The sequence below is a fragment of the Cryptomeria japonica genome, chromosome 10 (genome assembly GCF_030272615.1).
Source record: "Cryptomeria japonica chromosome 10, Sugi_1.0, whole genome shotgun sequence".
Classification (NCBI taxonomy): domain Eukaryota; kingdom Viridiplantae; phylum Streptophyta; class Pinopsida; order Cupressales; family Cupressaceae; genus Cryptomeria; species Cryptomeria japonica.
Window position 1 is genome coordinate 677,348,109 of NC_081414.1, and position 288,358 is coordinate 677,636,466.

At 36.1% G+C, this 288,358-nt stretch overlaps 1 protein-coding gene across 1 annotated transcript; it reads right to left on the bottom strand.

Moving 5' to 3' along the window:
- Nucleotides 1-241,713: 241,713 nt before the first annotated feature.
- Nucleotides 241,714-253,322, bottom strand: LOC131027743 (protein SHORT INTERNODES). The gene is made up of 3 exons (XM_057957837.2): nt 252,232-253,322; nt 251,164-251,457; nt 241,714-242,233 (listed from the first exon to the last, which is right to left on the bottom strand). Exons 1-3 carry the CDS (start codon nt 253,223-253,225, stop codon nt 242,223-242,225), a joined length of 1,299 nt encoding a protein of 432 aa, XP_057813820.2. The 5' UTR covers nt 253,226-253,322; the 3' UTR covers nt 241,714-242,222.
- Between the last annotated feature and the right edge of the window lie 35,036 nt (nt 253,323-288,358).

The window sequence follows — 288,358 nt, forward strand, 5'->3', positions numbered from 1 at the left end:
TGGTGCGTGCCTAGATGATACATGCATTTTCATTTTTTTAAATCCATTAAAAAACAAGAAAGATCAATCAAGGATGTGGTAGAGTGAATAAATAAAAGAATTCCATCTATTTAAATGGTTATTCAATTGATTACCCAGTCAATTATAATGCCATGCATAGCAAATAATATAGTTTGGAAAAAGCAAACTCTCTCTCTGTAATCCACATAGACAATCTTTCACTTCTCAATTCTAGCTTTCTATTTCTTGCAGGGTAAAACTACAGTGATAAAGAAGACAATCTTTCATTGAATAGAAATAGAAATAATCAATCTTTTGTTACAACCAAACCTATCTGATAGGAAGCAATCTTTCATGGATAAACAAATATACATTTGAAAAGAAACAATCTTCTGCTTCTATCTTTCAAGCAATTTAAAGACAAGAATTAAATATTAAGAAGGTGTAACACATGTATGTAACTTTACATATAAACTGAATAAAATGAGTACACAATTTTTTATTCAATTATCAAAACATTTTAAAAGCGTAATCATTATCTTGCATTCCCTTTCTTATGGTTTAGATTTTTCATGTTTATATCGTCTAATCTCTATATCTTTCCATGTGTTTTGGTTCATCTACCTCTTTTCTTGAATAACATATTTATTTTAATACTAATATGTGACTTTCCATGATTTAAGAACTCAACTCACTGATTTTACTAATTTTCCATAACAACAATCTAACATAATGAAAATTCATAAAGCACATATCTATATGGCTTTTCAAATGAGACACCTAATAACCATCTTTACTTTTCATGCAAGGATCTAATTTGAAACTGTAAGTCTTTTCTACACAAATTCATAAAAAGATTCAATTTTTAATAATTCGTTATCCTAGTATTTCATCTTCTTTTTTATTCAAATTTACAAGTTTTGTACGCACAATCACTCTATCCTCTTACTCTATTTCTAGAGGATTTGGTGGTCTAATTTCTATGAATTTCACTTATGTTTATCAACAATCTTTTTGAATATATTTCCTTAAGATATTTATGTATAAAATATAATTTTCTAAAGATCATATTTGATGTCATTCAACAGAATTCTCATAATAAAAAATCTAAAAAACTATGACTCTAGTTATGTCTAAGTCTAATCAAAATAATACATTTTCTCTTTAGATTTCTACAACAAATTTTGTTAGAACATAGCCTACCTATGAATGATTCTACTTGGTGTATTAATATCTTCTTTATATCTCACTAAGTTCTCAAGAAGGTCGTTGTTCCTCTGGCATGTCTGCTACTCTTCCTTGTTCCAGTATTAGACTCTTTCCTCTCAAATTTGACACTAAATCTGAGATGATCATCATTGATCTTTTATGACTTGGTCATAAACACATTTAAATCTCCACTACCTTTCTCTTCTACATTCCATTCTCTAGTCCCTTGTTGTATCTATCTCCCCCCTCTCTTCCAACTCAATGGTCTATATATAGTGATCCAATCTACCTTCTTGCTCTATGATTCTCAGTCTATCACTCTTCTAATATCAGAGTTCTCTATAACATTTCTATTCTCTACATATTTTCTCCTATCTTCTTCTTCCTCTTTTCCTATCTTTTTTTCCTTGAGCCTTTTCTATTACTTATACTGCTCTCCATCTAAATTAGTTGCTAAAACTTGGGCTTTAACTTAGCCATGATATCGACACCTCTGCTAAACATTCAAGGTTCTCTTAGTTCTAATGACTTAGAACTCTACTTGTTTGCATTCTTGTCAACTAGGATGGCTTCTAAGGTTGACAGATCTCTAACACCTATCCTCCATGTCTACTCCTTTCCAACTAAGCATGATAACACTCGCAAATCTTCCTACCTCTAGGTTATCTACCTTATCGACACATCTATGCGTCTATGGCCATTGACTGTTGTTCTCTACAGTCATGGAGAGGAAAGTCGCTTACCTCCTATTGTGGTTTGTGGAAGTTAAGTTAACTCCAGACTTTTGCTATGGCATGGACACTACGTGCCAGGTCGACCTCGACTATCGACTTCTAACAGTCGATAACCAAACAAACCCGCCACCTTAGATATATATAATGCATAAAACATGTTAATAAAAACAATATTATATTTAATAATATACATTACATTCAATTTATTAGATGTTAAATTAAAAAGAAAACCTAGTTAAAACATTAGGATATATAGTAATTTAATTTTATATATATATATTTGTAGCATAGGAAATAGGAAACCATCACAAGACAAGATAAACGTAATAACTCAATCACAAATGCATTCATTGCAATGATCTATCCTAAACAACACTCAATAGAGACATGAAATAAAAACATTCAAAAGCAAAGATTATGCAAACCAAAGATGTGATTTCAATGCTCCTTCATGCAGCTCCATTGTTCTTCTTTCCTCTTCAAATGGTTTGGTTGTGGATCTCACCTACAAGTGCACATACATGATTGAAAGCAAGTAGACAAGATTATTGATCAAGAGTACTCGAAATTCGATAGTCTAATTACCAATTATTAATTAAGGATTAGGGCATTGATTGAAGAAATTCATCCAATTTATAGAAGAATTGGAGAGATGACAAGATTAGCATAATTCAATTCAAATGGAAATTGCAAATCAATTATGTCAATTATGACAAATTATGCACTTTCTATGCAAAATTTGTTGATTGATAATTTATGACAAATTATGACAACTTCTATGTCAAAATTGATTGATTGTCAATTATGACAAATTTATGACAAATTGACATGTCATTTCCATGAATTTAGGAGAGAAATAGGAGGAATTTGAAATTAGGAATTAGAAAATTAGGAAATTAGAGAATTAGGAAATTGATGGAAATTAGAAATTAGGTAAATTAATTAACAATTTATCATTTATTAATTAATTCACAAAGAGGAATAATTAGCCAATTAAATGAACATTTAATTGTGATAAGAAAACTTAGGATAAATAAATAATTTATTAATCCTAAAGGGGGAAATGACAAACCAGGTTAAATGATTAAATCACGAAACCCTAGAAGATGAATTAGCAATGCGAGAATGACAATTAGGTCTTGACAAAGGATAATTGATATCGATTCAACTTTGATTTTGGATTGATAAATGACCAATGTGATAAATGATTTGGTTGATAAAATGCGCCATTTGACGAGGAACAATGACTAATTGATCCAAATTGACATAATTGAGAAAGACGACGATCGATGACAAATTGATCGCAAAATGAAAAGATTGACAAGAGGACAAGAATTGATGACAAAATAGTTTGCAAGACGACAGGATTGAAAATGACCACGATTGATGACAAATCAATCACAAAATGATAAGATCGAACATGACAACGACCGATGACAAATCGATCGTTAATCGACAAGATTGAAGGATTGATAATAAATCGACAAGATTGATAAGAGGACAACGATCGATGACAAATCGATCGCAAGATTGACAGGAGGAAAAAACCCTAATTAGGATTGATGACGTCCAAAATGATGACAAATTAGCACACACATTGATGCGATAGGATAAGATCGACCAAAATCATGACTGGATAGTGTTGTCGACAAGACCAAATTCGAGAGCGAGATAAATGAAGAATGTAGAAGAATGACTCGATGTTCACAAATGAGAAAGACCAAGTACGAATCATAGGAGAAATGTTAATGCGACGCAAAAACCTAAAATGAGGCAATGTGCAAATGTTAAAGTATGACTTCGCAAGCGTTGACCATTTTTAGGTGTCTACATTTTGCCCCTCTTTGAGACAATGCGATTTTTAGCGTTGTTTCAAAGAACTTAATGAAAATGCCCCAGACAATAACAATGACATATGCATGCCCCCTCGAGGAATTGGCCGAAAACATGTAGAAAAGAGGCCAATTGATCGATAAGAATGATAGGATCAAACGGACTGACAATCGGAGATCGGATGCATGAAGGACAAGCCATTTATGGTGCAAAAGACCGCGACCAACATAAGATGGAGAGGGTGCACGTCCATCTATGCACTGACAAAGATCTATAAATGAGACCAAGAGAGGGAAAATTGCTCATTTGTACTTGTCAAGGAGAAGGATTTGTTGCTCTGGATAAAAACACTTGCATAGAGATGGCGAACATTCCAATGGCGGATCACCTCGAGGAACGTGTACACACATTCAGACGACCGGACAACGCAGGAGCAGTGGTATGGATCTCAAATACCCATGTTTTCAATTTCATGAATTTTAATTGCTTGCGGGACATTGCGGGGCCCACAGTAGATGCAGAAACTGACTTCTGCGCTTGTGTAGGGCGAAACCTGCGCTTGTGTAGAGTCTTCTGCACTTGTGTAGGGAGACACAGGCACAGGTTACCTGACACAGGCACAGGTTACCTTACACAGGCTCAATTGTGCAATGCAAACCCTAATTTTGGTCAAAATGACATGCAAATGATCTGGAAAGGGGGGACAAGGATAGGATAGGTCAGATTAGATGAAAAACACCCTGATTAGGCATGAAAATGAGGAAATGCAACCCATAGGAGCAAACCCTAAAACTGACAAAATTTGCCCCAATTGTGATGCAGAGTCGACAGTATCCATTGATCACATGGGAGAACCGACCTGACTGCTTCATGCTACGACATAGACTCAGGAGCACAGAGAGAGATACCTTAGCAGGACTTGGGATATACTATGTCACATTCATGCCTGAGATTAGGGCAAACATAGGACTGCTTACCGCATTGGCAGAGCGATGGCATTCAGAGACTTCATCCTTCCATCTGGCGACTGGAGAGGCGACGGTGACACTAGAGGATGTATGGCGTATCCTTCGCATTCTGATTCATGGAGAGATGATAGAGTATGACCCAGTGATAGGGAGAGATGCATTGTGCAGATTGTTTGAGTGCGACGCAGATAAGCTGGATATCATCGAGAGAGAGATTGGCTGGGAGAGCATGGCGTCAGAGTATGATCGACGATACGTGGTGATAGCAGTGGTGATAGCATGTCTATTAGCAGGAGACAGACGAGGACATGGATTCCCTATTGGATGGGGAAGAGTGCTAGAGTAGATGGCGATAGAGGGGACAGTGTATGCATGGGGACCATGTGTACTGGCTATGCTCTATTTTCAGCTGCATCAGATAGCATATCAGGGAGTGCAGACATTGAGCTGTGGAGTTACACTGCTACAGGTATGGGCATTTGAGCACATAGTGATATGTCGACCGATTACAGATAGACAGGTAGTACCACACTGACCATATGTGTACTGCTATGGGGGAGCACTGAGACAGGGTCCTTTTGGATACATATTATATTGGCAACATGAGCTAGATAGACTGAGAGAGTTCATATGGAAGCCATATCGTGATTGTCCAGGATGGTTAGATGATATTGATGAGTTACCATATTGTAGACAGGAGAGGTACCTGATTGGGTGACTAGTGAACCACCAGAGAGTGATTGAGTTGTACCTGCCAGAGAGAGTCAGATGAAAGTTTGGAGAGAGGCAGGATGTACCTAGGAGAACTGCACACTTTGCCCGATCTCATAGAGAGACGAGTCAGTGGGGGAGTATGATTCAGCCACACATAGCCTATGCCAACTTTGCATAGCTACAGCCGAGACAGTGGCATTGGAGGTCAGATGTGGTGGACGCTGGGACAACAAATGAGTATGATAGATGGTTTGCACGACGGCGGCCAGTGCCATTGATAGATCTAGACATTCCAGTGCCAAGGAGACAGGAGGACTTCCCACTCACAGGAGAGGAGGAGGGAGATGATGAGGATGAGGATGAGGAGGAAGGTGAGGATGAGGATGAGGGGGATGATGAGGATGAGGGTGATGGGGATGATGAGGATAGAGACGAGGATGGTAGGGATGACGAGCAGGAGGCATTGCAGGACATACCCATAGAGCCAGAGACAGCTAGGACAGAGGAGATGGAGATGTGTAGGGCTACCATAGCGAGTCAGCAGGAGCACATTGTGACATTAGAGAGACAGTAGGATCAGTTCAGAGCGGAGATAGCTAGACTCACAGCGGCTCGAGATGCAGTGATTGCTCAGGCACAGCGAGAGGAACAGAGAGTCACTGAGTATATTGGGTCGATTCGGGATGCCAGTGTATGGGAGCTAGGATAGATGCTTGTAGAGACCGGAGAGGAGATACGCCATTAGAGGACACTATATGAGAGTGTAGTTCCACCAGAGCAGAGAGCACCTTCATATCAGGCACGATCGAGGACAGAGAGCAGGGCACGCTCTCGGAGGTCATTGAGCAGCATGGGGGTGAGTGGACCTATGAGACCACCACAGCCAGGACCAGGAGGGACATCATCCACGAGACATGGAAGGGATGAGGAGGACAGAGGGAGCACCTAATGACAGAGGCACATGCTCCTTACGACAAACAGTAGACATTATGTAGTTTAACATTTTTGTAGTCATCCTGCGGGCCATACTTAGGACAGACAGTCTGATTTTGTACTCCGATATTTATTGTGGTAGATGATATGATATGCATCGATATGATGAGATGCAAATGACTTATGTGATTTTCCATGTATGGATGACTTATGCACTGTTGATGTATCATTATGGAATATGTATGGATGTGTTTTTGTTTATGTGTTTTTGATGCATTGAGAACATGAAATGGATAAAATGCTTGATATGGTGCTTAATGTAATGCAAATGTACTAACGAAATGGATGCAGGATGCAGTATGTATGGTTGGAAATCGGAGCACTAGACCAAACTGACTATCCGACCGGACGGAAGAAATGTTAGTAAGAAGAAAATGAAACAGAGGACAATTAGAGATGAAGAAAAACTTGGTTTCAGTAATGCACTTTGTAGGTGAGAACCTTTATTTTTAATGTAGCAAAATGGATGCATAGCATCATGGCATTGAAGGCCAGAGCTGAAATGCAACCCTTTTTGTGAAAGACAGACACATCATAGACAAGCAACAATCACAATCAAGAAAAGGACCATGATCCATCCCGGTCACTCTAAATCACTCAGTGACATCATCGAGCAACATAGGAACATGACTGAAGCTAAAGATAAATCAATAAAAAGATAAGATGCACAAATTCCAAAAAATCAAACAAACATCTTGATCTTCATTGTCAAAAGTTGAAAGTACTGATAGGACGATCATGCTGTCTGGTTTCAGGACATGTGGTACCCCGTCTAAGACAGGACATAGTCTGGTTTCAAGTATACCACACCCTGTATAAGACCCATGATAGTGTGCCAAAGTCAAATGATATTGATGTTGATTGATATGACAATTTTGATCAGTTTGAATGTCTGGTTTGATTGAAAAGTTCATCTGTTTATGCATGATTTCATTAAAGCATAGTGCATGATTGTGTGTCGTTGGATGTATGCTCAGTGATTTGTCTATGCACAAAAAGAGATCCTTTATTGACAAAATGCGTTTTTTTGGATTTTAATGTTTTGAAATTTTTTTGTGTTCATTTTTTCAGGACTTTATATGATTTTTAGGGATTATTCATTTTTTCAGTTTTTTAGATATTTCTTCAGGACTTTATTCGATTTTTTTTGAAGATTTTTTTCAGGACATTTTTCAATTTTTTTGAATTATTTGCCCCTAGTGTCTAGCAAGGCAAGGAATATGACAGGTGAATAAATAGGCTTGTTGAAATGATGGTGGATAGAGGGAAGACAAAGGCCTTTGATTATGGAGACAACGCGGATGCAATTTTCAAGGGCTATTGCGTGATGGGACAAGAGACTAGATATGACAATGTAAAGCAGTGATATGGCATGAGGGACATGTCAAGAGGTTTTTGAAACCATGTTTAAATTTTGCGTCCTTATGTCAGATCAAGATCAAGGAATGAAAAAGAGTGTATGGATAGTGATAAGATATGGACAGGATAAGCAAGACCAAGAATGGATAAGGGACATGGATTGAAGGTCGGGGTAGGCTAAGGGATAGTGGTAGAAAGTTGCAATAAGCTAGGGAATATGGATGAAAGGTTATAATAAGCAAATGGATAAATGACCAAAAGCTATGATAGACGAAAAGCTGCAAACAAGATGCATGATGCTCATGATGATCATCAGCCTTGTCAAGATCAAAGGTCGAAAGGGAAACTGGACATGAGGGACAATAGGATATGAAGGGTAATGACAGGGGTTCGATAGGATAATGGAGGGCAAAAGGATATGATAGGATAAAACCTGCCCCCAAGTGTGGTGTGCAAGAAGTTCATAGATTATGCATGATGCCTATTTGCCATGTTTTCATCATGATACTTGTCCAAGGCGCCTGTTTGCCAAGTTTTCACCAGTGGACGAATTATTTTTTTGCTTTACTTTTTTCTTTTGTCTTTTTTTCTTTTTTTTTCTCACTTTTTTTTTTTTTGTTTGATTTTTTTGACCTTTTTCAATAGAAGATGGACACATGATAGGGGATGGAAGAAGGACTCAAGCATATTATTGTTTGGATAGTAGCCTTGAAAAAAATGGACCATGACCTTTAAAAGTATGCTCAAAGACGTTGGTAGGATAATGACATGGAAAAAGAGATGAAACTAAGGCGAGGATTTATGCAAAGGAATGGACCAAAGGGATCGAAGGATGGAAAATATGAATTGGATAATGGATAGGGTATTGGAAGAATTGGGCTTGAGTGGATGGAAATGAAGGCAAGATCGACATTGGCACACACCTTGAGGGGTGATGGACTGATGGAGGAAAAATGGATCTTAGATTGTGAGATTTGGATGGCGGAATAGCTTGGGATTTTGGGACATAAGGGCCCAAAATGAAAGAAGGAGGTGATGGAGGAACAAATTTGATAGGGTTGGATGGAGGAATAGCAACTTTGGATGCCAAGTTGGATGTTTCTTTAGGATTTTGTGCTTCAAGAAGCTGCTTAGGGATCCACATGGTTTTTGATTTTTCATGCTTTTGTGGTTCCTTGGAGTGCATTGCTTGCACAAGGGATTTAGGAACCCATATATATTTTGACTTTGCTTTATTTTGCTCAGTGGGCCTTTGTGACCTTTTCGATATTTCTTTTTCTTTATAGATCATATTGTTCTTTGTTTTGACATGTCGATTATATTGGACATGTTGATCCTTGAATACATGTGGATTTTTAGACTTATGACTTTTATACTTGGCATCCAAATTGCTTGGAGGAGGAAAGGAATGCATGGATGGATATGAATGAAATGGAGTTCTTTTGGATGGATGAAATTTACTCAAGGATGTGTGCCTTTGCTGACCTTGCATAGGAGATGGAGGGATATAGGGACCTAGAATGGATGGAAGCGATGATGGGGAAGGTGTATGTTTTGATTTTGATGGGGGGATACCAACGCCTTGAGTGTGAGCTCTATAGACATGACCCTTAAGATCTTCTTTGACATGAAGGGGTTCTTTCTCATGAAGGTCTACTCCTTTGCCTTTAAGAATATCTTGACTTGTAGGATACTCTTTTCTTTGGGAAGAAGATACGAGTCCATTATGAGGTGGATATGATATGAGAGAAATAATGAGATCTTGAAGTGGATCTGATTGCACCAAAGTGGAAGAACCCACTATGCATGTTGAGGGTTCATAAACATCTTGCAATGACACGTTAGAATCATGAGGGGGATTAGGATCATGAGGGGGACTAGGATTGTGTAGTGGACATGGTTCAATGACAGGCTCTTCAAGAGATGGAATGGGAGAAATAATGGGATCATCAAAAGAAATGTGATCTTGGAGTGGATATGCGGGATTAGGACAAGGAGATGGAGGAACAAGTGGATCTTGTGGAGGATCTGAAGGAATAATTTGATCTTGACAAGGAGGAAGATCATTGGAATCCTCTTTAAAGGTGCTTTGCTCTTGACTTTCAATGGGATCATCGGAAAGGATGGAAGGGATATCTTGATCTTTCTTAGGAAGTGGAATGTCAATGGGATTTGAAAGGACATTTTTTTCATGAAATGGAAGGGGATCATTTGGGATTGGATGAACTGGGATATCTTGATCTTCCTCAGGGAATACAGAGTCAATAGGACTTTGGATAGGATGGACAAGAATAGGGGAATCATCATGAGTTTCTAGGGAAATGGGATCTTGGTCAACAATTGGATGGGATGATAAGGTTTCAGGATCTTGATCTTGATCTATTTTAAGACATGTTTCTTCATGCTCTAAATTATCCTCTTGACATGGGGTTGGACTTTGGATATGCATGGAGGATTATAACAAGGAATCAATGTTTTGGCATGAAGGAAATGCACTTTGAACATTTGTGATGGATTCTGGCAAGGAATCAATGCTTGAACATGAGGAAGAGGGACTTCAAATGGGGTCATCTAAAATAGGTAATGGCAATAAAGTGCATGGCGGCATTGGGTCTTGTATTTCTGAAACATGACAAGGATGTGCATCATGAATTGGATTATCTTGGCATTCAATTATGGATAGCTCTTGGATAATTGCATCCTTGGGTGTATTGTTTGATGAGGACAATATGGAAGGTTCTTGTGAAACTTCTAAAGGTGTAGGGATAGATGCCACTGGAGAGTCAATTTGTTTGTGGGGAGATGAGGCATTGCTAGACATAATTGTATTATCTTGATCTTCCTCAAAGAACTCACTTGGTAATTTCCTTAAGATCATTGCAATAAAGCCACCTTTCTTTCGAGGTTTTGACATGATTGGATTTGGAATTCGGACTTGTTTTTGGTTTGATGTCATGTTTTGATATTGGACTTGGTTCAATTGTTCCGACATGTTTGAAACTTGGGTTGGTGTTTGCTGCAACCTTTGTTTTTGAATGTTTGGTGGTGGTTGTTGACATTGATATGTTGATTGAACTAGTTGTTGACATTGTATAGTTGGTTGGACATATTGTTGAAATTGAACCATTGGTTGTGTCTGTTGGAAATGTTGGAGCTATTGAACAATTGGTTGAATCATTGGTTGTGATGGTTGAAAATCTGATTGATAGTAAACACCTTCTTGTTCTTGTTGTGGAGGCACATAATGTTGAAATTGATGTTGTCTCTTTTCTTGAAATTGTTTCATCATCTCTATTTGTGAGAGGAGAGCTGGTATGTCTGATCGTTCAATAAGAGATCTTACATCAATTGGCTCAATATTTAGATTTTGACTTGGAAATTTTTGAAACATTTTGGACATTTGTGATCTATTCTTCTCAATGTTTTTCACTCTTTGTTCCAATATCTCCTCTTCTTGAGCTAGTTTCTCCTCTAGTTTTTGTATTTGGAGACTTGTTTCATCATAAAAAGTTTGATCAATGTTGCTTTGTTGTTGGGTTGGATAGAATTGTGATTGCATTGTCGGTTGATATGTCAAACTTTGTTGCATCATTGGTGCTTGGAACCTTGTTTCAATAGACATGTCACTATGCAATGTTTTTGGGATTTTGTTTTCAAGGGCAATATATGATATGCAACTAAGTGCAACCTAAATATATGAAAATGCAATCTATGTTTTTGGAAATTTTGACAAACTTATGAATGCAAATCTAAGAGAGGACCCTTGGGAAATTGGAATGATATCTAGACCTCAAAGGACAAAAGGACTAAGTGACAAAGGACAAAATGACAAAGTCTCCCCTATATGCTTGGATACTAAGCTAGGTTTGACCAAATGATATTGATGACAAAAGGACAAAAGATTTGATAAGGTCTAGACTTCTTAACAATGACTTAGGGTTTATCAAAGATTTGGATTACTCAAGTATGACAAAACCTAGTTTTGACACTATATGCTAAGGGACAATTAATATGCAAGTGACCCTAATATGATATGATAATGACCTAAGCTTAATGAAGAGACCTAGGGTAAGCAATGTATGACAATGGTATGACTTTAATGCAAGAGGACACATGCAAATGGATGACCCTTATTGATATGCAAAGGAGTATGACCTAGATGAAACCTAACCTTGGTACTTGACAATGAACTTTGCAAAATGCAACCTAGGATGAACCTAAATGTAAGTGACGTGAATGTTAAGACAATATTTTGAACAATGTTTGATAATCATGTTTGAAGGTGTGTTTTGAACTTTGTTGAACTTTTGTTGGATGAATGTCTCTTGTGTTTAATCTTATGTTGGATCAATTTACCTTGTTCTTGAAATGAGATACAATTCAACTTTTGACAAGCAAAGAAGACAAGATATTTCAACTTAGACTCAAGACAATCATGCTCATTCCCACATTTCTTATGGTAGGCAAAGACATTAGGTACTTGAGAGGTAGAATCGTTATGGGATTCAAGGAGAATACATAGATGCTTGACCCCACGGGCTCCCCTCCATGACACTCACTTCTCAGGGCAGCCAAGCATCAGTCCCCATGTAAATCTCCCCATGGCGAACTTAGTATCTCTTCCAAGTATCCGAATTTGTCCTTCTCAAGCAACTAGAAGGGTTTTTGGCCTCTAAAAACAAGGTGTTTAGTAAGGATTTCTGTTAAGCATTACTCCTTGATGTCACGCAAGCGTGATTGAGACATTAAGCCCATCAAGATACCAAACAAATTTAGTCGCCCAAGCACGATTTAGACCAAGAGGCCCTACTAAGATGTTGATATGAGAAAGAGTCCAAGGGTCATCACTTCCCAAGTAACTGCAATTCCCACGTAATACTTCCTTCAAAGCTTTCGCTCATCGGGTATTTTTTTTATAGTGAGTTAGAATGCCAAGGAATTCTAGCCATACTCACTTTGGGTCATTCCCTTCTCAAGATTATCACTTGCTTGCAAAAGCAAAGTGGTCGGGAAGGCAGGCCCTCTAAAGGAGACACACAATCAACAACACAAGCATGGTATCGAAGATCTGGATTTCTGATCACCCTAAGAAGGATGAGAGCATACTCTCCTACTCCAATGTCATACTCAACAGTCAAAGCAAACAAATGTTCATTCCAACCTATTTAGAAATCACTAGGTGCCTAAAAATTAAATACAAACACAAAGTTTGATTGTTTCTCCAAGGCAACCTGCAAAACCTAAGTTAGAAGTTTCATACGCTTATTCTTTGACTTTCGAATCTGCACAAAGAATGTTAGTAGTTTGATTTATTGTCTTTGCCATGCGTATGCCAAGATTCTGCACAAATAATTAGTACCAAAATCCAAAGAACAGAAAATAGAATGCAAAAACACAACAAATTTCAAGTAAACACTGCATTTTTTACCTTTGTTCTGGACTTTACACAGGCGCAAAACCCATGACACAGGCGCAGAATGTAGGACACAAGCACAGAATGTCTTCAACACAGGCGCATAATGCTCAACACAGGTGCAGGATGCAGGACACAGGCACAGAAGTCTCTAGAAAACCTTGCACGACCCTGTTTTTGGGTTTTTTGGCCTGCAAAATCAACTTGAGAGCACTCAAAACACCATAAAGAGGTTAGAAGGTTAGTTTTCACGTCGGGTTCACCAATTAATGTAGCATAGGAAATAGGAAATCATCACAAGACAGGATAAACGTAATAACTCAATCACAAATGCATTCATTGCAATGATCTATCCTAAACAACACTCAATAGAGACATGAAATAAAAACATTCAAAAGCGAAGATTATGCAAACCAAAGATGTGATTTGAATGCTCCTTCATGCGGCTCCATTGTTCTTCTTTCCTCTTCAAATGGTTTGGTTGTGGATCTCACCTACAAGTGCACATACATGATTGAAAGCAAGTAGACAAGATTATTGATCAAGAGTACTCGAAATTTGATAGTCTGATTACCAATTATTAATTAAGGATTAGGGAATTGATTGAAGAAATTCATCCAATTTATAGAAGAATTGGAGAGATGACAAGATTAGCATGATTCAATTCAAATGGAAATTGCAAATCAATTATGTCAATTATGACAAATTATGCACTTTCTATGCAAAATTTGTTGATTGATAATTTATGACAAATTATGACAACTTCTATGTCAAAATTGATTGATTGTCAATTATGACAAATTTATGACAAATTGACATGTCATTTCCATGAATTTAGGAGACAAATAGGAGGAATTTGAAATTAGGAATTAGAAAATTAGGAAATTAGAGAATTAGGAAATTGATGGAAATTAGAAATTAGGTAAATTAATTAACAATTTATCATTTATTAATTAATTCACAAAGAGGAATAATTAGCCAATTAAATGAACATTTAATTGTGATAAGAAAACTTAGGATAAATAAATAATTTATTAATCCTAAAGGGGGAAATGACAAACTAGGTTAAATGATTAAATCACGAAACCCTAGAAGATGAATTAGCAATGCGAGAATGACAATTAGGTCTTGACAAAGGATAATTGATATCGATTCGACTTTGATTTTGGATTGATAAATGACCAATGTGATAAATGATTTGGTTGATAAAATGCGCCAATTGACGAGGAACAGTGACTAATTGATCCAAATTGACATAATTGAGAAAGACGACGATCGATGACAAATTGATCGCAAAATGACAAGATTGACAAGAGGACAAGAATTGATGACAAAATAGTTTGCAAGACGATAGGATTGAAAATGACCACGATTGATGACAAATCAATCGCAAAATGATAAGATCGAACATGACAACGACCGATGACAAATCGATCGTTAATCGACAAGATTGAAGGATTGATAATAAATCGACAAGATTGATAAGAGGACAACGATCGATGACAAATCAATCACAAGATTGATAGGAGGACAAAACCCTAATTAGGATTGACGATGTCCAAAATGATGACAAATTAGCACACACATTGATGCGATAGGATAAGATCGACCAAAATCATGACTGGATAGTGTTGTCGACAAGACCAAATTCGAGAGCAAGATAAATGAAGAATGTAGAAGAATGACTCGATGTTCGCAAATGATAAAGACCAAGTACGAATCGTAGGAGAAATGTTAATGCGACGCAAAAACCTAAAATGAGGCAATGCGCAAATGTTAAAGTATGACTCCACAAGCGTTGACCATTTCTAGGTGTCTACAATATTAAACGTCTGATTTATTTATTTCTATTTGTAAAAAGGTTTTAAAATATATATATATAATCCTAAATCATATACAAGCATATTTAGAAACATAATCTTTCAAATTGAAAAGATTATCTTAATTACTTTAAAATAAGACATAAATTATAAAACAATTATTGAAATTTTATGCATACGAATTCCATATAATTGTAAACACATCAATCATAAATAAAATTATATTTGCATTCTCTTGGATAGAAACATTAAATCATCTTAAAGAATGTTAAGTCAATAAATTTCATAACTCTAAATAGAAAACTAATTTTTACTTTTATAAACGAAATCAATGTAATGATTACCAATCACTCATATCATTTTGTTTCTAATTCAAAATCATACATTGATGAAGTCACAATTGCACAAAAAAAAATTTTTATTGTGGTGTGTGAGAGATTCCATCTATTCTAATGAAATCCAAGAGCAAAGACAACTCTACCTGAACCATGTTCTCGCCTTCATCCGCGTTCACCTTTTCCTGCATTCACTTGCACTCAGTTGCTAATTAGCAATGACGATCCCAATTTTACAATAAAAAATTATTACTAATCATTCAATTGTATATAAATCATTTCAATGCATTTGAACTCCTATCTTCTTTCATTAACAATTCTAATTTTATTTCATTTCAATTTCATTTGCGAAAAATAAACATTATTTTCATAATTAAATAATTATGGAAAAAATAGGGTTCGTGACACATTCTTTGTACAAAATTTCATTCTTCATCCCGGTTTTTGGTATTTTTTTGGCATTGATGTCAAAGGGGGAGGTATAGGTGAAAAATAAATTCTTGATATCAGGAGATGTGGAGTATTTTGTACTGATCATGATCAAAGATGGATATTCAGCTCAGGGGGAGCAGTCTTAGAGTGAAACCGACAGATGGAAACCATTATGATTTTTCACATGAGTGTTGCCATCAATTCCAAAAGGGGATATTGTTGGCAATTGACACTCATTTCATTGGCTTCATATGTTTTCATTGATGGAAACATGTTCCAGCTTTCATTCTTCGGTTTGGTTGTTTACCGGCAAACACTTCACCGGTAGGAAGGATTCTTTGGGTACCAGCATTGGAGGCCGACATCACTTACAATAGGATACTGGTATTGGAAGCCGATATCATTTGGGAGATCTGGCAATCAGAAATTGATTTTGATATTTATGTGTATATGTAATGAGTCGACATGTATAATCATTTTGTAACTATCTATGTAAGCTGACATAATGTATGAAAGATTGTAAGGGTATATAGGTCAGTTGATTAGATCATTTTGTGATATAAAAAAAGGGAGTGATGAGAGATAGTAGAGTGATATTTTGTAATGAGAGGAATGTTGTAATGTGAAGATTATGTAAGAGATTATTTTGGTAAGGGTTTAGGGTTTCAGAACTAGAACAATCAAAGCTTGAACCATAACTCTATCAGGCATAGCAAATGCATTAAACGAGTTCAGTTTTATGTTTTATTATTCAAAGTGGATGTAGTTAGTGAGACTCCTTTATGATGAGTAGTGTTCTCTAGGCTATAAGACTTCTTGTAAGTGGAATCCCCCATATTATGTAATATCTTTTCATATGGCCAGTGGATTGATATTGTGGGTCACAAATCCCATCGTGGTTTTTCCTCTTTGAGGTTTTCCACATATAATTCTTTGTGTTATGGTATTCATTTGTGTGATTAGCTTATTGATTGCTTTACTTATTTTGATTATATATGTACTCGTTTAGCGGTTGGTGAATGCATGTTATAATAAGGTTAAAATTGAACATTCCAGTAGAACACTGATTCACCCCCCCTCTCAATGTTTTTGGATTCCAACGTAGTTTACTTCCTTTCCATAGTTGTGCGCAACACTCCACAATTATCAACTAGCTATGAGTCAAATGGAGCAATCCACTCCTATGTCTTCGAGTGATAAGGGGGAGAGTGTTCAACAATCGTTTGTGAAGTTCAAACAAACAAAAAGCTTCATCAAGTTCAATGATACAATCAACAACCACAATGTGAGTGCTACAATAGTTGTGCCTTCTATTTCTAATTTTTTCCAAAGAGAGAGATAGTTTACTTCCTTGAATGAATCTTTACATAGTATTATGTGTCAGTTGTTGCACATAAATGTTATCAAACTTCCTCCTATAAAACAAATTGATCCTTCTAAACTTGCATCGTCAGCCTAGTCATGATACTGAGAAATGTTTTGCATTGAAGAATAAGATTCAAAACTTGATTGATAATAATACTATACATGTGGCAGGTGTGAATGATAAAGGGAATAAATCAATATCTCCTCCTAATCAAAATATTAAGATTTGCATTGATCCCTTTCCTTCTCACACCTCTAACGCTATTGAGATTGTGCCTAATTCTTTCTCTTCTGAAGAAATCACCTCTATGGCTCCAAACTTGGTTAATATGGTAGAAACACAAGATATGCCTAAGGATCCTTGTATTAAATTTGACCCTAGCGAGACCATTAGAGCACCCGACGGCCCTTTATACATAGTTACAAAGGTTGATGATATCCCTTGTCATGGTGCCCTTATTGATCCCTCTTGCATGGTTAATGTCATAACTGAAGAGTATCCTTTCACTTTACAATTGCATAAACCAATATATGATGCTTCTAATGTGGTTGTGAAGTTATTTTATGGCTTCTCTTGTCCTACCATTGGTTCTATCACCTTTCCTATTGAATTTCATACTAAATCCATGGATGTTGACTTTGTTATCATACCCTCTTCTGAGAAATTCTGTGTGAAGTTGGGCTATCCTTGGCTATCTTCCATGAAGCCTATTTCTTCTCCAATCCACAAGTGTTTGAAATTTCCATTAATAATGGATAAATCATAGCCATGAACCATAGCTTATTTCGTCCATCTAAAAGAAGCCCTAGTGTTCCTATTGATTACTTTTGACCTAAGCAATTTCAATCCCTTCCATCAAGGAGTGATTCTCTTTTCAATATTATCAAAAATGGAAGAACGATATGATCTTATCCTTAAGTCAACCTAGATCTCCAACACTTGACATTCCTATTATTCTTCAAGATGAGGTTCTTCCACTCATGGATAGAACCAATCTCCCTCCTAAGGAAGATCATCAACCTATTCCTATGGATGTGACTTTACCTATATTCCTCCTAAGGTTAGACCTATACCTCCTCCTCATGATGGACCTAGTCTCCTTCCTACACCTAATATTCCTCCTTTCTATGGCATAGTTCCACCTTCTTCCTCTTATCGAGAGAACAGGCCTACTTCTCCTCTTGTTCAACCAAAAAGACCTAAAACCTAAACCTTCAACTATCAAGGAGAGAAACATTCCTACTAATGTTCCTCCTTCCCAGCCTTCCACTAAGACTCGACAAAATCGTTGTGCAAGAGAACGCTGATGAAGATGCCATGTTCAAGCTCGTGAAATTGTCCCTCAAAATACTCAATCTCCTCAGAATTTGACAGTTGACATGATTCCCTTTTCTCCCAAGCAAGATGTTCAACCTACATCTCCAAATCATAAGTTGCACAAAACATGTGATGGTTTTTACTCCTATTTGTGTTCTTGCTCCTCTTTCTTTAAACTTTGATGAAGAAATAGGTGCAAATTTTATTCACAAAGGCAATGCAACTCCTAATGATTCTGATAGTGAGTATGAATATGTTGATGTGGACAAGCATTTATCAACTAAATTTTCACAAACCCTAATCCTAGCTCCTAGAATCGAACAAAGTGACTTACAACATGAGCATAGTCCTTGTTTGGATCTTGTGATAGCTCGATTTGCTATGCTCAATTTCGCTTCTTTGGCATGTTTCTCGCCTTCCTGAAATAGTGATCAGAAAGATTGAGAGGCGGATGTCGTGCTAGATTAGAAATATTAGCACTGTAGAGTTTATCTCTCTCTCTTTTCTTGCTCTTTTATGACCATTCTTCTATGTGTATCCCTGTTCTTCTATTATCCCCTTAATGTCTACTTGGGGACAATGCAAAGCATTGAGATCTTTCTTGGTCTCTTTCATGTTGACTCAAAAGACATCCTCTTTTCCCTTTCTTCCAAGGTAGTGTCCTTCTTTGGGGAATGATGATTATTATATGAACATATACATACATGATATACATGAGTTATCATACAACATACTGACCCCAAGGAAAGTGAAATTACCTCGTAACTCATGTTTTGTGTCCATTATCCTTGGGTTTATTCCTTGATTGTGGGATAAATCCTTGCGATAGCATGTTTCCTCTCTTCTCTCTCTCAGGTGTATCCTATCATAAAGAAATTTCTCCTGATAAGGCGTGCACAATCGCTTTAACATGGGGATATACACTTCGCTCATATTTTCCTTCTTGATACTTTTAATTACTTAGTAAACTTTGTTTTGCTTTGTAATCTTTATTATCCTTGCTTTCATGACTCATATTAAGGGGAACTTTGCTACTTGTAGTCATGGTTATTTCCTTCTTGATCTTCCCTTTTACTTTGTCAATCGAAGTTGTAAGATCCTATGTCCACTAGGGGCTTAGCGCATCTTGCCTCCTTGATATGGTAAAAGTCTTTCAATGTTATTTCCTTGTACTTTACCGATAGTATTGGCATACAATCATACTCTCGCTAAAGTGGGGGCTAAATGTAGTGTCATAAAATTATGACCCTAGTAATTTTTGATTGCATTAGGGTCCTCATGCATGTGATATAAAATCCTCTAGCCTGATCGAAGACTGGAGACTTCTCAACCCTCAGAATCTACTTCTCCCTTGGCCTCTGCACAACCCTGTATGCACTCTTCCTTGCAGAAATGGTAATGATAGGGGCGTGGTGCCCCTGTCTCTGCCCTATTTTAGGGTAGGACCTTTCCTAGAGCATGCATTATAGGTTGTGCAGTGAGCGGAAAACTTCCCCGATGTTTGCTTGTGATGAAAATCAGTTTCATTAACCCTAATTGACATGTATTTAAGAGGCATTTGCCCTCTCATTTGCAAAAAGGTTCAATAGGGTTCAATAAGGTAAAAATTTGTGATCAAGCATTCAAGAGCATTCAAGTATTCAAGCATTCTTTTCCAGCATTGAGCATTCTCAAGTCTCCCTTCAAAGCTAGGTGTTGCATTCAAGTCAAGGATTCAACCATTGAAGAGGAGATTTATTCCAACATTCAATTCCACACAAGCATTTCTATCAACATTTCTATCACAACCTCCCTTGAGGTGATTTACATTTCATTCTTTCATTTACATCTACTTGAAAGTACTTTCTTTCATTACTTGGTTAATTCCAAAACTGGGGTTTGACCTAAAGCCAAACCCCCAATCCCAACCCATTTTCCTCTCTTTTATGTGTGTAGGTTGCAGATGTGCAGCTATACTTTTGGATTCATGCTCCATTTGCAGAGGTAAAAAAACCCTTTTCATTTCACAGATTTTTCGAAGGACCATATACAGTCCTGCCATGGTCCGGGCAACTTGATATCGAAATATTACTACTAGATATAGGTGCATAGCTTCATCCCATATTCTAATCTTAAGTTATAATCATTTCTTTGTCACTTTTGTACTACATAATTCAAATCAATTCCTTTCCATTTCAAAGAGGAAGAGGGGATTAGCTTGTCATTCCCATTTCACTCAGAATTCTATCTTCTTCTTTGAAGGTTGAATCTAGTGAATTCTCCTCTCCTCTTCCAATGTAACTAAGTGAAAAGTGATTAAAGGGAAATCCATAGTGAAACTCTCATCTCTCCTTGGAGGGAAAGGGTAGTTTCCCTCTTGATCTCTAATGCACACATTTTACCACATTACAAGGAGTGGCTTCAGACGTTCCCTCAGAATCTTGAACTGGTGTCGCTATGTTGGCAATTACATCTCTTGAATCTATCCTTGAGAGATGATGAATTTTTTTTGCTCTCTTCACTCTCCTTGGAGACTCTGTAATTTCATCCTGAAAATTTATGTTAGGGAGTACGACCTTTTCCTTTTTCTTGAAGGTAAAATTTAACCATTGAGGCATAGAGTCATCTTGCTCCTCTCCTTGCACTGTTATTTTGGCGGTGATCTTGTGAACATCTAGATCATGTTCTTGTTCTTCTTCTCGTCATTCTTCATCTTATTGTTCTTGTTGATGTGGAGTATTTGGTGGCTTTTATTAAAATTGAGCAACCTGCTGACCAAGATTAGCCTGAAGCACTTGATCAGGAGCAAGTTGTTGCTTTGCTAGCTCCTCCAACTTCTCAGAAACTTCCTATTAAAATACCCTTTTTGTTTCCTCTGACTATCTTTTCTCATCCCCTCCTAATTGTTGAAGTAACATTTCTTGGTTCTGAGGATTAAGGACCATCCTTTCATCATGTTCATCATGTTGCTATTCCTCATCATATCTTTCTTCTTCCATATTCTGTACATTTATTTCCATAGGTTGCACTTGTATTGCTAGTTCTTTTGCACCCTCTAGTTGCTTCTCATGCTAAGTTTTAACATGCTCTTCTTGTGGTTCTTGTTGTTTCTTTTCAACTTTCCTCTTCTTTTCTATAACTGCAATTGGTTCATCATCTTGATCTAAATCCATCTCAATATTATGGATGATGACTTGTTCTTGAGTTGGCACTGGAGGAGGTTGTGTTTTAGTAGTTTTAGTTTGAGAGGCACCCTTTCCTGGTACAATTCTAATAGTAGGAACAATGGGAGTAATTGAAGCTTGTGGGATACCTTGCAACCCTATGGTGATCCCATGTTCAGTGACAGTTTTCAAGAATTGAGATTCTTTCATTTTGGCATCCAATTGTCTCTTCAGCTCCCAATTATCAATTTGTACTATTTCCTCCTCAGGATCGGTTGAGGTATTCTTCCTTGAATCTGACCTTGTCCTCCTTGTAAATTCTTTGTGTACTTTATCTTGAGGGTTATCAGTAGCTTTTCCATTCTTCTTTTCCCTGGCAGCACTTGGCCAGATCCTCAAATTGAGCCATTGCATTGTTCTCTTTATAACCTTTTCAGTAGTAGTATTAATATCCAGTTCCTCTTGGTTTGACCATCTAATAGGAGTAAGGTATCTTTTATCAATTCCCTTTTCTTTAGATACGGGATCAATCATTTCACCATCATCCCTTAATTCCTTTGGAATATTTGTTTCAATTTTAAGATCTTTAATCTGTGGAACAGTCAACCTATAATATCCTTTCTCCCTGGCTTTGAAACTGTCTTGTAATTTAGCCCAAAATTATTCTAAGGTTAGTTTATGACCCTTGTAAGACATAGGAATCATTTGTTTTAGTTTCCCATATGGTTCATATCTTTCTCTTGAATAATTAAATTCTTTTAAACTCAAATCCCAGAGTTCTTGCTCTGTCGCCTTGGCTGCTTGAATATTAGGACATGTATAATGCTCTAAAGAGATAGGAAAAGTAATTCCCATCTTGTGCTTTACTGTCAATAATGCCTGTAGACCAACCAATTGCCTGGCATACTCTAGAATAATTATTCTCTTGCTACAAAATGTTGGCAAAAGGAGTGGATTACCTGTGAACCCACTAACCCAAAGGTATGTAGATTGTTGGTTTTCTAAGAACCAACACCCCCATTCTTTAATCTTTTGCATTGCCTCTGGGGTCAATTTGTATCCTACATCACCTGTCAGCTTTATTAAAACAACATATATAAAGGCATCATTCAATCTTTTGAAATGAAGCTTTTCTTGAGAGATAGATAATTGAGTGTACTAATCCCAAACTCTTTTCTATCCAGGTTCCTCTCCAAGTTTCCCTTCAGTCTTCAGTCCTATAAATTTACCAACACAAGCTACTACCCATATGACAAAAGAAGTCATGAAAAACTTCTTCCTTTGGAAGAATGTGGTTAGCTGATTATGAATGTTGTCTAAAATAATTTGTGTCCAATTAAAGTATTTTTTTCCAATCAAAATTATGGTCATCTAATGAAACATCCATGTGTGAAAATGCCTGTAGTTTTGCTTTCCAAAATCTCTGCTCAACATGATAATGAGATCTCTGTGAGGCTCCTAGAAATTTTCTCTTAGAATATTTGTAGCCTTTAGCCCTATCTTCCTTGGATCCTTGAGCCATGCCTCATTGATATGTCTTTTATAATTAGAGGCATTTTTAATGAATATGGAGGTGGACTACTCTTCAGTTGTTACTATAACCTCCTCTCTCACCAAAATCCCAAAGGTCCTTCCTATCATGTCTGGTGAGAGATCCACAATCACATTCCCATTTGCATCAACACTTTTTCTTTTATTAGGTTGGTAATGTTGGGAAATTGCCATTATAAGCTCAGGTGATTGCATAGCCTAAGGGAATATAGTTGCCTCTACCAACCCTAATCTCTTGATCCTCCTATACGGTGCTTCAAGGGCATGAGGGGTAGGTTCCATTTGGGTTTTAATATCTTCAATTTCTATATGCCTGATCTCAGTATTGGTTACCCACTGAACTTCATCTTCAAGCTTTGAGGCGAGAGTCTGCCCTTGATACTGATATTTCATTATTACAAGTTTCTTGTCAAGATTTTTTTTCTCTTTAGTCCTTTTCTTTCTATGGGATGGGTCCATTAATTTGCTTTATCCTACAAGAAAAGATCAATAATTAGCTTTTATATCATATTATTAAACCATTACATACTCCAGAACTCCGGGGTTCTGGGGTTCTGAGGTTTAAAACCCTTCAAAACAACCAATTTCAAGATTTTGGGGTTTTGGGATCTCGAGTTATAAAATTCAAAACATTAAGAAACTTCAGGATTCTAGGGTAAGTAAAAATATTCCAAGGATCAATTTCAGAACTCTGGGGTTCTGATGTCTTGAGATGGGTAGAACAGCTTCAAAAATAGACTTTGGGATTCTGGGGTTCTGGAATCCCGAAACGAGCAAATCTCTCAAACAAGGGACTTCAGAACTCTAGGTTTTTGGGTTTCTGAGGTGGGTAAAACATTGATATTTACAAGGTGCAAGGATTCAGGATTCTGAAGTTCTGAAATCCAGAGAGGGGTAAAACTCCTATCAAATGGGCACTTCGGAACTCTGGGGTTCCAGGGTCCCAAGTTGCTAAATTGGGTAAAACTTAGGCCCATTTGGGATTTCAAGGTTGGGAAGTCCCGAAGTGCCGAAATTAGGGATCCTTGAGATAACAAAATTAAATGGCCATTTTATTGAAAGCATGGAAATTCTAATCTAACCTAGCCAAAACGACACAAAAAATGAAAAAAAAAATAAACAAACAAACCAACCAACCTCACAAGGCAGCAAACTGGGAAACACAAAAAACGTGAGGAAGCAAATGTCCTGGAGGGAGAGATCAAGTTTCATAGAGATTGAATGCACAAATGACTAAACAATATAATACCTTCTACCTATTTATACCCTCCCCTTGAATGACCGTACAACCTCACTAAACATGACCTCGGGATTTCAAAGTTCCAGGATCCCGAGACAAAAAAAAAAGGTGAACCTCGAAACTCTAGGGTTCTGTGGTTCAGAGGTTCAGACACACACACAAAATGACACCCTTGGACTCCAAGGTTCTGGGGTTTTGAGGTAAAACACAATGCAAGTTCAAGATTTTGAAATTCTAAAATTCTAAAACTCAAACCAAAACACAACAAAACACAAAGAACTAGGGATTCCGTAATTTCGAGACTTCACAAGACAAATAAGACAAGACTTCAAGGTTCAGGGGTTCCAAGGTCTTGAACCCAAAAATACAAACAAGGCTTCAGGACTTTGGGGTTCTAAAGTTTCGAGGTCTTGGCAGAATAATGAAGGCACAAAGAACACTTTGGAACTCCAAGGTTCTGAGGTTCCGAAGTAGAGACAAAAAGAAAACAAAAGGGCACCTCGAAACTCTGGGGTCCCAGGATTTTGAAGTGTCCAAATCAAAAACACAAGAGAAGGCAAAAATAAAGAAAACAAAAGACAGGAAAAGGGGGACCTGCATTTTCGTGCCAAAGAAAATGATGGGGGTAGATATGCAAGGCATAACAAATGGTGACTTTATGCGAAAAATGATTGAAGACATCTTAGATCTTCAGAATCTCTGGTTTCACGGACCTCCAAGACTATTGTCATTTAGGGTAGTATATAAAAGAGAAAGTATAAATGAAATAATGACCAGACAATCGAATTAGGAACAAAACAAGATTAGCCTTAAGTGTGTGCTTCTGATAAGGTACCCCATCTTTCTAATCATGAAGATAAATAATAGAACATGGGCTCAAGCTATGTGATTGAAATCAACCATGTGTTTTGTGCAATGTTATTGTCAACATAGCTCTGTTGTTAGCCAATCGTCTATAGCCCCTATAGAGATACCTCTAGTCCCTGTCAAGCAGTGCTCCACTATCAGCCAGGTGTCTATAGCCCCAGTGGAGATTACTTGAAACACCCTAATAAGTTGCATCAGGTTAATACTTTTGTTCTCTTTTTTTTTTAGAATTTACTTCCAATTTATTGGATATAAAGCCTTGACTGCTTGAAACTTAAAGGAACTTTAAAAAGAATGAAGCCCTGAAACCAGGTTGGGGACCATGGTGGATAACGAGAAATAACTTGACTTCAAATTTTTCACTTGGAAACAATCTTTATTGACATCTTCAAGGATTTCATGATGTATCTTAATGTGTGATGGTTTTGGGCAATCAAGTTAGTCTTCACCAATTGAATATCAAAAACTCAAATAATCATTAACCTTGTATATTCCACCTTCGACGAACATGGCAAGGATTTCAAAACTATCCTAGGGATAATGAAGTTATAAAGAGCTAAGAGTCAAAGTCTCTTGAAATGCAACCATGTTATGCAAAGAATATCTATCATATCAAAACTTTGAGAATAGATGCTTTCCCCAAACAAAACAGAACAACACACAACGACAACAAAAGAAAGCAAAACACAAAAAAACAAACTAAATAAAAATAAAAAAAGCAAACAAACAAAAACAATTAAACTAATATGATACAAATTATTAAGCTCAACTTTAGATTAATCAAAATAATGCTTAAGAAATCTACCATTGACAGGAAATGGTACAAGTTCTCCAGTTAATGAGCTCAATCGGAAGGTGTCACCACAGTCTTTCAAATTTATGGTGATCACCCTTCTTTTCTTTGGCTTTGTCCCATAAAAGAACTAAGTCAGAGATCTAGAAGGCTTTCACCTTGGCTCTTTTATCAAACCATCACTTGACAACAACTTGATGTTTAGCAAAGTTCTATAGAACAAATATCCTTTATTCATCAAGTTTTAATAAATTTAGGAGGGAAACTTTGACTTGATCTTCAATCTCTAAGTCTTTCATAAGTTGGAGGACAAGGATTTGCAAATTAATTAGAAAAATGGGATTTTGACCAAAGACAAGGTAATATGGAGAAGTCCCTAGAGAAGCCTTAACTCTTGTTCTATTAGCCCAAAGGGCGTACTTCAATTGGTTGTTCCAATCTCTTGAGTTCTTCTCAAGCATCTTTTTAGTAGCATCAAAAATGTTCTTATTAGTGGACTCAGCTAATCTGTTTCCCTGAGGATAATAGTTAGAGGAAAAGTTGAGGATTACCTTGAACTCATACAGCCATTGCATTAATTGTGCAGAAGTAAAGGTTGGGTTGTTGTCACATACCAGAGAAAAGGGAATTCCAAACCTTGTGATGATGCATTCTTCGAGGAACTTTTTCCCAACATGTGCAGTGGCATTCTTACATACTTGAGCTTTTTCCCAACATGTGCAATAATCTGTGGCTATCAATATGAATTTATGCCATGCAGATGAATTAGGGTTAATCACTCCAACAAAATCCAATGCCCACTGGGATAAAGGTCTAACCTCAAATACTGGCTGAAGAGGCATAGTTGGATTCCTTTCTCGAGAAGCTGCAATCTGAGAGTGCCTCGCATGTTCATGGGTGTCTTTAAAGATGCTTGGCCAATAGTACCCAACTTTTAGGGTTTGATGTCTTGTAGCATTTTTTGACCCATGGTCCATACCATATTTTCCATGAAACTCCTCAATCATCTTACTAGCTTATTGGTGATCTAGACATCTGAGATAAATGTATTCATAATTTTTTTGATAGAGTGTTGAATCTTTAATCATGTAATTAGTAATTTTGAGCCTCAAGTCTCACCTTTGTGTCATCATCAATCCTTTTGGATACCTATTGTTCAGTAGAATAAATATCAAGTCAGTGTACCAGGGATCTTGCGTGAATGACTCCAAGGTGTACTGTTGACATTGAATGTGGGGAGTATTAGCTGCTATAGCTTGCGACAAACCTTGGCCTCTTACCAATCTTGTAGGATGGATTTCTAGATTAAATTATTGTAAAATGGCCATCCATTTTCGTTGGCATTCTCCAAGTTCACTTTTCATCAGCAATGACTTGACTGCTTGATTAGGCACAATTACATATATCTTAGTTCTTAAGATATGGTGTCTAAATTTCTTAACAACTCTTACCAAATCAAAACCTCTTTCTCCAAAGATGAGTATCTTATTTTAGCATTTTTAAAAAGTGAACTCATAAAGGCTATCGACTTTTCATTACCCCCTTGTCTCTATGTTAAAATAGCAACACTTGAATGTAATGAGGCAAAAGAATATATGTAGAATGGTAAGGTATAATCAAGACTAGTCAACACAGGAGATTCTGCAATGGACTTCTTAATTTGGGCAAATGATTATTTTTCTTTAGCGTTCCATTCTATCTTGGCGTCCTTCTTCATCATTTTATTCAATGGTTTGACTATCTCTACAAATCCAGTGATAAATCTTCTTACAAAATTAATCTTCCCAAAGAAAGACCTCATATCCTTTTTACTTCCCAGCATTCGCAATTTCAGTAGGGCTTCCACTCAGTCCAAATCAATTGATATTCCTCTTTCGGAGATCACATGACCAAGGAGCTTCGGTTCAACAATCCCCACCACACACTTCTTGGGATTAAGAGATATCCTATATTTCCAACATCTTTCTAACACTTTACGCAAGTGGTCTAGATGATCTTTCCTAATTTTAGAGAATATGGTAAGGTCGTCCATATATATGATGATGCACTTGCCAATCAATTCCTTGAAGGTGGTATCCATGGCTCTTTGAAAAGTTGCACCAATGTTTATCAACCCGAAGGGAATCCGGCGATATGCATAAGTACCCCATTTAGTAGTGAAGGTTGTCTTCAAATGATCTTCATGGTTGACCAACACTTGATTATACCCAAAATAGCCATCAAGGAATGACATCATCTATGAACCATTTACGATCTACAAGACTTCATCCAAGGAAGGTAAGGGATAGTTCTCTTTTTCTGATGACTTGTTGAGATTTTAGATATCTACGCACATCCTAATCTCTCCATTCTTTTTCCGTATAGGTACTAGACTAGCCAGCCAGGTGGAATGGTGTACAGGGAAAATGATCCTAGTAGCGAGCAACTTCTGAACTTCTTTGAAAATAAGGGGCTTTATCAAGTAATTGACAAGTCCCTGCTTCTATTTGAATGGATTTGTATTGGGTTTTAAAGGTATAACATGTGTAATAATAAATGTGTCAAATATCTTCAGGTCTTCATATCCCCATGCTATAACAACAATATATTCCATTAGGATTTGTAATATTTCATCCCTCTCAATGGGAGTGCAAATCTTTCCAATGTAAACTATCTTCTCTTGACCTTTAAGACCAATATTATGTAGTTCATATTTTTTAGCATTTGAATTAGTAGTCAATCTTTCTTTTACTCTGGGATCAGAGTAAAAAATTTACTCTAAGGTGACCATGCCTTTGGGAATAACATTCGTGGGAAGGTTAAGAATATCCTCATTACTATCTTCATTAGCTACGTCTGATCTATCATCTTCATCAATAATTTTGTAGCGTCGTAAATTGTACGCACTTGCTAGGGTGGTACAATTTCACACCTAGTTTAGCACCCGCCTTGGCGCATTTTGTATTTTGCATTGCATTTCCCCTTTAGCACTTAATTAATTAAATTAATTAGGTCTAAGGTCCTATTTTATCATTTCCTACATCATAATGTTGGGCCCTTTCATTAAAGTGTGCCCTTTTCATTTTATTCCTCCAATACATCATTTAATCAAAAACCCTAATTAGGTCCTATTTTGAACTTGGGGGCTTGATTTCGGGGGTCAAAACATCTCGAAATCACCTGTAACTTCGGGATTCTCTCTAAAATCATCATATCCGATAGTCCTGAAAATTTGGTGAAAAGTTGTCGGGACCATGGCGCCCGGAGTGCAACATGGTCCCAGACATTTTTCTCGAAATTTTAGGAGCGCGATCTAATCATAAAATAAAGCTTAAACCCAAGAAATTGGCGGGAGATTCAATCTCTAAGTCAGCCTAAAGTTGAAATTAAGACCTAGGGTTTCATACATAAGAGCTCTCTTTCTTCATTTGAAAGGATCCGATTTTTGGCTTTGAGGGACCTTCTATGCAGCGAAAGAGCAGATCTTTGAAGACTTCAACAACATTCAACATCCTTCTATCAAGCATTTATCAATTTCATTCATCCATTTAGGGCTTGGAAGACATTGAAGAACAATAGGAGATTACCGACTGAAGATTGGCTTGTACTCCTCCCTTGAGGGTTGGGTATGATTTCATGTTTTTTTCATGTCTTTGCATAAGCTTCAATATATCCTTTATTCATGCTTTAGATCACTTTGCATCTTGATTTAGAGCATTTACATTATCATTTACAAGCAATTAGGGTTTACTTTCTAGGTTGCTCTAGTTTGCTTTCTTGCATTTAAGGACCTTGCACACACACTAGGTCTGCACACACAATACATTTTACAATACAACTTGGCTATTCATGGAGGTGGAAATCACTGAAGTGGGGGTTTGACTAAGGCAAAACCCTATATAGCCGCCCAAACACCTTTTCAGATATAAGTGCAGGTTTCGGGACTCGGACGACGCCGCAAGTTACAGATCCGGAAGAAGTAGACAGAGACCAAACAACACACCAAATCTCAAAGCAAAAGACCAGGACAGGGGCGTGGGGCGCCCTGGTCCTGCCAAGACACGGGCGCTGGGAACCCTGGTCCCTGGGACGGGGGCGCTGGGCGCCCTGGTCCTCCTGACAGACAACATTTTCAGCATTTTTGACAGCTTTTCCAGAGTGCAAAACAGCAGTTTTCGGAGCAGTTTCAGGGGCAGATTCAGGACAGTGGCGCCCGCACCCCCGTCCCGAACATTTTCAGTCAAATTTTAACTCCGGGTATGCATTTGCATTCTTGTCTTGTCCTTGTGTTTACAGCTTTCCATCATTTAAGTTCAATTCTATAATCTTGTTATTAGTTCATACTTGCACTTTGGGGTTAGGGATTGAACTTGCATCATTTCATCTTTCAATTACAACAAAGGAATAGAAATCCTAATAGGTAGCCTGTGGCTCTCTCTTCCACAGGAAGAAGTAGCCAATTGTGTGATACCTCTAGGCTCTTTCGTATTCCACAAATGTGTGATTGAAGGTGAGATTAGGGCATGTTTGCTTAGTGTCACTTTTTCTCCCACACATTTTGGTGAACCTGACGTGAACTCCAATCTTCTCTAAATTCTGATTTATGTTTTCAAATTTGAGTGTTTATGCTATTTCAAATTCAAATTTGTATTTACAAGTTTTAATTTCTTGCAAGATTTAAAAATTTAGAGGAAATTTTTTGGAGAAAAAGTGACACATTATCAAAGCCTCAAATGGGACGAGAGTTAGGCTCAATAAGGGATGTATCCACATTCATCTTATGCAATAGATTAATGCTACACACATTAAGGCCAGAGCCATTATCTACCAGTGTTCGTCTTATAGCAGTATCATTTATGATAACCACAATCATCAAGGGATCATATTGATGTTGAATTTCACTAGTAGGCAACTCATCCTATGTGAACACAATTTGAGCTTTAGGATTCATCACAGAGTTAACCAAAGACACTATATTACTAGATGTATTCGGTGGAGGAACATTCAAATCTTTCAAGGCATCTTGTAACATTCCATGATGAGCGGAAGAAGTTTGGATCAAATCCCAAAGGGATATCTTAGCAGGGGTAGCTTTAAGTTGTTCTATGAGATCATATTCCTTGCCAAGAACTTGTGAAATACGTGGAGCTTGCGGAAGAATTGGTTGAGAAGGAGGAAGTGAAGTTGGGATAAATGGAGGAGGATTAGGTTGCCTATTGTTTCTTGTGTTATAAGTATGAGCAACCGCATGATAACTCTCTCTAGTCAGTTGCTTAGCATACTCATAAGGGCTCTTAGAAGAATAACCTCCTTGCATAGTAATAATAGGTTTCTTAGGAGTGCAAAAAGAATCATTAGCATAACCACCTTGAACCACTAAGATAGGCTTATTTAAAGGTTGAGAATTTTGAGAAGGACAAGCACCTTGGACAATGAAGAGAGGTTTGTTAGGTGTTTCATTCACATGTATCAAATTGATTGAGGATGGTTTAGAGGAATGCAAAAAAGTGTTGGAAGAATTGTTGATGGTCTTCTCTTGCACCAAAATCTCATCATGGATTAAATCAATTTTAGGAGAGAGACAAGGGGTAGGCATTGATGTTCTAGTAGGAAGAGGAAAGGTCATATCATCCTCTATCATCAAATGATCTACATGGGGAATAAACTCTCTAGGAGAAGGATCAACATTACTCTCTAAAGTCTCACTTTTGAGAGGGAGATCTCTGAAAGAAATGTTAACCATCTTGCTTTGAACTAGGGTTTCCTTATGAGTAGAACCAAATTGAGGAGAGGGAGATGCTTTATTTTTAGAGGGAGAATAATTAAGATTCAAGGAAGGTGAGAAACTATCAAAGGAGTTTTCAATCTTGATTTCATCCCCTTTGGCTAGGGTTCTCTCACGGGGTAGAGAATAATCTACACCTTCTTCCAATGGTTCATCCCAAATAGTGAAGTTGTTGAAAGGAATGTTTGAAGTATTGTCAATTTCGGGAGAGGAGATAACATTGCTTATTAATTCCTCATCCTTAGAAGGGAGAGCATCAATAGATGTGTTAAACTCATCCTCTTTCCTCAAAATATGTTCAATATGATCTTTTGGGGAGAGAGAATTAAGGAAAGTTCTTATTATTTCATCTTCTTTCTCTAAGGGATACTTATGGGTAAGACAAACTTTAGGAGAAGGGTAAGCATTTATCATTAATTCATCATCTCTAGTGGGAATTTTGTTAGAAAAGGAAATGCCATCAATAGGAAATGTAGGGATAATGTCATCTTCTTGCACAAAAGGATCCTCATGAAGGGAGTGTTTTTTAGGAGGAACATGAACATATTTCTCCAAAGATTCATGTTTAGGAAGGAGATCTTTGAAAGAAGTGTTCATAACCTCTTGTTGCACTAACATGCTCCCATTGGAAGGACCAACTTTAGGAGAAAATAAGTCAATGTCCATCAATACCTTTTCACTTAGAGAGGCATCATGTAGGGAAGGTGAAGTAACATTAAGAAAGGTGTTTATGATATCATTCTCTTCCTCTAGGATAGCTAAATAGGAAGGGCACATTTTAGGAGAATTGTCAAGATCACTCTTAAAGTCTTCATCCTTAGAGAATGGAAGAGTCTCAAAGGGATTGGTAGCAAATATTTTAGGCACTAAAATGTTGTTATAGATGGGGGGAGGTTCTTTAGGAGAAGGAAAAATTGAAACAAGGGAAGCTAACCCATTATCACATCTCTGAAATGAATGCATCATGACAACAATTTTCCTCTTTCAAATGATAACACATGCAAAATAGAAGGAAATGTTTTATTTTAACCAATGCAAGCACTTAGAATGTAGATTTAGAAAATGAAATTTATGATTCAAATGAGTTCCTAAATCAGATTTAAAATTATTGATCCCAATTAAGCTATCCACAAGTTCAACTTTGAATTGAAAAATTAGGGTTTTAGCAAAAATTTCCTCTAAATTTTTAAATCTTGCAAGAAATTAAAACTTGTAAATACAAATTTGAATTTGAAATAGCATAAACACTCAAATTTGAAAACATAAATCAGAATTTAGAGAAGATTGGAGTTCACGTCGGGTTCACCAAAATGTGTGGGAGAAAAAGTGACACTAAGCAAACATGCCCTAATCTCACCTTCAATCACACATTTGTGGAATACAAAAGAGCCTAGAGGTATCACACAATTGGCTACTTCTTCTTGTGGAAGAGAGAGCCACAGGCTACCTATTAGGATTTCTATTCCTTTGTTGTAATTGAAAGATGAAATGATGCAAGTTCAATCCCTAACCCCAAAGTGCATGTATGAACTAATAACAAGATTACAGAATTGAACTTAAATGATGGAAAGCTGTAAACACAAGGACAAGACAAGAATGCAAATGCGTACCCGGAGTTAAAATCTGACTGAAAATGTTCAAGACGGGGACGCGGGCGCCACAGTCCTAAATCTGCCCCTGAAACTGCTCCGAAAACTGTTGTTTTGCACTCTAGAAAAGCTGTCAAAAATGCTGAAAATGCTGTCTGTCAGGAGGACCAGGGCGCCCAGCGCCCCTGTCCTAGGGACCAGGGCGCCCAGTGCCCTTGTCTTGGCAGGACCAGGGCGCCTCAGGACTGTCGGATATGATGATTTTAGAGAGAATCCCAAAGTTACAGGTGATTTCGAGATGTTTTGACCCCCGAAATCAAGCCCCCAAGTTCAAAATAGGACCTAATTAGGGTTTTTGATTAAATGATGTATTGGAGGAATAAAATGAAAAGGGCACACTTTAATGAAAGGGCCCAACTTTATGATGTAGGAAATGATAAAATAGGACCTTAGACCTAATTAATTTAATTAATTAAGTGCTAAAGGGGAAATGCAATGCAAAATACAAAATGCGCCAAGGCGGGTGCTAAACTAGGTGTGAAATTGTACCACCCTAGCAAGTGCGTACAATTTATGATGCTACATTTAGCCCCCACTTTAGCGGTCATATGAACACTACATGCATATGCAAGCTAAAGTACAGAAAAGTAAACATTATTTGAAAAAGGATATATCCATAAGTCTGTCGAACGAAGCCCCCAGCGGTATCTACAGTACACAGTTAGGAACCACACCCTACAAAACACACGTTAGATCACAAAATCACCTAATTCTTACTAAGGAAGGTGATGAAAATTCGAGGGTAGCTATATGCCCCCCCCTGTTTTGACTTGCTAATTTTAGTGAGTTGAAACAGGGTATCATGTTTACCACTTTGAATTGTTAAAGAAAATTGATGACAAATGCTCACAAGAAGATTTGATATGAGATCAAAAACTAATGGAGAATCATTTGGTAAGAAAGAGGACTAAATCTCAATTCCAACACAACAAAGAGTGTGAGGATTTGAGAGTTCTCTAACACGAGATGAAGGATGTAAATGGAAACAAAATGCAAAGAGAAGAAAAGAAAGGAAAAAAAAGCATGAATACACACATTGGTGATCCATGAGAAGAATAGTGAAAGAGAAAACATGGACTTCTCGCCCCTAGATCTTTTCTAGGTGATCCATGGGAAAAGGACATGGAAAACTAGCCCCTAGAGTCTGTCTGGGTGATCCATGTAAGGGAGGAGAGTGAGAAAGTCTAGCCTTATGCCGCTAGTTCCACTCAACCTCGTGCATGTGTGTGTAAGGGAGGTTGGAAGCACCCCATAGGAGTCTATGCCCGGGTATGCTACAACCTGTATATGTATAGTACAAAAGCATGACATCTCGCTCTAAGAGTCTGTGCTCTGGTTCTGAGAATGACCCATTGCTCAAAAAGTGTAATTTTTATGTCATAAGAAAAGTAGAACAAGGATACCTACCTTCATCATAAAAGAAGATACCCCAAAAATGCAACAATGCAATAGATCCAAGCAAGAGGGTTTTGCCCTCTTTAAGCAAGGATAAGATAGTTGAAAAGGGATATCTTGTAGTATGTGTAAAGGAGATCCTTAGAGGAGAAGAGATCTTTGTACAAAAGACACCTATCCCCAAGAGGAATTGTCTTAGACAAATATAACATCTTCTAGAATAAGACAAAGAAGAGAATAAGAATGCAATACTTCCTTCTTTTGCGCGGTGAAAGTGATTCTTAATGAAGGATGACGCTCTTTTTAACCCAATTGGGAGAGTAAATTCATTATAGATGTATTTTACCAAGTGCAAAAGAGGTTGTAGTCAAGGACTTACACCTCTTGTAAGAGAGAATCCTTGAACAAACAACAACAAATGCATACAAGGAATAACATCAAGTAATAAAGTTCACACCATCCACGAAATAGGAAAAAGTGGATCCTTAGATAAAAATAAGGAAAGATCATTGCCTCCCAAGGATAAGGTCAATGAGAAGGACTTACTCAATCTTCCAGGGAGAGATTTAGACATGAACAAAATGTACTACATACTCACATGAGTTCATGCAAGCAAGACATTAGTGTATGTAAAATGCTCCTCATAAGAAGTGGGTAGGATAAGAAAGAGAATACACATCTTCTCCCATATCTAGGAAAAGAGGATTCTAAAGAAAAGATGATCAATATTTCCACATTATTACCCCAAAGGGAAATTTTAACCATAAAAAGAAGAGATGTATGAAATCACTCTTGTCCCCATAGGAACAAGAAAATTAGGCTATTATGTTGCTTCAAAAATATGATTGCACGTGAAATTGTACCATCATGAATGACAATGAGCCCCCAGTAAATGAGCTACCAATGTCACATAATGATGAGCAACATAACAGCCATTAATGTTATTTAAAGACATGATAGATTGAATGAGGTATTTGAATATGACATGTTAAATGCTCAACTATAAGTGAGATCAAAAACATGTATAAAGTGATAAAAATTGAAGAAGAAAAGTCACAAGAAATATTAGAAGAGGGACGAGTGTAATTTATTAGAGCCTTATCCCTAGAGGAAAGGACTTTATGATGAATAGGAGATAAAGATTCATAAGTGGATTTAGAAATTTGAGGGGAGTCATAAAGAGATTTGTTCATCGCCAAGATTTCCTTATGAGGGGAATAAGAGTTGATAGAAGTAGAAGATGATTTAGTTGAAGTGAGATCATCATTACTACTAAATATAGCATTCACATTGAGAGATGGTCTTTTAGATGCTTTGGTGCGTTTGCAGGGATTATAGCCAAGTCCAAAGGAATAATTGTGAAAATTAGTCTCTAGAGGAACCTTCATCCCTTGTTCATGAGCGCCACAACCATTTCCATGATACCCATGCTTAGCAAAAATGTGAAAACCACGACCATAATGATCAGCCATTTCAGGAAGAGAAGGTGGTTTTTCATAAGACAAAGAATCAAACTCTTCAGAATTAGAAGTGTGAGGAGAAGAAGTTTGAGAAGCAGCCACAAAATTATTGCTCATAGGTTCATGTAAGACAGATTGATCTCTAGTTTCTTCCTTCTTTTTAAGTTTAAGCTCTCTAGGAGGAACCCTATACTCACCTACAAAGGTGGGATTAAAATCAAGAGATCCCCAATCGTGTTCTGCGAGAACCTTCTCAGGATCAAAAGCCTTTTCATGTGTAAATTCAAGTCGAGAAGGATCTTCTTCATGAGCTTTAGACTCATCCAAAGAATTTTTATTATTAGAGGGTGATGATTCATCCATAGGTATCTTGTTTAACGAGTCATCACTAAAAGAGGAAGGCTTAGAAGAACTCCCTTTGGAAGTAGATGTTTGCAAACAAGCCTGAAGATTAGTATCACCTATAAAGGTATATGTCTTATTGTTATAAATAAATTTAACTTGTCTATGCAATGTAGAGGGGACAGCTTGCATACTGTGAATCCAAGGTCTCCCTAATAACAAGTTGTATGTTAGATTTCCTGACATAACATGGATAGGAGTAGGCAAAGTAACAGGTCCCACTGTGATGGGTAAGGTGATAATACCTAATGAAGAATTAGCCACATTATCAAAGCCTCGAATGGGATGAGAGTCAGGCTCAATAAGGGATGTATCCACATTCATCTTATGCAATAGATTAATGCTACACACATTAAGGCCAGAGCCATTATCTACCAGTGTTCATCTTATAGCGGTGTCATTTATGATAACCACAATCATCAAGGGATCATATTGATGTTGAAATTCACTAGTAGGCAACTCATCCTGTGTGAACACAATTTGAGCTTTAGGATTCATCACAGAGTTAACCAAAGACACTATATTACTAGATGTATTCGGTGGAGGAACATTCAAATCTTTCAAGGCATCTTGTAACATTCCATGATGATCAGAAGAAGTTTGGATCAAATCCCAAAGGGATATCTTAGCAGGGGTAGCTTTAAGTTGTTCTATGAGATCATATTCCTTACCAAGAACTTGTGAAATACGTGGAGCTTGCGGAAGAATTGGTTGAGAAGGAGGAAGTGAAGTTGGGATAACTGGAGGAGGATTAGGTTGCCTATTGTTTCTTGTGTTATAAGTATGAGCAACCGCATGATAACTCTCTCTAGTCAGTTGCTTAGCATACTCATAAGGGCTCTTAGAAGAATAACCTCCTTGCACAGTAATAATAGGTTTCTTAGGAGTGCAAAAAGAATCATTAGCATAACCACCTTGAACCACTAAGATAGGCTTATTTAAAGGTTGAGAATTTTGAGAAGGACAAGCACCTTGGACAGTGAAGAGAGGTTTGTTAGGTGTTTCATTCACATGTATCAAATTGATTGAGGATGGTTTAGAGGAATGCAAAAAAGTGTTGGAAGAATTGTTGATGGTCTTCTCTTGCACCAAAATCTCATCACGGATTAAATCAATTTTAGGAGAGAGACAAGGGGTAGGCATTGATGTTCTAGTAGGAAGAGGAAAGGTCATATCATCCTCTATCATCAAATGATCTACATGGGGAATAAACTCTCTAGGAGAAGGATCAACATTACTCTCTAAAGTCTCACTTTTGAGAGGGAGATCTCTGAAAGAAATGTTAACCATCTTGCTTTGAACTAGGGTTTCCTTATGAGTAGAACCAAATTGAGGAGAGGGAGATGCTTTATTTTTAGAGGGAGAATAATTAAGATTCAAGGAAGGTGAGAAACTATCAAAGGAGTTTTCAATCTTGATTTCATCCCCTTTGGCTAGGGTTCTCTCACGGGGTAGAGAATAATCTACACCTTCTTCCAATGGTTCATCCCAAATAGTGAAGTTGTTGAAAGGAATGTTTGAAGTATTGTCAATTTCGGGAGAGGAGATAACATTGTTTATTAATTCCTCATCCTTAGAAGGGAGAGCATCAATAGATGTGTTAAACTCATCCTCTTTCCTCAAAATATGTTCAATATGATCTTTAGGGGAGAGAGAATTAAGGAAAGTGCTTATTATTTCATCTTCTTTCTCTAAGGGATGCTTATGGGTAAGACAAACTTTAGGAGAAGGGTAAGCATTTATCATTAATTCATCATCTCTAGTGGGAATTTTGTTAGAAAAGGAAACGCCATCAATAGGAAATGTAGGGCTAATGTCATCTTCTTGCACAAAAGGATCCTCATGAAGGGAGTGTTTTTTAGGAGGAACATGAACATATTTCTCCAAAGATTCATGTTTAGGAAGGAGATCTTTGAAAGAAGTGTTCATAACCTCTTGTTGCACTAACATGCCCCCATTGGAAGGACTAACTTTAGGAGAAAATAAGTCAATGTCCATCAATACCTTTTCACTTAGAGAGGCATCATGTAGGGAAGGTGAAGTAACATTAAGAAAGGTGTTTATGATATCATTCTCTTCCTCTAGGATAGCTAAATAGGAAGGGCACATTTTAGGAGAATTGTCAAGATCACTCTTAAAGTCTTCATCCTTAGAGCATGGGAGAGTCTCAAAGGGATTGGTAGCAACTGTTTTAGGCACTAAAATGTTGTTATAGATGGGGGGAGGTTCTTTAGGAGAAGGAAAAATTGAAACAAGGGAAGCTAACCCATTATCACATCTCTGAAATGAATGCATCATGACAACAATTTTCCTCTTTCAAATGATAACACATGCAAAATAGAAGGAAATGTTTTATTTTAACCAATGCAAGCACTTAGAATGTAGATTTAGAAAATGAAATTTATGATTCAAATGAGTTCCTAAATCAGATTTAAAATTATTGATCCCAATTAAGCTATCCACAAGTTCAACTTTGAATTGAAAAATTAGGGTTTTAGCAAAAATTTCCTCTAAATTTTTAAATCTTGCAAGAAATTAAAACTTGTAAATACAAATTTGAATTTGAAATAGCATAAACACTCAAATTTGAAAACATAAATCAGAATTTAGAGAAGATTGGAGTTCACGTCGGATTCACCAAAATGTGTGGGAGAAAAAGTGACACTAAGCAAACATGCCCTAATCTCACCTTCAATCACACATTTGTGGAATACGAAAGAGCCTAGAGGTATCACACAATTGGCTACTTCTTCTTGTGGAAGAGAGAGCCACGGGCTACCTATTAGGATTTCTATTCCTTTGTTGTAATTGAAAGATGAAATGATGCAAGTTCAATCCCTAACCCCAAAGTGCAAGTATGAACTAATAACAAGATTACAGAATTGAACTTAAATGATGGAAAGCTGTAAACACAAGGACAAGACAAGAATGCAAATGCATACCCGGAGTTAAAATCTGACTTAAAATGTTCAGGACGGGGGCGCGGGCGCCACTGTCCTGAATCTGCCCCTGAAACTGCTCCGAAAACTGCTGTTTTGCACTCTGGAAAAGCTGTCAAAAATGCTGAAAATGTTGTCTGTCAGGAGGACCAGGGCGCCCAGCGCCCCTGTCCTGGCAGGACCAAGGTGCCCCATGCCCCTGTCTTGGTCTTTTTCTTTGAGATTTGGTGTGTTGTTTGGTCTCCATCTGCTTCTTTCGGATCTGTAACTTGCGGCATCGTCCGAGTCCCGAAACCTGCACTTATATCTGAAAAGGTGTTTGGGCGGCTATATAGGGTTTTGCCTTAGTCAAACCCCCGCTTCGGTGATTTCCACCTCCATGAATAGCCAAGTTGTATTGTAAAATGTATTGTGTGTGCAGACCTAGTGTGTGTGCAAGGTCCTTAAATGCAAGAAAGCAAACTAGAGTAACCTAGAAAGTAAACCCTAATTGCTTGTAAATGATAATGTAAATGCTCTAAATCAAGATGCAAAGTGATCTAAAGCATGAATAAAGGATATATTGAAGCTTATGCAAAGACATGAAAACAACATGAAATCATACCCAACCCTCAAGGGAGGAGTACAAGCCAATCTTCAGTCGGTAATCTCCTATTGTTCTTCAATGTCTTCCAAGCCCTAAATGGATGAATGAAATTGATAAATGCTTGATAGAAGGATTTTAAATGTTGTTGAAGTCTTCAAAGATCTGCTCTTTCGCTGCATAGAAGGTCCCTCAAAGCCAAAATTCGGATCCTTTCAAATGAAGAAAGAGAGCTCTTATGTATGAAACCCTAGGTTTTAATTTCAACTTTAGGCCGACTTAGAGATTGAATCTCCCGCCAATTTCTTGGGGTTAAGCTTTTTTTTATGATTAGATCGCGCTCCTAAAATTTCGGGAAAAATGTCCAGGACCATGTTGCACTCCGGGCACCATGGTCCCGACAACTTTTCACCAAATTTTCAGGACTGTCGGATATGATGATTTTAGAGAGAATCCCGAGGTTACAGGTGATTTCGAGATGTTTTGACCCCCGAAATCAAGCCCCCAAGTTCAGAATAGGACCTAATTAGGGTTTTTGATTAAATGATGTATTGGAGGAATAAAATGAAAAGGGCACACTTTAATGAAAGCGCCCAACTTTATGATGTAGGAAATGATAAAATAGGACCTTAGACCTAATTAATTTAATTAATTAAGTGCTAAAGGGGAAATGCAATGCAAAATACAAAATGCGCCAAGGCGGGTGCTAAACTAGGTGTGAAATTGTACCACCCTAGCAAGTGCGTACAATTTACGACGCTACAAATTTGTTCTTCAAAGGCACCCAAATTAGCAAGGAAAGCTAGAATATGTCTATCATCTTCAAAGCCTTGGAAATGAGTAATGTTGTTAGGTACAGCAGTTGTTGAAACTAGCTCTACAAAGAATCTTTTCAAAGCATATTGACTTATTGGTTCCAACATACTTCTGCTACAGCCAATGCATTTGATATTCTATTTCTTTTATTCGGTACTGAGTGAATATCAAAATATTCAATCAGCCCCCACACTTGGTTCCTATATGTTGCAAGCCTCTTATCATGACATGCATACTGACTCCTCACTTTCTTAACCACCAACTCAGAATCTCCTTGCATCTTTAAACATCTAGCTCCTTTCTTAAGAGAAAAGAGGAATCCCCTAACCAAGGCTTCATATTCAATCATATTGTTAGTACAAGAGAATTGGAGTCGATACAAAGCTAGAAAGGTTTTCCCTTTGGGTCTAGTTAGTTCAACTACAGCTTCATTGCCTTGTTTGGATCTGGATCCATCAAACTTCAAAAGCCAAATCTCATCTTTGATTTTTTTAATATTCTATCCTTTGGGTATGGTGGTTGTTGGAATTCGAATTGGGTTTGAGTCTGATTGTCATTATTCAAGAATAGAATTTGTGGAATCCTACATAGGATCTACTGCTGACTCATGTATATTCCAAATCAAAACACATTTCTATAAGGTATAATTTCTTAAAGGAAAAGGTGGAAGCAAAGGAAGTCAGATTCGTTTATGTGCCTACTAAGGAGAAAATTGCAGATATTCTAACTAAACCATTACCTAAAGATACTTTGAATATCTTAGAGATCAGTTGGGGGTTACCAACCCTCCGCAAAAGACTTAGAGATGCAGGAATGCATCAATCTAGTAAGCTTATCAAATATTTTCTTTGATCTGGGTTGATGAGATGATGCTAATACTCAGGGGGAGTAGTCAGTTGTTTGGTTCAATATTTTTGATCTAGTATCCATCATTTGTCATTGATGTCAAAGGGGGAGAGGTGGTATTCATGTGAAAATTAGTCATATCTTTGAGGGCGATTGTTCGCATTCCTTGGCACTTAGATGTTTTTCACATTCAGTGTCACAATCAATGCCAAAGGGGGAGATTGTTGGAAATATGCTGGATTTGGTTAAGTGTTTTCATTAATCTCAACATTGTATCCTAGTTTGAGACTATCCTGGTTGGACCTATCCCGGCTAGTCTTGGTTATCATCTTGGTTTTGGCTATGATTCTGATCCAGTATGATCAGATTTATGGAATCGGTTTTGGATATTTACTCAAGATGGTTATATGCTTGCTATATTCTATTGGTTCATGATTTTATGCTTTGGTTGTTATCACTTTTGGTATTTACCAGTATCGGCTAGCTTCTAGCTTTCTCGGTTAGCTTTACCGGTAAGTGATATTTGGTGTTTTGGTCAAATGATCTTGGTACGACTTATGGAATCGGTTTCTATCATGTTGAAGGTTCTTTTATATCATATTTTGAGTGTTTGGTGACTTTGCAATGGCTGGTGTGTTGTTATGGTGGTCCTATTTAGATCCGATTAGACTTTTTGTGTTACTTCACTAAGGGTTTCTACCGGTTGGTGAAGTGTGTTGGATTTTGGTCTTTGCAGAATTTCCAGTAGATGGAATTGTTTGGTTACTTGATTTAGGTCCATGCTATGTAATGTAAATCATAATATTGGTCTGGTGATATCATGTAATGTAATTTTTGTTATTATGGGTTTATGGGTTTAGGGTTTAGTCGACCTTGTCAATAAGGTTGATGATATGTATTTATAGGTGACTTATTCATGTAATTTGGATATCAATGGGATGGATGGTTATGTCTATATTTTTAGAGAAGTTTTATGTGTGAACAAGTGATATATCATTCGATGAAGGTTTTTGTATTATAGGGTAGACATTTGTGCTTAACCAGAACTATATCAAGCATTAGGAGATGCTGCTTTCACAGTTCATTCTTTCCAGATTGTAATTCAATGTTTTTGTAAGTTAGTGAGACTTCTCTTGTGATGAGAAGTGTGCTCTAGGTTGTTGGCCTTTCTGCAAGTGTAGACCCCATTGTAATTGTTCACAATACTACTGCAGAGTATTCAACTAATTGTGGGTAGGGTTTCCCACCATGTTTTTTCCCTTTACCGGGTTTTCCACATCAAAATATTGGTGTTGTGTGTATTGATCTTTCATATTCTATTATTCATTGTGTTGGTTATTTTGTGCTCTGATTTAGTGGTTTTGATATGCATTAAATTATGATTTCTGATGGTAAACTGATTCATTCCCCCCCTCTCAGTTTACTCTCGGTATCAGATCTATCTAACAGGATCACTATCAATTTGTAGCTGGTTTCTTAACCCTTTCCATGGAAGCCATAGATAGGTAGAACATGTTGAGAAGTATCCTCCCAAAGTCTTAGATCAATCCCTACTAAGAAGCATCATGTATACTTCAGGTATGTCAACAACTTGGATGTCTATGTAACGTGATACTTGGGGATTAGTACCCAACTAAATATAAACACCTTTTAGTTGCCCAATTACATTTACTTCAAATTTATCTAGGTACACCACTTTGTTGTTGGTATGAACTAGATTGAGACCCAATTCCTCGCAAATAGTGTAAGGCATTATATTTCCCGATGCTCCTGAATCTACCAAACAATTGTGTAGATTTTTACCAAAAACATTTATACTTAAAAAAAATTGAGGATTCTCAATGTTATCAGAGTGGGTTGCTGCATTAACATCATCCATTCTTGCCATTTCAACTTCATGGCTTTGTGCCTCCAACTAATCAAGTTTCTTAAGAAGAGCTTCCTTCTGCTTGGGGCAATACTATAATACTTCCAAGAGGGACATTGTGGTGGCAGTACTCTCCATTTCTCTGGTGACATCGTATGACCTTTTGATAGGGTATTCTAAACCTTTTTCACCTTTTGATTTTACTCCATGGAAGGGCGGAGGAGGAGGAGGATTGTTACTTGTGGTTGAATCCAGTGGAACTTGACTATCCTTGGGAGGCATAGGTGTAGTAAATGGCCCTTTTGTTTGGCTCCTCAAGTTATAAGTATTCCTTGTATTATGAAAGACTTGTGCATCATAAACCTATGGTTCAGCCTGAGCTTCTCCTTCAAATTCCCTAAATAGGAAAGTATCTACTAGCATTGTCGTATTGATCTTCTCAAGTTCCTCAATAGTAGACCCTCTCGGTTGTGAATCATCTTGAGAAATCCCAATCATCTTCTCCATCTAAACACAATTAACCTTTGAGTGTGACGAGGTGTCATGTAACCTACACCAATTAGTCATCAAATTCATGTCAACCATGTTAACCATTTGCATCTAGTTAGAATTATCCCTTGCATCAGGATGACCATGATTTACACCCCCATTGTTTGTGTGAGGCCCTACCCCGACTCATTCTAGCATTTTAGTGATCTTATATGTTGAGACTATTTTGGATACTTTCTTTTATGCATTTTGATTTAGAACTTATATGATTCCATGAATTGGGATAACATTGATGTTTGTTGATGCTTCATTTATATGCATTATGATATAGATCTCTATTTGAATTCTAGAATAGGATAGATTTGCAATGATGTATGTCATTATTGGAATTGCAGGACTTTATTATGATGATAGAATCAAGATGTATGTTTTATGTATGGATCAAAATTAGGAGAATTATGTTAATTGCATATGTGGAGTTATTGGGATGTAAGATGTATTGATTTGTTTTATATGTATATACCATATGCAGAGTGTTTGATGTGTACTATTATTCATGTGTTTTATATTATATGAGGTTATTTGAAGTTACTAATGTGTAATTGAGATGTGCATGAATTTATCCATGTGACCATGAAAATATTACGGAGAACCAAACCTAGACCTATGTATGTTCGTAAAACCAGGGTTTGTCTATTTGGAGAGACAGCACCCCGTTTGTGTCGTATTTTATTCATAATAGTAAATGATGCATGTGTGTTAAATGTTATTTAATTGATTTATTTAAATCCAACAAGAGACATGATTTCATGTATAATTTTGTAAAAGTATTTTCTTTGTGTCACTTGACACGTGTGGATTTATGTTTGAGTTTTTAAATTTGTCTCTTGGAGGGAATTGTTTAACTATAACTTTTTTAATTAATGTAATGTGATTCCATAATTGACTTGGGAAGAGAATCTTAGGGGAAGTCAACTTAGGTTTGACCCGAAAATTAACTTCAGAGGGGTTTAAAAGGGGTTAAATGGACTCCTAGGGGTAGTTTATTAGGGTTTCCTAAAGCCCATAAGGTATACCTAAGGGTTAGGAGTAATTTTAGGCATGTTTCTACTCTCATGTGACCATTTAGACACCCTAAAAAGTGACTTTTCTAAGTTGTACGAAAATTGAATTTAGAAGGATCAACTAAGTTGTTAACCTTCCTTTTTGAAGGAGAGTTCCCTTTCCCATTTTACCTTACTTTCCTTTTCAGTTTTAGAAACTTGTGAGAACTCCCACTAGTGTCTTCTTAAGCAAGAATGAGGGATTTTGTGGGTAATCACCCACTCTCCATTTTTGGAGACAAGGAAAAAATTGAAAGGAAAGAGATAGATTGTGAATTCAGAATTTGGCTAAGTGTAGAAAGGGTAGACTTGTGGAATTGGGCTGCTCATCCTCAACAAAACTAGCATACCCTTGGGTAGTTGAAGGTTGGTTTCACCTTTCTTGTAATGTTTTCTTATTGCATGTTGTATTGAAAGATATGCTTGTGTAAAAGACTAGTTTTCTTGCATGTTTTCTTGAAAATTTATTTGGTGTTTTGTGCTTATGTAATGTATGTGTTTTGGGGAGTAAACAAGGCCTCCTACTCATGGGAGAGAGGATGGTCTTGTGGGTGGTAGAAGTGATAGCCCTCGAGTGAGAGGCTCTCGTTATGAGAGTGATCACAAGGGATTTTATGTGACCCTTGTTGCATGACTTGTTTATGCATTGCGGGTCATAAGGAGGGAAATAAGGCATGAATGCCTTGGGGGGCATAAGGAATATGGGGTTGTTATACTTGATGTATTTGGTTTGCCATGAGGTGGCTATATGTTTTACCATACTTGCAGTCTCCTCAGGGTACTTGGTCCACTACCACCCTTGAAAAGACATCACAAATGTGTGGTGCAGTGTAGCCTGGGTTGGGGTTGTGTTTGAGTTTGTGTATTCCCTTGTCTTTTGTGTTTGCATGTGTGTTACCTATCTAGGGCTTGGTTCTCTGAGCTCGGGGGTGGCTACTAGTTAGCCTAGGCTGGGAGGTGAGCTCTCCATGGTCATAGTCTATGTTTTAATTGCAGGTTGTTGGAGGAAAGAAAAAGAAAGGGGGACAAGTCGAAGTTGTTGTTTTTTTTTTATTTGCTACAGAAAAGATTTAAGAATGGAAAACTTATATTTTAAAGTTGTAGCTATGTAATGGGAAGCTATGTTGTATCTATTTTTCGAAAAGCAATGTATCTAAAAATTTTAAGTTCCTCATTTAATAGAAATGAGATATCCATTGGTATTGATGGTTATATTGTATTTTTTAAAAAGTACTTTAAAGAGATGAAATAGAAATGAAATGAATATTTCTAGTTTTAGTTCCTAAAGTTTTGAAATTAATTCTTTGTTGAGTATTTAATATTTTGAAAAGCAAGAAGTTTAATTTATTCTCTTATCCTTAAGAAATAGAATAGGAAGATAAAGAAATAGTTTAGCATGCATGTCAAAGACTGGAGATTAAACAATTAGATCTGTTATGGAAGAGCAAATTTATTTTATTTAATTTTGTCATTTAATTTAATTGCAGAAATAAGATCTCAAGTTATTATAATCTTTCCTATAGTTTTATTTTAATAATTTCTAGCTTTATTAAGTTGCTGATAAAATTAATGAATTCTGTCGATTACTTAATTGCAGAAATTAGAAATCTAGAGTTAAATAGTTATTTGATTTAAATAATTTTCATAGTTATATAGTTGCTAGATAAGTTATTTAAATCTGTCAGTTATACATTGTAGAAAATAAATTTAAAGAAATAAGTCTATCTGTGATTTCAGCAGCAAGTATTTTAGAATAAAGAAAATACATGCATAGATTTAAATTAGCTGACTTAAACTTTTCTGCTAAAAAAAAATGTTTCAAATAAATATCAACATTTATTTGCTTTGCTCTAGATTTATTTTGCCACAAAAAAAATAAAAAAAATAAATATATATATATATGTTTATTTATTTTCACCTTTGAAATGTACCTATTATATATATATATATATATATATATATATATATATATATATATATATATATATATATATATATATATATATATATATATATATATATCTGTGTGTGTGTATATATGTATATACATATAATATTTTTTAAAACAAACAAAAAAAAATTTAATAAAACAAACTTTAAAAATAAAAAATAAATAAAATTTTTTTTTTTTTGGGGGGGGGGTCGACCCAGGCCGAACCCACTATGCAATGCACAGTGGACGGTGGGCCGAACACTATGCACTGCACAGTGGACGGCAGGCCGAACACTGTGCACTGCACAATGGGCGGTGGGGCCGCACACTATGCACTGCACAATGGACGTCGAGGCCGCACACTGTGCACTGCACAGTGGACATCGAGGCCAAACACTATGCAATGCATAGTGGGTGGCCTTTGCCGGCGCCGTCTCCCCAAAACCCCGCCCCTTTTCCATGGTCGTCGCTCCCGTGGACCCATTCGGCCCCTGCACAAACCCAAAACACAAACAAAAAAAAAAAAGAAGAAACCCTAGCCCAGTTAGGGCTAGGGTAAAAATGTATTAATGAAAAAAAAAAAAAAGGAGAGCCTTATTTTATATTAAAAAAAAAGGGGTTAAGGTTTGCATGGGTAATACCCTAGGGAATATATATATATATATATATATATCTGTGTGTGTGTGTGGAGATGTTTATGAATTAAATATTAATGAGGTTAATATTTATTTTTAAATTTAAAAAGATTGAGATGTTATGAATTAAATATTAATGAAGTTAACATTTAATTTTAAATTTAAATGGGCTGAGATATTTATCAATTAAAAATTTGTGGATTATTATTAAATTTTAATTAAATAAATTTAGATGTTTGAAATTAAACAATTAGGGAATTTAAATTCTAAATGTAAATTAATGGACTAGAGGGTTTAAATTTTTAGCTCTCCTAGATGTAGGTGCACGTGATTAAACTTGATAGGAAAATATTCAATTGTGAATATAATCGACCCTTTAGTTATTTTAGTTTAACCTACTACTTAATTATTGTTAAGTAAAATAAAGGCTCTTATAAAACTAAGTGCTAGGACTGGTTTAATTAGATCCTAAGAACAATGAATGGATATTGGAGATTAATCTTTTTCTATGTTAATTAACTAATTTAATTATTGATTAAAGAGCGATGCGACAATAAAACTATTCAATTAGAATTCAATATATTATTTTAATTATTTGATTACTTGAGCTAGTAGATAAGATTAACTCTAAACATAGTTAAGACAAAACATGTTATAATATTTTATATTTGTCAATTTAATGTTTTAAGTTGTGATTTTAAAAAAAAATTTATCCCGTTCTTGCCCTAAAATTTTGGGCATGATAGTTTGGATCAGTATTCCATTGTTTATTGTAATGTTTGGGGTTCTATCTCTAATTTTGGTTTTGATTTTAATAACCTCGATGGTTGTTATATGACTGAGATTGGTTACACCCTTCTTGTGGGTTCATCTTTAATTAGCTTAAGTCAGTAGTGACTTGGGATAGCATTTTCTTCAATGCTTCGACTTCAGCTGAGAGGTGTGAGCCTTGATTAATTGACATTGATGTTTTCTTTACTTGCAAATATTGTGTTAGGAGGATTATACGATTGTATCATTCCATGTGCTTGATCATTGAATTGAACTTGTGGGGCAATGACATTGGGGTTAGTCCATTGTAAATCTTGAGCTACAAATTGTTGGTTAACTCGTTGATTTGCAGTTGGTTGTGGTCCATATAATAGAACCTTCATAGTTGGTGCTCCAATTGGTGTTGATGATGATACTCCTAGAAGCTTGTTGTAGTTTCCATAACTCATGCCAAAAGGAAGGTTGTGTCCAATTCCTCCAAGTGTTTGATTCAATTCTTGATTCATTTTGACGGCCAAGGCATAGACTTTTTCCAAGCTATCCTTGTCAACTTCAGGTACAGTTTGTTTGATAAACATTGCACTCCAAGGGTATATGGCCCTAAAATAAGCTTTGATGGCTATTGGTTGTGCAACTTGATAAGGATCTTGAAGCTTCTTGTAAGCTCTATGAAAACTTGTATTGAAGGTAGTCAAAGGTTCATTACATAACTTCTTCAATGAAGCAAATTGATGATAAAGGGTTGTCGGATCAACATATACTCGAAACTGAGCAATAAAAGCTTTTTCCGAAGTATTTGAACTAATAATGGAGTTAGAAGGTAGAATTAAATACCAGTTGTACTCATTGTCTCCTAATGATTATGGGAATAATTGACACACCACATCTTGATGTTCCACATGATTACAAACCAATGAATTTTTGAACACTTGGATATGCTCTTTTGTTGTCCTCGGTCCCCCCAAACTCAAACTTCTTACAAAATTTGTCTGGGTTTCTAGGGAGATCATGAATTCCTCTAGGTATTGCTCCTGATGGTGTATGCTTTTGGTTAAAAAATTCCATTTGAGGTTGTGGTGGATTCTGACTTACAAAAGGTGCAACAGTGGGTTGAGGACTAGGGATTAGCTGGTTTTCTATGTTGGATTCTAATGACTTCACCAGTGAGTCTGTTGAAGACTATCCCTTAGATTTTTTTCTCTTCTTCCTAGTTGTAGGTCCTAACTCTACCAAGTCTAATGGGGAAGATGTGCTCGTAAGAACTCTCTGAAACCATTCTAGAGAAAAAGAAGATATACGCTCCAAATTAGTTCCTCAATTTCTCGATGGTTGAGGAGGTGGTTGAGGGTTTCTTTGAGCAAGGATTTTTCTTTGTGCTTCAACTTCTATGCATCTACCCTTCTTTCTTTCATTGTCAAGAACTTCTCGCATACGTAACCAATCACTATAACTCTTTCTACTATTACAAGCAAGGGGATAGAGTTGAGAAATGACTTCTTATTCATAACCAAGATTGGGTTTTTTAAATGGGAGAAGTTTGTCTCCTGGGAGTACCATGTTAGATCATATTGTGATAGTGCAATGGAAACTTAGAACATATTGTTCCAGGCCCTCCTTCTAGCGCTATTTTTTGTTGATGGGTGCTTTGACACACTCACCAACAATCAGGTAGAATATAAAATGTATGCCACCTCTAGTGAAAATCAATCAATCTTGAAAGAATAATTACTCCAACGTCTCTATAGTCAGGTCACAATAGTGTAGGGTCACTCAGTGGTTGTTGTGATTGTACCTGTCAAGGGGTCTGCTGGTTGAAAAAAAAAATCCTTTTTTCGTATTTTCTTATTTTCACTTAATAAAGAAACTTCAAAAGATCAGTCAGGGTAACAAGGGATAATAAATAAACTAATACTGAACAACTTAATGAACTACAAATTTAATGGATCACCGCAAGGTATTATCAATAACATCCAATCAACATTCAAAAGGAATGTTCCAGCAGATATGTGAAGTCATACAACCCACACATAAACGAAAATAGCAATCACAAGATCATATAATCTCTCTACCATTTTATCCTCATACACCATTAACATGCATAATATGATTCATAAAACAATATAACTTGAAAGGACAACTTCCTGATTTGAATGGAAGAAGATACTAGACTACAAAGAGTAGAGACTAAGAGAACGCATATTGTAGATCAGGCAAACCACAAGCTGCTTTTGTATTAATCTTTGTAAAAATGAATAATAGAATTCTTCAAGAGTTCATGGGATAGAAATTGCATAAAACTAAATTATCTAGCTAAATGGCCTTGAATCATCAATTTGCAGACCCTCAAAATGGCCCAAATTCTACAATTTATAGAGTTTTACCCTACATTATAGGAAGGCACCATGCCTACAAACTAGGATTGCAAAAAGGGGGGAGTTGCAATCGACCTGATGTCACTTCTTGTGAACTCCAGTTAAGTGCTACTAAATTGGTACTCAATATCCACTTCTGAAATGGTGCTCCAGTAGCAAGAACTTCGAATCATGCAAAAATTGTACTCCAAAAGAAATTATAAGATGCAACGTCAGTTGAAGGCTTAGTTGCGGTGACATTTATGGCAGTCCAGCATGCATTTACTTTTAATAACTACATGTTTATCATTCACTTCTTCTTATAGTTTTGGTAGTTGTTGATGAAGTAGTCCAGGGAAGTGGTGGGTGGATCAGCAATATGACATATCCTAAATTTAGATACTCTAAGTATCTCCTTTATACTCTCCGATCTATTGACCATTTGATATATTATTATCTTAGTTTCTTGACACTGTAAAATTAAATACATATATCAATTCATTGTATCCATAGTAAACTCCACAGTATCTGCAAAATGATCAGCAACATAAAGTCTCATTTACTAAGTAAAGCCTCTTGATGTATTACCCCACCTTGCTTGAGACTATGGCCATACTTTCCTAATAATTTGATCAAGAATTGCTCATACTTCTCAAGTTCATCAAGGAGTGAAGGATGTTATTTAAGAACCTTGATGCAGTTATGCCCCATTATTTGCATCTCTAGATCTAAAATATCTATACATGATTGCAAGCTTTCAATAATCTCTCCTCCCAATAGGTCCTCTTTTGCAATCACATCCTCTTCTAATCCTTTGATCTTCTTCAGGATCTTGTGTTGTTTTGATAATTGAATAAGTTGTTGTTCCCTTTGCGTAGAATAGTAATAAGAGCATTTTCATTGAAAGGGGCTTCTTCTACTATCTCTATTGTATCTTAAATGAACATTTAAACTTTATTCAATTGATCCTTGGTCCAAGTTTTGACTGATGTGGCCACTTTCCTCATCTCATATATGCCTTTATATCCTCCTATGGAAGAGATGAGGTAGACAGGAAGGTGTCGCCATCTCTAGAATCAAGAGGCTTGCCTATTTCCATGACTAAGCTCTTATATTGCCTTAATTATGCATTGCCTTCTGCTTTCATTTTATACTCCTTTTTCATTCATTTTCAGACAGTATAAGTTGCAGAAACTAGTGTGTCAATCTCTCCCCACTTGGTATGTCTACCCAAATCAACCTCTGGTATTTGGTACTTAGGATTGGCTTGAGACGTTCCCTCAGATTCTTGAACTAGTGTTGCTATGCTGGCAATTATGTCTCTTGAATCTGTCCTTGAGAGATGATGAATTTTTTTCTCTCTTCGCTCTCCTTGGAGACTCTGTAATTGCATCCTGCAAAGTTATGTTAGGAGAATGACCTTCTCCTTTTTCTTGAAGGTAAAGTTTAACCATTGAGGCATAGAGTCGTCTTTCTCCTCTCTATGCACTGTTATTTTGATGGTGTTCTTGTGAGCATATAGATCCTATTACTTTTCTTCATCTTGTCGTTCTTCATCTTGTTGTTCTTGCTGACATGGAGGAGTTGGTGGCTTGTGATGAAATTGAGCAACCTGCTAAGAAAGATTAGCCTAGAGTACCTGATCAGGAGTGGGTTGTTGTTTCTTTTCTATCTCCTCCAACTTCTCAGAAACTTCCTCTTCAAATACCCTTTTATGTTTCCTCTTTGTCTTTTCTCATCCCCTCCTAATTGTTGAAGTAACATTTATTGGTCATGAGGAGTAAGGACCCTCATTCCACCATGTTCATCATGTTCATGTTACTCATCATATCTTTCTTCTTCCATAATTTCCACATGTATTTCTATAGGCTGCACCTATATTACTAGTTCTTTTGCAACCTCTAGTTTCTTCTCATGTTGAGTTGTAGATGGCTCTTCTTGTGGTTCTTGTTGTTTCTTTTCAACTTTCCTCTTCTTTTCTATAGCTGCAATTACTTCATCATCTTGATCTGAATCCATCTCAATATTATGGATGATGACTTGTTCTTGAGTTGGCACTGAATGAGGTGTTGATGTCTACACAGGAGGAGGTTGTGTTTTAGTAGTTTCAATTTAAGAGGCACACTCTCCTGGTACAATTTCATTAGTAGCAACAATGAGAGTAATAGAAATTTCTCGGATACCTTGTAACCCTATGGTGATCCCATGTTTAGCGGTAGTTTTCAAGAATTGAGATTCTTTCATTTTGGCATCCAATTGCCTCTTTAGCTCCCAATTATCAATTGGTAATGTTGCCTCCTCAGGATCGGTTGAGGTATTATTTCTTTAATTGGACCTTGTCCTCCTTATATATTCTTTGTGTACTTTATCCTGAGGGTTATCAGTAGCTTTTCCCTTCTTCTTTTCCCTGACAACACTTGGCCAAATCCTCAAATTGAGTCATTTCATTGTTCTCTCTATAACCTTTTCAATGATAGTATTCATATCCATTTCATCTTGGTTTGACCATCTAATAGGAGTAAGGGGTCTTTTATCAATTCTCTTTTCTTTGAATACAGGATCAAACAGTTCCCCATCATCCCTTAACTCCTTTGAAATATTTGTTTCAATTTTAAAATCTCTAATCTATGGAACAATCAACCTGTGATATCCTTTCACCCTAGCTTCGAAACTGTCCTATAAGTTAGTCCAAAAATATTCCAAGGCTAGCTTATGACCCTTGTAAGACATAGGAATCATTTGTTTTAGTTTCCCATATGGGTCATATTTCTCTTGAATAATTAAATTCTTTTAAACTGAAATCCTAGATTTCTTGCTCTACAGCCTTGGGTGCTTGAATATTAGGACATGTATAATGCTCTAAAGAGACGGGAAAAGTAATACTCATCTTGTGCTTTAATGTCAACAATACTTGTAGACCAACCAATTACCTACCATACTCTAGAATAATTACTATGTTGCTACAAAATCTTGGCAAAAGGAGTGGATTACCTATGAACCTGCTAACCCGAAGGTATGTAGTTGTTAGTTTTGTAAGAACCAACACCCCCATTCTTTAACCATTTGCATTGCCTCTGGGGTCAATATGTATCCTACATCACCTATTAGCTTTATTATAACAGCATATATGAAGGCATCATTCACTCTTTTGAAATGAAGATTTACCTGAGATATAGGTAATTGAGTGTAATAATCCCAAACTCTTTTATGTCCAAGTTCCTCTCCAAGTTTCCCTTCGGTCTTGAGTCCTGAAAATTTACTAGCACGAGCTACCACACATATGATGTAAGAAGTCATGAAAAACTTCTTTGTTTGGAGGACTACGGTCAGCTGATTATGAATGTTGTCTGAAATAATCTATGTCCAATCAAAGTATTCTTGGCCAATCAAAACTATGGTCTTGTAATGAAACATCCATGTGTGAAAATACTTGCAGTCTAGCTTTCCAAAAGCTTTACTCAACATGATAATAAGAGCTCTTTGAGGCTCCTATAAATATTCTCTTAGAATATTTTTATCCTTTAGCCATGTCTTCCTTGGATCCTCGAGCCATGCCTCATTGATATGTCTTTTATAATTAGAGGCATTTTTAGTGAATATGGAGGTGGACCTAGTTGTTACTAGAACCTCCTCTCTCACCAGTATCCCAAAGGTCATTCCTATGATGTCTAGTGAGAGATCCATAATCACATTCCCATTTGCATCAACAAATTTTCTTGTATCAGGTTGGTAATGTTGGGCAATTGTCATTATAAGCTCAGGTGATTTCATATCCTGAGGGAATATAGTCACCTCTACTAACCCTGATCTCTTGATCCTCCTTTACAGTGCTTGAAGGGTATGAAGGGTAGGTGCCAATTGGGTTTTAATATCTTCAATTTCTATATGTCTGATCTTAATATCGGTTACCCACCTAACTTCATCTTCAAGCTTCGAAGTAAGAGTTTTCTCTTGATACCGATATTTCATTATTACAAGTTTCTTGTCAAGCTTTGCTTCCTATTTAGTACTTTTCTTGCTATAGGATGGGTCCATTAATCTTCTTTATCCTATGAGAAAAGATCAATAATTAGTTGTTATATCATATTATTAAACCATTACATACTCTGGAAGTTCGAGGTTCTGGGGTTCAGAGGTATAAAACCCTTCAAAATAACCAATTTCAGGATTCCAGGATTCTGAGCTAAGTAAAAACATTCCAAGGATCAATTTCAGAACTTCGAGGTTCCAGTTTCCCAAGATGGTTAGAACAACTTCAAAAATAGACTCTGAGATTCCAAGGTTCCAGAATCTCAAAATGGGCAAATCTCTCAAACAAGGGACTTCATAACTTTGAGGTTCTGAGGTGGGTAAATCATTAATCTTTACAAGGCATAAGGATTCGGGATTCTAAAGTTCTAGAATCACAAGAGGGGTAAAACTACTATTGAATGAGCACTTTGGAACTTCGAGGTTCTGAGTTGGTGAATTGGGTAAAACTTAGACCCCTTCAGGATTTTGAGGTTCCAAAGTCCCAAAACTAGGGCTCCATAAGGTAAGAAAATAAAATTGCCATTTTATTGAAAGTATGGAAATTATAATCTAACCTAGCCAAAATGACACAAAAATGAGAAAAAAAACAAAACAAACCAACCAAACTGACAAGCTGGCGAACCGAGAAACACAAAAATGCTTAGAGGGAGAGCTTGAGTTTCATAGAGAAAGAATTCACAAATGACTAAAATAAATAATACCTTCCCCTATTTATACCCTCCCCTCAAATGATCATACAACCTCATTAAACATGACCTTGAGATTTTGGGGTTCCGGGATCCTGAGACAGAATAAAGAGAAGCTTAAAATGCAGGGTTTCAGGGGTCCAAGGCTTAGACACACACACAAAATGACACCTCAGGACTGCGAGGTTTTGAGGAAAAACACAACGCAAGTTCAAGATTTCAGAATTCTAAAATTCTGAAACTCAATCCAAAACACAACAAAACACGAAAAAACTCAAGATTTCGAGATTCCATAATTTTGAGGCTTCACAAGACAAAGAAGACAAGACTTTGGAACTTCAAGATTCCAAGGTTCTGGGGTTCTGAGGTCTTGAACCCAAAAACATAAACAAGGCTTTGGGACTTTGGGGATCCGAAGTTCCAAGGTTTTAGTAGAAAAATGAAGGCACAAAGAACACTTTGAAACTCTGGGGTTTCGAGGTTCTGAAGCAGAGACAAAAAACAAACAAAAGGGCACCTTGTAATTATGGGGTCCCGAGATTCTAAAGTGTCCAAATCAAAAACACTAGAGAAGTTAAATAGAAAGAAAACAAAAGACAAGAAAAGGGGGACCTGCATTTTCATGCCAAATAAAATGATTGGGGTAGATATGCAAGGCATAACAAGTCACAGAGTAGACACTCATATCAATGATGTCCTCCAAATTTATAGCCCTAATAATACATTGAACTGGTTAGTAGAGTGATCATCTCATTCTTCACCATCTTCAACATAGGGATAGTGTTAGAGGAGCACAATCCAGTCAAATACCTAATGTCATCCTTAGAAATCTTCTGCGGCTAATACAAATAAATCACATCATCATGAATGCAACTCAAAATTATTCTTATTCGCATGGGCTCATAGCTAAATTGGGCAATTCCTTCATATGTTTAGACCCTTCTTTGAAATGTGCTTCTAGTATTGTTTGAATGTCATCTATTCATCTTCTTCCAATTGCTTCCACAAATTATTAAATTTTACATGGCTAACTTTTGTTAAGTGCACATGGATATATGCCCTAACATCCTCTTTATACACTACATCTAGTGGCACTTTTGAGAAAGAACCTTCCTTATCTATCTCCATCACCACAAATGGATAGGTTTTGAATTAATGTCATGGCTTCAAAGATATGTCAACAATAATCAGTGTATCCATATTGATCAAACAAATGAAATTGAAAAAGTCAAATCTCTGCAAATTACCTCTATCATACAATTGCTAGGGTTTTCACCAAAAAATCTCTTTTTTTCAGAAAATTGAACACCTCCATGGATTACTACAAACATCTAGAATCCTCTAGAAATACCTTCACAATGTTTTCCATCCTAAAAACAATCCAACATTCAAACCAATAGGATGTTCATAAGGTATTCAATTGAATCTCCCCCTCAGACAATGCATTTTATCTATTTTCTAGAGGAAGCATTTGCACCACCAGTAGGTATATGTTGGGTGGAAGGGTGTTATATTTAAGGTAGGCATAAATATCATAGTACCAGGGTGATTGGGGACCAACAATTTTGCACACCAAATTTGTATGTGATGTCTCAAAAGATAGCTAGATAAGTTGTTCAACCCGAAACTTATATTTTGGACTATCTGACTCCATTGCAATCAGTGAACCAATAGTGGCCATTGCATCAGTTGCCTTATTCTATTCCCTGGGGATTTGATCGAAGGTAATATTTTTAAATCTCTTCTTGAGGTCATATACCATCCTTTTATATGGTAACAACTTATCATCTTTAGTTTTGTACTCATCATTCACTTGTTTAACAACCAATTGTGAATCCCCATAAACAAGGATATCTGCAATATTCCATTGTATGGCTATTTTAAGACTAGCTAGAAGACCTTCATACTTAGCAATGTTATTGGTGCATGGGAAAGACAACTTGAAATATTTAGGAATAAGATCCCCTTATGGCATCACAAATAAGAACCTTTCCCTTGATCCATTTTGTGTATGTGAATCATCAAAAAAGGTTTCCATGGCATCTATATTGCAATTGTACAAACATACTCATCTGGAAATGCTATAATTAATGGATGAGTATCCATTAAGGGTGTTTCTTCCAGTTGGTCTGGAATTACCTATCCTTTAATGGACTTTTTTTCTACACATTGAATATCAAATTTAGTAAGAAACATGACCCATTTAACCATACAAGTAAGGGTTGTCTTTGATAACAGATACTTGAAAGGATCATTCTTACAAATGAGCTTAACAGTATAACTTAGCATGTAATTTCAAAGCTTTTGTGAACAAAAGACAACAATTAGACATGCCTTTTACATAGGTGAGTAATTAAGTTCATATCCTACCAGGGTTTGGCTGATGTAGTAGATGACATGCTCTTTCCCTTGATCATCAAGTTGGGCAAGAAGTGTTCCCACTGCAACTTGAGTAATTGAGATATACAATAGGAATGGTCTTTCTAGAATTGGTGGCATTAATACTAGAGAATGGGCCATATATTCTTTTATTTTGTCAAATGCTTGTTGACACTGAGCATCCCACTTCAACTATGTACCTTTTTTAAGATGTGTAAATGGCTTCCATTTATCAGTAAGTTGATCAATAAAACATCTGATAGATTGTAGTTTTCTTTGGAGACTATGCAAATTCTATAATATTTTAGGAGGCATTTCTAATATTGCCTTGACTTTCTTAGGATTAACTTCTATACCACGCCTGGAAACTATGAAACCTAGGAGTTTACCTAATGTAACTCTAAATACACACTTTTAAGGATCGAGGTGCAATTTTTACTTGGCCAGACATTCAAAAATTTGTTTAAGGATAGTTGGATGTTTTGCCCTAGTTTTTTATTTTCCTAGGATGTCATCTACATAATCCTCTAGTATTTTATGCATGAGATCATGGAATATTACTGTCATAGCATGCTCGTATGTGGCTCCTATATTTTTTAGAACAAAAGGCATGACTTGATAACAAAAAGTGCCCCAAGGAGTAGTAAACATTGTTTTATGCTTATCATTCTTTGCAATTTTTATTTGGTTGTAACCTAAAAACCCTTCCATAAGGGAAAGCATTTCATTTCCCACTGTCAAATTGACCAAAACATCAATGTTGGGAAGTGGAAAATCATCTTTGGGACATGCTTTTTTGAGATCTCTAAAATCTATACAAAGTCAAATAGCTCCATTAGGTTTGGAAATAAGTACCATGTTAGAAATCCATTCTGAATAATCAATTGGTCAGATAAACTTGACCTCTAACAATTTTTCCAATTATGCTTTGACCAGTAATGCAATTTGAGGATGCATCTTTCAAAGCTTTTGCTTAACATGTCTAACATTTGGATCAACTATAAAGTGATACACAACAAGATCAAGATCAAGGTCAAGCTCAGGCATGTCTACATAAGACCATGCAAAGTTAATGGGCCACTTGTGAAGGATTTGAAAGAAAACATGGAACTCTTCATCAGATAAAGATGTTACCACATAAGTAATTCCAGGATTCTCTGCTGTTCATAAATTAACTTCTCTTGTCTCATCAAGATGAATTGGGGATTTATCAAAAACCTATATGTCAATGAGAGGAAGAGGGGAATCCTCATCTTCTAGTGCCTCATAGAGGTTTTCACTAGAAGATACACCCTTTGTTTTTACTTTTTAGGATCTATAGGTTCCTCAGAAAGGTTTTCATTTGTAGACAATTGAGTTTTTAATTCTTTTTCACTTTTACGATTAATAATCCTCTCTTCCCCAAAGTAGCCTTGAGGATCCAACTAGTACACTGTATCAAGAGATGGATGATAATATGGTGCACACTCAATCACTCCCAAGACTTGCAAGAGCATGCCATCACTATGGAATGTATCAAGGTGTGCAACAGTTTGACCCCAATCAATGAGTTCAAGATGGAGAACGGAAAGGCCAATCAAGATAATAGATGTGTTAAAGAGGGTATATGTGCCAAAGTATGATGAGTTATCCATATTGTCATATGCCTGTTTGACTATTGGATATTGTTGTTGCTAGGATAGGTTGTTGTCATTGATCTCAACATATTCTTGTGTTTTGGTGTTCTAGTGATTGAAAAGATTTTATCTGGTTGGTTTATATATTTGATACATTAAATCAAGTATGCTAAATAAAGTATTTGTCGGTTTCATGATGCTAAGTGGTGATTTGATCGGGTTATGGATTCTAGTATGAGGAGTGGTTTTTCAGTGTTCAGTTTTGTAGTGTTATGGTGTTTGATCCATTGTACTCCGGAATGATTATATCTTGTGTTGCGGATTTGGGAGATTGTTTGGGATGTTCATGTGTACCTATAATTTAGATGGTTCATGATTTGGTGCTCCAAAAGTTCTTTCTTGTCCTAGTTGTTGTTGTTTGAGTGTTCTTGAGTATCAGCATGTTGATTGATGAAGATTTGATTAAGTGGTGTTGGTGCATCTATTGTGGATAGTTATAACATTCTTGTTTGCGTTTCCTAATCATTTCCTATTTGTTTTGATAGTCTGCATTGATCATTGTCCATGTTATTGAAGATCTTATGGATTCGGTGATGTTCTTCATGTTATGCGGCATTTTTGGTGGTGTAGCATGTTGCGGATGATCTTGGCAAGATTTTTTGTGGTGTTGCATGTTTGAGGATTTGATTTGGCTCCATGCTATGTTGTCTTGGAATTATATTGGTCCAGTGGTTGATTTATGTATCATGTGATGTAATTTTGTAATTAGGTCTTAAGGGTTGAGCCGACCTTGTAGTCAAGGTTGATGATTTGTATAAATGGGTGTTATATTCATGTAATTTAGTGATCAGTAGTTGTTAGAGGTTGTGTCTGTATTATCAGAGAGTAGTGTATGTGCGAATGAGAAAATTCATCTTTTGGTGTAAAGTGTTGAGCAGAGAGTGTTCCAGAGCAAACAAATGTGCTTAACCAGAACTGTCATCGAGCATTAGGAGATTCTATTCCTTTAGTTCATGTAAATCGGATTGTTGTCTTAATGTTCTTGTAAGGTAGTGAACCTTCCCTAAGGGTTTTAGCCTTTTGGGTTATCATATTTTGAGAAGTGAGCTCTAGGTAGTATTCCTGAATACATGTGCATTCCCCATTGTAATATTTACACATACTACTACAAAGTACCATCTTATTGTGGGTAGGTTCCCACCATGGTTTTTCCCTTAACCGGGTTTTCCATGTCAAAATCTTGGTGTTGTGTGTTTTGTTGTTATTGTGCTTATCTTTATTCTTGTTGCAGTTGATCTGATTTGAAGTTGTGCTTAAATTGTTTAATCTAGTGAAAACTGATTCACCTCCCTGCCTCATTTTTTCTTCATAGGTATGAGATCCAAATCCTCCAAAAGAAGCTTGATTGATTATGGAGATCTGGGATGGCCACCTATGTTTCCAATAAAGAGAGTCTGAGATTTGATCGAAGCAATTACATTGTATGGAAGGACCAGATGAAGAGTCATTTGAAGTGTCTTGGAGATGACTATTGGAAGATTATTGTTGGACATTGATGCTGCTAGGATATGTTTTTGTCATTGATGTCAACATATTCCTGTGATTTATTGCTCTCATGGTTGCAGATTGGTTTATTGGTTTTGTGTTTTGGTGATTGGAGTATTTCTAGTATCATTATATCTTTTTGTATTGGTTTTAGTGATCCGGGAAGCTTAATTGATCATATCATATGATCTGGTTTGTAGTTTGGTTTCTCTGATCAGTGCTTTGGAGAGTTTGGTATTTCTAGTGTGATCAGATCTTGAGTTGAGGTTTTGGGAGATTTTTTGGGATGTTATTTTGTATCTTCATTTTAGATGGTTCATGATTTGGTGTTTCGCAAGTTATCTTTCTTTGTGACAGTTGTTGTTGTTTGAGTATTCTCGAGGTTCATATGTTGATTGATGAAGATTTGATAAGTGGCATTGGTATAGCTATTACTGATGATTCTAACATGCTTGCTGGTGTTTCCTAATTGTGTCCTATTTGTTTTTATAATTTGCATTGATCATTGTGCACGTTCTTAGTGATTTTTCTGATTCGGTGATGTTCTTCGTGTTATGCAATATTCTTGGTAGTGTAGCATGTTACTGTTGACCTTGGCATGATTTTTTGGTGTTGTTGCATGTTTGAGCATTTGATTTAGGTCCATCTTATATCATGTATATCATATATTGGTCTGATGGTTGATCTTTGTATCGTTTGATGTAATTTTGTAATTAGATATTGAGGGTTTAGCCGACCTTGTTGTCAAGGTTGATGAATTGTATAAATAAGTGTCATATTTATGTAATTTATGTATCAAGGTGGTGTCTACACTATCAGAGAGTGGTTTATGTGGTGCTTAAGAAAATTCATCCTTCGGTGTGGTGTGTTAGAGAAATTTTTTGGAGGGTTTCAGAGCAGACATATTGTTAGGTCCCGGAGATAGCTAAGAGGGGGGGGGAGGGGGTGAATTAGTTGTCAATAAATTCAACCAAAACTTAATGCTTAATACCGGTAAACCAAACTTTATGCCGGTAGACAGTCTTAATAGTTAATTGCAGTATCGGTAAAGATTAATGCATGAAACAGAAAGACAATAACATCCACAACACATAACACAAATATTTTGTATGTGGAAACCCTGTAAGGGGAAAAACCATGGTGGGAAGCCTTACCCATAATAAAATGATACTACTACAGATAGTATGTGTGTACAATATGGATTCTGCACATGCAGAAAGGCCAGCTGCCTAGAGCTCACTACTCAATAACAAAATGATAGTCACACTGACTACAATTGGATGGTTAAATCCAATGATAATGTACTGCTCAAAATAGCATCTTCATATATTGGATTCAATACCAATTTAGTTCTGATTGCCTTCACAAAATCCTTCCTTCAAACTTTAAATGATGTCTGCACGTATAACTCTGCTTATTTTTGCATATACCTTATTGCAATCCTTTTTGCATTCGCATGCCAATCTCACAAATGAGATCTTACATTTATATCATAACCTAAGACCAATTTGATTAGGTTGGCTCACTAAAAGATATTTCAATAAAATCAATTACAAATAAATCAATATCTGATGCATGATGTCAGCTCAATGCATTTACAATAATAATAATCATCTCAATAATGTGTCATGCTAATCTAGAATAGATATACCTGTCAGTGCATATCCTAGACCTATTTGCTGGTAACAATAAATATGCAAACTCAAATAAGAAAATAAGCAAATCGCCAAAACCAAGTGATCGAATAATGTCTTCGACATAACCAAGTAGTCTCCAATTCATTTCAAGTGTCGGTGAACAATATAATCTGCGGGTGAACCAAATATCAATGACTGTGCATAAGTCTCTGACTTGCCAGTGAACATAACCAAAGATCTCTAAGTGATGATAAGTGTTGACAAGTGATGACACGTGTTGACATCAATGACAAAACCATATAAACATATCCAAAATGCCAACAATCTCCCCCTTTGGCATTGATGGCAACACAAGATGGAAAAACCATCACAGTGCCAAAACAAAAATCCCAAAAACCAAAAACCAACAATCTCCCAAAGAGATCATTAACCAGAAATAAAAAATACATAATATCTCTCCCCCTAGGAATAATCTCTCCCCAAAAGAAAAAGATAATGTGTTTTTCCATATCAATCTCTCCCTCTTTGACATCAAATACCAAAGCAATACAAAACCAAATACAAAATACCAACTTATTATACCAACTACTCCCCCTGAGAAGTAGCTCTCCTCATCAAAGTCAGAAAAAAGATTTCTCTGTTAATTCTGTCGGTTGATGACAAACATCAACTATCTATGTCTCTATCGGTGGAGGTAGGACTCCAAGTTTCTCTCAAATATCTGCAATCTACTCTTTAGTATTCACATAAATCAATTTCACCTCTTTTGCTTCAACACTCTCCTTTAGAAAATTGAATTTGATAGAAACATGTTTAGTCTTAGGGTGAAAAACTGGGTTCTTTGATATATCAATTGCTGCCATATTATCAAAGTAGATAGTTATAGGCTCCTTGCATTTTACCTTTATGTCCTTCAATATTTGCTTGATCCATAATACCTATGTACAATTAGTTGCTGCTGCAACATATTCTAATTCTGTTGTTGATAGACTTGTACAACTATGTTTCTTGCTCAACCATGAAATTAGTCTGCTGCCAAGAAAAAATGCTCTATTGGTGGTGCTTTTTCTATCATCCGCATCTTCTGCCCAATTAGCATCTGTGTATGCACATAAATCAAAATTTTCATCTCTAGGATACCATAAACCAAGATTTGTAGTGCTTTGTAGGTACCAGAAAATCCTTTTCACTGCTAATTCATGATTTTCTTTAGGATTACTCTAAAATCTTGAAACAATACATACTGCATTCATAATATCAGGTCTTGTTTGTGTCAAATATAGTAAACCTCCTATCATAGACTTGTATCTAGTCAGATTAATGGGTGTAGATTCATCCTTCAAAGATAGTTTATCAGTTGTAGTCATAGGTGTGCTTACCGGTTTACAATTTTCCATGCCAAATTTCTTTAGTAATTCTTTCAAGTACTTAGATTGACATAGGAATATACCTTTATCAGTCTGTGAAATCTGCAATCCTAAAAAGAAATTTTATCTCTCCAATCATAGACATTTCAAATTCTTGCTGCATTTTGTTAGAAAAGTCTTTACACAATCCATCTTCTCCTCCAAAGATTATATCATCAACAAACCAAGATGTCATCATTAGTCACTTTGTAGTATAGATTGTTGTCAGCACTACCTTTAGTGTATCCAAGCTTCAAAAGATATTTTTCCAATCTAGCATACCAGGCTCTAGGAGCTTGTTTCAATCCATATAAAGCTTTCCTTAACCTGCAAACCATGTCTTTGTTATCTGTCAAAGAAAATCCATCAGGTTGTTCAATATAAATTTCTTCTTCAAGATCTCCATTTAGAAATTCACATTTAACATCTATTTGATATACTTTATAGTTCTTGTGTGTTGCAAAAGCCAATAAAAGTCTAACTACCTCAATTCTAGCTATCGGTGCAAAGGTTTCATTGTAATCAATTCCTTCTTTCTGTGAATATCCCTTACACACTAATATTTCTTTGTTTTTTATTACTATACCATCTTCATTAAGTTTATTTCTAAAAACCCATTTAGTTCTAATTACATTTTTGTCTTTAGGTCGGGGAACTAATGACCAAGTGTTATTCCTTTTAATTTGTTCCAATTCATCTTCCATAGCTTTAATCCAATACTTATCGTCACATGCCCTATTAATTGATGTAGGTTCAATTTGAGAAATAAGACATACCTCTTCATTCGCCAATCTTCCTCTAGTCATAACTCCTTGAAATTTGTTTCCAATAATCTAATCTTTAGAATGATTCAGTCTTACATACCAGGGTATTTTTACTTGATGTTGTTCTTCAGTGACTGTTGAATCTCCAGATGATGTCGGTGTATTCACAGTAGGTTCATTTGTGATTATCTTTATTGCCAGTTTAGAGTCTGTGTACCTTGAATTTCCTCTAAACTACTCATCAATCTTCACATTTGCACTCTCAACAATTTTCTGTAATTTCTTGTTAAAATATCTATATGCCTTGCTCTTAGATGAATAACCAAGAAATATTCCTTGATCACTTCTAGGATCAAATTTACCAATATACTCATCTCTTCTAATATAGCATTTACTTCCAAATATTCTGAAATATTTAAGAGTAGGAGTATTACCAAACCATAGTTCATGTGGGGTCTTACCGGTTTCACCTCTGATGTGAACTCTGTTGAATGTATAAACTGCTATATTGACCGCTTCTCTCCAGTATATATGAGGTAGATTTGCTTCAGATATCATACTTCTGGTTGCATCCAAGATAGTTTTGTTTTTCCTTTCCACAACTCCATTCTGTTGGGGTGTTCGAGGTGTTGATAACTATCTTCTGATAAACCAAAATTTATGCTGGTAGATGGTCTTAACAGTTAATTGTAGTACCAGTAAAGATTAATGCATGAAACAGAAAGACAATAGCATCCACAACACATAACACAAATATTTTGTATGTGGAAACCCTGTAAGGGGACAAACCATGGTGGGAAGCCTTACCCACAATCAAATGATACTACTACAGATAGTATGTGTGTACAATATGGATTCTGCACATGCAGAAAGGCTAGCTGCCTAGAGCTCACTGCTCAATCACAAAATGCGATTCACACTAACTACAATTGGATGGTTAAATCCAATGATAATTTACTACTCAAAATAGCATCTTCATATGCTAGATTCAGTACCGGTTTAGTTTTGATTGCCTTCACAAAATCCTTCCTTCAACCTTCAAATGATGTCTGTGTGTATAACTCTACTTATTTTCACATATACCTTATTGCAATCCTTTTCGTATTCACATGTCAATCTCACAAATGAGATCTTACATTTATACCATAACCTAAGACCAATTTGAATAGGTCAGCTCACTAAAAGATATTACAATAAAATCAATTACAAATAAATCAATATCCGATGCATGATGTTCGTTAAATGCATTTAAAATAATAATAAATTATCTCCATAATGTGTCATGCTGATCTGGAATAGATATACCTGCCAGTGCATATCTTGGACCTATTTGCCGGTAACAAAAAATATGCAAACCCGAATAAGCAAAATAACCAAATTGCCAAAACCAAGTGATCGAATAATGTCTTCGACATAACCAAGTAGTCTTCAAGTCATTCCAAGTGCCGATGAACAATATAATATGTTGGTGAACCAAATATCGATGACTATGCATAAGTCTCTGACTTGATAGTGAACATAACCAAAGATCTGCAACTGCTGATAAGTGTTGACAAGTGATGATAGGTGTTGAAATCAATGACAAAACCATATCAACATATCCAAAATGCCAACACATATGTGCTTAACCGGAACTACAATCAGGCATTAGCAGATGCTATTATTGCAGTTCATTCCTTTCGGATTATAGTCTGAATCTTGTTGTAAGTCAGTGAGACTTCCCTGAGGGTTATAGCCTTCCGGGTTATAATATTTTGAGCAATGATCTTGAATGCAGGTGCATTCCCCATTGTAATATTTTCACATACTACTGCAGAGTATTATTTTATTATGGGTAGGTTCCCACCATGTTTTTTCCCTTAACCGGGTTTTCCATGTCAAAATCTTGGTGTTGTGTGGTATGCTATCAATTTGCTTATCCTTGTCATTACAGCAATTTTTCATATTATCTTTTAGGGTTAAATTTTGATAATTTGGTGAAACTTTATTCACCCCCCCCTATAAGTTTTCCTTCATTGTTGTTGCCAACAATTACAAATAATACCTACAATGTTCCTCAGAATGGACCAGTTACTGCAAGTGAGATCAAGGATGTTGAACATAACATAAGAGCTAAAGAAGCATTGTTGAGTGCCCTAACCAATTTAGAGATGACTAATGTGATGGGATTGCATACTGCACATGAGATATGGGAAAATTTGAAGACTTTGTATGAAGGAGATAAACATGTCAAAGTTGCTAAATTGTAGAGTTTGAAAGGGAAGTATGAGATGTTGAAGATGGGAAAAGATGAGAATATATCATCCTTTATGGCTAAAGTGAATGAACCTATCATGAACATCAGATGTGCCAATAGAAATCTTGAAGTAGATGAGATTGTTGCTAAAGTGCTAAGATCTTTGCCTCCTTACAAATCTAAAGTTGTTGTTATTGATGAGATCCAGACTATGACCATAGTGACAAGAGACATACTAGTTGGTAAGCTTGTTGCATTTGAGTTGAGTGAAATTGGAGAATCACATGGTAAATCTAAGACTATATTTAAAGCCTTTGTATCCAAGAATATGAATTATGATTTTGGAGAAAGTTCATCTAGGTTTTCCAAATACGAAAGAGAAATGAGAGAGATGGAAGAATAAGAAAGAGAGTTGGATGAGCTCGAAGCACTTATTGCTCAGAGATTGCCTTTGAAATGTTTCTCTTGTAATAAGATAGGACATTTTGCTTCTAGGTTTCCTGAAAGAATGTCAAAGTATGATAGGCATGATAAATTTAATAAGCATGATAGATATGAGAAGCAAGATAGATATAATAAGCCCTATAAGCCTAATTGAAAGTTTAGATATCAAAAGAAATGTTATTATGCTGTTGGTGAAGCTATGAGAGATGAAGAGTATAAGAATGGGAATTCAAAAGATGAATTTGTATTTATTTCTATCAAGGAAGATAATTGGGTACCAGTGAATTCTACAAGTTGCATTGTTGAGGAGAAAGATTTGGCTACTAAGATTAAAGAAAAAGATGAATGGGTAATTGACAGTGGTTGTTCACATCATATGACAGGTGATAAAAGAAAATTTGTGAATATGGAGAGGTATGATGGTGGTATAGTAATATTTGGAGATGATAAAGCTTGTGTAATTCATGGTAGAGGTGCTATTTCTCTTGATGGTAAGCATAATATTGATGATGTGTTATATGTTGAAGGTTTGAAGCATAATCTTCTGAGTGTTGGATAGATGGTTGATAAGGGATGCGATTTGAAATTCAAGAATGGTGAATGCAAGATTCTGAATGCCTCCAGTATAGAGATTGCATCAGGTACTAAGACTAAAGGTAATATCTTTCATTTGAATGTTGGTGAGAAAAGTTTTTTGATTGCTCAGATAGATGAAAGTTGGTTGTGGCATACAAGGATGTGTCATGTTAATTTTGAGTGTATGATAAGGATAATTTCTACTCAAGTTGTTAGAGATTTGGCTAAAATTGTGAAACCTTCTAATCCGGTAAGTAAAGAATGTCAATTAGGAAAGAAAACAAGAATTTCATTTAAAAGTAAGTTGTATGCATTTAATGGATTATTAGATCTTGTGCATACTGATTTGTGTGGTCCTACAAGAGTGAGAAGCATGCAAGGTGACAGGTATTTCATGTTGTTGATTGATGACTATTCTAGAATGATGTGGGTTACCTTTCTAAGGGAGAACTCAAAAGCACTGGAGAAATTCAAGATATTCAAAGCTAAGGTGGAGATAGAGATAGGATTGAAGCTGATATGTCTGAGATCTGACAAAGGAGGAGAATTCACATTTGGTGAGTTTGATTTATTCTGTGAAAAGAATGGAATTGGAAGACAGTTATTTGCTCCTAGAACCCCTCAACATAATAGATTTGTTTAAAGGAAGAACATAACCATTTTGAATGCTACTAGGACTATGTTGATTGAATGGAATATTCTATAGACCTTTTGGAGAGAAGCTATTAGCATTGTTGTATACACATTCAATCGAGTGCATATAAAATGTGATTCCGGTAAGACTCCTTATGAGCTATGGTTTGGTCATGTTCCTACAGTTAGATATTTGAAAAAAATTAGAAGAAAATGTTATATCAAAAGAGATGAGGATATAGGAAAGTTTGATGCAAGATGTGATAAAGGAATCTTCTTGGGTTATTCTACTAAGAGAAAGGCCTACTAGTGTTACAATAAGAGGTTGAGAAAGATAGTGGAAAGTGTAAATGTGAAGTTTGATGAATGTCACGAGAAGCAGATTAGAACATGCGGATATGAGTTTGATGATCAGGATGTTATTTCAAAGCAAGTACCTACTGAGAGACTAAAGTAGAATGATCCAGTAGAGACAATTAATCCAGATATTGTTGTTGTCGGTGAAGAAGTTCAAGAACCAGGAAATCAGAATAATCAAAAGACTCTGAGGTATGTAAGATTAAATCATTCAAAAAATCAGATTAATGGTGACAAAAACAGAGTGATGAATAGGAGAAGGATTGTCGCTGAAGAAATATGTTTGATTTCCAAGATTGAACCTAAAGATGTTGCATAAGCTTGTAAAGATGAGAATTGGATAAAAGCTATGGAAAAAGTGTTGAATTAGATTGAGAAGAACAATACATGGGAACGTGTTCCGAGACCTAAAGACAAGAATGTGATTGGCACAAAATGGGTGTTTTGGAATAATTGAATGAAGTCGATGAAGTAGTTAGAAATAAAGAAAGACTAGTATGTAAGGGATATTCACAAATGGAAGGAATTGATTATGAGGAGACTTTTTCTCCAGTAGCTAGAATTGAAGATGTTAGATTACTTCTTGCATATGTTGCTTATAAGAATTTCGAGGTATATCAGATGGATGTTAAGTCAGCCTTTTTGAATGGTGATTTGGAAGAGGAAGTCTACGTTGAGCAACCAGATGGATTTTCATTATCAGATGAAGGAGACATGGTATGAAGATTGAAGAAATCACAATATGGACTTAAACAAGCCCCTAGCGCTTGGTATGCTAGATTGGACAGGTATCTGATAAAGTTGGGATTTTTGTAAAGGTATTGTTGATAGTAATTTATATTTAAGATTGATAATGATAATATTTTGATTGTTGAAGTTTTTGTTGATGAAATTATTTTTGGAGGAGAGGATGATTTGAGTAAGAAATTTTATGATGATATGGAAAAAGAATTTGAGATGTCTATGATAGTTGAGATGAAATTATTCTTAGGACTGCAGATTACATAATCTGATAAAGGTATTTTCATTTCTGAATCTAAGTATGTGAAGGAATTATTGAAGAAGTTTGGGTTAGTTGATTCCAAACCTATTGGAGTTCCTATGGTGACTAGATGCAAGTTGTCTAAGTGTGATGAATCTCAGAAAGTTAACCAGACCTTGTACAGACCTATGGTTGGTGGAATGCTATACTTGACTCAGACTAGACCAGATATTATGCATGTTGTTTGTCTTTGTGCAAGATTTCAGGATGATCCTAAAGAAAGTCATGTTAATATTGTGAAGAGGATTTTCAGATACTTGAAGGGGATAGCTGACAATGGTTTGTGGTATCCAAAGAATGATGATTTCATGTTATGTTCTTATACTAATGTTGATTGGGTAGGTGATGATGATCGGAAGAGCACTACTAGTGGAGCATTCTTTTTGGGGAAGAAGTTGGTTTCTTGGGAAAGTAAGAAGCAAGATGATATTTCTCTATCTACTGCAGAAGCTGAATACATTATTGTTACTAGCAACTGTACTCAGGTAGTTTAAATGAAGCAGATGTTGAAGGACATTAGAGTTATTTATGATGAGCCTATTGTTATATATTGTGATAATTCAAGTCCTATTAATACTTGCAAGAATTTGATACTGCATTTAAAAAAACATATATCAATCAAGTATCATTTCTTGAGGGAGAATGTCAGTGAGGAAGAAGTCAAATTAGAGTATGTGTCTACAAATGATCAAATTGCAGATATCTTTACTAAGCCTTTGCCTACATATACATTTGTATATCTGAGAGACAAGTTAGGGGTATCTGCCCCTCTTGATGAGAACTAGATGCATTGAGATGCATCAATCTAGTAGACTTTATAGTCTTATCTTCTTATCTGAATTAATGAGTGGGTATTGCTACTCATCTAGAGTAGTTAGTGTGTGATGTTTAGATTTGTGAGTTTTCTCTAAAGGGGAGAGAATAATGATCCGTATGTGTCTTTGGCATTGTTGTCAAAGGAGGAGAGAAGCATGTAAAAAAAAGCCTTATCTTAGATGCTTTGTGTGCATGATCTTAGGGGGAGACTGTTGGATATTGTTGGTGTTTATTTCTTTATTTGCATTGATTGTTCTTTACATTCATATGTTTCCATCAATGTCAAAGGAGGAGATTGTTGGATATTATTGTTGATAGGACATGTTCTTGTCATTGATGTCAACATATTCCTATGTTTTGGTGTTTCGGTGATTGCAGAGAGTTTATCTGGTTGGTTTATCTGTTTGATACATTGAATAAAGTATGTGTTGATTTCATGATGCTAAGTGGTGATTTGATTGGGTTATGGATTTTAGTATGAGGATTGGTTTTCCAGTGTTTAGTGTTGTAGTGTCCTGGCATTTGATCTGTTGTGCTCCAAAATGATTATATCTTGTGTTGTGGATTTGAGAGAGTATTTGGGATGTTCATGTGTATCTAGAATTTAGATGGTTCGTGATTTTGTGCTCTTCAAGTTATCTTTCTAGTCCTAGTTGTTTTTCTTCAAGTGTTCTTGAGTATCAGTGTGTTGATTGATGAAGATTTGATTAAGTGGTGTTGGTGCAGCTATTGCAGATGGTTCTGACGTGCTTATTGGTGTTTCTTAATCATGTCCTATTATTTTGATGGTCCATATTAATTGTTGTGCATGTTATTGAGGATCTTATGGGTCCAGTGATGTTCTTTGTGTTATGCATAATTTTTGGTGGTGTAGCGTGTTGCAGATGATCTTGGTGAGTTTTCTGGTGGTGTTGTGTGTTTGAGGATTTGATTTGGGTCCATGCTATGTTTTCTCAGCATTATATTGGTTTGGTGGTTGATTTATGTATCATGTGATGTAATTTTGTAATTAATTCTTAAGGGTTGAGCTGACCTTGTAGTCAAGGTTGATGATTTGTATAAATGGGTGTCATATTCATGTAATTTAGTGATCGGTAGTTGTTAGAGGTTGTGTTTGTATTATCAGAGAGTAGTATATGTGTGAATAAGAGAATTCATCTTTCTGTGTAAAGTGTTGAGCAAAGAGTGTTACAAAGTAGATAAATGTGCTTAATCATAACTATCATCAGGCATTAGGAGATGTTATTCCTTCAGTTCATGTAATTCAGATTGTTATCTAAATGTTCTTGTAAGGTAGTGAACCTTTCCTAGGGGTTTTAGCCTTCTGGTTTATCATATTTTGAGCAGTGAGCTCTAGGTAGTGTGCTTGAATGCATGTGCATTCCCCATTGTAATATTTACACATACTACTATAGAGTATCATCTTATTGTGGGTAGGTTCCAACCGTGGTTTTTCCCTTAACTGGTTTTTCTGTGTCAAAATCTTGGTGTTATGCATGTTGTTGTTATTGTTTTTATATTTATTCTTGTTGCAGTTGATCTGATTTGAAGTTGTGCTTAAATTGTTTAATCTGGTGAAAATTGATTCACCTCCCCCCCCCCTCTCAATTTTCCTTCATTTTTGTTGCCAACATTGACAACCTCCTTAGGTATGTTTTAGACATCAATTGAAATGTTTTAATTATTTCTAGAAGTACCTGTTGAAGTTGAGGCTTCATGAGAAGAATGTCCAAAATCAAGCCCTTGATGATGAACATTAGGAACTACCTCAACAAATCTTCTAATTTTGTTCTTCTTTTCCTAATCCTTCGCCTTGGTAATCCCATTTATTGGTAGTCCATTTGTGAGGTAGTGGATATTTCTCTTTGAAGTGATTAAGGTCGGTGTCATTGTCTACAACAACATCTTTGAAAAGCCCTTAATTGATATCTCCTTCTATGACCTCATGATTAAGTTCACCATGAGATTGGAATGTAGTAGAGCCACACATTCTGACTACAAGTTTTTTTTTCTTCTACTCTTTGGTAGGTTTCCCATGGGTATGAGGATCTAGAGGTAATGTACCCACTGCAAGAGTTCCTTGTAAAGCATATTCACCACAGCCAACTTCGTTTATCTTGAGCTAGAAAACGGCAAATGAAATGAAATTTTTTACTTAGCAGTGGGAAGTATGGACTCAAGATCAAAATATGAGGATGATGGAGTAACTTGAGGGATTCCGACTTTCATACCTGGGCAATGGTGGGAATATGGGGAAGATGCTTCAAGAGAATGATAGTACTCAAATGGTTGAGTGTCACCTTGAATAGTAATTTCACAGCCTTGATATGTAAATTTTAAATATTGGTGGTAAGTGGATGACATGGCTTGCATGGCATGAATCCATGGGCGACCAAGAAGGATGTTGAATGGAAGATCAAGATCAACTATGTGGGAAAGAGTATCCTATGTTACTAGGCTGACCTAAATTTGAATATTAATCATCCCCACTGAGCTTCTCTGTGCATTATCATTTACTTTGATAGTGATGCATTGGTTATGCAAATCCATAATAGCATACCTTACTAGTGTAACAAATTTCAATGTATAAAGATCTAGGTCAAAACCATTATTGATCAGAACTCGCTTTACTTTGTAGAGCTTGATAATGGCTTTGATATTAAGTGGATGAATATGATTGGGATCAGGAACCATGTCATTAGATTGGGTGGAACTAAGATTAAATGTGGAAGATAAATGCACTACCAAAGCTTCGAATTGTGTTGGATCTATATTGATAGGCACCATGAGTTTCTTGCAATGCATTGTTAAGAATCTCTTGATGAGTAGGTGAATCTTTTAATAAGTCTAAAATGGAAATATGTGCAGGGTCTTCCCTAAGTGCTCAGGAATGTTGTATTGTGTTGACACAGGCACTTGAGGTGGAGCTCCAAGAACTATCATGCAAGATCTTCTGGTAGTTGCAACACATTGAGTTTCAACTCCTTTGATGTGAATTATATTGAAATGCTCTTTTACCTGGGTAATGTACCCTACTATAGGACCATAATTAAATGGGACTTTGTTATAGTTAATGTTATTGGTTGTACAAGATTGACTTGTTTTTGAGATACTAGCCTCTCCTTGATGTTTAGGAAGAGCATCTTTATACATACCTAAATTCTCATTAGGTGACTTTCTTGTGGTAGGGTCAACATCAATTTTTCCTTGATCAATAAGATCTTGGACTAGATGCGTAAGCTTCATGTACTTGTTCATCACATGACCCTTGACATGATGATAAGAACAGTATTAATTTTCTTTATACTAATCAGGCTTGGGTTTAGACTCATAAAATGGTATTGTTTATGGATACACACCCATATTATGCTACTCCATACACTTGAAAATCACATCCAATAGTTCTCCCATAGGTGTAAACTAACATCTTGGATTGTTATAAGTTGTCTGTCGTGGAGGAGCTTGAGAAACAATGATGGCATTTGTATGATTGGTTTGCACATTTTATGCTAGTATTTGAGAATTATGATAAGCCTGAGATGGTGGGTTGACATGTATCATTGGTGATGGATTGACATATGATTGCTGGTTAGAGTAGGTTTGTGCAAGTGGTGGTTTGGTAGCTACAACCATTTGAACTATCTTAGAATCAGTAGTGCAATCTCCTACAACATTATTGTTTTTGTTCTAATATATTTGTCTGTCTCCACTTGATTTATCAGAAGACTCTTTGTAGAGTTTAATAATTCCTTCATCAATCGAGGCCTGGTCTACTAATGGTCCTTTGGACATGATATCCTTGAATGTAGCTACACAATTTAAGCAAATGTGAAATGCAATCTTTGGATGTAAATTACTGATGAATCTTGGAACCAATTGAGTGTTGGCTACTATGTTGGCATTTTTTATGTTTATGTTGTGATTGTCATTGATGGACACAGACTTGCATTGAGATCCTCTTTATATGTATGAGTTTGAGCACAACCGGTATTTGTTCCAACCAGTATGTTTTATTATAGTCTTTAGACTATTGATGTTTTGCAGAATGTGTTTCCTGGTCTGAAGCGGTTCGTGGATCCCAAGTGGTATGAGGGATTAAAGTGGCATAACACATTTTTACCAATCTTCACTTTTGTCAAACCGACAACCGACATTTTGTATGAACCAGTAATACTTTGTGATAAGTTACCAACTGGCATTTTGTGATGAGTTACCATCCACCGATTGTTTGATAGTGTCAATACATTAATGGTGATTTTTGTGTCGTGTTACCAAGTATGTCCAGGTTCATTGAACCTAGGAAATTGTAATGTAATCCTATTGGACCGACATGAAATCATATTCCTTTATAAGGACATCATGTCTAGGGTTTTAGGTTGTTGATGTGGTCGTAGCAAAAGTTTATGTTGTTGCTAGGGTTTAAGGTGGTTGAGGAGTTGAAGAGAATATGAATGTGTAGAAGACTGAAGTAATGCTGGAATGCATTAGGAACAGGCTATCAAGGATCTAACCGAGTAGTCTAGGTTATTAGCTAGATCAAACACTTGTTGATTACTCACATCTTTGACAAGTCTGTAGCCCTTAACTGGGTAGGCCCAAAAGCCTTTTGTAAATCCTCTAACAAGGTGGTTCACATCTGTGGATCTAAAATCCTCTAGCAAGGTAGTCTTTAATCGAACTTATCTCCTAACAGAGATTGAGATTCCTAACAGGATCTGTTCTAGTAAAGAACATTGTAAGACCTTAACCGATCTGGTTCCTATTCTGCAGATAGTTACTTGTGAGTTCCATCTCACCGTGGTTTTTCCCATTTGGGTTTCCACGTCAAAATCTCTTGTGTTATGATGTTTGTGCTTCTGTGGGTGAATGCATTATTAGCTATTTGGTTTGCATGTTTGTTAACCGGTTTGTCTACTAAATTGTTTTACCGGTTTACTGTCAGTCTTGCAAAGTGTTTAAGTGCAAAGATTTTTGGCATACTAATTCACCCCCCCCTCTTAGTATTCATCAATTGGTATCAGAGCCTACCTTTCTATAAGTTTAACCACTTGGAAAGAGATATGGGGGAATACACTTTGAGGGAACTTACCACCGGCTCACTCAGTCTGAGCAAGCCTATGATGATCTTATGGTCAAATATAAGGCATCTCAAGCAAAAAGAAGAGAACATGCAGAAAAGTTGATGGAGCTATCTGAAAATAGTACTTCAGATGAAGTAGACATGGAAGCCCTAATTGCAGAAGTAAATAAGTTGAATGAATCAAACTCCAATCTGAGAAAGGAGTTGGAAGGACTGACTATCTACATGTGTCAAGAGCTTGAGAACCGGAGGAAAACTAAAGATCTGGTGAAAGAAAGAGATCATGAGATCTCCAAGCTAAAACAAGAGATCAGTGCCCTAAATGCTCAACTCCATGCAAGCAAAGTGGAAAAGGAAGACATGCAAGGAGAACTAAACATTGCCATCTCTGAGAATGAAAACTTGTTGGAAACTAATGTTGCTATTTCCAAAGAACTCTCTGAGTCAAAGGAAATACTTGCTAAATTCAACAAGAGTACTATCAAGCTAGAGCAAAAGCTTGAATCTGCCAAACCGGTCAAGAATACCAATGGACTTGGTTATTCCAGTCATGAGGAAGGTGAGACCTCTGGTACAAATGCTGGAACATCAAAGAAACAACTGGCATCAAAGGATAAAGGTAAGCAAAAGTTTAAACCTATTTGTTTTAACTGTCTTAAAGAAGGACATACTGCAAATGTGTGTACAAGTAAGGCTTACAACAATTTTCCTTATTTCCTAAATGATAAGCCTAGATCTTATAGATTCAATGGTAACTGTTATGCATGCAACAAGTATGGGAATAAAGCATTTGAATGCAGGTCTGTTATGAATAACACTGGAAGATATCCTCAGAGGACCTAAGGAGTTGGTCATGAACCTTTTGTGAACTGGAATCATGACTGGTTTAGTGCCTTCAATCATCAGCCAAGAAGCGGTGGTTATCAAGTGGCAACTAGATGGAGAACAAATTGTATGATCTGTCATGGTCATGGTTACACTGTTGCAACATGCAGAAGAAAGAACGGAAACATGAACAATGGACCTTGGAGAGCACCTGGATTGGTTTGCTATCACTGCAACAAACCAAGTCACATTGCCAGATTCTGTAGATCAAGAAAGAACATATCTGATGATATACTGGTCACTCCAAAAGGAAACATTGATGTTGACACTGTTCAAGCGGACATGAACAAAATCTGGAAGGAGAAACCAATGTTGTTACAAGAGGAACCGGTTTCTGCACCTAGTGTGGAAATCATGAAACCAGCAAACTAAGCTTCAAAAAGCTTAGGGGGAGCAAACAGCGAAAATTTCCAAACCCCCAGTTTACACAGGTAAAAGACCTTAACCGGTATGTGATACCTATCATTTGGCAGAAGACTAGAAATAATTAAAAAGGCAAATTAGGGTTTACGCCCTAATGGAGGAGCATTAATGATGATAGGTGAGGAATATGCTTAAAAGCATTTTTCAAATCATTTCTCACTATCAGTTTTTGAGCGAAGAAAATTTTTCCAAAGAGAAGAGCGATGAAAAGGGGATTTGAGCTGAGATTTTGAGAAATTGAGAAACTGCGAAGGAGATTCAAATTCAAACTGCAAACAGTCAAGTGGAGAACACAAAGCGGTGATTCAGCAACCAACAGAGTGTGAAGTGAAGGAGAATTGGCAAGCCCTAAATTCACGTGTTTCAAGAGGTATTTCTTGAGTTCTTAAAATTACTATCATGGCTTCTGCATCTCATACCAGTTCTAGTGCATCTGTCAAGTCTGCAAGTTTTATTCAATGAAAGTTTAAGTATAATGCCCTATCACAAGTTCCAATTGGTGTGATAGTAGAAGAGGGAATTTCTAACTAGATAGATTGCAAGATTGAAGACCTAGGGTCTCTAGCTATCCACTCCCAGTTAGGTTTATTTTGTGGCAAGGATAAGAAGATCAAACTGGAGTTTAATATTTTGGAGAAGAAGAAGCTCCACAATGTTGTTTACTTCCTGGAGGATTTCACAGAGGATCATATAAGGATCATTCTAAGCAGAGTCCATGGTGATAAGATGTACCTAGAGAGAACACATGACATCACGTAGCAGGAAATTCATGCAGTCACCAGATTTTACAACACAGGGGAAGTGCCAGCCCTAAGGACGGTAAGCAAAACTGAAATGTCCAAGCTCACCAGTTCAATGAGCGACTCACGAGGCATGATAGTCAATTCTATCAAGGATGATCTAGTGAAGTATGCATGTATGGTGATTGGATACTGGATATTCTGAGCCAACAGAATTAACTATTTGTCTATTGTAGCAGTAAATGCTGCATACCGGATGATAAAGGAGGATGCATCATTTGATCTGTGCACCGGTATGTAGAGACAACTCCTATTGAATCTGAAGTCGATCAAATAGGATAATGCACTAAGGTTCAAGTTTGGACAACTGTCAGTTGGGTTATTCTTCTATTTCCATGGCTACTTTCTAGGAGTAGGAGATGTCCAATGGTCTGTTGACCAACTAGTGACCAAGCAAATCAAGGAAAGCATTGAAGCAATTGGAACCGGTTACCCTAATATTCTGAACAAGTATTTTGATGAGTTCAGAAGGAAAATGAGCCAAAGAATGAGGATATCAGGTGACATCATCAAGAAATATGGAGACGATATCTGTTTCACCATCCAAGTAGATAAATGCATAATGGAGGTTGTTGAGCCTAGACAGGAAGAAGTGGAGCCAATGAGCTATGAGGTGATGTATGACATGCTGGAAGGGTATGCCTCTACCCTTATTGCCTCACCTCTTGATCCTAAGGCTAAGAGGACCGAAACCTATCTGGAAAGGGTTACACCAGTCGAGGAACCCTCTGCAAAGAAAGGAAAAGAACCTACAGTGAAGAAGGCAAAGGCAGTGCCTGCAGCATCAGTACCGGTTACTACTGCAACTCCAAAAGTGACCAAGCAGTCACCAGCCAAGAAGAAACCAAAAGCAGCACCGGCTAAAGTGTTTGAGAGAAAGAGGAAGACAAGGAATACCTCTCCAGACTCAGAAGAAACTGTGTCTGAGGAAAAGCCAAAGAAAACATGTCAAGCAAAGAGGAAGACAAAGAATGAACCGACATCATCTACACCGGTAAATATAGATATCTCTTCCTATAAACCTTTGACACATTATCAAAGAACAATAAAGAATATTAGGTGAAAAGTGCTACATGACTTAATTGAGTGTTTTGATGACTTTAATGATGATGAAAAGGAAGCGGTTGAAAAGGAAATAATTCAGTATTTATGTGTTAATGACCAGTCGCCCTCAGAGATTAAACCTCAAACACAGGATTCTTTATATATGTCATTAGATAATAGATGGCGCATTGCCATAGAAAAGGAACAAGAAATTAGGGAGAAAGTTTTTGCACAGTACTTTCCTGACCTGTCAAATTCTGCATTATTTGATGTTATTGACCAAAATAAAGGACTTTTCTTCACTAGAAGAAGACTATGGCTATTAGAAGGTAGAGTTGATGATGTCGAAAAAGACACTCACCTGTATATGAGAATCACTATCCAGTCTCACAAAGCACGTCTAGCCAACCGGCAAGCTGAAAAAGAACCGGTTATATCCAAACCAGATGAAGTATTTGATGATGAAGGAAATCCGGTTGTTGAACCGATCAACACCATTGTTGTTGATGCTCTAGACGTAGAGGATGTTACTCAGGAAACACCATCTGAGGCAACAGGACAGGAGCAACAAGCTAAACAAGTTGATAAGCAAGCCGAGGACAAATAGGAAGCGGTAAAGGAAGAGGCCAAAAAGTGGAAAAAGGATGAAGAAGAGAAGTGGAAAAAGGATGAAGAAGAGAAGAAGAAGAAAGATGAAGAGGAGAGAAAGAAGAAGGATGAAGAAGAGGAAAAGAAGAAAGATGAAGAGGAAAAGAAGAAGAAGGATGAAGAAGAGAAAAGAAGCAAGAAGATGAAAAGAAAAGGAAAGAAGAGGAGGACAAAGAAGAGGAGAAAAGGAAAGAAGTAGAGAAGAAAAAAGTAGAGGAGGATAAGGAAGAAGCGGAGAAGAAGAAAATGGAAGAGGACAAGGCAGGAGAAGCGGAGAAGAGTACCCAGATGGAGACTCCGAAGGCAACCGGGAGTCAAGCTAAATCAGCTGATCTCACCAGTCCTATCGATCTCCAGTCTACAAGTGAAACGGAGCTAATGCAGAGCATCAAGGTTGCTCAAGAGCACCTTGAAATCATTCGAAGGAAGAAGGAGAAGGATGTAATTCAAGCGGCTATGGAAACTCTTACCAGTTTGATACTTGGTACAAATCTTCCCAACACCAATTCATCACTCGCTAAACTTAAGCTCCTATGCACAGTAGTGGATGATCAGGTGCAGAGCCTAGAAGAGGCAGCAGAGGCAAATGTCAAGGAGCATCAAAAAGCTCCTAATATAGCTCTGGTGAAGAAGTTGAATGAGCTCTGGTCTGAAATGAAGAAAGAATAAAAGGATATAAGGGATGCTCTAGATGAGGAGAATCTGCTACTCAGCAAGATCTACCAACCCCATCTGTTCTATGATGATGTGCTAGCTCAGAAGCAAAAGCTTCAAACAGACTTGTAGTCCTACATGAGCACATTCAAGCCACCTTATGATTCCTTTACAACTTACGGGCAAATTGTTCACCGGTTTCACATCCAGCCAGCAAAAATGGAGCAAGAGATTAGCACTCAGTCTAGAGATTTGCAGGAGCTACAACTGGTTCTACTCCCACGATTGCAAATTCTTCAGAAGTGTTATCTGAACCTAGATTCCTTAACAGTTACACAGGAGATGAGCACAATTGATGCCATGGAAGAACAAGTCTCCCAGATGTAGATAGAGAAAGAAGTAGCCACCTCCCTACTTGAGTCCTAGTCTTGTCGATGAAACAATTCTTGCAGGACTTTAAATCTATTTTTGACAAGTATCATTCCTTATTGTCATAAACTTTTATTATTTTTAATATCAAATGGAAACAAGGTTGTACTTTGTCATTGTTGGCAAAGGGGGAGAAGAATTCTATTTGGGAGAAGTATCTAGTAATCAAAATTTTGATTATATGCTCTGAATATCTCAATGTTTATGCTCTTTATGAAAAATTGTTATACATTGTATTGCCAAAGGGATAGTGTATATGCTTAGGGAGAACAATTTTGCTAATGGCATGATTTTGTTGTAAAACACTTAGATGTAAAAATTTTATTTTCCTAAGTGTTGCCATCAATGCCAAAGAGGGAGATTGTTGGCATTTTTTATGTTTATATTGTGATTGTCATTGATGGACGCACACTTGCATTGAGATCCTCTTTATATGTATGAGTTTGAGCACAACCGGTATTTGTTCCAACCGGTATGTTGTATTATAGTCTGTAGACTATTGATGTTTTGTAGAATGTGTTTCCCAGTCTGAAGCGGCATGTTGACCCCAAGCGGTTTGTGGATCCCAAGTGGTACAAGGGATTAAAGCGGCATAACACATTTTTACCAGTCTTCACTTTTGTCAAACCGGCAACTGGCATTTTGTATAAACCGGTAATACTCTGTGATGAGTTACCAACCGACATTTTGTGATGAGTTACCATCCATCGATTGTTTGATGGTGCCGACAGATTAATGGTGTTTTTTGTGTCATGTTACCAAGTATGTCCAGGTTCATTGAATCTAGGAAATTGTAATGTAATCCTATTGGACCGACATGAAATCAGATTCCTTTATAAGGACATCATGTCTAGGGTTTTAGGTTGTTGATGTGGTCTTAGCAAAAGTTAATGTTATTGCTAGGGTTTAAGGTGGTTGAGGAGTTGAAGAGAATATGAATGTGTAGAAGACTAAAGTAATGTTGGAATGCAATAGGAACAAGATATCAAGGATCTAACTGAGCAATCTGTGCTATTAGCTAGATCAAACACTTGTTGATTACTCACATCTTTGACAAGTCTGTAGCCCTTAACCGGGTAGGCCCAAAAGCCTTTTGTAAATCCTCTAACAAGGTGGTTCACATCTATGGATCTAAAATCCTCTAGAAAGGTAGTCTTTAATCGGACTTATCTCCTAACAGAGATTGAGATTCCTAACAAGATCTGCTTTGGTAAAGAACATTGTAAGACCTTAACTGGTCTGACCTCAACCGGTCTAGTTCCTATTCTGCATATAGTTACTTGTGAGTTCCATCTCACCGTGGTTTTTCCTATTTGGGTTTCCACATCAAAATCTCTTGTGTTATGGTGTTTGTGCTTCAGTGGGTGAATGCATTATTAGCTATTTGGTTTTCATGTTTGTTAACCGGTTTGTCTGCTAAATTGTTTTACTGGTTTACTGTCAGTCTTGCTAAGTGTTTAAGTGCAAAGATTTTTGGCATACTAATTCACCCCCCCCCCTCTTAGTATTCGTCATAGTATACAAGGAGACGACCAACAAGGGCTCTCCATCTTTGAATGTAATCCAAAATACTCTCACCTCCTTTATGTTTAGCCTAACAAAGATCAAGCATGGAAATATCATTTTCCACATTGTAATGATAATGAGACACAAATCTCTCTGATAAGTCTACGTATGTACTGATGACACCAAATGGCAATTTGGAAAACAATTTTAGAGATGGACCACTAAGACTCTTAGGAAAGAGCCATAAGAGATAATTATCACAATATGTAACTTCTTGACAAGTCATGTAGAATTCTTTGATGTGATGACATGGATCACCTTTCCCCTTGTATTTATCAAATTTCAATTTTTAAAGTATTTGGGGAATGGCATTGATGTTGTTGACCTATCAAATGGACATGGACAAAGCTTGTCAAATTTAAAAACCTTCTTAGAATTATTGTCTTGTAAAGTTTTGAGAGTTGCCTTCATTTCTTTCCAGTTAGTATTAACTAGGAACGGTTCAGGAGATGATATTGTTGGTTAATAAAGTGGTGTTTGCTACACCATTTGAGATGGACGAGCATAACTTGGTTGTTGTTATGGATATTGATAGCCTGCCATATTTTGATAAACTGGAACATTTTGTTGATATTGAGATAATTGGTGTTGTTGAATTTGAGGTGATTGTGAATAAGTAGGGCCATATTCTATTGTGAGGAAATGTATTATTGTTGATACTACACATTTTGAGGTTGTTGAATTTGAGGAATGCTACCTTGCAGATAACTACCTCCAACATAGCTTGGATGAGATACATTTGGTTGTGGCATATTATATAATGGAGGATTTTGATGAATAGATCATGGCGATTGTTGCAAATTTGGAAGAATATAAGATGAAGATGGTGCTTGCAAGTAGTTAAATCATGGTTGTGATACAATAGGTGGCACAGTCACTTGAGGTTGATGTTGAAGCATACTAACAATCTATGGCATAGATTGTATAGGAGGTGACATAGATGATGTTGGTATTATGTAGCTCATGCTCCTAATCATAGCTTGTGTACGAGATGTTGGAGGATAACCCGACATTCTTGTGGTCCAAGTTGGTGTTTGTGTAGAAGGTAAATTCAATGGTCTCATAATGGATTAATGAAAGGGATTGTATGCACTACGTTAGAAGTCATGAGCATTTGAGAAACCATGGGCATTGAAGTAGTGAGCTGCATAGATGCTACATTGGTGGGTCCATTGTAGATAACTCCTCCTGAGGCTGAAAATGGCATAGGACTCGATGAAGCTTTGTATAAAGGTTGATAATGTCTTGCCATTGTATCCCAAGGTGGTAATTCTATAGATGCTGGTGGGATATTTTAGTGTTGTGGTGTTATCAAGCTTGGACTGAAAGTGGCACTGATGAGGATTGTTTTGAAGGTATTTGTTGTTGAGATAGCCCTTGAGGATTAGCAGTTATAGGTGCATCAGGTGATGCAATGGTCATACTTTGGGCAACCATATTAGAAAAGATAATTTTTATGTTTTTCATTGATATGATTAACTAGAACGTCAATCTCATCTGGTTGATTAACCATAGTTTCTTCAGAGACAACTAGATTAATTGGATCAAAACTGACAGGGCCACTTTTTGATACCTTGGGGTTAAAACCCAAATCAGGATTTATTTGTGGATCAAATGTCCCTACTCCTAACTGGGAATATTGTTGTTTCATTATTTGTCAAGACCAAGATCAAGTGGTGACAGGCATGAACTAAGCTAAAGTCAAAGATTTGCATTAACTAATTGATTGACCAAAGGATGGATAAGATGATTGATTAGGATGATTTAGTACTCAAATTGCAAATTGATAAGGATAATTTGAATGGCGTTGATGAATAATGATGAACAAATAACACCTTAACTAGTATTGAGAGGGGGGCAGGGGCGAATCAATACAAACAAAAACTTTCTCAACACTATATCATATTAAAACAATATAGACCGGTTGTCTTCACCACTGAAATTAACCATGGGTATACCGGTTAAACACAGATACTTCAGACAACATTTGACAGACCTTAAATCTTGATGATTACTTCCTAATATAATCAAGCATGAGTTGTATCAACAATACCACAATTATTTAGCACTGCATGCATAACTAACTTAATCAACAACTACTCAATCATCACATGAAAACTCACAACCCATAACACAAATTTTTCTTGTGGAAACCCAAATGGGAAAAAGTACGGTGTGGATGAATACCCACAAGCTTGTTTTGAACTCTTTTGAAGTCCGCTCTATTAGGAGCCTAGTCCGGTTAAACACTTTACAATATGGTTTTGTTAGGAACCAATCCTATTAGAGATCACCCGGTTAAGGGATGGCTATAAACCCTGTTAAAGGTTACCTCGCTAGAGGATTTAAAGAGCTTAATGAACTTGAGTCACTTGGTTAGAGGATTTGCAACAATCTTGTTAAAGCTACCTGGTCAAGGGATTTCCCTTTTGTTGAAATGGTTAGAAGTCAACAGGTAAAGATTTGATTTGATAAAAGCACTACTTGCTAAGGCAGATCCTTTTCAGCTCCTCTCCTCTGCAATCATACTCTATAGATTCCACACTCTGGTTTGGCAAGTATCTCAACCTTTGGACACAAATACATCATTTCCCAATACAAACAATAACAAACAACATCGACCTTATAGACAACAATTAGGTCGGTAGCATAAACCCTAAACCTTAAACATTTTAGGTTTACAATTACAAGCGGTCCAATCCTAACCATTACATCCATTGCATAGAATGAAGTGATCTAAAATAGATCTTAAGTCATTCTGCATCATCCATTCTTCACCGCATCTGGAAATCAGTAACCCATCACGCGCACTTCATACACCACTTTAAAACATCACACATTCACAAGGTAGACATTCAAATGAATTTGATCTTCATGCTCACAAGCACATAGCTGACGTGGCACCACTATCTCATCCTTATCTCTTAACTAACTCATCACAGAATGTCATCGATTGTACCGCATAAGCCAAACTAGAAACCCTAGAGCTGAAAAGAGACTACCAACCATTAGTCACACTTAGTGAACCCCGACATCGGTCCACTCCATCTCAGTTGACCATAACCACTTCCAATCTTTATACTAGTTCATATCGGTTCACCTATTGACATCAATGACAACATACATTGTCACTGCTTCATCATATGCCAACAATCTGCCCCTTTAACATTGATGGTAATATTAAGTGTATCATTTTTCAGTATTTGCACCATACTAAATAACATATACTGGTTGATATATACCGATTGACATATACCAGTTCAAAGATCACAACCACCACCATCTGGACTGGTCAGTGTGCATGCATTTTGCCATTTATCTTCATCATTAGATATCTTCTCCCCCATACATCATATATCTTCTCCTCCAGATATCTTCTCTCCCCTTGACAATAATGCCAAAGTGGAGGCACAAGCTTCCAAGCTCCACTATGTTGCTCCCCCTATGGAGTAGCATCCTTCAACACATTGAAATCTGGTAAGATTTGTCACTATAGTACCTGAGTGACATGGAGCACACAACTTTAGTTTACTTCATGAAGGGGTAGAACCCCTAATTCACCTCTCAAATAGGTAAATGTAGTCTTCGGTAAGGGCTTAGTGAATATGTCTATTAGTTGCTCCTTACTGGAAACATGTTCTAATACAACCTCTTTATTCTGAACCTTTTCTCTCAAGAAATGATACTTGAGTTCAATGTGCTTTGTCCTAGCATGCAATACCAGATTTTTGGAAATATTGATTGCACTAGTATTATCACAAAAAATACTCACTGGCTTAGATATAGGCACTTTGAAGCCATTCAATACATGCTTCATCCAAATTGCCTGAGTGTAGTTCATAAATGTTGCCACATACTCTACTTCAACTGTCGATTGGGAAATATAGCTCTGCTTCTTGCTCATCTAGGAGACTAGTCTTCCACCAAGGAAGAACGCTCCACTGGTTGTACTTTTTCGGTCATCCACATTACCTACCCAATCTACATCAATAAACACTTTGAGACCAAAGTCTCCATTATATGGATACCACAATCCATAATCAACCATCCCTTTCAGGTATCTAAGAATCATCTTTACCACTACCAAGTGGGATTCTCTTGGACTCTTCTGAAATTGAGCTACTATGCCCACTGCATGAGCAATATCTGGTATGTTGTGCACCACATAGTGCAGTTTACCGATCATTGATTGGTACTCCTTCTCATCTACCAATGCTGAGTCATCCTCCTTTGTGAGTTTGCAGCTGGTCACCATCGGTATTCTAACCGGTTTGCTCTCCTCCATGCCAAAGGTCTTCAATACCTCTTTGATATACTTGGACTGGGTAATGAAGATACCCTCCTTCATCTGCTGAATCTGTAGAGCAATAAATAACTTTATCTCTCCAATCAAAGACATCTCAAACTCCTTCTTCATTTCATCTGTGAATGCATGGCTCATTTCATCATCTCCTCCAAAGATTTTGTCATCTACAAATACTTCACAGATCAAAATCTGATCACCTTTAGATTTTAGGTAGATGTTGTTGTCCTCACTCATTCTCTGAATTCCTATCTTCACAAGATGAGAGTGTAACCATTCATACCATGCCTTTGGTGCTTGTTTCAATCCATACAAGGCCGTGTGTAATCTACACACCATGTTACTATCTTCTAACAAAGAAAATCCATTCGGTTGCTCAATATACACTTATTCTTCTAGGATTCCATTAAGGAATGCAAACTTTACATCCATCTGGTATACCTTAAATCCCTTGAATACTACAAATGCAAGTAGCATTCAGACACCTTCCAGTCTAGCCATTGGGGCAAAGGTTTCTCCATAGTCTTCTCCCTCTTCTTGAGCATATCCCTTGCATACAAGTCTTGCCTTGTTCCTTACCATAGTGCCTTCTTCATTCAGCTTATTTCTGAAGGCCCATTTGGTACCTATTACATTCATATGTTCCAGTCTAGGTACCAAGGACCATTTTGTATTCTTTTCTATCTAGTCCAGCTCCTCTTCCATTTCCTTTATCCAATCTTCATCGGTAAGTGCCTCTCTAGTGGCCTTAGGCTCAAATTCAGAAATCATACAAGATTTTTCTTTCACCTTTCTCCTTATGAGTATCCCTGCATCTTTGTCTCCTATGATCTGCTTCGGATGATGATGTAGTTTCACATACCTAGGAATGACCCTAACTTTCTTTTCCTCTTCTTCTTCCACTTCATCTTCTTCTTCACCTGTTGTAGCTTCTACCAGTATAGGAACACTGAGGTCTTTTTGCAACTTTTTTCCTTCTTAACTAGTTCCCAGAAGGCTACACCTAGTTCATCTTCCGCTTGCTTGTTGTAGGTTTCCTTAGGCTCCTTAGGGGATTCATCAACCCTAACATTGATACTCTCGACAATTTTTTGAGTCCTGTTGTTGTAGCATTTGAGAGCTTTGCTTTTAGTGTAATATCCCATAAATATTCCTTCATGACATTTAGCATCAAACTTACTGAGATGCTCACCTCTCCTGATATAGCACTTACTGCCAAACACCTTGAAATAACTCACATTAGGAGTTCTCCCATTCCAGTACTCATAGGGGGTTTTGTCTTTACCTTTCTTGATGAGTACCCAGTTCATGGTATAGACTGCAGTGCTCACCACTTCTCTCCAAAAAGTGTGAGCAACCTTTCCTTGGATTAGCATAGTTTTGGCCACTTCAACTATAGTCCTGTTATTCCTTTCTGCTATGCCATTCTATTGTGGTGTCCTTGGGGTAGACAACTGCCTCTTGATGTCATTCTCTTCACTGTACTTGTTGAACTCATCATAAGTGAATTCACCTCCCTGATCAGTTCTTAGGAATTTTATTCTTTTTCCACTCTCCTTTTCCACCAATTCTCTAAAGGCTTTGAACTTTCCAAATGCCTCAGACTTGTCTTTCAAGAATGTGACCCCCATCATTCTTGAGCAGTCATCAATAAGAATCATGAAATACCAATCTCCCTAAATACTTATAGTTTTCATTAGACGACATAGATCGATGTGCACAAGATCAAGTAAGTTCTCTGCTGAAAAAGACTTACCTTTGAATGTTGAGGAATACATCTTCTTAAGTTGACATTCTCTGCATAAAGCATTCTCCGATTTGTTCAGCAAAGGCAATCCTCTTCCTGCCTTGATCTTACTAGCCTTTACAATATTATCAAAATTCATATGACAAAGTCTCCTATGCCATATCCAACTATCATCAAACTTCGCCATTAGGCACTGACTAATCTTGGCATTTAGCTGAAACAAGTTTCCTTTGGTCTACTTACCAGTGGTGATAATTTCACCACTCTTTCCAATTATTCTGCAGACTCCACCTTTGAACTCCAGAATGAGTCCTTTGTCATTAAGTTGAGCAACACTCAAAAGGTTGTGCTTAAGGCCTTCCACCCAGTAGACATCATCTGCACTACTTTTTCCATTCAGTGGGATGGATCCTTTTCCTTTCACTATGCAAGGTGCATCATTGCTAAACCGGACAACACCTCCATCATATTCATCTAGAGACAAAAACTTTCTCCAGTCACCAATCATGTGGTGAGAACACCCGTTATCAATGATCCACTCATTAGAGTTGTCAATGTGAGAGACAAGGGCTTTCTTATCAAAAACCTCTTCCTTTACAGCTACAAAAAATATGTCCTCATTCTCTTCATCCTCATATTCTTCATCAATAACACCTTCATCCACTGCAACAAGACAATTTCTCCTACCTCCTCCTTTATACTTTCTAAACCTTTCTGGTTTATCCTTATTCTCATTGTTAGGATAGTTAACAGCTATATGTCCTATCTTATTGCAAGAAAAAACATTTTAGAGGAAGCTTACCTCTATATTATCCAGTGCCTTTTGGAAGTCTCTTGGCAAGAAGAGCTTCAAACTCCATCAGAATCTCCTCATCATCCATGTCTCTATTTGGCCTGGATTCATAATTGTTGTTGACTTCTTTTCCTTTCATGGTTGGTGCAAAGGAAACATACACTCTAAAGGTTGACTCTGTCTCCTAAACATTACCATCATAGCTATTCAATTCATATGCAGTCAACTATGCAATGATAGAGTCTAGAGATACCTTTGTCTTGTCGATAGATCTTAACTCCTGAATAGCGGCAACCCTGATTGCATATACCGGCAACAATGATCTCAGAACTTTACTGACAATGGTGGTACCATCAATTGTTCCACCAGTGCTCTTGATATCTCCAACCACAGTCTCGATCCTTATGCCATATTGCTGAATGTGTTTGTCTCAAAAATGAGCAAACCAAGTTCACCTGCAAACTATCTATGAAATAGCCAATCTCAATCAATGAAATGCTTCAGGGCTTGGACAACATAACATAGGATCCTAATTATCTTCCTACACTTCAGGTTCTGCAAGACCTAGGGGGGCACCCTTTGATGCATAAAATACAACAAGTTATAGACATATGGCATCAACAAAAGTAGATAGATCTCACAAGGCTCAACAACAAGGAGGTTACTGTAGATGGGCTAAATCTATATTGACATCTCAACAAGATTGGAGCATGAGATAGGCAGAACATCTAAAAATACAAATATAAAAGCAAATGGATACTTGATATTTTAAAATCTCTGAGAATCCTCAAAATCTGTAGACTAGTGCCTTATCCAAGGGCATGGAGTCATACATCAAACTGAAAATGAAAACCTCTATTGCAAATCCTATTTATTAAGAAAGATATCCGTGTATCAATTCCTGACATTAATACATTCTAAACTCAAATGGAGGATCATAGAAATTATCCTGAATCCAAAATGCTTATTCATAGAATTTAAACTCTTCCTTGAAGAGTACCTAAGAACACCCATTACACTCCCACTGTGAGAGGACAAACCCAAACTCCCTGGAAGACTGGATTCATTGAAAATAAGAAAAGGCCTAGAGACAATCCAATAAAATGTATATATGCCTTACATATATGTGACCTGCAATAGAAAACATCTACAACAAGAAGATACTCTATTGCTTGAAAAGGAACATTCACTGTACAAATTTGGGAAAAAAATCAAAAAATGGAAACTGAGATTATGGAGCCTTGCTCACAAAAATCTAGAACACTTTACAAAATGAGAAGACTCTCGAATAAGAAGGCAGGGAGGAAAAAATCATATTTCATTCTCTGACAATAGCAACTACCCTATCTTTTAGCATTAACTATTTCGCACAACTTGGCCTGCAGAACATCCAATCTTTCTGACTAAAAAATCCAATCTGAGATCTTGAGTTAACTGCCCCAAAATACTTGTCATGGGCTACACTTAACTATATAATCATATTTCTCAAATCGAGAGTTTTTCAATGATATATAACACTTATATATCGAGCAAACAATATTCCTTCAGTCATCAATCCCTCTGCAAGTTAGTTTTCTGCCTTTTCACCAGTTAGAAATTATATTTTAAACCTCTGAATTTTTCCGCACAGATCTCTGCCATGCATTTTTGCCACGTGGCACCATCTAGTTCATTCTGGGGTCCATATCCTGCCACCTCAACACCAGCTGGGTTCATCGCCAGAACAAAACTCTTTGTTTCTTCCTTGACTTGTTCTTTATTTCCTTCGAACTCCTCTCCATCTTTATCGGGCCCCACCACTTAGTCACCAAGTCACAACTATTAGCCATCGAGCAAATTTTTGTTGAGACTTGGCGATAGCCTTTGATCTACCTCAGATCACCATTGATCTGTCTTAACTTGCCCATCCTTTACCTTGCCTAAGCAGCTCCCTCTATCACTTTCTCTTTTGGTAGGCCCGACATGTGGCACATCCTAATTTGCCTTTGGATCCATTTACCCGCCACCTTGGACTTGCCACTGGACTTGGGCCCACCCTAATTCTTCTTCTACTCCCTAATATATGGCACAACCTGATTCACACTAATCCCACCTAGACTACCACCTCAACTGCCACCTACTCAATCACTATGTTGCAAGTGATAACCAATGAGCACCTTCATTTTACAGTATAGCGACGGATGTAGATCTTCTCTCAAGTTGTTCGATCCTTAATTCCTGGGCCACTTTCCTTTTAGTGCACATGCTTTGTCGCCAAGTCGCATGGGATATTTGGCGATCACTTTTGGATCGTGACATGGAGACAACCATTGGATCATCTCACCCAACCATTGATCTTCCTAAACCCGCTCAGCCCTTAGCTTCTTTGAATGGCTCTCGCCTATGTCATGATGTCACCACTTGGCCTCTCTGGATTCTCTTTGATATCTTCTTGGACTCCACCTATCTAGTCAGGCCTACCACTTGTCAACCTCTGGTTCACCACCTGACACACCTGGACTGCCCAAGCATCGCCATCAGGCCCACCACTTCCTTTGGTTTGTTCAGCATCATCCTTTCGGCCAAACTTCCTCTTCAGCTATACATTTTCTTGTCTCATCGAAACCACATTTTCATCGATACCTTCACTTTTTGAAGGAGTTGGTTGATACTTCTTCAATGTGCCCTTGTTGATGGATCTGAGCATTTGGTGAATTGTTTTCTCATCTTATCAAAATCTTAGTTTCATTGAAACCTTCTATGTTGAAGAAACTGATGTCTTCGGTGAGTCCATTTTGAGATCCATCAAAACCATAGTCTGCTCGACATTCATCTGCCCTCTGTTCTGTTGTGTCACCACTGGACCTACTATGTGTCACCATGCAGCACCTCATGATTTTCTCAGTGCTTACCTCGGTACCACCTGGATTGCTAGCTCATCAATTGCCAAGTAACGACTTTTAACATTCGAGCACCTTCATCTTGCAGTATAGCAACCGACATCCGATCTTTTGCAACCTGCTCGTTGTTTAATTTCTCCTTTTGCTGCAAAATTAGGCCATTCTGAGATGCACGTGCATGTGGGGGGCCCACCACTTCCTTGATCGGCCACTTACCAAAAGCTCGTAAGCTTTGACACTTAGGATATATGCTGCCTTGCACATAAATACTGAAAGGCTCCTCCCTGCAGCCAATGTTGGATAAAAGGTTTGCCTTAGCCCTTTCCATCGGGTCATCAGGATAATCTAAAAACCTGACTTCCGATCTTCTTGGACTTTCTGTGCTCCACACCTTTCTCATGTGTCCCACCACTTAGTCGCCATGTCACTGCAAATAACCATCAAGCACTTCTGGGTTGTGGTATAGCAATGACCGCAAGATCAATAGGAACCTGCTCGATCTTTAGGAAGCCCAACAGATACATAGGAAAGGACATAAGACTTGGGTAGAATTAAAATTTATTAGAACCCGCTCAAGCCTAGACTTAAAAGGGGCCCCCTCTTGATGACGCATAGACCCTTCTGCTTAAGTGGAAAAAGGCAATGAGAAAAGACCTTGGACAAAAAGAAAGGGACATTTTGAACCTCGAACCTTGAACCGATTTGCAAATGGTTCAACACTGACCTAACGCATTCTCACTTGCTTATAAAAAAATAATACAAAGCCATGACATAAGTAGGAGAAGCAGTTGAACATTAAAATTTGAACCAATAAGGTTCAAGGGTTCAAGTTCAATATGAATTACAATAATGTTCTTGCCTTACCATAAAACAAAGCCGCGAAGAGAAATCCATAAAGCAAGGCTTCATTGGGTCACCAAATTTAGCATGACTTTTATAGGTCCCAACAGAATGGTCTCACCTTCAACCATCCTCATGTCTTCAAATTTTCCTCTAAGGCTTTCTTCCTTAGGCTGCTTGACATGCTCATCACCACCATAAATGGTTTCTAGTGTGTCCCATACATCCTTAGGAGTGTTCTTATCTTGTACATCAATAAACTCAATATCGAACAGGCTGCTAATAAGGGCTTCCATGACTTGCCCATTTTCTTGAATCTCTCTTTTTTGATCATCGGTTAGAGTGCTATTGGGGATTACATAGGAATTCTCAACATAACTCCAACATTGAGCACCCAAACTCTTGATATAAATCTTCATTTTGTCCTTCCATATTTTGAAATTATCCTTATTGAACTTAGGACCTTCCCTCTTCATCATTAAAACAGGATCTTTTGCCTCAAGTGGTTAAGCTTATATCACTGTGGACCTGGAGTTGCTCTGATACCAATTGATGAGTAATGATGAACAAATAATACCTTAATTGGTACTAAGAGGGGGGGATGAATCATTACAAACAAAAACTTTCTCAACACTTTATCATATTAAAATAATGTTGACCGGTTGTCTTCACCACTGAACTTAACTATGGGTATACCTGTTAAACATAGATACTTCAGACAATATTTGACAGACCTTAAATCTTGATGACTACTTCCTGATATAATCAAGCATGACTTGTATCAACAATACTACAATCATTTAGCACTGCATGCATAACTAACTTAATCAATAATTACTCAATCATCACATGAAAACTCACAACCCATAACACAAATTTTTCATGTGGAAACCCAAATGGGAAAAACCACGGTGGGGATGAATACCCACAAGCTTGTTTTGAACTCTTTCGAAGTTTGCTCTATTAGGAGCCTAGACCGGTTAAATACTTTACAATATGGTTTTGTTAGGAACTGATCCTATTAGAGATCACCCGGTTAAGGGATGGCTATAAATTCTGTTAAAGGTTACCTTGCTAGATGATTTAAAGAACTCAATGAACTTAAGTCACCTGGTTAGAGGATTTGCAAAAATCATGTTAAAGCTACCCCGTCAAGGGATTTTCCTTGTGTTGAAATGGTTAGAAGTCAACAAGTAAAGCTTTGATTTGATAACAACACTACTTGCTAAGGCAGATCCTTTTCAGCTCCTCTCCTCTGCAATCACACTCTGGTTTGGCAAGTATCTCAACATGTCGACACAAACACATCATTTGCCAACACAAACAATAACAAACATCATCAACCTTATAGACAACAATTAGGTCAGTAGAATAAACCCTAAACATTTTAGGTTTACAATTACAAGCGGTCCAATCCTGACCATTAGATCCATTGCATAGAATGAAGTGATCTAGAACAGGTCTTAAGTCATTCTGCATCATTCATTCTTCACCGCATCTGGAAATCAGTAACCCATCACACGCACTTCATACACCGCTTAGAACATCACACATTCCCAAGGTAGACATTCAAATGCATTCGATCTTCATGCTCACAAGCACATAGCTGACATGGCACCACGATCTCATCCTTATCTCTTAACTAACTCATCACATAATGTCATCGATTGCACTACATAAGACAAACTAAAAACTCTAGAGCTGAACAAAGTACTAACTGGTAGTCACACTTAGTGAACCCCAACACTTGTCCACTCCATCCCAGTTGACCATAACCGCTTCCAATCTTTATACCAGTTCATATCGGTTCACCTATTGACATCAATGACAACATACATTGTCACCGATTCATCATATGCCAATAGACACAACGTCAAAGCTACTCAAGGTGATACACTCAACCAACAAGATGAATTATGGACTAGACCTCTGGCTTGAAGTAAAAACACCACAATGATGTAAACCAATCTCTAAACTCGATATAGTCAAAAGAGCTAGTGATAATAGTCGCTAAAAACAGGATGTAGATTTGCAATTTAGGATGTGAGACCAAACGTGACAAAATTATTAGCTCTTGATTTGATTTGATTTGATTTGATTTGATGAACATGGAAAAGTTTGATGATTGGATTAAAATATTTGACTTAACTGAAAGATCAATCCCTGACTATAGGAACAAACTATGACAATGATGAGATGGTGATAACGCAAGCTGAAAAAGGATGTAAACTGACAATGGTAATGACGCAAAATTGAAATGATGACCAAGATGATAACTTGAAACTAGGGTGATAAAAAGTGACAATGCAAATCGAGACTTTGGTAGATGATAATAATGATGCTAAAAAATCTGACACAAAGCCTGGTCAACAAGACGCCTAGCTTGAAGACAAAATTTTGGTAGCACAACGAGACAATAAGGAACAACCCACTAAAGGACAGTAATGACTAAGACAGGGTGAAATAAGATGTTTGACAAATTAGATTGATTTTGGCAAAAGATTGTTTGTGAAACAAACACAACAAGCATAAAACTATGATAAATGCATTAACAATCATGTACTTCCTAGGCTAGCAAAGGATAATACTTGTTGAATCCCCTTGCCTAGGATACCACATCCAGTTGGATAGATAGAAATTGGGTAGCACTAGCTCCACTCCATGGCACACACTTCTCGGGAATGCCAAGCTTTCAATTTATAAGGACCCGAGTATCTCAAGAAATTTACTATCTCAAGTTGAAGGGTACATGAGAGGTTTCTTCGATATGCGTGTATCCAAACACCTAAGTCAACAAATAGAAGGTTTTTGACAACTAGAAACAGTTTTGGTTCATAGTGGAAGAACTTTTAAGGTAATCTGGTAGTTATACATGTAGCAGCTAGCTCATTTAAGAGATATCTTGGCCTATAGAACACAAATTTTTACGCATCTACCAAACAAGCACCAAAGGATTTTGACTTTCATCAAGATCGAGAAGGTATTTGCATGTAGATACTATAGGAAACTGTCAGTATAACACAGTGGCACTAGTTGATTATGGTCTTCACTAAAATCATGAATATTTATATATCAGACCGATAGAGTACCACTTGGGTCATTCTCTCTCACTCGGCCTTATTGGCTACTCGGGAGGCAGACCCTTCTACCTAAAAAGTAAAAATTGAGTGTCACTAACACTTTTATCTTGCACCTAGGACCATGAAATCCAGGGGAGAGGATAGTGTGTATTAGCATTAGGTCCACTCACATACACAAGTCTGCCAAACACCAAAGACACTGATTCATTTTAAGTCCAATTCAAAGATTGTTTACTCTAAAAACATCAAACATTCTCCTAATCTACATTTGCAAACAAGTAGTTAGTAGTTTGAGGTATTATTTATGTCTTTGACTAATCGAAACACCTTTGTTGCACTCCACTTTGCCACATTCTATAGTCAGATTATTAGTAATATAGAAAAACCCCAAAAATAGAGACAGATCCAAAATAGAACAACATTAGCATATCCAGTTTAATATGAAATAGTATCTAAACTCGTGCAAAATATTGAACATACTGATGCGAAACACTGTATATAATAATGCAAAATTATGCACATACTAAATGAAACATTGTCTATACTTATGTGAAACACTATCTATACATATGCAAAATATTGTATATACTTATGCGAAACACTTATCTGTGTAAAACTTACAAGTCAGGTCCTGCAAATAAATGGATTAGTTTTTCACAAATCACAGTTAAAAGTATAATCACGTTCGTGGAAGTATGTTGTATTTCTGTATGTAAGATAGGATTCATTGTTGGTATTTAAAATATTTGATTTTCTCCTCTAGTTCATCAATTAGTTGATCTACTCGCAAGGCCCTAACATGTTGTTTCTGTAATTGTATGCGTTCTAGTAGTTGCCAAGATCCTGCATGCTTAATCTTAACACTACGAGCCATATGAGTAAAAAATTGTAAACTTATCTACCTATGATGTATGTGAAACACTAAATAGGCTTATTCAAAATTAAAATTAGACATATGTGACACACTGGTAGGGCATATGTGAAATTTTGACAAGACGTGAAATTATGAGTATACATATGCAAAATTTTGTCAAAACTTATGTGAAAAGCCTTATTTGATACTGCAAATGAAATTTTTTGAGTCTTCAACCACCAAAACATACAATTCAAAAGCACTAAAACAACAACAAAAGATAAAAAAAAATCACCCATGAAGTGGGTCCCATTGAGCGTGCCAGAAATATATGCAGAAAAATGTGAATGTAAATTAGAAAGACTGAAAAGATGAACTAAACAAATCAACAAATACACATTTCGACAACACTCAAGATTAGAACATCAAGAAAGAAGAAAATTGATAAACGAAATAGAAACAATTAAACTGCAAACTCTAGATTATCCTTCAATCTTATAGTTCCCTGATTTGATGTGTGCTTGATGAATGATAGATACTCGATTATGCTCCACGATAGTAAATGCAAGGTGGAAACTAAGCTAAGATGTGATGTAAAATGCTATGCTAAATGGATGTGGATGAGTAAGTAAAAGATGAGTAAATATTTGTGCATTATAAGGTTAAGAAAATGGAAATGGATGAATAATTCTACATTATGATAGTATGAAAATGAAAGTGGATGATCAGTGAAGGAAAATAGGGGTTTAAATAGGCTAGAGGGAGAGATGGAGAGGGGTGAGAGGAATACATGTGTCCTTGAGAAGGGCATGTTTCATGGAAGCAAATGACGTGTCCATAAGAAGGACATGTCTCATTTGAAGGAATGACATGTGTCCCTGAGGACACATGCCCATTTGGGAGTGAAACACCCAATTTGGAAGGTTCTATTCCAAAAGAGATTACAAAATATGATATTCTCATGGTTTAGGAAATTTGGGATATTTTCCCCAAATTTTAGGCAATTTGGTTCCCTTCCAAAATGAGGATATTTCCATGACTTAGGATATTTGGGATATTTTCACCAAATTTTAGGAAATGGTTCCTCCAAAAATGAGGATATTTCCATGGTTCAAGATATTCGGGATATTTTCCCCAAATTTGAGGAAATGGTTCCTCCAAAAATAAGGATATTTCCATGGTTTAAGATATTTGGGATATTTTCCCCAAATTTTAGGAAATGATTCATCCAAAAATGAAGATATTTTCATGCTTTAAGATATTTGGGATATTTTCCCCAAATTTAGGAAATGCACATATATGATGAAGGATGAGGGATGAGGGATAGGTTTGACTAAACCTATGGTTAATTAGGTGGGTTAGGCTAGAGGAAGGGTTAGACAAGGCTTCAAGTTAGGAGACATGTGGGGAAATAGAATTAATTAATTTAATTAATTAGTTCTATGAGGGAATATTAGGAGGAAAGGACAAAAGTGAACTAAATAATCAAATTAGGCATTTGATTTATTTAATAGAAGAAAAGGGTCAAATTTGATTACTTAAATGATTTATGATTGTCAAATAATTAATTAAAAGAGAACTATAGCGTAATTAATAAGATTAATTAGCTAGAAGATGGCAACACGAATTAATTAAATAATTCATAATTATTAAACTAGAGGCACACTTAGGATAGCTAAATTTAATTAATTAAATTAATAAATTTTAGGTGTCTACATCTAGAAAGGGGATGCAGAGAGGAACCTATCATAGAAATCTGTTGAAATTGGATGGACACTAGTGCTAGGCACCCCTATCTAGGAAGGTGTTCAAATGCAAAATATGTACCAAACTAATCTCAAGAGATCCCAACCTTTTTCTTGGTCAAATTTTAGGTCAAATTGCCTAGACTATGGTGCTAGGTTCCCTATCCCTAGAGGTTAGAGGCACTAGGTGCCCTATTCCTTCTATTTTTTGATGAACTGGGTCCCACTGAGTCTATCTCTATGTGTATTGTACTCATGTGTACTTTGTCTAAACCTATAACCTATTTTGGAGCCTATATTTTCACATAAGACATGGTGTTTAGAGTTATACAAGGGTTTTTCTTAGTCAAACCTTGGGTTGGGAATCAACCCTATAGCAATGACGAATACGATAAAAAAAATTTGAATTGAAATTCTTGAATGTAAATGCTCAATTAAAATGATTATGCCTTCAATTGATGATGCAATTCTCTTAAGATAATTCATCCATGTGCTATTACAATAACATGATATGTCATAAAAAAATCCATCATAAAAATATAATTCAAGATGCCTTGTTGTAGCTTGCTTCTCCTTAAACTCAAATCTTCTATTGAATTGGAACAATTGCTCTTGAAGTGAAGGAATGATGTAAGAATGAGATGATAAAATGAATTAGGGATGATGTCTTATATAGGGATCTCAAAGTAAAATCACATTTACATCAACTTAAAACTATCATTTTCACATATCAAAGATAGATTTGGAAATCACAAGACTATCATATTATCATCCTAAAATTTTAGCCAAAAAGCTTCCAATAATGGGGTTAACTGACATCATCTCGACAAAATAGGCACAAATTTTTTAGGTCACAAGATAATAGGGCCCTGATGATAGAAATATAAATTATATGAAAAATAAAAATATTTAAGTGGGGGGAGAAGTGTATTGAAATTTAAAATGACATAGAACCCATATAATCATAAAATGAAGTAAGATAAAGGGCACACTTAAAAAGAAGGGCCAAAATAATATTGTTAATGTATTAAAGTGAAATAGGACTCATAATATTGAATTAAATATTAATTTAACACAATAAAAGGTCCTCTAATGAATAGAGGAATCAAAAAATTAAAATGAGTGTTAGGAGAGTATGAAATTAGACTAATTAATTAAAGGAGTACAATTTATGATGTTGTAACACTTTCTAAACATGTAATATTTAATATTTCTAATATATTAAGGTTTTCATCTTCAATTTCTTTTTCTAGTCTCTTTATTCTTTCCAAAAATATGTGAGAACTATTTTAAGCATCTGTTGTTCTCTATTCATTCAAATTTGAATTAATTTACATTTTTATGTTCTAGACTCTATTCTTTACACACTCAAAAATTTCACTTTTGATTAGCTTTGAAAAAAATAGGGGGAGCATACTCAATATTTTATTTTTAAAGATCTGTCCATTTTTAAAATAAAAAATTGATCAATAAAAGGCCTAAGCCAAGGATTATATTAATATTTAAAAGGTATTACAAACTTCTGACATATGTCAAAATCCAACTCTATCATTCCTAGTTATAACTAATCTGACCACCACAGAACCATATAGACCACAAGAAACAACCATCTTCATAGATCTGCAGGACCCCATTTGCCCTACTAGACTGAAAATATCACCTATCAATGACTAAAATTACACAACCATCTTCTACAAAATTCCCATAAGCTCAGGGAACCATACACCACCTCCAATAAACTAAAATACTATAAACCCGATTACACTACCAAAATGTGGTCACAGACCCATAATATACTATGACAAAAATTGAGAAAACCTTTCAGAAGACCCTTCATGCATTCTGAGGATGAAATCACGTAGTCAAAATTGTCATCTTCTGCTCTGAGACCTTGAATCCTTTTGTAGTCTTTCACCCACCCCTCCTACTCATCAACCACATCACCAATCAGAGCCCCCAGCGACCCATCCTCGGAAAACCCCATAAGTCATTTCAAGAAGTCCAAATTTATACAAATTTGAGGTTTTCTAACTTCCCAAAAGTTGGCATTTGCAATGACCAGAATCGGAAGGTGAATCACCGTCTTCCCAACTCGTTTTGTTACACCATAGTCTATTGGGCACAAGATTGTATGGTTGATGTCAAGTTTTTGCAGAACTGTGTCCATGTCTCCTAGAAACTCTTCACGGAAAATTCTCTTACAGAGAATATGGATTCTATCTTTGGCTCCACTACCATCAATATTGTCGCTAGAAATTGAGCTGGGATATTGGTATTAACCTGATATCGGTGTGTGGCAATGAGAAATTCAATGCCCAAAATCTCCTGAAGAGCATGGAGAAATAGAGCGTGTGAAAATTTGGTGACTCCAAGTAGCCTTTTGTCTGTTATGACCCCCAGAAAGGCCATTTGCCTTTTATCTTCCACAAGTCTGATATTGGACTCCATTTTCCGCCAATAATTTCGCTACCTCCTACAAAACTAGAGAGCAGAATTAATGCTGAAAAAGATAGAAGTGAAGAATGTTAGTCGGCTATGCCAGGTATATAATCCAAAGCCTATCTTGCTTGAGAAGTTTCCATCGAGCCATAAATTCTCCATACACATTCTACAAGTAAAATTTGACAAAGTTTGTCGTTCTAGTTGTAACTCCACCTTGGCGGCATCACTGAAAGAAGCATTAATTCCTTCCTACCCTTCTCGCTTTGAATTGCTTTGTCCCACCAACTGACTCATCTCATGTGGATGTTGACATGTATGTCCATCTCATCTTGCATGGGACCATCCATTCCATCACTTGTCAATGACTTTGTATTTTTTAAATTATCCTTCCTAATCGGATAAACAATATTTGTCTAGCTTGGGAGCGCCTCTTTCCGATTCCCAGAGCTCTTATACATCCAGACCCTAAAACAAATGTTCACTGCTAATAGATTCATCTATTTTTATCTCGTTAGTTTCCTTATTGGAAAGTTCATCCATCATCTGATTTCCCTCTCTATATGTATGATTAAAGGTGACGGCTTCAAAAGATTTTAAAATTTCTAGTGCTCTTCCAAGTAATGCATTTAGCTTCCAGTTAGGTGTTTCCTCTCGCCTCAAAGCATTGATTGTAATCATTGAATCCCCTTGAATTTCCAATTTTCAAATGCCAAGATCCTTACTTTTTATCAGACCAATTAGTAATGCTTTGAATTCTTCTTTATTATTAGAGCTAATGACCAATGGAGCTGCCAAACTAGCAATATCTCTACCATCCCAACAATGAATAACACATCCTACTCCCTAGATTCTTGGGTTCCCCCTTGCAGCTCCATCAAAGTTTAGTTTAAACCAACCCTCTTGAGGAGGTGTCCAAACACATCTAAGGCTTGCTTGCACACTATCTTTTCCACCTGTTCCAATGAATTTTGGAGTTTTTAGGCCCCTCCACTTTCCTCTCGCATGCCCATCCCAGCTAATTAAGAGGCTCTTTTTCATCATATTTTGTTTTTCATTCCTCTTGTTCACAACTTCCACAATATCTACTTTGATCTTATTGAGGAGGACATCTTCATTCATCCTTACCTCTATGAAGATTCGTTTGTTTCTTTCTTTCCATACTTCCCATGCCATAAGTGAAGGGCTAACTATCCATAAGCCACTGAAGATTCCATTCCTATTCAAGATAGGCCAACTCTTAAAAATACTTAAAATATCAATTGGGAGGGCAGTTGAACACCCTAACTTTGCACACAACCATTGCCAGCATTTGATGGTATATGGGCATTGTAAGAATAAATGATCAATGGTTTCCTCTTCTTTCTCACAGAGCACACATTTTGAGGGTCTACTAAACCCAATTTTCTTGAACCAGGTTGTCATAAGGACTTTACCCTTTAGCATTGCCCATGAAAAGATACCAGCTTTCGGTAGACAAGTCTTGTTCCAGTAAAGTTTTCGAGGAAGGTCTGAGATTCTCCAATATTGATGTACTATTAATGCCCTATAACCCTCTTTAGCTGAGTATACACTTGAATTAGCTCTAGTCCACACCAATTTGTCCTATGAAGCTTTGAATGCCATAATTTTTCCCTTCAAAATATCATTTAGTTGATTAATCTCAACTCTAAGATCATCCCTATCTTGTAGAACATTCCAAACCCATCCAATCGCCTATCCTTCCACATCAAAAGTCACATAATTCCTAACATAGAGACCCCACCTTTGTTCCAAGGTTTCCTGGAGTCTTTCAAAGTTCATCATGCATTTTATTAGGGGATATTCGCCCCAAGAATCATCCCAGAATCGAGCCTCAGCTCCATCTGCTATGTCCCAAGTGATATTTTTCAGAATTATATCCCTATAAGAGAGGATAAAGTTCCAGATTCTAGACCCTCTCGAAGGAGACTCTTTCCTAAAGATCGCGGTCCGATCTTCCCCCATTAGATACTTTCTCTTAATAATTTTAACCCACTTAAGTTGTGGTTGTTCATACAATTTCAACACCAATTTAGCTCCTAAAGCCTTGTTTTGCCAAAGTTGATTCCTAAGCCCCACACCTCCAAATTCTTTGGATTTGCAAATAGAGTCTCATGCTATTATATCCATCTTATTATTCTCTTATAATCCTTACCAAAAAAACTATCTCATGCATTTGTTGATCTTCTCAACCACCCCTACTGGTACCACTAAACATGACATCAAATAGATAGGTAATGTTGAAACTATTGCCTTTAACATGATTACTCAGCCCGACCAAGTCAATCATCTTCCCTTCCATGAAGAGATTTTCCTATCCATTTTCTCTTTAAAACCCTCCCAAAATTTTATTGGTCTAGTGCCACTCTAAAGGGGAAGACCTAGGTAGGTGCAAGGAAGCTTACCTTGATGAAAATTCAGCATTCTTATGATTTGTGCTTCCTCCCAGGGCTGAAGGAAGAAGATCACTTCTGATTTTTCTATACTTATTTTTCATTCCAATACTTTGGAGTATTTATCCAGAATGTATTTAAAATTGGATGCTTCTTGAGGGGTTCCTTCTCCCATTAGTATGGTGTCGTCTGCAAATTGTTGATGTGTTATCGTTGCAATATCCCTAGTGATACTTACCCCTCTAATCTTCCCAACCTATTGTGCCTTCTGGATATTCCTTCCCAAAGCCTCTGCCAAAATAATAAATAGGAAGGGGGATATTGGATTGCCCTATCTGAGCCCTCTAGAAGCCTCAAAATACCCCACTGGAGATCTATTAATGATCACTAAAACTTTTGGACTAGAAATACAATATAAAATGAGATCTATCTATTGTTTATTGAAGCCAAATGCTTCTAAACACTTACATAGAAACCTCCAGTCAACCTTATCATACGCCGTCTTTATATCCAATTTTATGAGTATACTCGAGACTTTCTTGGTATGAATAGAATGAATTGCCTCTTGTGATATGATGATTTTGTCTTAGAGAATAGATCTCTCAGGAAAAAACCCTAATTGCTCCTCATAGATGATATGAGGAAGAGTTAATTTCAATCTGTTTGCCAATTATTTGACCAAAAATTTATAAATGGTATTCCAAAGCGAGATTAGTCTGAAGTCTGCAAAATCTCTAATGTTGTCCTTCGTAGGTATCAAAACTATGAATGTATTATTTATCTCCTTTAAGAATTTTCCCCCATTTTTGGCCACCTCTAATGCTTCCACCATTTCCTTCCCAAAGATATGCCAACATCTTTGATAGAATCCTGCTCGGAAGCCATCCAGTCCTGGGGCTTTGTCCGGGTGTAACTGAATTTTTTTCGTAATGTCCATTTTAAAAATTAGTAAAAAGTCGTATATTGATTAAAAAATTAGCAAAAATATTAAATATAAACAATATGACATTAGTTTTTTATTGAATCAATTTGTAAAATACTTTTAAAAAATAAAATTTTAGGGGGAGCGCACTAGATTGTATGTTATAATACAAATAGAAGCACAGTGGACACTATGTTATATTTTTTGATATAAACAAGAACACTTTGTGTGCTCCCCATACTTGAATCTCTTAGTCTCCATCAATTTAAAAAATAGTGGCTTATAAACTAGATCTTAAGCACTACAACCTTTGTTCTTATCACATATTCAAGTTTCGAGCATAGCTATCTTCTATTTCTCAATCAAAATTAATTTTTACTATAAGGTAGCGACTTTTGACTTCTTTTCGGTCCCTTATTTCTATCCACATACCATCTTATGATTAAGCCTTGGTTAATAAGAAAAATCGTGTATGAGTGGGAATTATAGAGTTGATTATGAGAGAAGAGTATGCTTCATTTGATAATAGCTTGCACAATGAATTGGGAGATCACTTGTATGCCAAGAATTTTTCTATTAAAAGAAAAATGGAGTTGAACATTCTAATAATTATGCTCAAGAGGGCTCCATTCAACCTATTTGGTACTAATAAAAAGGTATAAAAACCTCAAGCTATATTCAAGAGAGTTTTTATAATGGACAACTATGAGGAGTCAATTCTTGAGTATATGGGTATTTTCAAAGGCAGTTTAGACTCTATCAATGTACCCCTCAACATTTCTCAATTTTTTCGTTATAGAATAATATTCTCGAGGTGATTAGAAAGAACTTGATGAATAAAATGGTAAGTATTCAATAAAATTGCAAAGAACAAGGAATATTACGTCAGGTTAACTCTAAAAAACACTAAACAATGGGTATTAAGAAATAAATTTGGGAATCAAACCAAGAGTAACATAGTTATACAAGATAAGATAAGAAATGAACCATTAGCACGTGTTTTGAAATAAATATTAAATATTTTTTATTTTTATACCAAACATTTTTTTACTTAAATTATATGTGGTGCTTAAAGAAACAACCATTGGAAAAATTATATGCACCTTTATAAGAAAATGATTTATTGGTACTCGTGCTACTACTCGCACCAATTTGAACATATGTGATACTTGAAATCTCCTCTATAATAAACTCACATGGAAAATCTTGAGCTCCAAACAATGTTGCTAAATAATGTTTTTATTACTCACAACAATGATATATACAAATACCATGACAAATAATCTTGAAGATTCTTTATATCAAATCATAATGACTTGGAATCCCACTATCAATGGTGTACAACATCCCTCCCCCAATAGTCAAAATTAATAGTCATAACAAATCTATTCCAAATTCAAACATAACATTAAATTTTCCGTATGTTTGTCCATGCTAAAGTAGTGAGAAACCTCTTATAAGGGTTATAGATATGACAAAACCAATGAGACAATGAAAGATATGATAGCATTTTCATATACTTACCAATGTTTTTTAATTCATTCTTTGCTCAAATTACTAGAGTTGTACTTCCCTTTTATTTTTTCATTGAAGTTCATAATATTATTAAATAATTAAACTTTATATATTCTTTTGTTATGCTATAAAAATATATTCAAGCATTAAATAATTCTACTAGAAAATTTTAGTAGTGTCTAGTATATTTATATATCATAGAGAATTAATAAGATATATGATATTTCTATAGTTTATATGATAGTGATTGATTTTTCAATTTTTATTATTTTATCGAAGTAAATATGTTTAGAGGGATTATATGCAAATTGATATAGCATTTAATCTTTTCATTTTTTTACCAATTACTATCAACCAATAGAATGATAAATAAAATATATTAATTTTTTGATTAAAAATAATATATTTCAAAATCTAGTCAACCTATCTTAATTCTACTCTCTTATTGTTTCAGCTATTACCAACTAAACAAATAGTGATATAAAATATATTGACTCCACTTTTTACTATGTTATAGTCAAAACAAATAGAAGAAAAGATTCTATCAATAGTAAATAGCTAACTAACAACACTATTCATAACTATTGTACATTAATCAAACTATTTTGATTCTACTCTCATCTCATTGGTTAATTTGTTACCAACTAAACAAATAATGAGTAATATAAAATAATGATACAAAATGTGTTGATCTAACTATTAACTTTTTTTTTTAGTCAAAATGAATAATAAAAAAATTCTATCAAATATAAATACCTTACATCACATTAAACAGATTGTTCATAACTATTATGTAATCGAATGATAAATAAAATCTTTTTATATTTTGAAATAAATTTTTTAAAAATATTTTAATTCTGCTCTTATTAATACAATTATTACCCATTAATAAAAACTCATAGAAGAAAAGATATTACCCATTAATTAATAAAATTATACATTGATTCATTTATTACCCATTAATAAAACAAAAAGAAGAAAATATTATATCAATAGTAATAGCTAACTAATATAACACTATTAATAACTATTGTCCAATAGTCAAACTATTTTGATTCTACTCTCATCTCATTGGTTCATTTGTTACCAACTAAACCAATAATGTATAGTATAAAATAATAATACAGAATCAATTGATTCCACTATTACCTTTTTGTAGTCAAAATGAATAATAAAAAAATAATATCAATTATAAATAGCTTACATCACACTAAACATATTTTTAATTACTATTACATAATAGAATGATAAATAAAACGATTTTCATATTTTCAAATAAATTTTAAAAGAATTATACATTAAAAATTTATTTTATTTTTTATCTCATTAATTCATTTATTAACCTTCTAAAGATAACACAAAAAATTTCAAAAATTACAGATCGTTACACAAAAATTTTCAAAAATTACAGATCGTTAATCGTGATCAGCAGATTTAGCTGCGGCTTTGAGAAAAAGTCAGTAACACGAGTTTTATAACCCCTTTTTGGAGTCGGTTTAGCCGCGTCTTTTTGGAGTCTGTTTAGCCGCGTCTGGTTATTATCACATACCATCTAATTTCAAGTATGTGAGACCTCAATATAATTAAGAATGCATTCAAACCCACATAACAGTAAAATAATAGATTAGAAATAATATTATTAAACACATAACAATAAAATAATAGATTAGAAATAATATTATTAATTAGTAGTATTATCCACCTTGTATAATAAGATCTGCAATCAGCACAAAGTAAACGCATGGTTTCAAAATAAGCAATTCTTGGGGGATAATTTAGTTTGTTTGAATCAGAAGCTGGGATTATCTTACTTACAGAAAAGCAGAAATAGAGAACATGGTTGTGGGTAGAAAGTCTATGAATCCAATTCATTGATGAGAAGCCAAATATGACATATAGGCCAAACAAATGAAGAGAAGTCAAAAGTAACAGCTGTTTAAAGCAAGAAAAGTGATTCAACTACTACTACTAGCAATCGTCAAATCCTATTGTTCTTTTCTATTCCTACCACTCCAGTAGTCAATGAAATCGATAACATTCAAGAACTTAATGGAGCCCATGTCCTCACATCCCTACAGGGATCTCACGTGGTACGGTTTTTCTATTACCCACATATCAGTATCACAAATAGATTAATCAAGCAACCAGTTTTCTCCACCATTCAATGCCCAAATTTAAGAGAAAGAAAAAATGGCTTCTTCTTTTCTATCCACCCCCAGTAGATGTTATTGGAGAGGAGAATCCATCAAAACCCTAATGGATTCTTTGACTTTGACTGCCCTGATTGAAGAGATAAGAGTAGCTTCACTCAGTAGGGTCGGAAAGCGCTATAACATTTAAAATTTATGAAATTTTTGTACGGAACATTTTTCTTTTTTAATTATCTATCTTGATGATGGATCATAGAATTTGATTCAAAACGTTAACAACAAAAAAATCTTGCTTCAATCCATACTATAAATCTAACTTACATATACTTCATTCTCACCAATGTTAAAAAATTACAAGTCAAGAATGACCAAAGCTCAGCGTTTTTCACCTTTGAAATGCTTTCCAACAGTGCCATGCTAAAAACATAGCTGCCACTTTCTCTTTTTCAATTCTATGGCAAATGATATCACACCTGTATATTTTAGTCAGATCCCTAATTGTTAAGAGATAATTAAATCATGTTATTTTATAATCAATTTCTAATTAGAGCAACAGTAGTGACTATACATTCCTAAGAACATGTTTCCTCAATTTCCCTTCAGAGTCTTCACAGAGCAAAATTACTCTCAAAAGAACCACCTGCTTTTAAAAGGTCATTGTAACTCAGAGCAAAATTACTCTCAATAGAACCACCTGCTTTTAAAAGGTCATTGTAACTGTAAGTAAATGTTGTGTTTGATGATGACTTTCACAAAATGGAAAAGTTCCACAACAACTTACATACCAAGAAAATTTTAATTATCTAGAAAATAGAGATAAGTAGTTGGAAAAACATCCAAATACAAATATACTAAGTTCCTAGGAATAGTTCTATTTGAATACTCTTTCTTTCGCATACAAATATACTAAGTTCATAGGAATAGTCCTATTTGAATACTCTTTCTTTGGCATACAAATATACTAAGTTCCTAGGAATAGTCCTATTTGAATACTCTTTCTTTGGCATAGAGAAAGTTGTTCTTATTTTAAAATTCTTTTATAGTGGGAATATTTAAGAATAAATATACTGACTGTTTACATTAGAGGTAGTGTTTATATAGTGTTAGTAAAGGGTATTTAATGTTTTAATTAATGATAAGGAGATTTTTGAAAGGGTCTTAATTCTCTTATAGAATAGTTGATGAATAATAACCAATCAAATAATACAGTTGTAGTATAGCTATCAAAAAAGAAGTACACAATCTCATAATTAGATCTACAAGGATAAACACTACCAACCTGGGTTTATGACACATATTTTGGAAGACCTTTTTACCTTCTTTGAATAAATGTCTAAGAGAAACCATCATCGAAATCCACATAATGAGTAGAGGGGGAGGGGAAATTTGTTGGCATATGTGTAGAGTGTGATGACATGATGATATTGTATGTTGTCATTGATTTCAATATGCTGAAGTATGAACCGGTATATTGAAGTAAGCAAACTGGCAAGAAAACCAGTATGATGATGTGAACCGGTATATGTGAAAAAGTGAAGCGGTATGTTGGAACGTGAACCGGTATATGGAAATTTTTGTATCGGGGTTTCATTTGGTATAACTACTGGTTGGTAGTCTCAGCTTCAGGGTTTCCGGTTGATGCATTTCAAGTCTATGTGATTTGACCTACGACATCCTGTGATGGGGTAGCACTGAAATGAAGATCAGATCATGTTGCCGCGTCAGCCTTGTGCCCATGAAGGATTTCCTTGAGGATCTTGCATGAAGAAAATTGATCCTATTTACCTCGGGAATGTGCGAAGTCTCAGTAAACGGTGGAAAGCGCATGATGGGTTATCAGCTTCCTAAAGCGACAAAGAACGAACGATGGAGAACGTCTTGAGATTTGTTCAAGATCGTTTTACACTATGCAATGTGATTGAACGGTCAGGATTGGACCGACTGTATTGATAACCTAAATGTTTAGGGTTTAGGGTTAATGCCACCGACCTATCTGTTGTCTATAAGGTCAATGATGATTTGCATTGTGAGGTTGTTGGCAAATGTTATGTGTGTATCCAAGTGAAGAGATACTTGATTCTTGCCAGACCGGAGAAGTGTGTTGATGCCTGCAGAGTGTGATTGCAGAAGAAAAGGAACTGAAGTGGATCTGCCTTGGCATTTAGTGCTGTTATCATATCAGTGTATTACCTGTTGACTTCTAACCATTTCAGCAGTTGGAAAATCCCTTAACCGGGTAGCTTTAATAGGCTTTGTGTAAATCCTTTAATAGGGTGACTCAAATCAATGAGTTCTTCAAATCCTCTTGCGAGGTAACCTTTAACAGGGTTCTAACCTTTAACTGGGTATTTAGCCATCCCTTAACCGGGTGATCCCTAACAGGATCGGTTCCTAGCAGAACCTATTGTAAAGTCTTTAATCGGACAAGGCTCCTAACAAAGCGGACTTTAGAAGAGTTCAAAGAACAACTTGTGGGTATTCATTCCCATCGTGGTTTTTCCCAATTGGGTTTCCACGTGAAAAATCAGTGTGTCATGTGTGATGCTTTTTCATGTGATGATTAGTGTTTTCTGTTAAGTGGTAATGCATGTTGATCCAGTGGTCTTTATATTTATAATGTACTACTTGTTTATGCATATGGGTGAAGTGGAAAGGAGATATTAGGTGTGGTGAAGATCTAAGTGTTACCGGTTTATGTCTTTCATAGTCATACTGTGTTTTACCGGTAGTGCCCTGTTTTAGATTGGTGATACTGTTTACCAGTCAGTTCGGTCTTTGCAGTCAAAGTGGTTTAAGGAAGTTTTTGGCTATACTGATTCACCCCCCCCCCTCTCAGTATCTATTGAGTACTTACTGTTCATCATTATTCATCAATTGGTATCAGAGCATCCTCCAGGTCCTCTGTGTTGTAAGCTTAACCGCTTGAGGAAAAGATCCTATTCTAATGATGAATAGGGAAGGTCCTAAGTTTAACAGAGATAACTTTAAGATATGGAAGGACAGAATGAAGATATACATTAAAAGCATGGGTGCTCAACACTGGAGCTATGTTGAGAATACTTATATTGTCCCTATTGGTACTCTCACCGATGATCAAAGAAGAGAAATTCAGGAGAATGGGCAAGTAATGGAAGCTCTTATCAGCAGCCTATCTGATGTTGAGTTTATAGATGTTTAGAAAAAAGACAATCCCAAATATGTATGGAATGCTCTGGAGTCTATCTATGGCGGTGATGAGCATGTGAAGCTAAGGAAGAAAGCCTTAGAGGAAATTTTGAAGACATGCAGATGGTTGAAGGAGAGACCATTCAACAATATGGGATAAGGATTAAAACTGTTGTTGGAGGCATCAAGAGTGCAGGAGGTACAATGAATGATTCCACCATTGTTAGCAAAGTTTTGAGAACCTCATTACCAGTCTATGCAATAAGGGTTGCCGCTATTCAGGAGTTGAGATCTATTGACAAGACAAAGGTGTCCCTTGCCTCTATCATTGCTAATTTGACCGCATATGAGCTAAACAATTATGATGGCAGTGTTCAGAAGACTGATTCAACCTTTAAAGCATCTGCTGCACTATCCAGAAAGGGTAAAGAAGCTAGTACCAGCTGTGAACCTAGACAAAGCAGAGATATGGATGATGAGGAGATCCTGATGGAATTTGAAGCTCTTTTGGCCAAGAGACTTCCTAAGGGAACTAGAAAATACAGAGGTAAGCTCCCTTTGAAATTCTTTTCTTGCAATAGGATAGGACACATTGTTGTAAACTGTCCTAATTGTGATAATAAGGACAAACCAGAGAGGTTCAAAAAGTTCAAAGGAGGAAATAGGAGAAACTGTCTTGTTGCAGATGATGAAAGTGTCATTGATGATGAATTAGAAGATGAAGAAAGCGAACACATAGTATTTGTAGCTATTAAGGAAGATGTGTCAGACAAGAAGGCTCTTGTCTCCCGCTTTGATAATTCTAATGAGTGGATTATTGACAGTGGTCATTCTCACCACATGACTGGTGACCGGAGAAAGTTTCTGTCTCTGGAAGAGTATGATGGAGGTGTAGTCCGATTTGGTAATGATGCACCTTGTATGGTAAAAGGCAAAGGGTCCATCTCTTTAAATGGAAAAATAAGTGTTGATAATGTGTATTGGGTAGAAGGTCTCAGGCATAACCTTTTGAGTGTTGCTCAGTTGAATGATAATGGACTCACTCTGGAATTCAAAGATGGAGTATGCAAAATAAAAGGAAAGAGTGGTGAACTGATGGCCACCAGTATGCAGACCAAAGGTAACTTATTTCATTTAAATGAAAATATCAGTCAATGTCTAATGGCTAAGTAAGATGACAGTTGGATATGGCATAGGAGAATTTGCCATGTAAATTTTGATAATATTGTGAAGGCCAGTAAGATCAAGGCAATTAGAGGATTGCCTATGCTGAACAAACCGAAGAATCCTCTATGCAGAGAATGTCAACTGGGGAAAATGTCTTCCTCAACCTTCAAAGGTAAATCTTTCACATCAGATAATTTACTTGATCTTGTGCATATTGATTTGTGTGGTCCTATGAAAACTAGGAGTGCTCAGGGAGATAGGTACTTTATGATTATTACTGATGATTGCTCAAGAATGATGTGGGTCACATTCTTGAAAGACAAGTCTGAAGCTTTTGGAAAGTTTAAAGCCTTCAGAGAACTTGTTGAAAAAGAAAATGGTAAGAGAATAGAATGTCTTAGAATTGACCAAGGAGGTCAGTTCACTTCTAGTGAATTCAATAAGTAATGTGAAGAGAATGCCATCAAGAGGCAACTGTCTACCCCCGAGACTCCACAACAGAATGGCCTAGCAGAAAGGAACAACCAGACTGTAGTTGAAGCAACCAGAATGATGTTGATTCAAGGGAAGGTTGCTCACACTTTTTGGAGAGAAGCAGTGACCACTGCAGTCTACACTATGAACCGGGTACTCATCAAGAAAGGTAAGGATAAAACTCCTTATGAGTATTGGACCGGTAAGACTCCTATAGTAAGCTACTTTAGAGTGTTTGGTAGCAAGTGTTATATCAAGAGGAGTGAACACTAGAGAAAGTTTGATGCAAAATGTGATGAGAGAATATTCCTGGGGTATTCCACCAAGAGCAAAGCTCTCAAGTGTTTTAACAATAGGAATCATAGAATTGTCGAAAGTATCAATGTTAGAGTTGATAAAACCTCTGAGAAACCTGAGGAAACTGGCAGTGAGCAAGTGGTAGATGAACTAGTTGTAACCTTCTAGGAACCGGTTGCAAAATAGCCTAGTACCAGTAATAGTGCTCCTACACCGATAGATGTTGATGTTGATGAAGATGAGGATGAAGAGGAAAAGCAAGAGGAAATAGTTAAGATCATTCCTAGGTATGTAAAGCTAAATCATGATCCAAAGCAGATCATAGGAGATAAGGATGCAGGAATTCTTACAAGAAGAAAGGTCATAGAAAATTCTTACATGATCTTTGAATTTGAGCCTAAAAAATATAAAGAGGCACATAAAGATGAAGACTGGATCAAGGCTATGGAAGAGGAACTTGACCAAATAGAAAAGAATGGTACATGGTCTTTGGTACCCAAACTTGAGCATAAAAATATTATTGGCACCAAATGGGTTTTTAGAAACAAGCTGAATGAAGATGGCACAGTGGTAAGAAACAAAGCTAGACTGGTATGTAAGGGATATGCTCAAGAAGAAGGAGAAGACTATGGAGAAACTTTTGCTCCAGTAGCTAGATTGGAAGGAGTTCAAATGCTTCTTGCATATGCAGCCTTCAAGGGATTCAAAGTGTATCAAATGGATGTAAAATCTACATTTCTGAATGGAATACTTGAAGAGGAAGTGTATATAGAGCAACCAAATGGGTTTGCCCTATCAGAAGACAGTGATATGGTGTGTAGGCTACATAAAGCCTTATATGGATTGAAGCAGGCGCCTAGAGCATGGTATGAATGTTTACACTCCCATCTTGTGAAGATTGGATTTGAAAGAACAAGTGAAGTTAGCAATATCTATCTAAAGTCAGAAGGAGATCAGATTCTGATCTATGAAGTATTTTTTGATGACATAAGTTTTGGTGGAGATAACAAGATGAGTCATGATTTTGCAGATGAGATGAAGAGGGAATTTGAGATTTCACTAATCGAAGAGATTAAGCTCTTCATTGGACTACAGATACAACAAATGAAAGATGGTATGTTTATCACTCAGTCCAAGTATGTCAAAGAGGTGTTGAAGACCTTTGGCATGGAAGATAGCAAACCGGTTGGTACACCGATGGTGACCGGTTGTAAATTGTCAAAAGAAGATGACTCGGCATTGGTGAATGAGAAGGAATACCGATCAATGATTGGTAAGTTGCACTATTTAGTACATAGCAGACCGGACATTGCACATGCAGTGGGCATTACTGCACAATTTCCAGAAAAGTCTAAGAGAATCCCACTTGGTAGCAGTCAAACGGATTCTTAGATATCTGAAGGGAACTATTGACTATGGATTATGGTATCCATACAGTAATGATTTCGATCTCAAAGTGTTTACAGATGCTGATTGGGTGAGTAATGTGGACGATCGGAAGAGCACAACCAGCGGTGCATTCTTGTGCATTCTTTCTTGGTGGTAGACTAGTCTCATGGATGAGTAAGAAGCAAAGATAAGAGTAGCTTCACTCAGTAGGGTAGGAAAGCGTTATAACATTTAAAATTTATGAATTTTTTGTACGGAATGTTTTTCTTTTTTAATTATCTATCTTGATGATGGATCATAGAATTTGATCCGAAATATTAACAACAAAAAAATCTATATAATCAAAAATTCAGAAACAAAATCTTGAAAAATATAATATATCACTAATCTATAATAGAAACCAAATATTGCTTCAATCCATACTATAAACCAAACTTACATATACTTCATTCTCTCCAATGTTAAAAACTTACAAGTCAAGAATGACCAAATGACCAAAGCTCAACGTTTTTCACCTTTGAAATGCTTTCCAACACTGCCATGCTAAAAACATAGCTGCCACTTTCTCTTTTTCAATTCTATGGCAAATGATATCACACCTGTATATTTTAGTCAGATCCCTAATTGTTAAGAGATAATTAAATCATGTTATTTTATAATCAATTTCTAATTAGAGCAATAGTAGTGATTATACAGTCTTAAGAACATGTTTCCTCAATATCCCTTCAGAGTCTTCACAGAGCAAAATTACTCTCAATAGAACCATCTGCTTTTAAAAGGTCATTGTAACTATAAGTAAATGTTGTGTTTGATGATGTCTTTCACAAAATGGAAAATTTCAATGACTTACATACCAAGAAAAGGGAAAATTTTAATTATCTAGAATATAGAGATAAGTAGTTGGAAAAACATCCAAATACAAATATACTAAGTTCCTTGAGTAGGAATAGTCCTATTTGAATACTCTTTCTTTGGCATAGAGAAAGTTGTTCTTATTTTAAAATTCTTTTATAGTGGGAATATTTAAGAATAAATATACAGACTGTTTACATTAGAGGTAGTGTTTATATAGTGTTAGTAAAGGGAATTTAATGTTTTAATTAATGATAAGGAGATTTTTGAAAGGGTCTTAATTCTCTTACAGAATAGTTGATGAAAAATAACCAATCAAATAATCTAGTTGTAGTACAGCTATCAAAAAAGAACTACACAATCTCAAAATTCGATCTATAAGGATAAACACTCTCAATCTGGGTTTAAGACACATATTTTGGAAGACCTTTTTACCTTCTTTGAATAAATGTCTAAGAGAAACCATCATCGAAATCCACATAATGAGTAGAGGGGGAGGGGAAATTCTCCCAAAATTATAACCTTGGATCAACAACCAAGGGGATGAATATCCATCTAGTAAGACTAAATGTCGAGTCAAAATAACAAAGCCATCTAGAGGAGGCACAACATGCCACACTTCAAAACAAGGTAAAAAGTTGAAGCAAGAGTGTAATACACCTTAGATAGAGGAGGGACCACCTCCCCACCAATAATAGGAGACTCGAGAGCCTCAAAATATGAAATTGATACATCAACTATAAAATGTTCACAAGAAAGTGCCTTCCATCAAGAGGAAGATCTTGGAACCTTAAGGTGTGGGAAACTACAAGCTAAATGGCTTGTGGAAAAAGCATCACCTACAATGAAAGTGAATGCCCTCATAATCCACAAACTAGCTCCAAATACACTCTAACACTTGCAAAATTGCCTCTACAAAGATAATTTTAGATGAATTTGATTCAACCAAAATGTAGGTGAAGGTGGTATGTGTGAAGTTTGTAGTATCATTGTACACCTTGATGAATTGACCTGCAAAATTGTCGACTGCCACAAAGATAGATTTGCACCAAAAATGAAAGGGTGGATTAGGGAGGCAAATCTAAACAAGAAACACATTAAAAAATTTGTAAGGGAAATAAAGAATGGTTCCTATTGTTGTGAAATAGGACATGATGTCACCAAAACCAAGAGTGGCCATTAAATATAACATCTTGATCTTCAACAACATCAAAATAAATAGCAAAGAAAATTTGCACAAGGGTAAATTTCTATTTTAATTTATGTTATAGGTCACCATGTCCTCAAAAAACTAATGATTAAGATTATTGAGTCTATTAAACACGCCACAAGACTAAGAGGGGGTGAATCAATCTCGAGAAATCACTTTATCTTTATACCTCAAAGAAATATCGACTTATTCTCAAACTTATCAGCATCAATGAAAGATATCAATTGACACCATGAAGAAGAGAACATCGTATTTACCTAGAAAACCTAGACAAGGAAAAACCAGGATGAGAGTCAACTCACAATATATGAACAAGATCGTAATATCATTTTAGGCTCATTTCCAAGGAATCTCACTGCTATTGGAAGGACTTGTGGGATGGGGTACACTATCCTAGGGAAAGATACAAGGGACTTGCAATCTGAGACTCACTACCTCAGGACAAGATACAAAGAACTTGTTGGGGTGACTCACTATCTCTTAGAAAGTTACATAAAAATATGAATCAAGATGAATAATCCTTCAACAACACTACCTCCAACAATTTCCAAGTATGAAGTTGCCCTTGAACCTTTGTCTCAAGCAACCAACTTCAAAACAGTCACCACACTCTACCTCAGCTTTACATCACATACATTGTAATTGATATGATCATGTAAGAGCATGTACATACTCTGATCGAAACACTCACATCACATTCATACACATAACATGTACACCAATCCACACTGATGTGATCTTTTATATATGTCATCTTCTTTATTGCAAAACATCAATTACGTGGACAAGAACGGGGGAAAAGCACAAGTCTTATCAAGTCAACCACCAAACACAATTGTGGTGAAATTGATCCAATCCAGGAGATAGAGAGGACCTAAAAAAATCGTATCATATCTTTCTAAGTTTCCCCAAATATTTCACATGCTAATACACATCCTCCAAAGCTAGCAACAAGGTAATGCATAGATAAACCATGTAGCACATAACCAGTTGGATGAAAAACATATCTTCCAAATGAGTAAACCCAATGCAGATTCCCACATGCCAAATTAGGACCCAAATACAACATAACACAACATTCAATGCAAATGGAGACACCCAAGGATACACCACAAGAAGGAAAACAAATTTTGTCATCCAAACTAGAGCAGTTACCTTGAAATACAAATACCAGTCACAATGCAACACCAAATAGATCTTCTAGCATCATGCAAAGCACACAAGGATGTTCCTAGAACATCCAATAATAATTTCAAATACTTATTTCCCACCATTACATCAAAAACATGTTAGCACAACATAACTAATATAGAATACTTCATTCGAGAGGTCTAGAATACTCAATCCTGAATAGAACATCATTATCAACTCTTGTAGACTACATCAACACCTAAAACTTGAATTGAGACATATCAAAAACATTATAAATATGTCCTCCAAGACACAACACCTGAAACATCCATGTAGAGAAATGTGGAGCATTTTCTAGACCAATCCTAATGACCAGACAAACTGCCAACAAACTACAACACCAGAGAATTGAAAAGATAGGAGCATAATGTCCATAGAGAATACACATTATGTTCAAATCTGCAAGTTTGTATCATCAAATGTGGAGGAATGTGAAGGAATGCAGAGCATTCTTCCAAATATTCTTTAGCATACATTCTTGCACTAAATTACTTCATCAAACTTCCAAGGACTAGAATATCCTGAAAACATAATTTTATTACAAGAGATATAACCACTATCTTATAGCATGCACAAGATCAACACAAACACCTCCATTCTATTTTAATGTTTCTCATCCTCATCTTTATGCTTCTCAATGCATCTAATCCTCATCTTAATATGATATCATCATCATGCTTCAATACATCATACTGAGTGTAGACATCAAACACCAAGAATGTGAGCACTCACAACATAAGCAATTGCAACCATCATGCATCTATTCTCTATATTAGTGACAAAAAATTCCAACAATCTCCCCATACACAAATAATCATCATACAAGATATATCATCAATGACAACACAACCACTCACAAAAATCAAAGACAACACATCTTGACGGACATCATGTTGACATCAATTACAACACATATTGCCAACAATCTCCCCCTTTTTCATTGGTTGAAACACTTACCAGTTCTTACTTAATGAAATGTTTTCTCCTTCCATATTTTCATCCTTTCCTTATAAATTATTTCATGTTCTCTCCCACTTTCACTAGTTTCACTCTAGTACAATAATATCCAATATCTCTCTCCATTTTACATCAAGGAAAAAGAGCACATTTATTCACCTAATTTTTCATCATCATTCATCTACAACATCTCCCTTTTCTAATTTATTTCTTACTTTCATTCTCTTTCTTTTGCAATAGTAACTAACAAACTACCTACTCACCCTCAGAGCAATAACCACATCAATCCATGAGACAAAGGATATACTTTGAATTTATCCCCCTGGATAGATGCACCAACTTATGCATCTAGTTAGAAGAAGGAGAGGAAATAATCCCTATCTTCTATTTGAGATGCTCAAAAGTATCCTTTGAAAGTGTGTTAGTGAAGATATCTACAATCTATTTTTTGTGGGCACATACTTCAATATGACTTCCTTCTCTACAACTTTTTCTCTTAAGAAATGATACTGGATTGAAATGCAGTTTATCCTTGAATGCATCACTGGATTCTTTAAAATGTTCATAATAGTTGTACTATCAAAAATGATGGGAATGGGCTAGTCATACTTTAACTGAATATCTTTCAATGTTTACTTCATCCACATCACCTGAGTGCACTAGGATGCTATAAAAATATACTCATCCTTTGTAATTGATAAATATATAGAATCTTGCTTCTTATTGAGCCATGAGATCAATCTATCTCCTAAGAAAAATGCTCTTCCACTAGTACTTCTCCTATCATCCACACAACTAGCCTAATCAATATCAGTATAAGACTTCAAAGAGAAATCACTTTTATTATACCACAAACCATAATCTATAATTTTTTTCAAATATTTGAATATTCTTTTAATATCCTTTTCATGAGACTGCTTAGGACTATCTTGATATCTAGAAACCAAACATACTACATGCATTATATCTAGTCTAGAAGTAGTCAAACATGGCAGTCCTCCAATCATAGACCTATAAAGATTTTGATCCACTTCCAAAGATTCACCATTCTTACTCAAATGACAACCAGTAGCCATGGGGGTACGCATTGGTTTATAATTCTCCACACCAAACTTCTTCAACATCTTCTTAACATACTTATCTTGGGAAATAAAGATACCATCATCTAGCTAAGAAACTTGAAATCTAAGAAAAAATGACAACTCACCAATTATTGACATCTAAAATTATTTCATCATTTCTTTTGTGTATCTCTTTAATACACCATCATCTCCACCAAAATAATATCATCTACATATACAACAACTATGAAGAGCTTGTTTCTTTCATCTACCATTTCAAATTGCAAATTCTTTTCCCAACCATCTTTGTAATTCATATAGTAAAAAGTGACATTGGAGGGGGAAAAAGTAAACCACCTTGAAAGGCCTTAGGCAACCTCTCAGTGATTCACTCAATCTACCTCTCTACTCAGGATAAGCACAAAGCATGACAGATATCAAGTGCCAATAGATATTCTAATGACCTTTACTAACTCCCTACTCAAGAACATGTGTAGGCCATGAATCAAAGCACACCACATTGGCATCCCATATGGATAGAGCACCTAATGTTAAATATATGGGCAACTAAGTGGGGGTGAATCTATTGACAATTAAAATCATCTTTAGACTTTATTCGTAGATCCAGAACATCTAGCATAATTAATTAAGCCAAATAAAACATGAAAGCATATGCACAAAATAACTCAGACACAATGAACACTAGGATTTATGTGGAAAGCCCAAGAAGGGAAAAACCACGGAGAATGCTAATTCTCAATATGAAAATACCAATTAAGGTGACATCGGTTAAGGTCATTTTTACAAAAGATGGCTCATTGCCAAAATTCTCATTGTAGGAGGGCTCACTATCAGAAGGCTCACTACCAAAGAAATAAAGATAGGAAAGAAAATTCACCACTAAAACATAATCTACATTGTCGGAACTACTTCCAATAACTATTTGTAACATACTTTACCACAACAACTGGATTCTTTCAATCTTGCATATCTTCTGCACAATTAGCCATTCACATAAATGACACACTAACTCATCCAGATCATATGCATACATATATTGTCTCTAGAAAAACATAATATTCCAAGTTGGCCAAGACAAAGATCTAAAATCTAGGTCACTACTAAACGTTCCGGTGGTGGGAAGGAATGAGAAGTAGACCACATTACAACACTCTTCATCGAACACATCAACACGTTATATACATCACCAATGCCAAACCTGAAATAGAACGTCATTACACAATCTCAACTTTCAGATAAACACCTCAACTTCTGGATCAAGCCAAACCCAAAAATAGCACTAAGAAACATTAGCAATACATCTTCTGAAAAGGCAAATCTTCTAGGAAATCACCAAACGACCATTGACATCACATACATACCTATCTTCCACTGCTACTCAATATAACACATCCAGACCTAACCGGACCACGGGATTTGACATCAATGACAACATATTACAACTTAATTCTAACAATATCCCCCTTTGTCATTGATGGCAACATCCATCAAGACGATAAACAAATCAACACACATCATATTCTCTTTCCCCCTTTCACAACAATGAAAAAGGCAGGAAAAACTCCCTCTATGAAACTCACTCCTACTCCCCCTAAGAGGAAGCACACAAGCATCAGTCCAAAAAAAGAATATGCAAGCTACTCACTGGACCAATGCACACTAATTCAAACAAGAAAGGGGGTAATACTCCCTAACTTTTTCCTCAGATACTCAAAAGTATCTTTACAAAATGCCTTAGTGAAGATATCTATAATTTGTTCCTTTGTAGGTACATATTCAAGTCTTACTTCATTATCCAACACTTTTTCCCTCAAGAAGTGGTATCGAATGGATATGTACTTCATTCTGGAATGTTGTACTAGATTATTTGAAATATTTATTGCACTAGTATTGTCACACATGATTGAGATAGGGTCATCAAACGTTACACCAATGTCCTTCAGAGTCTGCTTCATCCATAAAATTTATGTGCAACATGAAGATGCTGCAATTTATTCTACTTCAGTTGTAGATAGAGACATAGAATCCTACTTCTTACTCAACCAAGAACCAACTGAGATCCAAGGAAGAATGCTCCTCCACTTGTAGTTTTCCTTACATCAATACTTTTGGTCTAGTCTGCATCTATATAAGTTGTCAAGGTAAAATCTGAGTTCCTAGGGTACCACAAACCAAATTATTTTGTGTCCTTCAAATATTTAAAAATCCTTTTTACTACCACAGCATGTGATTCTTCTAGTTCTTGCTGAAATCTGGCTGCCAAACATACTACATACATGATATCTGGTATGGTAGCAATCAAATATAACAGTCCTCCAATCATCGACATGTACTGACTTGCATATGCCTTGGGATATTTATCATCTTTGGTTAACTTGCATCTGATGGTCATAGGTGTACACACCGATTTGGAATTATCCAACCCAAAGTTCTTTAACAACTCTTTAATGTACTTAGACTGAGAAATGAAAATCTCTTTATCATTTTAATTAACTTGCAAACCAAGGAATAAATTTAGCTGACTAATCATGGAAATCTCAAATTCTTTCTGCATTTCATTAGCAAATCTTCCACATATACCTTCATTTCCTCTAAAGATTATATCATCAACATATACTACAACAATTAGGATTTTACCTAAATTGGTCTTGAAATATAAATTGTTGTCATTCGAACCTTTCTAAAATCCTTGATCAACTAGGTACTTGTCTAGCCTTCCATACCATGCTCTAGGGGCTTGTCTCAGTCCATATAGAGCCTTCTTCAACCTGTAGACAATGTTTGGATCATCTTTCAACTTGAACCTTTCAATTGTTCAATATACACTTCTTTCAATTCTCCATTCAAGAATGTTGATTTCACAACCATCTGATAAGCCTTGAAATCCTTAAATGTTGCAAATGCCAAGAACATCTGGATTGCCTCCATCCGAGCAACCAAGGTGTAAATTTCATCAAAATAAATAACTTCAATCTAAGTACAACCTTTCCATCCTCATCCAATTTGTTTTAGAATACCCACATAGTTCCAATCACATTCTTGTCTTCCAATCTATTAACTAGTTTCAATGTTTGATTTTTCTCAATCTGGTCCAGCTCTTCCTTTATTTCCTTTATCCAATTGTAATCACTACAAGCTTCTTCTACCATCTTTGGCTCAGTTTCAAATAGTAAACACAGTGGAACTTGTTCTTGAGCTTCTTTGCTTCTTGTGATGATACCTTTACTTTTATCTCCAATAATCGAATCTTCCAAATGATTTTCCTAAACATATCTGGGGTTTTGGATATAGATGTCAAAGCATCTTGAATATTCTTGAGCATCTTGAACATTCTTCTCTTCTCTTCTGGTTTCCTCTTCTTTTTTCCTTTCATAGGACTCGTCAGATTCATATCCTCCCAATATCTATGAGTCTTTTAAAGTACTTTCATCAACTTTCACATTTGCACTTTCAACAATCTTATGCAGACTCTTGTTGTAACACTGGTATGTCTTGCTCTTTGTTGATCAGCCTAAGAATATGTTTTCATCTCCTCTGCTGTCAAATTTTCTAAGATTATCCTCATCTCTCCGGATATAGCAACTACCTCCAAATACTTTGAAATATTTCACTATCAGAGTTCTATCATTTTCAAATATGCTTTTGGATTCAGCTATGTAGAAGTTTTTGCATGCCAAAGTTCATAGGATGTCTTCCCATATTTCTTTTGGTATAGAATTATGTTAAGAGTGTAGGTTGTTGTGTGAATTGCTTCTCTCCAGTAGACTTTTGATAGTTCTGCTCCTTTCATCATAGTTCTAGATGCCTCTTGTATAATTATGTTCATTCTTTCTACTACACCATTTTGTTGCAATGTCTGAGGGCAGGTAACTATCTTCTAATGCCAAGTTTCTCACAAAAATCATTAAACTCATCAGAAAAAAATTCTCCTCCTCTATCACACCTTAAACACTTGATTTTCCTATCAACCTAATTCTCAACTTTTACCTTAAATAGCTTGAACTTTTCTAATGCCTCAGGCTTCTCATTTAAAAATTGAAGCAGTCACCGATTAGGAGGGACCTCAAAGAGATCAATCTAGACCAGTCAGCAAGAGTAACAAAACAGAAACACAAAGATATGACAGAATCAATGTAGAATAAATTGTATTATAACATGAAAATTGATTACAACCAACTAGTAACAATCGGGTTACAACATAACCGGCTCACAGGCCTGCTAGAACATGCTCAAAATATAGAATAGGTCACAACCGGGATCTCAAAACTATAGATCTATCTTCTATGCTCTATCTTCAACCTTAGATACATTCTAATGCTTAATTAAAATGATTTATACAATCCAAGGGGATCCAGTCGGTCCAAAAAGGGATCAAAACCCGAAGAACAAGACCTAATGTGTAAAACCAACAAGGTCGACCTTTGCCAAGAGATTCCTCTGGAAAATCCAAAGGATGAAGTGTAGATCACGGGAAAAGGTTGGCCACATGCTAAGGAACGTCAGAATCAATACCCAAGGCTCCACAAGCTTCGGAAGGGAGTTGTGGTAGATCACCAAAATAGGTCCAGGAAACCTGTAACAATAAACTATCAACCGGTAATAGGAAACTGTCAAGGAAACCAATAGTGATAACTTGTCAGAAAATGATCCAAATGCGATGCGGTCTGGAAATAAGAAAGATGATCAAGTCTTCAAGTAGAATCCAACTCCACAGGATCCGGTGAGCCAAAACTAGGACACACAAAAAAAAATTGAAAATGCAAACAGAAAGCAAAACAGAAAGAAAATGTTTTTGGTTTGTGCAAGATCGCTATGAACCGGGGATGCTCTTGCATCAGACATTCGGGCTTATTGAAAAAGTGATCCTCTCACTTTACTGGGGTGAGAGGGAAACCAAGGTGTTCTACCTCTTCCTAAGAAATCTGAGATGAATCTTCAACTATTATGTCCTTCCACTTCACAAGATACTCCTTTTACTAACTGCTCCAGGTACTATGCCCAATCCTACTGTCCAAAATTTCTTCAATCTGGTTTGGTTCCTTCTAGAGGAACTATTTCTCCAACTCTGCAATACTATCCTCACTGAATTTTGGTTCATTATACTCATGAAGATCTACAATGTTAAGCACGGGTGAAATACTCAGACTATCTAGTAACTCCACTTCATATGCATTTCCAAAACTGAACTTCCTCAAAATCCTACAAGGTCCAAACTTTTTCATCTGCAATTTGTTATAAGTTCCAATCGGGAATATTTATTTTCTCATATATACCATCACGTCATCGCCAAATTCAAATTCCTTATGTCTCCTCTTCTCATCTGCCTTCTTCTTATACTTGTTGTACATGTCCTTCAAATGTTGCTTAACCTGAATATGCAAGGCTGCCATGTGATCTGCAAAGTCTTATGCTTCTAAAATTCTCTGGTCTTCACTGCTAATATCTCTTAATTCCAATACACCTCTAGGATGCACTCTAGTAACAATCTCAAAATGTATTCTTCTAATACTCCTATTTACTTATTGTTGTAGGCAAACTCTACTTGTGCAAGGATCAAATCCCAACTTCCAGTCTTATCTCCAACTAAACATCTCAACAAATTTCCCAAGCTCTGATTAAATACTTTTGTTTGTCCATCAATCTATGGATGAAAATTAGAACTAAACATCAAATTTGTCTTCATCTTCTTCCAAAGTGTTCTCCAAAAATAGCCAACAAACTTAGTGTCTATGTCTGAAACTATGCTCTTAGGTAATCAATGCAATCTTGCTGCTTCCTTGAAAAATAGGTCTACTACATGTAATGCATCTGATGTCTTCTTACAAGGTATGAAATGATCCATCTTCAAGAATCTACCCACTATCAAAAATATAGAATCATTCCCTCTCGGTGTTTTAGGCAACCCAAATATAAAATCCATGCTTATATCCTCCCAAGGTCTTACCGGTATTGTCAAAGGTTTATACAATCCCACATTTTGACTACTACCCTTTTTAACTTGACAAACTCTACAACTTTGCACATATCTCTTAACATCCTTGTAAATCTAAGGCTAAAAGTAATGCTCACTCACCAATGCTACTATTTTGTCAATACCAAAATGTCAAGCTAATCCTCCACTATGTTTCTCCTTTATCAGATTCTTCCTCATAGAACTCTAGGTATGCACAACTGAACTCCTCTGAATAGCATCCCATCTTGAGTGAAGTAATACATCCACTTGCCTCTATCTACCATAACCGGTTCTTTACATGCTCTCCAAGGTTCTGCAAAATGTGGGTCATCATCATACTTGTGCAGTCACCAGCGAGGAGAGACCTTGAGGATATCAGTCCAAACCGATCAGCAAGAGTAAACACAACAAAATGACACAGATATGATGGAGGTAATGCATAATAGATATTTTTATTGCATGAAAGTTAATTACATCCAACTGGTAACAACTGGGTTACAACAGACCGGCACACAGGCCTGGTAGAATAGGTCACATCGGGACCTTGAATTGAAAGATCTATCTTCTAGGCACAGTCTATTTATCTGATACTCCTTGATTCTTCAATTGATTACATTCTAAAGTGTGATTACAAATATATATATATATCGATCCAAAGGATCTGGTCGGCCCAAAAAGGATCAAAACCCGAAGAGAAAGACCTAACGTGCAAAATCAACAAGGTCTACCTCCATCAAGAGATTCCTCTGGAAAATCCAAAGGATGAAACATAAAAGGTCAGCCACATGCCAAGAAACATCAAGATCAACATCCAAGGCTCCGCAAGCTTTTGAATGGGTTCTAGTAGATAACTAGAATAGGTCTCAGGCAATCGGTAATAGAGGAACAACTAGTAACAAAACACTATCAAGGAAACCGGTAGCGATATCTTGCCAAAAAGTGATCCAAATGAGATGTGATTTGAAAGAAAGAAACAATGATCAAGTCTTCAAGTAGAATCCAACTCCATAGGAACCGGTGAGCCAAAACCAGGACACGTAGAAAGAAAATTGAAATTGCAAACAAAATAGAAAAGGAAATGTTTTTTTGGTTGATGCAAGATTGTTGTGAACCAAGGATGCTCCTACATGAGACATCTAGGGTTCATAAAAAAAGTGAGCCTCTCACTTTGTTGGGGTTAGAGGGAAACCAAGGTGGCCTACCTTTGCCTAAGAAATCCAAGATGAATCTTCCACTGGTCTATTCTTCCACTTCATAAGATATTCTTTGTATTGACTGCTTTGGGTACTACGCCCAATCCTACTATCCAAAATCTCTTCAATCTGATCTGGTTCCTTCTGGGGCAATTGTTTCTCCAAGTCTACAATATTGTCCTCACTAAATTATGGTTCATGGTACTCATGAAGATCTATAATGTTGAATATAGGTGAAATACTCAGACTATCCAGTAGCTCCAGCTAATATGCATTTCTAGAACTGAACTTTCTCAAGATCTTATAGGGTCCAAACTTCTTCATCTGCAACTTATTATAAGTTCCAACTAGGAATCTCTCTTTTCTCAAATAGACCATCACTTCATCTCCAACTTCAAATTCCTTATGTCTCCTCTTCTCATCTGCCTTCTCCTTGTATTTACTATTCATGTCTTCCAAATGTTGTTAAACCTGAATATGCAATGTTGCCATGTGATCTGCAAATTCTTCTGTTTCTGAACTCTTCAGGTCTTCACTGCTAATGTCTCTCAATTCTTCTATTCCTTTAGGATGCACTCTGGTAACAATCTCAAAAGGTGTTTTTCTAGTACTTCTATTCACTGAATTGTTATAGGAAAACTCTTCTTGTGCAAGGATCAAATCCCAACTTCCGGTTTTATCTCCCACTAAACATCTCAACAAGTTTCCCAAACTTTAGTTAACTACTTCTATTTGTCCATCAGTCTATGGATGAAAAGTAGAACTAAACTTCAAATCTATCTTCATCTTCTTCCAAAGTGTTCTCCAAAAATAGCCAACAAACTTAGTGTCTCTGTCTAATACTATTCTCTTAGGTAATCCATGCAATCTTACCACTTCCTTGAAAAATAGGTCTACTACATGCAATGCATTTGATGTCTTCTTACAAGGTATGAAATGAACCATTTTTAAAAATCTATCCACTACCACAAATATAGAACCATTCCCTCTCGATGTCTTAGGTAAGCCAAGTACAAAATCCATACTTATATCCTCCCAAGGTCTTGCCGGTACTATCAAAGGTTTATACAATCCCACATTCTGACTACTACCTTTTGCAACTTGACAAACTCTACAACTCTACACATATCTCTTAACATCCTTATGAATTTGGGGTCAAAAGTACTTCTCACTCACCAATGCAACTATTTTATCAATGCCAAAATGTCCAACTAAACCTCCACTATGCTTCTCTTTTATCAGGTTCCCTCTCATGGAACTTTTAGGTATGCACAACTGAACTCCCTTAAATAACATCCCATCCTGAATGAAGTAATCCAACCATTTTCTCCTATCAACAATAACCAGTTCTCTATATGATTTCCAAGGTTCTGCAAAATCTAGGTCTTCATCATAGAAGGTCTTCAAATTTTTAAAACCCAATACTATCACTCTCATCTATGTCATCAAATTCCTTCTCCTACTTAATGCATCGGCAACTTTGTTAGATTTCCCACTTCTATGTCTCAACACAAAGGTGTAACTCTATAAGAACTCTACCCATCTCATATGTTTCTGATTCAACTTACTTTGACTGTTCAAATATTGCAAATCTTCTTGACCTGTATACAACACAAACTCCTTAAGAAGTAAGTAATGTCTCCATTTCTTCAAGGCTTGAATTGTGGCATAAAATTCCTGATCATATACTGAATATCTCTTCTGGACATCATTCAATTTCTCAATGAAATAGGTTGTTGCTCTCCCTTCTTGACTCAAAAATGCTTCTATTGTTGTTCCACTTGCATCACAATCCACTTGAAATACCTTATTGAAATCTAGTAAATCCAACACAGGTTGCTCAGTCACTTTCTGTTTCAACACATCAAAAAAATTTCTTGCTCTGGTGATCCACTTGAATTAATTCTAATCTCCCCTCATGGTCTCAGTCATAAGATTACAAACTGAATTGAAATTTCTAATAAACTTCCAGTAAAAACTAGCCAATCCATGAAATGATCTTGTAGTGTCTTAAAATTGCGACACTTGCAATTTCGACTGCATTTCGGTCTTCACGATGGTGACGCAACACGCAACCTGAATGGAGACCCCGAAACCTGATTATGACACTGAAAACTGCATTTTCTTGCACCCTGTCCTGAACCTCCTTTGCACCCTGTTGTCTCGGGAGGTGGGACCAGAGCGCCCAGCGCCTTGGTCCTTCAGGACCAGGGCGCCCAGCGCCCTGGTCCCTGGCCCTATTTTGGGCCCGGTCTCCTATGGGGCTTCGGGTCCTTTTGTTTGCAATTTGGAAAATAAACTTTCCTGGTTGGCCTAAGGTCGGGAAAATCAGTCTATCAGCCCTAATTGACAAGTATATAAACTACATTTTCCTCTTTCATTCGATATGATGGAAAAAGCGTGGAAACTATACTCAAGCATTCAAGCATTCAAGCATTCTTTCAAGCAATTGATCATTTCAAGTCTCCATTCAAGGCTAAGTGTTGCATTCAAGACAAGGATTCAACCATTGAAGAGGAGATCACATACTACATGCTACATACAACATACAACATACAACAAACAACAACATCTATACCTTCACACATAAGGATACAAACATCCTTACAACAAGGTATTAGTACTTGTTTTACATTACATACATTGACATTTACAGCAATTTCTCATTTCTTGGTTAATTCCAAAACCGGGGTTTGACCTAAAGGCAAACCCCTAATCCCTAACCCCCCAATTGTCTTCTCTTTTTTGTGTGTAGGTTGCAGGTACGTGGCTGAAATTGAAGATCTGGAATCCTTGTGCAGAGACGAACAGATCCCCCTTCGTTTCGTGGATTTTTCGGAGGACCGTGTGCACGTCGGGCGCCATCGTCCCGACAACTTTTGCTCAAATTTGCAGGACAGCGCCGTATCGACATTTTATTGCTAATTCTAGGTCCGCAGCTTCATCCTATATCCCTATCTCAGTTTATAAGCGAATCTTTGTTACTTTCTATGCATTTCTAGCTTAATTCTTCTATCAACATTCTTTACAAAAGAGGGTAGCCTTGCTTTCTTAACCCTTGAAACACATTTAGCATCCAATCTTGCATTGTGTGGGATTGGATCTTGTGGGTTTCAACCCCTCTTTTGAATGTAAAGTCTCTCCCCTAAGTGAAAACCATCAACCCTAGTGAATCTCCCTTCTCTCTCCTTGGAGTTGGAAGAGGGGAGAGCGACTAGGGTTCGATCGCGATTTTTCGCTTTACATTTTGGTGAACCCGACATGAACATCCTTTCTGATTATTCATAGTTAGATCTGAAAATTGGATTCTTTGATTACATTTCCATGTTTGATCTTTGGCAAAATTTTAGAGGTTAATTGCATAAAAACCCTAAATTTTCTTTTTAAGTAATTAAGCTTGTGAAATGTTTAATTGTTAATGCTTGTTTTAGATCTGCCCTTCTATTACAACTTGTCAATTCATATTTGTGCTTTAATTTTGAAAATTAAGTGGTTAAGTGTCAAAACCCTAATTTGTGAAACCCTGTTGATTCAACCTTTCTCTGACAATTTCACTGATCAAAACATCTCCAAATCAGCTGTAACTTTCGATTCCGCAATAAAATCATAATATCTTTCATCCCCGAAATTTTGGAAAAAAGTTGCGAGGACCGTGTGCACTCCGAGCACCATCGTCCCCAACATTTTTTCCAAAATTTCGGGAGCGAGATCTTACTGTATTTTTCTGCTAAAATCCAAAATTTTGGCTGATTTTATCAATTTTAACACCTTCAAAATTACAGTCAAAGTTGGTCTAGCGATTGCTTTGATTGAGGCTTCTAATCATTCAAAAAATTGTTGAAATTGAAATTTGTGTCAAAATTGTTTTTCTTACAGTCCTAAATCTGAAAAGTGTGTTATCATTCATTCGAAATTTCAAAGCTTTATTCAAATTTTTGCAATTTATGACTTTTGAAATTAAGTGCTTAATTACAACAACTTTGATTTCCGCTTTCAAAATTGAATTTTGTGTGAAATTGAGTCAATTTTTAAATTTCAAAACTTGCATTGCTTTTGGTATTCCCTCTAAAATCATAAAATTCAAAATTTCAGTTTCCCTCTCTTTTTCAAAATTCAAATTTTTTCATTTTTCGACAATCTTGGTAGGGTTCAATTTTGAGATTGCAACTTTAATTTGGCCTGTCTACAGATCGTAAAATAACTCAATTTTTTCAGGTTAGCTGTAAAATCATCATAACTTTTATCCCTGCAAATTTCAAAAAAAGTTGCGAGGACCGTGTGCACTCCGAGCGCCACGGACCCGGACATTTTTTCCGAAATTTCGGGAGATTGTCCTGATTGTATTTAACAGCTTAAATCTAGAAGATTGGCTGGTTTTACTGAAATTTGCTACCTCTAAAATTCAAAATCTTCTCTTCCTCTCTAGTGCATGAGTTTTACAACAATAAGCCCTACTTACACTATTCCCGTTAGACGAAGCCTTAGAATTAAGTCCTTCCAAGGTTTAATTACTCAGGAGATGGAACCTAATTTGAATGGTCTTTTTAACGAGGACATGGGTAATTCCTCCAATCCTCTTAATGATGAAGAAGCTCTCCATGAGGTTTCTGTAGAACAACTTTCAAAATTGGATAACCAATTTGACGATTTTCGACAATGGATGTCTCAAGAATGCCCTGATAGTCAAGCTCTTCCTTTAATTGAGGGTCTAAAACATATGCTTCAAAGTGATAAGAATGGAATTGATATTTTGCCTGGTATTGCACACATTGTGGATTCAAATGTGATGCCTATGAAAAGTTGTGCTGAAACCTTAGGTTATACACAACCTCCTACTCAAGTCAATCATTCTATTCCTTTGACGACTCCTATTGCTAGTATACTTACTTTTACATCAAACATAATGACTACTTCAACACAAGACATTCCTCCTATGATCACTAGTCATGGGGGCAATCCTTCTTCTTCAATTAACCATCTCCCTTCAATCAATCCAACTTCTTCATTCATTCCTTCAATGAGTGTCCCTATTATATCTCCACAAATGAACATGACACAAGGGGGCAATTCATTTAACCCTTCCATTCCTCCTTGTAGTGTTCCTCCTGTCCAATCATCTCCTATGACTAACTATCATAGTGTCCCACCACCTTACTCTCTACCTTCTTTCAATAACATAACACCTCCATCACAATCTAACGCGTCTAATATGAACTCTTCGACTGAAGCGACCATTAACAATCTTGCACAAACTGTCTCTTCTTTACAACAACAAATTGCCTCTATGAATCAATCTAAGTTTAGTGTGCCCACATTTGACGTTGCGAGCCCACTTTCTCTTGACATTGTCTGAGCTATTCCCCCTAAACATGTTGAAATCCTGCATTTGGAGCTTTATAATGGTAAGGGTGATCCTCTAACACATGTTAAGACCTTTCAAACAATATGCACCGATTTTGCTTATGACCACAGGTTGCTTGCAAAACTGTTTACTAGAACATTAAGAGACAAAGCCCTACAATGGTATTGCTCGTTGCCTTCCTATTCTATTACTTCTTTCGAACAACTTGCAAATGCTTTCATTCAACAATTTCAAAACAATATAAGTCCTAAAGTTACTTTGATTGATTTAATGCATTGTAAACAAGGTGTTAAAGAAAAAGTGACTGATTTCATTGGTATATATAAGCATTTGTATGCTCAAATTTCTTTTCCAGTACCTGACAATGATATTCAAAGAATCTTCATTTCCAATTTACAAAAAGACATTCGAGACAAACTCCTGTTTTTTGAGTTTACTTCTTTCCAACAGTTGTGCGCAACTCTTCACAATTATCAACTGACTGTGAGTCAAATGGAACAATCACATCCTATGGCTCCAAGTGATAAGGGTGATAGTAGTCAACAACCCTTTGGGAAGTTTAAACCGAATAGAGAGTCCATTAAATTCAATGAAAACATCATCAACAACAATGTGAATGCAGCATCAGGTGTGTCTCCTATTTCTAAATTTTTCAAGAGAGAAAGAAAGTATACTCCTTTGAATGAATCATTGCATAGTATTATGAATAAGTTATTGGAACAAAATGTGCTTACTCTTCCTCCTATAAGGCAAATTGATCCTGCAAAGATTACTTCACCCTATTTTGATAACAAATCTTTTTGTCAATTTCATCGTCAACCTGGGCATGATACTGAAAAATGTTTTTCTTTAAAGGGTAAAATTCAAGATTTGATTGATAATAATACTATCTCTGTTTCTGGTGTGAATGATAAAAGCAACACATCTGTAGCTCCTCCTAACCAAAATCTTCATATTTTTACTGATCCATTACCTTCTCATACTTCTAATGCGATTGAGGCTAATGATTCCTCTCTCTCATCTGATGGTCTTGTGTCTATGACTCTGAATGTGATTAACTTTGTAGAGCAGCAAGAAATCCCTAAAGAACCTTCCATCACATTTGATTCCAGTGAAACTATCAGGGCACCTGATGGTCCTTTATATATAGTTGCAAAAGTCAAGAACACACCTTGCCGTGGAGTGCTTATTGATCCTTCTTGTATGGTTAATATCATTACTAAATAATTTCTTTTTACTTTGCAATTGAATCAAGTGATCTATGACAAAACAGATGTGATTGTGAAATTATTTGATGCATTTTCTTCTCCTGCAATTGGTTCTATTACATTACCTATTGAGGTCCATAACAAATCCCTTGATGTGAACTTTGCTATTATTCCATCTTCCGAACAATTTCGTGTGAAGCTTGGCTATCCTTGGCTATCTTCCATGAAAGCTATTGCTTCTCCTATTCACAAGTGTTTGAAATTTCCCCATAATGGTGAAGTTGTTACTATCAATCATAGTCTCTTTAAACCAGCTGAAAGAACTTCTAGCGTTCCTATTGATTACTTTTGGCCTAAACAATTCCAATCTCTTCCTCCGTGAAGTGATCATCTGTTCAAATCTTATCAAAAGTGGAAAACAGATATGATCCTATCTCTAAGTGAACCTAGAACACCCAAACTTGACATTCCTATCGTTCTTGAGAAGGAAGTTCTTCCTTTGAAAGATAAAACTAATGTCTTTCCTCAAGAAGATTCCCAACCCATCCCTATGGATGTGACTATGCCTATGTCTAATAAACTTTCTAAGAGTAGACCTATACCTCCTCGTCATGATGGAATTGGTCTCCTTCCTAAACCAAACATTCCTCCCTTATATGAAGCAGTTCCTCCTCCTTCCTCTTATGGAGAGAAGAGACCTTCCTCTTCTCCTATTATTCAACCTAAGAGACCACAACCTAAACACCCAAGTGATAAGGATGAGAACATTCCTCCTCCTCACTCTTCTCAACTTCCTACTAAGACTAGACGAAATCGTTCTGCACGTGAACGCCGACGAAAGCGTCGTCTTAGAGCTCAGGCAGCTGCTTCTCAAACTTTGCAATCCCCAAAAACACCTTCAACAAGAATTATTCCATTTTCTCCTCAGCCGACGATTGAGCCGAAATCTCCTAAACATAAGATGCATGATGGTCTTGATCCTGTGCGAGTTAAAGATCCTATTTTTATAAATCTTGATGATGATATAGATGAAAATGTTATTCATGATGAAAATATTACTCCTGTTCATTCTGATAGTGAATATGAACTTGTTGATATTGATAACCATCTATCTAATGAATTTTCTAAAGCACTTATCCTAGCTCCTAGACAAGAACAATGTGGCTCGGAACATGAACATAGCCCTTGTTTGGATCTTTTGATAGCTCCATCTGCTGTGTTGGATGTTCCTCCTCTAGCGTGTTCCCTACCTTCCCGAAACATTTATCAGCAAGATCGGGGGGTAGATGACATGCTAGACTAGTTTCATTAGCATAGCAGATTCTCTCCCCCTCTCTTTTGTTACATCTTCTATATGTTATTCTCATTCTTCTATTTGTTGTCCTTAGTGTTGTCTACTTGAGGACGATGCAAAGAATTGAGATCTCTCAATCTCTCTCATGTTGACTCAAAAGACACATGTGTTCCCTTCTTCTAGGTGACCTTCCTTGATTGGGGAATGAAGAACAATTATGCATACATACATATGATATACATGAATAATCATACAGCATACTGACCCCGAGGAAAGCGAAGTCACCTTGTGCTTTGTGTTTTGTGTCTATTATCCTTGGGCTTATCTCACACTTGGGGGCTAAATCCTTGTGATAACGTGCTCCTTTCTCATTTCTTATATGTATCACTACCTTAAAGCAATCACCCCCGGTGAGGCGTGTGCGATCGCTTTAACGTAGGGGGGCATACATCCCATCCATATCTTTTCAAGATACTTGAAAATTTCTTGGCAAATTTAGCTTTGCCTTGAAAATTTTTGATATCTTTCTTGCATGACTCATAGTGAGGGAACCTTACTAGTGACAGTCATGGTTCTCCCTCGTGATCTTCCCTTTTACTATGTCAATCGAAGTCATAAGATCCTTAGTCCACTGGGGGCTTGGTGTATCTTGCCTCCTTGACGTGGTGAAAGTTTTTCAATGTTGTTTCCTTGTACTTTACCGGAAGTATTGGCGTATGCTTATACTCCCGCTAAAGTGGGGGCTAAATGTAGCGTCTTAAAATTGCGACACTTGAAATTTTGACTGCATTTCAGTCTTCACGATGGCGACGCAACACGCAACCTGAATGGAGACCCCGAAACCTGATTATGACACTGAAAACTGCATTTTCTTGCACCCTGGGCTGAACCTCCTTTGCACCCTACTGTCCCAGGAGGTGGGACCAGAGCGCCCAGTGCCCTGGTCCTTCAGGACCAGGGCGCCCAGTGCCCTGGTCCCTGGCCCTATTTTGGGCCCGGTCTCCTATGGGGCTTCGGGTCCTTTTGTTTGCAATTTGGAAAATAAACTTTCCTGGTCGGCCTAAGGTCGGGAAAATCAGTCTATCAGCCCTAATTGACAAGTATATAAACTACATTTTCCTCTTTCATTCGATATGATGGAAAAAGCGTGGAAACTATACTCAAGCATTCAAGCATTCAAGCATTCTTTCAAGCAATTGATCATTTCAAGTCTCCATTCAAGGCTAAGTGTTGCATTCAAGACAAGGATTCAACCATTGAAGAGGAGATCACATACTACATGCTACATACAACATACAACATACAACAAACAACAACATCTATACCTTCGCACATAAGGATACAAACATCCTTACAACAAGGTATTAGTACTTGTTTTACATTACATACATTGACATTTACAGCAATTTCTCATTTCTTGGTTAATTCCAAAACCGGGGTTTGACCTAAAGGCAAACCCCTAATCCCTAACCCCCCAATCGTCTTCACTTTTTTGTGTGTAGGTTGCAGGTACGCGGCTGAAATTGAAGATCTGGAATCCTTGTGCAAAGACGAACAGATCCCCCTTCATTTCACGGATTTTTCAGAGGACCGTGTGCACGTCGGGCGCCATCGTCCCGACAAATTTTGCTCAAATTTGCAGGACAGCGCCGTATCGACATTTTACTGCTAATTCCAGGTCCGCAGCTTCATCCTATATCCCTATCTCAGTTTATAAGCGAATCTTTGTTACTTTCTATGCATTTCTAGCTTAATTCTTCTATCAACATTCTTTACAAAAGAGGGTAGCCTTGCTTTCTTAACCCTTGAAACACATTTAGCATCCAATCTTGCATTGTGTGGGATTGGATCTTGTGGGTTTCAACCCCTCTTTTGAATGTAAAGTCTCTCCCCTAAGTGAAAACCATCAACCCTAGTGAATCTCCCTTCTCTCTCCTTGGATTTGGAAGAGGGGAGAGCGACTAGGGTTCGATCGCGATTTTCTGCTTTACATATCTTACCTCTCTAATTCTTTCTGGTGTAGGCCACTCAACAATGGCTTTCACTTTCTCAGGGTCCATCTTTAAACCAACCTCAAATATCACAAAGCCCAAATAGACTAGCTCATCCTTCATGAAAGTGCACTTCTTGGTATTTAATTGTAACTTTTCTTCTCTCAAGCTCTGTAAAACTTGTCTTAACTGCAAAAAATGCTCCTCTTTTGTTTTATTGAAAATCAGAATGTCATCCAAGTATACAATAACAAACTTACCCAAGAATTTCTTCAAGACCTCATTCATCACCCTCATGAAAGTACTCAGTGCATTAGTCAGTCCAAAAGACATCACCAACCATTCATATAATCCTTCATTTGTCTTAAATTTTGTCTTCCATGCATCACCTTCTCTGATCCTAATCTGATGATATCCACTCTTCAAATCTATCTTTGTAAAGTACTTTGCTCCACTCAAACAATCTATTATGTCATCCATCCTAGGCAAGGGAAACTGATATTTCACTGTGATTTTGTTTATTGCTCTTGAATCGGTACACATCATCCACTCTCCATTATTCTTAGGTACTAATACCACTGGTACTGCACAAGGGCTCAAACTTTCCATGATCAAACCTTTCTCCAATAGCTCCTGCACTTGTCTATTCAGTTCTTTATTCTCTGTCGGTGTTAACCAGTGTGCAGCTTCATTAGTCAAACTAGCTCCAGGAAATAAGTCCATGCAATGACTAATACTTCTAACAGGTGGCAATCCATTAGGTACATTATCTGAAATGATGTCCCCATATTCTGCCAGCAAATCTCTTATCTCTATCAAGTGTTCTCCTTTTGGTTCCGGTCTCTCAGACTTCTTACGAATTAAGGCAAAACACACTTTCTCATGTCTCGATCCATCCATGAACTTCCTTCCATTTACTAGTCAAATTTTGGTATTTGTACAGACTTCATTCTTCAAAGGTTCCTCTAAAGGAAACAAGGTTTGCTTCATCCCATTTCCCATAATGGTGTATGTATTCTTCCTCCCATCATGTATTGCCTTTCTATCTAACTGCCAGGGTCCTCCCAACAAAAGATAAGAAATGTCCATAGGCACAATATCACACAAAATTTCATCATGATAATTCCCAATTTTTAATTTTACTAAACACTATTCACTCACTAATAAATTATGTTCATCCTAAATCCATGCTATCTGGTAAGGCTTAGGGTGTTTCAATCTCTCCAATTTCAACTTATTCACCATCTCTTCTGAAACAAGATTATGTGAACTAACACTATTAATAACAACTTTACAACACTTACCAGATACCTTACATCTGGTCTTGAATAGGTTCCTCCTCTACAAGGGTTCTTTATCTCCTTCGATATGACACAAAGCTCTCGTTACCATCAACAATTCTCCATCTTCTAGTTTATTATCTGATCCGGTGGGGTTCTCCTCCACCATTGTCGCTCATCCGGTATCCTCTACCTTATTACATTCAAATGCACGATGTCCTTCTCCTCCACATTTAAAATAGGTGCCTATGAATGTCCTTTTGTCTTGTCTTCCAAAGTTCTCATTTCGGTAACCATCTGGTTCTATCCTCCGGTAGGGATTTCTATCATCCTTCCGGTATGAATTACCTTCCTTGCTCACTTCCTTGTCCTTGTTCTAATCTATACTGGTTCCTCTTCCTCGGGTGTATCCTCTTCCTCCTTGAAATCTTCCTCCGGTAAACCTTCTACCTCTACCTCTTTGTCTCTTCTTGTGCCTTTTATTCAATTTCTCTTCAGCCTTTATTGCATATCGGTAAGCCTCTTCAAAACTCTCTAATTTGATCATACTAAGTTCATCTTGTATAGACATCTGCAATTTAGTCAAATATCTTGCAATTTATTCAATTTCATCATCAACATGTCTAGATCTGATGTTCAACTTGTAAAATGCTTTGGTGTAATTCCTCACACTAGATTCCTTCTGTCTCAAATTCTGCAACTTTCAGAACAAATCTACTTGATAATTTGTGGAGACAAACTTTGATTTTAACTTAGCAATCATCCTATCCCATGTCTTAATCTTTTTTTTACCTCTTCTTTTCCTATCAACTTGCAAGTGCTCCCACCAAAGAGATGCATGACCCTTCAACTAGGTACAAGCATACTTCACCTTCCTCTCTTCTGCAGTGTTTTCAAAGTCAAAATACTTCTCCATCTCCAAGATCCAATCCATCAATTCATCTGAATCTAACTTCCCATCATATTCTGGTGGGGTAAAATGAGGTTTAGTGTTCACCCTACTCAAAACCCTTAAAAACCTTTCCTCCTCTTGATCAACTACCAGTAGGTTCACTTGTTTTGTCGGAGCTTCTTCTCCTTCATCTTCGCTCACATCCTCAACATGTTGGCCTCTTCTCTGGGATGTCTCCACGGCTTCTAACCAGGCTACTATTCCCCGCAACATCTCCATTATAGCAGGGTCTGCACTCCTACGTGCTCCATCACTCTTAGTTCCTCTACGCGCCATTGATCCATGCTAGTCCTCTTTAATTCCAGGTCAGATCCATAATCTGCCACCCTACAACAAGATTTAGGACACGCAACCTTTGGAACGAACTTCACTCTGATACCACTTGGTACAGTCACTGGCGAGGAGAGACCTCGAGGAGATTAGTCCAAACTGGTTAGCAATAGTAAACACAATGAAACCACATAGATATGATGGAGGCAATGCATAATAGATAGTTTTATTACATGAAAGTTAATTACATCCAACCGGTAACAACCGAGTTACAACATACCGACACACAGGCCTGTTAGAATAAGTCACACCGGGACCTTGAATCGAAAGATCTATCTTCTAGGCACAGTCTATCTATCTGATACTCCTTGATTCTTTGATTGATTACATTGTAAAGCATGATTATAAATATATATATCGATCCAAAGGATCTGGTCGGCCCAAAAAGGATCAAAACTCGAAGAACAAGACCTAACGTGCAAAATGAACAAGGTCGACCTCCATCAAAATGTTCCTCCAAAAAATCCAAAGGATGAAACGTAGAAGGTTGGTCACATGCCAAGAAACATCAAGATCAATGTCTGAGGCTCCACAAGCTTCATAATGGGTTCTGGTAGATCACTAGAATAGGTCTCAGGCAACTGGTAATAGAGGAACAACTGGTAACAAGAGACTATCAAGGAAACCGGTAGTGATATCTTTCCAAAAAGTTATCCAAATGAGATGCGGTTTGAAAGAAAGAAACAATGATAAAGTTTTCAAGTAGAATCCAACTCCATAGGAACCAGTGAGCCAAAACCGGGACACACATAAAGGAAACTGAAACTACAAACAAAACAAAAAAGGAAATTTCTTTTTGGTTGATGCCTAATTGTTGTGAACCGGGGATGCTCCTGCATCACATACAAGGTCTTCAATTCCTTAAATCTTAATAATCTCACTCTCATCTTTGTCAACAAATTCCTTCTCCTACTCAATGCATCAACAACTTTGTTAGATTTTCCACTTCTATTCTTTAACATAAAGGTGTAATTCTACAAAAATTCTACCCATCTCATATGTCTCTAATTCAACTTACTCTAATTGTTCAAATATTGAAAGCTTGATGATATGTATACAAAACAAACTCCTTAGGCAATAGGCAATGTCTCCACTTCTTCAAGGCTTGAACTATGGCATAAAACTCATGATCATATACTGAATACCTCCTTCGAGCATCATTCAATTTCTCACTGAAAGAAGCTACTGCTCTCCCTTCTTGACTCAAGACTGCTCCTATTGTTGTTCCACTTGCATCACAATCCCCTTGAAATACTTTATTAAAATCCGGTAAAGCTAGCACAGGCTACTCAGTCACTTTTTGCTTCAATAGTTCAAAACTTTTGTTTTCTCTGATGGTCCACTTGAATTCCTTCTGATCTCCCCTCATTGTCTCGGTCATAGGGTTACAAACTGAACTGAAATTTATGATGAACTTTCGGTAGAAACTAGCCAATCCATGAAATGATCATACCTCTCCAATGCTTTCTGGTGTAGGCCACTCAACAGTTGCTTTTACTTTCTCAAGGTCCATCTTCAAACCATCCTTAGATATCACAAATCCCAAATAGAGTAACTCATCTTTCATAAAATTACACTTCTTAATATTTATTAGCAACTTTTCTTCTCTCAACATCTAAAAAAACTTGTCTCAAATGCAACAAATTCTCCTCTTTTGTCTTACTGAAAATCAAAATGTCATCCAAATACATAATAACAAACTTACCCAAGAATTTCTTCAATACCTCATTCATCAGCCTCATGAAAGTACTCAATGCATTAGTTAACCCAAAAGGCATCACCAACCATTCATACAATTGTTCATTTGTCTTGAATGATTTCTTCCACTCATCTCTTTATCTGATCATGATCTGATGATATCCACTCTTCAAATATATCTTTGTAAAGCATTTGGCTCCACTCAAGTAGTCCATTATGTCATCCATCCTAGGCAAAGCAAACTGGTATTTCACTGTGATCTTGTTTAATTCTCTCGAATCAATACACATTCTCCACTCTCCATTCTTCTTAGTTTCTATTACTGTTGGTACTGTACAAGGGCTCAGACTCTCCCTGATCAAACCTCTCTTCAACAACTTGTGCACTTGTCTATTCAGTTCTTCATTCTCTATTGGTTTCATCTGGTGTGCAGCTTTGTTAGGTAAACTAGCTCTGGGAACCAAGTCCATGCAATGACTAATACTTCTCACAGGTGGCAATCCATCACGTAAATTATCTTAAATGATGTCTTCATATTCTATCAGCACATCTTTTATCTCTTCTGGTTGTTCCTCTTCATGCTCTAGATTCTTAGTCTTCTTTGGAATTAAGGCAAAGCACACATTCTCATGTCTCAATTCATCTAGGATTCTCCTTCTATCTACCAAACAGATTCTAGCATTCGTACAGAATTCATTCTTAAAAGGTTCCTCCAAAGGTAATAAGGTTTGCTTCATCTCATTGGCCACAATAGTATATGTATTCTTCCTCCCATCATTTACTGCATGTCGATCAAACTGCCAAGGTCTACCCAACAAAATATGACAAATATCCATAGGCATAAGATTACAAAAGACTTCATCATTATAATTCCCAATTTTCAATTTCACCGAACATTTCTCTCTTACAAACAACTTATGTTCATCCTGAATCCATGCTATCTGATAAGGTTTAGGGTGTTTCAATCTCTCCAAATTCAACTTATTCACCATCTCTTCTGAAACAAGATTATCTGAACTACCACTATCAATAACAACTTTACAACACTTACCAGATACCTTACATATGGTCTTGAACAAATTCTTCCTCTGCAAGGGCTCTTCATCTCTCTCGATATGACACAGAGCTCTCCTCATCATCAACAGTTCTCCATATTCCAGTTTATTGTCTGATCCGGTGGTGTTGTCTTCCACCACTGGTGCTCTTCTGGTATTCTCTATCTTTCTACACTTGAAAGCATGATGTCCTTCTCCTCCACACTTATAGCAAGTTCCTTTAAAAGTTCTCGTCTTGTCTTCCAAAATTCTCATTCTGATAGCCATCTGGTTCTCTCCTTCAGTAGAAATCTCTATCATCTTTCCAGTATGAATTACCTTCTTTGTTCACTTCCTTGTCCTTGATATGATCTGTATAGGTTCCTCTACCTTGTTTATATCATCTTCCTCTGTTACACCTTCCACCTCTGCCTCTCTACCTCTACTCATGTCTTTTGTTTAACTTCTCTTCTACCTTTAGGGCATACTAGTAAGCCTCTTCAACACTCTTTAATTTAATCAAACTAAGTTCATCTTATATTGACACCCACAATCCATTCAAATATATTGCAACTTGTTCAACTTCATCATCAACATGTTCAGATCTAATATTCGACTTGTAAAATGCTTCGGTGTATTCCTTCACACTAGATTCATTTTGTCTCAAATTTGGCAACTTCCAGAATAGATTCACTTGATAATCAACTGGCATAAACTTTGACTTCAACTTAGCAATCATCTGATCCCATGTCTTAATCTTCTCTTTACCTCTTCTATGTCTATCAACTTGTAAATGTTTCTAGCAAAGAGATGCGTGACCTTTCAACTAGGTACAAGCATATTTCACCTTCCTTTCTTCTGTAGTTTTTTTAAAATCAAAATATTTCTCCATCTTCAAGATCCAATCCATCAATTCATTTGAATCCAACTTCCCATCATATTCTGGTGGGATAAAATGAGGTTTAGTATTCGCCCTACTCAAAACCCTCAAAAACCTTTCCTCATCTGAATCAACTGCCAGTGGGTTTACTTGTTCTATCGGGGCTTCTTCTCCTTCATCTTCACTTACATCTTTTATGTGTGTACCTCTTTTGGGTTGTCTTCACAGCTTCCAACCAAGCTGCTATCCCTCGCAACATTTCCATCACAGCAGGGTCTGTGTTCCCATGTGCTCCACCATTCCTAGTTCCACTTCGTGCCATCATTCATGCTAGTCCTCTGCATCTCTAGGTTGGATCCACAGTCTACCATCCTATAACAAAAATCTCAGGACACACAACCTCCGAAATGAAAACTCGCTCTGGTACCACTTGAAGCAGTCACAGGTTAGGACGGACCTCGAAGAGATCAATCCGAAACAATTAGCAAGAGTAACACAATGAAAACACAAAGATATGATGGAGGCAATGCAGAACAAATTGTATTATAAAATGAAAATTGATTACAATCAACCAGTAACAACCAGGTTATAGTATAAATGGCTCACAGACCTGCTAAAATATGCTCAAAATACAGAATAGGTCACAACCGAGACCTCAAAACTATAGATATATCTTCTATGCTCTATCTCCAACCTTTGATATATTCTAATGCTCAGTTAAAATGATTTATATGATCCAAGGGGATGCAGTTGGTCTAAAAAGGGATCAAACCCGAAGAACAAGACCTAACGTGTAAAACCAACAAGGTTGGCCTCCGCCAAGAGATTCCTCCAGAAAATCCAAAGAATGAAGTGTAGATCATGGGAAAAGGTCGGCCACATGCCAAGGAACATTGGAATCAACACCCAAGGCTCCACAAGCTTCGGAAGGGGGTTCCGGTAAATCACCAAAATAGGTCCAGGCAACCGGTAACAAGAAATTGTCAATGGGTAACATGAAACTTTCAAGGAAACCGATAGTGATAACTTGCCAGAAAATGATCCAAATATGATGCAGTCTGGAAATAAGAAAGATAATCAAGTCTTCAAGTAGAATCCAACTCCACAGGATCTGGTGAGCCAAAATCGGGACACACAGAAAGAAAAGCTGAAATTGCAAACAGAAAGAAAGACAAAAAGAAAATATTTCTGGTTGATGCAAGATTGCTATGAATCGGGGATGCTCTTGCATCACATAGCTACTAGATGTCTGAAAAAGGGATCAAGACAAAAGTTTAGAGAAAATAAAGGAAATTTCAATAAGAAATCCTATTATGTTAATGATGATGTTGGCATTTCAGATGATGAATCAGACTATGAAGGTGACTGTTTATTTCTAGTAGAAAAGGATGCATCCAGGTTTGATATTTCTAAGACTATTGCTACTGCATTTCATGTTGGAAGAGATAAGAATAAATGGTTGATTGATAATGGATTCTCAAATCATATAACTGGTTATAAGAGTAAGTTCATAAAGCTTGAAAAATATGATGGAGGTTTTGTTAGGTTCGAAGATGATCAGACAACACAAATTGTTGGGATTGGTTCAATTACTTTTGATGGAAAGAATAACACTGACAATGTCTACTATGTGAAGGGTTTTCATCATAATCTTTTGAGTGTAGAACAAATGTGCGAAAAATAGATATAATGTTGTTTTTTAGGATAATAGATGTGAGATTTGAAAGGAGTCTGAAACGGTTATTGTGGATGGAAGAAGGACAAATAGAAATGTGGATCAGCTAGAAGGAGCTATAAGACTCTATTTCTTATCTCAACTTGATGACAACTAGATATGGCATCAAAGGATGTGTCATATCAACTCTGATAATCTAGTGTAGATCAGTTCAAGGAGTGCAATGAGATATTTACCAAGATTGACCAAACTGGATAACAACATTTGCAAGGAATGTCAAGTAGGAAAGTAGACAAAGAGCACATTATGAGGAAAGGAGTATTCATCCATTGGATTACTAGATTTGGTACACACAAATCTATGTGGTCTGACCAGAACAAGGATCAATGAAAACTTTAAGAAACTCCCTCTCAAAAAATTGTATAAAATCTTGGCGAATATTTAATTTTTTTAAAATAAATTATTGATTTTAATTGGTGAATCTTTCCTTTTTTTAATGAAAAATGTTAATTTTATTGGCGAATTTTTTTATATCAATTTTTTTTGGTAGAAAATATTGGCGAATATTGGAAAATAATAAGAGTATGCATTAATTACTATATTAAATCTTTTCATTTAAAAAACAGTTTTTTATAGAAAAGTAGAGGCCTGAAGGTGGAAATCATTGATGAGTTTAAGCGGTAGACTCTACTTTATTTAGTTTCTACCATTAATTTAAAATAATTTAATAGACCTCTTTGTATTTTGTGAGATAAAGTGTACCAACAATTTGTAGCACTCATGGGGCCAAAAAATTCTTTTAAACCATTGACTTTCATTGTGGTCGACAATTCAAGAGAAATTTCAACTCCCACGAGCATTACAACTTGGTATAATTTACCTCATGGAATACAATGAAGGTTACTAGATTATATATTAAATCAATGTTGAGAACTGAAGATTGTTGATATAACCTTAAAGTAACTAATAATTATGATATATTGTTGGCGAATTAATTTAGATTTCTACAATAAATTATTTAATATTGGCGAATCTGATCCAATCATGTATGGAATATTGTGGCGAATCTTTAAGTTAAAAAAATTAATAAAATAAGTTCTCTGGCGATTTAAATGACACTAAAATAAAAATTTGTAAAAATGTGGTGATTCAAGTCACCTTAAAAGTTGAATACTATTGATTGATGATTATTCTAGAATGACTTGGGTTACATTTTTTATACAGGAGCATCCCTGGTTCATAGCAATCTTGCATCAACCAAAAGCATTTTCTTTATGTTTTGTTTTATGTTTGCAGTTTCATCTTTTCTTTCTGTGTGTCCTAATTTTGGCTCACCAGATCCTGTGGAGTTGGATTCTACTTGAAGACTTGATCATCTTTCTTATTTCCAGACCACATCACATTTGGATCATTTTTCAGCAAGTTATAGCTATCGGTTTCCTTGACAATTTCTTGTTACCGGTCACAGTTTCTTGTTACCAGTTTCATAATCTTCCTCAATCAATTAGGCTTCTGTAAATAGAGGACTAGGTACTAATACCAATTGTTAGATATTTGATCAGTCCCAAAGACACTGAGAGGGGGGGGTGAATCAGTGTCTAACTAGTAAACAAAATATTTAAACTTTTTTGCAAATTTATAACCCAAATTAATATACCAGTAAATAAGTAATAATGCAATAAAGAGAAACACAAGTATAACCATCAATGCACAACATAACACAGATATTTTTGGTGAGGAAACCTGGTAGGGGAAAAACCTCGATGGGATTTGTGACCCACAATATTTACTCACTGGACAATATGAATAAATATTACTTATACAATAGGGGCCTACACATGCAAGAAGGCCAACAGCCTAGAGCTCACTACTCAATAACAAAAATTGAGTCACACTGACTACACAATTGGATGGTTAAATCCAATGACAATGTACTACTCAAAATAGCATCTACAATGCTGGATTTAGTATCAGTTTAAGCCCTATCAGATACCTCTTCCATAAACCTTCTTTGCTCTGCTCTTCTCTTATTCGCTCATAGAATAATTACATCATAATGCATATACAGTTATTCGCTCTCATATACTGCTTACATTCATATCCTAATTACATGTCCTTACTTGCTTTCTTTTTCTTACAAAATGACCTACAAGATCTCATACATATATGAGTCTTTACAATACATCATGTCGGCTATACAATATAATTAAAATACAAAACAATATTATTTCCATGTCGTCCTAGAGTGCCGGTGTAATCTACTGTCTGTGTAGACTGGATGTCAATGAATAACCTTGTAGTGTATGTCAATGTCAGTAGATGATGTATGTTGCTGGTGTAACCTGTGAACCATATTACCAGTTGGTTGCCATCAATGACAACATCAACTATTCTCATCTGAGTGTATAATGCCAACAATGTCCCCCTTTGGCATTGATGGCAACACTCATGAGAAAAATCCAAAAACTGATATCCAAAAATTGAGTGTGCTCCCCCTGAGAAAATGATCTCCTTCTGTACATTTTTCTCATACACCACTACTCCCCCTTTGACATCAATGAAAAAGGATGTCAAAAATATCAAAGAATTCAAAATTTGCCTAGAGACTTGTAACCAGTTATGTACAATCTAAAAAATATCTGCCAAAACCAAGTTAAGCCCTTGCAAAAACTTAGTACTAACAGAAATTATGGTCTCAATTTGGTGGATTATCCTGGTCATATAATACATCTATTGCTCCGGTGATCTGCTTCCTTGAATGGACGCTTTTGTTAGCTCAGTCTGATGTATTAATAAGTTGTCCAATCTAGGACCAAGTTTGTTCTTCAGCTCTTGGGTTTTCATTCTTAACCTTTCTTTCTCCCTTTCTAGTTTCTCAATCTTCTCTTCATAGATTGTCATTTCCTGATCCAAAACTAAAATAAGTTCCGAAGAACCTATCATATTTTAGCTATATCATCAATTTCTTTTTGTGTTTTCCTTATTTCCTTATCAATATCCTCTGTTAGATGGTGAGGCTTACATGCTTCTTTGTACAACTCTTTATATTCTAGAATGGTGGAATTTAGTGCCGGTAACAAAGAATCAATTTGTCCTATACATTCCTTAATTGTCCTGTCAAAGAATTCATCTTTCTCCTTATTCACTCTTTCCTTAATGGTCTCTTCATTTATTTTATCCACAGTTTGAATTTTTGAAGCAATGAATTTGGACAATGTGTCTAATTTACTCACAGACCTAATAATGTGATCAACTTTACATGCCGGTGCAATCATCTGCAAAATTGGTAAAGTATCATCAATAGCCTTAAATGCTAAGGCGTTGCATTCTATGATCTTCTTTATTGAATCTAAAAGTACATCGATAACATTTGTTGGTCTATAATCCATAGTGGAAGTGTTAGGTGGAGTGCTAGGTTCTGCAGCTGGTTTATTATCTTCTTCGGATGTCTACACATTAACCTTAACCACTTCTGCTATCTTGCTTCCATCATTGACCTCTTCGTTATTTACTGTTTCTTCCTTATTCTTATTTCAGTTTTCAACCTTATTTTCATCCTTGTTCTTATCCTTATTGTCTTCCTTGTTGACTGCCAGTTTAGATATACTTTGTTCATGCCCTATTCTAGTTCTGGTTCTTGTTTCTTCTTTTGCTTCTACTTGTGCTTCTACCGGTATCTCAATATTAAGTTGAGTATCATCAGGGATGGTTTCTGTTTCATTAACTTTAGTTGATTCCTTATCCATGATGATGTTGAAGTCTTGAGTGTCCACATTCATAGTAAAACGAATGTCAAATTTTGGATCTATGTCATCTTTTGGCATTTCCTCTACCTTGTCTTTAGGTTGACTATCAGTTTGTGTCGGTGCCTCTGCAGTTATTGGTGGGGTGTCTTGTGCAAGTGGAGGAAGGTTATCCTTGACCGTAATATCAGGTACACTTCCAATTTTCCCTTTACCTTTATATTTCTGATATACTTTGGTAAATGACTTGTCCATTTTCTATCTATCCTTCTCTTCTTTCTTCTCTATCTCAACAAAAAATATATCCCATTTATCAGCCATTTCATCTGCTATTTCTTTAACTCTATTGGTCATAAGACTAACTTGTCGGTGACCACTCACAAAAACTGCTCTATTGGCTTCAGATATTAGATCATCAATTTCCTGCTTGGAATTAATAGGATGCACAGCTAATAGAGATTCTACCTTTAATTTCTTGTCAAGCTCCATGACAAACATTCTCTTAGCCTCTAATCTTATGTATAAATCATTAGGTAGATAATCTACAACTTCAATAAGAACTTTCTTGTATATATCTAGATATAGAATAATAATTTCTTCTATGGTTTCCTTATCTGAATCCTTGAAAGAATGATAGAATTTATTCACATTACCAAGGTTACCATCTTGGGTGATTTCATTGATCAACACTTCTAGTGTAAGAGTATCTGGTGCCTTAGATTCTGGTTTCTTCTTTGGAGTCACTTTCTTCTTCAGACCACTGGCTCTCTTACAGCCTGTTATTTCTTTCTTTGTGTCCTTGACTTCTTGGGAGATGGAGCAAGTGTTGGTGAGGGTTTTCTTTTCTTTCTGTCCACTCTCTTGAATTTGGTTGCCTGATCAGTGTCAAAATCAGATGAAGTAGCCACAGGAGAAATGTGAGCTATCGGCTTCTACTCTGATTGACTTTCTTTCTCACTAGCAGCAATACCGCCAAGATTCATCAATCCTTCTTTAACATCTTTTACCAACTTAGAAGCATCTTTCATTAGTTTCTCTCTTTTCTTCCCCTACTTTTGCATGTCTACTTCCTTCTCAATTATTTCTGCATTTCCAAAAATTTCCTCTATTGATTCCGATGGAGCATCTAGGAGTATTTTAGCGTATGAATCCAAGATGTGAGAATCCACCTCATATCCCATTTCTGTAATCCAGATAGTTCTGGGTCTAACTCCCTCCATCCAAATTTCATCTCTTTTCACTACAAAGCATATCTATTTATCATATTTATCCACAATGCTTTGGGGAATCCTTTCCCTTTGCCTCATCTTAGCTTGAAAAATCTTGAAATAGTGATTCACCAACTTATCACCATCAAATCCCATACCAGTGATTGCCTCCTTTATTTGTTTTCCAACAAAAATATCATAGTTAAAATCCTTATGTCCTATACCAGGAATCTCTTTTGAAAAGTAAAGCATTAGACACACAATCAAACTTCCAAATTTGAAGGTTCCTTTTGTATCCCCTTTGATCTTGTGCAAATTTTCTAACAGTTCATCCTTTAACCATTCACAAATGTCAATTTTAGCATTATTTAATATCATCTCATGAGCACTATGAATGCAGGAACTAGATACAGAATTCAACCTGTTAGTGTGAGCAACTTTATATCCAATGACCATAGTTGCAAATTTAAGATTGTCATCTTTTATATCATTGACCCTAAGTGATCGGTTGTCAAATGTAGCTCTGGTTAAGCTCATAACCTCTTTGTTTCGGATTTTCTTCTTCTTGTCAGGCCTAGTGTCAGTGGATGGTAAACCAGTAATAGCCCTTATAGCTTCCTTGGTGATCCTAAAAACTGATTCCAACCACATAAATTCACCATGAACCCTGCTAAGAACATAGTGAATGGTTTCATCTGAGAATTTTGGCATATGGAGGATGTTAATGAAACCTAAATCCTCAACTACCTTGTGTTCCGGTTTTGCTACCCCATTCTTGTCAATGATAGCATTCATGTACATGTTTTTCAAATATTTGGACCCTAAACTCTCAATGTTACAATGTATGTATGCCCTAGGGTCTTTAGCAAATGCAACTCCCTTCGAGATTCTAGAAAATGTTAGAGTAAAGTAATTAATTAACTTTGCTCTCCTCTTAAGATTTCTCTTTATGCATACATTAGTCATTTAATAATTAATATTTAATTATTAAATGCTCACACCTTAGGGTTAGGTTTTCCTTTTGGTGTTGATCTCCTTTATAAGGATTGATCTCTTGTATTATTCATATTCTTGATTCATTTTTCTCTGATAATACATCTTTTCTCTTTGTCAGAGCCAAAACCCTTGTATTCGTTCTCTCTCTTTCTCTGTGACAGGTTTCTTGCATGCAGGTTTCTTTTGGGTTCTGTGGATTTGTATTTCTCAAATCCTACATGGTATCAGAGCTGGATCTGCTGCAGCTTGTTCAGAATTTTGAAAGATTTTGAGATCCAGGTTTTGGTTGCATCAGATCTGTGTTTGTCTTCTGTTTTTTTATTTTGGAATAGGGGGTATTTTTTTTCGGTGCACTTTGAGCCCAAACGGACCTCACCGTTGAGCTCGTAGCGCCCAAAAACCCCTATTTCCATATAAAATTCGTCCGATTTGGACACAGTTGCACCAGGAGGCAAATTTTTTTTGGCCCCAAGGCCGTACGGCCCTAGGGCACGACAACCGAGGCGAAATTTTCAAAAAAATCAAAAAAAAAAAAAAAAAAAAACCCCACGGTTTTTTAAAACCGGGCGCAGCCCTTTTTTAAGGCCAGCACCACCGGTGCATAGCCCGGCGGCCACCGCCGCCGGTGGTAACCACCGGCCGCGGCCCGGTCCCCACTGCCGCGCCACCGGCGAAAACCGCCGCCTGCACCCCACCGGATCCAGCTGCGCCGCCTCCGCACCGCCAGCCCCCCCTGCGCCAGCTCCTGGTCACCCAGAGGACCAGGGGCCTATTTTTTTTAGCCCTTGAGGGCTATAAGAGCTTATTTGGGCCCTTTAGGAGCAGTTTTACTAAATCGGGTATAACTCGGGTATTTTAGCTCGGATTTTCGAATGAAAATAGGCGTTGGAAAGCTGGTTCCGAGCCCGATCTAAAAGATGCAGATCTTTTTTTCTGATTTTTCCATTTTGTAGTGTTTTTTGCCAGTCGAAGTCAGAACAAGTTTTTTGCACTCCAGGAGCCATATCTTTTGCATACGGACTCCGTTTTTCGAAAGAGAATAGGCGTCGGAAAGGTGGTTCTATGCTCTTTTCAGATCTACAGTCTATTTCATCAGAAAAACTCTTCAGGTGCTCCAAATTTTGTCTCAACCCGTTATTGCTTTCTATCATTTTCTGGCTTTCAGTTTGTACTGGGGATTAGTTTTTTGCATTGTGGGGGGGTGTTTTCTCTTGCTTTCTGTTATTTACATCAGAAAACTAGAATTTACAAACACCAATACAAAAAAAATCAAACCCCCTTCTGCATCTTCTGTCTAGTTCTGAAAGACCACTTAATAATAATTAAAAATTCAGAGCAGTTGAGGCACAGTTCACAGGATGGCAGACAGACCTATTGAATCTCTCACACCGCATAATTACCACACTTGGAAGGGTCGCATGATGACTCTTCTCCAGTCAAAAGGGTTATGGTCCTGTTTGGATGAGGTTCAGCCTCAGTTGACACGTCCTTTTGAGATTATGCAGCACAGGAACAATATGGATCAGGCTATGGGATTGATGGCTTTACACATTTCTGACAGTCTCCAGTTTCATCTTGAGGGTTGTATCACTCCTCGAGCCATTTGGACCAAGTTTGAGGGACTTTTTGGTACTGTCAACGAGTTCAGAGCTTTGCAGCTTGAGGCAGAGTTAACTTCCTTGGTACCTGATTCATTTCCTTCTATTGAGGACTTTCTGATGAAGTTCAAACAGCAAAGATCTATCTTGCAGGGTTGTGGTAAGACTAAGACTGATACAGAGTGCATTTTCCTGATTCTCTCTAAGCTTCGGGGTCCATTTCAGATCTTCTCTTCGACCTTCTATTCCACCATGGATGCCTTGGGTGCTCGACATGTCATGCCTTCTTTTGAGGTCTTTTGTGATCGTCTGACTCGTGAGCAAGCTAAGCTTAAGCAATTGGATTCACTTTCAGGTTCACAGAACCAAGCATTGGTAGCCCAGTCCTCCAAAGGAAAACAGAAGCAGAAACCGAAGCCTAAGAAAGATTCAGAGGCTAGTGAGAATCCCTCCAAGCCACCACCTAAGTCTGATTCAAAACCACAATTCAATTCTAAACAGGGCAAATCTTCAAAGTCTGGTGAGTCTTCCTCCAAGACTAAGAAGAAATCAGGTGATCCTTGCAGTTTTTGTGGCAAGGAAGGACATTCCGTTTCCAGGTGTTGGAAACGTTTAGAGGCTTTGGAGGAAGCCATGCAGCAGCATAATATCAGTGCACCACAGCCTCCTTCACAGCCCACAGGGAAAGGTCATGCTCTTTCTGCACGAGCATTGTCCTCAGCGTCCACTTGGATTCTAGATTCTGGTGCCTCTCACCATATGACACACACACAGGATTTGGTCACCGCTCTTGCTCCTACAGGCACTAGACATATTGCAGTTGGTGACTCAGCACAACTTTCCGTTCAGGGTTCTGGTACTGTTTCATTGGATGGTGGTTGTCTTCAGGATGTGCTTTTGGTTCCTGACATTTCGACAAACCTTCTATCTGTTTATCAGATTTGCCACTTTGGCTCTGGTAAGACAGTTGAGTTCTCTCCACATGATGTGGTTATTCGAGATCTTCATGATCCTGACTTGGTTGTGGCTACTGGGAGTGTGGATTCTGCATCTCACTTATATAGTTTTGATGGCTTTGAGAGTTCAGACACTGTTGGTTCCTCTCTTATAGCACATGCAGATTCAGTGAGTAGGCTTTGGCATGAGCGTTTTGGTCATGTCAATTACAGATATCTACAGCAGATGAGTACACAGGCACTTGTGATTGGGCTTCCACAGATTTCTTGTACAGATGGTGTATGTCATGGTTGTGTCCTTGGCAAACATCATCGAGATCCTTTTCCTAAGGGTCGAGCCTCTCGTGCTAGGGCAGCCCTAGAGTTGGTACACAGTGATCTTATGTCCTTTCCGACTCCTCCTTTTTCAGGGGCCCGTTATGTACTCACTTTTATTGATGACTTCTCCAGACGTACATGGGTGTACTTTCTTAAGTACAAGTCTGATGTCTTTGACTCTTTTAGGAAGTTTAAGACATTTGTGGAGAAGCAATCTGGACTTTCTATCAGGAGGATACGCACAGATAATGGGGGGGAGTATGTAAATCAGGCTTTCAGAGATTTTTGCACTGAGCATGGTTTACAGCATCAGTTTACAGTTCCTTATACCCCTCAACAGAATGGTGTTGCTGAGAGAAAGAACAGAACCTTACGGGAGATGGCAAATTGTATGATACAGTCTCGAGCTATGAGTTCTTCATTTTGGGCTGAGGCAGTCAATTGTGCCAATTATATTCAGAACCGGATGCCCCATAAGGCATTACGACATATGACTCCTGAGGAGGCTTGGACCCATGTCAAGCCTGATGTTTCTACATTCCGAGTTTTTGGTAGTGAGGCTTGGGCATTTATTCCTGATGCTCAGCGGATAGCCATGGAGAGGAAGAGCCGACCACTCATATTTGTTGGCTACTGTGAGGATGTTAAGGCATACAGGTTGTTTGATCCTGATTCCAGAGAGGTCTTGTTTCGGCGAGATGTCCAGTTTGATGAGTGCTATCCTCAGATGGATTCTCCATCACCAGCTTCTCCCTCATTGCCTACTCCTTCCTCTTCATCTCTTGAGGATTACTTATCTCTTGAGGATGATGTAGATCATGATCCACCATCTCCACCACCACCAGTTGCTCCGTCTTTGCCGAAGTGGGCCCGTGATACTGTTGATGCAGCTGGTTCTTTGGCAGGTGATCCTTCAGATACTCGTCGCACTCGTGCTCAGACATCTGGTTCTAGTCTTTTGATTCATACCCTTTCAGATGATCCTCAAAAGTTTTCAGAGGCGACAGGACACCCAGAGTGGGATAGGGCCATGGATGAGGAGTATTCTTCTTTGATGAAGAATCATACTTGGGATCTTTGTCCTCTTCCTAAGGGAAGAAAGTTGGTTCGGTGCAAGTGGGTGTATCGTACCAAGTATGCTGCAGATGGTTCTATTGATAAGTATAAGGCCCGTCTTGTTGCGAAGGGGTTTTCTCAGGTAGAGGGTATTGACTACTCTGAGACCTTTGCTCCTATCGCCAAGATGAATTCTATACGCCTGGTACTTTCACTTGCAGCTTCACAGGGATGGACAGTGTTTCAGATGGATGTGAAGAGTGCCTTCTTGCATGGAGACCTACATGAGGAGATCTATATGGAGCAGCCTCAGGGTTTTGTGCAGGACACTTCTTTGGTTTGCAGACTTCGACGTTCATTGTATGGTCTCAAACAAGCCCCCAGGGCTTGGTATGAGAAGATGGACTCCTTCTTGCTTTCTTCGCACTTCACACGCTGTCATTCCGATCACACAGTCTATATTCAACGTCAGGAGGGTGATCTTTTGATTCTAGTGCTATATGTAGATGATCTCATCATTACAGGTAGCTCATCCTCCATGATTCAGAGTGTTCAGAGAGCTTTGATGGAGCAGTTTGAGATGACCGATCTTGGTCTCTTGCACTTCTTTCTGGGTCTACAGGTTATTCAGTCTTCAGATGGGATTTCCATTTTTCAGGAGAAGTATGCTCTTGATATGCTTCAGCGATTTGGCATGCTTGATTGCAAGTCTGCCCCCACTCCATTTCAGTCAGGTGTTGTTTTGTCTTCCACTTGCTCTACTCCTTCAGTAGACCCCACTTTATACAGGCAGTTGGTTGGCAGTCTGTTGTACCTGACACATTCTCGTCCTGATCTTTCCTTTGCGGTTGGCCTTGTCTCTCAGTTCTCCCATGATCCTCATGAGAGCCATTGGCAAGCAGCCAAACGTATTTTGAGATATATTCGGGGCACCACACATTATGGCATTCACTACTCTTCAGGATCCCCTCATATCATTGGCTTCACTGACTCCGATTGGGCTGGTGATGTCAATGATCGGAAGTCTACTTCTGGCTTCGTTTTTTGCCTTGGTTCTGGTCCTATCACATGGTCTTGCAAGAAGCAATCTGCTATTGCATTATCATCTACAGAGGCTGAGTACCGTGCAGCAGTGTTAGCTAGTCAGGAGGTTTTATGGCTTCGGCAATCGATGACAGAGTTTGGGTTTCCTCCAGATTGTCCCACTATTCTTTGGTGTGACAACCAGAGTGCCATTCACATTTCTCGCAACCCAGTGGAGCATCAGCGGACAAAGCATATTGAAATCCACATGCACTTCATCAGACAGTTGATTCAGGATGGTTCTCTCATCTTGGAGTATATTCCTACAGAGGAGCAGGTTGCTGACATCTTCACTAAACCTTTGGCATCTCCGTGCTATCTTCAGTTGCGCTCAATGCTTGGGGTGAAGGAAGTTGTCCTTGGGGGGTCTCAGTGAGGCCTTCCTTCCTTCATGTTTTCTTTTCAGCATGATTCTTTATCTCTTTTTGGAGAGGAGTTTTTTCCCACTGGGTTTTCTCCTTTACTCCGCTTTATAGAGATTTTCTTGTATTTGGGTACCTCATCAGGCCTTGTTGCCGGGACCCTCTTTTGCATTGTAGTTCCTCTGCTTTCTTCTGCATTGTTTGTAGCTGCATTGTAGCTCATCTTAAGGGGGGGTGTTAGAGTAAAGTAATTAATTAACTTTGCTCTCCTCTTAAGATTTCTCTTTATGCATACATTAGTCATTTAATAATTAATATTTAATTATTAAATGCTCACACCTTAGGGTTAGGTTTTCCTTTTGGTGTTGATCTCCTTTATAAGGATTGATCTCTTGTATTATTCATATTCTTGATTCATTTTTCTCTGATAATACATCTTTTCTCTTTGTCAGAGCCAAAACCCTTGTATTCGTTCTCTCTCTTTCTCTGTGACAGGTTTCTTGCATGCAGGTTTCTTTTGGGTTCTGTGGATTTATATTTCTCAAATCCTACAGAAAATGCACCAATGGAGTTATCCAGTTTTTCTATCTTAGGAATGATCTTGAAAATGGGTCTAGGTCATTTTATATTCTCCACAATGGTAGGGTTTTCTACGAATTTAGGAACGGAGGATGAAGAAGCCATTGTGAAAGATAAATACATTTTAACTGAGAAATCCTTGAAAGCTCTGAAAGACCTTAGATGCTTCGCCTTAGAATGCCTTTGCTCAATTTTTCTCTCTTTGAATGCTTGGATGCTTGGTGAGTTGAAATAAGAAGTTACAATGCCTTTATAACCAAAATTTAACTTACAACTGCAATAAATGCTTCGTCGGTGAAGTGAAAACTCCACATATCTACCGGTAAAGAATAATTATAACTTCTTACCACCAACCAATGGTAAATGCATGATTTTCAATGTGTTTCCTTACCCCTAAGGATTATTCCTTAGTTAGATGAAGAATCTCCTGCCGGTGTAGGATTACCCCGTTCTGCCGGTGTAGTGACAGATTCATCAATTCTCTGATCTATCTTCCTAATCCATTGTTAAGAAAATTCTTGCTTGATTTTAGTCACCTTTTATTTTCCTTTGTCATTAGATCCTTTATTGTTCGTTGGTATAGTCTTGCTTCTACTAAAAATTTCAATATGCCCAATCTTGTTACTTGCATAACAAGTTACATTGTTTCTCTAAATAGCTTTTCCATAACCTTGACCGGTTTGATTTCTGCATTGATTAGATAAATGTCCAAATCTACCACAAACATAGCATTTCACATTCATTCTACAATTGTCTGAGTTATGACCATTTTTATTGCATTTGTAACATTGACCGATGGATAAGTTTGTATTTTGATTATTCCTAAATCTGCACTGATTTTCTCTATGACCAAATTTGTTGCAATTAAAACATTTTCCATTGAATTTATAAGCATTAGGTTGCCTTACCGATTTGCTATGATCATGATTTTTTGCGGTTCTGGAACTTTCTCCATGCTCAAATCAAAGTCCAATTGTTTCTCCATCAGGTTTTTGACTCTTTAGCATATCATCAAGATTATCTAAACTCTTCTTGAACTTGTCTTTGTATTCATTTGCACTGACCAACTCTCTTTCCAAAGTGCTAACTGGTCTCATAAGTTCCTCTTTGTCATTTTGCATATGAATCAAATCTGTTTTAACCATATCATTTTCATAACTAAGACTTAGAGATTCATCTGGTCTTTCATTAAGTCTTCTGGCCAAATCTTCCTCTTTCCTCTTTCTATCTTCAATATCCTTGCATAATAGCATGGTTAAATCTTGCATCTCATTCTTCATGTTACTGTTTTCTTGTCTTAATTTCTCTGCAATATCTCTAAGAGTTTCCTTTTCTTCATCATCTTGATTTTGCAATTGCACATGTAACCATTTTCTCTTATTCTTTGCTATAACCAGATTACCTTGAAGTGCTTTGATGAATTCCCAAGCAGCTATGAGTTCATCTTCCAGTTTGATATTCCTTATTTTTTCTGCATCAAAATCTTCAAGAGCTCCTTCCAACTATTGTCTCAAACTTTCCATAGGTACCGGTTTCATAATCTTCCTCAATCAATTAGGCTTCTGCAAATAGAGGACTAGGTACTAATACCAATTGTTAGATATTTGATCAGTCCCAAAGACACTGAGAGCGGGGGGTGAATCAGTGTCTAACTAGTAAACAACCAGTAAATAAGTAATAATGCAATAAAGAGAAACACAAGTATAACCATCAATGCACACCATAACACAAATATTTTTGGTGAGGAAACCTGGTAGGGGAAAAACCTCGATGGGATTTGTGACCCACAATATTTACTCACTGGCCAATATGAATAAATATTACTTATATAATAGGGGCCTGCACATGTAGGAAGGCCAATAGCCTAGAGCTCACTACTCAAGAACAAAAGTGGAGTCACACTGACTACACAATTGGATGGTTAAATCCAATGACAATGTACTGCTCAAAATAGCATCTGCAATGTTGGATTCAGTATTGGTTTAAGCTCTATCAGATACCTCTTCCATAAACCTTGCTTCGCTCTGCTCTACTCTTATTCGCTCATAGAATAATTACATCATAATGCAAGTTATTCACTCTCATATACCGCTTACTTTCATATCCTAATTACATATCCTTACTTGCTTTCTTTTTCTTACAAAATGACCTACAAGATCTCATACATATATGAGTCTTTACAATACATCATGTCGGCTATACAATATAGTTACAATACAAAACAATATTATTTCCATGTCGGCTTAGAGTGTTGTTGTAATTTACTATCGGTGTAGACTGGATGTCGGTAGATGATGTTTGTTGTCGGTGTAACCTGTGAACCATATGACCAGTTGGTTGCCATCAATGACAACATCAACTATTCTCATCTGAGTGTATAATGCCAACATAAAGTGCCTCTGAGTTCTTTGATTGCATTCACTACGTTATCAACCTTCTCAAAATAACTTACTATATCTTCTCCTTCTTCCATCTTTAAGTGTCCATACCTTCGCTTAGCTATCAACCTATTTGTCAACTTAACTCTCTCATTCCCTTCATAAGTTTCTTTTAGCTTTTTCCAAACCTCATAAATAGTATTCAAGGAAATAAATTTGGTCAATTCGGTTTTTGATAACACACTAAAGAGAGCATACCTTTCATTTTCATTTTCTTCAATCTCTTTCGAAGTTGTAAGACCATTTACCAATTGTACATACTTAGTCTCCATTTCCTTCTAAGGGTTGTAACTGGGAGAATCTAGATAACCTCTCATCTTTACTTTCCAAAAACTATAATCAAATCCTTCAAAGATAGGGATAGATAATTTGTGTGCCATTGGATCAGGATCTACCTCAAGCAGTTAAGCTCTATATCAAGGAACCAAAGCTTTGATACCCATTGTTGAATATTCAAGAAACTGAGAGGAGGGGTGAATTAGTTGACACTTAAAATCTTCTTTAAAATTTATTCACAGATCTGAAACATCTAGAAAAATTAATTAAGACAAATAAAACATAAAAGCATATACATGAAATAACTCAGACACAATGAACACCAAGATTTACATGGAAAACCCAAGGGAAAAACCACAGAAAATGTTAATTCTCAATATGAAAACATTAGTTAAGGAAATTTTTACAAAAGATGGTTCACTACCAAAAATGCTCACTACAAGAGGGCTCACTTCCCAAAAAGGCTCATTGCCGAAGAAAGGAAGATAGGAAAGAAAATCCACCACTGAAGCACAATCTGCACTATCGGAACTGCTTTTGATAACTATCTGCAACATACTTTACCACAACAATTGGATTCTTTCAATCTCACATATCTTTTGCATAATTATTCATTCACAAAAATGCCACACCAACTCATCCAAATCATACACATACATATATTGTTGGCAACAATGCAGCAAACTGAGAGGGGGGTGAATCAGTTTGCACAAAAACTCACTACATCTTAAATCATAAATCTGATTTGATAATTAACATTTTAAGTATGAAACAACACCACATCAATAACACATATAACACCAAGATTTTTGACATGGAAAACCCGGTTAAGGGAAAAACCACAGTGGGAATCTACCCACAATGAGATAATACCCTATTAGGAGTAAATGAAATATTACAATGGGGAATGCACATGCATTCAGGAACACTGCCTAGAGCTCACTGCTCAAATAAGAAACTAGAAAGGCTACAACCTTTAGGGAAGGCTCACTTACTTACAAAAACATTCAGAAAACAATCTATAGATTACATGAACTATGAAGATAGCATCTCCATATGCTTGAGTACAGTTCTGGTTAAGCACGTAGCTTGCTCTGCAATAATTTTCTCTCCTTCACACTTCTGAAGGATAAAATCACTTGTTTGCACATACAACTCAATCATACACACTCACAAACATTCATAGACATAAATCTTACATGATTATTACATTTATTTATACAAACCCTCAACCTATATTTCAAGATCGGCCAAACCCTTAATACAAATCGTAAAATAATAATCTCACACACTACAACAATACATGCAGACCAAAACAATGTTAGCTAAGACATATTATGGACCCAAATCAATACCGTAAACATGCAACACCTCCAATAATTATGCCTCGATCATCTGCAACACACTACAATATCAATAATGTCACCTAACGTGAAAAACATCACCAGACAAAGAAAATATTCAATAATGTGCACAATAATTAGTGTGGACCACCAATACACATAGAAAACAATTGAGACATATTCACAAGCAACGTGAATTTCATCACATCAACTGCAACAACTTGGATCACTAGAATCATTATCATCTTTCTACCGGAGCTCAAGAACACCAACATAACTGATTGTCAACTTGAAAAATTTTCTTGTGGATTTCCAAATCATGAACCACTTGAACTGAGGACATGCATCAACATCCAGAACCCATTCCCAACTAAAGATATCTAGCAATTCTGGAGTAGTATGGAGCAAAAACCAAAATATTGAATAACACGAACTGAATAAAATCTATAATACCAGATCTCATATCTTGATCACAACATCATACGAACCTCTGCAAATGGGAGTGAACCATCTACAGATAACATACTAGAAACCCTTTAATTTGCACCACCTCATCTACATCACAATAGGCTAAACCAACTCATCCAATCAAACTGCAACATTGGAATACACAGAAGAATATGTTGACATCAATGACAACACATCATTCTAGCAACCTTGTCAGTAACATCCAATATATACTGTCTGTGGAAAAACATAATCTTCCAAGTTGGCCAAGATAGAGATCTAAAATAGGTCACTACCAAACATTCTAATAGTGGGAAGGAATGAGAAGTATACCACATTACAATTATTTTCATCGAACACATTAACATGTTACATACATCACCAATGTTGAACCCAAAACAGAACATCATTACACAATCTTGACTTCTGGATCAACACCTCGATTTCCAAATCAAGCTGGACCCAAAAATAGCACTGAGAATTATCAACAACACATCTTCTGAGAAGCCAAATCTTCCAGGAAATTACCAAATGACCATCGACATCACATACATACCTATCTTCCATTCTTGAGCTCAATATAACACATCTATACCTAATCAGACCATAGGATTTGACATCAATGACAACATACAACATAATGTTAACACCTAGCACCGTACAAAAAATGCAAAATGATAAGTTATAAATTTTAATGCATTTTGAGTGTAATCAATGAATAAAAAAAATTAAACTACTTGCAAATAAAGAATAAAAGGATAAGGGAAAGGAAGAAGATGGTACAACAAGTTCATGAATGAAGTCTCCATCAAATATATCTATTCTCAACAACTTACACACAAATAGAGAGACAAGAATGTAGGGGGTTGTATTTTAGAGGTCTTTCATAGCTAGACCCTTGTTTTGGTGTTCTCACCCTCCATAGATAGTCAAGATAGATAATGGATAAATTGATAAATAATATACAAAGTAAAAAAGATAATAGATATTCTAAGGAGATAAATTATAAATGCAAGAGGGTAGAAACTCCCCTTCTACACCTAAAAAGCAGAGAGCTTGTTGGAGACAAGAAGCAAAATCCCCTTGAAGCATGAAATGGTGAGGATGATGAAGTCTCAAGCACAAATTAATGAAGAGATCCAAGAGAAAGATTCAAAATGTGTGATATAAAAAGGATGTGTGAGAGTTCTTCCAAGATTGCTAGAGATTGTTAGAGATTGCAAGAGAGTACAAGAGAGAGCCTAATGAAGCTTTAAAAGGCTAGAAAATCAACTCAAAAATGAATCTAATGTTGGTGTATGCTACAGGAAGCATTAAAACCTCTTCCAATCATAGCTATAACACTCCAATAGCCACCTTCGGACTACATTTTCACAAGATGCTAGTGTGGCACGCACAAGTGTCCATGAGTCAGATAGATAATAAAGTTAGAAAAAATACAAAATTAAAGGTGACAAGTGACAATACAGGCCAAGTTGACAAGTGGAAAAAATTTGAAGGGGTTCTCCAATAGGCACAAAGCAAAGGCACTTATGTAGTGTGGAATTGCACAAGGTAAAATTTACAACATTACTTTTTTCTCCCACTTTAGCGAGCATATCATTATTACTAGATGCAAGCTAAAGTAGAGAAATTTAAAATGTTTTACCGAGGTATGAAGGAGAAGAAAAATCCTTTAATAATGTGGAGTTTCCCCTATGGAAGAGCCTTGGACCTTCATGAGATACTACTAGGATATTTCATCACAAAAATGTTAGCCATAGACAAACATGCTAGATGAAAAAGAAAAAAAAATGAATTAAAAATTATACAATCAAACACAGAGATAGTGAGATAGTGATCAAAAAGATAAAAATATTTTGTCAGTATTGGTAGCAAGTTGTGTTATGCTAAATAGCCAAATGATAAGGTGACTGGAGATCAATTAGATATTATTTTGGCTCCCACAAAGGCAATAATATAATAAAGATCAATTGAGATAATGGTTTGGCTCCCACGAAGGCATTAGATACAAGATACAATATTGGATAAATAGATATTGAGAAAAGCATGATGTAAATGCAGATATGTAGATATACAAAGATATGATAGCCCCCTTATAATGGTATGCATTAGACTTAGAATGACATGTTGTGTCACTTTTGTAGACACTAAAAATTGGTAAACAAGTTTGTGTTCTTCATTTTTAACCTAATCACGTTGAACACAATGTACCACTGAGAGGGGGGTGAATCAATGCTTCTTGAAATCTTTTCTTCTTAACCAATCTCAGAATACTGGTTATCACCCTAAGTACTAAACAATAAAAATAGTAAGACAAATGTGGATATCAAAAGATCTAAACAAACAAATGCATAATCCACAACACCAGATGTACGAGGAAAACCCAATATGGGAAAAACCTCGATGAGAAATGTTGTTGGAGTCTACTACTCCAATCCAACCTCACAATGAAATAATAGAATACAATGATTTAGGGCACCGACCCCTACTAATTTAGGTCACTAACCCAAGGAGCACCAAGCTCCAACTCGCTATTGTATAATGAAATACAATTTTGATACAGTTATAGCACCTGGTTACAAATGAGTTCTACAACACCTAATCAATGGATTTCTTCTAGTTAACAACCTCCTCTTCTTCACTGGTTCTCACACTGTTGGTTATCAGATTACTCTCTCTGATCACTCACCGGTTACTCCTAGCCTCTCTCCTTTATCCCTCATCCTCACACCACATTGTGTCACTCTTGGATGCTTTCTTAACCAATCACTCCTCACCAGTTTGATTGACTGTTATACTATAACAGTATACCAGTTACTATGTCTCTACCGGTTAGACCCTCTCACTGATTTGCCTGCTAACTCACACTGCAACTTTCTCAGAAAAAAAATCTAAGGCAGACAATCTTTCTCCTTGCTCAGGCTTTCTTCTCTCTTATACTTTGCATCAAGCATCAACCCATTCCAGTCTCGAGCTCACATATTTATCTTTTAGGGTTCTCGCCAAAACAACATTCAAACAGTGTCATGTTAGGTTTTTCTTTCACCAACTTGATCCATATTAGATTTGATCCGATCTTCTTTTCTAGAGAGATGATCTGCATGTAATCGATCAACAATGCCAACATCTCGCATTCCAATGTGTTGTTTTTTATATTTGGATGTCTACACTATTTTTTTTATATTTGGATGTTTGCACTATGCTTATCTACGTTTCTTCATAAAAGTTGACCTACTTGTTGACTGTTACGTCGATGAACACTTCACCAACCTCTGCATGATCACAACTTGGCATCTACCTATCATCCTTGTCGACATCCATCTATGCTTGGTTTTCTATATCATTTTTACATCTTCACCAATCAAGATTGACTACCGGTTCAACTCACCTTACCGATATAACCTAACTTCACCGGTGGGCCTTCATACCTACAGACCTCTTCTCTGACAGTAGATCAACTTGGTCTTCTATAAAACATGTTGTTCCTACTACTCATTCCATTTACTGATAGCATTAATCTTCTCTAAGTATACCATTTTACATCCTTTAGTTCTTCTCTTGCTTGCTTTCTTTGCCTTATCGGTGGTCCTGCTTTATCAATAGATGATGCATTTCATGTGTACCGGTAACCTATCTTCTATTTGCTTACATACATATGGATTGACATCATCATGTCTTACTTCACCCATATTGGTCACTATTACTTACTCACCGGTGACCATGCCAAACTAGTTGACATCAATGACAACCTAATGCCAAAAATGCCAACAAATCATATGTATAGTCTTTATTATTCACACAATCCTATCCTGCTTCCCCTTTCCCATTTGTTATTTCATTGGCATCATTTTCTACTCATTTTGAATCTGGGATATAATTTTGACATAAAATACATGTCATCGATGTCAATTCATTCCCATTTTGATCCTGTGACGTCGATTCATCCCTACTCCTGCCTCGATTAGGTCATTTTGCTCTTGTTTTAATCCTGTCATTTCCTATTTCCCCTTTTTGTCTAGATCGCATCATTTTCTCCAAATTTCAATTTTATTACATCATTTTGACCTCTTCTCTTACCCCATGGTGTCACATTAGTTACATTTCAATCCTCTGACCCGCTTTTACCCACTTTTACTCAGTTTGACCTAGTTTTCCCATTTTGAGTATATTCTTCCTATTTTCTATCTAAACCTTCCCAATACTTCCCAATTTCACCCAATGTGAACTAATTTGACTTAATGTGACCAAATCAAGGTCTCTGAACTTCAGTTTGACTAACTTGCCATTTTTGGTTTAATTAATTAAAGCCTTTCTTACTAATTATTCCCTAATTATTTTAATCATTCATCATTAACCATCTCCTTTTAATATTAATTAAATAATTTATATTATTTAATTAATTTTTAATCCACACTTTGATTAAATGATTTTAATTATTTAAGTAAATGTTCAATTTCTATTTCTCATAATTGAATAATTTATTTAAATTATTCAGTTAGCTAATTATGTCATCATAATTAAATAAATATCTTTATTTATTTAATTATTTATCCTAATTTCTAATCTCCTAATTTTTGAAAAGGAAACAAATATTTTATTTTTTTTATGCGATTTTTCCCAAATCCTTTAGATTTTCAAGAAATTCAGTTTTTTGGGGAATATCTCTTTATTCTTAATTTTAAATTCGAAAAAGAGATGCATCTTCGAAAATCTTTTTTTTTCCATTTCCTCCACTTTATATTCATCATCTTTATCGTTCTTTCAATGGCAGCTTTGTCGTGCACTCAATCAATCCATCCATCTAACCAAAAATCTTTGCAATCTTGTTCGTCTGTTGAATTTCAAGTTCTCTATAAATTGAGTTCTCTTTCATCTATCAAATCATCTAGTAAGTATTGTCATTATGCCCAATCATCTAGAAAATTTAGTTTGCATGCATTACTATTTTGAAATCATTTCATCTTAAAATCATGTTCCTAGTAAATCTTGCACATCATGTCCTTGTCTTCATTTCATATTTGTGCCCTCATGATGAGAGCAACATACCAGAATTAGAGATGAAAAGAGAAGCAACAAATTTTAACTGAAGAAGCACACAAGGATGGTTTTCATTTATTAAGTTTTGTTTCAGTTATTTTTTTGGTCAGATTAGGATAGATTAGCATGATTGATTAAGTGTTTCATGATTAACTTGGATCAATTTCATGCTTTGGTTCTCATGATTGACCAAATTTTCTTGATCCACATCTGGTGAACTCGGCGTGAAAATCACGCATACCTTGACCTGGATCAACATAATGAGATGTTTTTGTGTAAGGCCGCCTTGTAACAGATGGCATACGATACCTACAACATCAACAATAACTCACAGTAGTAAAAATAAATTATTCATGTATCTATGTATGAGTTACTCATCATGATCCCAAAGTTTTTGGATCTAAAGAAGGCATTGAAGACAAAAGATAAAAATCCAAGTCAACACGGAAATGAGCCTAAATTCCCCCAATGTTTTTCATCATCTTTGAATATCAAAACTCAAGACATGACAAATAGAAGATGGATGATTATCAAAATAAAAGAAGGTCATAACAAATAATCCCCCATTTCCAAGCACCTATAGAGTGACTTGGGTCCTTCAGGAGAGCACAAACATATAAAGACAGTCATGACCCCCTATTTTCAAGTACCTGCGGAGTAACTTGGGTTCTTTAGAGAGGAAAAAAACATGTAGAGAAAGCATGGGGGAGCACAAATAGACATGCTCTAATCTACAAGATATGAAGGGTACTATCCTAATTTAGTCACCCACCATCAAATCATCGTCCTTCTAATCTTGATCATATGGGGAGGGAGGACAAGCCCAAAGAGGCACAACCATGAGGGAAGCACTAGGTGCTTCACCAATAGCAAGAGCTAAGGATGGTGTAGGTTCCACATTCTCATGCCAGAGCTCCTAAGAGGCAAGGATCAATAACAATGTGAAGATTGTAGACAATGTCAAGATATCCTCTAAGGAGTTAAACAAATTCCTCACAATAGAAGAGACATGTGACTTGGCCCGAGCTGGCGAAATAGGAGTTGCACTGCCAATGTCTAGAAGAGGGATGGAGACCAACTCTAAAGAAGGTGGAACCTCCTCAATAACATAAATAGTTGCAATCAAGGAAACAAACACTAAAATAGATAAAGAAATAGATAAGTAAGTCACCAGACCTAGCGTTTGATGATGAAACTTAGTAACGGGGTCAAGATCAAACTTTTGTGCCTCTTGTTTCACGCTTAAAAATCATTAATGCAGAAATAGGAAATTAGGACGAATCACCAAATCCTTAACTATCAAAGCAATTTCAAACATAAACCAATAAAAATTAACACAAGATAAGAATCAATTCAAATAAATGAAACTCCCTCATCTTGCATTGTGGCTTCCATTGTGCTTCTCCTAATTGTGCTTATAGGTGGCTCTCAGGTATTGCACTAGGATTCCTGCATAGATTAGACAATTGTTTGAAGACTATGATTCTATCTTGATTAAGAAAATGATGTTGTTTATAAAGATTTTCAACACAGAGGAGGTGAGAAATAAAACTTAAAGTCTTGATTGATAGTAAATTGAGATTGATAGATCAATGAACTAGTCATGATTGACTAGTCAAAAAATGTTGATTTGGAGTGGAAAGGGGTGATTGAAGAGTTAATTGAGTTAACTAATAAGTTAACTAATTTGATCATTCAGTTATGATTTCAACGTGTGTTGTAGGATTTTGAAATTGAATTTGATTTTCATTTTCAATTTGGACTTTCGAATGCTAAAATGCACATGAAATAAACTGAAATTCAGATTTGGTGAAATATGAATTTGATGACTTGGAGTTGGATGAAATTAATTGAAATTTGAATTTGGGGAATATAAATTTGAGAGAAACTAAATTAGATGGAATTATTTGAAATTTGAATTTGGGGATTTGGAAGAATAATTTAATTACTTTAAATAATTTAAATACAATTATTTAAACATTAGAAATGAGCTTAATTAAATAATAAAGATTATTTAACTAAGAAATAAATCACAATTAATTAAATAATTAATCTTTGAAATAGGGTTAACTGATTAAAATGATTTGAGAATAGAAATAGAATAATTAGAAGTGTTGAAGGGTAATGATTAGAAGAAATAGTTAGTTTAATCAAATAATTAAAGAATTACTTAATTAATTAGACAAATAATTAGATACGATAAAAGAGACATTTTTAGGTGTCTAAATTTACCCCTCTTTGACACAATGTCAGAATAACGTTGTTTCAAAGAAAACGAAAAAAAATTTGGCCCCAGTATGCCCTAGTGATACTTAGGGTATAATTCCCCCTCAAGAGATTGTTTGTGCATTGAAGGCATGAATGATCTCTCGAAAGAAGGAGGATGTTAGATGATAGTTGGAAGAATGGTTAGTTGATGACATGAATGAGTTTGATTAGAGAAAATAAATGGCTAGAATGATTTGTAGATTGATTGAATGATAAGATTGATAGGATTGATGGGATTGATGAGATAAAGATAAAGTCTGGTTTTAGGAAGGACACATCCTGTATAAGACAAAAATGATCAAAACATCTAGTTTAAGGAAGGATACATCCTGTATAAGACAAAGATAGATGATCACATCTGGTTTTAGGAAGGATACTGTATACACATAAAAATTGTCTATGAGCAATTAAATAAATATTTTATATTTATTTAATTATTATTCTTCTATTAAATAGTTAATTTAAAAAGATTAATTTATTTAATTCATTTTCATGTCTTTCTATTAATTAATTCATTTATCCTATTCCTCTAATTAATTAAATATCTAATATTTAATTATCTTTTTAACCAAATTAATTAAATATCTAATATTTAATTATTCCTTCGAATCAATTAATTAAATATCTAATATTTAATTATCTCCTCCAAGCAATTAAATATCTAATATTTAATAGTTATTCTCCTATCCTATAGTCTCAAATATTAAATAATTCCTAAATTATTTAATCCCTTATCCAACTCATTCTTCCATCTCCACTTCATCTTTCCTTTGCCAACTCATCCATCATGTGGCTAAAGAAATTAATATTCCTTAAATATTAATTCATGATTTATCCTCAACTTCCAAAATTAATGAAATTGTGTACGTACACACATTTCATAACCATTTCCTATATTCTCTCCAACACCCCCTACATCTTGGGAAGGACTTGAGTCCACTTGTCCTACCATGCCTAAATTTCCTCCAACCATCCCTAGATTCCCTCAGTCAACAACCCAGTCAAGGTGAGATGAGTGATACTTGTCTTCTCCTTCCCCCTTTCTCTCAACCTTCACCTTTGCTCATAGCCATTCAAATCTGTAGATCTGATCATGACCATTGATCTAAGCCACATCATCTAATCCTCTCAAAGTCTATAAAATCAAGAGCTTCAATTGAGAGGAAGTTAGTCTTCAAAATAGTTTTTCAATTAATCATATGCATCTGTGAGTTTTTGAAGCAAATAGAAAATATCATTTTAACAATATAATCATATAGCATTATCATTTTAGCATAATCATGTAGCTTTGCATATCATACTATCAGTTAACTACAAGTTATCAGTCCATTCTTCATATGCCATCTTGGAAGCCAACAGTGCATTGTCTGAGAGCACACCATTTGCAACCAGGAACAGTGGAGTTAGGACACAATGAGACATAAGCCATGAAGGTAAAATAATATTTTATTTTAATATGTATTTCATGCAGTTTAATTGGTTGAATTTGGATTTCCTGTAGCATTTCCATTTGTATTTTTTGAAACTAACTTATTACAAGTAATATTCTAAGGATGAAATTCAAGCTCACACATTTTGGCGCCCATATATATTATCCTTGCACCAGCCTAATTTCAAGATTTGATTAAAAATTTTGCACTCTGTTTCAAATGCGCTAAACTATCTGTCAAATGCGCTAACCTACATCACAAAAGTGCTAAACTGCGTCACAAAAGCGCTAACCTGTGATGCAAATGCACTAACCTGTGATGCAAATGTGCAGATTTTCAGACAAAAGCACTAACCTACATGACATATACGCTAACCTGTGATGCAAAAGCGTTGACCTATGATGCAAATGTGCAGATTTTTAGACAAAAGCGCTAACCTACATGACATATGCGCTAACCTAATATGTAAATGCGCTAACCTATCGAACAAAAGCGTTTGTCAAAATTTACACATGCGTGAATCTGCATTACAAATGCGTTAATTTTATTTTTGCGATATTTTTAAAGGTATATGTGATGTCTGGCCCCACGGTGGGCGCCAAAATGTGTGAGCTTGAATTTTATCCTTCCAATATTACCTGTAATAAGTTAGTTTCACATAATACAAATAGAAATGCTACAGGAAATCCAAATTCAACCAATGAAACTACATGAAATACATATTAAAATAAAACATTATTTTACCTTCATGGCTTATGTCTCATTGTGTCCTAACTCCACTGTTCTTGGTTGCAGATGGTGTGCTCTCAAACAATGTACTATTGGCTTCCAAGATGTCATATGAAGAGTGGATTGATAACTTGTAGTTAACTAATAGTATGATATGCAAAGCTACATGATTATGCTAAAATGATAATGCTATATGATTATATTGCTAAAATGATATTTGCTATTTGCTTCAAAAACTCATGGATGTATATGATTAATTGAAAAACTATTTTGAAGACTAACTTCCTCTGAACTGAAGCTCTTGATTTTATAGACTTTGAGAGGATTAGATAATGTGGCTTAGATCATCGGTCATGATCAGATCTACAGATTTGAATGGCTATGAGCAAAGGTGAAGGTTGAGAGAAAGGGGGAAGGAGAAGACAAGTGTCATTCATCTCACCTTGACTGGGTTGCTGACTAAGGGAATCTAGGGATGGTTGGAGGAAATTTAGGCATGGTAGGACAAGTGGACTCAAGTCCTTCCCAAGATGTAGGGAGTGTTGGAGAGAATATAGGAAATGGTTATGAAATGTGTGTACATACACAATTTCATTAATTTTGGAAGTTGAGGATAAATCATGAATTAATATTTAAGGAATATTAATTTCTTTAGCCACATGATGGATGAGTTGGCAAAGGAAAGATGAAGTGGAGATGGAAGAATGAGTTGCATAAGGGATTAAATAATTTAGGAATTATTTAATATTTGAGACTATAGGATAGGAGAATAACTATTAAATATTAGATATTTAATTGCTTGGAGGAGATAATTAAATATTAGATATTTAATTAATTGATTAGAAGGAATAATTAAATATTAGATATTTAATTAATTTGGTTAAAAGGATAATTAAATATTAGATATTTAATTAATTAGAGGAATAGGGTAAATATATCTCATTGCAAATAAACAAACATATAGCAGACAAGGAATGAACCCTCCATTCTGGGAACAGCACCAGGGGTTGATGTATGTGTGGCATTCATAAGCTGAATGCTCCTATCACAGACACCCACTAGAGCAATTGCCCCAGAACTTCATTGGTTCAAACCACAAACAACAAACAAAGAAAAAGGATCATGCCCATCACGGCTCCTTTAGTCACTTTTTTTTTTGATATCCTTGAGTAGCTAAAAGAAATGATCTTTGCCAATTTAATAAAAAGATTCAACCAAGATAAACAAAACTCAACAGTTGGACTGACTGTGTCTTTTCTTTGATAATGTATGATTTCAAAAGTTTTGGACCCCGTTTAAGATTGATCTGTCTAGTTTCGATTGTACCGATTATGTTTAAGACAAGATGTTGATCACATTGATAGTTTGATAGTGATTCGATAGATTAGACAATTGATCAGCTTGATTCCAGTTGTTTTGACAAGATAGTTGTATCCTTTGTTTAACTTCGTGCAAAGTGTTTGTTGGATATCTGCTAGGGTGTTGGATTCGTGCGAGACAATTTATTGCAAGTTTTTTAATTGATATTTGAATGTTTTTGGATTGATTTTTTCAAGACTTTAATCTGAATGTTTAGGATTTTTTCATGACTTTTTCTGAATGTTTTTTATTTTTTTCAGGACTTTATCTGAATGTTTTTGTTTGATTTTGAATTTTTTGATGTTTTTGTTTGATTTTGAATTTTTCAATGTTTTTGTTTGATTTTGAATTTTTTGATGTTTTTGGTATTGATGAAGCATGACCTGCCATTAATTGGTAAAGATAAGACTAACTTGGACAAAATACAGCAGTCATATTGATCTATGTTGTTGTTTTAATTTGTGTGATCATTGATAGGAATGTCTGGTTTCAAAAGTGAGTACCTCGTATAAGACTAACTTGGACAAAATACAGCAGTCATACTGATCTATGTTGTTGTTTTAATTTGTGTGATCATTGATAGGAATGTCTGGTTTCAAAAGTGAGTACCTCGTATAAGATCGATCTGTCTAGTTTTGAGTATACCCTTCCTTGTATAAGACATGTTGATGTTTGATAAAGTTTGATCGATAGATTGATTAACAAGACATGTGATCAGTTTGATTATAGACTTTGAGATTTTGTCTATTATTGATTTGATTTCATGGATGGTCTATGGTTTCTTGATTTGATTTTTTCAATTTTTTTATTTTTATGGCTTTTTTTTCAAGACATTTTGTGATTTGTTTATTTTTTCAGTTATGCCCCTAGTATGCAGACCCATGATGACATCATGATTTAGGCGATGCGTATGGAGACAATGAGTTTTTTATATGAGTTATGCTAATGCAGGATGCATGACAAAAATGGAGATCCTATTCGAACAACGATGAGTGTGTGTGTCTTTCATTCTGAAATGCACTAATTGAATTGAAGGTAGGAAACGTTCCAGAGATAGGAGTTCAATTTGTTCTCAAAAAACCTTAGACCATCGAACCTAACACACTATGTAACCAATATTTATGAATGGATGCGCAAAAAAAATTCTCCATCAATTCTTAAAACTTTGATCTTATTTTGCCCATGTGTGTGCATTTGAGTTTATTCTGACTCTAAATAACCATCAAAGACCCTTGGAATCCTATGTGGCCAACTACGTGAGTTATTCTAACTTCAAAAACATCCTGGATAGAGCCTCACTGCCAGCAATCTTTTAGGGCTCCAATGAGGTTATACACCATAATCTATCAAATTTTGCTCCATTGCCAGCAGGCGTCCATAGCCCTGATGGAGTTATTCGCATGTTCCCATAGTCAAGCTTTTTGTTGCACTTGTATGCATGATATTTTGGCTATATCTTTTTGCTTTTTTTGCTTTGAGATGGATATTGACATAACACTTTTTTCTTTTATTTTCTTGCCTTGACTTGTAAGTAATGAAACCTACTTGGGTATGACAATTACACCGGTGCTAAAGTAGAATATTGGATTTTTCACTAGCCACATGACCAACTAGGTATTTGTAATGACTTAGAGCTATTGATTAATGTGAGAGATATAGCAATTGATAGATTTTGGATAACAAGACTTGATAGTGAAACTTCTACCCAACCAAGGATAAAGCTTAATCACAAGGTGACGTTGAAGATGAATGACTAAAGACCTCCCAAAGACTTCATGAACAAGTATCTAGGAAATGAGACAACCTTCGTTCCTTTCAGTGCAGACAACTAAATGACTCAAACAATCATCATGTTTTTATTGATGCAACTATATGAGAAAGCAATAATGATATGCAGCTATATGTTGTGCAATGGTAATATGCAAGCAACTATAATGTACTTTGAAATGAAGATATGCAATGTAGTAAAGAAATATGCAAATGCAGTACTAAAAATTGAAATGAACAAACCCTTAGATGTAATGTCTTTTTAGGTGCATGTTTTTATTGAGTTGGTATGAACTTTGTGTAGATAAGTCATTGGTCTTTGATTGAAGAGTTGGATGAACCTATCTTTTTCAATAGGATAGTTAGCTAGGAGTCTTTCATGTATAGTGTCTGTTATAGCCTTTTTATTTTCAAACCAATCCAACTGTGTTAGACCTTCTTGCCTCCAGTCTTTCAAGTGTGGGTGTATGAGGAAAATAAATTTTGGTTTCAAAGTTGTGACATGAACAGGTGTTATGCCTGTTTTATTGATGCACTTGAAGAGTATGATGAAGCCAACCAAGTGTTATGCTTGTGTTTTGTCACCACATTGGAATTTGATGATGGAGCATATACAGTTGTTGACAAGTTTTCCAGTGTAGTATGATCTGGATTGTTGATTTTATTGATAAGGGGTTCATGAACAACTTGTGTATTAGAATCATGAGAGAGACTAGGAGAAATGATAATGGGATCTTGTTTAGGAGGTGGATGTTGGATGGTACTTGAAAGAACATCTTGCTCTTGAGAAACAAGGGTGTTATTATGAGTGGAATAGAAAAGAATGAGGGGATCATCATAATATTCTTGATAGGTGGAGTCTTCATCAAAAACTGAGTAGGATGAAAAGGTTTGTTCTTGATCTTGATTTATTTCATGATTGATTTCTTCTAATTTTGGATTGTCCTCTTGACATAGGGAAGGAGTTTGGATATTCATGGGAGATTCTTGGAAGGTTTCAACCTTTTGACTTGATGAGAAAGGATCTTGAATGAGACTCTCTAAATCATGACTTGGATTAGATTGGATTTGTGCTATGGATAGCCCTTGGGAGATTGTGCTATTGGATGAAGATAGCGTGGATTGGTCTTGTGTAACCTTAGGGGATGATGAAATGGTGGATAGATGTGGTTGATTTGGACTTTGGTTGAAAGGGATTTGATTTTGGTTGAAAGGAGTATGATTTTGGTTGAAAGAGGTTTGATTTTGGTTGAATGAGTTTTGACTTGGACTTTGTTTGAAAGGGATTTGATTTTGGTTGAAAGGAGTTTGAATCTTGGGTTGGTGTGAATTTTGATTTGGACTTTCGTTGAATGGGGTTTGATTTTGGTTGAAAGAGGTTTGATTTTGGTTGAAAAAGGTTTAATTTTGGTTGAAAGAGGTACTTTGAATGTTGGGTTGATATGATTGGTATGATTGATATATTGGGTTGAAAGAATGTTGACATGAGTCTAATGTTGGTTGAACTAAGGTAGGAATGATTTTGTTGAAGAATGAAGGTTGGCATGTTTGAATGGTCTCACAAGAAGAAGAAGGTTGGCTTGATAATGATTCCCTCATGGTTATCACCTCCCTCATTATATTTTCTAACCAACCATGTGGTTGCTAGGACTAGTCATGTCTCTCATTTGTTGTTGCAAAGTATTGATTTGTTGAGCTAATGTTTCTATGGATGGCGATGGAATAGGAATGGAAGAGATGAATTCTTCACCTTCCCTACAAAATGCATAACGGCAGTCCATGATGTTTGCTTGATTGGTTTGAGCCTAAGATCAAAACATGTAAGATGTTTTCTCCATTTATTGAATGTTGCAAAAGTTTGATTTTGATTTGATGTTGATGTTGATACTTGACTTTGTTGAGGGTGTTTGATCTTGTTCATGTTGATGTTGACTTTGTTGATGGATTTGATCTTGTTGATGTTGAAACTTGACTTCGTTGAGGGATTTGATCTTATTAATGTTGATGTTGATGTTGCAAAGATACAGTAGTAAGCACATAAAACAATCTTAAACAAAAAGAGCACTTTTTTGAAGGATTTTTTCAAACCCTTGTGAATGTTGAGATCTTTTTCAAGACCTCATTTTGTTTTTGATAGTATTTTGGCAATTCGATAGCACATCAAGCAGACTCTTCTAAGGTCAAAAGGTCACAAGTATTATCACAACCCACATTTTGATACTCCATTAGCTCAAATAGCCCTATCACACCCTAAGGTGCACCCATTTTTTTGCCTTTTTTCAGAAATTAGACCAAAGAAGATTGCTTCTCACTTGGCCCGTTATCTTGGGAGATATATGGTGAGTGTCTTGGGGGCGGATTCTTCCCCACCCTTGCATTGTGATAATTCAAGTGTCTGGTTACTAACTCAGTTGGGCTTCTAATTCCTAGGTTGTTTAGAAAGGGTTTCGTTCGAGTGGTCACAATCAGCAGCATTTTACATTCTATTGAGGGAAGTCTCCCAGGCTGTAGAGGTTACGCTCTACAGATTTTAACGTACTGTATAGGCACTGAGGGAGGCATAACATCATTGTGACAACATGTAACACTCGTCGCATATGATTTTCATCACATACACATTTATTTATAGTGGCTTGGATTACTTGGCTTTAGTCGATGCCACTTAGGTCATTCCCTCTCACTTGACCTTATGGGCTACTTGGGAGGCAAGCCTTCTAAAGGTGTTATCCTAATGCAAAAAATGAAATAAAGCATGAAAAAGGTGCATCTGACTTTTTGATCACCCAAGAAAGGGAAGAGCATATACCTATCACCTTGAAGTCGTGAAGAACAATGATTCTTTTTAAACCTTCATTGCAATGTTTTCTAAACTATTGGAGATATTGCTCCAAAATACATGGGGTTTATTTTAACCAACATAACAATGATGAGATTTGTGTTGTTCTTTTTAAAAGCACCAAAATGAAATGTTTGTCTAAACTAACCCTGCAAAGAAATCCATGAGAATTGTTAGCACATTGTGGTCTCTCTAGCCTAATTTTCTTCCTTTGGTTATAAAAACCTGCTTCAGTGTTTATCAATGATTTGTTATAAAACATAAAACTAAAAGACAAGAATTTAAGAAAAATGAAAGAATAGAGAGGTTTTTTTCTTTTTTCTTTTTTAACATGAGGAACTTGCTAAAAATGGAAATTGCCAAAAATAGAAACTTTCCAAAAATGGAAACTTTTCGGAAACAAAAACCTGCCAAAAATGGAAACTTTTAAAAAATAAAAACCTGTCAAAATGGAAAGTTTCCAGAAATGGAAACCTGTCAAAAATGAAAACTTTTCAGAAATGGAAACCTGCCAAAACATAAACTTTCCAAAAATGGAAACCTGCCAAAAATGGAAACTTTCCAAAAGTATAAACCTACCAAAAATGAAAAATTTCTAGAAATGGAAACCTTCCAAAAATGGAAACTTTCCAAAAATGAAAACCTACCAAAAATGAAAACTTTCTAAAAATGGAAACCTGCCAAAAATAGAAACTTTCCAAAAATGGAAACCTGCAAAAATGAAAACTTTCCAAAAAATGGAAACTTGCCAAAAATGGAAACTTTCTAAAAATGAAAAATGGCCAAAAATGGAAACTTTTCAGAAATGGAAACCTGCCAAAAATGGAAACCTGCAAGCATACACAAAATTTCAAATTATTGTTCACGTCGGGTTCACCAAATGTTTCATGCTTAAAAATCATTAATGCATGAGAAATAGGAAATAAGGTCGAATCACCAAATCCTTAACTATCAAAGCAATTCAAACATAAACCAATAGAAATTAACACAAGATAAGAATAAATTCAAATAAATGAAACTCCCTCATCCTGCATCCTAGTTTCCATTGTGCTTCTTCGAATTGTTCTTGTAGGTGGCTCTCGGGTATTGCACTGGGATTCCTGCATAGATTAGACAATTGTTTGAAGACTGTGATTCTAGCTTGATTGAGAAAATGATGTTCATGTAGATTTTCAAAACAGAGGAGGTGAGAAATAGAACTCAAGTCCTGATTGATAGTAAACTGAGATTGATTTATCAATGAACTTGTCATGATTGACTAGTCAGAAAAAGTTGATTTGGAGTGGAAAGGGGTGATTGAAGAGTTAACTGAGTTAACTAATTAGTTAACTGATTTGATCATTTAGTTATGATTTCAACATGTGATGTAGGATTTTGAAATTCAATTTGATTTTCATTTTCAATTTGGATTTGAATTTGGACTTTCGAATGCTGAAATTCACATGAAATTAACTGAAATTCAGATTTGGTGAAATAAGAATTTGATGATTTGGAGTTAGATGAAATTAATTGAATTTTGAATTTGGGGAATATAAATTTGAGAGAAATGAAATTAGATGGAATTATTTGAAATTCGAATTTGGGGATTTGGAAGAATAATTTAAATAAATTATTTAAACATTAGAAATGAGCTTGATTATATAATAAAGATTATTTAACTAAGGAATAAATCACAATTAATTAAATAATTAATATTTGGAATAGGGTTAACTGATTAAAATGATTTGAGAATAGAAATAGAATAATTAGAAGTGTTGAAGTGTGATGATTAGAAGAAATGGTTAGTTTAATAAAATAATTTAAAAATTACTTAATTATTTAGACGAATAATTAGTGTACAATTAAAGAGACATTTTTAGGTGTCTACACCTCTAATCAACTATAGTAGGTTTAAGTGCCCTGGAAAGCCCTAATGAAGGTGAGGCTACGAGGCAGGTGAAGTAGACAATGTCACACTAGACACAACCTATGTATGCATCATGTCAATAGGCTAGAAAAAAAGAGGGATATCAGGCAAGGAAGTGATAAGGGGTGAATCCAAGGAGGAAGAAATGAAAAATTGTACCCTATTGGGGTGAGGTTCATTAATGGTCCCAAGAGAAATAGATAGCAACACGGAAGATAGAGAAAGCACAAATATAGTTGAAGTAGTGGGAGTGGTAGCATACACAAAAATAGAAAGTGCAAGAGTGAACATCGACAACTCACCCTCAGCTCTCAAGGTGGCCTCACATTCCTAGGCCATTGACCATCAATGGTGCTTACACTAACGTGCAAGTTGGTTTGGCATAAATGGGGATTGATTACATAGGTGTGAGAAGACTTGACAACATCCTTCTCCATGGGAAAGACCTCCTAATCCATTTTTGATAGAGGAGAAGGCCCAACCAATGAGGTAGAAGGTGCTACTAAAATAGTCTCTATAGGTGCAACCACAAGCACCCTTCCTCGCTTTTCTCTATGAGAAGTCAAAGGAATAGGGGTATCCTTGAAGGTTGTGATGTATGAGCTAGAGATTATGGATGAGAAAACTTCAAATGCCTATCCTTACCATACTAGGAAGCACAAGGGATATCTACAATGATCAAAATCTTGAAGAAAGGGTGAGTTGCATACATCGATAGCATGGGTGCCTTTCCTTTACTTGCATAAGGTACAAACTCATGAAAAGAAGACAATGCCAAGGAATATGTAATCTTAAGTAAGCGAGGAGATCTAATCCAAGGAACAAGTCTATCCTTATCCCCTAATGAAGGTGGGGTAGAGGATGTGATTCCAAGACGAGAGCAGACAAGAAGGAGTGAAAACCAATGTAGGAGGAGCTGAAGAGACCACACGCTAAACCAACTTAGGAGCCAACTCCACCATCTTATATTTATAATAACTTTATCCAACAAGTCTCCATGTGAAATCATAGGCCCAATTGGAGTAGGCTAGAAATGATCTTAAAAAAATACCCCACAAGCAACTAGCGGTTGATATATAGTTTCTTAGACAACATTAATTGTGCCCTCGTGAAGGAACTTCAAGAACTTATGAATGACCAAGGGAACTAATTCCATGGTGATTAGCCAGGGGATATCCAACTTAACCCAAAATATGTCTAACTTGGGAATGATAACAAAGGTGCTCAACACTACCTTGGGTCCCACAAGGACCATCAAGGTAGTACTACCTAGGCGAGGAATGTACAACCCATCATGTGTACGAACAAAGCCATGAAACTCATCATGTGTTCCTCTATGTAAAGAATTGATGAATAGAGCTTCCTCCATAATGACATCAACTCAACATGTGGGATCAACCATCACACTTGTGATAGTGTGAAAAATTTTCCATTGCCGCCATTTATTTAGTAAACTGCCACATGGTAGAAATCCGATATTAGATTTTATTAGTCACATTTTAGAGAGAGAGAGAGAGGGAGAGAGAGAGAGAGAGAGAGAAGGAGAGGGAGAGAGGGAGAGAGAGAGAGAGGAGGAGAGGGAGAGAGGGAGAAAGAGAGAGAGAGAGAGAGAGAGAGAGACAATATGACCCCTAACAATACAATTTGGTGTCTTAAGACACCAAATCATGTCGTTAGAGGTCATATGGTGTCCTAAGGGGTCATATGGTGTCCCATGAACCCTTATGACCTCTTAGGATACCATATGACCCCTAATGACACCATATTAGGTCGCTTTGGGTCATATTGTGTCCTAAGGGGTCATATTATGGCCTATGACCCCTTAGGACACCATATGACTCCTAACGACATGATTTGGTGTCTTAAGGGATCCTATGGTGTCATTAGGGGTCATATGGTGTCCATAACGGTGTCATAACGGATCGTATGGTGTCTCAAGACACCATATGATCCCTATGGACAACATAAGACCCCTTAAGACACCAAATCATGTCATTAGAGGTCATATGGTGTCCTAAGGGGTCATATGGTGTCCCAATATTGTGTCCTACGACCCCATAAGACACAATATGACCCCTAACGACATGAATTGGTGTCTTAAGGGGTCCTATGGTGTCGTTAGGGGTCATATGGCATCCATAGGGGTCATATGGTGTCTTGGGACACCATAGGACCCCTTAAGACACCAAATCATGTCGTTAGGGGTCATATTGTGTCCTACGACCCCATAAGACACAATATGACCCTTAATGACATGATTTGGTGTCTTAAGGGGTCTTATGGTGTCGTTAGGGGTCATATGGTGTCCATATGGGTCATATGGTGTCCCATGAACCCTTATGACCTCTTAGGACACCATATGACCCCTAATGACACCATATTGGGTCGCTTTGGGTCATATTGTGTCCTAAGGGGTCATATTGTGTCCTAAGGGGTCCTATGGTGTCCCAAGACACCATATGACCCCTAACGACACCATAGGACCCCTTAAGACACCAAATCATTTCGTTAGGGGTCATATTATGTCGTACGACCCCGTAAGACACAATATTACCCCTAACGACGTGATTTGGTGTCTTAAGGGATCCTATGGTGTCGTTAGGGGTCATATGGTGTCCATAGGGGTCATATGGTGTCTTGGGACACCATAGGACCCATTAGGACACAATATGACCCCTTAGGACATAATATGACCCAAAGCGACCCAATATGGTGTCATTACGGGTCATATGGTGTCCTAAGAGGTCATAAGGGTTCATGGGACACCATATGATCCCTTAGAACACCATATGACCCTAACGACATGATTTTATGTCTTAAGGGGTCCTATGGTGTCGTCGGGGGTCATATGGTGTCCATAGGGGTCATATGGTGTCTTGTGAAACCATAGGACCCCTTAAGACACCAAATTGTGTCGTTAGGGGTTATATTGTGTCCTAAGAGGTCGTAAGACACAATATGACCCCTAATGACATGATTTGGTGTCTTAAGGGGTCCTATGTTGTCGTCAGGGGTCATATGGTGTCCATAGGGGTCATATGGTGTCTTGTGACACCATAGGACCCCTTAAGACACCAAATTGTGTCGTTAGGGGTCATATTGTGTCCCAAGGGGTCGTAAGACACTATATGACCCCTAACAACATTATTTGGTGTCTTAAAGGGTCCTATGGTGTCGTTAGGGGTCATATGGTATCCATAGGGGTCATATGGTGTCTTGGGACACCATAGGACCCATTAGGACACAATATGACCCCTTAGGACACAATATGACCCAAAGCAACCCAACATGGTGTCATTAGGGGTCATATGGTGTCCTAAGAGGTCATAAGGGTTCATGGGACACCATATGACCCCTAAAAACATGATTTGGTGTCTTAAGGGATCCTATGGTGTCATTAGGGGTCCTATGGTGTCCATAGAGGTCATATGGTGTCTTGGGACACCATAGGATCCCTTAGGACACAATATGACCCCTTAGGACACAATATGACTCAAAGTGACCCAATATGGTGTCATTAGCGGTCATATGGTGTCCTAAGAGGTCATAAGGGTTCATGGGACACCATATGACCCCTGTGGACACCATATGACCCCTAACGACATCATAGGACCCCTTAAGACACCAAACCATGTTGTTAGGGGTCATATTGTGTCCTACAACCCCATAAGACACAATATGACCCCTAACAACATGATTTGGTGTCTTAAAGGGTCCTATGGTATCGTTAGGAGTCATATGGTGTCCATAGGGGTCATATGGTGTCTTGTGACACCATAGGAACCCCTTAAGACACTAAATTGTGTCGTTAGGGGTCATATTGTGTCCTAAGGGGTCGTAAGACACAATATGACCCCTAACGACATGATTTAGTGTCTTAAGGGGTCCTATGGTGTTGTTAGGGGTCATATGGTGTCCATAGGGGTCATATGGTGTCTTGTGACACCATAGGACCACTTAAGACACCAAATTGTGTCGTTAGGGGTCATATTGTGTCCTAAGGGGTTGTAAGACACAATATGACCTCTAACAACATGATTTGGTGTCTTAAGGGGTCCTATGGTGTCGTTAGGGGTTGTATGGTGTCCATAGGGGTCATATGGTGTCTTGTGACACCATAGGACCCCTTAAGACACCAAATTGTGTTGTTAGGGGTCATATTGTGTCCTAAGGGGTCGTATGGTGTAGTTAGCAATCATATGGTGTCCATAGGAGTCATATGGTGTCTTGGGACACCATAGGAGTCATATGGTGTCTTGGGACACCATAGGACCCCTTAGGACACAATATGACCCAAAGCGACCCAATATGGTGTCATTAGGGGTCATATGGTGTCCTAAGAGGTCATAAGGGTTCATGGGACACCATATGACCCCTTTGGACACCATATGACCCCTAACGACATGATTTGGTGTCTTAAGGGGTCCTATGGTGTCGTTAGGGGTCATATGGTGTCTTGGGACACCATAGGACCCCTTAGGACACAATATGGCCCCTTAGGACACAATTTGACCCAAAGTGACCCAATGTGGTGTCATTAGGGGTCATATGGTGTCCTAAGAGGTCATAAGGGTTCATGGGACACCATATGACCCCTATGGACACCATATGACCCCTAACGACACCATAGGACCCCTTAAGACACCAAATCATGTTGTTAGGGGTCATATTGTGTCTTACGACCCCTTAGGACACAATATGACCCCTAACAACATGATTTGGTGTCTTAAGGGGTCCTATGGTGTCCCAAGACACCATATGACCCCTATGGACACCATATGACCCCTAATGACACCATAGGACCCCTTAAGACACCAAATCATTTTGTTAGGGGTCATATGGTGTCCTAAGGGGTCATAGGCCACAATATGACCCCTTAGGACACAATATGACCCAAAGTGACCCAACATGGTGTCATTAGGGGTCATTTGGTGTCCTAAGAGGTCATAAGGGTTCATGGGACACCATATGACCCCTTAGGACACCATATGACCCCTAAAGACATGATTTGGTGTCTTAAGGGGTCCTATGGTGTCCCAAGACACCATACGACCCCTAACGACACCATAGGACCCCTTAAGACACCAAATCATTTCGTTAGGGGTCATATGGTGTCCTAAGGGGTCATAGGCCACAATATGACCCCTTAGGACACAATATGACCCAAAGTGGCCCAACATGGTGTCATTAGGGGTCATTTGATGTCCTAAGAGGTCATAAGGGTTCATGGGACACCATATGACCCCTAATGACATGATTCGGTGTCTTAAGGGGTCCTATGGTGTCCCAAGACACCATATGACCCCTAACGACACCATAGGACCTCTCTCTCTCTCCTTCCTTCTCTCTCTCTCCTTCCTTCTCTCTCTCTCTCCCTCCCTCTCCTCTCTCTCTCTCTCTCTCTCTCACTCTCTCTCTCTCTAAAATATGACTAATAAAATCCAATATCCGATTTAATCGGATATCGGATTTCTACCATGTGGCAGTTTAATAAATAAATGGCGGCAATGGGAAATTTTTTGGGGACCACAAATTTTTGTACTAAAATCAGATATCCGATTTTAGTATAAAAAACCAAGAAAAAAAGGGTTTATGGGCCATTCTGTAGATTCCAATGGCCCACAGTCTGTATATTCTATTTTCTGTCGAGGATCACGGGTTTTCAGATAGATAGAGACAAATTTATGTTTTTGGGAGATTCTTAAAGTGAAAACTTACATTGTCAATCACGAAGGAGCATATGTGTGGAGGGAAATGGGGAGTAGCAATCATTGGAAGTCTAAACGCAAAAGAAAATTTTCAAATGACCAAATTGAAGTGTATAGAGAAAGAGATAGAGAATGTCATAGGAGGAGAAGACAAGGTATGTTAAATATTGCTAATGTTACTTCAACTGAAGAGGAAATTGAATTTAATCATGTGCCACAAGTTATTTAAAATGAAAATGTACATTTTGAAAGTGAAAATATTGAAAATTTTGAAAATGTTGAAAGTGATAATGAAAATGCTCAACATGTGGAAAATTTTGACATAGGAGGTGAAAATGTGGAAAACTTTAACGTTGAAGGTGGAATCGCTCAACCAAGTGAACCATATGTAACACCTAATTACTTTAGAAATGAAGACCTTCTCATGGATGAAAGACAAATTCCAAATCCAAGACCTTCAAGAACCCAAAAATGGTTATTTGAAATCGATGAGAACATTATTGCGAATCTTGAAGGCAAGAGGTCAACAAGAACCATTCGGTTGTGGGCTAAATAACTTTTCAACCAAAATTTTAGCAATAAGACATTGACCGAGCAATGCCAACTCTTTGTTCAATTGCTAAAGATGATAAAGATGAGACCATTGCTAAACAAATTGAAGATTTGTATGAACAAGAAGATGGAGAGAAATTCTATTATTGCAAAAAATCTATTTGACACTGTCAATTCTATTGGAAAGAATACCAAAGAAAGAGATAAGAGAGTCGCTCGAAGAGTGATTACAACCTCCTTAGTAAGCCATCAATTAAGGAAGGCTCATCAAATGAGACAAAATTGTGTTGATTTTAACATAAACCATAAAACTTTGGATAGAGCACTTGCACGAAGACAAAGACTTGACGATCCACTTCAACAAGATACATGGGCATTTGGTGGGAGGCTTCCACGTGTTGATAGAAAGTTGACTGACAATGTGAAGGAAGAGATTCAAAAATTTTGGCACTCTAATTCTAGAGTGTCACCCAATGTAAAGGACGTTTTGAAATTAAGAATCGGCAACCAAGACCGCACACCGCATCCCAAACATTTCTTGGAATCAAGCCAAACAATGTTGTACAAAAAATTTTGTGAATTACATCCAACTTTGCAAATATCACAAAGGGCCTTTGAATCTTTTAAACCATTTTATTGTGTTCCTCTTAAGATTCGCAATACTTGTTGCAAGTACCATGTGGAGTTTTCAATGTACCATGAACTTTTATGTCATACTCGTTCTATGATGCATACTAATGAGATGTTGCAGGAGTGTGGTGCAATGCTATTTTTGAGATCATCAAGAGACTTGCAAGATCTATTTTTATGCCCTAGAGATGATGGTTGCTATTTCTATAGAAATGATTGTTTGAATGAGAAGTGCTTAGATTGTGGTGGGTTGTCAAAGTTTGTTTCATGTTTTCATGAGGGCAGCGAACACGAGTTTGGAAATAATTATTTTGAGAAAAAAGATACGAGACAGTGAAATATACTTTGAAGAGTGGAGGTGAAGGTTCTAGATGCGAATTAGTCTCAAGAGAAGTGAGTATTGCTGATTTTATTTTGGATTTTAAGGAAAATCTTTTCTACAAGTATGCAAGGCACACCCATAGGTCTTAGTGGTTGGATCAATAGTTCAGAATGTGTAAGAACTCTTTCCCAATTGGCACTATTGTATCGGTGGTTGATTTTGCAGAGAACTATACATTGCAACCATAGAATGAGGTACAGTCTCAGTACTACAATTCAGTCCAGATTGCTATTTTTGTTCACATTACATATAGACATGCTCCTAATAGTACAGAAGAGGACATGAAGATAATCAGGGAGTATCATTTTTATATGAGTGATGATAGGTCACACTCCTCCGAGTATATGCAACATTCTTTCAAGAATTTTTTTGAGTTCTTGCATGAGAAAGATATTGCAATTGACCGACATATAATATGGTTAGATAACTATATGGGTCGATTCAAGAATGCCCGTATGTTTTATTGGTTGAGTAGAATGCATGTGGAGATGCGTATACCTCATATTTGGTGTTTTTTTTAGGCAAGGCATGGGAAGGGAGAGCATGATGGAGCAGGTGCATGCTTGAAGAGAGTTCTAGCTAAGGAGCAATTGAGGATTTCAAGTGCAAATTTCTCTAATGCACGTTCTATTGTTGATTTGTGTAGTTCAACATTGTCACATGGAGGTACTCTTGATTCAGCAGTGAGCAAATTCTTTTGGTTGGTTGAAGAGGGAACAGTGGGAGATAGATTGGATTGTCAAACAATTAAATATTCTTCAAAGATGCATTCATTTCTCAGCTCAGATGCAAGTACATGGACCATTTGGACACGAGTGTTGGCTTGTTTTTGTCAAAGTTGTGTTCGGTGTGATTGGGATCAGTGTGAGTCAAGTGAGTGGGTTGATACGTGGGTTCCCCACTATCTAACTCCTTTATCTCAAACAATATCCTTGTCAAATGATGGCATGGAAAGTTCACTTGAGTATGATCGTCTATCAGATCTTGTACAGCCAGGACATGTTTTTGCAGTTGTTGCACTGCAAGGGAATGAAGAGAGATCAGAATATTGGTTGGCACAATGTGTGCAGGGAAAACAAAAGCTAACACAACCAGTGATAGATGATGACGTGTTCACATATCCTACTAGTTTAGATGTTGTTGTGGGAACTTGGTTGCGAACATACATGATTAGAAAGAATGGCATACCTGCATTTGAAGACTATGAGAGACACAAAACCATTATAATGTATTCACACCTTATTATAGCTACAAATTTCAAGTTGTTGAAGCATCAAGCAAAACTGAAGACCAAAGAGCTATGGACAGTGACTACTATTGATCATGAAGCAATACTAGATACTCTTAAACAAAGAGATGACCCTTCAGGCACACTTGAGTAGTAGGTCTTTAATGGTGCCTTATTTTTTTTATCATGCATTTCATTTCGAACAATGATCATTAAACCTTAATGATCAAGTTTGTTACATTTATATTAAGGATGTGTTGAAAATACAGGTCTATTGATGATCATTTTTTTTGGCAACATGGTTTTTGCATGCACATAGTGGGTACACGATATAATCAGAAGGGACGTATTTTTGCAACACGACTTATTATCATGCATTTGATGAGCTTTACAATTTTTGTTATTAGAGAACACTATCTGACAATTTTTGATGATATAATAATCACAAAACCTTTATGCTCATGCAGGTCTTTATTGATGATATACAATAGTACATCACATTATGATTTTTGATGATATACAGGTTCATGCTAGATCATTCGCTATTGACAAGACCCTCTCTTGGTGATGGTACATATTCTTTTGTGCATTAATGAGATAAAATTTTGTGCATAAAAATTAATTCAAGTGAATGTATTGCTATTTAGAAATGACCATATCTACCATCGTCTTCAACCATGCAGAGAAATGTAGTGAGAAGGGCTTTAATCAACATGTGTCTTTCTTCAAAGTTATGCTTGTATACTTTGCAGAGAAACTGGTAAGTTTCATAATTATACACTCTTGTGCATCTTAAAAATGTTTGAAATGATCTATTTATAATTTGCCAAACTAATTTGTATTAAGTGTTATAATTTGTTTCTTGTAGCACATTCATTCTGCATAAAAAGGTTACTTATTTTGGTCTTCATTTATATACAGGCATTGTTGTACGCAAGCTTTTCTCTTAGGACATGAGAATGTCTGATGTAGATGAAGTGGGATGTTGTATTTGTATATGGATGTGAATTGATGTAACATTGTTATGATGATATACAATGTCCATGAGCAAATTGGTTTAGTTATATTGATGATAATGTCCATGTATCTGTACATGAGTACATTGGTGTAGTTGTATTGATAATGAAAAAAAAAATCATGTTTGCATATCCCTTCATGGATGTCACATGCAAGTGTAATGGTAATTATGTGTATACAATACATGGAAATATTCATGATCATTATGTGTCTACAGTGTAATGCTTGTTTATATATAATTTTAGCGCTCAAGGGACGACGCCAGTAGGGTATGACCCTAAGCGTTCGATCGAGTGGGGGGGGGAAAATAGGACAATGTGTAGGGTGATAATGCCTAACTGGACATGTCGGAGCCGACGGTTCGTCATCGCGATGAGAAGAACGAGAAATCGGCCATGCAACAACATTTCATTGAGTGAGACTGACGATTTTTTTGCCAACCGAAAAATTGCTGCCCTAATAAAACCATAGGGCAACTTGACAAACTGAGATAGGCTTTTGTACAGACCCCTCTCATGGCCCTGTAGGTTCAAATGGATCATTCGCAGGTGCCATGGATTCTGACTTAGGGCCCATCAAAGTTTGACAATTTTGAGCACTTAGGGTAATCAATGGATGACGCCAGTAGGGTATGACCCCGAGCATTCGATTGAGTGGGGGGGCAAAATAGGAGCATGCGTAGGGTAATAATGCCTAACTGGACATGTTGGAGCTAACGGTTCATCATCGCGATGAGAAGAACGAGAAATCAGCCACGCGACAACATTCCATTGAGTGAGACTAACGATTTTTTTGCCAACCGAAAAATTGCTGCCCTAATAAAACCGTAGGGCAACTTGAAAAACAAAGATAGGCTTTTGTAGGGACCCCTCTCGTGGTCCCATAGGTTCAAACAGATCATTTGCAGCTATAATGGATTCCGAGTTAGGGCTTGTCAAAGTTTGACAATTTTGAGCACTTAGAGCACTCAAGGGACGACGTCGGTAGGGTATGACACCAAGCGTTCGATCAAGTGGGGGGGCAAAATAGGAGCATGCGTAGGGTAATAATGCCTAACTGGACATGTCAGAGCTAATGGTTTGTCATCGCGATGAGCAGAACGAGAAATCGGGCACATGACAACATTCCATTGAGTGAGACTGATGATTTTTTCACCAACCGAAAAATTGCTGCCCTAATAAAACCGTAGGGAAACTTGAAAAACCAAGATAGGATTTTGTAGGGACCCCTCTCGTGGCCCAGTAGGTTCAAACGGATCATTTGCAGGTGCCACACATTTTGAGTTAGGGCCCGTCAAAGTTTGACAATTTTGAGCACTTAGGGCGCTTAAGGGACGACGTCGGTAGGGTATGACCCCGAGCGTTCGATCGAGTGGGGGGGAAAATAGGAGCATACGTAGGGTAATAATGCCTAACTAGACATGTCAGAGCCAACGGTTTATCATCGCGACGAGTAGAACGAGAAATCGGCCACGCGACAACATTCCATTGAGTGAGACTGATGATTTTTTCGCCAACCAAAAAATTGTTGCCCTAATAAAACCATAGGGAAACTTAAAAAACCGAGATAGGCTTTTGTAGGGACCCCTCTCGTGGCCTCGTAGGTTCAAACGGATCATTTGTAGGTGCCACGAATTCTGAATTAGGGCCCATCAAAGTTTGACAATTTTGAGCACTTAGGGTGCTCAAGGGACGACGCCGGTAGGGTATGACCCCAAGTGTTCCATCGAGTGGGGGGGAAAAATAGGAGCATGCGTAGGGTAATAATGCTTAACTAGACATTTCGGAGCTGACAATTCGTCATCGTGACGAGCAGAATGAGAAATCGGCCATGTGACAACATTCCATTGAGTGAGACTGATGATTTTTTCGCCAACCGAAAAATTGCTGCCCTAATAAAACTGTAGAGCAACTTGAAAAACCGAGATAGCCTTTTGTAGGGACCCCTCTCGTGGCCTCGTAGGTTCAAATAGATCATTCGCAGGTGCCACGGATTCTGAGTTAGGGCCTGTCAAAGTTTGAAAATTTTGAGCACTTAGGGTGCTCAAGGGACGACACCGGTGTTAGAGTAATTGGGTCTTTACTTGATTAATTAAACAGTATTTGTTTAATTCTTTAAATTGCCAATTATCTTTTTACACTTAAGCTAACATTAGGTGCATATTAATTAATTATTTTATTAATTATTATGTGCAAGCCTAGGGTTTTCCCTTTTTAGGGTTTCTTGACCTATTAGAGGTTATTTTTTCTTTTCATTGTATTATCTTTTCACAATACATTTTTGGTGAATTGGAGCTCTCATCTTTTGAGAATATTTTTCTGTGTTTTGTGTGTTCTTTAGATTTTGCTTCATTGATTCTCCTTGTAATAGGTTTCAAGCATTTTTTTGTGTGCTTAGGGTTAAGGTTTTTTTTCTAAGCACTTTAGGCCTAAACGGACCTCACCATTGTGCTCAGAAGGCCCAAAATCCCCTATAGTCATATAAAATTTGTCCTTTTTTGACTCCTGAGCATCTGGGTGAATTTTTTTTCTCCCAACTAGGTCATACGGCCCTAGCACGCAAATCGAGAAAAAATTGAATTTTTTTTTGCCTTTTACGGCATGTAGGCTGGATTTTTTATTTTTTTAAAACAATAAAAAAAAAATCACAACATAAGGGAAGGCAAAAAAAAAAATTGTTTTAAATTTTTAGGCACCGGACCTGACTGTCTGGCGTCATACGGTGCCTGCAGGCCAGTCAGGCTGGCCCCACCGGCCCCGTCGGCCCTTCAGCCACCTTGGCCCCGTCGGTTGCAGACTTCGGCAACCCCAGCTTCTGCCGGCTTCGGCAGCCCCTGTCGGCCCCGGCCCCCCGCCAGCCTCCAGCCCAGCGCTGCTATCACCTCCACTCCCCAGCTAGCCGCTCTACTCCATCGGTTGCTCCACTAGGGTGCACAACTGGAGCTTGGCTTCTTCACCGGAGCCCCACTCTTTCCCCTTTTTGAGAAGAGATTGGTTTTTTAGACCTAGATTGCGCATCCGGAGTCAGATTTTGGTGAACGAATAGGCGTCAGAAAGGTGATTCTGAGCCGAACCTCGTGGTGGTGGATTTTTTTTCCTGAATCTTCTATTTGACTATATTTTTTACCCATCAAATTCGGGCTTCCTTTTTTGCATTTTCGGGGCCATAGAATGGGCAAACGGACTCCCTTTTTTGAAAACGAATAGACATTGGAAAGCTCTCAACATGCTCTATTTAGATTTGTGATCCTTGTTCTCAGAATTTTCACCAGTTACATGAGATATCAATTTGAAGTTTTTTTGCTTATGCACTACTTCCTTCTCATTACTATGTACTAGGGTTTGGGTTTCTCTATTGTGGGGGAGTGTTTTTTTTCTCTCGCTTTTCATCATTTATATCAGAAATCAAGAACACCTAAACTCTCAAAACAAACAAACCCTTCTACATCTTCTATCTATTCTAAAAGATCACATAATAAAACAAAACCACCAAGCAGGTGCAGGTGCCGAGTTTTTTCTTGTTCTCATGGCAAATCCTTCAGTTGAGTTGTTGACTTCACACAACTATCACACCTAGAAGCCTCGCATCACGAGGCTTCTCAGGGAATGAGGGTTGTGGGCTTCTTTGGATGAGGTTCAGCCAGTACTACAGTGTCTTTATGAGATTCTTATGCATAGGAACAAGCTAGATGAGGCCATGGGTTTGCTCTCTTTGCATGTCTCCGACAGTCTTCTATTTCACCTTGATGAGTTGCTTACTCCTCAGGATATGTGGTTGAAGTTTGATTCTCTCTCGGGAGGGTCAATGAGATTTGGGCATTACAGATTGAGGCAGAGTTGGTTTCCTTGTCACCTGATTCCTTTTCCACTATTGAGGATTTTTTGAACAAATTCAAGACTACTAGATCTATTCTTCAGAAATGTGGAAAGAACAAGACTGATACCGAGTGCATTCATTTGATTCTTTCAAAGCTTCGGGGTCACTTTCAGTTTTTTGCCTCTGCTTTCTACTCCACCATGGATGGCTTGGGTGCTCGTTTCAACATGCCTACCTTTGATGTCTTTTGTGAGTGATTGTCTCATGAGCAGTCTCATCTTTCTTAGCTGGATACACTCTCAAGCTCCAAGAACAAAGCATTGGTTGCTCAGTCCTCTAAGGAGAAGGAGAAACAGAAGCAGAAACTAAAGCTGAAGAAGCCTTCTGCAGGTAATGAGAATTCCTCCAAGCTTGCTCCTAAGTCTGATTCAAAACCATTTCCTCCCAAACAAGGGAAATCTTCACAGTCTGGTAAGTCTTCCTCCAAGACTAAGAAGAAATCATAAGACACTTGAAGTTTTTATGGCAAGGAAGGACATCCCATTTCCAAGTGTTGGAAACAATTAGAGGCTTTAGAGAAGCCATGCAGCAGCATCACATTTCCTCACCTCAGGCATCTTCTCCTTCCACAGGGAAAGGTCATGCTCTCACTGCTAGAGCTTCGACCTATGGGTCCATATGGATTCTAGATTCTGGTGCTTCTCACCATATGACACACACTCAGGAGTTGGTTACTTCTTTTGCCTCTTGTGGTATTTCCCATATTGCAGTGGGTGACTCAATTCAGCTTTTCATCTTGGGTTCAGGTTCTATCTCTTTGGATAAGGGTACTCTACAAGATGTTCTGGTTGTCCCTGACATCTCGATGAACCTCCTATCCATTTATCATATTTGCCACTCTGGATTTAGTAAGACAGTTGAGTTCTCACCACATGGTGTGGTTATTCGGGACCTCCATGACCCTGATTTGGTTGTGGCTACTGGTAGTGTGGATTCTGCATCTCGTCTCTACAGATTTGATGAATTTGAGCCCTCTTCGGGTATAGGTTCATCTCTCATAGCTCATGCAGATTCAGTGAGTAAGCTTTGGCATGAGTGATTGGGCCATGTCAATTATCGATATCTTCAGTAGATGAGTACACAGGCACTTGTTCTTGGGCTCCCACAAATTTCCTGCACTGATGGTGTTTGTCATGGCTATGTTCTTGGCAAGCATCATAGAGATCCCTTTCTAAAGGGAAGAGCCTCTCATGCTTTGGCACCCTTGGATTTGATTCATAGTGACCTCATGTCATTTCCCACACCTTCTTTTTTAGGGGCCAAGTATGTACTCACTTTCATTGATGACTTCTCCAGACGCACATGGGTGTACTTTCTTAAGTACAAGTCTAATGTCTTTGATTCCTTTTGAATCTTCAAGACATATGTAGAGAAGCAGTCTGGTTGTTCTATTCATCAGATATGTATAGATAATGGGGGGGAGTATGTGAATCAGGCTTTCAGAGATTTTTGCACTGAGCATGGTTTGCAGCATCAGTTTACTATTCCCTACACCCCTCAGCAGAATGGTGTCACTGAACGCAAGAACCAAACTTTACGGGAGATGGTAAATTGTATGATTTAGTCCAGGTCCATGGATTCATCTTTTTGGGCTGAGGCAGTCAATTGTGCCAGCTATATTCAGAATCGGATGCCTCACAAGGCTATTCGACATATGACTCCTGAGGAGGCTTGGTCTCATGACAAGCCTGATGTTTCTTTTTTCAGAGTGTTTGGCAGTGAGGCATGGGCTTTTATTCCTGATGCTCAGAGGCATGCCATGGAACAGAAGAGCTGACCACTTATTTTTGTTGGCTACTGTGAGGATGTTAAGGCGTATAGGTTTTTTGATCCTGATTCTAGAGAGGTCCTATTTCGACGGGATGTTCAATTTGATGAGCGCCTTCCCACAGTGGATACCCTGACTCCAGTGTCTCCTCCTCTGCCTCCTCTGACCACTGTACCCCTTCAAGATCTTTTGGAGGATGATTCTGATGATGGTGCTGATGATCCACCATCCCCACCTCCACCCACACCACCTCAGATGCCCAAGTGGGCTCGCCTTACTATTGAGGCGACAGGTCCTTTGGCCAGTGATCCTTCAGATACTCGTTGCGCTCATTCTCATACTGTGGGTTCTAGTCTTTTGAGTCATGCTATTTCAGATGATCCTCAGAAGTTTTCAGAGGCAACAAGTCACCTTGAGTGGGATTGTGCTATGGAGGAAGAGTATTCTTCTTTGATGAGGAATCATACTTGGGATCTTTGTCCTCTTCCTAAGGGAAGAAAGATGGTTAGGTGTCGCTGGTTGTTTCACACTAAGTATGCTGCTGATGGTTCCATTGATAAGTACAAAGCACATCTTGTTGCGAAGGGGTTTTCATAGGTTGAGGGTATTGATTACTCTGAGACATTTGCCCCTGTTGCCAAGATGAATTCCATTCACTTTGTACTATCTCTTGCAGCTTCTCGGCATTGGCCTGTCTTTCAGATGGATGTGAAGAGTGCCTTCTTGCATGGGGATCTACAGGAGGAAATCTACATGGAACAACCTCAGGGATTTGTGAAGGATAGTTCTTTGGTTTGCAGACTTCGGCATTCATTGTATGGTCTCAAATAGGCCCCTCGGGCTTGGTATGAGAAGGATTCTTTCTTGCTCTCCATTGGGTTCTCCCGTAGTCATTCTGATCACACAGTGTACATTCAGCTTCTTGAGGGTGACATCTTGATTCTTGTGCTATATGTTGATGATCTTCTCATCACAGGTAGCTCATCTTCTATGATTCAGCATATTCAGTGTGCCTTGATGGACCAGTTTGAGATGATAGATCTCGTTCTTTTGCACTATTTCCTTGGTCTTTAGGTGATTCAATCTTTTGATGGGATCTACCTCTACCAGCAAAAGTATTCTCTTGACATGCTTTAGCACTTTGGCATGCTTGATTGCAAACCTACTTCCACTCTATTTCAGTCAAGGGTTGTTTTGACCACCGCTTGCCCCACTCCTTTGGTAGATTCTACACTTTACAGGTAGTTGGTTGGCAGTTTTTTGTACCTGACTCACACTCGTCCTGATATTTCCTTTGCGGTTGGTCTTGTCTCTCTATTCTCCCATGATCCTCATGAGAGTCATTGGTAAGCTACCAAATGTATTTTGAGGTACATACAGGGCACTAGTTCTCATGGCATTCACTACACATCAGGGGAACCTCACATTGTTGACTTCACTGACTCAAATTGGGCTGGTGATGTCACTGATCGGAAGTCTACTTCTGGCTTTTTTTTTTGTCTTGGCTCTGGTCCTATCATATGGTCTTGCAAGAAGCAGACTACTCATGCATTATCATCTACAGAGGCTGAGTACCGAGCTGGTGTGCTCGCTAGTTAGGAAATCTTATGGCTTTGATAGTTGATGACTGGGTTTAGTTTTCCTCCTGATAGTACCATTGTTCTTTGGTGTGACAATCAAAGTGCTATTCATATTTCCTGCAACCCGGTAGAGCATCAGCGGACAAAGCACATTGAGCTTCACATGCATTTCATCCGCCAGTTGATTCAGGATGATGTTCTCATTCTAGAGTGCATTCCCACTTCCAAGCAGGTTGCAGACATCTTCACAAAACCTTTTGCATCACCGCACTATCTTCAATTGCGCTCTATGCTTGGGGTGAAGGAAGTTTTCCTTGGGGGGTCTTTATGAGGCCTTCCTTCCTTCTTCTTTCAGCATGTTCTTTTATCTCTTTTTGGAGAGGAGTTTTTTCCCACTAGGTTTTCTCTTTTGTCTCCATTTCATAGAGATTTCATTGTATTTGGGTACCTAATCAGGCCTTGTTGCCGAGACCCATCTTTCATGCTTTCAGTAGTTGTTCTAGGTTTTAGCTTCTCCCTAAGTCTAGCTTAAGGGGGGGTGTTAGAGTAATTAGGTCTTTACTTGATTAATTAAACAAATTTGTTTAATTCTTTAAGTTCCCAATTATCTTTTTACACTTAAGCTAACATTGGGTGCATATTAATTAATTATTATGTGCAAGCCTAGGGTTTTCCCTTTTTAGGGTTTCTTGACCTATTATAGGTTATTTTTTCTTTTCATTGTATTATCTTTTCACAATACATTTTTGGTGAATTGGAGCTCTCATCTTTTGAGAATATTTTTTTGTGTTTTGTGTGTTCTTCAGATTTTGCTTCATTGCTTCTCCTTGTAACAGGTTATTCGGCTTGCAGAAGATCTTCAAGCTACTATGGGGTTGTATTTCTCAACTCCAATAGCTGGTAGGGTATGACCTCGAGCGTTCGATCGAGTGGGGGAGGGAAATAGGAGCATGCATAGGGTAATAATTCCTAACTGGACATGTCGGATATGACGGTTCGTCATCGCGACGAGCAGAACGAGAAATCGGCCATGCGACAACATTCCATTGAGTGAGACTGATGATTTTTTTGCCAACCGAAAAATTGTTGCCCTAATAAAACCATAGGGTAACTTGAAAAACTAAGATAGGATTTTGTATGGACCCCTCTCGTGGCCCCATAGGTTCAAACGTATCATTCGCAGGTGCCACAGATTCCGAGTTAGGTCCTGTCAAAGTTTGATAATTTTGAGCACTTAGGGCGCTCAAGGGACAATGCCGGTAGGGTATGATCCCAAGTGTTTGATCGAGTGGGGGGGGGGAAAGAGGAGCATGCATAGGATAATAATGCCTAACTGGACATGTCGGATTCAATGGTTCATCATCGCGATGAGCAGAACGAGAAATCAGCCACGTGACAACATTCCATTGAGTGGGACTGACGATTTTTTTGCCAACCGAAAAATTGCTGCCCTAATAAAATCATAGGGAAAATTGAAAAACCGAGATAGGCTTTTGTAGGGACCCCTTTTGTGGCCCCGTAGGTTCAAACGGATCATTCGCAAGTGCCATGGATTCCAAGTTAGGTCCCGTCAAAGTTTGACAATTTTGAGCACTTAGGGCGCTCAAGGGACGATGTCAGTAGGGTATGTCCCCGAGCGTTCGATCGAGTGGGGGGGCAAAATAGGAGCATGCATAGGGTAATAATGAATTGTATCAAGTATTGTTCATTATATGAATTGTATTGTATTGTTCATTAAATGAATTGTAATGTTCATTGAATGAATTGTATTGTATTGTTGATTAAATGAATTGTATTGTTCATTAAATGAATTGTATTGTATTGTTCATTATAAAAACAACACTTATGATGAAATGAAATGAAATGAATTGTATTGTTCATTAAATAGCCATTAACCATTGTTAATTATTGGAATGAAGATTAAAGATTTCCATGATAACACCACGCACAGATGAGCAACAATTTATATGATCGAATATCAACTTCTGTATATATAAAAATGTCAAATGGTTACAAATGTATGTCCATACACAAATATGGCATAAACGCCAACTAAAACAAAATGTATGTCTAAATACGTTAATGTATGTCCATATACAAAATATACATGCCAACTAGACATGTAAGCATCCCAAAACTATCTATAACATCCTAAGTTGTTGATGGATCATCAAAATCGATCCTCTTCGCTGCACTGCTTGGCTCTGAAGGATTCTGCACAAGAAAAAAAAACCACGATTAATATTAGTTATATTATATAATTCACATTCAAAAAGTTAACATAAAAATGAACTATAATTGTACTATTCATGTTTACCTCATCTCCACATTTTCTCTTCAGCTTTGCAGGACTCTTGATTTATGTCTTCGGTAGAGGAGGTATGTTTTGAATATTTTCATACACAACCTACATATGTTCAGAAACATGACATTGATACAAGTTAGCATATAATTGTCACTGATAATAACAAATTATATCTACTAATCAAAAAATAAAATAAACACACATCTACTCGAGGCATCTCTTCTTCTTCTTCAGGTATACTGGGTGTAGTCATCAAGGATGTGAAGCCAAGAATTCTCTGTATATATACACAACAAGTATATGAAACTATCAATCTATGTCTAGACATGTATAATCACTATAAGTTACTTAAACTATTCATTCAATCATATTTGCATTCAATTACCTTTCCCTTGTCTCCAACTGCACTACTAGATCCTAAATCACACTGCCCCGCACTCGTGTTGCTTGTGCCCTACAAGAGTAAAATAAGATATACATGCAAGTTACTACATAGTCTAATTAATGCCAATATAAATGACAAGCATGTATGTACAATAAAATACAAACGACTAGGTCCAATAATATATGTACCATCAAGATAGCAAGGCCAAATGAAATGGCCGACAAGGTGCCCTCCTGAATCTATCTCAACTCATCCTCGATCATCAACTATTAAATAGACCATGTAAATAAAAATTAGTACTTAATATTATCTAATTTATAAATATTTAATTAAAATATAACATGAACTGTGAAAATACAAATCTTACCACTACATCATCAATGTATGATGACGGTGCCTCCTCGCCTCTAGCATGTGAGGACTCCCTAGGGTATCCTCCAGTCTGTGTAATAACATCTGGTGCATCATGCATCTCATGCACCTCATAATTTGCATTGTCCGCAGGAGGATCAACGGGCTGTCCAACTGGACCCAAGCATATGTGCCCACACATCACACAACTATGGGGCACGCATATGTGTGGAGCTGAGGATGATGTGTCACCGGCACCGGATGCACCACTACCATCAAGAGTAGGCTGAGCTACTGATGCAGCCTGACAAACCAAAAGGCTACTCAAAGAGTGAATAGTTGATATGATCTGTGAAGCCGCCTCACAAATGATATCAGGATGTTGAATTGTAGGTGGGGGATCAATAGGAGGAGGGGGGACATATGGGCCCTGGACTACTCTGACTACCCCAAGTCTATTTTGGGGCATACCTAAACCTACACCTTGGAAAGGTTGGATGTCAAAGTAGTTCACATGTTTGTGTAAAACAAACTCAGCATACAATTTTTTTATGAAATAGAAGGGGATATCAAGATTGTTGTTGGGTGGTTTGTCAAAAACCATCCACCAACGATCCCAAAAAAATTTCACAATCCCATCATTTGTGCACCATTTAATAGAAAGTTTTGTTTTTTTGGGATCTACGAGCTGACCAGTATGGTGATTGACAAACAATGAGGCGATTTCGGCTTTGGATATCTCAAGATCCATGATATCCTTATACAACAAGCCATCTGATTATTTTTCCTTCATAGAATCTCGCCACAAAAGGGCGGCATCGTGCTCCTCAGTCATGGTTTCCATACTTTTTATGATTGACGTGAGAGGATCAAACATTGGGTTTAGACGAGGGATCCTACGATATAATTCTGCAATCCCCCTCAATTCATCCAAATTTTGTGCAATCAAATCTTGAATTGAGGGGGGGTTTGGTTGTTGCAGTTGTGGTTGGTTAGCGTTTTCATTGTTATCCCCTATTTTTAACCTAATTGAATGTAAACAATTAAATTTAGTTAACAAATTTAAACAATTAGGTATTTGATTTTAAAAAACCTAGTTTTCATGAAAAAAACCTAGTTTTCAATGAAAAATCAAATAAACATTAACAAAAAATGAATGAAAATGATTCAAAATGATAAAATTCTTACCTTTGAATCTATTTTTTAGCAATTTTTTGTCAAAACACCAGATATCAGATGGAGTGGATATCGGATTTTGATGAAATCGTGCTGCCCGTGAGTTAAAAATGACTCACGGGTTGTCACTGTCGAAATATAAAAGTCTCAAAAAATCGGATATCCAATTTTTGTACTTAAATTATTTTTAAATAACATATATAATATAATAATATATTATATAATATAATAATATATTATTATATTATATAATACGTATTGTATTATATTACATATATTATAATATATAATATAATATAATATAATATTGTATTATATAATACGTATTATATAATATATTATTATATTATAATATAATATAATATATTATTATATAATACATATTGTATTATATTATATATTATAATATATAATATATAATATAATATTATATTATATTATATTATATTATAATATAATATATAATTTGTATTATATAATACGTATTATATAATATATTATTATATTATAATATAATATATTATATAATACGTATTGTATTATATTATATATATTATAATATAATAATACAATACAATATTATATTATATATAATATAATATAATATTATATTAATATAATATAATATTATATTAATATAATATTATAATATAATATATTATTATATTATATATATTATATAATATGTAACAAATAATATATTTTTTAAATTAAAATTACAAATAAAAATCGGATATCCGATTTGCATAGGTAATTACCAGGCCAAGGTGTACTGACACCCAGGCCAAGCAAAAAGTCAACACAGATTTTCGTGTTTTTAGGCGAGTGAGGAAGGCTATTTTTTTCACATCACCACATTTTAGCCCCCCTTGATCCTGCACTAACCCGTATGTTGTTAGGTAGTGGTCTGATTTCAAGAAGACTTACAAGATTATCCTTTAAGTGTTTTTGTAATTGTAGCGTCCTAAAATTGTGACACTTGCAATTTCGACCGCATTTCGATCTTCACGATGGCGACGCAACACTGAACCTGAATGGAGACCCCGAAACTTGCTCATGGCGTCAAAAACTGCATTTTTCCAGCACCCTGACTGATCCCTCCTTGCACCCTGCTGTCCCGGGAGGTGGGACCAGAGTGCCCAGCGCCCTGGTCCTTCAGGACCAGAGCGCCCAGCGCCCTGGTCCTTCAGGACCAGGGCACCCAGCGCCCTAGTCCCCCAGGACCATGGCGCCCAGCACCCTGGTCCCTGGCCCTATTTTGGGCCCGGTCTCCTATGGGGCTTCGGGTCTTTTTGTTTGCAAATTGGAAAATAACATTTCCTGGTCAGCCTAAGGTCGGGAAAATCAGTCTTTTAACCCTAATTGGCAAGTATATAAACTACATTTCCTCTCTCAAAAAGGGAGGAGGACATATGTGAGCAAGGCGCGAAAGCGATATTCAAACATTCAAGCATTCAAGCATTCCTTCAAGCAATTGATCATTCTAAGTCTCCATTCAAGGCTAAGTGTTGCATTCAAGACAAGGATTCAACCATTGAAGAGGAGATCACATACAACATACAACATACCACATACATTACACCTTCGCATGTAAGAATACAAATATTCTTACAACAAGGTATCAGTACTTGTTTACATTACAAACATTTACATTTACAACATTCTCATTTCTTGGTTAATTCCAAAACCGGGGTTTGACCTAAAGGCAAACCCCTCATCCCTAACCCCCCAATCATCCTCTCTTTTCTATGTGTAGGTTGTAGGTACGCGACTGTAATTGAAGATCTGGAATCCTTGTACAGAGATGAACAGATCCACCTTCATTTCGCGGATTTTTCAGAGGACCGTGTGCACGCCGGGCGCCATCGTCTCGTCAACTTTTGCTCAAATTTGCAGAACAGCACCATCTCAACATTTTACTGCTAATTCCAAGTCCGCAGCTTCATATCATGACCCTATCTCTATTTATAAGCGAATATTTCCCACTTTACATGCATTCCTAGTTCAATCTTTCTATCTACATTTCTTTACAAAAGAGGGTATCCTTGATGTCTTAACCCTTGAAACTCATATAGAATCCAATCTTGCATTGCGTGGGATTGGATCTTGTGGGTTTCAACCCCTCTTTTGAATGTAAAGTCTCTCCCAAGTGAAAACCATCAACCCTAGTGACTCTCCCTTCTCTTTCCTCGGAGTTGGGGAGGGGAGAATGACTAGGGTTCGATTTTTCTGCTTTACATTTTGGTGAACCCGACGTGAACATCCTCATTCTGATTATTCATGGTTAGATCTGAAAAATTTGCTTCCTTAATCACATTTCCATGTTTGATCTTTTGCAAATTTTAGAGGTTAATTGCATAAAAACCCTAAAATTTTCTTTTTAGTAATTAAACTTGTGGAATGTTTAATTGTTAATGCTTGTTTCAGATCTACCCTTCTATTGCAAATTGTTAATTCATATTTGTGCTTTAATTCTAAAAATTAAGTGGTTAAGTGTCAAAACCCTAATTTTTAGAACCCTCTTGATTCAACCTTTGACTGATAATTTCACTAATCAAAACACCTCCAAATCGGCTGTAACTTTGGATTCCATAATAAAATCACAATATCTTTCATCCCCGAAAATTTGGAAAAAAGTTGCGAGGACCGTGTGCACCCCGAGCGCCATCGTCCTCGACATTTTTTCCGAAATTTCGGGAGCTAGATCTTACTGTATTTTTCTGCTAAAATCCAGAATTTTGGCTGATTTTATCAATTTTAACACCTTCAAAATTAAAGTCAAAGTTGGTCTAGCGATTGCTTGGAGTAAGGCTTATAATCATTCAAAAATTGTTGAAAGTGAAATTCATATCAAAATTGTGTTTCTTGCAATCCTAAATCTGAAAAGTGTGTTGGTATTCATTCAAAATTTCAGTGTTTTAGTCAAATTTTTGCAGTTTGTGACTTTTGAAATTAAGTGTTTAATTACAACAACTTTGACTTCCACTTTCAAATTTGAATTTTGCATGAAATCGAGTCAACTTTTAAATTTCAAAGCCTGCATTGCTTTTAACATTCCCTCTAAATTCATAAAATTCAAAATTTCAGTTTCCCTCTCGTTTTCAAAATTCAAATTTTGCATTTTTTCGACAATCTTGGTAGGGTTCAATTTTGAGATTGCAACTTTAATTTGGCCTATCTACAGATCGTAAAATCACTCAATTTTTTCAGATTAGCTTTAAAATCATCATAACTTTCATCCCTGAAAATTTCGAAAAAAGTTGCAAGGACCGTGTGCACTCCGAGCGCCACGGTCCCGGACATTTTTTCCAAAATTTCGGGAGATTGTCCTGATTGCATTTAATAGCTTAAATCTAGGAGATTGGCTGATTTTATTGAAGTTTGCTACCTCTAAAATTCAAAATCTTCTCTCTCTCTTTAGTGCATGAGTTTTACAACAATAAGTCCTACTTACACTATACCCGTTAGACGAAGCCTTAGAATTAAGTCTTTCCAAGGTTTAATTACTAAGGAGATGGAACCTAATTTGAATGGCCTTTTCAATGAGGACATCGGTAATTCCTCCAATCCTCTTAATGATGAAGAAGCTCTCCATGAGGTTTCTGTAGAACAACTTTCGAAATTGGCTAACCAATTTGATGATTTTCGACAATGGATGTCTCAAGAATACCCCGATAGCGAAGCTCTTTCATTAATTGAGGGTCTAAAACGTATGGTTCAAAGTGATAAGAATGGAATTGATATTTTGCGTGGTATTGCACACATTGTGGATTCGAATGTGATGCTTATGAAGAGTTGTGCCGAAACTTTGGGTTATACACAACCTCCTACTCAAGTTAATCATTATATTCCTTTGACGACTCCTATTGCTAGTATACCTACTTTTACATCAAACATAATGACTACTTCAATACAAGACATTCCTCCTATGATCACTAGTCATGGGGGCAATCCCTCTTCTTCAATCAACCCTCTTCCTTCATTCAATCCAACTTCTTCATTCATTCCTTCAATGAGTGTCCCTATTTCATCTCCACAAATGAACATGACGCAAGGGGGCAATTCATTTAACCCTTCCATTCCTCCTTGTAGTGTTCCTCCTTTTCAATCATCTCCTATGACTAACTATCATAGTGTCCCACCACCTTACTCTCTACCTTCTTTCAATAACATAACACCTCCATCACAATCTAACACGTCTAATATGAACTCTTCGACTGAAGCGACCATTAACAATCTTGCACAAACTATCTCTTTTTTACAGCAACAAATTGCCTCTATGAATCAATCTAAGTTTAGTGTGCCTACATTTGATGTTGCGAGCCCACTTTCTCTTGACATTGTTCGAGCTATTCCCCCTAAACATGTTGAAATTCCGCATTTGGAGCTTTATAATGGTAAGGGTGACCCTCTAACACATGTTAAGACCTTTCAAACAATATGTACTGATTTTTCTTATGACCAAAGGTTGCTTGCAAAACTGTTCACTAGAACATTAAGAGATAAAGCCCTACAATGGTATTGCTTGTTGCCTTCTTATTCTATTACTTCTTTCGAACAACTTGCAAATGCTTTCATTCAACAATTTCAAAACAATATAAGTCCTGAAGTTACTTTGATTGATTTAATGCATTGTAAACAAGGTGTTAAAGAAAAAGTGACTGATTTCATTGGTAGATATAAGCATGTGTATGCTCAGATTTCTTTTCCAGTGCCTGACAATGATATTCAAAGAATCTTTATTTCTAATTTACAAAAAGATATTAGGGAAAAACTCTTGTTTTTTGAGTTTACTTCTTTCCAACAGTTGTACGCAACTCTTCACAATTATCAACTAACCGTGAGTCAAATGGAACAAGCAAATCCTATGGCTCCGAGTGATAAGGGTGATAGTAGTCAACAACCACTTGGGAAGTTTAAACCGAATAGAGAGTCCATTAAATTCAATGAAAACATCATCAACAACAGTGTGAATGCAGCATCAGGTGTGCCTCCTATTTCTAAGTTTTTCAAGAAAGAAAGAAAGTTTACTCCTTTGAATGAATCATTGCATAGTATTATGAATAAGTTATTGGAACAAAATGTGCTTACTCTTCCTCCTATAAGGCAAATAGATCCTGCAAAGATTAATTCACCCTATTTTGATAACAAATCTTTTTGTCAATTTCATCGTCATCCTGGGCATGATACTGAAAAATGTTTTGCTTTAAAGGGTAAAATTCAAGATTTGATTGATAATAATACTATTTCTGTTTCTGGAGTGAATGATAAAGGCAACACATCTGTAGCTCCTCCTAACCAAAATCTTCAGATTTTTAATGATCCATTACCTTCTCATACCTCTAATGCGATTGATACTACTGATTCCTCTGTCTCACCTAATGATCTTGTGTCCATGACTCCGAATGTGATTAACTTTGTAGAGCAGTAGAAAATCCCTAAAGAACCTTCCATCACCTTTGATTCTAGTGAAACTATCAGGGTACCTGATGGTCCTTTATATATAGTTGCAAAAGTCAAGAATACACCTTGCTGTGGAGTGCTTATTGATCCTTCTTGCATGGTTAATCTCATTACTGAAGAATTTCTTTTTACTTTGCAATTGAATCAAGTGATCTATGACGAAACAAATGTGGTTGTGAAATTATTTGATGCATTTTCTTCTCCTGCAATTGGTTCTATTATGTTACCTATTGAGGTCCATAACAAATCCCTTGATGTGGACTTTGCTATTATTCCATCATCTAAACAATTTCGTGTGAAGCTAGGCTATCCTTGGCTATCTTCCATGAAAGCTATTGCTTCTCCTATTCACAAGTGTTTGAAATTTCCCCATAATGGTGAAGTTGTTACTGTCAACCATAGTCTCTTTAAACCTGCTGAAAGAACTTCTAGTGTTCCTATTGATTACTTTTGGCCTAAACAATTCCAATCTCTTCCTCCGCAAAGTGATCATCTTTTCAAATCTAATCAAAAGTGGAAAAAAGATATGATCCTATCTCTAAGTGAACCTAGAACACCCAAACTTGACATTCCTATCATTCTTGAGAAGGAAGTTCTTCCTTTGAAAGATAAAACTAATGTCTTTCCTCAAGAAGATTCCCAACCCATCCCTATGGATGTGACTATGCCTATATCTAATAAACTTTCTAAAAGTAGACCTATACCTCCTCGTCATGATTGACTTGGTCTCCTTCCTAAACCAAATATTCCTCCCTTATATGGAGCAGTTCCTCCTCCTTCCTCTTATGGAGAGAAGAGACCTTCCTCTTCTCCTATTGTTCAACCTAAGAGACCACAACCTAAACACCCAAGTAATAAGGATGAGAACATTCCTCCTCTTCAATCTTCGCAACTTCCTACTAAGACTAGATGAAATCGTTCTGCATGTGAACGCCGACGAAAGAGTTGTCTTAGAGCTCAGGCAGCTGCTTCTCAAACTTTACAATCCCCAAAAACACCTTCAGCCAGTATTATTCCATTTTCTCCTCAGCTAACGATTGAGATGAAATCTCCTAAACATAAGATGCATGATGGTCTTGATCCTGTGCGAGTTAAAGATCCTATTTTTATAAATCTTGATGATGATATAGATGAAAATGTTATTCATGATGAAAATATTACTCCTGTTCATTCTGATAGTGAATATGAATATGTTGATGTTGATAACCATTTATCTAACGAATTTTCTAAAGCACTTATCCTAGCTCCTAGACAAGAACACCGCGGCTTGGGATATGAACATAGCCCTTGTTTGGATCTTGTGATAGCTCCATCTGTTGTGTTGGATGTTCCTCCTCTAGTGTGTTCCCTACCTTCCTGAAACATTGATCAGCAAGATCGGGGGGTAGATGACGTGCTAGACGAGTTCATTAGCATAGCAGATTCTCTCCCCCTCTCTTTTGTTACTTCTTCTATGTGTTACTCTCATTCTTCTATTTTTTGTCCTTAGTGTTGTCTACTTGAGGACGATGCAAAGCATTGAGATCTCTTTTGGTCTCTTTCATGTTGACTCAAAAGACACATGTGTTCCCTTCTTCTAGGTGACCTTCCTTGATTGGGGAATGAAGAACAATTATGCATACATACATATGATATACATGAATTATCATACAGCATACTGACCCTGAGGAAAGCGAAGTCACCTCATGCTTTGTGTTTTGTGTCTATTATCCTTGGGCTTATCTCACACTTGGGGGCTAAATCCTTGTGATAACGTGCTCCTTTCTCATTTCTTATATGTATCACTACCTTAAAGAAATCACCCCCGGTGAGGCGTGTGCGATCGCTTTAACGTAGGGGGGCATACATCCCGTTCATATCTTTTCAAGATACTTGAAAATTTCTTGACAAATTTAGCTTTGCCTTGAAAATTTTGATATCTTTCTTGCATGACTCATAGTCAGGGAACCTTACTACTGACAGTCATGGTTCTCCCTCATGATCTTCCCTTTTACTTTGTCAATCGAAGTCATAAGATCGTTAGTCCACTGGGGGCTTGGTGTATCTTGCCTCCTTGACGTGGTGAAAGTTTGTTCAATGTTGTTTCCTTGTACTTTACCGGAAGTATGAGCGTACGCTTATACTCCCGCTAAAGTGGGGGCTAAATGTAGCGTCCTAAAATTGTGACACTTGCAATTTCGACCGCATTTCGGTCTTCACGATGGCGACGCAACACTGAACCTGAATGGAGACCCCGAAACTTGCTCATGGCATCAAAAACTGCATTTTTCCAACACCCTGCCTGATCCCTCCTTGCACCCTGCTGTCCCGGGAGGTGGGACCAGAGCGCCCAGCGCCTTGGTCCTTCAGGACCAGGGCGCCCAGTGCCCTGGTCTCCCAGGACCATGGCGCCTAGCGCCCTGGTCCCTGGCCCTATTTTGGGCCCGGTCTCCTATGGGGCTTCGGGTCTTTTTGTTTGCAAATTGGAAAATAACATTTCCTGGTCGGCCTAAGGTCGGGAAAATCAGTCTTTTAACCCTAATTGGCAAGTATATAAACTACATTTCCTCTCTCAAAAAGGGAGGAGGACATATGTGAGCAAGGCGCGAAAGCGATATTCAAACATTCAAGCATTCAAGCATTCCTTCAAGCAATTGATCATTCTAAGTCTCCATTCAAGGCTAAGTGTTGCATTCAAGACAAGGATTCAACCATTGAAGAGGAGATCACATACAACATACAACATACTACATACATTACACCTTCTCATGTAAGAATACAAACATTCTTACAACAAGGTATCAGTACTTGTTTACATTACAAACATTTACATTTACAGCATTCTCATTTCTTGGTTAATTCCAAAACCGAGGTTTGACCTAAAGGCAAACCCCTCATCCCTAACCCCCCAATCATCCTCTCTTTTCTATGTGTAGGTTGCAGGTACGTGGCTGTAATTGAAGATCTGGAATCCTTGTGCAGAGACGAACAGATCCACCTTCGTTTCGCGGATTTTTCGGAGGACCTTGTGCACGCCGGGCGCCATCGTCCTGTCAACTTTCGCTCAAATTTGCAAAACAGCACCGTCTCGACATTTTACTGCTAATTCCAGGTCCGCAGCTTCATATCATAACCCTATCTCTGTTTATAAGTGAATATTTCCCACTTTACATGCATTCCTAGTTCAATCTTTCTATCTACATTTCTTTACAAAAGAGGGTATCCTTGATGTCTTAACCCTTGAAACTCATATAGAATCCAATCTTGCATTGCGTGGGATTGGATCTTGTGGGTTTCAACCCCTCTTTTGAATGTAAAGTCTCTCCCAAGTGAAAACCATCAACCCTAGTGACTCTCCCTTCTCTCTCCTCGAAGTTGGGGAGGGGAGAACGACTAGGGTTCGATTTTTCCGCTTTACAGTAATATACATAGATAAGAATTGGATAAATTGGCATTTACCTAATTCTATTATGGTTCTTGTGTATATCTCTCAGTTGTCTGAGGCATAGTTATGACATTCACCACAACTTTATTCTTTTTAGACCCTCCTATAGAATATGCATCTCTAACAATATCCATATGAGAGTTCGAAGAAGATTCTCTAAACTGATTTAACATGTTGTAATAGTTAGTGAGTGCAGAACACAAAATGGTAAAGTTAGAATAACAATTAAGAGCTAACTTCTCCCTTAGTGTCAGCTAAAAATTTCTAATAAGCATTCTCTATAAATCACTATTTGGTAGGGCAAAGGGGATCTTAGTAGAGATTGATTGATAGCAACAGAGAAAATTTGTAATCCTTTCATTATGTTTTTGCTTGCAATAAACAAGATCTACTATAGTGACCTTGCTTCCAATGTTTGCTTGAAACCACATACAAAAGGCATCCATAAGCTAATCAAATGGTTTAATAGAATAATCGAGCAATGAACTATACAATTCTAGCATGGTTTCCTTAAGGGACTGGGAGAATAGCTTCAATAGTATAAAGTTAAAATTATGATAATCGTTGCAAACACTCATGAAAGAATTGATGTGAACATTAGGATCTCTTTTTCCATTAAACCAATCAAATTTCAATGACTCTTTAAGATTCTTAAATCAAGAGTGCTACAATGACAGTAAGTAGGAAGTGAATATTGATTAGCAGTAAATGTGAGGGTAGTAAGTTGTTGACTCAATTGTCCCATATTCTAAAAGATAGTGTTTAAAGAAAGGTTGCTAGGTGGAGGAAGTGGAGGCAAAGGTGAAGCAATAGAGGAATGGGCACCGGTGTACTCCTAGCACCATGACCAACACCCACACAAACACTGGCGGAAATGGCGTGTGTAGTGGAACCAGAGGTAGTAGAAGTATTATCCATGCTAGTATATTCCAAGAAAATTTGAGAGACATTGATGCTAGGTATAGTACCACCAGTAAATAGATCAATAGTAGGTCTAGTATCTACCATGTGGACCAACACCCTAGGGATATCAACACTAATTTATGTGAAGAGAGAAAAATAGTGAAAAGGTTAATTGCATCTATTAAAACATAAAACACAAAAAAACATCAAAACAAGAAACAAGAAACATTTTTACCTCCTTCTCACCTCCTCTGATTGAGCTGGAAGTGGAATTGTGCCCATGTCTCCACTTGATTTTCTCCTTGGTGTTGAGATATGTGAATCACTCTCCAAACACAACAAGATGAGGATGATTGAGAGATGGATAATGGGTTAAATGTGGCTAGATTTGGACATAATAAGGGTATGATTGATGTATTTCTTGGTTCTTCCTGACAGCATAACAATATGAATGAGATGGATTATTTGTGGAGGAGACTCCAATTTATAGATTTGAGGGGTCCAAAATGGATGGTCAAATTGAAAGGAGATGGAGGGATATGATTGAAAGAAGGTGACTTAGATTTGAGAGGACTGATGAATACTAAGAGGGGGGGGTGAATTAGTATACAAATAATTACTGTAATCACTTTTAAACAGTTTAGCAGATAACTGGTGCAACAGATTCACTAATAAACTAGTTAAGATAAGTGCAAACCAAATAGCAAACAAAGCATTCACCCACAAAAGCACAATCACCATAACACAAGATATTTGATGTGGAAACCCCAATGGGAAAAACCATGATGAGCAGAAACTCACAAGTAACTATATGCAGAATAGTAACTAGACCAGTTAAGTTCATGCAATGTTCTTCACCAGAATAGATCCTGTTAGGAATCTAGATCTATGTCAGGAGATAAGTCTTGTTAAAGACTACCTTGTTAAAGGATTTCAGATCCACAGTTGTGAACATCCTTGTTAGAGGATTTACAAAGGCTTTGCTGGGCCTACCCGATTAAGGTTTTCAGACTTGTCAAAGATATTAGTAATCAAAAAGTGAGTGATCTAGATGCTAGCACAGTATGCTTAATTAGATCCTTGACAACTCATTATTAATGCATTTCTGCATTACTTCAGTCTTCAATATCTCCACACTCTATCTCATCACACAGACCTAATCTTCTCTTCAATGATCACACATAACCTTTTATCTTCAATATCTCATACATGCAAACCCTAGACATGATGTCCTTATAAAGGAGTCTGATTTCATGTCGGTCCAATAGAATTAGACTACAAGTTCCTAGGTACAGTGCATCTAGACACATTTGGTAACACGGCACAAAAACACTGCCCAAAGTGTCGGTGGATGATAACTCATCACACATTACAATAATACCGGTTGGTAACTCATCACAGATATATACTAGTTAATACAATATACCAATTACCGGTTGTCAAAAATGAAGGCTGGAAGATCGTAGTATTCCGATCAAAAGTTAACTACCACTTGGATCCTTTGTACCGCTTGAGATCCTTGAACCGCTTGGGATCTTCAGTTAATCTGTGACTGGTAAACCATATTCTGCAAAATACCGATAGTATAAAGACTATACATTCAATAATACACAATACCGGTTGGAACAATTACCGGTTGAGCATAACTCATACATCAAGAAAGTGTGTGTCCATCAATGACAATAAAAATATCATCACAATGCCAACAATCTCCCCCTTTAGCATTGATGGCAACACTTAGGAAAATTTTGACATCTAAGTGTTTTTACAACAATAACACAAAAGATGCTACAATCAAAATTACTCCCCCTAAGCATATACACTACCCCTTTTACAAAAATTACAAGTGCATAAAAATTCACCAAAATTTTAATGTATGTACACTACTCCCCCTTTGCCAACAATGACAAAGTAATTCAAAACTATCCTTTTTATAAAATAACATAGAGCAGATGTTCATGACAATAAGGAATGAAATTTCTCAAAAACAGATTTAAAGTTCTGCACAAAAATCTTCATGTCCAATGTCCATGACTCAAGTAATGAGGTAGCAGCCTCACTTTCAGTCTTCATCTGGAATGCCATTTCTTCCATTGCATCGTTGGTACTCAGCTCTTGAGTTACCATGATGGCTTCCAAGTTGAGAAAACATCTCTGAAGAACCTGCAGTTTAGGCAATAGGAGCAATTGAAGCTCTTGCAAATATTTAGTTCGGTTGTTGATCTCTAAGTCCATCTTGGCAGTCTAACACTGAAAATGATGAACAGTTTGCCCATAGGTAGTGAATAAGTCATAGGGCATCTTGAAGGTGTTGATATATTCTTGTAACTCTGATTGGAGTTGAGCTTTCTGTTTGAGCACATCTTCACAAAACAGATGGGGTTGGCAAATTTTACCCAAAAGTAATTTACCCTCACCCATAGCAACACTGATATCATTTTGTTGCTTCAGTAGTTGTGTTCTGAGTTTATTCATGTGCTTGACTAAGGAAATATTGTGTGATTCTTTCTTACAGTTGCTTGAGCAACATCTTCCAAGCATTGTACCTGGTCCTCTACTACGGTACATAGAAGTTTGAGCTTGGATAGAGAGGAGTTAGTACTGGGGAGGTTAGTATCAGGAATTAGACTCGTAAGGGTGTCAACTAGAATTTGTATGACATCATGTTCTTTCTTCTTCCGCAATTCTTCCAGTCTCTCCTATGCAAGTTTGATGCCTCAAAGTAGCTCAGACTCATCTTGATATTGAGTCAGACATGCAAGAGTTAGATCAATTGGACTGGTGGAATCAACTTGCTTGGTTTGATCACTGGTTGCCTAAGGAGTCTGCCCTCCTTCTTCGGTTTGGATCTCTGCTTGTTTTCTCTTCTTTGCTTCCTTATCCTATTCCACTCTTTTCTTTTCTTCCTCCTTCTTCTCTGACTCTTTCTTTTTCTCCTCTTCTTGTTTCTTCTCCATTTCTTCCTTCTTCTTGTCCTCTTCCTTCTTTTTCTTCTCTTCCTCCTTCTTCCTTTCTTTTTCCTTCCTCTTGTCTTCTTCTTTCTTCTTCTCTTCTTCTTTTCTCTTATCTTCTTCTCTCTTCTTCTCTTCTTCTTTTCTCCTATCTTCTTCTCTCTTCTTATCTTCTTCTTTTCTCTTATGTTCTTCTCTCTTCTTCTCTTCTTCTTTTCTCTTATCTTCTTCTTGCCTTGCTTTTTCCTCTTGTTCTTTCTCTGTCTTCTCTTTGTCATGTTTCTCTTTTTCAGCTTTTTCCTTGTCATGAGTGACATCCTCTAATGCATCAACATCAATAGGGTCAATTTTTTTTTGTCACTCTTTCACCTTGACTATCAAATACCTCATCTGGTTTGTCAGAGGATAGGTCATGTGCTTGGTCAACCTACCTATACTCAGTGCATATTGACAGAATCTTTAACATGTATGTGTGTATCCTTTTCTACTTCAAAAGTTTTACCTTCTAGTAACTTGAGTCGCCTCCTTCTCATAAAGAAGATGCCTTTGTTCTTATCCATAATTTCAAATAACTCAGAATTTGAAGCATTAGGAAAGTATTGTGCAAAAAATTTCTCCCTGATCTTTTGTTCTCTTTCAATGGCAATGCACCATTTATTATCCAAAGATTTATACAAAGAATCTGGAGTAACAGACTTAATCTCTAAAGGTGACCAATCATTAACACATAAATATTTAATGACCTCCTGTTCTACCTCCTCTTTCTCATTATCATTAAAGTCATCAAGATGTTCCTTTAAGTCATGAAGCAATTTCCTCCTAATATTCTTTATTGTCCTCTGACAATGTGTCATTGGTTTATAAGAAGAAATATCTATATTTACCGGTGCAGAAGTTGTAGGTACATTACCGGTAGACTTCGGCTTTTTGCTTGATTGCCTTGTCTTATTTATTTGAATCTCTAGTTCAATGTCTTCTTCTCTAGTGAGTGATTCCTAGATTTCTGCTTCCTCTCGAATACTTTTTCTAGAATATTCTCAGGTTTCTTTTTGGCTGGTGACCGCTTGGTCACTTTCGGACTGGTAGCTGTAATCGGTGCAGATATCGATGGCACTGCTTTGACCTTTTTCTGCTTTGGTTCCTCAATCAGTGTGATCCTCTCCAAGTAGGTACCGATTTTTTTCTTCTTGGCATCCAGTGGTGAGGCAAGTAAGGTAGAGGCATACCCGATCAATAAGTCATTCACCACTTCATACCCCATAGGGCCAACTACTTCTTTTCTTGGTTCCACAACTTCTATTATGCAGTCATCTATCCTTATTGTAAAGGAGATGTCATCTTCGTACTTCTTCACAATATCACCAGATATCCTCATTCTATGGCTCATCTTTCATTTGAATTTATCAAAATACTTACCTAGAACCTCAGGATATGCAGTTCCCACTGCTTGTAGACTCTCCTTAATCTGTCTAGAAACCATTAGGTCAGTAGATCATTGAACATCACCTACTCCAGGGAAATAACCTTGAAAGTAGAAGAATAAACCAACCAGAAGTTGGCCAAACTTGAACCTCAGTGATTTGTCATGTTTGATGGATTTCAGATTCACCAACAACTACTTCTGTAAGTAGGTACATAGGTCAAATTTAGTATCTTCCTTTATCATCCTGTAAGCAGCATTCACCGCAGCAGCAGGGATATAATTCATTCTGCTGGCATATAATATCCTGTAACCAATCACCATGCAAGCATATTTTACCAAATCATCAAAAATGGTGTTGATGGTCATCGCCCATTGGTCACTCATAAAACCGGTGAGCTTTGTCATTTTAGTATTGGTGACCTTCCGTAGAGCTGGTACTTCTCCAACATTGCAGAATTCGGTGATGGCATGAATCACATTCGGTGTGATGTCATGTGTCCGCTCGAGATACATCTTGTCACCATGCACTCTGCTGAGGATAATGCGAATATGTTCTTCTGTAAATTATTCCAGAAAGTATACTGCATTGTGTAGTTTCATCTTCTCAAGGATGTTGTACTCCGGTTTGACCTTCTTATCATCTCCACAGAACAGACTTAGCTAGGAGTGAATCACTAGGGATCCTAGGTCTTCCAACTTACAGTCTATATACCCTAAAACATCTTCCTCGACAATGACTCCGGCAGGAATTTGAGATAGGGCATTGTATCTCATTTTCTTTTGAAGAAACTCGGGTGTATCTTCAGGTGCACTAGAACTAGAATGCGATGCAGAAGCCATAACCAAATGATAAGAAAGAATTTCAGAAAATACCTTCACAATCTGGAATCTAGGTTTTCCAATATCATGCACAGTACACCACTTCAGTTGCTAGTTCACCGCTAAGTGTTCTTCACTGATTGCTTGAAGATGATAGCAAGATTTTGCACACGATTTCTTTAACTACTAAACATCTACTCTTGAAAATTCTTCTTTCGAAAACAGATAAGTGAAAATGATGACAAAAATCCCTTTTAAACAAACTCTCACCTACCATAATAAATGCATCACCACTAGTGCACAAACCCTAATTTTTCCTTTTACCGCTTCAAATCTTCTGCTAATTGACAGGTAACATATACCGATGATGGTCTTTATCGGTATAAACTGGGGGTTTGAAATATTTCACCCATATGTTCCCCCTAAGCTTTTCTAGAAGCCCAGTTTGTCAGTTCAAAGACTTCCACACTAGGTGCAGAAATAGGTTCATCCTGTGACTCTTCTTCTGATTTCTTATTCCAAGTTTTATTCATTTCCACTTGAACAGTTTCAACATTAATATTTCCTTTTGTAGTGATCGGTATATCACCCGATAGGTTCTTTCTCAGTCTGCAAGTTCTGGCAGTGTGTCCCGATTTGTTGCAATGATAGCATACCATTCCAGGTGTTCTCCATGGTCCGTTATTCATACTTCCATTATTCCTTATGTATGTTGCAGCAGTGTGACCACTACCATGACAAATCAAATAAGTTGCTTTCCAACTAGTTGTCGCTTGATAACCAACTAACTGATGGTCAAAGGTATTGTACCGGTTGGGATTCCAGTTCATAGAAAGTTTTGGAATAACTCCTTGAGTCCTTGGAGGATATCTCCCAGTGTTGTGCAAAACCGACCTGCATTCAAATGATCTATGCCCAAACTTGTTGCATGCATAACAATTTCCATTGAATCTATTGGATCTTAGGCATATTGTTTTGAAAATAAGGAATATTGTTGTAGGCCTTGCTTCTACACACATTGGCAGTATGTCCTTCTTTGAGACAATTAAAGAAAACAGGTTTAATTTTTTTCTTACCTTTATCCTTGGATGTCAGTTGCTTCTTTGATGCTCCAGCTTTTGTTCTAGAGGTCTCACCTTCCTCATACCCAGAGAAACCAAGTCCAATGTTATTCTTTACTAGTTTTGTCGATTCTAGCTTTTGCTCTACCTTAGCAGTACTCTGATTGAATTTGGCAAGTATCTCCTTTGACTCAGTAAGTTCCTTGGAAAAAGCAGCATTAGATTCCATCAAAGTTGCATTCTCAAAAATAGCCATGTTTAGTTCACCTTACATTTCTTCTTTTTCCACTTTACTCTCCTAGAGATGAGCGGTAAGGGTACTGATTTCTTGCTTCAGCTTGGAGATCTCATGATATTTATGTTTTACCAGATCTTTAGCTTTCCTTTTGTTCTCAAGCTCTTGACTCATTCAGATAGTCAGTCCTTCCAACTCCCTTCTCAGATTGACTTTAGATTCATTCAGTTTTTCAACTTCTTCAACTAGGGCATCCATGTCAGCTTCATCAGAAGAGCTATTTTCAGTGAGTTCCATCATTTTCTCAGCATGCTCTCTTCTTTTGGCCAAAGAGGCTTTATACTTGACTTTGAGTTCTATTGGCAATATTACATTATAACAGACAATGAAAGATTGTTGACATTTCAATAAGGATATTGAGAAGGTTGTTGATGATTATGGACATAACTGATTAAAGATGTTTTACTATCTTGATATTATTATTTTGTCATTGATGTCAAGAAATTGATTTTCTAATTTAGTATGATGTTGCCATATCTTGAGAAGTATGATATGAAGATTATAAAGAAGTCGGTAAGACACAGGAAAGAATATGATGAATGAGGGGATAAGTTATTCAATGGGAAACTACTACCGAGTCAGACAATGATGAGATCTTGATGTTTTAGATTGTTTTAACATCATACATATGTTGTAAAATGTAAAGGTTAATACTATACTATGTTATCAGGAAAAGAACCTAGTCGGTAAACCCTAAGGAACCTAGTCAGTAAACCCTAAGGTTATCACTATCGGTTAATGAAGGCAGAATGTCTACCGAGTGAAGTTTAGTATTCACCGAGTTGTAACCGAGCTATAACAGAATGCATTAAATGTTTACATGTGATATTTAATGAAAGAAGCTGATGAGATGGAGCGGATCAATGATTGGTAAGCCATGGAAGAAGTTTGTTAATGAATCTAAGGCAATGGAAAGTCGGCAGGAAGATCTACAGCTCAGATTGAACCGTATTACCCTAACACAAGTTCCAAGGTGAATATGCAAGTTCTAAGGCGGGGTAAAATGTTTTCAGATCGAAAGATACAATGAACCTGGACAAGATTGAAGATCTGATGGCTATGATTGATCATGGGAAATGTGATCAAGGAGATTAAGCGGTTAGAAGATTGTTTATAAATAAGAAACTGTTGATAAACAATGCATGCGGGCAAGTGTATGCACAAGGATGCTACATAGTGATTACCGAGCATAGAAGCTTGAAGACCTGTTAGAATAACAGAGTATTGATGCCCAGCAGATGGACAAGATTAGTTCTATGTCTAGATTGTATTGAACAAATAGGAATCTGCTTTAGCATATTAGATGTGAAGTTGCAGATAGATTTTATTACTGTTATTTTGTGAAAGTGACAGGAAATCTCTTAACCGAGTGGACTTAACAATCTTATATGTAAATCCTGTAGCAAGGTGACATTCTGATTGAGTGTTTGAAATCCTTTGACAAGGTCACTTCTAACAAAGTGAAGATCCTAATAGATCTGAGGGAAATCCCTTAACCAGGTCACATCTAGCAATGTGTTTGTAATCTTTAACAGGATTTTCTTTTAACCGAGCATACTCTAGAAGAGTATATTTCTTAGTGGGTCCAAAATCCCACAGTGGTTTTTCCCTATTTGGGTTTCCATGTTAAATCTGGTGTTATGAGGTTTATATTGTTCATATGCTTTTGAGTTTGCATGTTTGACAGTTTTTGGTTATATGACTGATATATATGTTACCGAGGTTGAATATGATGTTTTTATGGATGATTAAGTTTGTATGATTCACCCCCCCCTCTCATCTTGTTGGCTATTGGATTTGTACTTATATTAAGTATCAGAACTATCAGAGTTCATCATAGGCTCTCTCAGTCTGAGTGAGACAATGAGTAAGTTCCCTCACACTGTATTCCCCCATATCTCCTTCCAAGTGGTTAGACTTATAGAAAGGTTGGCTCTGATACCAATTGATGAATACTAAGAAGGGGGTGAATTAGTATACAAATAATTACTAAAATCATACTTTTAAATAGTTTAGCAGATAACCGGTGCAATAGATTCACTAATAAACTGGTTAAGATAAGTGCAAACCAAATAGAAAACAAAGCATTTGCCCACAAAAGCACAATCACTATAACACAAGATATTTGACATTGAAACCCAAATGGGAAAAACCACAGTAAGTAGAAACTCACAAGTAACTATCTGCAGAATAGTAACCAAACCGGTCAAGGTCAGACCGGTTAAGGTCATACAATGTTCTTCACCAGAACAGATCTTGTTAGGAATCTAGATCTCTATTAGGAGATAAGTCTTGTTAAAGACTACCTTGTTAAAGGATTTCAGATCCATAGTTGTGAACCACCTCATTAGAGGATTTACAAAGGCTTTGCTAGGCCTACCCGATTAAGGGTTTCAGACTTGTCAAAGATATTAGTAATCAACATGTGAGTGATCTAGATGCTAGCACAGTATGCTTAATTAGATCCTTGACAACTCATTGTTAATGCATTTCCACATTACTTCAGTCTACAATATCTCCACACTCTATCTCATCACATAGACCTAATCTTCTCTTCAATGATCGCACATAACCTTTTCTCTTCAATATCTCATACATGCAAACCCTAGACATGATGTCCTTATAAAGGAGTCCGATTTCATGTCAGTCCAATAGAATTAGACTACAAGTTCCTAGGTACAGTGCATCTAGACACATTTGGTAACATGACACAAAAACACCGCCAAAGTGTCGGTGGATGATAGCTCATCACACATTACAGTAATACCAGTTGGTAACTCATCACAAATATATACTGGTTAATACAATACCGATTACCGATTGTAAAAAATGAAGACTAGAAGACCGTAGTGTTCCGATCAAAAGTTAACTACCGCTTAGATCCTTCGTGCCACTTGAGATCCTCGAACCGCTTGGGGTCTTCATACCACTTGGGATCTTCAGTTAATCTATTACCGGTAAACCATCTTCTACAAAATACCGATAGTATAAAGACTATGCATTCAATAATACACAATACCGATTGGAACAATTACCGGTTGAGCATAACTCATACATCAAGAAAGTGTGTGTCCATCAATGACAATCAAAACGTGATCACAATGCCAACAAGGACAAGTGGGAGATCCAAGAGATCTTGCCATAAAGGCATTTCTTGTCTCCACACTTCTCAAGTACATGGAGAAGTGATCCCCAAATACATTGGGAAGAGGAAAAAGGAATTAAAAATTCCTAGAAAAGAGGGGACATTGGAAGAATATATGATAAAAGGACTTAAAAATTCTTTGGGAAGGGGAGGCATTGGGAGACTTAAGGAATTCAAAATTCCTTGGATAGACAAAAGTGGGTGGCATTTAAGGTTGGGAGGTGAGATGGGAAAGCCATTTATGGCAAGAAGTTGACCACCTCCTAATCATGGTGATTAGGAGTGTGCAACTGATTAGTGGAAGGAAAAAGGTGGGATAATGGAGGATTAAGAGGGCAAGTGGATGAATTAGGAAGATGTGACAAGAGGAGAGAGAATGAGTGGAGGAATTTAAAATAAAGGAAAATGATGATTATAATTAGGCTAAATGGGAGGGATTAGGAGGAATATTTGTAGGAATCAAAATATTAGTTAATTAATTGGGATTAATTAACTAATCAGGATTAGGGGAGAATATTGAAGAAATTGGCTAAGGTTGGGAATTGAATTCATTTTAGAAGAATTAGATATAATAAATTTAATAAATTAATTATATGGTTAAAGTGACAAATTTAATTAATTTTGAGAAGAAAGGGGACTAATATAATTAATATGATTAAAATTATGCGAAAATGATCAATTAATTAAATATTAATTTAATTAATTTTAGATATCTACACTATGTACTAGTAAGACCGGATTGATCATCTTGGTTGTCAATCTCAGCAAGTGGTACATGATTTTTAGCAATCATAGAAATAGCCCTTAACACCTCCAGGCCTTTCTCATATAAGATAAGTGTATCTCTTAGATTATGAATAATAGATCCAGCCTAAGGGAGGATATTTTCTCGATCAAAAAAGCCCTCAAAGTCCTTCAAGTTCTCTTCTGAAGAGTGAATCTTGTCGAACAAAATTGTAAGAGAAGACTCATGGTTGACAACAAAAGAAGACCCTAGGGGAGTATTCATCAACGTACTATTATGAGAATTATTTTGTGAAAGACTTGTAGAATAGCCCCTAGTAATAATACTCTTAAGGAGACAAGAAGCAAAAGGATCATTTGAATTTGCAATACCCGAGAATGTCGAGCCAAGTCAAGTGGGACTATAATGATTCAAAAGAATACTTGGTCTAGAGGTTCTCCTCACAACAACCCCAAAGTTTGTCTGGTTCATAAGGCTCATAGACATACTCTAAAATACTTGGAAAAGTCTAAAAGAGTGCAAGTGAGGATCCTGACACAAGTAATAAAATGTTTTCTTTACTTAAGATAAATGTTATTTTTTTTAAATAGATTGAATAAACAATAGACAAGTGTTCACACCGAGTTATCACCAAAATGTATATGGGGAAAAAGTAAACCACACAGAAAGGCATTAGGAAACCTCTCGAGGACTCACTCAACCTACTTGTCCACTTAGGATAAGTACAAAGCATGATAATTGTCAAGTGTCAATACATCACAAAGGTTTGAATAAAAAATCCAAAAGGGTAAGTCACAAAGATCTTCTAGTGGCCTCTACTAACTCTTTGTCCAAGGACTCACGCAGATCATGGATGGTAGTGCGGCACATTAGCATCCCGTATGGATAGAGCATGGAACGCCACACAAAAAATGTAGAATGGCAATTTTTAATTTTTAATGCATTTTAAGTGTGATAAATGTATGACAGAAATTAAAAACTAGTTGCTAGTAAGAAATAAAAAGACAAGGAAAAGGAAGAAGATGATACAATGGGTCCATGAATGAAGTCTCCAACAAAGATAGCTCTTCTCAACAACCTATACAACAAATAGAGATAGGAAAATGTTGGGGTTGTGTTTTAGAAGTCTACCACGGTCAGACCCCCATTTTGGTGTTCCCACCTCCAAGGATAGCCAAGATAGATAATGCATAAATAGATAATCAAGATACAAAGTAAACAAGATAATAGATCTGCTATAGAGATAAAATGATGAATGCAAGAGGGAAGAAAATCCCCTTCTAAACCCAAAAAGTGGAGAGCTCTCTAGAGAGAAGAAAAGAAGCACAAAATCCCCTTGGATCATGAAATGGTGATGATGATGGAGTCTCAAGAACAAATTAATGAAGAGATTCAAAAGAAATCTTCAAAATGTGAGAGAAAAAGGATGTGTGAGAATGCTTCCAAGATTGCTAGAGAGCCTCATTATAGGTGCTAGAGATTGTTAGAGATTTCAAGAGAGAGCCAAGTGAATCCCAAAAATGAATCCAATGTTGATGCATTTTGTAGGAGGCATTACAACCTTTCCCAATCACAGGTGTAACACTCCAATGACCACCTTCAAACTACATTTTCACGAGGCACTAGCACGGCATGCAAACATCTCCATGACATGTAGGTATCCATGATTTAGATAGTCAACAAGGTCAAAAAGGGACAAAATCAAGGGTGACAAGGAAATCCAAGTGGACAAGTAGAAAATATTTGAAGGGGTTCTCCAATCAGTATAAAGCGAAGGTTCTTATGTAGCATTGAATTGCACAGGGTGCAATTTATGACGTTACAAATACAAAAGAGAGTACAAAATCTAAAATTTATAATTCTCTCATTCTCCTTTATCTTGATTAATCCTTCATGGACTTTTTAAATAAAATAGGAGGCGTAAACAAATTCTACACTCACTAAAAAGGTTTTAAATTTGCATGGTCATGCACATGAGCTCCACTGGCATTGTTTGTTCACTATCCTTTCAAGGACCTGGAAAATTAGTAATCAAGAAAGGCTCTTTCTCTATGAATTAAATGGGGATGGGTTGGTTCTTGTATCCTTTTGGCCTATACAATGGTACCTCTCCATATCTTAGAGTTCCCTTTTGCATCTAATATTTTCCCTTAAGGTCATCAAAATCAATTTTCATAGTGTCTATCCTGCTCAACATGAAAGCATCTGAAATCCTTTTCTTGCTAAGGGTGACCAAAGGTGCATCATCTTTCCTCCTAATGGGATTAACATTTAGATCATATTCCCTAGCCAAGATTCTCAAAAAATTCAACATCCATAAACACATTGGGCACAATGAGGTTGCCAATATCATAATTCCACATGTTGCAAACATGGACCTCCCTAAATCTGTTTCTATGGAAGTATTTGAATAAATTCCAACCTAAAATAAAGATTGATGCATCATGACACAACTCACAAGATTTTGTCCATAGGTTTTGATCTGCAAGAAACTTCATGTTCATCCTAGGAAGGAGATCCAAAAGCTCTTGATGTAGCGGTCACTTCTTCATAGCATAGGTGGACGTTTGGCTAATTTGACTAATCTTGACTAGTTTGAGATGACTAGGGTTTACAAGCAGAGGGTTATAGGACATAATATCAACAAAACAAATGTACCTAACCTTTAAAATTCTTTCAACAACAAGCCTTTAATACCCTAAAACATTGGAGACAAAATTTGGCGTACTTACTATTTAATCACTTTTTGAAACCCTCGATGTTGCAGAAAATACTTCACTGATTAAAGAGCTCTCAAATTCTTCTTCTTTGTATGCAAGGTGGATGATTTGATACAATTAATTGGGCATTTATTTACCTCAAAGAACATCTACCAAGGTCATTTCTACAGTAAATCTACTCACATGAATAACACTTCAACTTCATAGTCATAAAGGATTTTAAAACTAGACTATTGATCTCCATGGTCAAGTGACTATGATCATTTTGGCAAATGTTAACCTTTACATGTCATCTTCATTTTCCATTGTGGTCTCTAGATAATCACTTTTCTCATTATAAAAATGACACTTTCACCAAGGAATGATAAATTGAAACAGGACATTTAATTTATTTTTATGCCACATAAGGTGATGAGCTACGCCATTGAATCATCATCACACTATCATGTATTTTTTTCTATTTTTAGATATTCATAGTGTAGGATAAAATATATTCTATGATTTATAATCATTTTTTCACATTGGCCTCTACATTAAATGTGTCACTTTTAGGTAGTTTATGTTATTTGTTAAACATTTTTTTTTTCTTGAAAACCTTTATTTTTAATTATAAGTTATGTACTCCTCCAATTTTCTTTAGTTTACCCTAGTGATAAATATGTATTCTTTAATAAGTAGTCCAACTACTTTCACCCTATTAAATAAGTTACTACAAAGAGTAGTGAATGTATGTTTTAAAGCAACCTTTTATGAGCCTTTACATGTTTTTGATAAAAAAAATTCTTCAATTATATCATATTTATTTCATTTGTTATTTTTTTTAGCTAAGATATATTTATTTTAACTCTTGTTTCCTCTTGCGACTGAATCCTTTTCATATTTATAAGTGTATTTTTGTTATTTTGAGGGTCCAATTTCAAGTAAATTTTGTTAAATCTCTATTAAGAATTCTAAAAAATTGAGGTTATTAGATTCTAATTTTTATACTATAGTACAATATTTTCTATATTATATATCACCTATATTGTTCTTGTGAATTCACCTTTGAAGTAATAATTTATCACAAGCATGCATTTTGGTGGTTTTTAAATAACCAAATTGTAGCTCAATATATTACTTTGATATTGAGGGGAAAGGGCATAATTTAATTAATGTGATATTGGTAGTTATTGAGGGTTCAAAAACATGCATTAAACTAGGTGGGGTGTTTATACATGGTGTTCCAAATCCTCTATAGATCACTTTACACATATCATTCAAAGGAAATTCCAATAATTGTATGAGTCGAAGTGCTAAGTTTAGGAATCTATCTTCTCTCTGTACACCATATATTCGTGTATTGTGTCAAAGCCTCTTAAGCCCAAGGAGTACTTACTTGATCCCAACTCCAATATAATTAACAAAGGATACTAATGATATTCACCCCCGGGAAATTAAAGTTCATTACAATCCTCCCAAGTTTCTTTAAAAAGTTATTAGATGCATTTTGGTAATGACACAAACCCTAACCAAAAGAATCAATACATATTTCTAAAACCCATTATATTTTATATTAATACGTGTACTATAATCTAGATGTATATTATTATTGTTATTTGTTACTAAAGGTGGTGTGTTAAGGGTTTGGGGGTTGAGATGTATAAGTTCTTTTAGTCAAATATTTCTATTGAATGACATTGTAGCATCGTAAATTATCATTGTTCCAATTTACACCTTATGTTTGTACTCCCACTTTAGCATGTCCTATCCTCATCCCCTCTCTAGGTTCGTTCAAGCCTGATTATCTAACTTTGATGCCATGTACACCCTTTGGTGGGTCCTACTGTGAGATGTCCTCCCCCGTGATTGCTTATTATGGTCCTATTTGTGGAAGGACCAAGGCATGGAATGACCAAGGCACCCCAAAATACCCTAGACCCTCAAAGGAACCCCAACTTGAAATGGGTTAGGTTTTGTTAAGGAAATTGGATTAGAAGATACTAATATATAAATATATTATGTATAGTTGATATTCACTGATCAATGCAATTGCCGTTGTTGTTGATTGATTGACCAATGAAGATCAACTATATATAAGATGAATCGATGTAAATGTCAACAGTCACGTCTTTTGAGTACCGACTATTTCCTAACAAATGACATAATAATAATATAGTCGTTGTTTTATAACCTGTCGGCATTAACTAATTGTAATAGGACTGTCACGATAGTTATCGTGACTGTTATACATGAACAGTCACGATAATACCGTGACTGTTTATGTATAACAATCACGATAGTATCGTGATACATAGTTAACTTATGAATTGTAGATTATACCATTCGATTAATATTTAGTGTTTTATATATATTATGATATATATATATATATGTATAACATAATTAATGATTGATGTATTATATTAGTATATATATATATATATACTATAACTCATTATATATATATATATATATAATAGTTTTACGTCATTTTCGTAAACACGAACGAACATATTTTAACACTCCCTCTTGAGAGAGAGTTTACCAAGTTTGTAGAATTTTCACATCAAAATATATGACTCAATTCAAAATGTCATATCATGATAATTTATCACTTATAACAATATACATATTTGAGATGTCCGGACCAATCCGGCTCAACCCCTTTCGGGAGTCTATCTTAAATAATTGTTAAACAAGTGATGATTTTGGTAACAAGATGTCCGGACCAATCCGGCTCAACCCCTTTCGGGAGTCTATCTTGAGACCTGGTTTCTATTGTCAGGATCGTCACCCTGAAATAGAAACGATAAACAGAAGATCGTCATCTTCGCACAAGTTTGAAATATTTCAAAAATTATATATATATATATTTATGAATGAAATGTACATTAATAGTTCATATTTTGATCAAACCAATTTTGTTCCTGAAGAATTCTATCTTCACCCTTGCAAGGGATTTAGTGAAGATATCAGCATTTTGTTCCTCAGTGCTGATGTAGACTAGTTTAATAATTTTTTTGTCTACCATATCTCTCACATAGTGATATGGAATCTCTATGTGCTTTGACCGATTGTGAAAAACAGGATTTACAGAGAGCTTGATGCAACTCTGATTATCACAATGAATAATGGTAGGTAATAGAGGTTTACCAAATAAGTCAAAAAGTAATTTTCTTAACCATACTGCTTCTCTAGCTCCCATAGATGCAGCCATGTATTCTGCCTCTGACGAACTCTGAGCTACAGCTGATTGCTTCCGACTAAACCAAGATATTACTGCGGAACCCAAACTAAAACAAACTCCTGTGGTACTCTTCCGATCAGTGGTACTTCCTGCCCAATCTGAGTCTGAATAACCTTGAAGTTGAATTTCAGTCTTGTCATATTTTAGTCCAAGATCACTTGTTCCTTTTAAATATCTCAAGATGTGTTTAGCTGCCACTAGATGAATCTGTTTTGGTTCACACATGAAGTGACTTAGTACATTTGTGGCATAGCAAATGTCAGGACGTGTATTCACCAGATACATGAGGGATCCAATTATCTATCTGAAGAGTGTCACATCTGCAGGTTCTGAGTTTTCTGCTTCATCCTTTAATTTCTGAAGATTTGTCTCCATAGGAGTAGCAAGAGGTTTACAATCTACCATACCAAATCTGTTCAGAATATCATAAATATATTTCTTTTGACTGAGGAGAATATGATCTTTGTTTTGAATAATTTCAAGACCTAGAAAGTAGTGTAGTAGGCCCATATCCTTCATATCAAATTCAGCTACTAGGTCCTTTTTACATTTATCTATTAGATTGTCTTCTCCTGTAATGAGTAAGTTATCAACATAGAGAACAAGGATTATCATGTCTCCTTTTTCAATTTTGAAGTATATATTAGGATCTGCAATATTTTTAGAGTACCCCAATTTGCTCAAATATTGATCTATTCTTTCATACCATGCTCTGGGAGCTTGTTTGAGTCCATAGAGTGCTTTCTTTAACTTGCATACGAATTTATTTTTGTCATGAGTGAGAAATCCTTTTGGTTGTTCAATGTAGACTTCTTCCTCAATCTTACCATTTAGGAATGCAGTTTTGACATCCATTTGATGTACTTTCCATCCTTTAGAGGTTGCAATTGCAAGTATGGTTCTGACAGATGTGTAACGAGCTACTGGAGCGAATGTTTCCTCATAGTCAATGCCTTCTTTCTGTGAAAATCCTCTAGCAACAAATCGGGCTTTATGTTTATCAATACTGCCATCTGGAGCATACTTGATTTTGAATAGCCATTTTGATGATACAACTGACTTATGTTTAGGTCTAGGGACAATATCCCATACATCATTTTTCATGATGGACTGATATTCTTCAACCATTGCTTCTCTCCAGGCTTGTTTTGATAATGCTTTCTCAACACTGACCGGTTCTGATTCTGATAGTTCAGTTAGAAGTGCAGTGTAACATTTTTGCGTTCTAGTTCTTTTGTTTTCTCTGGAGATTTGTGCTGGTTCCATATTGTTTTCTTCAAGCATTTTCCTAGCCCATAATGGTCTCTTTTTGTTGTTTACATTTTCTACACAAGAAGGTTCAAGATCAAGGATTGAAAATTCGTTATTTGATAGTGTTGAATTCATATTTGAATTGTTATTCTCGCTTTCTTCCTCAAGTGATAAATCTTTCTCAAGATCAAACAAACTGTTGTCTTCATTATTAGTGGATGAGAAGTTTTCTTCAAATTTGACATCTCTTCTTATTTCTACTGATTTTTGATTAGGGATATAGATTCGATATCCTTTAGAGTCTTCACTGTAGCCTAGAAAAATACCTTTCTTACCAGAAGGTTCTAATTTGGTTCTTTTCTCTTTTGGTACATGTATATATACTGGACATCCAAATACTCTTAAATGACTGAGATCAGGTTTAACTCCTGTAAATACTTCTTCTGGTGTGGTATTTTCAAGTATTGCATGTGGACATCTGTTTTGAATATAAACTGCAGTGTTGGCAGCTTCTGCCCAGTATGATATATGAATATTATGATCATGCATCATAGCTTTTGCTGCTTCAATGATGGTTCTGTTCTTCCTTTCTGCTACTCCATTCTGTTGAGGGTTATAAGGTACAGTATACTCCCTCTTAATCCCAACAGATTTACAATAGTTTTTGAAGTTGTCAGATGTGAATTCCCCACCATTGTCTGACCTAAGAGTTTTGATTTTCTTATTGGTTTGATTTTCTACCAATGCTTTGAATTCTTGAAATTTGGCTAATACTTCACTTGACTCTTTAAGTTTTAAAAAATATCCATGTTTTCCTTGAATAGTCATCCACAAAGATTAGATAATATAGGGCACCTGAAAAAGAAGGAGTGGACATGGGGCCACACATATCAGTGTGAATGAGTTCTAAAACACTATTCGTCTTGTGTTCACTTGTTGGAAAAGATCCTTTAATGTTCTTTCCTAATGCACATCCCTTACAAATGCTCAAGTGTTCAGATTTTAGAGAGGGTACCCCAGAGGTGATTTTATGCAAAGTAGGAAGAGCACTATATCCAATGTGTCCTAGTCTTTTGTGCCAAATTTCATTATTCTGTTGAACATTGTGATTTAGGGCTACTTTTTGTTCTTTACATAGTTTGTATAAGCTTCCATCTCTGGACCCTATGTGCATTGCATTTTTTATGTTTGTGTTTTTGGTCCAGAGAAGAACTTTTTCTTCATTAAATGTTACCCTATATCCTTGATCAGCTAACCCTGATATTGAGATTAGGTTTCTCTTTATTCCGGGCACATATAATACTTCTTTTAACTGTAGAGTGACTCCATCTCTTATCTGTATCAAACAGGTCCCAATTCCTTTTACCGGATAAGTGGAGTTGTCACCAATGGTTACTTCTTCTGTAGAGTTTCCAGAAAGGGTTTCGAACTGATCTGTGAATCCAGTGATATGTCTTGATGCACCGCTATCTATTATCCAAGTATTTTTATTGGAATTTAATTCACTTGCTAAGGCTAGATAAAAAAGAGAAATTTTTGTTCCTTTAGTTTCTGCTAAGGCTGCTTGAATTTTCTGTTTTTCTAGACAGTATTTGTGAATATGTCCAAATTTGTCACATTTATGACATTTTATTTTGGAGAGATCCCTTTTGAAGTGATGTTTTCCATTACTTGAATTGTTGAATTTTCTCTTCTTTTTCTGAGAAGTTTTAGTATGAAGGGCTTGTACTTCATTTTCATTTTTCGACCCTATTCCTCTGGATGCTAATCTCGATTCTTCTTGAGTACAATCGTTCTTTAATTGTTCGAACCTAGGTAAAGGTGGTCTTGTACTTATGCACTGAATGAAGGTTTCCCAAGAGATGGGTAAACCCTTTAGGGCGATAAGTGTAAGTTCAGTATCTTCTATAGTATTTCCAATACAGAGAAGTTGATCTCTTATTTTAGATATCCTTAGGAAATAGGAGGTGATTGTTTCCCCTTTGTTCATTTTCATGTTGAGAAGTTGACTCTTCAATGTTAAGATTCTACTGGCATTGTTTATCTCGAATGTGTCTTGAATGATTTTAAACATTTCAAAGGCACTGGTAATTCTTGATATGCTCGGGAGGATAGAATCTTTCACTGAATCTATAATCAATTTCCTGGCTTTGTTGTTTCTCCTTTTCCATGTAGTTTTCTCAATTTCTTCTTCCGGCATTTTCATATCCTTCTCAATATATTCCTCTAGTTCAAGTTCCATTAGAAGAGAAGTAAGTCTTGTCCTCCAAGATACAAAGTTTGAAGGACCTTCTAATCTATCTTCCATTCTCATACAGTGAGCCATAATTTAATTTATAATTTAAAATATTCTCAGCTATATGTTAGGTTTTATATATATATTATCTTCTTTATATTCCTTTCTGCTCTGATACCATGTTAAGGAAATTGGATCAGAAGATACTAATATATAAATATATTATGTATAGTTGATATTCGCTGATCAATGCAATTGCCGTTGTTGTTGATTGATTGACCAACGAAGATCAACTATATATAAGTTGAATCGATGTAAATGTCAACAGTCACGTCTTTTGAGTACCGACTATTTCCTAACAAACGACATAATAATAATATAGTCGCTATTTTATAACCTGTCGGCATTAACCTGACGGCATTAACTAATTGTAATAGGACTGTCACGATAGTTATCGTGACTGTTATACATGAACAGTCACGATAATACCGTGACTATTTATGTATAACAATCACGATAGTATCGTGATACATAGTTAACTTATGAATTGTAGATTATACCATTCGATTAATATTTAGTGTTATATATATATATATATATATATATATATATATATATATATATATATATATATATGTATAACATAATTAATGATTGATATATTATATTAGTATATATATATACTATAACTCATTATATATATATATATATATAATAGTTTTACGTCATTTTCGTAAACACGAATGAACATATTTTAACAGGTTTTGTATCTCCCTGACAAAAGTTGATTCTCAAGGCTACACATGATCGTTGGAGGTCATCGTAATCGGTAATTTACTTAGGGAACCCTATATAAAGACATATTATCAATCTATTTTGGGATCCATAAGCAACCTAAGGTATCCATGCATTTGTGAAGCATTCATCATCAAGCATCTTCAAATATTCAAGGCTACATATTCATCATTCAAGCATTATGGAGAAAAATTGCATCAATGTTCATGCAAGCATGTGTGTGATTAGGGTTTTTCATGTTCATGTGTTTGTCATGCCATTACATTCAACATTTGTGATTACATTAAAAGAGAATTGCATCATCATCTACAATTGCAGATCTGTGGTATATCTCCCTAAAATTTATTTCAGTATTTGCATTATTTCATTCATTGTTAATTCCAAAACTAGGGTTTTACCTAAGGCAAACCCCTATTCCCAACATCTTTCCCTTTCTTTCTGTGTAGGAAATAGGTGCAATGTTGAACAGAGGAAATCTGGCAGAGTTAATAGTGACAAACAAGTCATCTTTTGACAATATGAAAATTCAGAGAACCATGGCGGATCTAGGCTACCTGGTCTCAAAAAATCAAGTCGAACCTCAAAGCACATGTTTTAAACATCTCATTTTGCCCAGATTCAAGTTTGTGGCTCTATGGGATATCTGTATCTTATTGTTTCTGTCAGATCACTTCAATAATCCCTCATTTTACCCTAATTTCATTATCACATTACAATTCACCTTAGAAAGGAGACTGACACCACACACACAATTGGTAAATCAGATCAGTATTCTCAACCCTTTTTCTAAACAAATTGTGGCTAGATCTATTGGATTTACCTCAATTCTTTCAATTTAATCTGGTTAATTGGTCTAGTTAGTGGTTTTAATTGTTGAACCCCTAATTCCTAATTTTCCAACCATTATAGATATATTTGTCACAAATTGTCTAAGTTTTAAATGCTGAGACTTTAATGTATGGGATGGAAATAAAAATTAATTTTGAGTCAAATGTAGGTGTGGCTAGTTCCCTTGGTTAGTATGGCATAAGAGATAAGAGTTTATTAAAATACAACCAAAATAATAGATATATATGTTTCAAAATAGGGAGGTATTATGATTATACTAGTGTATGCAAAGTTGGTATTAGAAACATAAATTTTAAGGTTAGAAATGAAGTTGGAAGAATTTATTGGTACTATATGAATGTGCATGTGTTATGTGATTATTTTATTCAATGAATTTCTTATAACATCCTCTATACTATCACATATAATTCAAACTACCAATCATAGCTATGTGAATAGCTTCTTATCTTTCATAATTAAAAAAATCAAATAGTCACAACCAACCTTGATTTTCCTTAGAGTTTAGCTATTTTGTATTGTCTTTGCTTTGCTTCCACTTACAAAGAGAGTACACATAATTGAAAGAGGTGAAGATACTAGATTTGGTAGGTCTCTAAAGATTATTTCATCAACAAAATAACCCTAGATCTTTAGATATTATTAATTTTGCGTGTCCCCTTTCCATTGAAATCATTTTAATTACAATAGTTTAATTTTCAAATAATAGTTTATTTGTATAATTTAATTTAGTTTTAGGTCTATATGGACTCTATATGTTGTTCAATTTTTATCATATGTGTGGATCTATATTAGATTAGTTTAATTTTATTGTTATAAAATATATTTATCATAGAAAAATCATTGTTTAGTTTCATTATTATTCTTCATTTCAATAATTAAATTTTTAAATAGAAATAATAATAGAGCTAAAAAATGAAAAGATCAAATCCTTATGATCTAAATAAAACTTTTATTTCACCTCTACAATTGACAAAGAAGTAAACCAAAACCACATATAAAACTCAAGAAACTACAAAATTGACTTGTTGAAATTTAAAATATAGAATAAAAAATATCTCATTTTTATGTAAATGTATTGTATAGTCTTGTACCCATACCTAAGAAGGAAATTTGGAGGTCATAGATTAATTTATATTCCATTATATGTTAAGACCCTCAAAATAAAATTTTGCGCTTGTGTTGAAAAGTGTATGTTTTGGCTATCATTTGAACATTCTAAGTTTTGGTTATGGTTTTTCTTAATAAAGGAGCTTCTCTTTCTAAATTGAAGAAAAGTTTTAGCTTACACTATAAGTACCTAAGATGGAAAAACATAGATGATAGTTTGATTATAACTCAATGGCCTAGTTCATCACCTTATGTGGCATTAAATTTAATTAAACACTCTCTTTCAATTTTATCATTCCTTGGTGATCACTAAATCCTTAAGACCCCTTTGTGTTTTGATTAGATAGTTTATATTGTTTGTTAAACATTTGCATTTTTTTTTTCTTGAAATGCATATATTCCAACTACCTTGGTTAATTGATAGATCAACTTCACTGAATAAATTGCTATCTATTTTAAAGTTAGCATCTATGAGCCTTTACATGTGCTTAAAATACCTTCAAGTATATCATATTTATTTGATTTGTTATTTGTTTTAGTTGGGATATATATTTAGTTTAACTCTTGCTTCCTCTTCCAATTGACTAATTGTCATATTTATAAATGTTTCTTTATTATTTTGAGGGTCTAATTTCATTATTAAATTTCTCTTGCAAATTCTCATGAAATTTAGCTCATTATATTCTATACTTTTATACTATAGTACACCATTTTCTATATTATCTATCACTTACACTTTAAAGTAATAATTTATCAAATGCATGCATTTGGGGGTATCTAAATAACTAAAATGTAACCTAATATATTACTTCAAAATTGAGGGGAAAGGGCATAATTTGATTAATGTGATATTGGAAGGTATTAAGGGTTGGGAAGCATGCAAAAATGAGGTAGAGTGTTTATAAGTGGTGTTCCAAATCATCTATAGGTCACTTTACAATATTACAAATAAAATGCCAATAAATGTATGAGTCTAGCTAATTTTGAGGTTATCTTATACCACACCATATATTCACATATCGTGTCAAGCCTCTTAACCCTAAGGGGTACCTACTTGATCCCAAATCCAATATAATTAACAAAGGGTATTAATAATGTTCACCCCAAGGTCAAGAAAGTTCATTACAATCCTACCTAAGTTTCTTTAAGAAAATTATTATATTCATTCGGTAATGCCATAACCCAAACCAAAAGAATCACTAGGTATCTCTAAAATCTATTATAATTTATATTGATACATAATATAATTGAGATCTATATTGTTAGGGTGATTTTCTAGTAAAGTTGGTGTGGCAAGGGTTTGAGGTTTGAGATGTATAAGTTCTTTTAGTCAAATATTTCTATAGATTAACATATTTTTCATAATTCATCTAATTTTTCAATGATGATACTTCAATGTAGGTTATGGAAATCAAAATTAGTTTAGAACCAAATGTAGTTATGGCTATTTCCCTTGCTTAATACAATATAAACAACAACAGGTTATAAAAATATTACCAAAAAATAAGTATATATTTTCCAAAATAAGAAGGTAGTTTAATTATACTAGTGTATGCAAAGTTGATATTAAAAACATAAATTTTAGGGTTATAAATGAAATTGGAAGAATTTATTAGTACTCTATGAATGTGCATTATATGCCATTATTTTATTCAATGAATCCATTAGAAAAACCTATCACATCTAATTCAAATTACTAAGCATAGTTATGAGGGTAGCTTCTTAGTTTTCATAATTAAAAAAATCACATAGTCATAACCAACCTCGGTTATTTTAATAGTGTAGTTAGTTTGTGTTGCCTTTTCTATTCTTCCACCTAAAAAAAGAGTACACATAATTGAAAGAGGTGAAAATACTAAATTTGGTAGGTCTTTGAGGACTATTCTCATTATAAATAAATAAAATAACCCCAAATCTTAAGATACTACTAGTTCCATGTGTGGCCTTTTTGTTGAAATCATTTTGATTACAATAATTTTATTTTCATAGATTAGTTTTTCTTAACAATTCAGTTCAGTTTTAGGTTTACATTTACTTTTTATGTTGGACAGCATTCATCATATGTATATATATTAAATTAGTTCAATTTTGTTATATTGTGGTATGGTTATATCATAGGAAAATAGTAGTTATTATTCATCTCAATAATTATAATTCTAAATAGCAATAATAATAGAATCAAAAATGAAAATATATCTATTTCTTATGATCTAAAACAAAAATTGATTTCACCTCTAAAACTAGTACTCAAGTGACCCAAAACCACATATAAAAATCAAGAAACTACAAAATTGACTTGTTAAAATTTAGAAAAATTATATTGCTTTATCTACAAGTGGTATATTAATTCTTTCTTGGTTAAAATTTGTTTATGTCCAAAAAAATATTATCTAGTTATTAATTAATAGATTAAATTGTGTGCAATATCAAATCACAAAAAAAAATGAAAAAAATGAAAAATTTCATATACATTAGCATAGATCAATCATTATTTTCAAAATATTCTACAAAATATTAAAAAAAGGAAAGAAAAAACAAACAAAAAAACATTTCTTATCCATTTAATTTATTAGCAAAATAATCGACATAATTTTATGTAAAAAATATTCCAATAAAAATGCATAGACCAATAAAATGCCATATCTCTAAAACGAAATAGGGCTTAGCCATTCAAAAACAACACAAACTTGCATTTCAAAATAAACAAGCAAATGATATTCATGAACATTCAAACTCAAACATGAAATTTTAAAACAAAAACAATAGTACATCATTTGAACTATGCAATAGAAATCCTCTTTCAAACTAACCTTCAATTGTATAGGAGTAAGAAGGGATTTTATTAGAATAAATTTTAGGAGTTTGGGGAAACCTTACTAAATCCTACAACTATCCTAGTTGAATGACAAGAAATTACGCTTGAACAAATATAATTTGTGAAAACACATTTGAGAACAATTGAAGTAGAATATTTGGTTGAGGTTTTCAAGTGGACAACTACTTGCTCAGGTGCCTTATTTCAAGTCAATCAACAAGACATCAATAATCATTACATAAAAACCAACATTCTTAATCAACAAATCACACTCCAACCAACCAACCAACCAAAATCCTAACATCAACAACATGCACCATCTACTCCTTCCTCATGAAGAGGATAGTCCGCTTCACTCAACCCATTAGATCTACTTTTTCGACATGAACAAGAATACTCTACCACCTATTCCAATAATAAGAACTTCCATGTGAACCATGAAGAAAATTAATAAGCAAACAATCGTTGCAGAACAATAGACACAAATATTATTCAATAGCAAATACAATATTCAATTCATTCAAATGAGATTACAAAACTTTTTGATCACATGATCAAAGATCGGTTAATCGAAGAGATCAAAGATAAGTAAAACATTACAATTCTATCTCAATAAATAGAAGTCTTTGACACATTGAATGCCAACTAAAAATCAAAGAAATGAATGCATATTCATGCACGATTGTAGCTATCCATTCCATGCGGATTATATCTTTAAAGCTCTTTTTTAAGCTCCTACAAACTATAATTCTTCCCATACAAAATGGGAGAAATTAATATACAAATCCTATTTTTAGTTCAGACACTTAATCTCCTACAAGGTGGAGAAATTAATTAGTCCAACAAACCATTGATGCATCATACATAATTGTCTGAGCTATTTTTACACCATAAATACACACCTCCAATTTTCTGTTGCCCCAAAGAAAAACAAATAAATAAATAAACCAACCTTACAAATGTAAGGATTGAATTGCTACCAACCATTGATTGGAACCAGAAAATCATCTAGATTGTCCTCTATCACCCAATTTTTAACATGGAATATGAAGGCCATAATGAGAGCCTTTTTCAGGAATGAAGAAAGAAGTGAATCGAAATAAATATTTGACAAAAAAATACTAAACCATCAATCATATAGATGGATAATATTAACAATTATATGTGCTAGAAAATGAAACCGCAAGATACACTCTGCTACATCAAATAATAACAACAATTAATACAAAAGATCTATTTCCTCTACTAGAAAATGCAATCAGCCCGGATCTGACGATAAAAATCCAAACAGTTTCTTAACTTGTTATCATCCTCGACAAAACTGGATAAGGTGGTGGTGGAAGATACCAACCATGATTATTGATACAACTGTACATTACAGACCAAGATAATCATATCACAGAAGAATTAAATTGAATTTGTACAGTCGAATCCGTCCTTGATTCAAGAGCTTGACTAAAAACCTGGAGATTGGAACAATCAGACAAGGTATTAAATGCGAAAGAAAATATAATGTTATAAAGAATAAAAAACAGATGCCTGAAAGGATTAAAAGCTTGGATGGAATTAATGGAGCAATCTTTGCTTCTGCGCAGACTGTAATAATGGTTTCTCTGGATCTATACCATTATAATATTTATCTGAAGAACAAGTATTTCAGTTTCAATATGGGGCGAATGAAAGAAGAAAACAAATTTTATCAATGTTTCGGATTATATTTTGTAATCTATCATTGCGATGAGATAGTAAAAGAAGAGACACTTCTGATCTATCATTATGGTCATCATTCTAGACCACTCTTTATGATTTATCATCATATCCAATAGAAAAAAAAAAAAAAAAAAAACATGAAATATAATTGAACATATGAATAAAGAAAAAAAATTCATAATCTAATCCAAAAAATTTCATGCAATCTGATCTGCCACATATTCTAAACCTGTTGCACAGAAAGAATCATTCATTGATACTTTACAGCAAAACTAATAGGAGAGGAATCGTTAACGTTCAGATATTTGCTGTTAAACTGGTACGTAATGCATGCAGGAATCCGATGGCCTGTTGTGTCAATGTTTTTTTCCGGCGCCTGAAATACGGAGGAGTTGCAAGCTAATTAATAAAGTTGTCGATGAATATAATAGATGATTTTATTTCGGTCGCACGGCTCCAGATGGTTTGCTTAAAGTCGGAAAATATGCCTTGCACGCTAAATAAGTTGAAGCAATTTTCTTAGTGACTGTACTTTGAAATGATATGTCAAAAATCAAAGGAAAAGATTGACAGAAAAGGAATAAAAGGCTTTATTTTCCGAAACTGACATATTCTTCCATATGGCTATCAGGTATGTGGTAAATAATTTCTTTATATTATCCCTTAAATTTTTAGGGTTTTAAAAAAATTTGAGCCAATATTCTACCTCTTTCACATATGGTTATGCATCTACCATCTAGGAGAAAACATATTATTTTATTTAAAATTTTGAATTTAATTAAAAAGGAAGTTTATTATTAAGTATAAATAAGGGAAAGTGTTAAAATTCTTTTCTATTTTATATATAAATTTAAGGATAAATTTCTAAACATTTATTAAAAAAATTATTATGGTCTTTTTATTTTATATTATCATAATTTAATTTAATAAATAACAAATCTATTGCTTTACAATACTTTTTTATATTTTAATTTAAATTTTGCAATTATATTAAACTTTGAAAGATATTCAAATAACTATCTAAAAGACGCATTCAATGTTTGTAATTACTTATAATATTAAAGTGATAAAATAAAAATATCTTTTCAAATTAGTATTTATAATGTCAAAACTAAAAGTACATAATTCTTGATACTAGTATGTTTTTAGGATTCGTAGAGTAATTGTTTTAATGAATGTTTGAGGGGTAGAATTGGAAACGTGTAAACAAAAATTACATCAAATATCATATTTGTTTGAGACAAATTCGTAATAAATTACATTTCCTCAATACCAAGAACTTCATTTGGTGCACTAACAAAATAATTGTACAAATATTCTAATTATTCAAAGCGAACAATGTTACATAGACTTAACAATTCGAGGGAATATCAGATTTATGTACACCTTGTATTAACCATATTAATAACATCCAACGATGTATTAATATCATCTTCCAATGATGTGTTCCCTATGAATGTTAGCAGTTCAATTGAAGATAATAATGTAATTAGAACATGCAATTGCCTGACATTGAACTATAAAACTACATTAAGCATATCAAAAACTCAATAGTTAAACAAAATTTTATGCTCCCAAAAAAATTATATCCTTGTCGATCTTCATGACTAATTCCCTTTTGAACATTATAAACATTAAAAGTAACTTTGTTTCGTGTGAACAATTTGATGGGTAATAATTCTAGTTCTCAAATAAGAAACATAGGTGACAAATTAGACTCTTCATTACAAACAAATTTTATTTTTTTCATTTTTATTATTGACCTCTAAAAAAATCAACTTATTTTTATTATAATTTACTTCCCAAATTAATGTGATTCCTTATAAGCTTCTTAATAAATTTTGGAATTTGTCCTTTCTCTTGGCATCTATCTTTTCATCTATTGACATAATTTAATGTTAATATTATAAAAAATTGATTGATTAGTTACAATTTAAGAAACTAGACTGATGACAATGAATGATGTAGTAGTTAATTATTCCATTGCTCAACCTTTTATTTATAATAAAAAATATATACTTTAAATATTTATATCAACTCATTTAGACAAAAAAAAATATATAGCTTTGAAATTAGATTCCAATCTATTTGATTATCTTCAAACAAAATCTATTAGGATTAATTTGACATTTTAAAAGGTTTGGACTCTAATTTATTTCAGAAGGAAGTATATCTATAATCCCTTTTTGCAAGAGACCATCTCAATTTTAAATATTTTTTAATTATTTCCTCCTATTTCATTAGAAAAAGACGTGTTAGGTTATGATCATAAGTGTTTTTGTACATTTTAGGAATGTTTATTCCTTCTTGGTTAAGTGCTCATTTTTTCATTTCCTTATGTGTCTACTCTATCACTTCATTCACCTAACTACTCTAAAGCATATGGATGAATTGATTAAGTTGAATAATGAAGCAATGTACCATTAGCATAACCCATAATATGAATGAAAATGACAAGAGACCCCTAAGGAAATAATTGAAGATATATCAAATCTATTGATTTACAATACTTTTTATTTAAATGATGTAGACAAATTATTCAATCTCTCTTTTGCGATTCACACTCATTCCCTTAGTTGGAAAAATATATTCATTTTCCATCACCGCATGTATATCCATTAGTTTTTTAAGTAAATTTTTTTATTTTCCATCACCACATATACTTCCATGCAAGAAATTGGTGATAAGCATAAAATGTTTGATTAAATGTTGATTAGACCATTTAACTAAATGAATTAGATGTGATTATTTAACAACAAAATAAAATTCTAAAGCACTAATAAGTAATTTTACCAAGGAAAATGGTAACCACTTAAGGAACTCAACAAAGAGTCAATATTTCTTATTTAATAGATAAGATTGGTGTAACAATGATTTGAAATACATTGTTGTACTAAAAAGATAAAGAGTCCACTTGAATGACATTGGAAGCTATAGACTAATATTTCAAACGCATTAAAGATGGCTCCAAGAGAAATGGAGTTATTAAATTACGTCTTTACTAATCAAACAAATTAAGTGTACATTTATCCTTGGAGAACAACTCATGCCTAGGATTTATGGTGCATTGAAGATTGAAAATATTGAAATATCCTTTAGGCAAGTGTGGATACTAAAGACTTACAAAACTACAATCTTCCTCATTGGTTAGCTAGGAAGTTGAATCCATTTGCATGTAGCATGTGCCCTTCTTTGTCAAGGAATCTTACTACTTCTATCATGTTCTCTATTAATAGACATAAAAGTAATGAAAGACTTGGGGGTTTATCAATTACATGGTTTCTCACTTCATGAAGACACATTGCATGAAGTGGCTAGTGCTATAAAAATATTACAAATGATAAGTTTTTTAGGTTAGTGTAATTCTACTCGTGATCAACATACTTTAGTTCCTCATAGTAAAAGTAAATTAAAATTGTATCCATGGGCTAGCCTCTTATCATGATTATAGAAAACTTCTTTACTCATAAATTTAAGGATGATGCATTAGAAACCTCTCAAGGCCCATTGATGTCACTACTTTGATGACACCCACAATAACTAACCACTTCATAGAGAGTTGCTTGAAGATTACTTGACCATCTTCAAGTTGATCCTTTGTATTTCCCTATATCGGCTAGAGAAGTTGATCCTTCCAAACAAGGAAAAAAAAAGAAATTTTATTGACATCTAACAATTTGTTAAAGATCATTTGCATTATAGACAAAAGTAACAAGTGTAACAATCACTCCACCAAATTCATACTTAAAATAAGATCACTAAATGATTAAAAGAACAAAGTAGATAGAGAAATAGAACACCAACAATAATAAATAGATAATGAATAGAAGCTCAATGAATCTTATGATCCTTCAATTTATAAAACTTGAATTCAAACTAAATCACCTAGATTCAATTTTAAATTAATATTAATTAATCAAAACCTGTTAGCTAATTGTTATTATTTGATTCATTTATTACATAATCTAAATCATGTATCTCTAACTCATCCTTTTACTACCATTTTCATTGTCGGAGTCAACCTCCTATCTTACAACTTATCAAAATTAATTTTAACTTGAATAATAATTCTTAGATAAATACTCATAACAATAACAATCTTAATACTACATAAATAATTTAAATATTTCCGTAATTTACATATCATGTAATTATCAAATAGTATTACATTTCAACAAAAATATATAAGATGATATGTAGAATTGTGAATTACATTATACTTAGATATGTTGATAGACAGTAGAAATAACTTTAATGATTTTATTTATTTAGTATATTAATTTAACCTGAAAAGCTTTTTGATTCTTCTACCGATGAAAATAGCCTTTCAATCTAATGTGTGGTATCGTCTCCATGAATACACCCAGTCAATTATAACTGCGGTTTAATTTCATAGGGTAAAAACATACATTCTTCGTGATGCCACGTTCTCTTGTGACCGACTTTCTCCTTGTCGACCAAAGCAACGAGAGCTTTCTCTTTGTCGACCAAGAGAATATCAGATTTATGGCCTTTAAAATTGTGGAGAATCGAATCATTTTGTTTGGTTTTACCACCTTTGGTACGATAAGTTCCTTAGGCTAAAGCCCATTAGAAATAAACCCATCAATTTAGTTGAACATGTAATGCACATCAAAACATAAAAATATCATTACAGTTTAATGATATAGATCAACTTTGATAGTAGATTCTTACAATTTGTTGATTCAGATCAATATCAATGGTAGAGTCATATATGTGTACGTTCTAAATCAGGAGGGAAAAGAAGATGGTTTTTTAAGTGCAACTTTCCTTGAGCATTCTTTTGTTATTTGTAACTAGCTAACAAATACCTTGCAGAAACAAAACCCTTCGTTCGTCCTAAACAGTTGACACTTGTTGTGAAACATATCAACTTTATTTCTTGTATCTCATGTGGTACAATTTTGAAATCATTAGGGTGCCTGTTCACAGCCTGAGCTTAAGAGATTAATTCAATTTAACTCATAAAACATGAAATTTCAATAACATCAATTATTTTAAAAAGAACATGCCCATTCAAACAAGAATTAAGCATATTCACTAAACTACAACTCATCTACTATTCAATAACAACCACTGTAAGAAAGCTACTTTGAGTAAGATTGCGACTCCCAAGGCATATCCCACTTCTACTTATAAAGGTGTAAACAATGTTTAAAACATTAACTGCAAATGGAATGTGGAACCTCCTTGAAGACCTCTCTTGCAACAAAAGTAGCCATTTCTAAGCCTGAATATCTACACAGAATGATGACTGTAGCACAGTGTACCTGGTGAATGAAGTCTGCCGACTACAGGCAGTACTAATACAAAAACTTGCATTAACTTTGGACTACAGTGGATCTCAGAGCTCCATGGTTGTTCGGTCAAAATGGCTCTTGTAAGTTTCATTTCTGGAAATGTCAAAATCCATGAATCTCCCGCTATTTCCATAGAATTGCTGTTGCTCTTGTGATGCCTTGTAGTTATTGAAATCCTGCCAAACACAAATCCAGACTTTCAAGTCAGGAGATTGAATTCTCACAAGTTCTTTGCAGGCTCAACAACAATATTGAGAACATTGTGGCAGAAGAGTGGGTCACAAAAAAATTGTACTTAAAAGATTGACTACAATTATCTCTCTAGCACCAGAAGATTTCTTTCATTCCACTGCATTGTAATTACATTTGAATAGATTCAACCAACATATCTAAGTTTCAATTCAATGTTACTTGTTGACCTTAATTAGCATGAAACCATAATTTTGCTAAACTTTGTAGGGCAATCTGTTGTATTTACTTTTCATTCTACTTGATAATAGATATTCACTTTACATGGGAATAGATTTGGAGTGCTGTGTTGTTAAATTAATGTAACGTCCAATATTAGAAGTTATGCCTCCGAGTGACCTAATAATTACATAGTCGCCTAGTAGGGTGTATATATTCTGGTGAAGGAAATAGATTTTTTTTGGTTATTGACCTCAGTATTCTGGGCATTAGAAAGAAAATAGTTCCCTCGAAACATTCATGCTTTGGTGGGAGGGGAAGATAATTAAGATCCAAATTCTCCCAAAATAGCACATAATAATGAGATTCATCTGTTCAGTACTTTTTGCTGGGCTTTTTATAGTATAGAATCTCCGGAAAAACTAGGACAGTTAAAGGAATTTGCAATCTTTTATTAAAGTCTATTTAAAGAGACAACAGTATAGTTTCTTTTTAATACTTTCACGCGATTCAGTATGTTGGAGTGCTAATGTGAGAAATATAATCTCCAAATGCTATTTTCTTATGTACCTTCTTTTGGGATGTTGAAAGACTTTGCAAAACCTCATTTGTTGTTGCTCCAGGATCTGAGAGTGAGAATATCAAGTTAGTTTACCAGTGATTGTACTTCGGAAAAATATAGTTCAGCAGTTCAAAATTATTTTAGCAGCTTATAATTCTATATCATTCATCGTAAATTTACTATATTTCTATACTTCAGCTTTTTGAAATTTTAACATGTCATTTATAAACCTGCTGCTTAGCCAAGTAATCAGTATTTGTAATCATACTCTCCCGGAATTGCCTATTGTAGAATCTAATGAGTATATGAAGATAATGAAAGCACGTACATGCAGTGGCTATAGCCATACAGAAAACTCCACACAACTATTTGAATGCATTAAAGTTTTCAAGACATTAAACAATTCAGTGTTTGGCAATCTCTAAGTTATGTAAGGTATATGTATCTGTCATCAAGCTGGGAAAAAATTAAGCCAGGCAAACAAAGAAGATCAAAAAAACTGCCAGAGTGACAGAAGCATCAGCTCTAATATTCAAAACAAATCGATCTTCTTAATTACCATATCAGTAAGGCAATGCATATCAAGTATTCAAATAAACTGAATTAAAATAAAGCAGTTAACAAGCTGTTAAACTAAACAGAGATATAACAAAACACAACATAAAAAAATTCTCTTTCAAGATCATTTATCAATTATTGATAGCAGATTTCCATGATCCATGTAAATCTCTCATCATGATGATGGATCATAGAGTGTGATCTAAAACATTGATGATAAAAAATAGATACACAATCAAATCCAGAAACATATAACATCTATGAAGTTTATCAGCAACTAGATTTGTCAAATATATGTCCAGATTTGTCAAATCCTACATCAGTTCAGATCAGTTATGGACCAAAGCACCATATCATTATGCTTTTGTTATCTTATCCAACTTATTAAATCTGTAAGTGCTTCAGATCACCTACTAACGTTTCTGTCTTCCCCCAGGTGCTCAAAAAATCAATTACAATGCTAAGACCATCTTGGCAACCAACCTATAACTGCAGCACTTGTAAGTTAGATTTAACATATGGGACTCACCTCAAAATCCTAAGTTTGGACTATTACCTGGCTGCTAAAACTTGATTGAATATAAAAAAATTTATTGTATTTATCATACCAGAGAGATAAATATGGAATTTATGACGGTTGACCTGACTGTTAAGGCAGACAAGTTTCTGGAATGTGGGAAAAATAGATTTAACCCTTTTCCAAACAAACCTCCAATGTATGGAGTAACCTTTTTGCTATATCTCACAACACAATGTCACAAGGGAAAGAAAAATTGATTTAGAATAAATTTTTCATTGAAATAGATTTGGCAATGCTTAACAAAATTGTAACCAGCCAAATGGTTCAAGATATGACTTTCATGGTTTGTAAATTAACTGTTTTTCAATAAATAAAAAATGACAAATTAGAATATTCTATGGGTTATGAAAGTCTATTTTAAGCTTGAGGATGTCATACAAATCAAATCAAGTTAGTATGAATTTTAGATTTAAGAAGAAGAGATTTTAAGTCAGAAACCACAGCTGAATGAGATGTCAATCTAAAAAGGAATGAATGATAGAAGAGGATAATTCTGAGAAGAAATGAATAAGTAACTAATTTGAGACACTTTTCCACCTTACTACTCAAATCATAAGAGGAAAAAAATAAATGATAACATTGGTTTTCAATTGTGGAAATATTCTCGGCAAGATCAGTTAAGACAAGGCACAAGAAATTATAAAACAGTGATAAAAACAAGCAAGATATCACAACTTCGAGAGGGTCTTGAGGCTGTTCATGAACAAAATATTTTACAAATGAACATAATGTTGGACTTAGGAGACTAAAGACTGATACCCTAATGGTCCGAATGTACAAATGGATCGTATGGCATGGGCAATATGCTTAGAAAGTACCCAACTTATACCATCATTCCCTAATTGGAATTAGTTATAGAATCTACAAAAGCTCATTTATATTCTAACCACTTCAGATTATTGATCCATTGCTTGACCCAAATCTCTTATTCACAAGAGGTACAAAGTTGACTAGCTATGCAGCTGTGCTTGTTTAACTCTCAAGGTGTTTCCTGAAATCTATGAGATGTGTTAATCTATCCCAAGTGAGGTAGCATCCAATTGTCAATGAGTGCCCCTTACTTTGATTACTACCCCTTTCCCACAGCTCAATAGTCCAAACATGAGATCGATATTGTGGTTCGTGCAAGTTGTGGTAGTATCAGTCAATTCATCCTTCTTTGTTGGACTCAAATGTGTAGGATCCAAATCAAAAGAACATTGGACTGTGAAGGGATCAAACAAAGACGGTGAATATGGTTTGAATATCTCAATATGAGCATAGGATGTGGACCCAATATAGAGGAAGATCTAAGACAAACGTGTTCTCACCTACAATGTGAAATATAGTGTGAGGACAATATCATAGTGGTTTGAGAGCACCTGGAAATCACTTTTGTTTTGGTGTAACCAAAAATTTTCAACGTTACAATAAGCCTATGGTTTCCAAAGCAAATCATAATGTTCCATGTACTTTTGTTCCATTGAGGACTGAGAATTTGAAGTAAATTTGCATTGCACTAATTTTTGGAATTGTGAGTGTTAAAAGCATTGCCATTAGGTGCCCTAGGTCGGAATCCATAACATTGGTGGAATAGAATATACCTTGTAGACTTGTTAGTGCTGATGTTCTAGGCATGGTGAATGTAACTAAGCTATTATGTAGGCAATTCTATGGATGGAAATTATTATACATTTGTATCAATTGAATAAATATGTGATTGATCAATTCAATTTTCCAATCAATTTGAGAATGGAATATTGTTGATCTATTCAATTAAGCATTTAGAATTACCAACAAAACTTGCTAGAAATGGCGAACAAACTTGTGATCTTGATTAGATACCATGTATAGATGAACACCAAATTGTATTCATTTGTGTTGGAAATATAATATAGATTCCTACGGTTTAAATTGGATGCATTCACTATCTTCTTTGTGATGATCATATTTGAGTTTCGATATTTGGATATTATTTGAGTTTCCATGTTTGGATGTCAGCCAGCCAAATAAGAAATCAATGTTAATAGATTCCCATGGTCTTGATGAAACTATAAGGGTTACATGCATGCCCAATTTATTATTTGATTGTTTGAGACAAGGAATAAAAGACTTATTGCGGGTCTAAATGGCTTTGCGAAAATACTACAACAAAGTGTTGCTAAAATTTTGCTAATGTTTTAATGGCTCTAAAATGATCAACTAATTTGAATTAGTGTCTCCAATATGAACCTACCACTAGTTGTCCTAGAAGGAGCATTGTATATGGCCAAAGCTTATAGAGTTTTGCTAATTATAGGCACATCTCTCCAAGTTATTGCTTTTAATTTGAATTTGAGTGTCTCCAATATGGGCCTACCACTAGGTGTGCTAGAAGTAACATTGTATATGACGAAAGCTTATAAAAATGTTTGCCATTTATAGGCACAACACTCCAAGCTATTGCTTTTAAGATAGACTTTTCAAGTGAGTGAAATATTAGTTGTATTTTGCAGAATAGTATGAAAGACAATTCACATACTAGAAGAAAAGTGAACAATTGGGTGATTAAATGTCAAGTGAAGCAATTAACTAATTTGACATGTTTTCCCCTTTTATGCTCAATAGCTAGATGTAAATACCATGCACATTATTTGCCTTGCATTGTGTATGAAGAAATTAAAATGGTATTACAAGAGCAATTGTGTGGAGTTACTTGTGATCTTGATATTTATATGGAAATCATAAAGATCACAAGTGTGTTGGTCAAACTAAAAGGCATCACCAATCACTCATAGAAGGCTACCTTTGACTGGAATGCATCTTGTTACTATCTTCTAGGTTGATTGGACTTGATGATATCAAATTTGAGATCAATATTTTTGAAGTAGCATCTCAAAGTTGATCACTTTACCAAAACGATCATCATTATGAGGGTGATGATACTTATTTTTAAAGATGATCATGTTGAGTGTATGGTAATCAATGTTGAGATGCCACAAGGCACAAACCATCCTTCTTAGGTGTACTTGAATGGTTGGAGTACAAGTTCAATAACTTGAACAATTTTTCCATTTTGATTAATCCTAATTTTTCTTGTGAATCTCATTATTTTACTTCAAGACGAGATATAGTCCATTCCCAATGAAACAACTGGATGGAATATCTTTGGTCTTTTTATAGACAATTGATAAAGTCCATTCCCAATGAAACAACTGGATGGAATATCTTTGGTCTTGTTATAGACATCTCAATATTAAATTAAAGTTGGTTGTCAAGTTGTCATTGTCAAGCTACGAGTTGCACAATGAGTTGTAACAATATGGCTATTTATGACGTTTCACACTAGCTCTAGGTGAACCTGAGTAGTAGTAATGATTTTTGACAGCAAGAATTATAGCTCTATAGGTAGCATTCTAGTCATACAATTAAGGCTTCAAATGTGAACATCACAAATTTTCAACCAAGACCACTCAAATGTTCAACAAATTCTTACTTTGAGCTCCCAACCCTACCAAACAAGTGAGTGACTCCAAGGCTATTCTTTTATAAGCTTAAATGTTTTTAAATTTGTCTTACATTGATAGTCTTGTAGCTTCCAAAGTTGTCACTTTTATCAACACGTGTTGTATGAAAGATGCTTGTTCTTCTACATAAAAAAGTGTCAATTGGTTATTACTATTTAAGTGAAAGGGAACATTGAAAAATTTATATTTTCTTCTAAGTCTTCAATTATGATTTGAATATCAATTGAGCTTGAAATAAATATTTACATTATTGTCTTTGAACAATACTTGATGGAAAAAAAATCTAGAGATAATCACATCCCTCAAAAATAGTGATCAAGTGATCAAGTCTAGACATCCCAAACCACAACATCCATGACAAGGGATAAGATTCCTCTTGGTAATAAAATTAGTTGATGTTGGCTCAATGTCTTGAAGCTTCATGCAAGTTAGATCTTGTTTTCTCATAAGATGAGGATTGTTGGAATTGTCTTATTCTCATGATATAAAAATTTGTTTGGCCTTTGATCAAATGCATATAAATTCTTCCTTGAGAACAAAATTAGTTTATAAAACACTAATCAAAGAAACAAGTTAATAATAGCTAGGTTTTAAGGCTAATTTAAACATTCAAATATATCTAATATTCAATGACTATCTTGTATTAGATGTTTTCCAATTTAGTGATCAAATAATTTGTATTAATATATTTTTAATGTGGTGATACAAATTATAAATAGTTTTTTAAATGTAAATTTCAAATAAAGATTGTTGAAAAGAAGAATAGATATCAACAAAAAAAAATGCTTTTAATAAATTGGAAAAATTAGGGCCTAAATTTTTATATGCAATAGCAGACGTGTCCATCGTAAAGAAACAAAATTTCTAATTACGTAATTTTAATCATGAATTAAAGAAACCTTATCAAATATGGGTTAATTAGAGACCTCGAAATATTAAAATAAACAGGTTTCAAAAATAGAAACGTCGAAATTAGTCAAATGACAACATATGATCACTAAAAAGTAGTTTGGTTCTATATTATGGAGCATGTAAAGACTACGTTTGCAAATAATAATAATTTATTTTATTATTATTCAAAATTATATTTGCAAATGAGAACTTTCGATGCTTACACCATCTTTGTATTGAACATCAAATTCAGATCTTGTATTCAAATTTGAGATTGAAAAAATTAACATTTACTTTTAAGAATATTAGTTAATTATAAAATATATGATCAATTTCAATTTTGAAATTAGAAGATAAACATTCATAAATAAAAATTTTAATAAAAGAAATTAAGATCAAACTAATTGAATATTATTTAAGTATTTAATCTACTTCTCAAATTTTTATTTTTTTTCAATCTACTTCTCAAATTATTGATCTTTATCTATTATAAAATAGTGAAAAGAAATTAAAATAACATATAAAAAATATCAAATGAGAGAAGAAAGTTTTCAATTACAAGCTATAAAATATGTGTTTAAACATAAACTTAAAAGTATATAAATCGTAATTTCACAACTAATTAAATGATTAATAAAGACAAGTTATAACTAATTCTCCTATTTATATTATTTTTCTTTTAAATTATATCTTTATAAAATAAACATATATAAAAATAACCTATTTTAATTAATTTAAAATTATTTTAATTTATTAATTTATTTTTTAAAGTTATAAAAATTCTATTTTTTTATTTTCATTTGAATTAACATTAATTTTTTATTTACTATAACTATCAATAGTATAGTTAATTTTAATTTCATATACATCTTATTAATTATTTCTAATTAAAAAATAATTTTTAAATAATATGAAATATACTTCTCATTAACTATTACATTCTTAACCAAAAGTTATCTTTCTTTAAATTAAATATAAATAATTATAAAACGAGACACAATATTGGTTGAAGTTCTAATTATATACATACAAACTAAAACATATTCATATATTTACAAAAATTACAATTATAAACTAATTTTTTTTTAAAGTAATATATAAATGCATGAAAAATATAAATAAAACAGAAAAATTACAGAAATAATTTTCAAATAAATAAAAATAAAGTAAATTATATCAATAAAATACAATAATTCTTATATAAATTAAAAAATTAAAAAATTAAAAAAATTAAAAAATAAAAAATAATTCAAAACTAATATCTTTTAACAAATATTATACTGTATAATCATCATATCATACATATACTATATTATTTTTAACCTCTCATATATATATACTTCATTATTTTTTTCCTCATATATGCTTTATTATTTTATTTCTATAACAATTTCTCTTACAAATCAGCTCTACATTATCATATAGTTCAGAATAATAAAGAAGGATGTACATACATTTAGAATAATAATAATTTTTTTCCTCATATATGCTTTATTACTTTTATTTCTATAAAAATTTCTCTTACAAATCAACTCTACATTATCAAATATTTCAGAATAATAAAGAAAGAAGTGCATACAATTTAGAGTAATAATTTATTTTTATTTTAGTTAAAACAGGTTTTGAGAACTAACTAAATATAAGCGTACTTCATTCTTCCCTAATTTTATCCATAATATATTCATATAATGGTCGCTATCCAGTAGCTTGCGTGATCAACACAAGCGCATAATAAATCCAGTATTCGCCAGCTGTTTGACTATTCAAACCACTGTATGCTGCTAAATTATTCAGAAGCAGTGGTAATGGAGGATAGGGGGAAGAAAAGAAACAAAAAAAGTGATTGCAGGCAAGACAACAAAAAAGTCCTGTCTTCGCGTTCATGGAAGTTTCGAGGATAATCCAGTTTATTTGCAACGTCACAGAAAAGCGACATATTATAATGCAACAAACTAACGAATTATAAAACAGTAGCATTTGAATTTTTGTAGTATTCTTTAACCTCCACGAGCACCAAAGAGCTTTTAACAATCACAATCCATCTAAAAATAATGTCGCTAGATTTATTGGGAGCCATTAAAGCGACTGTAAAAGTTGCAGGAAGCTTCTAAAATGGCGGACCTGAAGAAAAAAGAGAGAGAAGTGGAGCAAACTGACCAAAACGGAAGTACAAAATATAAGAAGATTTCTGATCGGAGATCGTTGGGGAGCACGAGTACGCTGCATGCGAAGAACATTTAACAGCGGGACCAAAAGAGGGTACAATAAAAACTAGGTGGGTGACTAAGATTTTGAAGTTATTTAAGGTGCAGTGAGAGTGAGAGTACTAAGATTGGATTTGACAAGGTATTTACTAGTTAGACATTTCAAATCGATATAATGAACTTTACTGTTTTGACAACTTGGTAGATAGGCCTTTCATAACTATGTAAGAAATTTGGAGGCATTCGACTGACAGATCGGCGCACATCATGGTGAACATTACGTGTAGAAAACTAACACAATAATGCAGTTATAACTGCATAGTTTCGGGCTCTGTGTGTGTGTTAAATCCTGCAAGTTTTGAAATAGTATCGATTCTGATAGAGATATGGTGAAAAAATGGTGGTTTTGGTTGCTTACCTCCAAGTATGCCGCCGCTGCCTTGAGCGCCGTAGACTCCTCCTCCGGGATCTATCATGGTTGATGTTGAAGGAATACTTCTTCCACCCAGTTGAAGTTCCGGCAGATTTGCAGTCGTGTTGGCGGTTTCGACCCGGAGATCATAGAGAACTCCCCGGAAAATGTGACCGCCGATCCTTACAGTAGTCTGGTATGCGTATTCGTCTTCGCCGTCTTCGATCCCCGTCACCCTTACACACTTGAAAACTGCTTCAGTCTTTACTTCCGCCGGTAAACTGGCCTTGAAATTTAAATCTGTGACAAAAATGAACATTTGCAATTCGTCGGAAAACGGTAGTGATTGGGACTAAAGAATGCATATTGTAACGAGTTTCGTTATCAGTTAGATCCTAAATAAGAATGATGGTGAAAAGTGAAGAAGGGAGTGCGTTTCCGGGGTTCGATCTGGGGTAAAAAGTAAGTTGGAGGGTGAAGAACTGGAGAAGGATTTTATAGCGTGGAGATTTTTTGTTGGGGATGGGAATGCATTAATATTCTCTTCACATTATCTGTTCTCGGGCAGTTTGGTCAGAATATAGAATCGGCGCAATATAAAGAAATAATTGACCTGCAGAATATCCTGACAATTATCAGAAACTGCAAAGAAACAAATTTATTTTTCACCATCATATGAGAACATAATTTCCCATAAATGGACAAGGAATAAGACTTATAAGGTTAATTGCCTGAGGAGCAGATATACTGCAAGTTTTGTCATTACATTGAGAGCATAGCAGGTGTTTCGCAGGTGGTTCGATGGCAGTCAGTATGTATGAATAGAGCATTACCTACAGAGACTAAAACTATATGATTTGGGGGTACATACATACATACAAAGGAAAACAATAAATCAACTCATGATTATGCTCCTGCTGCTGATAACTCAAACGAAGGCTTTTGAGAAAATGGTCTGTATCTGGGAGACAGTAGTAATCTGAGCAAAGAATGAAAAAATCCAATGTTTCTGTGCAGAATGAAAAATTGAAAGAGGTTTGAGAGGGGCGAACAAGGGCATAGAGACAGACAGACCTTGGTGAGCAATTTGTGTAGAATTGATATCAGAGCTCCGAGGAGGGGTATTAGCCGAAGTAGAAGTATGAGAAGTAGTTGCTGCATTGGAAGGGGAAACAAAACGGGCTCTTTTGCTCTTAGGCCTCGGATGCCCAGATGCAATGGCGGCGGCCTCTGCTTGCTGTCTCTCTCGCCGTTTTGCAGCAGGAACCCAAGTGCTTTTCACATGAGTTACACAATCAAATCCTCGGCTTTTGCAACAGGTCCTGCAGCGCAAATGAATGCAATCTTTCTTCGCCTGGTTACCACAATCCTGACAGGTCGTAGTGTTTGAATTCGGATTCGCAGTCGAAATCCCCGCCACTGCCAAAACTCCTCCACCGCCTCCAACCCCAACCCCAACCCCCTTTTTCCCACCATCAACCTTACTCAGCTGCAACTGATCCCCACCACCACCACCACCAGACAATTCACAGCTTCCTCTCCTCTCAGGTCCACCCTGCTGACCTGAGATTTCCATAGCACGCATTTGAGACGCCATGGCAGCTTTATCCTTAGACTCCTCGTCTCTCAGATCCCTAGCATGCTGCTGCCAAACTTGAATCTCCCCATGATCCACTCCTCCACCCTCTTCATCCCTATGAAGTGCACTGGTGAGCAAAGACTGCGGAATCGAAGAATGGTGGTCGACATGATCATGATCAACAACCCTAGTTGCAGAAGCATAAGCCACAAAGCTGCCGCCTCCCCCACGATGCACGGCGGAGGGATCGTCCTCACGCTGCCTCACTCTACCATACAGGCTCACAAAATCCTCATTCCCTGCCCCCCCGCGAGTCACTACATCCCGCAGACTCTCACGGTCTGCAACACCAATTCCCCCACCTGAACCGGCGGCGACTGCGGCGGCGCTGGAAATGGAAGCCGCCGCCCCCAATCTCTGCGCTCCGCCCACATAACCACTCTCTGCGCCCCCTCCTCCTACGCCCCCCAGCATTCCCCCCACTGCCATCTCAATTCCAGATGCAGGATATCCATAGCCCAGCGACCGTACCAAGGTATAATTACCACGATGGTCCTGCTGTTGGTGTTGTTGTGCCTGTTGGTGGTGCTGTTGGTGGTGTTGGTGGTGGTGGTGGTGGGTGCTACTGGTATTCGACCCTCCTCCTCCTCCGCTTCCTCCACCACCACCACCATTGAATCCCAGAGAAAAGTCCCGCTCTTTTATCACTCCCCCTCTCGGCAACTGCAAAGAGGAGGTTGCAGACACAACCCAGTCCGGAATTCCTCCTCCTCCTCCTCCTTGTGTCCTCCTGGGAGCGCCCGACACCCCTCCTCCTCCTCCTGTGGCAGCCACAGCGGGCGCCACAGCTGCCACTGCAATCTTCTTTTATCTCCCCCACTCTCTCTCACACTTTTCACACCCCTTTCCTCTTCCCCACTCCCACCATTCTTCTCTCACAAAAAACCATCCATTCCCCTGTTCTTCACTACACCCCTAATTATCCACACTACCAGAAGAATTCAATTCAACCTTTTTCTCCGCTACCAAGATCCACAAAAGCCCAATTCCTGCTCTTCCGTTGGCCTACCTGGAACAAGACAAGCCCAACACCATAGAATAATGCACACAAACAGGCACAATAAGAGAGAGAGAAAGAGAGAGAGCGCCGCAATATGACCGTCTGCTACGCCTAACACGTGTGAAGCTTCGCGCAATCGCCTCCACAACCAACCTATTCACTAACTATATCATTCACTCACTCTGCTTGCTTTCCTGGTTCTCCATATGACCATACCCAGTCAAAATCCACACTCACAGAGCACACAAATTTTGCACCTGCGTCTGTTTTTTTTGGTTTCGACACAGAAGAATAAACTAAACTCTACTAAGAGTCGTCAAACTTAACGGCTGTCTTTGAGAGCTGCTGCTTCGACTGCGAATCCAAAAATCCAGTGGTTTGCCGAGCCTCAGCCTCGGGTTCCGCCTCGGCATCCAGGCCTGGGCGCCGTGGCTCGTATTTCGGACACGCGCACTTTATTATCAAAAATAATCCCTAATTTCCGGGAATTTTTTAAGTAATAAAGTGAGGTTGGAGATCGTAAGTCGAGGCAATCGCTTTCCGAAAGCGAAGTGTTTGCCCCTTTTCTAATTATGCATTTGGTTTTTGTAAATTTGGCATGGAAATTGTAGTTAAATAAAATTTGATTGGCTCAAGTCTTTGCGCCTTTTTTGTTGATGGGAGTATTGGTCTTTTCAAATTTAGCAAAGGTTCCCTTGCAAGTTAACCACTAAGTACAATTAACATCATTAATCTCGTGCACATTTCATCAAATACCACTTCCACTCTCCCTTTATTTTACTCATATTTTCTCATTTCCAACTTATTATATCCCCGCGTACGACATTATTGGAACGTGCTGTGGGTCCAACATCTTATTTGAGACGAGGAGTAAGCCAATCTTTTAAGCTTAATGTTTCTTCATTAATTGGACCTCATATTAACATCAAGAGTTCAAAGATAAGTAATTATGTGAGTTTAGTCAAATGTAAGATAAGTAATTATGTGAGTTCAGTCAAATGTAAGATAAGAAATTGGATCATTAAAAGAATACAGTTAAGAATAGATATTGAATAATATTGTTCGATGGTGTCATTAGTCATAGAAGAAGTTATCTTAGGTCAATGTTTGCTAAGTAATGATAACTTCAATCAACATGAAGAGTTTAGTCAATAAGATAAGTGATTACATAATTGAAAAGAGTAGAGTTGGGAATGGTCTAGCTCTGTCGATAGAGTTCATGTGTTAAAAGTACTTAGAAAATTAACGCACCCGTCTTTCTAATTTCATGACAAATAAAATTTCAAATATAAGATAAGAAATTGCAGTATTGAAACAATGCAATTAAGAATAACCTCTCTACAATATTGTTGGATTGTGTCATGAGTCAAAGAATGAACTATCTTAAGGTCAATGTTTGTCAAGTAATGACATCTTCAAACTATGTAAAGAGTTTAGTCAATTTAAGATAAGTAATTACATAATTGAAAAAAGTAGAGTTGGGAATGACTTAGCTCTTCTAATATAGTTCATGTGTTAAAAATGCTTAGAAAATTAACACACGCATCAAAACTAATTTCAAGGCAAATAAAATTACAAAAAAAAAGACCAGAAGTGAAGGTGGTTGTTGTGGGTTAAGAGGAAGGTTAGGTGATTCTCACTTTCCCCTTGCGCAACAAAGTTTCTAAGGACATGTTGAACCTTTGCACAAGTTGAAAAGTTGCTTGTTGAGAGTGATTAATGATAAGTGATGGAATGGGTGGTCCATAAAACACGAAGGTTATGTCTTGAGTGCTTACCAACAATAGGTTTACATGGAAAAGCAATAGCATAACCCTTAGAGACTATTGGTATTCACTTCAATAAATTTGTAAGATTAATAATAACAAGTTTGACATGGAAATAGTTAAAACAAATCAAACATGTAAGACAAGACACAAGATACCAAGTTTCCCTCAAGAGAAAACCTAATTCTAGTGAAAATCTTCAAGAAGAGTGTGTTGAAGGTATCTCAAGTATTAAACACCAATGATACATCACCATATAGGATCATTAAAACCTTGCTAGCAATTTAAAACTTCTTCACAACTATTCTCTCGCCTTGAAACTCTAAAACCTTTACTTTTTGTTTTTGCATACATGAATTGAACATCAAAAGAATGTTATCCAACAAAGCCAACACTTGGGAAATTACAATTAAATCAATGTTAGCATCTATAAACGCTTTTGTGGCACCAACAAAGTAAAAAATATGAAATGGATCTATTCAAATGTAAAAAGTACTTGATCTCCCGTGCTCATTAGTCACATCAAAATAAGCAGGTTACTTCAAACAATTGATGTTTTGGCTTTAGCTAGTACATGTTTAAGTAATATTGGGAAAAGGAGTTCACTCGTCTAATGATGCAAACTAGCAATCAAACCCAATCCCACAAATTATATTAGAGAACAACCAATAGGCCCAACAATAAACCCTTGGGAAAGGTAGGCATAATGGATTTTGATTGTTCTCTTTTTGTGAACCAATAGGATCGATTGATTAGATAAGTTGGATGCAAGAACTAGGTTAAATAGCACAAAATTAATAATAAACAACATAAATAGACAAATACAAAGTCGTTACTCAAAGAACAAACTCGGATCTAGAAAGGGGATGCAAAGAGGAACTTGTCACAAAAATATGAGCTAAAAATGGATGGACTATGGGGCTAGGGGGCTAGGCGCCATAGTCCTTATAGGTGTCCAGGTGCATAACAGGAATCCAACTAGTCTTAGGAGCTCCTAAACTGCCTTCTAGTCAACTTTTAAGTCAAAATGTCTAGACTTTGGCACTAGGTGCACTAATCCTCTTTTTTATTGAATTTTGTTTCACTATTCCTATCCTTGTCTACACTATGCTCATGTATCCTCAATTTGAATCTAAAATATATTTTTGAACCTAGATCTACACAAAAGGAGAGAAAAATGGTGTTGGGTTGTATAGGGGCTTGCCTCAGTCAAACCCTGGGTTGGATGCAACCGTCACGGGGGCTTCACTAGCTAGGAAATATTATATCATGTGCATTCATATTGGGGGGTTTAATATCCCAAAAATGAGGGTGCAATGTATTGCCTATCGGTGGAAATGGGGGGTTTTTAATTACAGATATGAAAAAATACAATATTTGGTGAAAATAGGGGGGCTTTTAATTTGGGATGTGTATTAGGAGGGGGTGACAAAAAAGGAGTTTAGGAAAATACTTTTTTTAAATAGGGGGATTCTTTAGTATTTTGTGAATGCATGTGATATAACCTAGGTTCACTAAGTGAAGCCCTCATGGAAACCCTACAACAATGATGATAAAGAAATATAGAGAGAGAGTGAAATGATTGAATGGAGATGCTTTATTTAATTGATTATACCTTCAATTGATGATGCACCATTTTCTCTTAGGATAATTCTTCCATGTGTTGATGCAATAACATGATAAATCATAACAAAATCCATAATTAAGTCATCCTAAAAACATGATAGAAGATAGCTTCTTATATATTATTGCTCCTTAAACTTAGTTTTTATCTTGAATTGGAATGATAGCTATTGAATCATTTAGATAACTTATGAAGAGATGAAGAAAATAATTAGGAATGATGACATATATAGGATTCTCAAGGTAAATTTACTTTTTGGCTAACTTAAAATAATCATTTAACTTATCGAGGATAGATTTGGAAATGCCAAGGCCATCACATTATCCTTCCAAATTTTAGCTAAAAAGTGTTAGACTAATCTCGACAAGATAGGCCCAAATTTTAGGGTCACAAGATAATAGGGCACTAATACAACATTTGTAATTTATATGAAAAATGACAATATTTAAGTGGGGGAAAAAGTGCATTAAACTTTAAAATGACATAGCACCCATGTAAGCTCAAAATGAAATAGGAGAAAGGGTGCGCTTAAAATAAGTGCCCAAATAGGAAAGTATTGATATACTTAAAGTAAAATAGGACTCATATTCTTGAATTAAGGATTAATTCAAAGCAAGAAAAGGTCCTCAAATGCTTAGAGGAATGAGAATTTAATTAAAATAGTTGCTAAGGAGACTGTGAAATTGGACTCATTAACTAAAGGAGTACAATTTAAGACACTACATTTAGCCCCCACTTTATCGCAGTATGCACTTACACTCATAATCATTGTAAATTAAAAGTGAAGAGATGGAGCATCTAAGAGAAAGATAGGCTAGGGATCAGATGACACTAATTTTGAAGGATGCATGAGACCACAAGCATAGAATCCTATCAATATATGCATATAATATTTAAATATATATATATAAAGCAAACAACATTAGTACTAAAGAAAATAAAATATTCCAAGACAACTAGTTGAAGAGACCTTGATATCAAAATGTCCCAACCACTAATATCATTCTTAGTATGTTATTGCAAGAGCACAAGTGAAATTATAGAAAGAACAAGGATGTACACCAATTGAGGGGAGAGGCAATATGGCTTTTAGGTCTACTAAGGAGTTGCTTACTATAAGCCATATGGGAAGAGAGAAAGAGAAGACACATGACTTCTTGGTCTAGTAAGGAACTGCTTACTATAAGTCATGTTAACACAAAGAAAGATTACAAAACAAAACCTTGATTTGCTAGATAATCTAAAAAACTCTATTGCAAAATCGGTGTTGTAGTGACATTGACACAAGGATTACCAAGCAAAGCCATATGTTTGCAAGGAAACCTAAAAAATTCAATTGCAAAATGGGACATCACAGTGACACCAACACAAGAAACAAGGAGGCCACACATATGCCCCCCCTTAATATTCCAACATACCTCCATGTTGATATATTAAGATAAAAAGAAAAACACACCAAGGATAAACACCTTCATTGCCAAGGAGATATCCCTATCAAACTAGAAGAAAGACCCTTGTATAGGATTCATTTCTTTAAGCAAGGAAGAGATGGTTGTAAAAAAGATATTTTGCAACAAGTATAAAGGGATCTTGTTTGAGGATACTTGACTATCAAAGGGGAAGGAAGAGATCTTTTCCTAAATATATCTTCCTTCAAAAGAGAGGGAGGATCTTTAACAAAGATGACAACTTCAACGATAAGGGAAAGGAAATTAAGAATACACACCTTCCTAATTGCTAGGAGAGGGGATTCTTGATGAAGGATTGTAAACTTTCTGCACCAAGGAGAGATCATTCATAAAAGACATATAGTTTCAAGAAAGGAAGAGACCATAATCAAGGTACACACACGTCCAAGAAAAAGAGCATTTGCATGAAGGAAAAAAAAATTCTATGCAAGAAAGGATATCAAGTTATAAAAGATGCAACTCAGTAGTAGGAAAGTGGATCCTTAGGAAATATGAAATGATTAAAAACTATTCTTTCCCCCTACTGTAGAGACAAGAATAAATAGGCTTTTATGTTTCTCACTAAGTGTGATTGTACCTAAAATTGTATCACCATGAATGACAATGATCCCCCAAAAGGCAGGCTACTAATGTCATCTAGTGAGGAGCAACATAATAGGTCATAAATGTTATTTAGAATGGCGATGAAAAAGATGTCACTCATTGTCACTTGTCACTTGAATGATACTAGAATCAATAAATTATTGAAATTTAGAATGCAAATCTTAATATTCATTAATGGAATGGCCATGGAATTGATGTTACATATGTAGCATCCTAAATTGTACTCCCTTACAACTGTTTCCTCATTTGGGCCCTCACCCTAGCATACATGTCTCGAGGCCTGATCAGAGTCTTAATTCTTCTCACATTATGCAAACTTGTCATTATTTTCACCTTACACTTCATTTTTCCCTCATTTTTTGGTGCTTGATTGGTTAGGACCTAGGCGTGATACCCTAGTCCTCAAGGGACTAGAGCACCCAACACCCTATTCCTCCCAATTATGACCTATTTTGAGGCCCCTTAACGACCATAACATTTTGGCAGGGACCTATATCTCGTGCTGGCTCATGTCAAAAAAATAAGCTATTTTTCGATGGGAAAGTGTAAAAGGAGGTCTACCCCTCTCATTTTGATATACACTTGATCCAAGAATTCAATCAAGTAATCAAGCATTCATTCAAATTTAAGTGAGAAAGCAATCAATCTTCTTTCAAGCATTGGAGCAAAGATAAAGTCAAGATTTAAGCATTAGAGTTGACATTCATGTTATATGCTATTGAAGACTTCATGAAACCCTAATTCCTTGTGGAGACAAACAAAAATCCATTCTAAGGTGTAGCATTAGTGTTTTAGTCATTAAGTGTCCCTCAAAAGGAGAACATTTCCATTACAGTATTTCAAATACACTTCATATATCTATTTCATGGTTAATTTCGAAATGGAGGTTTGACCTAAGACAAGCCCCTATTCCTAACCTATTTCCCTTCTCTACTATGTGTGGGAATAGGTATGGAGCTATGATCTTTAGAATTTTCTTTATTTATAGTGATAAACTGATCCCCCATTGGAGTACAAAAAGTGTAAAGGACTAGAGGAACCACCATCCCAGTCTCGACAAATCAGGAGTTCCTTCTAGGCACAAATCCTAATACATTTGCATTCCTCACATCTAGTTTTGTGGCTCGATCTGACGACTATAACTCAGTGTTTATGTGTTTTTACATCAATTCCAACATATTTACCCTGATTTCAGTAATTCAATTTAACAGAGGATTAAATCAAATTTACCCAAAAGCAAATCCAATATGAATTTATAGCTTGATCTTTTATTGTTTGCGGCTAGATCTATTGGGTTTTCACTCCTCTTTTAATGTAATTGGTCTCCAAGTAAAAAATAGTGGTTTCTTCTTTCTATGGTGGAAAACCTAATTTTTCACCACATTACATTTTGGTGAACTCGATGTCTTATGCCTTAGTTTTTTATTTATGTTCTCGGATCTGATTGTTTATGCATTTCAAATTCAAATTTACATTTACAAATTTAAATTTCAATTGAATTTAAAAAATTTAGAGGTTAATTTCACAAAACCCCTAACTTTTAAATCTAAAATTGAGCTTGTGGGTTGTCTAATTTGGATTAATTATTTCAGATCTGGGTATTTTCATACAACTTCAAATTCAATTGTGCAATCATAGATCTTAATTTTCAAATTGAATTACATAAATTTAGCGGTTGAATTTATAAAAACCCTAATTTATAATTCTAAAGTTTACTTGTGGGTTGTATAATTTTTCAAATGAATTTTCAAATCTATATGATATGCTATGATCTTCAAATTCACAAATCAAGTTGTTCAATTAATTGGTTAATCAATCATTTTCACAAAATTTTGTATTGTTTAATCACAATTCTCAAATTCAAGATTTCCTCTTTTGTTCACAAGTTTTACAACCATTAGTCCTACCTATAATATTCTTGTGAGAAGAAGTTGTAGAATTAAGGCTTCTCAAGGAGTAATTACTAAGGATATGGAGCCTAATTTGGATAATTTGTTACATGAGAATGTGGGTGGTTCTTATATTCAAACAATTGATGTTATTTATCCCCATTCTTTATATAATTCTTATGATGAGGGTGAATCACTAACTAGGGTTTTCATTGATCAAACAGAGAAGATTGACAATAAATTTAAAAATCTTCCACAATGGATGAGTCAGTAATACTCAGAAAGTGAGGTTATCCCATTGATTGAAAGATTAAAAATAATGGTTCAAAGTGATTGAAGTTGGCATTTATTTGTTGCATGACCTTTCTCATATTGTTGACACTAATATTATGCCTATGAAAAGTTGTTCTGAAGTCCTTGGTTACACTCAAGCATCTAGTCAAGTTAATCATTATATTCCTATGACTAGTGTGCCTACTTTCACATCCAACATTATGACTAATTCCACACAAAACGTTAATCCTACACATGTTAGTCAAGGGAGAAACATTTCTAATCAAAATTCTTGCATACCTCCTTTTGTGAGTCTTCCATTTGTGACCTAATCATCTCATATACCTACCTATCATAGTGGTCCACCTCTTTATCCTTAACCTCCTCCTTCATACAATAATATTACTCCTCCATCCCAGTCCAACATGTCTAATTTCAACTCATCCACCAAAGAAACCATTAATAGCCTAGCTTAAACTATGTCATCCCTGCAACAACAAATAGCTTCCATGAACCAATCCAAGTTTAATGTGCCCACATATGATGTAGTGAGCCCAAATTATCTAATGGCATTGTTCATGTTGTCTCTCCTCAAATATAGAAGTCCCTCAATTGGAGCTTTATTAGAAAAGGTGATCCCTTGACTCATGTAAAAATATTTCAAACTTTGTGTAGTGATTTTGCTCATGATCAAAGACTTTTGGATAAATTATATACTAGAACATTTAGGGATAAATATTTGCAATGGTATTGTTCTTTGTCTCCTTACTCTATCACATCATTTCAACAATTGGCTAATGCTTTCATTCAAAAATTTCATCATAATATTGGTCCTAAGATTACTTTGACTGATTTGATCCATTGTAAGCAAGGTGTTAAAGAAAAAGTGACTGATTTTTTTGGCAAATATAAACATTTGTATTCTCAAATTTCTTATCCTATGCCTGATCATGATGTTCAGAGAATTTTTTATTTCTAATTTGTAAAAAGACATTAGGGATAAGCTTCTTTTTTCTGATTTTACTTCATTTATGCAGTTGTGTGCAATACTTCATAACTTCCAGCTTGAAGTGAGCTAATTTGAACAATCTCCTTCAATGGGTCTGGTTGATAAGAATTAAAGTGCTCAACAATATTTTCCAAAGTTTAAACTTAACAAATGATTCATCAAGTTCAATGACAACAACAATACCCAGGTAGCAGTTGCAACAATAGGCGTGCCTCCTTTATCCAAGTATTTTAGAAAATAATTCTCCTATTTCTGAATCTTTGCATAGCATTATGACACAATTGTTGAATATAAATGTGTTGAAACTTCCTCCCATAAAACTCATTGACACATCCAAACCTTTGCCACCTTATCATGATCCCAAATATTTTTGCCAATATAATCATCAACTCGGTCATGACACTAAAAAGTGTTATTCCCTAAGGAGTAGAATTCAAGATTTAATTGATAACAATATCGTATATATAACTAGTGTGAATGACAGAGGAATCAAAACCATATCTCCTCCTAATCAAAGCCTCCATTTTTTTACTAATCCTTTGCCTTCCTACTAATGTGATTGTACTAATGTGATTGAGTCTAAGCATCTTACCTTTTCTCCTAATGATCTTAGCGTTGAGTCATATAATGTGGTGAATCTTATTGATAAACCTACACCTCCTAAGGACCTATGAATTACCTTTGATCCTAGTGAGACTATTGAATCACTTGATGGCCCACTATATATCACTATGAAGATCAAAGACATAATCTCATGAGGGGTGCTCATTGATCCAATGTGTATGGTGAATGTGATAACTAAGAATTTCTTTATACTTTACAATTGCATGAAGTAACATATGATAAATATGATGTCGTGATTAATTTTTTTTATGGTTTCTCTTATCCTGATATTGGTTCTATTACTCTTCCTGGCATTGAGGTTGGTACTAAGTGCTTAGATGTTATTTTTTCTATCATTCCTACATCAGATCAACTTTGTGTGAAGTTGGGACATCCTTGGCTCTCTTCCATGAAAGTGATTCCTTCTACTGTTCACAAGTGTTTGAAATTTCCTCTTAATGACAAAATTATAACAATTAATCACAACATGTACCAAACCATGGTGAGGCGTGGAGATGTTAATCTTGATTACTTTTGGTCTAAACAGTTTGAGCCTCTTAAACCTAGAAGTGATGCTCTTTTTCAATCCTATCAAAAGTGGAAGAATGAGATGATATTATCTTTGAGTAAGCCTAGAAACCCTAGGCTTATTCCTCCTCATCATGATATACCTATTCCTCCACCTCATGATGGACCCAGTATCCTTCCTACACCTTCTATTCCTCCTTTATATGTTGTAGTTCCACCTCCTACATCGAACAAAGGAAAGTGCCTGACATCTCCTTTCTTTCAACCTAATAGACCCTCTCCCGTTCCTTCTTCCTTAAAGGAATAGAAGAAGACCATGCCTATTGATCCTAAACCTTCAAAACCCTCAGCTAAAACTAAAAGAAACTATTGTGTGAGAGAACGTCAATGGAGACATCGTGCTAAGGCTCATGAACTTGCTTCTCAACCTATTTCCTCCTTGAAGACACCAAATGTTGACATAATCCCATTTGTCCATCCTTTTCCTAACCCTAGGGAGAAAGTTCAACCTAAATTTCCAAGACGTAAAATGCTTAACAAAAATGATGGTTCATGTTCTATTCTAATTAAAGATCCTATTTTTATTAATCTTGTTTTAGAGATGAATGAAAATGATGTTCATGATAATAATTCCAATTATGAATATGAATATGTTGATGTTGATAATGATTTATCTAAAAAAAATTCAAAAGCATTAATCCCAGCTCCTAGTATCAAACAAAGTGACTCATCATTAGAGCATGGTCCTTGTTTGGAACTTTTGGTAGTTCGATCTACTATGCTCAAAATTGCTCCTCTTGCATCTTGTTCACCTACCCAAAACAAATGTTGAGAAAGATTGAGAGGTAGATTATTTGCTTGATTAGCTTCATTCGTGCCATATATTCTCTCTCCTCTCTTGCTTGTTTGTAACCTTCCTCTATTTGTTTCTCAATTCTTCTATGTTGTCCCTAGTGTTGTCTACTTGAGGATGAAGCAAAGCATTGAGATATATTTTGATCTCTCCCTTGTTGACTCAAAAGACACATGTGCCCTTCTTCCATTGTGGTTCTACTTGATTTGGGATGAGAACAATTCAATGCAAATATATAGATGATATATATTATTTATCATAAGAGCATATTGACCTCAGAGTTAAGTAGAACCATTATGTGTTGTGTTTTGTGATTATTATACTTTGACTTGTCCTTTCTTGGGGGCATATCATTGGGGTAACGTGCTTGTCTTTTGGATGTATGCTACCTTAAAGAAACTTCTCCCGATGAGGGATATACAATTTCTTTAATGTGGGCGCATACACTTCGCTTAATATTTCTCTCTTTTGCATCTCTATACTCAAGTTACTATGCAAACTTAGCCTTTTGCTTGGTAATTTTGGTATTTTTCTTTTAAAGACTCATATAAGTGAACCTTACTAGGCTAGTAGTCATGGTTCTCTTTCTCTATGTTTCTTATGATGTCCATTTTATCTTGATCTTGAAGTAGTAAGATACCTTTAAATTCCACTAGGGGCTTGGTGTGGCTTGCCTCCTTAGCATCTTGATGAAATCTTTTCAATGTGAACCTTTGTACTTTACCAAGATTATGCTTAGTCTCATACTCTTGCTATAGTGGAGGCTAAATGTAGCATCCTAAATTGTACTCCCTTACAATTTTGTCCTCATCTAGGCCTTCACCTTGGCATTCATGTCCCGAGGCCTAATCAGAGTCCTGATTTTACTCACATTATGAAAACTTGTCATTATTTTCATCTTGCACTTCATGTTCCCCTCATTTTCTAGTGCATGATTGGTTAGGATCGGGGCATGGCATCTTGGTCCTTAAGGGACTAGAGCACCCAGTTCCCTGGTCCTCCCAACTAGGACCCATTTTGAGGCCCCTTAATTGTCATAACATTTTGGCGGGGACTTAGATCCCATGTTGGCTCATGTAAGAAAATTAAGTTGTTTTTTGATGGGCAAGTATAAAAAGAGGTCCACCCCTCTCATTTTGATATACACTCGATCCAGGAATTCAATCAAGCAATCAAGCATTCATTCAAATTCAAGTGAGCAATCAATCCATCTTCTTTCAGGCATTGGAGTTGACATTCATGTTCTATGTTATTGAATACTTCATGAAACCCTTATTCCTTGTGGAGACAAACAAAATTACATTCTAAGGTATAGCATTAGTGTTTCAACCATTATTCAGTGTCTCCCTCAAAAGGAGAACATTTCCATTATAGTTTTTCAATTACATTTCATTTCTAATTTATGGTTATTTCCAAAACTAGGGTTTGACCTAAGGAAAACCCTATTCCCAACCTATTTCCCTTCTCTACTATGTGTAGGAATATGTATAGAGTTGTGATCTTTAGGATTGGCTTTATTTACAGTGACAAACCGATCCCCTATTAGACTATAAAAATTTTAGAGGACTAGAGTGACCACCATTCCGGTCTCGACAAATCAAGAGCTCCTTCTGGGAACAGATCCAAATGCATTTACATTCCTTAGGCCCAGGTTCGTGGTTTGATCCAATGACTATAGCTCAATGTTTATGCATTTTTACATCAATTCCAACACATTTATTCCAATTTCAACAATTCAATTTAAAAGAGGATCAAACCAGTTTTACTTAAAAGCAAATTGAATAAGAATTGTCAGCTTGATCTTTGCTAATTTATGGCTAGATCTATTGGGTTTGCACTCCTCTTTTAATGTAATTGGTCTCCAAGTAAAACTTAGTGGTTTCTTCCTTCTATGATAGAAACCCTAATTTTCACCACATTACAACATACAAAAAGAAGAATTCTCGAGATCTTGTCTACATTTTATTTTTCATTTGGACCAATGAAGGTTGGTTAGCTTAGATGTAAGAAGGTTGAACAAAATACTCTCTTGGTTAGATGAAAAGTTGGGAGAAGAAGACATAGATGTTTTAAAATAATAGGGGATGGGATGATTTCAAAGGAGGTTTTAAACCTAAACCCTCTTCAAGGAAAAGTGTGTTGTATAATTCTCATGAGCCTCAATAATTTTTTGCACTTATCCTAAACTATGTCCATTGTATTTGTAGGAGTTGATGATACAACCACATGGGCCTAGAAATTTGCAAGCAAAACATTTATCACACAAAAGAGACCAAGTAAAGATAATATGCCATATAACAACCTAATAGTTATGCATTATTGCACACAATAATGGTTTGAGGTACAATATTGGTGATACACTACAATGAATGAATGAATCCTTATATAAGGATGAATGAAACCCTGGATGCAAACCCTAAAGGCTAGGTTAAATTAGCATGTGCCAAGTGTCACAATCATAATAAATGAAACAACTTAAGCTATTATTAACCTAATTTAATAAAAGGAAAAAGAACCTAAGTTTAGCTTAGGATAAAAAATAATTAAAGGGCCTAATTAATAAAACTATTAGATAAAGTGTTCAAATTATTCCAACATGTCCCCTTAAGATTGTTAGACATAATGCACCACTCAGAGAGGGAGGGGGTGAATCAGTGGTTCTCAAGTCTTTTCCCTTTACTAATCCTATGTGAGCATAGATCTACCTCAATGCAGACTGACCGATTAGTGGGGAGACCAACACAAATGCAATCATACAAGGGACATCACATAACACTAGCATATATGAGGAAAACCCAAGATGGGAAAAACCTCAGTGAGCAATGCTGCTGGAGACTACTGCTCTAATCCAGCCTTACAAAGTTTAGGGCACCAACCCAAGGAGTACCAACCCCTTCCTTTAGGGCACCAACCCAAGGAGCTACAACCCCTACCTAATTTATGGGCTACAACCCAAAGGAGCTACAACCCCTGCCTTTAGGGCATCTACCCAAGGAGCACCAACCCCTGCACCGAGCTACAACTCAGTGTTCACAATATAAACATCAAATACATAAGTAGTTATCTTGTTACAAATGAATCTTGCAACCTTATCATATGTCTTACTCTGCCAGTGAGATACCCTCTCTGCTGCACCAACTCACTCTTCTCCTGCTCTCTTCTACTACTTAACTGTTGATGAACTCTACTGGTACACTTATCCTCTTCTTCTACTCTGCTAGATCTCCACCTTACTCTCTTCTCTTCACCAGTATAACACTTTTCCAGTTCTTTGTCTTCCTTCTCTGCAACCTCCTTTACTTTTGCTCTGCCGATATGAACACTATGGGTTCTTCTCTCCTACCGGTTGAATGCTTCAACCAAGTTCTCTCTCACTCTCACTCACTTCTCAGATGATCATCAAGAACTGGGCTGATTTTCTCTTATCTGTAGAAGTATCACACTTTGCAGTAGCACAATATTCTTCTATTACAACAACTCATAATAATGTATTTTGCCTTCATCTTTATAGACTGGTTTCCTGCTAAAAGACCATTTCAAAAATCAGGCGGTTAGGGTTTCTTCACCACCATCGAGGCAAAACCAAATCCAATTAGATCTTGTCCGATCTGATCTTTCAAACAACCAGTCTACATAACTCCACCATTTACATACCTCTTGGATCACGTCTTCCATCTCTGGTGATCTACTTTTTATCCTGACAACAGATCTCTTGGTCAAAACACATAAGATCCATCGTGTTGTTTCATTCATTGCCTTGATCTCCTCAATTGCTCTTAGCTGGCTCGTAGTTGTCCTTCAGACCTCGACCCACAAACCCCTGCAACAATCTGCAACATGTCCCGTGATTTGTGGGACCTTCTATTAATGTCAACCAACTCTACACCTACCCCGTCGATGTACATTCCATCTTTATCTGATGCAGGTTCGCCACCTCATGCATGTTTTCCATTTCATCCTCTCGTAACATCACTATTGGTATCCACCTCATCACATTGTTATGTCGGTTCATTCCTAGTCACCAAACATTCAAAAAACCGGTTCCATCTACCGATAAACAAACCCTACTGGCATATGACACCTTGCTAGTTGTCCTTCTTGTCATGACCATTCTTAATCTGCCAGTGTAACCGTCAAACCGGTTTTCAGACATGACTGACCTAAGCATGCACATTCCCATCAAGTGGGAAGCCTTCTGTATCTGCACCTTGTCCATATTAATAATGATCTTACATACCTGTTACCACTCTTGATGACACCATGTCATCAACCTTCACAAGACTCCATCTTTAATCAAGTCAATCTATTTTTGACTGCATCAGCTTAACCTTACCTTTTCCCTGATTAATTTTGTTCATTCCTCTTAACTGGTATCTGAACATGCCTTCTCTATCGGTCCTGATCTCATGTACTTAAGGCATTCCCTCAATTCACTGGTGGATTCAATGTGAAACTTCATGTACTTGCCTTTACCTTTTCACACTTATGAACACAATGCATAATAAGAGATAATCTCCACTTACCGGTGGAGTGATACCTTATCCTCTGCATCCTGTAATGTACTCAAGTGGCTTCCCTGTTTGTACAACATCTCTTCAAACAAGAACATGAGATCTGATGTAAGCACATTCACTATGAGTCATAAATTCTCATGATGACTGCATCTTTATCACAAACACCATCCAAATACCCTGCTCATTGTCAACACTCCATTTTCCAGTTGACATACTTTCCATTCCGAGGATACACTATACGAGTATCTGTAACCTTACCATTCCATCCACACAAGACAAGCACTAACTTATGTACTGGTGTTCTGCAGCACAAGGTGATATCAAAGACGTCACATCATGTACTCCTCCATAACAGTGTTGCACAACCATCTCTTCTACCGGTAGTCATACCATACCTGTTGACATCAATGACAACATAATGCCAACAAAGATTAACTTAGACATAAGCTAAAGGGCTAGTGATGAATGAAAAATACATGTATGAAGGAGTCCTAACAACAAAGGCCTAATCAAGTATTCATTTACAAACCAATGATAATCTCACAACTAGAGAGAAGGAGAAAAAATATGTGGGAGAAAACTCCTCTCCAAAAGAGAAAATGAAATAATTATACTAAAGAAAGGAAAGTAGAACTCAATGTGAACCCCCAAGGACTACTTATATCAAAATAGTACAAGGAATGACCTTCCCATAAGAGAGAGAAAATGAGGATAGGAATCCCCCAAATGAATAAGAATTTCTTGTGCCAATGATGAACACCTAAAGACAAAACACAATCCCCTCCCCGCACATAATGTTTCTCCCTTAAGAAGAAACAAATCCATTAGAGATATAAAAAACCACTCCCATAAATATGAATATGTAGGAATCCAAATCTAAATACTTCATGCCTTTGTAAACTGCTCAAATGTTTCTATGTCCATAAAATATGATGATGCCACATAGCAATTAGGTATATGCCCAATCAATGTAGGAGGTAACAAACCGAGACTTTGAAAAAAATGATGAAGAAAAAGCTCCATGGTTGATGAAGATAAGTTGACAAAACTAATGTGACTATTAGGAAATAAGAGATAAATTTCCTCAAAATAATCCTCCAAATTTGCAACATGAGACTCCACAACACAAGGATGATATATCTGCAAGATACAAATCCCAAGTACCCATGTCTAGAAGAACATTGTCTTGTTGCATTAAATAAATGGGGGCTATGCATGAGCCAATGTCAAACTGATTAGGAACAATAGAATATGTATATGATTGATATGGGATCTTAATATGAGGAGTAGGAACATGAAGATAGGCCTTTGATCCATCAAAACATGCAAAACCTCTGATATACTCAAACTCCTCTAAAGTATCATCATCAAAAAGTATAAAATTTGCATGTGTAAGGGGAAGAATACAATTTGCTATATGATCCTCTATGAATGGAGAAATATGAGGGTCTCCATGCATCTCTCAAAGTTGAGTCCAAAGTGCATGAGGACACTTAAGATCTAACATAGCACAAATAGTGTCATAACCAACAATTGAACAAATCACACCTACAACATGGTCTATTATATTACCCCAAACCAATTTATCTCTTGGAGTCACTAGTTCAGGTAGGAGTCCATACAAATAAGGCAACAAATCTAGCCACTGAGATGTGTCAAGATAACACTAAGACTCATAATTGCCCTTTGCTAGGCGAACAACTTAAGTATGAACATAAAAACCCACGATACCTCCTCAAATTGAAATAATTAGACCCCAAAAATCTCAACACACGTAAAACACATTAAATAAAGAACTCTCCAACAAACAAATCCATTCTAGGTGCCAAAATATAAAATTAATTAACCAAATAGTGAAAAAACAAAAATATGAATAAAATATACGTGGAGAAAATATGAATAAAATATACATGGAGAAAAATATGAAAAAAATAGTAGTAGATTTGAATAGAACACTCTCGAAACAATGTCTGGTTTTTTAAAAATAGAGTCTTGATGCACAAGATATAGCTCTAAAAGTGCAAAATTGAAGGTTGAATTTGGAGGCCTATTATGGAAAATTGGTAAACCACCTACAAATTTGGATTGATGTCAAAACTATCTTTCTAATGATATCTTGTTTACACAATTTTAAGCCCATATGACCAAGTTATGGTAAAAAAACCACAACTAGGTCGATTGGGGTTTGGAGGGCTTGATGGATTTCCAAAATTGGTAAATTATAGAGCACACTTCGAACTTCTAGATAAAAGGGTGAACCATGCAAAGCACCATTTAGATTATTGATAAAAGGGTGTACCCAGATCAGATGGAGCATGCTCTGGACCATTGGATAAAAGGTTAAACCATGTGAATCACCTTTTAGACCACTAGATAAAAGGGTGAACATAAATTGAACGGAGTCACTTAAGAATGTTGAATAAAAGGGTGAATACTATGAAGCACCATTTGAACCATTGGATAAAAGGGTGTATCCAAATCAGATGGGGCACACATTTGACTTCTAGATAAAATTGTGTACCCAAATTAGATAAAGCACACTTTTGACCATTAGATAAAAGGTTTCACCTTCAAAAAATTGCAGTCTCTGAATTTGATGAATGAACAAGCAACCTTTGGGTTTTCAAACATTGCATGAACATAATGGAAACCTTTGTTTGAGCCTAATATACATAGAAAAATCAATCAAGGTTGGAAACCTCGAGCATGTGTACAAGAACTTGATAGATCTTTAGTTATAATACCATGTAGGATTCGATGATAAAACTAAAGGAGCCAAGAATCATCTACAAGAAAAACACCTATCACACAAAAGAGACCAAGCAAAGATAATACGATCTTGTAATGGTAAATAAAATTAGGGTTTCACAAGTTATGCTTTGTAAACTAGGAAATGACCTAACTTTCTCATTCATTACATTAAAATAAGGATAAATATAATAGATCCAACCTCAATTCTATTAAGAAGAGGGTTTAAATTTTTATTGAACTCTCATTCCTATTTTGTTTGAGTTGAAAATGCAATTAAAATTGTAATGTTTTAATTTTGGAGAAGTATTTGAGAATTTGAAGTAAATTGATGAAAATAGAATGCTACAGATATCCAACAGAGCCACAAATAGGCATCTAGGTAGAAGAAGATATTTAGAATTTATACCCAAAAGTTCAGCCTATTTTTTTAGGACCAAGCAGTAGAGATTCGTCTTGGTCCTCTAAATTTTGCTTTGGCAAAAATTGAGCCTATTTGTCATCATCAACTATATTGGAATCTCTAAGTACATATCCTAGGTCAATTAACTACACACAAAAAGAGAGAAGAAAGTCTTGTGGATAGGGTTTTACCTTGGGTCAAACCCTAGTTTAGGAATTAACCTTGGAATGTAAATAGTAATTGTAATAAAGGACTGTAACAAGATACTTTCCTTTTGAGTAAAATGCTGGACCTAAAATGAAATGATTGCAATTGAAATGTATACCTTGATGAAGCTTGCTTGAATCATCACACAAGGGTTTTAGGATGTCTTGTAGAATGTCTTCATAGAAGGCTGATCATGGATGCCATCTTGAATGCTTGAACTTGACTTCACTTCTCCAATGCTTGATAAATGCTTGATTGTTTGCTCACTTGAATTGAATTCGCTAGTGTAGTTGAGATCATTAGGCAATTTATATTTCAAATGAGAGGGGTAGACCTCCTTTTATACTCGACTACCTGAAAAATTAATTAAATTTTTGAAGTAGGCCAACATGGGTTCAAATTTCCCACTCACATGAGGTGACTAATGTGAGGACCAAATTTGGGTCTTGATTAAGAGGACTAGGGTGTTAGGTGTCATGCTATTGAGAATCAAGACTCAAGTTTGGGGAGAAGGTAGAGAAGGTGATGAATTTACAAGTTTGTAGATGGTGTGAGTAGAATCAAAATAGAGATTGAACATTGAAAGACGAATCACCAAGGTGAGGCCTAGGTGAGGACAAAATTGTATGTAGATACAATTTACGATGCTAAATTTATCCCCCACTTAAGTAGGAGTATTAGACTAATCATACTTATGGTAAAGTACAAAGTCGCACTGAAAAACTTTCACCAAGTATTAAAGAGACAAGACACGCCAAGCCTCTAAGGATTTTAGGATCTTACTACTCTAATATCAAGATAAAAGGGACATCATAGGAAAGGGAAAGAGAGAGCATGACTATGCTAACCTAGTAAGATTTTCTTACTACGAGTCATGAAAAATAAAAAATAAAAAATTACAAAGTAAAAGGCTAAGTTTGCAAAGTAACTTGAGTATCAAAAACATGTCATGGTGTGTGCATAAAGTGTAACATTGAGCGAATTGTATGTCCCCATGTTAAAGCAATTGTATACACCTTATCAAGAGAAATTTATTTAAGGTAGCATGCATGCAAAATACAAGCACGTTAGCACAATGAGATGCCCCCAAGAAAGGGAAAATCAAAGGATAATGGTCACAAAACATATAGAAAAAAAATACATAAAGGATCACTAACTCTAGGGTTAGCATGCTCTTATGATAAATAATGTATATCAAGAATATTTGTATTGGATTTGACCTCGTCCCCCAAAGGTAGCGGAACTGCGAACATAATGGAAGAAGAGAACAAGAGATAACAAATAAGTGCCCTTTTTAGTCAACATGGAAGATACCAAAAAGAGATCTCAATGCTTTGCATCGTCCTTAGGTATACAACACAAGAGCACATTTATGAATAATAACATATGTATGACATAACAAATATATGACATATATAATATTTGAGATACAAATAGAGGAATGCCACAACAAATTCAACATCTTTATTACCTTGGTCCAACAGAGTAACAAGGGTCATCCAAAGAGAACCTAACATAAAAGGGCCAAGGTGTTGTAATCAATTGTATCTCTTGTGCAAGTGTATGTATCAAGTCTTTGTGTATCTGACACTATTTGCATTTCTTGACAAAATGATAGGATCATTTTCCATAGTGGGATAGTAATATCCAGTCCTCATAAGTTTCTTGGTTAGGGTTGGAGCACTACAATGAGCCCTAAGTATACCCTTATGGACTTCACACATTGTAGTTTGAACTTCCTCACACTCTAGACATCTAAGGGGAGTAACATTGAGATCTCTTCGGTATAGGGTGTCAAAGATGATTACATAGTGGGAGTTTTGGTGAATGAATGTGTGATGTTCATTGTTGGAAATGTTAGGTGCAAGGATGTCATTGCAAAGTTAATTGTAAATGTCACTATACTAGGGGGAAGTGGGACCAACAATTTGACATACAAGTTCAAATGAAGGAACTATTAACTAAATTCATGTCAAGTTTAGCCCTAAAAATTACCAATACGAGAAAGACCAGTTGGCTAAGAAATCCTACTATAAACCTCCTAAAGATCCCTAAAACCCTAAACCCTAAGGTATTTTGTCTTATATCCTTCTTGGAATCTAAATTCTAAATTTATGTTGATCACCCTAGCCAGTCAAATCACTTAAGTTCCTATTGGCTAGAGGGTCTCAAGTCATGTGGGTTTAGTTTCCCTTTTCCCTATTTACCAACAAAGAAGGCTTCATGGTTTTCACCATTTCATAGAGCGGGGGACTTATTATTTTGTTTCCTTCACAAAATGGTGAAAAGGCTAATCGTTTTGCTATTTTGCAAAGACCAAACTCACAAGTAGGGCCCTCCCCGTGAAGCCGCAAAATGGATGTGATGACATAAGGTTATTGCCATTTCACAGTGATTAAGGCCAATGCAACATTTAAGCCCGTGAAATGGTGACGGGCCCACTTAACAAAAGGGAGAGCCTTTTTTGTCGGATCACGACGGTTAAGCTTTAACTGTTGCTTGACCCTGTGATTTAGTGATGAAATACAATGTTGCTCTCAGGCCTACAATATGGTGATATATTTTTCTATTTTGCAGGGTCAATGTATCAACTTTTCAACCCCTGTGAAGCAGCGACAGATTGGTGGACCTTGCTCGATACGTGGTCTGATCACAACCATGGATTTTCAATAAAGGGCTTGATCAACAACCATGTTTTAAACTCTTTTTGAGCTCTTTTAAGGGATATGTGGCACAATCTTGTGTGTCCATCTTCGCACGACCTGGGAGATCGAAGGGCCAAAATTCAAACTTGTAGGACAGCTGAGAATTTAAATCTTTTGCACAGGGTAGCTGTCAACCAAGTGATCGAATCCATTTCTATCCTTGGTTGGTGCTCCAATCCAATTCGATTTCATCTTAACTGCTATAACTCTCTACAATAACTCTAGAACTAACCTAGGGGATGAGTTTTGGATGCCACCTGCAACTCTTTAATGCAAAATGGAGACTTTCTTGACCTGCAGACACCATCTCAATACATTGAACGTATAGATTTCCTCTTATCTACAATGATTTTGCTTCTTCCCAGTAGTGGAGGATATTTTAAGACTCTAATACATGATATTAGATCAATTTAGTTGATTTGATGCTTCTCTATGGTATTTTGTAACCTAACCATAGTAGGGTTAGGGTTTTAACTATAATTCAATCTTAGTTATGCATGAACTATAAAGGCAATTTCATAAACTGTTTTTGGGATCTTCTTTCTTTCATTTACATAAAACTTATGTTTTCTCTGTATTTGTAAATTTTCTTTTCCTTTACATGAATAGAATTACTTGTCTTGCCTTATTTTAGTTCTTATAATATGTGTAATTCCATTACCTCCTTATAGAAATTCATCTTTTTTGTTTCCTTTGCATAGTGACTATGTTGGTCCCTCTTTGAATGTCATTTGTGGACCAGTTTCAATCCCTTTCATCATTTTATAATAAATCCAACCTTCACTCATGCAAATAGGGAGCTAATTTAGATAGAAACTAGTGTATACCTTGAGTAGGTTTATTGATGTTATATGTAGTGATAGACAGATAAAATCAATTTCAATCTAGGTGCAAACCTTTTTTCCCTTTCAAGCATTCCTTCTACCCCTTTTCCCCTTCAAAATCAGTAGAATAGATTTATCAGTGTTGGGTTTAAACCATCACTTGCTTAGGATTGGAAAGGAAGTCAACCTTCTCTAGAGATTCAACCTCAACAATGCAAGGTCCCACACTTGGAGGCTGTTTTAATGTGTCACAAGGTTGATGAGCTTGAGAGTTCATCAAGGGTGCACACTTTTGTGACAACAATTTTTGGCATGCCTGGTGTGACAAGTTTGTCAAGCATTAAGGAAAATATTCATTCATTAGATAGTCCACTTTGAGCCACCGGTCATACCACAGTTTTTGGCATGCCCAATGAGACACATATTTCAACACTAGCTAAGGATTCAATGTTGCTTTTAGCAATCCAACCTTTGGAGGCAATCAATCAAAGCACTTGGAAACTCTAAGGAACAAATTCAGACTCTTGGTGATGATTAGCTGCAAATTTTATGTGAAGAAGACAAACCAAATCATCTTCAGGAGGTAATTTCTAATTCATCCAACTTCCTTATTCAAATTATAGAAGAAGAGAGGGTAGACATTCCTTGTCACCTATTAGGGGAGCTCAAGAAAAAGCATCCACACCCCTAAGATCCTATTCTACCCCTCCTATTACAAGGTTGTTATAGCCTAAAGGACCTACCATACATATTAATAGGCCTCTATTTTCAGTGGCAATCCCTAGAGCACACACATTTGTCACCTTTAATGGTGGCAATCCTTTGGTATTAGCCTAAAAAAATGACATCCCCGTAGCATCCCTAAGAGTAATACCATTCTTTATTGGGGAAACCTTTGTTACCCCATATGAACACATACAAGATGTGGCAAGCGTCTGCATGGTGTTTGATGTAATAGAGGACAATGTTGTAGTGAGGCTTCTTGCTTCATCATTTAAAGGCAAAGCCCTACAATGGTATAGGGGTTTAGCCTTTGGCTCCATTGGTAACTGGGATGAATTAGGATAAAAGTTGTGCAAACAATTTGAAGATAAAAGTGACCATTTGTCATTAGTCGAACAACTAATAGCCATCAAGAGAGAACCCCATGAGTTCATGGGTGACTTCAACTATAGATTTTAGAAGACTTGGGATAGAATCCCAGTGTTGGTAAAGCCCTCTTCTAATCATGATTTCTTGTATTTACTTAGGGCTTTAAATAATGGCATTGCTGCAATGATTCAATCAATGGGAGGAGATAATCTTCCAGGGGCTTATGACACTACCATAAGGGCATAAAATTGCTTAATATAGGCTAGGAAATTATCTCCTAGGCCTCCAATACCCTTGTTCCTAGAGGCTCCTACCCAACAACCTACTTTGGCACCTATACCAGTAGCATCTACAAGTCATCTACTCACACCTGCACCCACTCCACCATCTTTATAAATTTAGGAGCTCAAGTCAAAAATCAAAACCATGATGCAGGGGTTCAGTAATGAATTGGTTACAATAAAGATATAACAATCTTAGGCCATCAAGCTTATTAACCACAAAATTAGAACTATCAACAGAGGTATAACTTCCAAGGAAAAAGCTAGTGGAGTAATGTCAGGCCCCAAAATAGTTTAAATCTCTCGGTTGTAAGTACTTCAAAGCTATTGGTTCCAATGCAAAATAATCTTGCCTAAGAACAAGATTAGTGTAATCAATGCTATCAGCCACATAATCAAACAACATGTAAGAATGGTGAGTTGTCTTAGACCTTGATAGCACAAGGTGAGCCAACCATGTCATGACAACAACAATTTGGATATTGTCCAAACCATATGCAGGGGATTCTTCTTTTATGAATTGGTAGGAGGCTGACTTTTCTGGTATAAATCAGATTAATAGTGACTCTGTGGCAAAAAATACAAGATCTAAGAAAAGAGCCATAAATCCTAATACAACTACCACATCCGCCCAAGCTTCCCAAGGTGCCATGAAATCTCCAACTCCAAAGATATCTGATAAGGTGGTTGCTCCAAATAAAGAGCAAGATTTGACACAAAATGTCAAGAAGGGAGAACCACCTAAGGCTCCTATAATTTAAAAAGTAGATATGGTTACTACAAAGGTTTCTACTAAGGTTGTCATTCAATTTAATATAGTGGAGCAAATGAAAAAGGTTAGCCTCAATGTGTCTATGTGGGATGCTCTTTCTATCCCATCTCAGAGAGACCTACTCCAAGAAGCTTTAAAGGATATTAATGTTGTAGAGGTGACTACAAAAGGTTGCAACTCTTCAACTCCTACAAGCTTAGTGCAACCTTTAGAGATAGATAATTCAAAGAAAATCAACAAGCCTCCTCCCTTCTATATTTCTCTAATTATAAGAAATAATCTTGTTCATAATTGTATGATAGATAATGAGGCTACTAGTTCAGTTACACCTAAGGGAGTATCTGACCACCTAGGCATCAAATATGAGCCTATATCAAGAGGAGTTGTGCAACTTGATGGCACATCAGTTTAGATTGGGGGGTTCATTAAGGAACTAAATTTAACCTTGCATGCTTGCTTGAGTTGCAGTGTGTTACAAGATATCTCAGTGATTGACCTCCCAACCTACTTTTCCATTCATCTATCTAGGAAGTTCACTACTAAGATAGGTGGCTACCTATCCTCTGATTGGTCTCACATGTTATTCATAACAAGATATGGTACAAAGATGACCATCAGGGCAGAGCCTATTGAGAAATATCATATTGAACCATATTTGCCAAGCCCTATCAATATGAACTTCTCTCTACATGAGGAGAAATAAAAAAATTTAGTAAGAGACCCTACAACTCAATTGGAGGAAGTGCTTGATTGCCTACTTGATGAGTGGGAAAATGCATTTTAGTTTGATCCCATTGATGAGGTCAATAATACTAGCCTTGGCACATATTTCTTTTATGAGGAAAATGCCCCTATTCCCAATCTTTCAAAGGAAAGCAATGACATGAAAGGATTGTGGGATATGTTCTTTGATGGATCAATGAACAAAAATGACACAAGGGATGGTGTACTACTAGTTTCTCCTAAAGGTGAGAAATATTATCTTTCTTTTAGACTTCATTTTAGTTGTACTAATACTGTAGCCGAGTATGAAGTTTTGATTTTGGGTCTCCAAATGAAACAAAGAAGAGGGATCAAATCCTTAAAGGTGTACAGAGACAGTGAGTTAGTTGTGAATTAGATTAGATCTTAGAGAATCACAAAGAACAACCTTCTCAAGTTATATAAGCATAGAGAATTGGACCTAATTGAAGGATTCGAGGCCTTCAATATTTCTAGTGTCCTTAGAAATTAAAATAAACATGCTGTCAAATTGGCAACAATTGGTGTAGACACCTAAATTCTTCTAATTCTGATTCAATTAACTAACCAGTTAACTCAGTTAACTCTCCAATCTCCCCTTTTCACTCTCAATCAACTTTTTTGACTAACCAATTATATATCAATCAATTCAATCTTCTAATCCATCTAATCTTTCATCTCCCCAATCAGCTCAGTCAACTGGCTAATCAATTGAGTTCACTCTTCAATCTATTTAGTTGACTCCCCAATCAAATGAGTTAATAGATCAATCAATTTTAGTTATCTATCAATCAACACTTGAGTTTAAATTCTCACCCCTTCCGTGTTGAAAATATATAAATTCAATCTCTTTTCTCATTTTCAAGCTAGATCACAATCTTCAAAATAGTTGCTAATCTATGTTGGCATTCTACACTCTTATGAGAATAGTTGATGTTGTGATTGATGGCAACCATCTGGCAACCATCTGGCATTCATTTGGTAAGCCACCGACAGTTACCGGCACCAGCAATAGACATCTACATACACCGACAGGCACTTCACCGGCAGCGGCATTAATGCATACCGACACCCCGACCGTCAGGGAATAAACTTTTGTTTATTGTATTTTAATGTAATTATCTTTTGTAAAGCTGACATGGTACATTGTAATAGACTCATATATGTATGAGATTTTGTAAATCATTATGTGTTGAGAATCAGAGAGTAAGAAAATAAAAAAGGGAAGGATGTTATATGCAAATGGATAAGGCAAATTTTGTATAAGGTTTTGGTTATAGAATGAGCTTAAACTAGTACTGCACTTGGCATAGTTGATGCTGATTTAAAGAAGTACATTGTATTGGATTTCATAATCCACTTTTGTAGTCAGTGTGACTCTTATTGAGCAGTGAACTCTAGGCAATTGGCCTTCCTGCATGTGCAAGCCCCTCATTGTAAGATATTTATTCATTGGCCAATGAGTGAATATTGTGGGTAACAAATCCCACCAAGGTTTTTGCCACACCAGGTTTCCTTGTTAAATATCTTGTGTTATGGTGTATTCTCTATGTTTTCTCTGTTATTCTTATTTGCTGCATTAATTCTTATTTACCAGTACACTATTTTGAGATGTAAAGTTCTTAATAAGTTTAAATATTCTGCTAATCGGTTAGATACTGATTCACCCCCCCTCTTAGTATCTTTGGGACTATCATTAATCCTAACAATTGGTATTAGAGCACAATCCTCTTTTTGTAGAAGTTTAACAACTTGAGGAGATTATATGGCAACTAACTATTTCAGGAAGGACAGTCTGAAACTTGATGGAACTAACTATGGTATATGGAAGATCAAAATGGAGACACATCTGAATTGCATTGGAAGAGACATATGGGATGTTACAAAGAATGGATATGTTGGTCCTACATAGAGTCAACCTAATCCACCAAACTTGGCTAAAGATCAGGAGAATGATTGCAAAGCAAGAGAAGCACTTTTGAGCGCATTGTCAGATCAGCAAATCATGGGATTATCAGACCGATTTACTGCTAAATCTCTTTGAGACAATTAGAGACTTTGAATGAAGGTGATACCACTGTCAAAATTGCAAAACTGGAATGCTTCCGGGTCAGGTATGAAAATCTAAAAATGGAAGAAGATGAAAGAATATCTGCTTTTATGGAAAGAGTTAATGAAATTGTTTTGGGCATACAATGTTATGGAGGATCCTTAAGTGAAGATGAGATTGTTTCTAAAGTGTTAAGAGCATTTCCACCGAGATACAAAATGAAAGTAATTGCTATTAATGAATTAAGAACAATGCCTAATACATCAATATCTAGAGATACTTTGGTTGGAAAACTTTCAGCTTTTGAACTTGAGGAATTTGGTCTTGTTGCTACAATTAAGATAGATTTAGCCTTCAAAGCATCATCATCATCTATAGTATCATCATCATCATTTGACAAATCTGATTGGAAAGCACTTTATGCAAAAGAACTTGAAAACATCAGAAGGGAAAATGAAGAACTTGAAGCATTATTTGCAATAAAAATGCCTAAAGGTCCTATTGGAAGTAAGTATGAAGGTAAATAACCTTTTAAATGTTTTAATTGTAATAAAATTGGTCATATGGAATCTAGATGTCCGGATAGACATGCAAGTTTGAGAGAAGAAGCTAAAAGAATATATAAGCCTAACCCTGAATATCAAAGATACAGATTTAAGAAGAATAAAGACAAATCATGTTACTATGTTGATGAAGGAGTTACTGATGATTCTGATAAGGAACCGACAGACAATGGATGGGCTTTTGTTGCAATAACTGAAGATCAACCGACACCTACTATTCCACTGGTAGAATAGGCCCTGGCAGCTAAAATTGAAGAAAAGGATGAATGGATCATTGATTTTGGATGTTCACATCATATGACTGGTGATAAAAGTAAATTCTTAACTTTTCAAGAATACAATGGAGGTCTAGTAAGATTTGGAGATGATAAAGCTTGTTTGATCAGAGGAAAATGCACTATATCTTTTGATGGTAAGCACAATACTGACAATGTTTATTATGTTGAAGGTTTGAAGCATAATCTTTTGAGTGTTGGTCAATTAGTTGAAAAAGGATTTCAGTTACAATTTAAGAATGGTAAATGCAAAATCATGAATAGAACTTGTTTGTAAATTGTAATCGGTAATCAGACTAGAGGTAATATCTTTCATTTGAATAACAACGAGAAAACATGCTTGATTGCACATATTGATGAAAGTTGGTTATGGCATAAGAGACTTTGTCATGTGAATTTTGATTGCATTGTAAAGATCAGTACAACTAAGGTAGTAAGGGATTTACCTAAGATTGTAAAACCTCACAATCCGATATGTAAGGAATGTCAACTTGGAAAGCAAGTTAGAACAACTTTTAAGAGTATTCCAAAGAAATCCAATAATGTTCTTGATTTAATTCATACTGATTTATGTGGTCCGACAAGAACTAGAAGTCTACAAGGAGATAGATATTTTATGCTAATCGTTGATGATTATTCTAGAATGTGTTGGGTTACTTTTCACAAGGAGAAATCAGAAGCTTTTGGGAAATTCAAACTATTCAAGGCAATGGTAGGGAATGAAACCAGTAAGAAAATCAAATGTTTAAGATCAGATAAAGGAGGTGAATTCACATCTAAGGAATTTAATACTTTCTGTGAAGTGAATGGAATCAGAAGACAACTATCAACACCTCAGACACCCCAACAAAATGGAGTTGTGGAAAGAAAGAACATAACTATTCTTAATGCAGCTAGAAGCATGATATCAGAAGCAAACCTACCTCATGTGTATTGGAGAGAAGCAGTAAATACAATGGTTTACACATTCAACAAAGTTCACATCAAAGGTGAAACTGGTAAGACACCTCATGAACTATGGTTTGGTAATACTCCTACTCTTAAATATTTCAGAATATTTGGAAGAAAATGTTACATTAGGAGAGATCAGTATATTGGTAAATTTGATCCTAGAAGTGATGAAGGAATATTTCTTGGTTATTCATCTACGAGCAAGGCATATAGATGTTTTAATAAAAGATTGCAGAAAATCATTGAGAGTGCAAATGTGAACATTGATGAACACTTTAGAAGAGATTCAAGGTCTATGGACTTTGAACCGACAGTTGAGATAATCACAAATGAACCTATACAGAATGCACCGATACAGAACGTTGACCCAGTCACACTGACATCATCAGAGAACTCCACAGTGACTGAAGAACATCAGCAAGTGAATACACCCAAGTATGTAAGATTGAATCACTCTGAAAATCAAATAATTGGGAATAAGTATCAAGGAGTTGTGGCTAGAGGAAGACTGGCAAACGAAGAGGTATGTTTAATTTCTCAAATTGAACCAACATCAATTAATGAGGCATGTGAAGATAAACATTGGATTAAGGCTATGGAAGATGAATTAGAACAAATTGAAAAGAATATAACACATGGACATTGGTTCCCCGACCTAAAAACAAAAATGTAATTGGAACTAAATGGGTATTAAGAAATAAACTTAATGAAGATGGCAAGGTAATCAGAAACAAAGCAAGATTAGTGTGAAAGGGATATTCACAGAAAGATGGAATTGATTACAATGAACTTTTGCACCGATAGCTAGAATTGAGGCGGTTAGACTATTTCTTGCATTTGCAGCACACAAGAACTATAAAGTATATCAAATGGATGTTAAATGTGCATTTCTGAATGGCAATCTTGAAGAGGAAGTTTACATTGAACAACCTGATGGATTTTCTTTGACAAATGACAAAGATATGGTTTGTAGGTTAAGGAAAGCTTTATATGGATTGAAGCAAGCTCCTAGAGCTTGGTATGCTAGATTGGACAAATATCTTTTGAAGCTTGGTTACACTAAAGGTAATGTCGATAGCAACTTATATTTCAAAGTGACTAATGATGACTTCTTGGTTATTGAAGTTTTTATTGATGATATCATTTTTGGAGGAGAATTCTTTTTAGGATTGCAGATTTTACAGACTGATAAAGGTATATTCTTATGCCAATCAAAGTACTTGAAGGAATTACTGAAGAAATTTGGTATGGAAAACTCTAAACCGGTAAGTACTCCTATTACAATAACTGATAAACTATCATGGAAGGATGATTCAACCCCTATTAATCTGACAAGATACAAATCCATGATTGGAGGTTTACTATATTTGACACAAACAAGGCCTGATATAATGAATGCAGTATGTATTGTTTCAAGATTTCAAAGTAATCCTAAGGAAAATCATGAATCAATAGTGAAAAGTATTTTTCGGTATTTACAAGGCACAACAAATCTTGGTTTATGGTATCCTAAAGATGAAAATTTTGATTTATGTGCATACACCGATGCTAATTGGGTAGGAGATGTAGATGACAGAAAGAGCACCATAGGCAGAGCATTCTTTTTTGGTAGCAGATTGATTTCATGGTTGAGCAAGAAACAAAGTTGTACATCATTATCAATAGCAGAATCAGAATATGTTGCAGCAACAACTAATTGTACTTAGGTATTATGGATTAAGCAAATGTTGAAGGATATAAAGGTAAAATACAAAGAACCTATAATTATTTACTGTGATAATATGGCAGCAATTGATATATCTAAGAATCTGGTATTTCACTCTAAAAATAAACATGTTTCTATCAAATTCAATGTTTTGAAAGAGAATGTTGAAGCAAAAGAAGTGAAATTGGTTTATGTGAATACTAAAGAGCAGATTGCAGACATTTTTACAAACCCTTTGCCTAAGGAAACCTTTGTATATCTCAGAGAGCATCTTGGGGTTATACCCTCACTGGTAGAGACCTAGACAGTTGATGCTTGGCATCAAACCAACATAATTTATAGAGAAACCTTTTTTCCGGCCTTGATGAAGGAGAGATACTTCTCAAGGGGAGTTGTTGGTATTTGTAATTAGTTCTATGAACTAGTTGTATCTGGTTTTTGTATTGCTTTGGCATTTGATGTCAAAGGGGGAGAGCTATCTATGGAAAAAATTTGTATTTAGGAATCATTATCCTAGGGGGAGAGATATTTTGTATTTTGATTTCTGGTAATTGATCTCTTCGGGAGATTGTTGGTTTTTGGTTTTTGGCATTCTGACTTTGACACTTAGATTTTTTTCCATCTTGCCATCAATGCCAAAGGGGGAGATTGTTGGTATTATGGATGTGTTGCATTGGTTTTGTCATTGATGTCAACACTTATCAACACTTATCTTTCTGGAGATCTTTGGTTATGTTGCACCGACACATTATGTTCACCAACATGTTAAGTGACTTATGCATAGTCATCGGTATTTGGTTCACTGGCAGGTTTTATTGTTCACCAACACTAAGGATGATCTATTATCATCTGGAGGCTACTTGGTTATGTCAAAGACATGGTTTGGACACTTGGTTTTGGTGATTTGGTTATTGGTCTAATCGAGTTGGCATATTTGTTGTTACTGGCAAATTGGTCTAGGTTATGGACCGACATGTGTTATCTATTTCAAATCAGCACGACACATTATGGAGATGATTTATTGATTGGTTACTATTGTAAATGCATTGAGCCGACATGATGCATCACATATTGATTCATTTGTAATTGATTTTATTGTAATATTCTTAGTGAGCCGACCTACACATCTAGTCTTAGGTTTTGGTATATATGTAAGATCTCAATTGTGAGATTAAAAAAAGGGGAAGGACATAAGGTATTATAAGGTTGTGATATTCGGTATATGCAAATATAAGCAGAGCTACTCACACAGACATCATTTGAAGATTCAAGGAAGGTTTGAAGGAGAAAATCAGAGCTTAAATAGTACTGAATCCAGCATATGAAGATACTATTTTGAGTATTACATTATCTAGGATTTAACCATCCTATTGTAGTTAGTGTGACTCTCAGTTTGTGATTGAGCAGTGAGCTCTAGGCAGTTGGCCTTTCTGCATGTGCAGATCCCATTTGTACACACATACTATTTGTAGTAGTATCATCTAATTGTGGGTAAGGTTTCCCACCATGGTTTTTCCCCTTATAGGGTTTCCATGTACAAATATCTATGTTATGTGTTATGGATGTTATTTCTCTTTCTGTTTCATGCATTAAGTTTCACCGATATTGTTATTAATTGTTAAACTATCAACCGACATTAAGTTTGGTTTACCGGTATTATGCATCAAGTTTGATTAAGTTATATTTGGGTTGAAATTAATAGACAACTGATTCACCCCCCTCTCAGCTACCTCCGGGTCCTAACAATCTATGCAGGAAATCCCAGTGCAATACCTAAGAGACATCAAAAAGCAACTTGGAGAAGAACAATGGAGGCAAAATCTGGAATAGGGAGTTTCTTAATTTAGTTTAATTTCTTCCATTTCCATTAAGATTTATTATTTTCATTGTACATGTTTGTATGTTATGATTAGATATATTTGTGATCGTCTTTTTCTTTAATAAACATTCAACACACATTTTCAAGCATGGAAACAATGGTGAACCCCAACGTGAAGGATCAGGTCTAACCTTTATTTTTTAATTTATGTGATTTTGTAGGTCCGTACAAACCTAGAAAATGCAGGTCTGCAATTGACAGTACAAAAATTCGCAATTGATGTTAAAATGTCTTGTACTTGCTATTAAAATGTCTCGCAATTGCTAGAAGGGGTCAAAAATAAATTTTTGTTTATCATTTCTCACTTGAATGGTCTTGCGCATCTAACCCATAAATATTTTTTAATTCTGAAAAATTCATCTTTTTGCATGAAACATGTCTAATTTGATGGTAGGTAAGGTCATTTGCAAAATTTCATGTGCCAGGAGGGCAAGACAACATAAAAGACAACAAAGAGCATTCCAAAGGCTTCTAAAGGCAGAAAGACAACTTCGTAAAATTGAGAAAGAAGAAGCCATCATTGATCAACAAGATCCTGAAAAAGTTCAAGATTTATAATGACATCAAAATTTTAGCCCATCTTACTTAGAATGAATTCATCAAAAGCAAAAATTGACCTCTCTCTTCTATCTTTTTCTTTTGTCTAAATTAATTTTTCAAGTTCAATAAGTAATGCATAATTTTTTTAAATTTTTTTAAAAATAAAAGTGGAGAACCACTAAATTTTATAAATATTTATAATTTTTACAACCTAGTTCAGAGAGCACCGGTAGGAAAGAACCAGGCAAAGAAAACCTCTGGTCTTGCTCATAAATAGTATATCTAGATAAGAACAAGGAATGAAGAGAAATATCCAACCCTCACAAACCATATTGGGTGACAAAAAACCCATCCCCCTAGAGTATATGTGTACCAAAACTCTCTGAGTGAGAGAATAGACCATCAAAGATGTAGAAACCAAGAACTAGTGCTTTCCAATGGAGGAGAGAGAGGGTGGATAATGTCACCATTCTGCACTACTAGAGCTATAGTCTGAAGAGGCAAAACTGTAATTGGAGAGGACATAACCACATTCAATGAATCTAGGAGAAATTGAATACCTGAAAACACATTAACAACCGCTGCCAAGATATCTGGTGAAACATGATCTAAAAAAGCTACAAGAGCAAACATAGTATCATCATAAAGATTAGAAATCAAGCCTCCTCTTATAACTGAAAGAAGTTCACCATGCTAGCCAGAAGATAGTAATTGAGAATGAGATAGGAAAACACCATAAGGAAAAACACCAAACGCAAAATGATAGAGAGACAAAGCATTATCCATATCAATAGTAGAATAAATAAAGGGATTAATGTATGCATCCAATATCACCCTAACCATAGAAAAATCCAAGAGCATGTCCATATAGATAGTAATAAAGCGAGATGCAACCTCAACAAGAAAGCTATCTGCATTTTCCACCAACCATCGTCTGCCCACCACTTTGCGAAAAGCCCGAGAGAAATCCAAAGATTTTTTTTAAATAGGTGACCAAGCTTTTCATCATCAAAACCATGAGAGTCCTGAAAATCAAACTGCTTAACATGCAACAAGACTCTATAACCAGCAACCTCCATCAAAAAATAAATAATGCGATGCAAGAAAAAGAGCAGGCTTATAAAGAAACCAAAGGCCATCATAAATAAATATGCACATCCTCCAAAGGATGAGAAAGATATCAGAAAAAAGATCAACACAAGCTAGCCTACGGTAAGTCGTGCCAACAAACTACCGCAAACCGCCACCTCATAAAGAATGATGAAAACATCCTCAAGAAAAGCACGACCATTGCTCATATGAAATATCTTATGATAAATTAATATTGTCACATGAAGCAAATCTCCAAAGCCTTGTGAAAAAGAAACGTACCCAAACTGCCACCTCAAAGAATAATAAATCAATCTTAAATATGCCTACGAACGAGCCGCCACTGCAAATGTAGATATCTATGTATTCATTAACTTCATTCAGACAATACAAAAACTCAAAACAAAATAGTAAACAAGTTAAAACCAACATGCAAGACGCACTGCAAAAGAAGATGAAATCATCATGAGGACACCCAAAAACAAATCTGTCATGAGAGCAAAATAAAAGAAATAAAGTACCAATGAAGCATGATTACAAGACACCCCCCAAACCAAAAACCACAACCCCTAAACTAGGCCATGACCAGTACCAAGGCTAGAATTA

What these genes read in the sequence shown, in the direction of transcription:
- LOC131027743 (XM_057957837.2), bottom strand. Translation starts at nt 253,225, where the DNA reads ATGGCAGTGGGGGGAATGCTGGGGGGCGTAGGAGGAGGGGGCGCAGAG. An exon ending in TACACAAATTGCTCACCAAG is followed by an intron (nt 251,458 to 252,231) that starts GTCTGTCTGTCT and finishes TTTTTGTCACAG; the next exon opens with ATTTAAATTTCAAGGCCAGT.